At 39.8% G+C, this 288358-nt stretch overlaps 2 protein-coding genes across 2 annotated transcripts; both read left to right on the top strand.

Moving 5' to 3' along the window:
* Window positions 1–1372: 1372 nt before the first annotated feature.
* On the top strand, window positions 1373–1994 carry LOC122789821 (prostatic spermine-binding protein-like). Its single transcript, XM_044057260.1, has 2 exons — window positions 1373–1591; window positions 1674–1994. The coding sequence occupies exons 1-2, from the start codon at window positions 1373–1375 to the stop codon at window positions 1992–1994; spliced, it is 540 nt and encodes a 179-aa protein (XP_043913195.1).
* Window positions 1995–54418: 52424 nt separating this feature from the next.
* On the top strand, window positions 54419–173792 carry YIPF6 (Yip1 domain family member 6). The gene is made up of 7 exons (XM_044057103.1): window positions 54419–54531; window positions 80601–80729; window positions 86323–86401; window positions 97475–97517; window positions 98280–98408; window positions 133955–134112; window positions 170515–173792. Exons 1-7 carry the CDS (start codon window positions 54499–54501, stop codon window positions 170637–170639), a joined length of 696 nt encoding a protein of 231 aa, XP_043913038.1. The 5' UTR covers window positions 54419–54498; the 3' UTR covers window positions 170640–173792.
* The last annotated feature ends 114566 nt before the right edge of the window (window positions 173793–288358 follow it).

Below are 288358 nucleotides of genomic sequence, written 5' to 3'. Positions count from 1 at the left end.
GAAAGATGACAATGACGATGACAATGATGACAAGAATGACAATGATGACAATAACAAGAATGACGACAATGATGACAATGATGATGACAAGAATGACAATGAGAAGAATGACGACAAGAATGACAACTATGACAATGATGACAATGACTATAGCAACAATGATGATGACAGCAACAATGATGACGAACAAGAACGTCAATGACAAGAGTGCCAACGACAATGATGATGACGTCAATGACAATGGCAATGACAACAAGAATAACAATGACAAGATTGAGGACAATGGTGATGGCAATGACAAGAATGACAACAGCAAGAATGACAATGATGACAACAATGGCGATGACAATGATGACGACAAGCACGAAGACGATAAGAATGATGACGAGGAGTGACAACAATGATGAAGACAAGAATGACTATGACAATGGCAACAATACCGACAATGACAAGAATGATGATTACAATGATGAAAATGACAAGAATGACAATGATGATGACAATAATGACAATAATGACAAGAATAATGGTGACAATGACAAGAATGACAATGATGACGATAAGAATGATAATGACAACTACAAGGATGGCAATGACAATGACAAGAATGACAATGATGACAAGAATGATGACGGCAATGACGATGATGACAATGACGATGACAAGAATGATGACAAGAATGACAGGGATGACAACGGCGATGACAAGAATGATGATGAAAATGACAAAAATGACAATGCCGATGATAATGATGAAGACGATAATGATGCCGACAATGACAATGACAACTATGACAATGATGACAAGAATGATGACAATGTTGATGACAAAAATGACACAAGAATGACAATGATGATGACAAGAATGACAACAATGGCAATGACAACAAAAATGACAAGAATGACAATGACAAGAATGATGACAATGACAAGAATGACAACAATGATGAAAATGACGATGACAAGAACAACAGTTATGACAATAATGATGACAATGAGGAAGATAAGAATGACAATGATGACAAGAATGATGGCGGCAATAACAATGACAAGAATGACAATAACGATGAAAAGAATGACAATGACGACAATGACAACAATTAGAATGACAAGAATGATAATGCCAATGACAATGACAACAAGAATGACAATGATGACAAGAATGATGACAATGACAATGACGACAAGAATGATGACAGTGACAATGATGATGACAATAAGAATGATGACAATGATGGCCACAAGAATGACAATGACAAGACGACAAGAAGAATGACACTGACAAGAATGATGACAATGACGACAATGATGACAAGAATGATAATAATGAAGACAATGACGATAACAAGAATGACAATGATAAGATGAAGACAATGACGATGACAAGAATGACAATGGCAACGACAATACCAACAATGACAAGAATGATGATGATGACAAGAATGATGACAAGAATGAAGACAATGACAACAATGATGACAATGACAATGATAACAACAATGACAAGGATGACAAGAATGATGACAATGATGTCAATGACAAGCATGATGACAATGACATTGATGACAAGAATGGCAATGACAATGATGACAGTAACGACAAGAATGATCACGACAATGCTGACAAGAATGCCAATGACAACAATGACGATGAGAAGAATGACGATGCAACAAGAATGATGACATTGATGACAGTGACAAGAATGACAATGATGACAATGACGATGACAAGAATGACTACAATGACAAGAATGATGACAATGATGATAAGAATGACAATGGCAATGATGTCAAGAATGACAATGATGACAATGACGACAAAAAAGACGAAGACAATAATGACAATGACAAGAATGACAAAGACAATGATGATGACAATGACAATGATGACAAGGACAATGACGACAACAATGACGATAACAAAAACAATAATGATGACAATGACGACAAGAATGATGACAATGATAACAGTCAAGATGACAATGATAGACAATGATGAAGACAAGAATGATGACAATGACAACGATGTTGACAAAATGATGACAATGATGACGACATGAATGATGATGACAATCACAATCACGATAGCGACAATCTCGACAATCACGATGACGATGATGACAATGACAAGAATGACAAAAATGGAGATGACAATGACACTAAGAACGATGACAAGAATAATGACAAAAATGACTGACTACAATAACGATGGTGACGACAATGATGATAATGATGATGACAATGATGATGACAAGAATGACAAGAATGATGACTACAAAAATGATGACAAGAATGACAAGAATGATGCCAATGATGATGACAATGACAATGATGACGACAACAATGACATTGATGGGAATCATGACATAACAATGACAATGACGATGACAATGATAATGACAATGACAAGGGCAACAAAGAAGACAATGACAAGAATGATGACGATGACAATGACCACGGCAATCAAGATGACAATGATGATAATGACGTCAACAATGACGATGACAGCAACAGTGATGACAATGATGATGATGACAAGAATGATGACAATCATGATAATCACAACTACAATCACAATGATGACTATGCAATAATGATGATGATGATGATAATGATGACAATGGCAATAATGACGGTGATGACAAGGACAATGATGACATCAATGATGACAAAAATTAGGACAATGACAAGAATGACAATGACAAGAATGTCATAAAGAATGACGACAATAATGACAATGATGACAAGAATGACAATGACGATGAAAAGAAAGATGATGATGACAATCACAAGATGACAATGACAACAAGGATGACAATGATGAGACAATGACAACAAGAATTATGACAATGACTATGACAGCAAGAATGACGACAATGACGACAAGAATGATGGCAATGATAAAAATAAGAATGATGATAAGGATGGCAGTAACGATGACAATAACAAGAATGACAATGACGATGATGAAGACAATGATGATGTCAATGACAACAAGAATGACAATGACGTCAGTGACAACAATGACAATGATGGCAATCATGACAATGATGACGATGACAATGATGATGGCAACAATGATGACAATGATAATGACAATGATGACAAGAATGATGATGACAATGAAAATGATGACAATAACAATGACGATGATGACAATGACAAGAATATTGATGATGGCAATAACCAAGAATTACAAGAATGACGATGACAATGACGACAATGACAAGAATGACAATGACCCTGATGACAAGAACAATGGCAATAATGATGACAATGACAGTGACAACAATGATGACCACAAGAATGACAAGATGACGAGAAGAATGACGACAGGAATGATGACAAGAATAATGCAAAAATCACCCAATATCGACGACAATGATGACGACAAGAATGACAATGACAAAAATTATGACAATGACAGTGATGACAGTGATAATAATGACAATGATGACAATGACAAGAATGATAAAAAAGACAATGACAATAATGACAATGACTATGACAATGACAATGGCAACAACGATGTTGACAACTATGTCATGACTATGATGACAATGATGACAACAATGACAATGACAATGGCTATGACAAGTACAAGAAGGATGACAAGAATAAGAGTACCAATGACAATGATGATGACAATGGCGATGACAATAACAATGACAGTAATGACAAGAATATGACATTGACGATGATGAATGATGACAATGGCGACAAGAATGATGACAATGAAAAGAATGACAACAAGAATGACAATGACAACAATGACAATGGCAACACTGATGATGTTGACAGTGACAATGACAATCACAATGACAATCACGACAATGATGAAGACAATGATGATGATGGCTACAATGATGAAAACAAGAATTATGACAATCACAATGACAATCATGACAATCATAACAATCACAAGAGTGGCAATGACCGATGATGACAAGGACTGGAAGAATGACAATGATGACAATGGCGATGACTATGACAAGAATGATGACTACAAGGATAAGAATGATGATATAATGATGATGACAATGATGATGACAAGAGTGATGACAATGACTACAAGAATGACAATGACAATAACAAGAATGACAACTTCAAGAATAACTACAACAAAGACATGACAATGATGACAATGATGATGACAATGACAACAATGACTAGAAGAATGACAACAATGGCGATGACAATGACAAGAATGACAACAAGGATGCCGACAAGAATGACATGACGATGACAATGATAATGACAATGACTACAAGAATAACAATGACAACAATAAGAATGACTACTAAAAAAATGATTACAAAAAACAATGAAGACATGACAATGATGATGACAATGACGACAATGACAATGATGACGAGAACAAGTGATGACGCCAATGATGACAAAAATGATGACAAGAATGATGACGATAAGGGCAGCAATGATGACGACAATGACAAGAATGACAGTGATGACAATGACAACCATGGCAAACACGATGACAGGATGACAATGATGATGACAAGGGCAACAATGAAGACAATGACAATGACAATGACAATGACAAGAATGATGGCAATGATGACAATGACCATGGCAATCATGATGACGATGACATTGACAATGATGGTGACAACAATGACGATGACAAAGATGACAATGACAAGAATGACAAGAATGATTACGACGACAATGATGACAATGACAAGAATGATGACAATGACAATGACAAGAATGACCATGACAAGAATGATGACAATAACAAGAATGACAATAATGATGAAAAGAAAAGGAAGACAACAATGACAATGACGATGATAATGATGATGACAAGGATAATGATGATAATGATGACAAGAATGACAATGACAATGACAAATGATGGCAATGACAATGACAAAAATGATGGCAATGGCAACAATAATGATGACAATGATAACAAGAATGATGACGGTGACAATGATAACAATGATGAGAGCAATGACAACGGCGATGAGAAGAATGACGGGGACAATAATATTGACGACAATGATGATGTCAATGACGACAATGATAAGAGTGAGGATGACAATGACAGACTGGAATGACAATGACAAATGGTGATGACAATGACAAGAATGATGACATGATGGTGATGACAATGATGATGACAAGAGTGATAATGATGACAATGGCTAAAAGAAAGATGACAAGAATGACAACTAAAAGAATGACTACAATGACGACATGACAATGATGATGACAAGAGTGACAAAGACAATGATGACATCAATGACTAGAAGAATGATGACAACAATGGCGATGACAATAACAAGAATGATGACTACAAGGATGACAAGAATGACGACATGCCAAAAAGTGCATTGTCATCCCCTGTGGTAAAAATTCTGTACCCATGAACTACCACATAGGCGGTAGTCTACTTAACACCAAAAGTGTGATAAGAGACCTTGGGACACAGGTGGACAGTAGTCTCTCCTTTGATAATCACATTGCCAAAGTGGTCAGGAAATCCTTCTACATGGCACACCTCATCACAAAAGGTTTCTCATCCAGAAAAAAAGAGGTCATTGTTTCCCTCTACTCATCGCTCATTAGACCCATTATAGAGTACAACGCCCCTTTTGGTATGTACCTCACAAGACATCTACAACAACTGGAAAGGCTGCAAAAATACCTCACAAAGAGGATTACTGGCCTCAAACAGATGCCTTACATGACCGTCTCAAAAAACTCCAGCTTTACTCCGTCGCATATCGCCTACTCAGAGGCGATCTCTGCCTAACATACAAAGCTATGTCAAACCCAGAGCTGTTGGACATGCTCCACTTAAAGAAATTCCAATCCCTCCAAGCTTCACGCTCTAGGGACCTAAACCTTGTCACCACAATAAACAGAATATGCTGGAGGGATAGATTCCTGTCCCAGAGACTTCCCATACTCTGGAACAGACTACCTATCTATGTCAAACACAGCTCCTCATTACCACTCTTCAAGAAAAATCTTGATGATTGGATGGGTAATAGGAAATTCACCCCGGGATCACTTCTGTGGTTCTGCTTGACAGGGGCACAGGAAAATAATTTTCTTGGGTGGCGAAAGCCAGGGTACATTTTTGGCTAGGCTTGTATAGGCCCTAGGGCCAATAGCCTAGTACCTACCTATGAACCTATGAACCTATGACGATGACAATGACATAACGATGACAATGATGAAGATGACAATGATGATGACAACAGTCACGACAATAATGACAGTGACTACAAGAATGACGATGAGAATAACAAGAATGACAAGAATGATTACAAAAACAATGAAGACGTGACGATGACAATGATAATGACAATGACGACAAGAACAATGATGAGAACAAGAGTGACAATGCCATTGATAAGAATGATGATGACAATGATGAAAACTATGACAAGAATGACGATGATGACAATGACGGCAACAATGATGATGACAATGACAAGAATGACAATGACAATGACAATGATGGCAAACATGACAATCAAGATGACAATGATGATGATTACAAGGGCAACAATAAAGACAATGACAATGATGATAAGAATGATGATGACAATAACCATGGAAATCATGATGATGACAATCAAGACAATGATGAAAATAATGATGACAATGATAATGACGACAATCATGACAACTACAATCACAATGATGACAATGACAAGAATGATGACAATGACAATCATGACAAGAACGAAAATGATGACAATGACAACAATGACAATGACAAGAATGACCATAAGAATGACAATGACAATAATGACAAGAATGAAAATGATGAAAACAGTGACAACAATGATGACGATGACAATCACAATGATGACAACGATGACAATGACGATGACAATGATGATGATGACAAGAATGATCACAATGACAATGATGGCAATGATAAGAATGTGCTAAACAGTTAAGAGGAGAAGGTTAACACCCACACTACACCTCAAGCAACACATAGCCCTTCTAAACCCGCACCAACACCCACATATAGCAACACTAAATCCACATATGCAGAGGCCCTTAACTGTAACCTACCCAAGCAACAAAGACCTCTGAAGCTGAAACGCAAACAAACACCAATCACAACCAATGTGTCACATAGTTCACAACACCAGTGTGCCACCAAGCAACAGCCCCTAAGGCAAGACAATGTACCTAACACTTTAGTCATAGGTGACTCTATAGTCCGGCACACTGATGTCCCACTCACCAGGTTGAATAAGGAGAAAATTACAGTCAGCTGCCTGTCGGGTGCCAGGATCCACCACATAACTCATGCACTCAAGTCACTCCACAGCAAGTACAAATATGACTCTATCATTGTCCATGTTGGAGTGAATGACTTGAGATGTACCTCCCTGGACTACATGAAAAGAGACATGGAAGAGCTCTCGGATCATGTGGCCCAGGCAGGTATGACCCTAGCCCTGAGTAGCATCCTGCCTTTGCCCAGAATGATACCACAATATAAGGATAAAATGATTGACTTCAACAATTGGCTAAGCTTATGGTGTCATTCAAAGGGGATCCAGTATCTTGTCTGCCTGGGATGACATGATTGACAGACCACGATGATTTGCCAGAGATGGTCTGCACCTGTCACCCCTGGGATTCAGGTTACTGGCTAAGGCTCTTGCCACCTCTATAGTGCCTTTTTTAGGCAAACTTCAAAGGACAAAACCACCACCGTAACAGGTACAAGCATGCAAAATCTGAAGGTAATGCTACTCAATGCTAGAAGTATAAACCTCAAAATGCACTCTCTCGAGGCACTCCTAAAAATGGAGAACATCGATATCTGTGCAGTAACTGAGACCTGGTTCATGGCTCCAGAGAGCACCCCTGCAATACCAGGCTACAACTCTTACCACACTTTTCGGCCACCAAAGCAGGACCGAAACACTAAAGGTGGAGGAGTGTCAATATTCACCAAGGATATTCACACCACCAGGCTAGTTGGCCAACACAATGTGTCTGAAATTCTCCAAGTGCAACTAACACTAGGTAAGACTGCAATCCAAATTGTAGCTTGCTACAGATCCCCACCATACCCCAAGATTCTCACTACACCTTTCTAAACATACTGGAAAATATTAAGATAGAACCAAACACCCTAATACTGGGTGATTTTAACTACCCTGCCATTAACTGGGAAAACTACTCATGTCCCAACACCTTTGCGCAACGGTTCTTGGAATTCATAAATTCCAACGCCCTGGATCAACTAATCCATAGTCCCACCAGGGGCTCCAATATCCTAGACCTGGTTATTACCAACATGGGAAATCAATGCTCCATACCTATAGTCACCCCCTCGTTAGTCAGGTCTGACCATAAGCTAATCACCCTTAATATCCACATCCCACCCCCACCCCCAGTAAAGAAACCACCATAAAAAACTTCTCCAAAGCCAACTTCATGCTACCCAAGTCAGAAGTGACAACCTTCATGACAGCCATGCAGACGGGAACTGAAAGTTCAACTGCTGAATCCTACACTAAGGCACTGTACGAGCACATCCACTCATGCATGAATCGTGCCATCCCAAATAGAACCAAAATGCTCTCATCCAAAAAAAGGAAGCCAATCTGGTGGTCTCCTGCCATAAACAAACTTTACAACAAAAGGAAGAAACTTTTGCAGAAAAGAGGAAAATCCCAGGATGCAAAAAACTCCCTTACTAGCCTCAGTAAGAAACTGAGATGCCTCATAAAATCCTTCAAAGCTAGTTATGAAAATAAAATTGCCAAAGATTCCAAAGACAACCACAAAGCATTCTATAACTATGTCAAGAATCTAAATGGCAATGCTCAGATCTGCTCTGAGCTAAAACAGAATGGCATTAAATATACTGATCCGAAGGATATTGCCAATATCCTGGCAGATCGATTCAGTGCCAACTTCACCCCCCTCTCACCCCCTAAATGGCCCATCTCAATACCGCAAGATTGCCAAATTCCAGTAATAACGGCCACACAGGTACAAAACGCACTTTCTAAAGCCAAGAATACAGCATCCATGGGACCAGATGACATCCTGGGCTGTGTACTACATGAACTACAATATGAACTGGCACCTCACCTAAGTGTCATGTTTAATCATAGCCTCACCTCAGGTTTCGTGCCCACTGAGTGGCGCAGAGCTACAGTTATCCCAATCCACAAGGGGGGATCCACCTTGGATCCCGGAAACTACCATCCCATCAGTCTGACAAGCCTTATCTGCAAGGCCATGGAGCGTATTATCATGGAACTTATAAACAAAGACATTGGCAACCTTCAAACTCTGGACCCCACCCAGTTTGGGTTTGTGAAGGGCCGATCTTGTCAACTGAACCTGATTGACTTCTTTGAATCAGTCTCCAGAGCCATGGACAAGGGTAAGGTGGTCCACACAGCCTATCTAGACCTTGCCAAGGCCTTTGACACCATCCCCCACTCTGGAATCATAGATAAACTTACTAAGTTGGGCATTAATCCCTATGTCACCCAATGGGTTGCTAAATGGCTTACTGATAGAACCCACACTGTAAAAGTAGCCGACTCCAAATCCAGCTCCAGACAAGTGACAAGTGGAGTACCTCAGGGTTCAGTCCTGGGGCCGCTCTTGTTTGGCATCTACTTCTCTGAAGTACAGGTCAACACTAAAGGACTCTGGCTAACAAAGTTTGCAGATGACTGCAAACTGGGAGCCATTATTGAATCCCAAATGATGTGGATACTCTACAAAAGGGCCTTACAGAAACAGATGCTTGGTGCCAGAGCCATGGGCTCAAGCTCAATGCCAAGAAATGCATTGTTATCCCTTTGGGAAAAACATGTATCCATGAATTACCATATAGGTGGCAGTACACTAAACACAGAAAGTGTGATAAGAGACTTAGGGACACAGGTGGACAGTGGTCTCACCTTCGATAACCACATCGCCACAACAGTCAGGAAATCCTTCTATGTGGCACACCTCATCACGAAGGGCTTTTCATCCAGAAAAAAGGAGGTCATTGTCCCACTGTACTCATCCCTCATTAGACCCATTATAGAATACAACGCCCCATTTGGTATGTACCTCTCAAGACATCTGCAACAACTGGAAAGGCCTCAGAAATACCTCACTAAAAGAATCACAGGCCTAAAGCAGATGCCCTAAGCTGACCACCTTAAAAAACTCCAGCTATACTCTGTCGCATATCATCTACTCAGAGGCGATCTCTGCTTAACAGACAAGGCCATGTCAAACCCAGTGCTGTTGGACATGCTACACTTAAAGAAATCCCAATCCCTCAGAGCTACATGCTCCAGGGATCTAAACCTTGTCATCACAATAAACAAAACATTCTGGAGGGATAGGTTCCTGACCCAGAGACTCCCCAGACTTTGGAATAGATTGCCCATACATGTCAAGCAGAGTGCCTATTTGGACCTCTTCAAGAGGAACCTTGACGATTGGATGGGAGAAAGGAAATTCACCCCAGGGATCACGTCAGTCACCCTGCTAGACAGGGGTCCAGGAAAGTAAATAATGTGGGAAGAAATAGCCAGGGAATTGTTATGGCTAGGCTTGTATAGGCCCTAGGGCTGATAGCCTAGTACCAACCTATGAACCTATGACAAGAATGATGACAAGAATAACAAGAATGATGGTGACAATGATGATGATGATGACAAGAATGATGATAATGACAGTAACAAGGAAGACTAATGGCAATGAGAAGAATAACGACAATGATATTGACAACAATGACAATGTCAATGACGATGATGGCAAAAAAGACATTGATGATGTCAATGACGATGACAAGAATGACATTGACAACTGCAATCATGACAATGATGACAACGACAATGATGATGACAATGATGACGATGACAATCATGACAATGATGATGACAATGACAATAATGACAAGAATGATGACAATGACAAGAATGATGACAAGAATGATGATAAGAATGGTGACATTAATGACAAGAATGACAATGACAAGAATGACAATGACAAGAGTGACAACAATGATGATGACAATGATGATGACAACAATGACAATTATGATGACAATGATAAGAATGATGACAATGACGCTGATGACAAGAATGATGACGATGACAATGACAATGACAAGAATGATAATGACAGGAATGACAGCGATGACAATGACGACAAGAATGTTGACAATGATGATGACAATAATGATGACAATAACAATGATGACGACTACAATGCTGACGACAAGAATGACTGATAAGAATGACAATGACAACAATGATGACGATGGCAATAAGAATATCGACAAGAATGAAGACAAGAATGATGATCGTGACAATGATGATGACAACAATGTTAATGATGACAGTAACGATGAAGACTAATGGCAATGAGAAGAATGACAACAATGATGTTGATGACAATGATGATGTCAATGATGACAAAATGGCAAAGAATGAAGACAATGATGATGACTATGACAAGAATGACAATGACGGCAACAATGATGATGACAATGACAAGAATGACGATGACAATGACAATGATGACAAGGGCAACAATGAAGACATTGTCATCATTGTTGTTGTCATTGTCTTCGTCATCATTGTCTTCTTTGTTGCCCTTGTCATTTTTGTTGATTCCTATCATTGTGGTCTTTATCATTGTCGTCATTGTCATTGTCAATGATGACAAAAATGACAATGATGACAATGACTATGGCAATCATGATGACAATCAAGACAATGACGAAAATGATAATGACAATGATGACGACAATCACAAATACAATAACGACAATGATGACAATGACAAGAATGATGACAAGAATGACAATGATGACAATGACAATGAAAAGAATGACCATGACAAGAATGACCAAGACAATGACAATAATGATGACAAGAATGACAATGATGAAAACAGTGATGACAATGACGACAATGACAATGATGAAAAGGATGACAAGGATGATGATGACAATGATGACGATGACAAGAATGGCAATGACAATGATGACAATGACAAGAATGATGACAACAATGACAACAATGACAATGATGGCAATGATAAGAATGATGAAAAGAATGATGACGGCGACAATGATGATGACAAGAATGATGATGACAGTAACGATGAAGACTAATGGCAATGAGAAGAATGGCAATGTTGTTGACAATGACGATGTTGTCAATGATGATGATGGCAAAAAAGACATTGATGTCAATGACGATGACAAGAATGACGACGACAATGACAACGGCAATCATGATAACAATGATGATGGCAACAATGACGATGACAATGATGATGACAATGATGACAATCATGATAATGATGATGACAGCAATGACAATGACAACAATGGCGATGACAATAATGACAAGAATGACGATGACAAGAATGATGATAAGAATGATGAGATTAATGACAAGAACATTGACAATAACAAGAATGATGACAATGACAAGAATAATGACGCCGACAATGATGACAACAAAAATGATGAAAATGACGATGATGACAATGACAATGACAAGAATGATGACAATGACGATGACAACAAAAATGATGATGACAATGATGCCGATGACAAAAATGATGATGATGACAATGACAAGAATGACAAGAATGACGACAAGAATCATGACAATAATGATAATGACAATGACAATGACGACTACAATGCTGATGACAAGAATGACTAAGAATGATAATGACAACAATGATGACAAAAATGACACCAATGAAGATGACAAGAATTACAAGTATAATGACAAGAATGATGATGACAATGTCGACGATGACAAGAATGATGACAATGATGATGACAATGATGATGATGACAATGACAAGAATGGCAAAAATGATGACTACAAAAATTACAAGAATGACAATGACAATGACAACAATGATAACGACCACAATGATAGGAATCAACAAAAATGACAAGGGCAACAAAGAAGACAATTATGACGAAGACAATGACAACAATGATGACAATGACAAGGGCAACAAAGATGATGACAATGAAGATGACAAGAATGATGCCAATAATGACCACAGCAATCATGACAACAGTCAAGATGACAATGATGACAATGATGTTAATGACGATGACAGCAACAGTGATGACAATGATGATGAAGGCAAGAATGATGACAACCATGATAATCACTATTACAATCCCGACAATGACTATGCAATGATGATGACGATGATGACAATGACAAGAATGACAATGACAATGACAATGATGACAAGGATGACAATGACATCAATGATGACAAAAATGATGACAATGACAAGAATAATGACAAGAATGTTGAAAAGAATGACAATGATGACAATGATGACAATGACAATGAAAAGAAAGACAATGATGACAATGATGAAAATGGCAATGATGATGACAATGACAAGGATGACAATGACAATGACAAGAATTATGACAATGACGATGACAATGATGATGACAAGAATGATGACAATGATAAGAATGACAATGGCAATGACAAGAATGATGGCAATGACGATGAAGACAATGATGACAAGAATGACAAAAAGAATGATGACAAGAATGACAATGACAAGAATGATCACAAGAATAAGGACAGTAACGATGATAATAATGATGACAAGAATGACAATGACGATGAAGACAGTGATGATGTCAATGACAATTATGTCAATGACAATGATGGCAATCATGACAACGGCAATCAAGACAATGATGACAATGACGATGACAATGATAGACAATGACGATGGCAACAATAACAATGATGATAATGACAATGATGATGACAAGAATGATGACAATAATGTCAGTCACGATGATGACAATCATGATAATGACAATCACGATGACAATCACAATGATGACAATCACAAGAATGACAATAATGATGACACTAACAAGAATGACAATGACAAGAATTATGACAAGAATGATGACTACAATGATAACGATGATGACAAGAATGACAATGATGATGACAATGATGACAATGATGACAAGAATGATGACAATTATGACAATGACGATGACAAGAATGACGACAGACAATTACAAAGACAATTATGATGACAATGACAATGACAAGAATGACGGCAATGAGGATGACAATGACAAGAATGATGATGACAAGAATGATGACAATGACAACAATGACTATGACAACAATGACAAGAATAATGACGACAATGACAATAACGTCAAGAATGACAAGAATGATGATGATGACAAGAATGACAATGGCAATGACAATGACAATGATGATGACCACAAGAATGATGACAAGATGACAATGACAATGACAAGAATGATGACACCAATATCGACAACACTGACAATGATGGCAATCATGACAATGGCAATCAAGACAATGACAATAACAATGATGACGATAATGACAATGATGATGGCAACAATAACAACAATGATGATGACAATGACGATGACAAGAATGATAATCACGACAATCACGATGACAACAGTCATTGATTACAACAATCACGATGACAATGATGACGATGATGACAATCACAAGAATGACACTAGCGGTGACAATAACGATGACACTAATGACAAGAATGACAATGACAAGAATAATGATAAGAATGACGACTATAATGACGATAACAACGATGACAAGAATGATGACAACGATGATAATGATGACAAGAATGATTATGACCAATGATGACAAGAATGGCGACAATGACAAGAATGACAACAGCAAAAATGACAATGACGATGATGACAAGAATGATGACAATGACAATGACGAAGTCAAGAATGATGACAACGACAATGACAATAATTACAGCAATGATGATGCCAATGTCAAAAATGACAAGAATGATGACAATGACAAGAATGATGATGACAATGATGAAGACAATGACAAAAATAATGACAATGATGATGACAACTTCAAGAATGACAAGAATGATGATGGAAATGACAATAACAACAAGAATGGCAATGACCTTGATGACAAGAATGACAATGGCAATGATAATGACAATGATGACAGTGACAATAATGATGACCACAAGAATGATGACAAGATGATGAGAAGAATGACAACAATGACAGGAATGATAAGAATGACAACACCAATATCAACAAGAATGAGATTGATGATGATGACAGTGACAATGACAGTGATGACAATGATAATATCAATGACAAGAATAATGACAAGAATGATGACAAAAAAGAAATGACAATGATGATGATAATGACAATGGCAACAACGATGTTGGCAAGTACATCAAGACTATGATGACAATGACAATGGCTATAAGTATAAGGATGACAAGAACAAGAGTGACGATGGCAATGATGACAATGTTGACAACAATGGCAATGACAATAATGATGATGACAATGACAAGATTGTGACAGCATTGACAATGACAATGGCAACAAGAATGATGACAATGAAAAGAATGATGACAAGAATGACAATAACAAGAATGACGATGACAATGACAATGGCAAAAATGATGACAATGATGTTGACAATCAAGACAATGATGAAGACAATAATGATGACAGCTACAATGATGAAAACAAGGATGACGACAATGATGATGACAAGAGTGACGACAATGACGATGACAAGGACTAGAAGAATGACAATGATGACAATGGCGATGACAATGACAAGAATGATGACTACAAAGAAAAGAATGATGATAACATGATGATGACAATGATGACAAGAGTGACAATGACTGATGACAATGACTACAAGAATGACAATAACAAGAGGGACAACTACAGGAATGACTGCTTCAATGATGACATAACGATGACAATGACAATGATGACAATGATGATGACAAGAGTGATGACGACAATGACAACAATGATGAAGAATGACAACAATGGTGATGACATTGACAAGAATGATGACTACAAGGATGACAAAAATGACAAGAAGATGACAATGATGATGATGACAATGATGACAAGAGTGATGATAACAATGACAATGACTACAAGAATGATGATGACAATGACGAATGACTACTAAAAGAATGATTACAAAAACAATGAAGACATGATGACAATGATGATGATGACAATGATGACAAGAACAATGATGAGAATGACAAGAGTGATGACACCAATGACGACAACAAAAATAATGACAAGAATGATGACAATGACTATGACAAGAATGACAATGACAAGAATGACGATGGTGACAATGACAAGAATGACAGTGATGACAATGATGGCAAACATGGTGACAATCAAGATGACAATGATGACAAGGGCACAATGAAGACAACGACAATGACAACAACATGAATGACGATGATTACAATGACCACGGCAATCATAATGATGATGACATTGACAATGATGATGAAGACAATGACGAAGATGACAATGACAAGAATGATGACAATGACAAGAACGATGACAAAAATGACGATGACAGTGAAAATGACAAGAATGATGACAATGACGACAGTAATGATGACAATAACGGAGATGAGAAGATTGATGGTGACAATGACATTGATGACAATGATGTCGTCAATGATGACAAGAGTGACGATGACAATGATGACAAGGACTAGAATGACAACGATGACAACTATGGCAATGGCAATGACAAGAATGATGACTATAAGGATAATAATGAGGACATGACAATGATGACAATGACTACAATAATGACAATGACAATAAGAATGACAAGAATGACTACAATGACGATGATGACAATGACAACCAGAGTGATGACAATGACTAGAAGAATGACAATGACAATGGCGATGACAATAACAAGAATAATGACTACAAGGATGATGACAAGAATGACGACATGATGATGATGATGATGATGACAATGATGATGACAAGAGTCACGATGACAATAACGACAATGACTACAAGAATGACGATGATGACAGTAATAAGAATGACAAGAATGACTACAAAAATAAAGAAGATATGATGATGACAATGAGGATGACAATGACAAGAATGAGAATGGCAAGAGTGATGACACCAATGACAAAAATGACGATAATGACAACTATGACAAGAATGATGACGATGATAACAATGACGACAACAATGATGACAATGATGAAAAGAATGATGACAATGACAACGATGGCAAATGTGACAATCAAGATGACAATGATGATAAGGGTAACAATAAAGACAATGACAATGACAAGAATGACGATGATGACAATGACCACGGCAATCATGACAACAATCAAGACAATGACAACAATGATGTTAACAATGACGATGACAATAAAAATGACTACAATCACTACAATCATGACAATGATGACAATGACAAGAATGACGACAGTAATGATGACAATAATGATGATGACAAGAATGACAGTGACAATGACAAGGATGAGGACAATGACAACAATGACAAGAATGACCATGAGAAAAATGACAATGACAATAACAATAATGATGACAAGAATGATGATGAAAAGATAATGACAATGATGATGACAATGGCAATGATGACAAGGATGACAATGACGATGACAATGACGACAAGAATGACAATGACGATGACAAGAATGATGACAATGACATTGACAACAATGACAATGATGACAAGAATGACGATGGCAACAATGATGATGACAAGAATGATGACAGTAATGACTAACTGCAATGAGAAAAATGACGACAATGACATTGACGATGGCAATGACGATGTCGACGATGACAAAAAAGACAATGACAATGTCTATATCGATGACAAGAATGACGACAATGATGGCAATCATGACGACAATCAAGATGACAATGACATCGTCAATGATGATAGCAACAATGACGATGACAATGATGACGATGACAACAAAGATGACAATGATGACAATCACCATGACAATCATGACAGTGATGATGATGATAATGACAATGATGATGATGATGACAATGGCAATGACAATAACAAGAATGATGACAATGACAAGAATGATGACAAGAATGACAATGACGACAATGATGACGTCGACAAGAATGATGACAATGACAATGATAATGATGATGACAATGACAATGACAATGACAAGTATGATAACAATGACAATGATAGCATCGACAAGAATGATGACAATGATGATGACAATGACGATGACAATGACGATGAAAGTGGCAATGACAAGAATGAGTGCAATGACAATGACAATGATGATGGCAATGATGACAATGATGATGATGACAATGGCAATGACAATAACAAGAATGATGAAAATGACAAGAATGACAAGAATGATGATAAGAATGATGACAATGATGACAATGATAACGTCGACAAGAATGATGACAATGACGATGACAATGACAACAATGACAAAAATGATGACAATGACGATGACAAGAATGATGAGAATGAAAATGACAAGAATGATGGCAATGACAAGAATGATGACAACAATGACAAGAATGATGATGGTAATGACAATGACGGCAATCATGACAATCAAGACAATGACACTGACAAAAGCAAGAATGATGATGACAAGAATGACAATGATGATGACAATGATGACAGCAGCAATGCCAACAATGCCAATGACAAGAATGATGACAATGATGATGGCAATCATGATGGCATTCAAGATGACAATGATGGTGACTGACGATGGCAACAATGATGACGATGCTAAGGATGACAATAATCACAACAATCATGACAATCACAATGATGACAATCATGACTACAATGATGCGATCCCTACAATGACAAGAATTACAACAATGGTGATGAGAATAACAATAATGACAAGAGTTACGATGACAAGAATGATGACAAGAATGACAATGATGACAACGAAGACAAGAATGATGAAAAGAATGACATGAATGACAACGATGATGATGATGACAAGAATGAATGACAATAATGACAATGAAAATGACAATGATGACAAGAATGATGACAATGACAAGAATGCCACCGCCAACAAGAATGACAATGATGACGACAATGACGATGATGACAATGACAAGAATGATGGCAACAATGATGACAAGAATGACGTCAACAATGACGACAATCACGATGATGACGATGATGACGAAAATAACAATAGTGATGACAATGATGATTACAATGACTACAAGAATAACAATGACAAGAATGATGACAAGTACAAGAATGACAACAACAATGACAATGACATGATAATGACAATGACTTTAAGAGTTATGATGACAATGATGAGAATGACTACAAGAATGACAATGGCAACAATGACAATGACAAGAATAATGACAACAATGATGACAATGACAATGACGACAATGGAAACAATGACAAGAATGATGACAACAATGACAAGAATAATGACAATGATGATGACAATAATGACAACGATGATGATAATGATGAGGATGACAATGATAAGAATGATCATGGCAAGGACAATGATGGCAATCACGACAATTAAGACAATGACAACACTGACAAAAACAAGAATGATGATAACAAGAATGACAATGACAACGATAATGATGACAGCAACAATTATGATGATGACAATGATGACAATGACAAGAATGATGACAATGACAATGATGGCAATCATGATGGCATTCAAGATGATAATGATGACAATGATGATGACAATGAGAAGGATGATGATAATCACGGCAATCATGACAATCACAATGGCAATCATGACTACAATGACAACAATGATGCCTACAATGACAAGAATGATAATGGCGATGAGAATAATGACAATAACAAGAATGATGATAAGAATGATGACAAGAATGACAATGATGACAATGAAGACAAGAATGACAAAAAGAATGACAAGAATGACAATGATAATGACAATGACAGTAATGATAATGACAATGACAATGACTGACAAAAACAATGACAAGAACAATAAGCGTGACGACAATGAAAATGACAATGATGACAAAAATGATGACAATGACAAGAATGCCACCGCCAATGATGACAATGACGATGATGGCAACAATGACGATGATGACAATGACAATGACAATGATGGCAATCACAATGACAATCAAGACGACAATGATGACACTGACAATGACAAGAATGACAATGACAAGAATGACAATGACGATGTTGTCAATGATGACAAGAATTAAAATGACGACAATCATGACAATCAAGATAATGATGACAAAATGATGGCAACAATGATGATGGTGACAATGATGACAGCAATAACGATGACGATGACAGGAATGATGACAAGAATGACAATGATGACAAGAATGACAATGACCACAAGAATGACAATGACAAGAATGACAACAATGATGACGATGACAAGAATAACAATGACAATGATGCCAAGAATGATGATGACAAGAATGACAAAATGATGACATTGATGATGATGACAATGATGGTGACATAAATGACAATGACAAGAATGACAACAATGACAAGAACGACAAAAATGACAATAATGACTACAATGCTGACAAGAATAAGAATGACAATAAAAATGATGACAACAATGATGATTACAACAGTGACAACCAGAATGATGACAATGATGACAATGGTGATGACAAGAATGATGATAATGACAATGACAATGGCAAGAATAATGACAAGAATGATGATGACAATGACAGCAATGATAAGAATGACAATGATGACAAGAATGAGGACAATGATGATGACAAGAATGACAATGATGATGGCAACAATGACAATTACCACAACCGTGATGACCAAATGATAACAATAACAATTACTACAACGATGACAATGCGGCAACAATGACAAAGATGACAAGAATGATGATGACAATGAACGGCGACAAGAAAACTGATAAGAACAATGACAAGAATGACAAGAGTGATGACAACAATGTTGACGATGACAATGATGACAAGAATGGCAATGACAATAATAAGAATGACAATAACAATGATCAATTATGACAATGACAAGAATGATGACGAAGACAAGAATGACTATGACAATGACAAGAATGACAACAATGATGAAGACAATCCCAACAATCATGACGGCAATAAAGACAACAAATGACAATTACAACACTGACAACAATCACAATGATGTCAATAACAATGATGGCAATGATGACAATGACAGCAACAATGACAAAGATGACAAGAATGACAACAAGAATGATGATGATAATGACAACAGTGACAAGAAAACTGATAAGAATGATGACAAGAATGACAAGAGTGATGACAACAATGGTGACAATGACAATGATGACTAGAATGGCAATGACAAGAATGATGGCAATAACGATGATCAATTATGACAATGACAAGAATAACGATGAAGACAAGAATGACTATGACAATGAGAAGAATGACAACAATGATGAAGACAATGGCAACAATCATGATGGCTATAAAGACAACAAATGACGATTACAATACTGACAGCACTCACAATGATGATGACAATGACACAAATATAAGAATGATAACAATGATGATGACGTTAATTACCACGAAAATCACAATGATGATGACAATGATGACAATGACAAGAGTGACAACAATGACTACAAGAGTGATGATGACAATGGTGACAATAGAATGATGACTACAAGAATGACGATAATGATGACAAGACAAGAGTTATGAGAATGACTACAAGAATGATGACAATGGCGACAAGAATGACGACTACAAGAATGATGACAACAATGACATAATGATGACAAAGATGATGACAATGACGACGACAATGGAGACAAGAACAATGACAAGAATGATGATGACAATGAGAAAAATGATGACTACCATGACAACGACAATAACGATGACAAGACTGATGATGGCAACAATGATGGCAATCACGACAATCAAGATGATGACAATGGCAACACTAACAATGACAAGAATGATGACAAGAATGACAATGATGATGACAATGACAACAGCAACAATGATGATGACAATGATGATGACAATGATGATGATGACAATGATAATGACGATGACAAGAATGACAATGACAACAGCAATCATGACACTCGGAGAGAATCATGATGACAATAACAATGATGGCAACAATGACAATGACGATGAAGACAATGACAATAAGAATGATGACAATCATGACAAATCACAATGATGACAATCATGACTCCATGACAAAGACAATGACAAGAATGATAATGACGACAGTGGTGATGACAATAACAAGAATAACAAGAATGATGAAGACAAGAATAATGCTGACAATGATGACAGTGAAGACAAGAATGATGACGAAAAGAATGATGGCAAGATTTATGACAAGGCTGATGATAATGATGACAAAAATGACAATGACAATGACAAAAAAAAGAATGACGATGACAAGAGTGATGACGATGATGACAATGACAAGAATGACAATGAAAACAACGACGACAATGACAAGAATGATGACAGCAACAATGATGATGACAATGACAATGATGACTGACAAGAATGATGACAATGACAATGACGGCGATCATGACAATCAAGACAACTACAGTGATGATGACACTGACAATGACAAGAAAGACAATGACAAATAGTGATGATGGGAACAATGATGATGACAGCAACAATGACAATGACAATGATGACAATCACGACAATCACGATGGCAATCACAATGGCAATCAACTACAATGATGACAATGATGACAAGAATTACAAAAATGACAATAACAAAAATGACAGCAAGAATGACAATGATGACAATGAAGACAAAAATGATGACAAGAATGACAAGAATGACAATGGCAAGACTGACAATGACAATAACGATGATGACAAGAATGACAATGACAATGATGATGAAAACAATGACAACAGCAACAATGATGATGACAATGATGACGACAATGATGATGATGACAATGAAAATGATGATGACAAAAATTACAATGACAACAGCAATCACGACACTCGGAGAGAATCATGACGACAATAACAATGATGGCAACAATGACAATGACGATGAAGACAATGACAATGACAAGAATGATGACAATCATGACAAATCACAATGATGACAATCATGACTCAATGACAAAGACAATGACAAGAATGATAATGACGACAGTGGTGATGAAAATAACAAGAATAACAAAAATGATGAAGACAAGAATGATGCTGACAATGATGACAATGAAGACAAGAATGATGACGAAAAGAATGACGGCAAGATTGATGACAAGGATGATGATAATGATGACAAAAATGACAATGACAATGACAAAGAAAATAATGACGATGACAAGAGTGATGACAATGACGACATTGACAAGAATGACAATGAAAACAATGATGACAATGACAACAAGAATGATGACAGCAACAATGATGATGACAATGACAATGATGACTGACAAGAATGATGACAATGACAATGACGGCAATCATGACAATCAAGACAACGACAATGATGATGACACTGACAATGACAAGAAAGACAATGACAAACAGTGATGATGGGAACAATGATGACAGCAACAATGACAATGACAATGATGACAATCACGACAATCATGATGACAATCACAATGGCAATCAACTTTCAACAAAATCAGTCTATTCGCTCTATGATAAGCCTAGCACTTGCTCCTAAAACCTTTCTTTTAAGTGAAGCACCCTTAAACTAATGTAAGCACTACATTGACCTACAGCCCATGCTAATACCCACTTCCCTTTAAAGTTCTCTCTCTGACCCAGTTACACATCACCCCTTATACTATTCTGGCATGTCGAGTGGTATATTACTGACGTCCTCTCCAGTTCAGCTGGTTTATCTGGGAATCCTGAGACAATGCTATAATTGTCTCATGTACACAGACAACCCTCTCCTCCTCCCAACAAACACAAACACATGTGAGAGATGCAACTATATAGCCAAACTGGAGGCTGAACTATCTCAACATAGGACTAGCAAGACCAGACAGAAGAAGAAGGTAACCACACACACAACAAACCCAGTCTCACATAAACCAACCACAACTGCAAACCAAACACATAGCAACACAAAGACATACTCGGAGGCTCTAATAAAAAACCTTCCAAAACAACAGTGGCTCCCAAAGCAGACATCCAAGAAAACACCACCTCAAAACTCTGCACAAGCAACACATAGTACACAAAGTCAGTGTGCCAAACAATCACAGCCCTTAAGGCAAAACACCATGCCTGATACACTAGTAATAGGTGACTCTATAGTCAGACACACTGACGTCCCACTTACCAGGCTGAACAAAGAGAGGGTAACGGTGAGCTGCCTGTCGGGAGCTAGGATCCGCCACATAACAAAAGCACTCAGGTCACTCCAAAGCAAGTACAAATATGACTCCATCATTGTCCATGCCGGCGTGAATGACCTGAGACGTACCTCCTTGGACTACATGAAAAGAGACATAGAGGAGCTCTCTGATTATGTAGCCCAGGCCGGTATGACCCTGACCCTGAGCAGCATCTTGCCCTCACCAAGAATGATGCCACAATACAAAGACAAGATGATCAGCTTTAATAATTGGATCAATTACTGGTGTCATTCTAGGGGGATCCAATGTCTGTCTGCCTGGGATGACATGCTGGACAAGCCACGCTGCTTCACAAGGGACAGCTTGCACCTGTCACCACTGGGCTTCTGGATATTGGCTAAGGCTCTTGCCACCCCCCATAGTGCCTTTTTTAGGCAAGGCTCAAAAGACAAACCCACCACCTTAGAAAACAATAAAGGAAAAAAACTAAGGGTAATGCTGCTCAATGCCAGAAGTCTAAATCTCAAGATGCAGGCTCTCGAAGCACTCCTCAGTATGGAGAGCATCGATGTCTGTGCAATAACTGAAACCTGGTTCAAGGCTCCTGAGAGCACCCCAGCCCTACCAGGTTATACCTTGTATCATGCATTTCAGCCCCAAAACCTGGGCCGAACCACAAAAGGAGGGGGAGTGCCCATATTCATTAAAGACACCCACACCTCCAGGTTAGTGGCAATGCACAAAGCATCGGAGACCATCCATGTGCAACTAACCATAGGCAAAACTGCTATACAACTTGTAGCATGCTACAGACGACCCTCGCAATCTCAGGAACTCCATTCAGCCTTCCTGAAGACACTGGAGGATATGAATGTCTCACCAAATACCATCATATTGGGAGACTTCAACTACCCAAACATAGACTGGGTGCATTACTCAAGCCCCAACACCCTAGCCCAAAGGTTCTTGGAATTCATCAACTCAAATGCAATGGAACAACTAGTCACCTCCCCCACAAGGGGAAATAATATACTTGACCTGATCATCACAATCATGGGGACAAAATGCTCAACACCGGAAGTATACCCCTCACTAGTGAGATCAGACCATAAACTAATAACCCTAGATATTCATATCCTACCTTCACCCCCAGTACAAAAGACCACAGTGAGAAACTTCTCAAAAGCCGACTTTACACTCCTTAGGACTGAAATGGTATCCTTCAAGCCCCCTGGGCCAGTGGAAACCACATCCCACACTGCTGAATCCTTCACAAATGCTTTCTACGGGCATCTCCAAGAATGCATGGATCATGCAATCCCAAATAAAACCCAAGATCCTTTCCACCAAAGGCAGGCATCCTATCTGGTGGACCCCAGCCATAAACAAACTTTATAACAAGAGAAGGAAGCTACTGCAAGACAGAGCAAAATCCCATAAAGGGAAGGCATCCCTGATCAGCACTAGCAAAAACTACATTCACTAATAAAATCATCAACGGCCAACTTCGAGAGAAAAATCACTAAGGACACTAAAGATAATCACAAGGCCTTCTTCAGTTATGTTAGAAACCTGGGCGGAAACCCTCAGATATGCGCAGAGTTAGTTCATAACGGCATAAAATACACTGAATCCACAGATATTGCCAACATACTGGCAGACAGGTTCAGTGCAAATTTCTCCCCTCCCTCTCCCCCAAAAGATGAAATAAATATCTCAGCTGAATGCAACCTCCCTGAAATCTCAGATGTCCAGGTGAGAGCTGCCCTCAGCAAAGCTAAAAATACAGCATCCATGGGACCTGACGGTGTCCCGGGTTGCGTGCTACATGAACTCCTAGAGGAACTAAACCCGCACATAAGAACACTGTTTAATCTTAGCCTTGCTACAGGATATGTCCCTGAACACTGGCGTACAGCTACAGTGGTCCCACTCCACAAAGGTATCACCTCTACAGACCCTGGAAACTACCGCCCCATAAGCTTGACCAGCCTGGTCTGCAAAGCTATGGAAAGGATCATTATGGAACTCATAAACAAAGACATCGGGGACCTACAGACAATTGACCCTACCCAGTTCAGCTTTGTAAAAGGCAGATCCCGTCTTTTAAACCTGGTGGACTTTTTTGAAACAGTCACTAGAGCCATTGATGAAGGCAAAGCAGTTCATACAGCCTACCTGGATCTGGCAAAAGCCTTCGACAAAATACCCCACTCAGGCATCATAGACAAGCTCAACAGCTTAAATGTAAACCCGTTTGTCACAAGATGGGTTGCAAACTGGCTAAAGGACAGAACCCACAAAGTCAGAATAGCTGGAGCTATGTCAGACTCTAAGCCAGTCACAAGTGGAGTCCCACAGGGCTCTGTCTTGGGACCCCTCTTGTTCGGCATTTATTTCTCAGATGTGCAGGCAAACATAGGGGGGTTGTGGCTGACAAAGTTCGCAGATGACTGCAAACTAGGCGCCATAGTCGACACACCAGCCGACACATGCATCCTCCAGAAGGGCCTCACAGAAACAGATGACTGGTGCCAGAGTCATGGCCTTAAACTAAATGCCAAAAATGTATAGTCATCCCTTTGAAAAAAAGTACCCACAAATTACCACATAGGTGGTAATCCATTAAGTACAGAAAAAGTAATCAGAGACCTGGGGACCCAAGTTGACAGTGACCTCTCATTTGACACCCACGTCGCCAAAGTGGTTAGAAAGACCTTCTACCTTGCCCACCTTATCATGAAGGGATTCACATCTAGATCAAAGGATGTCATTGTACCCTTATATTCCTCCCTTATCAGGCCTATGATTGAGTACAATGCCCCATTTGGTATGTACTTCACCCGGCACCTGCAGCAGCTGGAGAGACCCCAAAAGTACCTTACCAAGAGGATCAAGGGTCTCCAGCATATGATATATGCTGCCAGAATGAAAAAGCTCCAGTTCTATTCAATAGCATACCGCCTGCTCAGAGGTGATCTGTGCCTTACGTACAAGGCCATGTCCAATTCAGAATTAATGGACATGCTCCACCTCAAAAAATCCAAATCCATCAGAGCCACAAGAGCTAAAGATCTAAACCTCAGCACAAATATGATTAGGACATGCTGGAGGGACAGATTCATAACCCAGAGGCTTCCTGCACTCTGGAACAGGATACCTGTCCATGTTAGGCAGAGCCCCTCACTGACTCTCTTCAAGAGAAATCTAGACGAATGGATGGGTGATCGTAGGTTTACCCCGGTGGTCATCTCTGTGTCTTTGCTAGATAGAGGCATAGTAAACTAAATTTAATTTAAATTGTACACTTTTGTATCATTACATGGGGTGGTGAAAGCCACATACACTTTGGCTAGGCTTATAAATGCCCTAGGGCAGATAGCCTAGTACTATACTATGAAACTATGAAACTATGATGACAATGATGACAAGAATTACAACAATGACGATGACAAAAATGACAGCAAGAATGACAATGATGACAATGAAGACAAGAACGATGATAAGAATGACAAAAATGACAATGGCAAGACTGACAATGACAATAACGATGATGACAAGAATTACTGACAATGACGATGATGACAATGATGACAAGAATGACAACAATGACAAGAACGACAATGACAATGATGATTACAAAGACGACTACCACAATGATGACAAGAATGATAAGTGATGACAATGACAACAATGGTGATGAGAAGAATGATGATAAAGACAACGGCAATGACGATGATGGCAATGACGACAAGAATGACAATGACAAGAATGACAATGACAATGATGATTACAATGACAATGACTACAAGAATCACAAGAATGATGACAATGATGACAATGCTGATGACAAGAATGATGATAATGACAAGAATGACAATGACGATGACAATGATGATGGCAATGAAGATGTTAACCACAACAATGGTGATGACCACAAGAATGATGACAATGGCAATGACGACAATGATGACAAAGATGGCCATGACTATGATGACAATGACAAAGAAAATGACGATGATAAGAATAACGATGACAATAATGATGACAAGAATGATGACGGCAACAAGACAATGATGACAATGATGATGACCATGACAATAGCGAAGATAAGAATGACTACAATGACAAGTGATGACAATGACAATGATGACAATGATGACAAGAGTAATGACAATGATGACGACAAAGACATGAAGACAATGACAATAATGACAAGAATGATCACAATGACAGTGATGACATTGATGAGAGGAATGACGATAACAAGAATGACAAGAATTATAAAGACAATGATGATGACATTGACAATGGCAACAATGAAGACAATGACGATGACAAGAATGATGACAATGACAACTACAATCATGACAATCACGATGACAACAATCATGACAATGAAGACAATGACAATGACAGAAAACAATCATGACAGCAATGACAATGATGACAATGACAAGAGTGACAATGACAATAACTACAAGAATGACAAAAATGGCAATGACAATAATGGCAAGAATGATGAAAAGAATGATGATGACAATGATGACAATGAAGACGAAAATGATGATAGCAAAAAGAATGATAACAAGAATGACAATGATGACAAGAATGATGACAATAATGACAAGGACAAGGACTACAAGAATGATGTCAATGACAATGACAATGATGACAACAATGACAACAATGGCAATGACGATGATGGCAACAATTATGACATCGACGACAATGACTATGACAAGAATGACAAGAATGACAATGATGACAATGACGACCACAAGATTGACAATGACGACAACCACAAGAATGATGAGGACAATAACGATGACAAGAATGACGATAAGAATGACAATGACAATTATGACAATGACAAGAATGGCAACAATGACAAGAATGGTAACAATAATGATGACAAGAATGACTATGACAAAAATTATGACAAAAATGAAGATTACAAGAATGATAATAATGAGAAGAATGAAGACAATGACAATGACAATGATGACCACAAGAATGATGATAACCACAAGAATGACGATGATGTCAATGATGTCAGTGATGACAAGAACAAGAATGATGATGAGAGTGATGACAATGACGGCAACAAGAATGACTGACACTTATGATATCAATAACAATGGCAACAAGTATAACAATGATGACAAGAATTATGAGGATGACAAGAATGATGACTACAAGAATGACGACAAGAATATGACAATGACAATAACGATGACAATGACAGCAACAATGACGACAATAATCACAATGACAAGAACGAATACAATGACAATGACAACGATAATCACTATGACAAAAATGAATACGACAATGAGGACAACAATGACGATGGCAAGAATGACGACAATTACAATGATGATAATGATGATGACAATGACGGCAACAATAATGACAAGAATGATGACAAGAACCATGACAGCAACAATGATGACAGCAATTATGACGACGATAATTGCAATGACAAGAATGAATACAATGATGACAAAGGCAACAATGACGACAACCACAAAAAAGATAATGATGACAATGACTACGATGATATGAATGATGGCGATGACAATGACTATGACAACAATGATGGCGATGACAATGGCGACAAGAATGATAAGAGTGATGACAATGATGATGACAAGAATGATGACCACAAGAATGACGATGACCACAAGAAAATGACAATCACAATGACAACAATAATGACAATGACAATGGCAATGACAAGAACAAGAGTGATGACAATGACAACGATGACAAGAATGACAATAACAATGATGATAACAAGAATGACAATGACAAGAATGACAACTACAATGACGACAAGAATGATGATGACAATGACAACAGGAACCATGACAGCAACAGTGACAATGATAATGATCATGACAATGACGACGAGAGGAATGAATATGACAATGACAGGAACAATGATGACAACTAGAAGAATGACAAAAATAAAGATGACAATGACAATGATGACATGAATGACCACAATCACGACGATGACGATGATAATGACATGACAATGATGATGACCACAAGAATGATGACCAGAGCAAGAGTGACAATGACAATGATGACAAGAATGACAACGACAATGACTACCACAAGAATGACAACGACAATGACTACAAGAATAATGACCACAAGAATGATGACAATCACGATGACAATGACAATGACAACAATGAGACTGATGATGACAATGGCGATGACAAGAAGGATGACATGAATGAAAACAAGATTGATGACAAGAATGATGACAACAATGGCAATGACAAGAATGACAATGATGACAATGATTACAATGAAGACAAGAATGACGACAATGATGACGGCAACAATGACAAGAATTATGACAAGAAAGACAATCACAAGAAAGATGATGACAAGAATGATGACAATGATGACAACAATGACTACAACAATGACAATAACAATGACGACATGAATGATGACAATAATAACGATGACTACAATGACGACCACAAGAATTATGATAATGGGGACAACTACAAGAATGATGACAATGGAGATGACAATGATGACAAGAATAATTACAAGACCGATAACAATAAGAGTGACGATGACAATGATGAAAACAATGATGAGAAGAATGACAATGATGATGCAATGACGACAACACTGATGATGGCAATGATGAAGATGATGATGACGACAATGATGGTGATGACACTGATGACAATCATGACAATCACAATGATGATGTCAGTGATGAGGAAATGACTACAATTGCGACAAGAAAGACGGCAAGAATGATGACAAAAACGATGACAAAAGTGACAATGACAATGAAGATGACAAGAATGAAGACTACAATGGCGACAACAATGACAATAATGGTAAGAATAGCAACAAGAATGATGACAATAATGGCAACAATGATGATGATGATGACAATGACAATGATAATGATGAATATGACAGTGATGACAATGGTGATGAAGATGAATGACGATGACAAGAACAATGACAAGAATGATGACAAGGATGACTATGACAACAATGACGATGATGGCAAGAATGATGACAATAATGATGATGGCAAAAATGACAATAATGACGACAACAATAACGACAAGAATGATGATGAGAATGACAACTACAATGACAATGACAGTCACGATGAGAAGAATCATCACAACAGCAAGAATAATAAGAATGAGGATGACAAGAATGACGACAATGATGACAATGAAGACAAGAATGACGATAAAAAGAATGACAACGACAAGAATGATAATGACAACATGACAGTGATGATGACAATAATAATGATGATGACTATGACAATAACAATGACAATAACGAAAAGAATGACGACAATAATGACAATGATGATGACAACAATGAAGATGACCACAAGAGTGACAATGACAACAACCACAATGATGACAACAATGACAAGAATACTGATAATGAGAATGATGACAATGATGACAAGAATGATGACAATGACAAGAACGACAATGACAAGAATGATGACAATGATGACTACAATTATGACAAGAATGATGACAATGACAACTATGACAATGATGACAGTGATGACAACCACAAAATGATGCCAATGACGACAGCCACAAGAATGACAATGACAAGAATGATGACTATAAGTATAGTGACAATAATGACAATAACAAGAATGATGACAGCAATAATGAAGACAATGATGACAAGAATGATGAGAATGACAAGAATGATGATAATGAATTCAAGAATGATGACAAGAAGAATGACGGCCACAAAAACTATGAAGACAAGAGTGATGATGACAATGATGGCAATCATGGCAATGATGGCAATGGCAATGACAATGATGACAATGACAACAATGATGATGATGACAATGAATGATGGCAATCACAATCAAGACAACTACAATTATACTGACAATGACAAGAATAACAACAAGAATGATAATGACAATGACGACGGGAACAATGATGATGACAGCAACAATGATGCTGACAAGAATGATGACCTTGACAATCACAATGACAATCATGATGACAATCATGACTGCAATGATGACAATGACAGCAATAATGACAAGAATGACAATGACACAATGGCGATGACAATGACAAGAATGACAGACAAGAATGATGACAAAAATGACAAGAATGACAATGGCAAAAATGATGACAAAGACTATAATGATGACAACAATGACGATGGGAAGAATAATGATGACAATGATGATAATGACAATGACGACAACAAGAATGACAATGACAAGAATGATGACAATGACAGTGATGACAATGACTGCAAGAATGATGACAATGATGATGACAACAAGAATGATAATTACAACTACAAGAATAATTATAATGACTACTATGACAAGAATGAATACAATGGCAAAAACAATGACAGCAACAGTGACAAAAACAATAACAACGATGAAAGTGATGATAATCACGATGACAATAACGATGACAATGACAAGAATGACAATGACGACAATGACAAGAATGACAACAATGGCAACAACAATGCTGATGAAAAGAATGATGATAAGAACAATGACAATGATGATGATGATGACGGCAATGAAGATGACCACAATGGTGATGACCACAAGAATGATGACAATGACGACAATGCTGATGACAATGATGATGATGGTGATGGCGATGGCTATGACGATGACAATGACAGACAATGAAGATGATAACAGTGATGACAAGCATGATGACAAGAATGACGATGGCAATGATAACACAACAATGGTGACAATGACGATGATGACAATGACAATGACGATGACAATGACAACAAGAATGACAAGAATGATGACAATTACGATGATGACATTAACGGCAACAATGACGACGATGGCAGCAATTAATATGACAATGATGATCATGACAACGATGATGACAAGAATGACGACAATGTCAACTGCAATCACGACGACAATCACAATGAAAATCACAATAAAGATGATGACAATGATGATGACAATGATGAAGACAACAATGATGATGGCAGCAATGGCAACGACAAGAACGATGACATGAACTAAAACAAGAGTGATGACAAGAATGATGACAATAATGACGGCAATAACAAGAATGATGTTAAGAATGACAATGATGACAATGATTACATTGAAGACAAGAATGACAAGAATGATGACAACGACAGCAACAATGACGACAAGAATGATGACAATGATGACACAATGATGACAGCACTGATGACAGCAACAATAATAAAGACAATGACAACGATGACAATGATGATGATGATGACAATGACAATCATGACGAAAATCACGATGATGACAATGACAATGATGAGGAAGTGATGACTACAATTGCAACAAGAAAGAGGGCAAGAACGACGATGACAAGAACGATGACAAAAGTGATAATGACAATAACAATGATGAGAATGAAGACTACAAGAATGGCAACAATGATGGCGATGACAATGACTATGACGATGATGATGAAGACAAGAATGATGATAAGAACAATGACAAGAACAGGACTGACAATGATGACCACAATGACAACAATGATGATGATGGCAACAGCAAAGAAAATGTCGACAAGAATGACGACAATGACAACTACAATCACAATGATGACAGTCATGACGATGACAATCACAACAATAACAAGAATGGCAATAACAAGAATGACGATGACAAGAATGACAATGGCAAGAATGACAACTGATGACAATGAAGACAAGAATGACGATGAAAAGAATGACAACAAAATGACTAATGACGATGACAATGAAGATGACCACAAGAATGACAATGACAACCACAATGAAGACAATGACAATGACAAGAATGACAATGAAGATAACCACAAGAAAGAAAATAACGATAACCACAATAACAATAATGATAACAAGAATAAGAATGACGATGACAAGTATGATGACAATGACAACGACAATGATGATGACAAGAATGATGACAATGATGATGATGATGACAATGACAAATATGACAATGACGACAAGAATGAAAAGAGTGATGGTGACAATGATGATGAGAATGATGACAATGATGACGATGATGGCAACAAGGACAAATGACAAGAACGACAATGACAATCATGATGATGACAATCAAAATGACGATGATGACAATGACAAGAATGATGACAAGAATGACGATGACAATGACAATGATGACAATGAAGAGAAGAATGACAAGAATGATGACAAAAATGATGACAATAACAATGACAAGAATGACGACGGGAACAATGACGATGATGACAATGAAGACAAGAATGACTACAAGAATCATGATGACAAGGACGATAACGATGACGACAATGATGATGACAATAATGATGACAATGACGGCAACAATGATGACTATGATGATGACAGTGACAAGAATGATGATAATGATGACAATTATGATGACTGATGATGATAACAAGAATGACGACGATGACAAGAATGACAACAATGATGACAATGAAGAGAATGACAACGAAAAGATGACAAGAATGACAAAAATCACTGACAATGATGATGGCCACAAGAATGACAGCGATAATGATGACAATGATGACTACAATGAAGACAAGAATGATGACAAGAATCATGATAAGGATGACAATGACGATGATGATAATGATGATGACTAGAATGACAAGAATGACAACAAAAATTACAAGAATGACAATGACTATGGCTACAATGACGATGACAAGAATGACAATGACAATGACAATGATGACAATGAAGAGAAGAATGATGACAAGAATGATGACAAAAATGATGACAATAACAATGACAAGAATGACGATGGCAATGATGATGATGACAATGAAGACAAGAATGACTACAAGAATCATGATGACAAGGATGATAACAATGACGACAATGATGATGACAATAATGATGACAATGACGGCAACAATGATGACTATGATGACGACAGTGACAAGAATGATGACAATGACGACAATTATGACGACTGATAATGATAACAAGAATGACGACGATGACAAGAATAACAACAATGATGACAATGAAGAGAATGACAACGAAAAGATGACAAGAATGACAAAAATCACTGACAAAGGAAAGTAAATAATGTGGGAAGAAATAGCCAGGGAATTGTTAAGGCTAGGCTTGTATAGGCCCTAGGGCTGATAGCCTAGTACCAACCTATGAACCTATAAAACCTATGAACCTATGAACAGTGATGGCCACAAGAATGACAATGATGATGACAACCACAATGATGATGACAATAACAAGAATGATGACAAGAATGACAACGATAATGATGACAATGATGACTCTACAACAAAGACAAGAATGATGACAAGAATCATGATAAGGATGACAATGATGATGATAATGATGATGACTAGAATGACAAGAATGACAACAAAAATTACAAGAATGACAATGACTACGGCTACAATGACGATGACAAGAATGACAATGACAATGACAACAATGACAAGAATGACAATGACAATGACAACAATAATGACAAAGACTACAATGACGACAACAAGAATAACAATGATGAAAACCACAAGAATAACATTCACAATGACAGAAATGACAATGATGACGACAATGATGACACTGACAAGAATGACAAGAGTGTCAAGAACGATGACGACAATGATGTCAACAAGAATGACAATGACACAATGACGATAGCACCATAACAATGATGACAATGATGACAATGACAATGACGATGACTAAGAATAATGACGACAATGACAAGAATGACAATGACAATGACTACAATGACGCAATGAAGATGATGACAAGAATGATGACAATGACAATGATGACATGAATGACAAGAATGACAATGACAATGACGATGACAATGAAGATGACAATGACAATGATGATGATAATGATGATGACCACAAGAATGATGACAATGACAATGGTGATGACAGCAATGGAGACAAGCATAACAATAATGATGACAAGGACAAGAGTGACAATAATGACAAGAATGACAATGGTGACAACAATGACAAGAATGACGATGACAAGAATGATGATGACAATGACAAGAATGACAAGAATGATGATGACAAGAATGAATACAATGATGACAATAATGAAAGCAACAATGACCACAGCAACAATGACGACGATGACAAGAATGAATATGACAACAATGACAATGATGACAATGGGAACAATGGCAACCACAATGACGACAATGATGATGACATGAATGATAACAATGATGACAATGACAATGACAATGGTGACGATGACGGCAATGATGACAATGGTGATGACGATAATGGCGATGAGAATAATAATTATGAGGAGTGATGACAATGATGACAAGAATAATGACGATGACATCAATGACAATGACGATGGCGACAATGACAATGATGCCGACAACAATCATGATGATGACAATTATGGCAATTACAATGATGACTATAATGACAATGAGGAAATGACTACTACAATTGCAACAACGACAAGAAAGACTATGACAAGAACGATGACAAGAGTGACAATGATGACAAGAATGAAGACTACAACAAAGCAATGGCAATAACAATAACATGAATGATGACAAGAATGACAATGATAATGATGATGACAACAATGATGACAATGACGAATATGATGACAATGGAGATGAAGACAAGAACAATGACAAGAATGAAAAGAACGATGAGAAGAATAATGACAAGGGTGATGATGAGAATGATGATGATAATGATGACGAGAATGATGATGACAATGATGATGGCAACAATGGCTACAACAATGATGACGACAAGAATCATGATGACAATGATGACAAGAATCATGACAATGACAAGTACAATCACCATGACTGTCACAATGACAATCAGGATGATGACAAGAATGACAATGTCTAGAATGATGATGACAAGAATGACAACAGTGATGACAATAAAGACAAGAATGATGACAAGAATGACAAAGATAACAATGATGATGAAAACAAGAATGACAATGACGATGCCAACCAGAATGAGAATAATGACAATGACAAGAATGATGACAACAATGACAATGATGACAACAATGAAGAAGACCACAAGAATGACAATGACAGCCAAAATGATGACAATAATGACAATAATGAGAAGAATGATGATAGGAACAATGACGACAATGACAACAATGATGACAAGAATGATTACAATGACAAGAATGACAATGACAAGAATGACGACTGACGATGTTGACAAGAATTATGACAAGAATGACGATGACAATGACAATGGTGATGACAATGACGACAACAATGATGATGACAATGATGACTACAAGAATGAAGACAATGACGACAACCACAAGAATCACAATGACAAGAACAAGAATGATGACAAGAATGATGACAAGAACGATGACAACAAGAGAGACGATGACAGTGATGACAAGAATGATGATGACAATGATGACAATGACAATGACGTCAACAATGACAATGACAATGATGACTACAAAAATAATGACAATGACAACAATGATGACAAAAATGTCAAGAATGATGACGACAATGACAATGATGGCAATGACAATGATGATGATGACAATGACGACAATGACGACCACAAGAATGACTACAAGAATGTCAATTACGATGATGACAACAATGACGATGATGACAATGATGACAATGACGATGACAATGGTGCTGATGACAAGAATGATGACAAGAACGACAAGAGTGACGACAATGACAATGCTGATGACTGCAATGATGACATCAACAATGACATCCACAAGAATGATGACCAATGATCATGACAACAATGACGACGATGACATGAATGACCATGACAATGATAACAATCACAATGACAATGATGACAATGATGACAATGACGATGACAACAATGATGATGACGACAATGGCGATGACAAGAACAAGAGTGACGATGACAATGATAAGAATGACGATGACAGTGAAGCCTAGATGGCCAACTGAGAGCAGCAAATTTTGAGAGCTCCACAAACTAATGTAATAATATAGGAAAATTTTATTATTTTCAAGTTTAAAATGATAAGAAAATGTTATTATTTTCAAGTTTAAAACATCAGAAATCTATAGATAAGGTATTAAACTACATAAATATCAATTTTGGTAGAGATATACAAAACTTTTTCGTCAGGTAACTTAGATATATATTGAGTCACTGAATATGAACAATTCAAGGAATCTACCTTACAGAAACTATTTTTGAATATGGATGGGTTTAAAATTGACTTAGAAAACCTCAGATTAAATTCTCAAAAACAGACTCTTAAGGAACTATTACAGCAACACCATACAAAAATAACAAATATAGAGACTTCTCTAAATTACATTGAAGGGAGACTCAAAGAAGAAGAATTCCAAAAATAATTTTTGCTTAAACAGAATACATGGCTGCTTAAAATAGATGACTTAGAAAACAAGGAAAGGAGAAAAAACATACGGATCTTGGTCTGCCTGAAAACACTGAAAGAGAAGACATTATTTCATTCTTAACCTGGATTCCTGAAATTTTAGACTTGAAAGAGGGACTTTCATTTGGAATTGAAAGGTTGCATAGAGCACTGAGGAAATCTGCTTCTAACTCAACAAATACTCAACCTAGATCCATAGTTAAAAAAATTCAACATTTTTGGACATGGAACTAATATTAAAAATTGCTTGGAGAAAATCACCCTTAAAATACAATCAAAGCCTGATAAGGTTTGACAATGATTATTCTTTCAGAATACTAGAACAAAGGAAAAGGTCTCACCAGTAATAAAACTGTTGAAACAAAACAACATTAAAGCACAGCTGGCCTTTCCACCCAAGATAAAAATACTTTTTGCCAATGTGATGAGAACCTTTAATGACTTAGAAGAAACTACTATATTCATCAAAAACAACAACATAGTGTCTATCCCAGAAGAAATTGAATGGATAACCCCTACCCTTAAAAGAATAAAATAAACAGATCCTTGGACTGATGCTAGAAAGAAGAAACAAAAAACTGATTCCAAGATAGCTGTCCCAGAAAAAGAACTCTTACAACTACATCTCTCAAAGTATCAACTGATATGGTACATCACTTGTCATCTGCTTTTATTAAAAAAGGAGGGTTTCTTAAACAACTGAGAAACAGTAAAGATTTATTCAGAATGTTCAAAGAGTCCAATAATTCTTCACAAAGATAGGTCAAGATGGATTACTATTTACATTATATATAAGCCAAACAAAGCAACATACAATACAAGGATAGAAGTTTCTGTTCCCCTCCTTGAACTCAATGAATACTTATCTTGTTCATTTTTCATTGATTTTACTTATAATAATTTAATTAATTAATTAACTTATTCAAGAAGGTACCATTCATCAGAGTTCAGACTCAAATGTATCAAATTAACATCATATATAATAGCAGCAACAGTAGAGTGTTTTGAAATGAAAATGATGCCATGGAGACTAATGCCTTCTTCAGTTAAAGTATGATTTAGAAATGTCATGTATATCCTGGTTAAATAATAGTAGCAAGCTCTTAGTACAAATGTCATAATTATTCTGTCTAAATATAATTAATATAAATTATGGCAGGTATCACAGCTACGTGTGCTGCTTGATTATTCCTAATATGGTGTGCGTGGTTCAGCTGTGTCTGGCAGCTAGTAGAAATATCATTATTATTCTGTCTAAACATAGTTAATATCAATTATGGCAGGTATCATAGCTTCAAGTGCTGTTTGATTAAGCCTGTCATGGTGTGTATGGATGCAGCTGTGTCTGGCAGCTGTTTGTTGCTGTTTTCATCTCCGGGAAGCTGTGGGTTGTGGCTTGTGATTGAGGTTTACTGATGCTTGTGCATTAGGAAGAGACATTTCGTGTTTTAGCCTGGATCCAAGAAAAGGGGGTGGATAAAACTGTGATTTGAGATATTCTGGCAGAGAATAGTTTGTTTATACATCTACTGAGTGAGAGGTGGGAAGGCTGGAAGAATGTGTTATCTCTTGTTGTGGCAGCTTGTTGGGAGTTTTTTTTTATCTGTTTGCTCTCCGTTCTTTTCCTTGCTGCTGCCTCGCTGAAAGGGAAGGAATTTAGGCTTGAAGTTGCAGTGAAGTGAGGCTTTGTTTCAGGTGCATCGCAAGCCTCTGGTGTGCAGTACACAGACGCACTAACAGAAGCAGATACTCCCAGGTTCCTATGGTAATGGAGACAGGGTGATGATAATGCTTAATGGCTCTGAGGAGCCTCCAAGATGATTCTCGTCAATGAAGTTTTTGGTTTTAAAAATATATATAATAAAGGGTCTGTTTTAAACCACATGTACACATACTGATGGTCTCCCAACACTTTGTTTAGCTCATTAAGTTGATAAAAAAAATAAGTGCAATTTTATACTGAAAATGTATTTTGGTCCAAACACATTAAGGACTTACATAAGAGTGGAAGTCGGAGTTGTTGTGACAGATTAAGAGCACTTGGTCTTCTGTACTCTTTGCAGTGTCTGGGAGGTGAGCTTGCTTGGATGTGTTGGGCATATGGAGGTGGCTAATTCTAGGGTTGTTTGGAGTTTGCTGAGAAGTGCTAGAGAGTCATCAGATTTCCTTCATGGAAATATCTGTGGAAATGGAATGTGTGTTGAGTGGTTCACTGGCAGAGTAGCCACTGCAATGAACAGGCTGGTAAAATGGAACAGGACAAATACTGGTTTGGACATTTTAAGAACAGGCTGGAAGCACACCACATGAACTAATGAATGGAATTCTGGCAAAACCGGATGAGCAATGTTGCCTGTGCTTGAAGTACTGATATGTGTGTATGTAAGGATGCAAATATACTTATAAGAAATAAGATACTAGAAGGGTCTCATAATTTAAAGTCTATGGACTATATAAATATGCTTGGAAGGAGCTAATATAAGAATGATTTTAGTAAATCTAGACATAAACTATATAATCGTCATATAAGATGAAGCAGTCTGCTGAATTTAGATATTAAAGACAGGATTTAATAACATGGGGTTGTGCATAATAACACTACTGCCTTAACTTGTCATAAATGACATATACTACATTGAACATCAGGGGGAAGCATAATGTGTTTATACATGACATCAAACTGACAAAGTTGTTCAAGAGAAACAATAAAAGCCTGAACTTGAAATATCACAGAATGTAACAATCATATTCTGAACAAATAGTATTAAATTGACAATAGACACTCAGTTTAATAACATGGGGTTGTGTATAATAACACTACTGTTTTAGCTTGTCATAAATGGCATACACTATATTTAACATCAAGGGGAAGCATGATGATTTTCTCATATAAGTAAATGTGCATAACAAGTCATATAATTGCTTTAACTTGAATTGCGGTTTTGTAACCCATCTTAACCATACATAATACTTAAGCTGTTGCCAAGGTAACTAATGATTTATACATGACATCAAACTGACAAAGTTGTTCAAGGGAAACAATAGAAGCCTGAACTAGGAATGTCACAGAATGTAACAATCACATTCTGAACAAATTGTATTAAATTGACAGTAATCACTCAGTTTAACGTTTGCTGATTATGCAATATAGAATGTTGCCATTTAAATCTAAAAACTTTCAGTATATGCCATAAAATGGCAATTTATGAATATGGAAAAGGAACTTGTAATCATTAACCACAATAAGTGAACTGATTGTTTTAAGCTATCATTTCACTCATTTTATAATAAGAAATGATATATATGAAAATCCTTATGTGTAGGAAATGGGGGGAAGAGGTATGCACTGAATTAAAATGCACTAACTTTCATCAGTGTTCACATAAAACATACTTGATCCTTTAAGTAAGTTAGCAACAAAGTGATTACTTAAATGCTGGCAAACAATGAAATATAACTTCTAATATATCCAGTAAAATACACTGTATTATAAACATTAGGTATAAATATTATTACCATCTATTTATATTAAGTAATAAGTTTTGAAAGAGCTCATCAATATGGGTGAATATGTTAAATAACTGTGTGCTGTAATCTTTTATTGAGGTTTTATATATAATACACCCTACTTTACTATGATTAAATTGCTTGTCATGTACCTTTCATGTAAATATTAATTGCTTATACAATACGTAGACATTTATATTGTATTAGAATTTTGCCTAATCTACAATAGTATTATATCTGTTCAAAATAATATAAATATTGCTTATTCATATTACAAATATTCTCCATATGATAATTCAATTTATGGAGCTCAGATGTTCTAGATTGCCAAGGTATGAGTGATAATCTGATGGACTTGGGTTTATCCATCAGATTAGGAATGATTTTCATTCCATGGCTAGTGTGGATCTTAGTTTTGTTAACATTTATTAATTTAAATTTATTTCACAAAACATTTTAGTATGCCTGATCAAAACATTACTTTATTGGTAGACACTCAAAGTATAAAACTGATAATTTCCTTTAAAAGCTCAAACATATACTTTATAGTTATCAGAGGAAATGTTTAATAATTACAAAAAAACAAAAAATACATAGTTTAAAACTGAACAAAGCACAAATTGCCTTCCTTCAAGAAATTCATTTCAAAACAAATGATAATTACTAATGTAATCCTAAGGAATATATGATATTGGAGCAATTCACTTATAAGACAAAGACAAAAGGGTAACAATTTTATGGAAGACAAATGTGATTAACCCAGGAAATAATTTATAAGTATGAAGATAAAGAAGGCCTTATAGCATTAGTAATAGTTAAATATAATAACAGAAAATGGACTCTAGCCAATCTATACTGGCTCCCAGGCATTGGAACGGGAACTGTTAAAAACACCTGGATTTCATTTCCAATAATTATAAAGGCAGCTTAATATTAGGAGGAGATTTTAACTGTACATTTGATATTTCTGAAACTACAAATAAAAAAGGTACATCTGCTGTATGAAAAGCTTTAAACAAGTGGGTAGAATCATTTCATCTTGTAGATACTTTCAAATTTAAAGAAGATAAATCTTTGTTGTTTTCCCATCAAAATCACAGATTTGGTACCCAAACTAGAATAGATAAAATATTTGATGCCCTTGACTTACACTCTAAAATCATTAATTTCTCAATCACTCCCTACCCCTTTTCAGACCACAATTAATTGATACTAAAACTTCAAAATGGGTACAAACCATTAATCTTTAACTCAAGAATTCCAGCACATATAATGAAAATTAAAGACTTCAAACCGTGGTTATTATCTGAATTACAGTTCTTTTTAGATATTAATTACACCACAGAGATAAATAAAATAATGATATGGGACCAATTAAAAGCTTGCATATATGGTAAAACCCTAACTTGGTATAAAAAATTAGAGAATGGGATTCTGAATTATTAGATCTACAATCCAAACTTTTGTCAGTAAAAGATGAAAAAAAATCAAAATCATTTGGAGATGAAAAAGAAAGTTGAACTTTTTAACAATTTTTACAACAAAATTCTAACACATAAAATTAGTTTAGCTTTAGAAAAACTAAAAAGTAATACCTTGACCACTTCTCCCAAATATCTGCATAATTTATCCACAAGAATCAAAATACAATAAAAAGCTAATAACATTAAAAGTATCTTCCATGAAAAGAAAGGGAAACATTTCTTGGATATAGTTGACATTCTTGATGCCTATAGAAATCACTATATGGAACATTTCCAAAAAAGGAAATATACATATCGATCAATTAAATCTAGATGAAAAATGTTCTAATATAAAAAAAACCCAGAAAATTACAACTAGCTCTGCAAGCACCCATATCCTACAAAGAAATTACAGATACAATAAAAGAGGGTAAAAATAAGAAAGCTCCAGGTATAGATGTCATAATTATGGAAATATATAAACTTTTCCTTCAAAAATACTATCCCTCTTCCATAAAACTCTATTAGAAATTCAGTCACAAGCTTTAATACCATCCTCTTGGAGATATTCCTTAATCACACCAATCCTAAAGGAAAACAAATCCCCAAACCTCTGTACCTCATATAGACATATATCATTATTAAATAATGACTATAAGATATTTATGACAATATTAACTAACAGAATGAAAATACAACTATCCAAAACAATAAATAATCAAACTGGATTTATATATCATAGACACACACGACAATATTAAAAGGAGAAGTTCTCATATAGATTATGTTAATAAAGAAAATAAACACTCATAATTAGCTTAGATATAGAGAAAGCCTTTGATTCCCTAAATTAGGACTATATTGGCAGATTCAATTCATAACAATATAAAAATCAAAGGAATAAACGTTTATGAACAATACAATTCAAATGTAATGCTATTTGCTGATGACATATTACTAACAATATCTAATACAAAACATTAGAAGAATTAGATAAATGAATTGATAAATGTCACATGACTTCAGGACTCCATTTCAATAAATCAAAATCAAAATTTGTATTTTTAAATAAAAAAGAACTGCAGGCTAAGGGGGATCACATCATAAGGAAACAAGAATCTACCTTAAAATATCTAGGAATTGAGTTATGCAAGGATAATAATGAATTAGTCTAAAAAAACTACAATAATGTCATCAATACAATTAAAATCTCTGTGGAAAAATGGAACAAAATAATATTAACATTTGAAGATAGACTACAGTTAATAAAAATGGTTTTACTGCCCAAGATCCTATATGTAGCCTTAGCAATGCAACTGTTACCAGAAATGAATATACTTAAAGAAATAAATTCATGAATAATAAAATGTGATGTTAATATTTATGATAATGCAGTGACACAATACAAAATGTTGTTACAGAAGGGTATTAGGTTAGGTTATTTAACAAAGGGGGATGTTGACAAACAATCTGGGGTTAATGAGTATAAAATTTCTGCTTTTTACTGTTTGCCCAAATTGCATAAAAGTTTGGAGAATCCTCCAGGTTGCCCAATAGCAGGAGTGTATAAGTGCTTTTTGAATAACATAGATTTACTTACACATGAATATTTAAAACCATTTGTAATGAAGTTAAAATCTTATATTAGGGTTCTTTTGATTTTGTGAGCAAAATACAGAGGGTAATTTGGGATAAAGACATGCATTGGTTAACCATGGATATAAGAAGCCTTCATACCAGTATTCAGCATCAACATGGTGTTAAAGCTCTGTGTTACTTTTTGGAAGATTCTCCTTTATCTAATTATGTTGTAGAGCTCACACACTTCTGTTTATTGAACAATTTTACATTTGATTGGTCTATTTATCATCAATTGCAAGGAACGGTCATGGGGGCTTCTTTTGCCCCCATGTATGTCAATTTATTCATGGCACTTTTTGAGTTGGAGTATTTGTATAAGCATCAGATTTTCAATAACCATGTTATTTCATATTATAGGTACATAGATGACTTGCTCTTTATATGTAGAGGGGGAAGAAATAGTGTTGAAGGCTTCCATTGTGATTTGGAACAGAATATTTATGGTTTAAGTTTTGATGGTATACAATGTGGTACTAAGGTGAGTATTTTGGATTTAATGTTGGAAGGAATGGATTGTGGAGGCATTCAAACCTATGTCCATAGGAAATTTGTAGATAATGCCCATTTTTTTTACATGGGGCCAGCTTACATCCCCAACATTTACTGGTATCTCTTCCTTATGGAGAATTTCTTCGTATACATAGAATTTGTAGTGATTGGGATGATTTTGTGAAAGAATGCAACCAAACTTTTCAAATGTTTATTAGTAGAGGGTACCATTATAATATAGTTAAAAGGTCTCTGTATAAAGTTATTTCACAAAGATTGGGTGCAAACCCAGTTTATGGTAGAATGGGTAATGAAGGGGTAAATGTAACTGAAAGTTAGGTTACGTCAGAAGAGCAAGTATTTTTTTGTTTCATTGTATAATAGTCATAGGGAATAAGTAGTACATTACATAATTGTTGGGAATTCTTGGTGCTGGATGGTGAACTGAGGAATTTAATTCCGCACCATCCTTCTTTTTTGTATAAAAAGGGAAAAAAATTAAATACATTTTTAACTTCTGTTTATTTTATTTCCCCTAGTGATAGGTTATATGTGAGTCCTTCTTTGGTGGGTACATAATCTTGTGGGAGTTGCAGTATATGTCCTTATATTATTACAAGTTTTGCTAAAATAAATGGTGTTAATTTTTCACCTATTAGTAGATTTTCTTGTGATAGTGAAGGCATTATATATGCCTTAAAACATCCCTGTGATTTATATTATGTAGGGGAAAGTAAAAGAAAATTTAAAGTAAGAATACAAGAACACATTAGGGACATAAAATGAATAAAGCTGAGAGTAATATTGCTATGCATTTTAAAGCAAGACATAATGGTGATTATTCCCTACAGCAAAGTTGTGGTTTGGAACAATTTTCTGTGCAGGTTTGGGAAATGTGTAATATTAAGGACAAACTGCTTTATAAAGAATCCATTTACATTTTGAAATTTGATACACTGTTACCTGTGGGTTTAAATTTGGAAATTAATTGGAAACAATTACTATGTAATTGATTTGTTTTAATTAATGCATTATATAAGCTGTGTGATTTTTGTTAGTGATGTTTTATAAACTATGTCTCAGGGAGAGATAAAAAGCATTTTGATCTTGATATCCAACTTACCAGCACTCTGCTTATGCTCACATGTAAGTTTCTAGCACTGTGATTTCTTGTAGGAAGAGTTAAAGCTAGTAAATATTAATTAGGTGTTTTTCTTTTAAATCAGACCTGTCCTAATGTATTATTTTAAGTTTCTGTGTGATCTGTGAACTCTTAGATATATCTGTGGTGTAGTAGTTTTGTCTTGTGTTTTAATTATTTATTTTTAAATATTTTTAAAACCTTTTACCTGTGGCTGGTTTATGTAGAGATAAATTATGCTTTAGAGTACATTATATATTTATAGAGTTTACTGTCTAAGCCCTTCCAATAAGCCTTAGACTGAATAGTCACATTACCATTGGATATTAATATTGCACAGTACTAATTGGACACCCTTTTAAGGGCCTTTTAGTAGCTGATATTATTAACTGGATGGTGGCAGCAATTACTAACATATAGTCTGGGTAAAGGGGCACAGTTGGAGAATCTGTGTCAGCCTTTCCCAGGAGTGTCTGTAAAGCGTATAAATACTTATCTCAAAGTGTGTGTGTGTGTGTGTGTGTGTGTGTGTGTGTGTGTGTGCGTGTGTGTGTTGTGTCAGCTACTTGGCAGGAACAAAAAACACTGGTTGGACAGAGAGGGTACTGGAGGTTTTAGCTTGCCCATTTAGGCTGAAACCTGGACCTTATAGCTGTGAGAGTGGGGAGTCTTATTGGGGACCTGGTGAGCAAGGGAGCAACCAGCCCCAGACTGTCTGTGATCTCTGTGTGCATGTAAGGGAAATTGTACTTTACTGTGTATTAGTTATCCTTTCCTTTTCTAAGAGACGATCTCCCTGGTGTTAGTGGTGAGGATTAAGGCTCTTTGATTGCTGGACCAGGGCACGGCCATCACAAGTGGTGGCAGTGATGGGATCTACTTCACATGCTAATTGGCTTGTAGTGGTGTGGGTAGAGCAAATTCCTGTAGCTTATGTACAGTGATCTCTAAAAGTGTTTTGTACTCTAAAACAGCCACACAGTGTATACTTAGAGTTCAGATCACAATTGTTTTATTTATTTTGTTAGCTTAGTTTTAGTCAGGATGAGCAGGCAGCATGTCAGCAGAAGAGTATGGAAAGCTGACAAGGAGCCAGCTGGCGGAGATGTGCCAGGCTAGAGGACCGGTGCATGGAAACCTGACTAAAGCAGATCTGATTGCAGCCTTGGTTACAGCTGCATCAGAAAACAGCAGCCTGGAGGACAATCAGACTGACAGTGGAGATAAAATATCATCAGAGAATGGACAGCTCAACCTTTCTGCAGTGGACTTAAAAATCCAGCTGGAGCTAAAGAGACTTGCGTTGGAGGCCAGGCATATGGAACTAAAATCAGCTGAGAAAATGAGGAGTCTACAAGCTGAGGAAAATGAACAGCAGAGGAGGCATGAGAGGGAAATGCTGACTCTTTGCCAGAGTCATGGAGGTAATGGGGAAGGGAGTAACAGGAGCCAGAAGCCCAAAAGGTCAGTAAATTTCTTCCACAGTTTAAAGAGGGGGATAATTTTGATACTTAATTCATATGTTTGAGCAGGTATGTAAACAGTATGAAGTTGACCAAAGGCTCTGGGTATGGTTTCTGACCCCTTACTCCATGGTAAAGCTGTAACTTCTTTAGCAAAAATGGACAACACTGACTGTTTTGATTATACTGCTGTAAAAGACATTTATTAGAATGTTTTAAGCTAACACCTGAAATGCATAGGAAAAGGTTTTGTGAGCATAGACGCAAGGCAGATGAAAATATATGTGAATACGTTGTTGAATTGAGCACTTATTTTCATAGCTGGGTGAGTGGATGTCAGGTCACCACTGTTGAAGGGCTGGCAGACCTTTTGGTAAAGGAACAAGCCCTTAGCACTTTGCCTGAGGACATGAGGATTTGGTTAGCTGTGTGCTACTTCAGAGGAGTTGGGGAAGAAGGGAGACCTATACCTAGCAAGCAGGGCAGCCCTGCACAGGAAAGGGATCCCCAGTACTGTTCATCGGTCTAAAGGAACCCATGGTGGGCAGAATCCGCCAGTAGCAGGGGAAGCCACTAGTCCAGGTACACGTCAAGGAGCTAGGGTTAAATGTTTTGAATGCAACCAGTGGGGCCATGTGGCATACAGATGTTCACGGAGGCAAGGTGGGGAACCAAGGGCGAGGGAGCCAGTAAGTGGGAAAGACAAAATGCCAACAGTGTGTTGTCTTGAGACAACAGGGGTATGGAACTACCATCCTGCAGATGTCCTGAGAGGGAAGGATTTGGATGAGGCAGTACTATGTACTTATGCAGTTATATGCAGTGAAGCTAGGAGACAAGCATGTGGGTCTGGTAGCCTGGGGGAGACCCAGACAGACTGCATACTTGCAGCCAGGACTACTGAGGTGGTTACTTCAGGGAGTGAGCTATGCTATAGCAGTGAGACTGAATGTGAGCCATAGCTGCTTGTGGGTACTGATGTTCCCTTGAACAGGGTAACTGCAAAGGTAGAGGTGAGTAGTAGTACCCAGGCTGACAGTGAGGCACCACTGTTAGAGGATGCCAGACTTCCTGTGGAATGGGAGCTGGGAAGGGTTACAAAGAGAGACTTGAGACAGGCTCAGCTCTCGGACACTACATTGCATGGCTTGAGGCAGGTAGCTAGGGAGGCACCTGATTCTCAAGGGAAGGGGGAATCTGTATACTGGAACAAAGGGTTACTATACAGAGAGAGGACCCCTGAGGGAGGGCTAGAAAGTGAGGGAGTACAGCAGTTGGTAGTGCCTAGAGCTTACCATCTGGCACTTCCAGACATAGCCCATGATATTCCCTGTGCAGGTCATATGGGCACACAACATACAAAGAGGCATATTATGCAAAACTTCTATTGGCCTGGAATTTCCAGAGATGTAACGGGGTGCTGCAGGACCTGTGAGCAGTGCCAAAAGGTAGGCAAGGCAGGAGACAAGGTGAGATCTCCTTTGATGCCTTTGCCTGTGATTGAGGAGCCATTTCAGAGGGTAGCTATGGATATTGTGAGTCCTCTGAGTACTCCAAGTTCCACAGGGAAAAAATATATCCTAGTGATTGCAGATTATGCTACACAATACCCTGAGGGAGTGGCTTTGTCCTCCACTGAGGCCGAGGAGGTGGCAAATGCTTTGTTAGAGATTTTCAGCAGGGTAGGTTTCCCAAAGGAAATACTGTCTGACAGAGGTGCCAATTTTATGTCAGACCTGCTGGCTTGTCTGTGGAAGTCCTGTGGGGTGAAGCACATGAAGACCACCCCCTACCATGCCCAGACTAATGGTCTTATTGAGAGGTTAAACTCTACAATCAAGTCCATGCTACGGGCATTTGCAGATCAGTTTAAGAGGGAGTGGGACAAATATTTGCCCGATCTGTTGTTTTCTTACAGAGAGGTTCCCCAGGAATCCACAGGTTTTTCACCCTTTGAGTTGCTGTATGGGCCTAGGGTGAAGGGACCTCTAGATTTAATTCAAGATGAGTGGGAAGGTGAGTGTAAGTCTCACAAGGAGTCTGTTGTGACATATGTCCTGAACCTCAAGACAAGGCTCAGGGAACTCATGGGCCTGGCCCAGGAGAACCCGGCAGAAGCCCAACAACAGAAAAAGGTGTGGTATGACAGGAATGCTCGAGCTAGAGAGTATGCTGTAGGGCAGCAGGTGATGGTTCTCATTCCTGTCAGACACAACAAGTTCCAAGCAGCTTGGGAAGGACCCTACAAGGTGGTAAGAAAGGTAAGTGATGTTAACTAAATGTTGGAAGTGCTAAGCAGATGGCAGGGGCACAAATTGTATCGTGTTAACATGATGAAGCCTTACCATGATAGGGAAGCCCTTGTGCTGAGCATTTGCAGTGGATTGCAGGAGGAGTCTGAGAGAGATATTGTGACTGATTTCATCAGTGACGCTTGGGCTGACACCTCAGTGGAAGGGGTAGCAGTGTCCCAGCAGCTATCTCCTACCCAGGTTCGAGAAATCTGAGCAGTGTTGCAGGTGTTTGGGGGCATGTTCACTGGGAAACTAGGGAACACCCACCTGGTGCAGCACCAGGTGGATACAGGACCCCAAAGGCCTATCAGGCAGGCCCCTTATAGGGTGCCTGAGAGAGTTAAACAGACTCTGAGGGGGGAGGTACAGATGATGTTGGAACTAGGGGTGATTCAATAGTCCAACAGTCCCTGGGCCTCACCAGTGGTACTGGTGCCAAAGAAGGATGGCAGCACCAGTTTCTGTGTGGATTACAGGAAATTAAATAGTCACACAGAGTTAGATGCTTACCCCATGCCTAGGACAGATGAGGCCCTAGAACAGTTGGGTGGGGCTAAGTATCTTACAGCCATTGATATTACCAAGGGTTACTGGCAGGTGCCCTTGACTCCCAGTGCTAGAGAGAAGTCAGCCTTTGTGACTCCTTTTGGTTTGTATGAGTTCACAAAGATGTCCTTTGGGATGAAGAATGCCCCCAGCGACTTTCCAAAGGCTGGTAGATCATATCTTAGCAGGAGCAGGAGGGTTTGCCCTTGCTTACATGGATGATATTGCTATCCACAGCCATTCCTGGCAAGAGCACCTTCAGCATGTCAGGGAGGTGCTGGGCAGACTACAGAGGGCAGGGTTGAGCATTAAGTCAAGCAAATGTCAGGTGGGTATGGCAGAGGTCTCCTACATAGGACATAGAGTGGGTAGTGGTAAGATAAGGCCAGAACCTGCTGAAGTGGAAGTCATTCAGGCATGGCCTGCACCTGTTACCAAAAAGCAGGTAAGGGCATTCTTGGGGACAACAGGGTACCACAGAAAGTTTGTTCCCAATTATAGTACCATAGCTGCTCCCCTCACAGAAATGACAAGGAAGAGCAGGCCAGATAAGGTAGTGTGGACCCCAGAGTGTGAGCAGGCATTTCAGAAGCTTAAGGAAGCTTTGGGAGGACCCCCTGTGTTAGCCAGTCCAGACTACAGCAAAGACTTTGTTGTGCAGGTGGATGCTTTAAACTATGGGATGGGGGCTGTACTTAGCCAGATTTCTTCAGAGGGAGAAGTGCACCCAGTGGTTTATCTCAGTCATAGGCTCCAACCCAGGGAGGAATGCTATGCAGCGGTAGAAAAGGAATGTCTAGCCATAGTGTGGGCACTACAAGAACTTCAGCCTTATCTGTACGGAAGAAAATTTACTGTGATGACAGATCACAACCCTCTAACATGGTTAAACAGAGCCAGTCAACAAAATGCCAAGTTGCTAAGATGGAGCCTGGGGTTGCAAGCATATATGTCAGTGCAGCACCGCAGTGGGAGTAGCAATGCCAATGCAGATGGGCTCTCAAGACAGGGAATGGGGTGAGGTACACCCAGATAGACCTGACACTCTCAAGTGATGTTTCTCAAGGGGCACTTGAAAAACTTGCTTGAGTTCCCGGGGGGGGGGGTGATGTTTGGGGAGAGATGGGCAAAGGCTGTCAGCCTAGGCAAATAGAATTTGCTATATAATTCTATCATTTGTATAAATGAATATAAAATACAGGCTTGTGTTTTTAAATGAAAGAAAACACTATAAAATGTGAACTTCAAGATTGTTACAACATTGCCCCCTTGCTGTAAAGAAAAACTAAGTCAAGCCTTTCAAATTTGTCATTTGAAATTGAAATGATTTTATGACGTTCTTTGATCTTTAAAGTTGGTTCCGGTCAAGCTGGCTGAAGACATTCTGTCTATTGTGTTAACCAAGGACTAATTGCTAGAGTATATATGTGAAATGCCTTTTAGTGTTGTATTCTCCTGTGCAGTTGTTAGCTTGCTAAATAATGCTGTTTCTATTAGCCTGGGAACTCCAGGTTGTCAAAGAAACAGTGTAATGGAAACTAACTCAGAATGATGTAATCTGGGGAGGACCCAGAGAAATGTTTGTTAGTGATGTTTTATAAACTATGTCTCAGGGAGAGACAAAAAGCATTTTGATCTTGATATCCAACTTTCCAGCACTCTGCTTATGCTCACATGTAAGTTTTTAGCACTGTGATTTCTTGTAGGAAGAGTTAAAGCTAGTAAAGATTAATTAGGTATTTTTTTCTATGAAATCAGACCTGTCCTACTGTATTATTTTAAGTTTCTGTGGGATCTGTGAACTCTTAGATATCTCTGTGGTGTAGTAGTTTTGTCTTGTGGTTTAATTATTTATTATTAAATATTTTTCAAACCTACTTGTGGCTGGTTTATGTAGAGATAAATTATGCTTCAGAGTACATTATATATTTATAAAGTTTACTGTCTAAGCCCTTCCAATAAGCCTTAGACTAAATAGTCACATTACCATTGGATATTAATATTGCACAGTAATAATTGGACACCCTTTTAAGGGCCTTTTAGTAGCTGATATTATTAACTGGGTGGTGGCAGTAATTACTACCATATAGTCTGGGTAAAGGGGCACAGTTGGAGAATCTGTGTCAGCCTTTCCCAGGAGTGTCTGTAAAGTGTATAAATACTTATCTCAAAGTGTGTGTGTGTTGTGTCAGCTACTTGGCAGGGACACGAAGCACTGGTTGGACAGAGAGAGTACTGGAGGTATTAGTTTACCCAGTTAGGATGAGACCTGGACCCTATAACTGTGCCATTGGGGAGTCTTATTGGGGACCTGGTAAGCAAGGGAGCAGCCAGCCCCAGACTGACTGTGATCTCTGTGTGCACTTAAGGGAAATTGTACTTTACTGTGTGTATTAGTTATCCTTTTCTCTTCTAGGAGACAACCTCCCTGGTGTTAGTGGTGAGGACTGAGGCTCCTTTATTGCTGGGCCAGGGCAGGGTTGTCACAGTTAATATTCGTTTTCTGAAGGACGTGAAGTCTAAAACTGAAATGTCTGTCATTTATTGACTTCAAACCTCAACGATTTGTTTTTATTTTTAGAAAACCACACATTTCATGAGGAACATAAGAAACATATGACTTGAGAGGTATGCACCGCTGTGATTTCGAAAGAACACGGCACCATACCTCTGATTTTGGCTCATATTTTAGGTCTATCCTTCTTAATCCCTACTAAAATCGGTGATGCTTGTGGAAAAGGTAGTCATTTACAGCTAATAAACAAAAATAATAATTAAGAGTTTTAAACTTCGTTCACTTCAGAAAATGTATATTAATTCACATCCCGTTACTATGTTCATATTTCAAGTTAATATTACTATAATATTAAGTATCCCTGAATATTTCTGGATTTGTCCAGGATTCTGTTGAGGTTTGTCTCTGATTAGTTGAGCGCTATGCACGGAACCATTAATATAACGACTTCAATATTCAGTATTTCAGTCCACCAATACTGAAAGTTCAAAGGTAAGACTCCTGCAACAAAATTCCTAATTTCCTTACTACTTTTCTGTGACAGTTTCAAAATCATCTGTTTCTTCAACTACCTCGTAGCCAAAACAATGACGTCCCTCTTAGTTGCCGGCGCACCCACATGACTTTTTTCTCCACGTAGTATTTTGTGAGTCGACAGTTTTGAGGCGGAGTAATGAAATAAGGATCAATATGGCTGCAGCAGAAGAGCATAACAGACCACTGGTAAGGGATTTATGTGTCAATATCTTGGGCATGGGGTTGTACTTTACTTGTGGGTAGTGTCATAGCCATAGATATTAGTACTGTTAACTTGCGATGTTAACAAAATAAGATAATGTGAATTAATATACATTTTCTGAAATAAAAAGTCTATAACTTTAATTATTGCCATTTTATTAAGTGTGACCCAACACAGTGTCTCCAAAAGTCACTAGTTTTATATGGGATTAAGAGGGGCAGAGCTCACATTCGTGCCAAAATGAGGGACACTTGAGAAGTGTGACAAATGGGTATATGCATGCATGTTATTGATTTGTGTAGAACAGTGCTTAGTTCCTTGAAATTTGTGTAGAGTTTTCGTTTGTTTTGCATATCCTCATAGTTCTGATGTCATATCCTTGTAGTTCTTGATGTCCTACAGATATGTGATGTTTGATTTGCCTTTATGTAATATTGATATGAGTAGCGTCTAGCAGGGTATGTCATGTAACTAACCGAAGTCCGGGGTAGCTGTTATTATAAATCCGTTCTTACTGGACATGGCAGACGGCAGTAGAAATGCATGCATCTGCTCAGATCTGGAGACATGCTTTTCTTAATTTTCTTTGAAATATAATGCTTAAGTCGTCATACTATTTACTGTAATTTGGAGAGACGGTTGAAAGTGTTCAGTAAAACTAAGTGTTGCTCACCCACCTTAACTCATCTTGTCTGGGTCGTCACTTAAGTGGACAAGCGATATGAATGGAGTTTATGATCTTTGACTCTTATTTCATAAGTTGATAGGAAGGTGAAGTTGTCTGGGGTCCATACTTGTAAGCTAATTGGAAGCCGGGTGTTTGAAGCAGAGGTTGTTTGGGAGAGGGAAATGTTGGGGTTTAACCAGTAAAACATCACAACGTACCATTTAGTTAATTGTTTTGACTTTTTAGTGTGTCGGATGCTCTTGTAGATTTGATTGTGAGATGAATAACGTGTGGCACACAAGGATTTATTTGCCACTAATTCGTTAGCTGAATAAGTGGATTGAAGGGCTTACTTTAGCATTGATGACTTGGCTCTTGATCTACGATGTTCGGGAAACTGGTCAAGTGGAGCTGGAGTGAGAGGCTAAGATCAGCTCGCCCATAATTGAGGGGAGGGTGGTGGCATTGCATTGCTGTAACTTGGCAGAGAATTGTTATTGTTAAAAGCAGCATGAAATCTTAAGCTGCACTATCCGTTTGTTTGTTTGTTTACTTATTTATCTTTAGTTGAATGGGTTAATCCATCTAAGCTAGAGGTCATAGTTAGTAGGGGAAATTTGTTCAGGGTAATGTGAACTTTGCCGTACTCTTTTCAGTAAGTGCTGTGGAATGTTTTCCATGCATCTGCCAACTGTGGTATGTGGGACCGTGGTTTAGCATCTTATCCGAAGGATGGCATCAGCGTTTGCATTAAAGTACATACATAGACCATTGTGCCAGTTTTGCAGGCTCTGTTTTTTGGTTCTCCAGTCATGCCCTTGTGGATAGTGTATACACAGACTATCCAAGATCCCCCCCCCTTTTTCACAGGATGGCAGCCTTGATCTGTGGCTCTTATCCATCGCTCCCTCAGTGTCAGTGGTCATTGGGTGGGAGGACATTTCCTTTTCATTGCAGCAGATGAGAGTAAGTTGTTCATATGAGTGTGAAAGAGTATTTTTGGTTTGTGGTCCTCACACTGTACATTATATCAGGAGACATAATAAATAACACATGAGAGCAGATATGGTCTAACCACCATGAGGTGTATATTGATTTTTTTCATACAGTCTGCATTTCGTGACATGCTTACCTCTGCAGCTGGATTGTTTTAATATTTCATTTAAAAATATAAAATATGTATGGTATTATACAGTTTAAGTTGAACAAGATTTATCTCAACACTACACATCATTGGCTAGTTATATTAATTTTTATTGTTGGTTTCGTTTTTGCCTTGGTGTAGTCATATTAAAAGGAAATTTTTTTTGCACATTAAAAAAAAACAAATTTTTATTAAATATCTTTTTTAGTCCTTAGAATTTTGTTTAACTCTGGAACAGTCTATATGTCTTTGTGGCTTCTTAAGTGGTCTGTCATATTTAAAGAATTTTACAGGACTGAAAATTTGATAGTTGGATCATTTCTTAAGCTTAATTTGCGCCATGAGTCACTCTCGTCAGCTCTCCATTGTTAAAGTTTTCAGTCTCCATTTTCTTGTAACAACACCGTTTGTGACAATTCTGGTTGTTGATCTTTCTTGAATTTTAATTTTGACATATTTTACTTGGCACAGATGGCTAAACTTTATTGCACTGACCATGCATCCTCCATCCTAGCACCTTAACTATGGGATTCCATTCCTGTCTCAGTCCAAGATGTCCAAAAGTGTTCGGATTTTAGATAGCATGAAGAACACTTTTTTTTCACACCAAAAAAAGGGGCAGCTGCACTCACTTGGGTTACATATCCTGAACCCTGCAGCTATTTCACACGCTTTTATCCTTGTTCCATCCTTTCTTATGTTGTCATCCCCTTACTTTACTGTCTCTCATTCATCCTACTTCCTTCTTCTTTGCATCTCCCTCACATTTCTTTCTACTCCTTTTACCTCTGCATGCCTCTCACCTTTTATCTGTCTTTTTCATGACATTTTTTTTCCTTTGACTGTCTGTTTTCATTCACTTCATACTTCTCTGTATAACAATATGCTGCTATCCCTGTAGTATAGCCCATCTCAGTTATTATGGCTGTAAGCATAATTCCATTTTCCATCCATGTTGTAATATTTTAAACTGTGTTTTATACTGAATTTTGGAACATATTCTTGCATCTGTAAATATATATATTTTTTAACATCCTTTTATCTGTAAACATTTTTTGTTCATTACTTAATTGATCCCATTCACCCGGGCTGTGCCTGCTAATGGTCCATTGAGATCAATGCACTACCCACGTAAACAAATATAAGTAAAATATCAAATTATAAACAAAAAGCTGTGTCAGTACAAAGAAATTTATTATAATCCAAGCCAATAGTAAGCACTTTCGTCTCTTATGCAAGAGACTTCTTCAGACTATGACTTTACCATAAAAAACATATAGGTTCATAGGTTCATACTAGGCTATCTGCCCTGGGGCAATTATAAGCCTAGCCCGATTCTGTATGGCTTACGCCACCCCTTGATTTGAGTATACTGTGCCTTTTTTAAGGTTTAGTTTACTGTGCCTCTGTCTAATAGTGACATGGGAGTAATCCCTGGGACAAACTACGATCCCCCATCCACCTATCGAGATTCTTCTTGAAGAGATTCAGTGAGGTGCTCTGCCTCACATGAACTGGAATTCTATTCCAGAGCGAAGGGAGCCTCTGGGTTATGAACCTGTCCCTCCAGCAAGTTCTATTTATTTCTGTGCTGAGGTTCAAGTCCCTCGAGCGTGTGGCTCTAAGAGATTTAGATTTACTGAGATGGAGCATGTCCATTAATTCTGGATTTGACATAGCTTTGTATGTCAGGCATAGATCGCCTCGAAGTAGGCGGTATACAACTGAGTAGAGCTGGAGTTTTTTTAACCAAGCAGCATATGGCATCTGTTTGAGACCCTTGATCCTCTTGGTGAGATACTTTTGGGGTCTTTCTAATTGCTGCAGGTGTCGGGTAAGGTACATCCCAAAAGGGGCATTATATTCTATGATGGGCCTGATGAGGGATGAATAAAGGGGCACGATTACCTCTCTTGATCTAGATGTGAAACCCTTCGTGGTGAGGTGGGCTATATAAAATGTTTTTCTAACCACTTTGGCCACGTGGTTGTCAAATGAGAGATTGCTATCAACTTGGGTCCCCAGGTCCCTAATTACTTCTGTACTTAATGGATTACCACCCATGTGGTAATTTGTGGACACTTTGTTTTTGCCAAAGGGGATGACTATACACTTTTTGGCGTTTAGCTTGAGGCCATGGCTCTGGCACCAGTTGTCTGTTTCTGTGAGGCCCTTTTGGAGGATGCTTGTGTCGGCTGGAGAGTCGATTATGGCGTCCAGTTTGCAGTCATCTGCGAACTTGGTCAGCCACAGTCCTTCCATGTTGGCCTGTACCTCCGAGAAATATATACCAAACAAGAGAGGTCCCAGGACTGAGCCTTGTGGAACGCCACTTGTAACTGGTTTGGAGTCTGACATGGCTCCAGCAATTCTAACAATGTGGGTTCTGTCCTTGAGCCAGTTTGCAACCCATCTAGTGACATAGGGGTTTATATTTAAGCTGGTGAGCTTATCTATAATGTTCGAGTGGGGTATTGTATCAAAGGCTTTTGCGAGGTCCAGGTAGGCTGTGTGGACCACCTTCCCCTCGTCAATGGTCTTGGTGACTGTTTCAAAGAAATCGACCAGGTTTAAGAGGGAGGATCTGCCCTTAAAGCCGAACTGGTAGGATCCATTGTCTGTAGGTCCCCAATATCTTTATTTATGAGGTCCATGATGATCCTTTCCATAGCTTTGCAGACCAAGCTAGTCAGGCTTATGGGGCGATAGTTTCCAGGATCCGTTGAGGCACCACCTTTGTGGAGAGGGACCACTGTTGCTGTACGCCACTCTTTGGGTACATATCCTGTAGTAAGGCTGAGATTGAACAGTAGTTTTATGTTTGGGTTTAGCTCTTCTTGGAGTTCATGTAGGACGCAGCCTGGGACACCGTCTGGTCCCATTGATGCTGTGTTTTTTGCTTTGGAGAGGGCGGCTCTTACCTGAGCATCTGAGATGTCAGGGGGGGCAGCACTCTGCTGGGATAGATATTTGCTCTTTTGGTGGGGAGGGGGGTGGAGAAGTTTGCGCTGAACCTGTCAGCTAGGATGTTGGCAATGTGTGTGGGTTTGGTGTATTTTTTGTCATTTTGGACTAATTCTGAGCATATCTGGGAATTCCCACCCAGGTTCCTAACATAACTAAAGAAAGCCTTGTGATTATCCTTAGTGTCCTGTGCAATTTTTCCAACGAAGCTGGCCTTAGACGATTTTATGAGTGCCCGTAGTTTTTTGATAATACTGATCAGAGATGCCTTCCCTTTTTGGGATTTAGCTCCATCATGTAGTAGCTTCCTCTTTCTGTAGTTTAGTTTGTTTATGGCTGGGGTCCACCAGACAGGACGTCTGCCTTTGGAGGATTGGGTCTTGGTTTTATTAGGGATTGCATGATCCATGCATTCCTGAAGGTGTTCATAGAATGCGTTTATAAAGGATTCTGCTGTCTGGGCCGTATTTTCCACAGGCCCGGGGGCTTTGAAGGATTCCACCTCTGTTTTGAGGAGTGTGAAATTTGCTTTAGAGAAGTTTTTCACTGTGGTTTTCTGGGCAGGGGGTGGGGTCGGGATGTGAATATCCAGTGAGATTAGTTTATGGTCTGATCTTACCAGTGAGGGATACACTTCTGGTCTGGAGCATAGAGTCCCCATGTTGGTGATGATCAGGTCCAGTTTGTTTTCCCCTCTTGTGGGAGTGGTAACAAGTTGTTCCATAGCATTTGAGTTTATAAATTCTAGGAACATTTGGACTAGGGTGTTGGAGCTAGAGTAAAGTTCCCAGTCTATGTTTGGGTAGTTGAAGTAGCCCAATATAATGGTGTTTGGAGAGACCTTCATATTTTCCAGTGTTCTCAGGAAGGCGGAGTGGGGTTCCTGGGTTTGGGAGGGTGGTCTGTGGCAGGCTATAAACTGGAAGGCAGTTGTACCCACTGTTAGTTGCACATGGATAGTCTCTGATGCTTCGTGCTGTGCCACCAACCTGGAGGTGTGGGTATCTTTGACGAATATTGATACTCCCCCCTCCTTTTGTGGTTTGGTCCAAGTTTTGGGGCCGAAAAGCATGGTATGAGGTATAACCTGGTAGTGCTGGGGTGCTCTCGGGAGCCTTGAACCAGGTTTCTGTTACTGCACAGATATCAATGTTCTCCATGCTAAGGAGAGTTTCGAGTGCGTGCATCTTGAGGTTTAGACTTCTGGCGTTGAGTAGCACTACTCTTAGTTTCTTATCCCTTGTGATCTAATTTCATTGATCATCACCAGCTTATTAGCTCTTTGTGCTGGAGCGAAATTCCACCCTTTGCTTAACACACAATCTTCATATGACAGTTTTTTTACTGGATAGATTAATAATTTTGAAATTTACAGTGCCTAAGTCTTCCAGTATTGTTGTTTCCTGTTCCAGTTTTTCCCTGGACCCTTTCTGCCATACCAGTTTTTTTGTGGCCGTTGCTGTTGTTTGTTAGAATAATTAAATTTGTCATTGCTTCCATCTGCCATCACTTCAGCCCACGATCTCACTTGATTGTCAGTTCTTTGATGCATATCAATAACTTGTTTATTTTCCGCTGTTACATTTCCTTTTTGCTGAGGTTCCATTACTGTCGGTTGCTCACTGATGAATTAAGAGGAGCAATATTGGAAATAATGTCAATACTAATGTTGGTGATAAAACACACAAAAATTATAGCACAGCATTAGCAATAACAAAATAGGACAGATTCGAACACTATTAAAAATATAGTGAGGAGAAACTGGGGAATTTTAAAAGGAAATAGAGAAATTATGGAGAAAATAGGAAATGAACTCAAGTTTGTACAGAAAAGGGCTAGAAACTTTAAAGATATTTTCAAAGTAAACAAAATAAAATTAAAGAAGCTGAGGTAAGAAAAGGGATGGTGAAATGTTATAACTGCAACCACTGCCAATCTAAAGTGTTCTCCCCAAATACAGTAGGGTTATTAATGGAGATGATGGATTTAGTTTTGAGCCATAATTATTTAGAGTTCTGTGATCAAGTACATGTCCGAACAAATGGTGTTGTGATGGGTGCTGCTCTAGCCCCCTAGTTATGGTAATGTGTTTATGCAAGGTTGGGAAATAGCCAATGTTTTAGAAAGTAAACACATAGTCAAGATGTTAAGATTTATTGATGATGTCCTTGTAGTGTGGGATGGTACTATTAATTAGTTAAATAACTTTTTAGAGTACATTAATAATGTTTGTTCCTATATAAAATTTACTTGGTTATAATGCAGCTAAAATTAATTTTTTAGATCTGACAATATATAAATATGATAATAAATTAATTTCTAAGATTTATAAGAAAGATTTTCAAAATAATATGTATTTGCATTATTCTAGTTTGCATCCTAAAAGAACTAAAGTTAATATTGTAAAGGGACAAGTTAAAAGGATTAGTAATTTAACTAAAGATGATGAATTGTTTGAGCTTGAAGCTTCAAATTTTTGTAAAAGGATGGAAATAAGAGGATGCCCACAAGATGAAGTACAAAGGTTCACTGATGAATTAAGTAAGAGGAACAATATTGGAAATCATGTCAATACTAATGTTGGTGATAAAACACAAAAATTATAGCACAGCATTAGCAATACAAAACAGTACAGATTCGAACACTATAAAAAATATAGTGAGGAGAAACTGGGGAATTTTAAAAGGAAATAGAGAGATTATGGAGAATATAGGAAATGAACCCAAGTTTGTACAGAAAAGGGCTAGAAACTATAAAGATATTTTTCAAAGTAAACTAAATAAAATTAAAGAAGTGGAGGTAAGAAAAGGGATGGTTAAATGTTATGACTGTAACTACTGCCAATACTTATTTACTGATAGTTGTGAATTATTAGTGGGGAAAACAGTAGTCCAAGTCCCAGGAAGGTTTACATGTAAATCAAAAAATGTTATTTATTTAATGGTGTGTTTAGAATGTAGATAATTTTATGTGGGAAAAAAATAAGAGAGTAGTATACAAAATAATTTATGAACATAATTATGCTATTAGTAATGGAGATACAAAAAATGCTATGAGCAAACATTATGTTGATAAGAAATGTAAAATTAATTTTAAATGTATAGTTTTGGACACTGTGCATTAAAATATTAAGTCAGTAAATGTTGAAGAAGAACTAGGCTGGCTATAATATTGTTGGCAAGTTAAACTAAATGCTTGTTTCCCTCCAGGATTTAATAACAGGGAAGAGTTTGTAATGTATTTAAAAAGAAAGGGGTTGAAGCATTAATGTATGCAATGTCACTGTGCTTTTAAATGTTAAATGGTGTTTTAAAATGTTATTTAAGTATTTAATGCATATGTTTTTTTTATGGTAAAGCCATAGTCTGAAGAAGTCTCTTGCATAAGAGACGAAAGCGCTTACTATTGGCTTGGATTGTAATATATTTCTTCGTACTGACACAGCTTTTTGTTTACTATTTGGATTTTGGAGTTATTTGCTTGCTGCTTTTGTTGGAAAATATCAAATTATTTTATCTACACATTGTACTGTTTTCTTCTAAACAAAGGATCTTTGACTGCTTTACAGACTGGATTTTTACTTTGGCAGTCTTTGGAGATTTCCATCATAGTAGCAAACTGGGCGCAGTCATTGAATCCCCCAAAGATGAGAGCACCCTTCATGAAGTTCTAACACGGACAAACACTTGGTGCCAAAGCCATGGCTTAAAACTCACAAGTAGTATAGTACCATTTCTGTTTGATTTGGGGTATCAGCAGTGCGGTTTAAATAGGTTATATGCTTTTCAGCCTTCTGCTGAGTAACGATTGAGCAACAGAGAGTCTCTATCACTACAGTTGAGTATTCCTTCACTTGCAAAATGACAATCCTCATAGCTTTCACTGCAGCTGTTTCTTGTCAGAGTCGTAACTCTCTGGGTAATTCTTTCTACTTGTTTTGTTAGACTGAAGATAGTGTGGATTGGAATTTGTGCCTGAATTTCTTCTCCTGTATTAATCCTCTGAATTTCAGATTTGTTTATTGCAAACCATCGTTGGCCATGACAACACTAAAATCCCTTATCTTGAAAATATAGATTTTAATATAATATTGCTGTGTCTGTTAGTTTAATTATTTTGTGGAACTGGAAGAATAATCCAGGTATATAGGCTACATGGCTTCTCTGATGCACTTGCTGTTTGTGTGGAATTTCGAATATTGATTTAGACATATTAAATACTTTGCTTCTATGAAATGAAACAATTTTGGACCCACTCATAATCTTATGCTGGAACTGGATATGCTTTTATGGCATGCATTGCCTTTTGGCACAGCTAGGTACTATTTCTTCTAGCTATGTTGTCATTTTTGACTAAAACATGTATTTTCAATTTCTGTATTGTTCCTAGATGTGACCTTACAAGCACTTGTTTTCTTTAATTATTTTAATTGTTTTCTCAGTTTATTATTTATTTATTTGCATTTGGTTTCCTGGAAGGCCTGTCTGGGAGTCTGTGTTAATAATGGCACCTTCCTGTGTATTTGTTAAAAAGAAAGGAATATAAAAACATGCGTTGTTAGGGAAGAAAGGAATTATTTCTGAAGGGATAGCTAGTTAGAGGAATAGCATGAAAATGAACATTAAAAGCATGGCAGAAATAAGAGATAAATATATATTGGAAATAAATAATATAACTTTATTTGGAGACTTTATTGTTAGTGTTGCAGAAGGGGTATTTCAAAGAACAAGGAGAGCAACTGGAGAAAGCTAAAGAAAAAATTGCATACATTTAGAATGGTTGCCGATAATTAGCTATCTTCGGTAACAAATCTAGAGCATAAAAACATTTAAGCAATGACTTAGGCAACAGAAAGTACGAGGAATTGTAGCCAAAAGTAGGTTGCCTTTGTCAAGAAAAATAATCCGATATCATATTGAGACCTTACAGATATGTTAGAAATGTTATGAATATAAAGCAGAGGAGTGAAGAAACCATAGGGTGCCTTTGTCAAGAAAAATAATCCGATATCATATTGAGACATTACAGATATGTTACAAATGTTATGAATAGAAACCAGGAAATTCAAAATTGCGTTATTTGAAGGTTTGATTTAGTATGTTTTTTGTGTGTGTGTGGATGGAATGAGAGTATGTGGCAACCATACAGTGAAGAACCAGATGGAATTTGGGTGTAAGAAGACACCGACTATTGTTGGTGAGACATGATGCAGAGAAAGCATTTAGAATTTTTATGAGTACGTAATAGTAGCATTTGCATTATCTGATAGAGTAGTAGGATGACTATGGAAGGTTAATGACAGGTTGGAGCTCGGAGTGTTCCTCTGTGACAAACTGTATTTAAACATAGAAATTGGGCGAGGAGTATTTAAGGGAATTCGAAATTCAAGGATTCATTTGGTGTGGTAATCAAGAAAAGATATTTGCAGATGATAGTATTTTGTACTTTAAATTCATAAAAGGACATGTTGGTGCAGTGGAACAATTTGAGACAATGTTGCCTCTTTTTGGGATATAAAGTAAATTAAGCTAAAACAAAAGCTGTAGCAGTAAACTCTGCACCCACACATGAATTTGATTTAGTAGTGCCTATTCTAATGGGAGCACGATGAAATGAAATAGTGAGCTGCACGGCTTAAAAAAGATTCTGTTATAGCAGCTAAAGGTATGTAAGAAGAGTGTAAACTGAAGATAATTCAAACATTAAGAAACTGGAAGCTCTTGACTATGGACAGCAAGGTAAAAGCAGTGAGACTGTTTAGGCTCTTTAACATTATATACAGGTCAGGCATGTTTTTTTATTACCTGGAGAAGTTGTAGATCCCTCTTAATAAAGAATTTATTTCAGTGGGAAAGAAGGCAAGATGTAAGTGGGATAAATTTGTTCTTCCTGTAGAGTAAGGTGTTTTAGAGTTGGCTTATTTGGTGCTTAACAGCTATGCACTTAAGGCTGTATACATAACTTATGCAAAAGGTTATAAATTACAGTAGAAAAGGATGGTAAAACCGAAGCATGAGTTCTACAGGTAACAAGAGACTAGGATTTTGGATGCAAGTCCTGAAAAAGAATTGGTAACATCATTGGACTGCAGTTTAGAGATCTCCTTCCTTATCAGAAATTGATAATCTTGTGGCAGAAAATGGGGGAGAGAGAGGATTTTTTTCCAGGAGAGTTGTTGCAAGCAGGGCTGTATTTGATGAGGGATTTGAAGTTTACAGGAAGCCGACAACAACTCTGAAGACATTACAGGAAGAAGGCAACTCTGAAGGCATTAACAGAGTAAGTGTGTTATGTTAGCCCGAGCTGGGATCTGACCTGTTTCTTTCGATTCAAAAGAAGCTCTTTTTTGTGCATGCATGATTTTTCATGTTACTGGCAGTCATATGTGAATGGACTAGTGTATTTTTTGGCCTTTTTGTTTTAATTCAAGTAAATACTGTACAGAAGAAATCTGCTTCATTTTAATAGTAAACACTCCATTGATAATTGTGTACTTGAGCAACAAGACCAGATTAAAATGCTTACTTCCGGACTATGGATTTCATGGTCAAAGTGGTGCAGAAAATAGGTTTAGTATGTTCTGTTTTTCACATCATGTAGGCAGTGGTTGCAGTGAATGTCTACCATACTGTCAATTTAATTGATGTGCAGTCGAAACTGGGCAAAGGTGAGAATGGAAGCTTAACCCAGTGTTGGTTTATTTATTTTTCCTGATTTATACTGATTAAGTAGGGGAAAATGCAAGAATGCAGTGACATTTGTGTGTGTGTGTCTCAGGAGAAAAGAGGTTTTTAGAGTTGGAGCAGGTGGGCCATGCGGTGCTAATGGGCCTTGAACTGGCCATTTTCTACTTCTTGAAGAGCCAGATTTGTTCGAAGATAACATGGATACATTGGCAGTTGTTTGAGCAGCCTGGATTTTTAGGTTGCTTTATTAAAAACATACATACCATGTATATCGCAACCTAGCCACTGGGGATGCACAAGCCAGTGGATTGCTTTGTGCAGGTCCAAAGCCCGGATAAATGGGGAGGGTTGTATCAGGAAAGGCATCCGGCATAAAACTTGGCCAAATCATTCATGCTGACACCAGTAAATATTTGCATACCGGATCAGTTGAGGCCCGGGTTAACAAAGACCACCACCAGTACTGTTCAACAGGGTGCTGGCGGAAATTGGGCTACTGTTGCCCGAAGGAGGAGAGGAGGGGGGAAGGCATGGCCAAAGGCAGGAAGAGAGGAGAAAGGCTAGGACTGTGGTAGTGAGGGTCGGAACTTTGAATGTTGGCAGTATGACTGGTCGATATGGACAGAAGGAAGGTTGGTATATTATGTGTGCAAGAGACCAGATGGAAGGGGAGTAAGGCTAGGTGTATCGGAGGTGGGTTAAAATTATTTTATCATGGTGTGGATGGGAGGAGAAATGGCGTTGGAGTTATCCTGAAGTGTTTTGGAGGTGAAAAGAGTGTCTGATAGAGTTATGTTTATGAAGCTGGAAATTGATGGTGTAATGATGAATGTTGTTAGTGCATATGCTCCACAAGTTGGGTGTGCGATGGACGAGACAGAAACATTTTGGAGTGAGTTGGCTAAAGTGGTGATGACTGTACCCAAGGGTGAAAGAGTGGTGATTGGAGCAGATTTCGGCGGGCAGGTTGGTTAAGGGAACAGAGGGGATGAGGAAGTGATGGGTAGGTATGGTGTTAAAGGAATGCAGAAGGTCAGATGGTAGTGGATTTTGCGAAAAGGATGGACATGGCTGTGGTGAATACGTATTTTAACAAGCGGGAGGAGCATAGGGTGACATAGAAGAGTGGAGGAAGATGCACACAGGTGGATTATATCGTATGTAGGAGGGCCAGTTTGAAGGAGATTGGAGACTGTAAAGTGGTGACTGGGGAAAGTGTAGTTAGGCAGCATAGGATGGTGGTTTGTAAGATGACGTTGGTGATCAAGAAGAGGAGGAGTGTGAGGGCAGCGCCAAGGATGAAATGGTGGAAATTGAAAAAGGGTAATTGTGAGGTGGAGTTCAGGGAAGAGTTAAGACAGGCACTGGGTGGCAGTGAAGAGTTACCAAATAGTTGGATAACTACAGCAGAGCTAGTAAGGGAGATGGCAGGAAAGGTGCTTGGTATGACTTCTGGACAGAGGAAGGATGACAAGGAGACATGGTGGTGGAATGAGGAAGTACATGAGAGTATACAGAGAAAGAGGTTGGCAAAGAAGAAGTGTGATTGTCAGAGGGATGAAGAAAGTAGACAGGAGTATAAGGAGATGAGGTGCATGGCAAAGAGAGAGGTGGCGAAGGCTAAGGATAAGGCATATGCAAAGTAGTTTGAAAGGTTGGACGCTAAGGAGGGAGAAAAAGACCTGTACCGATGGGCTAGACACAGGGACCGAGCTAGGAAAGATGTGCAGCAGGTAAAGGTGATTAAGGATAATGAGGGAAATATACTTACAAGCGAGGAGAGTGTGCTGAGCAGATGGAAAGAGTACTTTGAGGGGTTGATGAATGAAGAGAATGAGAGGGAGAGAAGGATGGATGATGTGGGGGTAGTGAATCATGAAGTGCAATGGATTAGCAAGGAGGAAGTAAGGATAGCTGTGAAGAGGATGAAGAATGGCAAGGCTGTTGGTCCAGATGACATACCTGTGGAAGCATGGAGATGTTTAGGTAAAATGGCAGTGGAGTTTTTAACCAGATTGTTTAATGAAATTTTGGAAAGTGAGAGGATGCCTGAGGAATGGAGAAAGTATTTTGTTACCGATTTTTAAGAATAAGGGTGATGTACAGAGCTGTAGTAACTACAGAGGGATTAAATTGATCAGTCACAGCATGAAGTTATGGGAAAAAGTAGTGAAAGCTAGGTTAAGAAGGGACCTGATGATTAGTGATCACCAGTATGGTTTCATGCCGGGAAAGAGAACTACAGATGTGATGTTTGCTCTGAGAGTGTTGATGGAGAAGTACAGAGAAGGTCAGAAGGAGTTGCATTGTGTTTTCGTAGACTTACAGAAAGCATATGACCGGGTTCCTAGAGAGGAGTTGTGGTATTGTATGAGGACGTTGGGAGTGTCAGAAGTATGTAAGAGTGGTACAAGATATGTACGAGGGTAGTGTGACAGCGGTGAGGTCTGTGGTAGGAGTGATGGATGCATTTAAGATGGAGGTGGGATTACATCAAGGATCAACTCTGAGCCCTTTCTTATTTGCAGTGGTGATGGACAGGTTGACAGACGAGATCAGACAGGAGTCCCCGTGGACTATGATGTTTGCAAATGACATTCTGATCTGTAGTGAGAGACGGGAACAGGTGGAGAAGACCCTGGAGAGGTGGAGATGTGCTCTAGAGAGAAGAGTAATGAAGGTCAGCAGGACTAGACAGAATATATGTGTGCGAATGAGAGGGAGGATAGAGGAATGGTGAGGATGCAAGGAGTAGAGGTGGCGAAGGTGGATGAGTTTAAATACTTGGCATCAGTAGTTCAGAATAATGGTGAGTGTGGAAGAGAGGTGAAGAAGAGAGTACAGGCAGGATGGATTGGGTGGAGAAGAGCGTCAGGGGTGATTTGAGATAAATGAGTACAAGTAAGAGTGAAAGGGAAGGTCTGCAAGAGGGTAGTGAGACTAGCATGTGGGTTGGAGACACTGGCATTGACAAAAAGGCAGGAGTTAGAGCTGGATGTGGCAGTTAAAGATGTTAAGATTTGCACTGGGTGTGACGAGGGTGGACAGGATTAGGAATAAATATATTAGCGGGTCAGCCCAGGTTAGAAGGTTTGGAGACAAAGCCAGAGAGGCAAGATTGCGTTAGTTTGGACATGTGCGGAGTATATTGGGGAAAAAAGATGCTAAGGATGAAGCTACCAGGTAACAGGAAAAGAGGAAGGCCTAAGATGAGGTTTATGGATGTGATGAGAGAGGACATGCAGGTGGTTGGTGTGATAGAGCAAGATGCAGAGAAATTGAAACAAATTAGTTGTGGCGACCCCTAACGGGAACAGCCGAAAGAAGATGATGATGATACCATGTATATCACAGATCCTTGGTTGGAAGATGTAGTAGTGCTATTTCATTTTATATTTTTGGCCTTGAATAATGTGCAGTGATACAGCACACTGTCATACAAGAGCAGAATGATTGTATTTATGTAATTTATCCAAAGGTTGTAGAAGTCCCTACAGTTTTAGCGGGAAGGTGAACAATTTTTTTATTGAATACGCAATATTCATTTTATTGGCATATACTGTTGTGAAGTGAAGCACAATGGAATGTGCTCAAGGATGACCTTTTTAATAAAGGAGGTTAGTGTTTTACAGGACTTAGAACTGGACGTAAATTTTTGTAAGTATGAGAGAACTTGTATACAGCTACATGCCGTTTAACAGTACTTGTGTTGAAGTGTTCTTCAGTGGGATGAATTCTGTTTTCCCAAGGAGAATCAAAGCTACTAATTGATTGGCTAATGATAGAACATAAATGAAGATAATGAGACATTGTTGTGCATCTACATGATTGATGGATACCCTGGAGAAAGATTCTGTACTGACTTTCACCGTTAATGCCTACTAATGAAGGAATCAAAGTTCCAAATGTAACTGTATATAATTCTCAAACCGTTTTTTGGGACTGCAAGATCCCCATCTCTGCTTCAGAGCATACAGCTTTTCTAGTAATGACTAGATTTTGATTTTCGCATGGATGAGTATAGCAATATACGCCATGCTAAATTACCCACGGTTGGCGTGGTTTGGTCCCCGAGGACCAAACAAAGCCAACCGTGGTAAATAGCATTACCCACACCCAGAAGTGGGTTATTGCTATTATACCATGACATTATTTAAGAAAAGAAACTATTACTTTTCTTAAATAATGGCATAGTATAATGCCTGTTTACTGCCCTTCCGCAGATGTCTTGGCATCGGGCAGTTCTGATGTACCGCGCCTGCGCAGTACATCAAAGCAACGGAGAAAGCAAGATCTCCGTTGCTTTTATGTCTCGCTATGTTAAATGAGTTTAACATACGAGACAGTTAAAATAAACGGACATCTCCGTTTATTTTACTGTCTCGCTATGTTAAACTCATTTAACATCAAAAAAGCAACGGAGATCTTGCTTTCTGCTATGTTAAATGGGTTTAACATTTTAAAATAAGCAACGGAGATCTCCGCTGCTTATTTTATGTTAAACCCATTTAACATAGCAGACAGTGTTTAAAGAGTTATACTAATGGAAAAAGTCCGGGCGACCTTTTCCATTAGTATAACGGGCGTACAACGAACGCTGGCCAATCAGCGTGCACGTTTTGGGGGGATCATGGTATAATACACAATTAAGTGACTGTAGAATGCCCTTCAGCTGATCAAAATGTAGCAACCATTGTGTTGTGTTTTGTGGAATTTTTCTTTGGCTATGTAAACCGAGTACTGTGCTAAAGCAAGTATAATTGTTTTCAAAAGAGAAAAGACGGAGTAATTCACAGTTGTCTTTTAATAAAATATTTAAAAAGTTTATTACTTTGAGCTAAGTGTAATTCTTTTCATAAAAGGGTATATAAAGGTGCAGTTGCAGTTTCGAGTAAAATGCAGCAGAGCTGTTAGAGTAAAATTGCTTCTCAAATCTGTACACATTTCTATTGATTAAAAGTTAATGCTCCTAGTGTTCAGGTTAAAGAGAAATGTTGGACTATCTTTAGATCAAGAAAAAGATCATTATTTATGCTAGTTTCTGCCCTGCTTCTGAAATGTGCACATATGCACTGCTGTATTCCTGAACAGAGTTCCTGATGGAAGTGCTGAAAAGTAATGCAGCTGCTATTTGGACTTAAGTCAAAGGTAGGCAGAAATTGAAGCATATTTTTAGCTATTGGTTCTTTATGCCATCTGCTGTTTTAAATTCATTTTTTGGTATTCATTTATTTGGTATTTATTTTGCAAGTATAAAATGGTTTGTATACTTGCTTTCACAGAGGTCATTGCTTTGTTTTGATGATTGTAAGTAAAGAATTTTATTGTTCAGTTTTAAATGCTTATGGCAGGTGGTGTATCAATTGGCTTAGAAGTATATAAATTGAGCTGGTGTAAACTGCATTGTTGGCTTTCACCTTTTAAAGAATGACTGATCTAGCCATGAACTGTTTTGCTAATTTTAAGGGTGGGCAGTGATTTGTGCATTTTGTGTGCAAGAGTGAACCAGATGATGGTTACATTAATGAGAAGACAAGGAAGAAGGCGCTAGTACTGGAGAGATATCATTAACTCCTCTCCTGCTTAAAATACTGTGTGTTGTATGCAAAATGATCTGGATTTAATGTAAATACTGTTGGTAAGATTGCAGTAAATGGCAATGGGCTCAGTCTAGTGGGTGAAATCCTGGGAAGACAGTTATTTATAACTCTGCTGATGTACAGTGAAAAACTTATGTAGATGTGGAAGGTGTTTGATAGTCCCTAAAGAAACATTAAGCCTTTAATTTACACTCTTAAAGCCATTTAACGATCATCAGCATTGTGGATTGTGAGACCATCACCCTGATTGCCAACTGCAAAATTGGCACCAGTGGTTTCGATGTATCATGACAAGATTTCGGCTTGGATGGGTGCATATCAGGCCTGGCACTATGGGTTGCATTTGTTGCTGTCCACTGAGTAACAAAGAATTTGTCTTGGAAGAATGGGGAAGGAGGCAATAAAAGACAATTTAAGCATTAAGGCCCTTGAGTAGTGCAGTGGAGATTATCACAAGGTCCTTTGAACCATAGAGCTGAATGATTTAGGTAGCATGTTAACCAGTAATTGAGAAACTCAACAGTGCAACAAGTTTGATGCATCATTCATTGATCTGAATACGAGCAGTGATTTCTGACCCTCCCTAAAAGTAAACTTTGACTGGTATCAACCCACTACTCCATATGACATCAGGATGAATAGACGGTTGTCTAGATTTCCCACCCTTTGGTGTCAATGTAGAAGAAAAATTTTCTTAAAAATTCTCTGCCAACTGGAACTAACCAAAAAGAGTTAAAAAAAAAAAAAAAAAAAAAAAAAAAAAGCTACACAAGCTTATACGAACCAAGTACAACTGTACATTTTTATAGACAAACGCTAAAGACACCATCTCTGGGAATGTATCTTCACTGTGCCATTTGCAGCCATGCATTTGAATCCCGTAGTAGAAGAGTTACTTTTATCACTGTCTCTCTACATGGTTGCTTTGTCATCTCAGGCAGGCATTGCTAAATTGTTCCTCGGTTATTAAATACTGTTCTTTATAGTCTTGTTATTAATGTAAAAAATTTACTTTCTCTCATGTGAAAACTGCTGTCTACACTCGTGCTATCTGTACATGAGAATGAACCTTTGTTCAGGAGCAGTTTAATTTAATTTAAGGATGTTTTCCAGAGTATTGTTTTATGTACTTGCTATGTAATTCACAAAGTTTGAATGCTATTCAGCAACAGCTAATTGCTCAGTATATGCTATGTGATGTGTTGGTAACCGTTTTGCTGAACAGTGCTACTGGCTGCTGCATACCGCAGCTGAGTATCTGATAAGTACATGCCTGTTGAAGCAACATTTATTACTTATTCATCTGTCTCTTTTTGCTGACCAGGAACGTCCGACTGGACAAAGCCTATTTTCAGTGGTGGCCCAGGAAGGAAAGCTCCAGCAGATGCATTTAAGTTGCTCTTTGATAAAAATTTTTTTTTTTTTTAACCAAGATGCATTACATAGGTGGTTCTTAAGACATCCAGATATAAATTGCTAATTGTTCTGTAGTGACACTATACAAAGATAAAACAGATATTTCTTCTGTGATAATATAGTATACATATTAAGTTTAGCGTATAAAACATTTAGTAAGCAAACAGTTCATGTGCAATATATGTGACAATCACACATTCGATATGACTTGTAAGGTATGTTCAAGTAGAGTTTCATCGAAGATTACTAGGTTATCAACCTGGAGGTCATTTTAAGCCTAGCCATTTCATCCAAATGTAATACCATAGAAATGCTAGTCGGTACCCAAGATTGGATTTAGTGATGACTGCTCATGTCCAGGAGGGGTGTGGGCTCTATCCCCGGTAAGAATTTACGATGCCTCATCCACTCCTCCCAGGTTCCTCTTGAACAATGTCATAGAGATGCTTTGTTTCACAATAATTGGAAGCCTGTTCCAAAGACACAGCAGTTGCTGGGATCTGTCCCTCCAGCATATCCTAGTTAAGTCGCAGGCCATTTTTACTTCCCTGGAATGAGTAGCCCTAGTCCCATGATTTAAGGATATGCAGCAAGTTCAATAGGTTTGGGTCTTGGGAGTATAGTGACAGGGACTTTAGTTGGTCTGTGTAAGGCACATGCTGGAGCCCCTTGATTTTCTTTGTTGGAAACCTCTGAGATCTCTCTAATTGCTGCTGGTGCTTAGTATGGTACATGCCAAACAGCGCGTTATACTCGATTATGGGCTAGATAAGTGCCAAGTATGGGGGGGGGGTTATAACTCCTTTTGCTCTCAAGGAGGTACCTTTACTAATCAAGTGTGCTACATAAAAAGATTTCCTTACTACAGTAGACACATGGTGGTCGAAGTTAAGGTTGCAATCAGCTTGTGATCCCAGGCCCCTTACCACTTCATGGGTACTTAGGGTATTGTTAATTTGATAGTGTGAGGGGACATTGTGTGTGCTGAAGGGAATGATGATGCACTTCTTTGCATTTAGTTTGAGTTTGTGACCGATAGTCATTGGTCTGCAGGAGACCGTCCTGGAGTATACTTGCATCATTTGGGGATTCAATGGTTGCACCTTGTTTGCAGTTTTTGCAGACTTGGCCAGCTGCAACCCCTTAATTTTGACCTGAACTTAAGTATATAGCAAACAGTAGGGGGTCCTGCACTGACCCCTGTGGCACCCCACTGGTAACAGGTCTGCTGATTTGATGTGGAGTCACCCATTTTGATAGTGTGTATCCAGTTTGTGAGCCAGTTGGCAACCCATTTTACAACAAAGGGGTTTATATTTAGTTTGCTAAGTTTATCGATAATGCCTGAATGTGGGATTGTGTAGAAAGCCTTTGCCAGGTCGAGGTATGCTGTGTGCACAGATTTGCCCCACGTCATTAGCTGTGGTCACATTTTCAAAGATATCCACCAGATTTAACAGGCAGGATCTGCCCTTCATGAAGCCGAATTGAGTAGGATCCAGGGTTTTGAGGTCACCTATGTCTTTATTTATGAGATCCATAATGATATGTTCCATGGCCTTACAGATGCAGCTGGTCAGGCTTGCGGGTCTGTAATTTCCAGGGACTGCTGCTAGGTCATCTTTGTGGAGGGGAATAACTGTAGCTGTTCTCCATTCCTCAGGAAAAAAGCCTATGGTTAGGCTATGACTGAAAAGGGTGCTTAGCGGTGATGTTAGTTCATGTTTTATCCTGTATAGAAGACAGCCAGGGATGTAATCTGGTCCTATAGAGGCTATGTTTTTTGCCTTGGACAAGGCTTTGAGGACCTGCTGTTCAGGTATATGGGGGGGGGGGGGGGTTGAGGAAGGTTTGTTGTAAGTTAGGCGGGGATAAGGGAGTGAAACTTTCGCCAAACCTTTCTGCTAGCAGGTTTGCTGTTGCCACTAGTTCTGCACATGCTTTAGTCCTACCCTTTAGGCTGCATACACATCAACTGTTGATTTAAACAAATAGTAACTAATATATAAAGTATGTAAATGAAAATCTCCCAGGTAATGTGTGAAACTGAATTACACAACTTTAAATTGTGGAACTTTGTCCAAAATTCTGGTGTCCACAGTCACGTTATGTATGTTTGTATATTTATTTATTTATATTAATAATCCCAACAAAGTTCAGACAAACTTCTTTCCTTTGGGCATCTAAGGAGCTAAGGGTCACATCATAGACTATTACCATCTTGTCAACTCCAGTCTTAAATGCGGTTTTCTTTTCATATAATAGCAATTCATAAACAATAAATGCCATTCACCTTATCTTAAATGTGAATAAATAAAACTTTACTTAAGCAGTGAGGTAAGACTCTGCTGATTCCATGATAACTATGCAGAAGTCAAGGTGTTTCTCAGAGAATATAAAAATAATAAGAGTTTTTCTTTAAATATTTTATCTGTACAACAAACTAGTCTGCATACGTGACCTAAATATCTCTTACTAAAGAAATACAAGACCTGTTACGTGTTTGAAAAATTTTGCAAGAAAAAATATCAAACCGGAGATGTTTTGAAGGTATGGTCACTGACCTCTACCAATCAGGATCAACTGCTTTTGCATTTCACTATAAATACATATACCTCATGTCTCATTTCTCTCCACAGAAAATCAGGGAATTTGCATCAGCTTGCCATAGGTGTTTGCTGAGGATATTTGTTAGATCCATGTTAGTTAGTAGCAAATGTGGTTACAGCTCGTTCCAACTGCGTTCAGCAAATCTTGTGAGAAAGTATCAACTGAAAAGTGCAAATCAGATATGTACTGCTACGTTCGGTGAATGCTGGAAGTGTTAATAGAATATGTTTAATCCCATTTTAATTCACATCCTTTTCTATAATTTGTTCAAAAGCTTTGTTCACTTATGGGAAGTTACTACAAAGTAAAAATGTTTTGTGAGAGTCTATTTTTTCCATCATTTTTATGAATGGTGTTTCCTGACTGCTGAGATTAGAGCATTTTACATTGAGAAATCCATTACACAGATTGGGAAATTGGGAAGAAAAGTGAGTCTGGTTTTATTGTTTCTGAGTAGCTGAAGTGAAAATAACCGTGAAATGATCATGACATCACAGGGGAATAGAGAAAATGAGGTCAGATAGAAGGCTGGATGGAAGAGGTGCAAGATAGGGAAAAATTGTAGCCCTTGTTAGATTGAAGTCATTCACATTTCTGGCACCCTTTGAGGTATGGCACTATCACAAGAGCTCAAGTCTAAGGTTTGACTACTTTTCTCTTAGCCCAGTGACTTTAAACATCCTTCTTATCCTTGCACACAGACTACTTCTTGTAAATGCTCTTATGATGTGACCCTTGGCTCCTTAAATACCGAAAGGAAAGAAAAATATGACCAAAGATGTGCTTTATTTTGGCGCTTTGTATATGAATTTACTGTTGGGCTTCTGTATATAATGTGCTTGTCTGAACTTTAAAAAAAAAAAAAAGACACACTTCTGAATTATCGCTTGTGGCATATATAAAAGTAATCAAATATATTAACAAGTTCACATTTACAAACATTGTACTTCACATATATTATTTATCCTATAATCAAAGGACCATAAATTGTTCAGTTCCTGCCTTCTCTTAAACATATTTCCTTCTCCAAAAGATTTTTATGCATATTTTTGTTTCCACAGTTTCCACTTTTTTCTATGTAAATTATTCCTACCATTTTCTAAAGATCTTACCTCCTGTTTTCTATTACAATATTGACTACTCATACATCGTCTAGATTTTCTTGCATATTTTTGAGGCATACATATGTTCTCCAGTTGTTTCTTTGTGAATTTTATATCTAAACTGTCTTCCCAATTAGACCTGTTATTGTGCAGTGTTTTTGTATGCCATACTTATGTTTACCAGCAGCTTCTGTTCTGCATTCAATTAGCAACTCAACCAGTGAAGGTCTTTTATATAGAATTCCGCTATCCCTTTCTCTTTGTCTATATTCTGATGTCTGTCGTTGATACAGAAGGCAATCGCTAGCCTGCAATCTAAATATCTTCTTGGCCTCTTCCCGTTCAGTTACCTTTCCCTCTTTAATTATTTGTTCCCTAATACCTTGGTTCCTTTGACAGCTTGCTCCAGTAAGTTCCAGATGCATCTTGCTTGTTTCTGTACCCTTAATTGCAGGCATCCCTATCGATAGAATATCCTTTCTGCATTCCCGTGTTGGCTTAATTCTTAGTATGCTGTCTGCTCTTTATGAAGTTAATATTCTTTGTGACTGTTATTCTCCTTAAGGATCTGCTTCCAAAATCGTATTCTTTCCTTATTTCTTGACTTGCCCCCTTCATCATTATCCTTTTTCACTTTGAACTGTAGCTTTCTGCTTGTCTTATGTGTAAGAGCCTTAAGTGTCTGGCTGTAAAACATCCCTTCAAATCGGGTATCTCTGTGCTCTGTTGGGAGGATCAATTTATCCCACTTGACTCTTGCCATCTTCTCCTTCCAAATAAAGTCCTTCAGCTCCTAATTACTGCCTACAACTTTTCCTGTGGTTGGTAAAACTAAAGATATGGTTGTCCATACTAAATTTGTCAGACCTGGGTTGAAATTGTATCATCAGATTGTTAGTTTAGGTATGTCAGCATGTGGCAAATGTAGTGGCTGTTCCCATATAATTAATTTTTTCCATATATTAATAATATTGGCTTTAAACCTAATGGGACATATAATTGTAGGACAGATAGGGTTATTTATGCCTTAAAATGTGGATGTGAAAAGTTTTACATGTGGGCAAACTAAGAGAATGATTAAGATTAGGCTACTTGAACATCTGAGAGATATTAGGATTAATGAGAGGCCTTTAGCCCAACATTTTTTTGCACATCATGATGGCCATGGTGATAGTTTAAAAGCCACTATTTTGCAACAAGTGGCCGTAAATGAATTTGATGTAAATATGATTAAGAAATTACTTTTAAAAAAAGAAACTATTTTTATCTTAAAATATAATGCTTTGATACCTCAAGGTCTTAATACAGATTGTTGTTGGAGAAGTGTGATGTGAAATACTTTAAATTATTTAAAAAATATTTTTAGTATTTTTTATTCTGTGTAATTGGTTGATTGTTTAATTGTTCAATTAACTCATGTTTGTAGCTGTTACTATTTAAACTGTCTGTATGAATGGCTTGTTACTCCTTGAAGGCTTACTGTGGCCGAGGCGCTAGAGAAATAAAATAGTTTTCATTGGCCTGGTTGTTTCGTTTTTGTGGTGTAGCAACTCTTCCTGCAGTTGTTCGTGGTTACTTGCTCCGTTGGTAAAACTATGCCTGACTTTTGTATAAAATTTAAGGGACCAAAAACATTTTTACTACTAGTATCGTGCTATCATAGACAAGAGCTTCCATTTTCTCACTTTTTGTATTATCTTTTGTTTTGCCTCTTCCCACATATTCTTGGATACCATAACGTAATCTTTTTTAATCCATACTCCTAAATACTTCATTTTATCATAACACCATAAATATGGGTTTTGCTGAACCATTTCATGTAGGGATACATGCTTTATTGCAGGCTTTGTTTTATATCCTGTGGAAAAAAAATGGAACTGTCTCAGAATGTTCAGCAACACTGAGATATCCTTTTCTGGTTTCATCAGGGAAAAAATAATCACTTTTTTTTTCTTGAGCACCATTATAGCATTGAAGTTTGAGTCCATTATTTTCTTTGCCTGTGGTTCCAAATCTTATGCAAGTAACAAAGGGGAAAAGAGACACCATGCTTTGTTTCTCTGTTCAAACAAATCAGAGAGGAATCCTCCCACTTGTTTTGCTTTTGATCCCTCATATATCCTCCCAATTAGCCTTATTGTTTCAGGAAATGCAAATGTTTCCGTTGCCGTACTCATAAAATCACAGCTTACTCTGTAGAATGGCTTATCTGCATTTTCGTACATTCTGCTTCACTCTGGATCATCCATTGTTCTATTAATGTGTTTAAATGTTTGCCTCTTTTCCACAAAACCACTTTGATCCATATATATCAATTTGGCATCACAGTTGTCATTCATTTAGCCATTATAAGTCTAAACACTTTATAATCCTGGTTTTAAAATTGAAATGTGCCTATATGAAGCTGAATTAGATGAGTCTTTACCATCTTGAGATATTATAGCCACCACTGCTTTTTTCCAGAATGTTGGTTGTCTCCCTTCCGTTTAAAATACTGTTAAACAACAACTTCCATATCTTTATCACTTTTTCCTTCCCAGCTTACAAACTTCTACTGGAATAGTGTCTTTTCCTGGAGACTTGCTGCACTTTGGTTATAGATCACCATTTTAGGTTGTCTCCTGATATCTTAATTGTTGGCTGTAAGCTTGGCATGTTTTAGTCTTCCTTAACTATTTCTATTTGTGCTTTTTCTTGATTTCCTCGCCTCTCTGCTTTATACACATTTTCATAAAATATCCAAAGTACCTCTAACACCTCTACAGGATCTCTGGTTATTTTTCTTGTGATAGGCTCCCTAAGTTTGGAAACAACCCTCTCTGTTTTCTGTTGCCTAAGTCTTTGTGCAAAAAGTTTTTGTGTTCTGGAGTTCTCATAAAGTTCCTTAACAGCAGTCTTTCTAAACTCTTGAATATTATCCAGGTACTCCCTTATTTTCTCTTTAGCACTCTACAACTGATTGTCTTCTTCTGTGAGTCTCCCCTTATTTTGTAATACCCTGGCCATTGTTTCAACCACATTTTTTTCTTTTTATTTCTACTCTGTTATTTTAAACTCCACTTTCATTTTATCTCACTCACTTGCTATAACTTCTGGAGTACTTCCTAGCTTCCATAATAAATCTAGGATAATTTCCTCTACCTATGCCTTACGGTTTGTCTGAACTTTGGCGTGGGTTTTTGAAATTGAAAGAAAATATATATATAAGGACATGTGGCTGTAGACACCAGAGCTTTAGGCAAGGTTTCATAATTTGGCTGCAAGTGGCTGAAGGCCAGTGTTGCACTATATGAACTTGGCTGTGATAGCACTGTGGCTTTTGCCAGCAGTACTTGTAGCTAGCCTGTGACTTTGTTTATTTGCTCGAGTTTACTGTTAATCTAGACTTGACGTGCTGCAGCAGGCCTGTGGTGGTCAGAGATATGAGGGGTTAAATGACAATACCATTCTTTAGTAATGTTGAATTCTACCCTATGCTGCTTGCATTTTCTATGCTGTCAAGAAATTTGATGGTTATTAACTAGCTGATTGTCGAGTGAGACTGGAAAATTCTGCAGGAGTGAAAAATAACATAAAAATCAGAATCATTGCTATTTTGGTAGGTAGAGGGTAGTTCTGCTTTAAGCCTTTTAAAGAATTATCAAGAGTATGTACTGAGATGAATGTTCTGCCCTCTGAACATGTTGTTTTTATGTGAAACTGAAGTAGAATTTCATGTATCTTATTTAGTTTGTACCTCATGAGATTTTTCTGCTGAAGTACTTTGCTGAGAACTGTATGGTACAGTTGTAGTTTCTCAGTTTTGTTAGGAGTCTCAAATTCAGTTCTGCTGCTGAGGGTATGCATTTATTGTTTCTTTGCAGTTTGATGGTCTTTCCAATGTGTCTGTGGCTGACAACATTCCAGTGGAGGGTGAAATCACAATTCCAGTACCATCTCAGTCACAAGATGATGACAGTTCTACGCTAGATGAACCAGTTAAAGACACAATTGTAAGTTACCTTCTGTGACACTGTAGATTTTTGTAAATAACTTCAAGTTGAGTATTTATCATTCCAGTACAATTCAGTGCTAAAGTTTGTGTGCAGTTGTGGACTTGTCTGCTTCTCACAGTTCTGTTTTTGTGGTATGTTTTGACCAACCACCAAGTACATGTTTTATTTTTCCTTTACCAAGGTTTCAATTAATAAATAACACATGATATGACATATGCATTATATGTAGTTTATTTGAAAGGAAGTGGAAAGAAATGATGTGTAAACCTTGAATTTCAGCTCAGTTACTTGTCTGACCCTGAGTTTATCTCCTGACCTCTCTGTTCTTGATCTCTGAGAGTTGTGCTGTGTGGTGGCTACAACACATCCAAGTTATCTGTGAGCATTGCAGACTTGTATACATTATCCTAATTTAATCCCCTTGTTGAAATGCATAGGACATAGTGTGGAAAACAAGTTTACATTATGGGAGGGTACAAACTGAGAATGTAATTTCTGAGGAAGTGTGTTGCTATGCTTTTATTTATGTATTTTTTATTTGTTTCCCTTTATTTTATGTAGAAATATTGAAAGAGAGACTGAGCTCACCTCATACCTAATTTGACTTGTATGTGAGTGCATTTTGAAAAGGTGGTGAACTTAGTTGACATTAGAATCTAGGAGAGATTCCTTGGAAGATTCTCATTGCTGTATGACTGCTTTGCAGTTGTACTCTTCTGATGTCTGCTTTTGTTTTATAGCTGTATATTTTATGTTTGAAGTGTTGATTTTGGTGCTTTTGTCATTTACAGAAGAATCGATGTAGACGTATGTGAAATAGTAACTGAATTGTAGATTGTTGTAAGCTGAGCAACTTTTCTGTACTATCTCCTAACCAGTGCACAGGAAAAGAAAGGTTCTGAAAACTGATTGTTTTGGGTAAATGGTAGGGTGTTTGCTTTAGGTACACGTGGCTGTGGGTTTTGTTCCCAGTTGGGTAGAAAGTTGTCTGACAGTTAGTGTAGAGGACTAAAGCTCTCACTTGTAAATGAGTTGCTTTCTGTGACAAGGATGCTGGGTTTGAATCTTCCCACCTTCATTTGCCTGTTGTGTGACCTTGAGCAAGTCATTTTAAGCTGATAGTGCTTTGGGATAATTGGGGATTTGGGTTAGGCTCCTTAATGGTGTCCTGGACTGCAGGCTTAATAACTACCTGTGAATCTATAAAACTGTCCCCGTCCAACATTTAACTATTTCACTAACATGACTTAGGGGGACTAGGATATGTCTTTCAAGGTTCACATTTTTAATTACTCAGAGAATGCTCCCCCCAGTCCCATGTTTAAACAGTACTTGCCTGATTCATCGTCTCTCTTCACCCAGTTGGCAGTTTGTTCCATTGGCTGTGAAAGAGCCAGGTATCCTTGGGCTAGGCGAGAGCCTCACAGCCCATTTGTTAATGCTTTGAGGGGCTCATCAGTCCTTTCTTTCTCCTTGTTGTCTGAGTTGAGAGGTAGGGTATATGCCAGCAACAGATCCTTGGGAAGGGGCCTGCCCTTCCCTGAGGAGCAACCTATAAATTAGCCATCTTGAACTCCACTTAGTGCTACCTGCTTCTGAACAATGCATACAGCAAGCAGTGTGTGCTTTGCAAGCTCATACCCACAGGAGTAACAAGTCATGCTCCAGAAAGGTGCGACACAATTAGCAAGCCAGAGCTACTCTCCCTTCCTCCCTGGATTGGGGAGCTGACAGTTACTGTTCACTCCCATTCTGCTGTTCTGACCCATCAAGGGTCTCCTCTGTATGTGCCATGGGGTTGGACTCAAATGATGCTTTCTAAGTTGAGTGGAGACCATTCTAGCATTACATTACATTAATGGCACTTTTCTGGTCAAAATGGCATTGATCTCCTCTCATGAACTGTTGTATGACAGTTGGCAGAAAAGTTCAACATTTGCCACTCTTTCCTTTTTGGGAACTGTGACGACCCCTCTCTGGGCCAGTGATCAAAGAGCTTCAATTCTCACCGCTGACACCTGTGGAGAATGCTCACTTTCAGAGAAATAGATGCGCACAATATTTCCAGATGCAGCTCTCTACACCAAGTAAAGTTTCCCTTAAGAGCACACAGGGAATGCAGTCAACCGGGGGTCTGTTATATCTGTCTCCCTCCAGGGCCCCAGTAAGGCTCCCCACTAGCACAGCTACAGGGTTAAGACCTTAGCTGAGTGTCCAAGCCAAATCCTCCAGTACCCAGTCTGTGAAACCAGTGGTTCATGTCCCTGCTTCAAGTAGCTGATACACACACACACTCACACACTGAGATTTGATTTTTCACACGCGCATCCCTGGGTAAGGCTGGCACAGATTTACATGCTGTGCCCCCTTCTGCCCAGAGTATAAGGTAGTTATCACTACCACCAAATACTCCACAGTCAGCTACTTTATAAGTCCCTTAACAAAGGGTATCCAGTTATACTGTGTAACATTAATAATTATACAGATGGTAGTAGTCATAGCCTGCCTTAGGCATACGCCAACTAGGTGGCAGCCTAGGGTGCCTCTCTAGCAGGGCTGCTTGTCCAGTAATCTGGATGGTGTTGGTAGACCAGGGTGAGAGCACAGAGTGGTGTTGGGGGGCACTGTGGAGACCTTTTCCTCGAGCACTAGTTGATCAAAGGCCGTCCCTGGTAGTAGTTGACCAAGACAGCTGTGCCTTCAGGAGTGGCCCATACAGGGTCACCAAATAAATATAAGCACTCTCAAAGGTTAAATACTTTTAAAAAGGACCAACCAATAAAAGTTTTAAATAAATTTAATAATAAATAATAAAAACACAAAAATTCTGAATATATATTTACAGTAAACCACAGAGTTCAAACCACAGGAAATATTGAGATTAACATTGATGGAAAAACTCCGACAAAAGAAAAACGATATTGAAACTAAGCTTCACTATATTTTCCTGACTGAATCTAGGAGAATTACTATTTCCTACTTTTTTAATAGAGCAATGCAGATGATGTGGTGAATGCTCCTTGTTGTCAGGCCCAAGAATGGATAACCCAGTATTGAGAGATTTCTCTTTGTAATATCTAAATTTTACAAGATGGCTGTCAGAATGACCTCATCCGGTCACTTGACTCTGGGTTCTCACACTATTCCCCTTTGAAGCTTGAGACAGGATGTTAGTATATATGTGATAAGATGCATATCTAAGGTTTTGCTAATGTTTATGGCAGTGCCTGTGGGTTCCCCTCTTTTTACTAAACCTAATGAATAAAGGCTTCCTCCAGACATGCCGTCTCCAATCCTGTTCAGAGCTGTGAGATGAGTGTTTCCCTGTACCAAATGTGGTCCAGTTAATGGTATTTTTTTTAAAACTAAGAAGTAAGCTAGCTGTTTAACCACTTCTCTTCCAGTGTCCTTTGCTAACATATATGCATACAGTCTCACATGTATATTCCTTCTCTGTCCAGCAGAACCCACTGATAATTTTTTTGTAAAGTTGCTAGGGTTAAAAAATGCCATACAGTTGTAATACATTTGTAATATAAGCATCTGTACAAATCAGTCTGATATTTAAATACCATACAGTTCTAGTACATAAGTAACAAAAGCATCTTGTATAAATCAGTTTGATATTCAAAGGACATATTATTCTTTACAGAACTCCAGCTGGCTATGCTGGCACTCGCCCATATCATCACAGGAACAAAGGCCAAATCTAACATCCAAAGCTGTACTACTCTGGTCTTGTGTCCACGAATAAGACACATGGAGTGGTGCAAGTTTGGATGCTTGACTGTTCTTACCTCATGCTTACATGGAAGATTACTTTTAACAATATTCTTGTCAAATAGCTACCTTATCTGCTTCTGCACAATATTTCTGCATGCACTTATTTATTCATGTGCCTGTAATGTATGCATTTGTAGAAGGAAGAGTAAACTGTGGTGACAGTATAACTGTGTCAGAAAGAAAAAGTTTTACTTACCAAACATAAGGTACCCTGAGCTCACATATGAGAAAAAGGGAGAGTTGTTTTTCACTCTCGATTGTTTTGTTTTCCTGGCACTTGAATGGATGGTGAGTTTTAGAAATGTGAATGAGCATCCTTTCTGAACATGTTCATTGCTGTGGAATTATGTTGAAATATGTGTACCTGGAGTCATTGTCTCTGTTCTGTATGCTTAGGGAGATGTGGTCATGTAATTACAGGTCATAGCTAAGTACTTGGATAGCTGCCATTGTGGGCCATTTTAAGCCTAGCACAATTTCCCTTTATTTACTTGAAATAACCTATCCCATTTGGTTATAGATTGGCTTTACTCATCCCATGATTGATAATTAAGGTCTATATTACATTCTCGAAAGCTGACAATGTCGAATGTGACATTGTCGACACGGGAATATCGAACACTCAGAATCTCGAGCGTGTAAACGGAAATCTCTGTAAGGAGAGATTTCTGTTTACTGCAATTTAGTGCGGTCTTGGAGTTGGTATATTTAAGTAGCAGGGGATGTGGGGGGTGCAGTGGGGCTTGCCCACCTGCTTAAACCTGTTAGGGTACTGTTTTCTTTTTCTTTTTTTGTCTTTTTATAAGGTCGATGTTTGAAGACATCGACCATATGTTGTCAACCATATATTGTTCGATGTTTTCAAACGTCAATCTTATAATATAGACCCAGTAATTATATGTTACACTTGACTAACTGGGATCAATTTATAGATAATTTGAGGGGACCCATGCATTGGATAAAGCTTTTAGGAGCTGACTCTTTCCATGAGTAGTACAGGGTGCAGTCTTAGGATACATTTTTGTTTCCCATCCATAGATCTACATTGTGCTTGAAAATGGACAGTTATGAGCTTTGCCCTATGTGGATGGGGGGAGTCTGTTACACAGCAATGACATCCTCTAAAAGATTTTCCAGTCCCTCCAAACCATTCAGTCGATGTTGCAGAAAAGGTTTAGATCCCTAGACTTAGTATTTCTGATGCTGTTTCACGTGTTGATGTTCAGTAAATCCATCGATAACTGGTCAGAGGATGCCTTGTATGCCAGACAAAGGTCACCTGTTAGCAGTCTGTAGGGTACCTAGTATAGTAACCAGGCTTTGAGTTGGTCCATGTTATTCAGACCTTGTATTCTTTTAGTGAGATATCTCTGTGGGCATTCCAGTTCTTGTACATTGCTGGACAGAAATATGCCAAAGATGGAATTATATTCAATGAATGGGTAGTGAGTTTTAGATTTAGCCAGTGGATAAAGGGGGCAATGACATCCGTACATCTAGACATAGTCCCTTTGTTTATAAGCTGCGCAGTATAGAAGGACTTTCTTACAACAGTAGATACATGTTGGTTCAAAGTTGTCAATTTCCACATAATTTCCCAGATCCCAAGACGATATAAGATTGCATGTGCTGCTAGAGTGATGCACTGCATAGTGCAATGAATATACTGAAATGGATATTTTAATGTTGAGCTAACAATTATGGTGTATTTTTTCATATTTAGCATTGGTTAACGTGCAAGTAAAACAGCTGTCTGAAATACAAAATGTTTGTCTAATGCTTTGTGATTATCTTTTTCCATTTTTAGATGCGAGATGTGAAAGCAGTGGGGAAGAAGTTTGTCCATGTGTTGTTTCCTAAAAAAAGTAGTGCTCTTCTCAGAGACTGTAAGTGTAGCTGCTGTTCAAGTTAACTTATGTCTAGTTTTCCTTAAGGTAGTTTTGTAGTATTCCCACAGTTAGAGCTTGGTTTCGTTTTAAACAGTTTAACCAAAGTCTTTTAGCTGCTAATTCTCAAGTCTGGAATAACTCCTGTACTACTGCTCCTAGAATGGATTTTATCTTGTGGAAGCATCTAAGTGTTTGTCTCTGTTCCTTCTTGTAGCATTAAAAAAATGTTTTCGTTTGCACTGCTGTACGTTAACATTTTTTTCTGTGATGATATATTATGAGGTTGCATTAAATGTCAGTCTTAGTAAATCTGGCAGTGATAATGTGCATCTGCTTTTATGCTACCCTAATAACAAAATGTGATATCTTGTCTTTCAATTATTTTCTGTTTTGTCCAAGAATTTTATTCTGTCCTTTGCACAATTACAAGTTTATGAATAATTCATTCGGGAATTAATGACAAATGTTGCATTAGCATGCTTCCTGTTCTTCAGGATGTCTGTGTGACTGTGTGGTAGTAAACTTGTGAAATGATCAGTTGTATAATGTACAGTTGGTTGACGGTGCACATTGGTCATGGGCAGGGAAATTGAGAATGTCTTCGTAGGTTAGAATATTTGGACTGCATTTGTCTCATCACACATTCCTTTGCCTTGGTCCTTATTTTCTTCTCCTTAAGGATTTGTACTACTGTCCTGCCACATTACTGGGTTGGAGGGAATGCAGCCTGCACTTACTTGTTGGTGCTGTGATGAAGTTATCTGTGCAGCATCAGCAGTGGCAGCAGGTTGTAGGTGAAGGTTCAGTATTTGGCTTCTTAATATGCTTTCTTCACGTTCTTCATGTGTGTGCCTGTGGGTATGTTGGTGTTGTCTTGTACTGTTTGCTTTATTAATTATACAACTTTGGGATTTTAGTGCCTTTTAGTAACCATTGTACCTGTGCTCATAAATGGTGTGAGGCAACAGCTTTGTTACACAGTATAGAAGTTTCCAAATTGCCTTAGCACTGCTTTTCATACAGAGTTGCCCATCTGATTATCATTGGTTGGTAGCAGCATTTAACCTGTCTCTTCTACAGCTGTTATATGCTGTTGTCTGAATTACATTTCATCTTTTTCCATGTTTTTGCTGCAGGGTAGACCAAAGTTTTGCCTTATTTTGTGATATGGTTACATTTATAGCCTTCCCTGATTTATTAGACTCTTTTACACTACCTGGTTCCTCTTTGGTGCTCAAAGATAAGTAAATAAAGGATGGATGGGTTTGTGTGAGGAAAAAATTAGTTGCACTTAGTATTACTGAAGGTTTTCAAAAATTAATACTAATTCATGGAAATTTTTCAGAAAGATTAGAAGTTTAAACATCTGAAGTATTTTCAGAAATCCTGTTCTAAAGTTCCAGAGTTCTGAGTTTCAAAAGAAGGACTTCCTTTTTTTTCCGAGTTATGCTAAAGCATTTTTTTTTCTAAGAAGTCTGGGCAGATTATTAGGCATGGAGGCAGTTTACTGCCATGAGCCAGTTCAGAAAGCTGTAGTAGGGTCATATTGCCATCTTTCCCTGGCAATTAATCTTTGAATGAATGAATGGAGTTCATTCGTAATACATTTACTTTGGGCAAGTGAGTACTGGACCACACTGCAGTGAAGAGAAAGTGATGAGACTAGGGAGTGAGGAGCTAGGCCAAAGACTCTTAGTGTGGTGTTCAGTGTGAAGCCTTTTCTTTGGTGTGGATACTGTAGGCCTACACTTAGGGCAACAGTGAATTTTTCTTACATACTCGAAGTCCAGCTGCTTTTAGCGAGTTTAATTATTCATAATTGTGTGCCTTTTTTATATATTAATCTGCTTAGAATCAGAGGTGTGACTCGAGACTATACCACTGTTACCATCACATCTTAATCTGTATTATGTTTTTAAGTTCTTGTTGGGTGGTGAAAAAGTCCCAAGAACTGTAGCCCCTGATCATCATATGCCCCACTTGGAGAATCACCCCGTAGTCCTCACCTCCCTCTCACCTAATTCCTATCTTTCTTCTATTCATTATCTTACACTTGAAGTTTTTTCTCTCCTATCATGTAAACTGTGCAGCATATCTTACCGCGCTAATTTCAAGTCCTGTTCTCAGAAAATATTGTTCAACTTCCTTCTGTTGCTGTAACTATGTATATACAGTTTGGATTTCGTGATCATGTACTGCATATTTGTGGTGTTCTCAATTTTTATGCATCTCTGTTATGTTTTTATGCTTGTTTAATACTTTATTATTGTTTTATACTTGATTGCGTTTTGTTTTTTATAATTGCTATATTGCTAAATTCTTAATTTTGCAAATGTGGAGCTTTTCTCCCCAGGCCTCCGCTGAAAAAGGGCCTCAGCTCAGTCGGACTAACCCGGTCAACAAAATAATAATAATAATAATAATAATAATAATAATAATAATAATAATAATAATAATAATAATAATAATAATAATAATAATAATAATAATCCAAAGTGGTGACCATGGTAGGATATTGTAATTGACCTTATTTAGCTTGCCAAAGCAGTTTTGCACTGGAGTTGTGTATACTTTTGCTGTGACAAGTTTAATTTTTTAACAGTGGTTTAGAAAATGAGTAGAAATTAGATCTAAAGAATTTGCCAAGATATCAATGTCACAGCTAAAGAGTATAAAAATAAGGGGATTTTGCATCTCTTTGCAGGCTAGCAGTAATTATATGGAACAGGCATTTAAAGTAGACTTGATTTGTTTGTTTATAGGTTTACCAGGGTTGTGCGCTAATCAGTACTGACAAATTTCAGGCTTAACCTGGGTGATGTACAGAACGTTTCAAACAAAAAATGCAGTAATGTAAACGGTAATAAAGTAGTTCATGCTAGGTATATAGGAAAAAGCTGTGCATATACATTTCATTGATTGAGCACAGTGCAATTTGCAGTCAGGCAGAGTGTTATGTACAGTATATACTTTGGTTTCTAAAGTGGGTCAGTCTTCAGTAAATCTTAAGAGAGAGGAGACTTGAAAAGGACATTTGTCCTGTGTTGAAGCAGGAGCATTTGGCTTGGATGAAGACGTGCTCTTTGAGTCGTATTCTGAATTTGGAATAAGTGTTGATTTCATTTAGATTGATTGCATCAGCTTGCCAAAAAGTAGGTGCCTGCAAGAAGAAAGCATGTGTAGTGCTGTGAAGTTTGGTTCTAGGAGTAATGAGAATTGGTGTGGCGTGTGAATAGTGTCTCAGGTTTTATGAGGAGGTTTTTCGTGAAGTCCAGCTGCAAGGAGAGTAAATGTGTGGAAGTGGAGTAGTTTTTAGAGTTGGGATCCTAACAACAGGTTAGATCTTTATTTTTATTGTTAGTCATTTGGCTTTTTCTAGGGTTATACAAATTCACCGCTCTGTGAGCATCACTCTAATGAATTGACAGATGCTGTAATAGATGGTCTGGAATGTGATGATGCTTTTCTTGGTGGCAGAAGCAAATATTGGAAGGCCGCATTCAAGTTGAAAAAGGAGAGCTACTTTGCCAGTAGTTGATTTGGCTAGTTGTGATAGAAAAGGGGAGATCTTTTTTGGCCCAGTAGAAGGTGTTTATTTTTGCTCTCGGTTTGTTTACGTCGAAATGGAATAGGTATTTGAAGGTAGAAGTAGTGTCTTTGGAATGGTTGTGTAAGTCAAGATGGTTAGAGTCCGGTGCTTGGTGAATTTTCTGTGGGGTTCCAAAAAACATAGTTTTGGTCTTAGTGGGGTTGAGAAGTAGTTTATTAGCCATTGGTGGAGCTCATGTAAGTCTAACTGGAGTTGGCATCTAATGTTGGTGGGAATGTGACCTGGTCAGTATATGGCCAGGTCATCAGCATAGACAATATGTGGGAGATGGGGGAGGTCACAGAGAAATTTGTTAACGTGTATGTTAAAAAGGTGAGAGGGAGGAATGTATTGTTGTGGTACACCTTTGGTAGTAGGTGCAGATTCTGAATGGGGGGTCCTGGAGAAGATAGTGGCCAATCATGCTAAATACCTTTGTCAAGTGTACAGGCCAACTGTAAGGAGGCCACTGTCAGAGGTTTGTAGGATGTCATTAGTTACTGACTCAAGTGGTGTCATACTACTACATTTAGGCCAGAATGCATGCTGTTTAGAGGAGAACAAATGGTACTGCTGGAGAGAGTTTGGTGTAGAGTATTTTTTTCTAAAGGTTTGCCCAGAATTGGGAGGATGGATATTGGATTGAAGTAAGAGGTATATTTTGGGTGGATCTGTTTTGAGAGGTGTATAATTAGAGTAGTTTCCCAAATCTGTGGCTTGATGTTTGTGGAGATGTAGATTATGTATGTGGGTGAGAGGAAGACCTAGATGTTCTCTGCAGTGATATATGAACCAGGGTTTATGTCTTCAGATACAGAAGATGTGTTTGTGGAAATATTTTGAAGTAGAACAGAGACTTCTTTGGATCATGCACCTTTTTTGAAGTGGAAGAGGGTGAATGGTGGTGGGCGGTCAATGCACAATCTATGGGAGATGTGGAATTTATTGATGGGAAATTTTAAATTCTTTAAGAAAATCTTCTGGAGAAAGTTTTGCTGCACCACATTGAATAGTGTTTGTAGTCAGGGTGTCATGAGAAGGTTCTCTTCCTGTAAGGAGGCTAACTTCTTTCCAAAAGTGTTTGCGGGAATGCAAGATGGTAATTTTTTTTTTTTGTTTAGAGATTTCTTTTGTGATGAACTTCTTTGATAGGTTACATAAGGCAATAAAGGAGGTGTGGTTGCCATTTGTGGAGGTTTGTTTCTGTTTTTGTCATGCATCTTCCCTCAGAGTTAAAAGATGTTTGAGTTCAGTGGGCAGCCATTCAATTTTGGTGGGTTTATAAAGCTTGTGGATAAGTGGGAAGAATTTGTCTTGTACCTGGAGTAGAAATTGGTTAGGGTATTAGAATCGTGTAAAGAGAGTGTATCTTTCCATTTATGGACAGTGAGAAAGGCTACTCGGGATTCTGAAGACTTTTAAAATTGGGGGATTTTTATAGGATGGTTGATTGTAAAGGTGATTGGTCAGTGGGTGCTTTGTGATGGCAGCATAGTGTTTATATCGGAGATGGAGTTTGGTATGTTTGTAATAATCAGATTGACTGTGGAGTGTTTGGATTATCTGAGGTTAGGTCTTGTTAGTTCTTTTATGAGCTGAGGGAGACCTAGGATTGCTAGTAAAGTACCCATCTTGGATGAAAGAGGCCCAAAATAACCAATTAAAAACATAATTATTCCATCTGACTTCCAAAGTTATTTTTGGGATATTTATTATGGATGCTAGTGATACGTGTTTTGAATTTATGTAGAAAAGCAGGTGGTGGTGGATAAGCTGTAACCATCAGTAGTTGTTTGCCTTTGTGAGATGGAAATTTTAGAATAATCTGGTTAGGACCAGAGTTTGAGGAGGAGTTTTCTTGGGCAGTGATTTTTGGGTTTAGGTTATTTTTGTACCTAATTAAAGGGCCTCCACCAGATTGTTTTGCTGGCATGGCATCATTGACATACTTGGAGGAGGTTAGAAAATGCTGAAAGTTGGGGGGGGTTGTTTGTACCAGGATTCTGTGACGGCTAGAACGTCTGGGTTGTGCTGGGAAATAAAAGCACTTAATGTGGTCTAGCTTGTTTCTGATGCTGTGGCATTGAGGCCTTTTACATCTCCACATTAACAAAGCACTCTGACAGGTATTGTAAGCAGTGATATTGTAATCCTTCTTAAGTAGAAAACCAGACAGAATCACATTTCTGAATGTAATAATGAGATGGTGATATCCAAGAGTGGATCTGGTTACATAAATTGTCAGTTCTCCAGACTTCACTGTCAGGATTTGGTGGCAAATGCCTTTTCCGTCATTTGGAGTTAGCCTTCTGTATGCATTTTTTCCAAACACTCTCATCCCAGAACTACTGATGAAGGTGAAAATGTAGAGAGCAAATTGTGTTCTCAATACAGACTGTAAATAGTATTTAAATTTTGTTGGCTGTATTTAAACATCTTCCAGAAATAAAAATAAATTTAGATTTTAAGAGTTTAGTATAAATATAATTATAAATTTTACCCGTCATCCTCTTAGTGCAAGAAAAATAAACAAAGCCAAAAATAACAGGGGTGGCAAAGGCCATTGCTTTTATAAGTTTAGGAAGTTGAAAGAATAACAGGTTTTTCATTATTGTGCATTTTCTGAAGTCTGAAACTGAAATGTCCATCATTAGTCGCCGACTTCAATCTTTGGTGATTAGTCAGAAAAACACAAATTTTAAGAGGAACATACCAAAAATATGAGGCAAAAATCTGGACATTTGAGAGGTATGCAGTAATATAAAATCCCATATGCAGTGAAATCAAGGCTGAAATCTGAAAAAAGTTTTGGCATGCCATTAGCTGTCTCCTAAAATCAGGCAAAACTACCACTCTCACTCCTAACTCCATGAATGGCAACAAGGACATTGCCTCCCAATTCAATCACCACTTCACAGAATTCATCTTAACACTATCCTCCCAACTATCCAAAAACAGCCCTACATATGACCCAGCCAAATGCCCTGACAATATCCCATCCTTTACGCTCTCACCTGTTCCCACCTCAGCAATTTAAAAAACACCTCTTAAACTGAAACCTACCACCCTTGCCGCTGACAATCTACCAGCCAACTTCCTAAAAATAGCTGCTGAATCCTTATCCTACCCTAGTTCTATTCTTATCAATCGCTCCATACAGGAAGCATATGTCCCACAGATATGGAAGGTATCATACATTATTCCACTACACAAAGGTGGAAATTCTTACAAATACTCCAAATTATGGCCCCATTGCCATTCTGTCCCCCTTATCTAAAATACTACTGAAATGTACACATTCTCAGGTAACACAATTCCTAAACTCGTACCATCTCCTCTCCTCAACACAGCATTATGTCCGACAATACCATAGCACAACTACCGCTCTGCTCTCTTACACCAGTCTGATCAGCCAATATAGAAATAATAATGACTTTGTATCTGCAGTATTTCTAGATCTCTCCAAAGCATTTGACATGGTTTATATTCCTTATTACTAGACATCCCTATCCTTTGCCCCTTCTGCTATAGCCTGGTTTAAAAGCTATCTGTCAGATAGACAACGATCTGTCCAATGGCAAAATGTACTATCCCTCTTACTCCCAACTACCATAGGTGTATCATAAGGCTCCATATTAGGCCCACTTCTTTTCTCCATATTTACCAATAATCTCCATACCACCACACAGCATGCTTCACTTGTACAATACACTGAAGTTTCAACTCTTATCTTTTCAGCTCCATCACTTCCCACCCTACAACAACTCACCCAGGAATCCTTTAGATCTGTGAAAAGTTGGATCACTCGGATCCAACTTATCCTAAACCCTAATAAAACCAAATTACTACTTTTAACCCCCAACCAAGCCATTTCCACCCCTCTGTCCTTCACTATCGCCTCCAAAATGGCACTATTATCTCTCTCTCTGACCATACCAAACTCCTAGGCATTGAAATTGGTAAAAATCTATACTTCGACATCCACATTTCACAAACTGTCAAAGAAGTCCATTAAAAAATGGGAACACTGTATAGGCACAGGAAATCCCTCTCAAAACAAGCACGGATCACCCTAACCAAAACTCACCTCTTGTCTACCCTAATGTATGCTGCTCCAATTCTTACCCAGCTTAGAAAGCTTGACCTTGTCAGACTCTAATCATGTTATAATAAAATCACCAAATTTGCAAACAACTCCACCTTTAGAACACACCATTGCCAGGCTTTAAGGGAACTATAATGGCTAGAACTTCCCCAGCTGTTAACCTATCACCAGTTAATCATTGCCTACAATTTGGTAACACATCCAGAAAAAAACCCAGCACTAGGCCAACGTCTCACCCACTATAATATAAATCATCCTCTCCGATCTTCCGACAAACCCCTCCTCTGTATCTCTAGGGCTAACAGTGCTGCAGGAAAAGCACAGTTCTCCCACTCCATAGCTAGAACCTTGAATAATCTCCCTCCTGCTCTGATTTCTGCCCCTACCTTTTCTAACTTTAAAAGCACACTTAGAGCACACTTAAAGAATAAGTAATTATGTCTATGTATTACATAAGTCCTCATATTATTCCACTTATATACCTCACTTCCTAATATACCTACTGTAATATACATTACAGTGTAGGTCTTCTCAGAATGCTGATTGAATTTGTACACTTATTCTGTTATTGACCATTTGTAACAATTTTTTCTTGTATATACAGGTCTTGTTACATTTTCTGCTGTATACTGTATTTTTACATATTGTTTTAAAAAATTCTGTATACTATATCTTAACATATTGTGTAAAATTTTACTTACTGTGGAGGTTTTTTCCTTGGGCCTCCACTGAAAATGGACCTGTGTCCAGTCGGACCATCCCAGTTCCCCACTGTAAAATAAAATTTATGACAGCAGCGATGATGGCTTCTCTGACTCACTCAGCTCTTACAGGAAACCAGTAGTCACCAGAATTGGATCCACAGAGGGATTAATCACCTGAGTAAAGCCACAAGATAGTGTCTTCCGATAAGGGAGCAATGATTTGGGGGGGAACCACACTGCAACTGAGCAACCAGGGAGGAAGAAAGGAAATATTTTTTCAAATTTTTCTTCACCATGACATTAGGCAATGGTAATCTGTCATTTAAGTGCATTCAGCACTTTGTTTAGCTTTCATCCCTGTATTTGCCCTCACCCTCTTTTTTTACTCATATTGGCTGCCTCCATCTTTCTTCACCATTCATTGCAATGATCGACTTTTACTTCATAGATCTAGGAAGTAGATGGTTCCTCCATTTTGCTGTGCCTTCTTCTCGTCTTCCTGTCCAAGATAACCCCATCCTGTCTCACTGATGTCACCCTCTACACCCATTTAATGCCCCCATTATGCGACTGTCTTCAGTATCTGTAGTACTTAGACAAATCCTTACTTCTATTTGATACACCCTTCTTGTGTGCTTCCTTTGAACTCCTTTCAGGAGCATAGTGCCCCTGTCCCCTCTATATGTTCTTCAGAACTTCAGAAAATAATCAAACTGTGGCCTAAGCAGTGTGCAGTAGTGCAGTAGCACTTAAATTTTTTTTAGTCCACTCCTCAGCTTTCTGCTGAAAGCAAGTGCTGTCCTCTTTCTGCTCCTTTTGATCCATTCCATGTGTGATTAATGCCCCCAGATGTATTTAATTCTTCGTTACTGTCAGTCCCACTCAACTCTTTCTGGTACTTAACAATATGGATGCTTTGGCCCAGGTGTAGTACTTTGCTTTTACTCACATCAAATATAATTTTCTGCTCGTCAATGTATCTGTTCAACTTTTTCATGTCCTTGCTTACCATTCCCTACTGCTGCTTCTAACTTGTTGTCATTGAAGTAGATAGTTTTTCTCTCTTTCAGATTTGTCTGAAGTGGACACAGTGAACATTATTGGATATGGTGCAAACCACTGTGCAGTACTTCAGTTACTACTTTATTTTTCCCCTATATTGCCCCTGTTATTTCAGTCTTTATTTTACCAATCAGGCACTCAGCAGTCCAATTCCATAATGTTTGTCCTACTGTCTTACTGTGCTTTCCTGGCATTCTCCTGTGCAGGTTTGAGTTGGAGTCTTTGCTGAGTTCCATCTAGTCCCCAGTTACATCTTACTCCCCTTTTAAATTCTTCTGTAACTTGGTCATTGCCTGATGTCTTCTTATGGCCATGAACACGAACCTGTTTTGGTTGTTGTATTAGAGATCCTGTTTTGGTTGTTGTATCAGAGGTTCTTGTCCTGTTACAAAACAACCAGATATTCCGTTGGGTTCTCTCATTAACTTTCTTGGGTACTCCTGTTTTGACCAGCAGGTTTTCTTGCCCACACCCCTAAACATTTAAGATACCACACTTATTTCCCATCCTTAGGCACTTTTACAGTAGCCAGTGATTTTTTGAAATCATCTGACAATAGCTCTACCAGGACACTGGTAAGATTACTGATGACTCTGGGAAGTAGATCATCTTATGTTTTGTAATTTATTAGCCTTTAGAGAAAGCCAGGTCCCTCTCGGCATCCTCATTTTATATTCTGAATATGTGTACTGCTCTCTCTATTCTACTCTTTCCTGCCAGTTGGAGTGTCCCCTTTGCTTTCCTCTTTAAAGGCTGAAGCAAAAAATTTGTTTAGTACTTTGCTTTTCACCAGTCTTCTGTGATCACCCTCCCATCTTTCCTCAACCTGACCAAACATGTCTCTTCCTCCATCCCTCCTTTCTGCTACATACATAAGGAAGTCCTTTATTTCTCCTCTTCCATCACTTCTGCTAAGTCACATTCACCTTTTTTATTGCCTTTCTGATTGCTGCCTTCCATTCTTCATGCACTTACAGCTGACTTTTGAATTTCATCTTTTTGTCTGTTTGAATGACCTTCCTGTATAGTGACACTGGTCTGTTACCGCAAACCCTGGTCTGTATCTCTGTAAGTTCTGCATTTCTAACGCCCCTCACCCATTTACCATAACTTGTTTATTCCCTGATTTTGTTCCAAGACTTTAAAACGGTTTGAAATTCATAACATAAACTCTTTTGCTGCACGTCACTCGGTCTGATTTGGAAATTCACTTCCTATCTGTGAACTGCAGTGGTACAGCAGTAGCAGCAAACATATTAGCCCATAGGGTGTCCCTCTCTTCCACTTTTTGTTTCACTGTTCCTTCCTTGATGATGGTATATTCTGAATTATGTCAAACATTTAACTAATATTGCCTTGTGTATATGGAATGTGTGCAATTACATTGATTTTGTTTTGCGTGATTTGTTTAGTTAAATTTTCTCTGTTAAGATGGATGTAATAGCTGTGCACTTTTTTGTCCCTGGGCATGTTTAGTGGGATCCTAGAATATTATGATATTTTTGTATTAAACTGTGTTTGGCTTGTGTTTCACAGTGTTTAACTTCAGAAATCTTGAATAAACATATTAATTTTTCAACTGTTGTCCATTTTTTTCCCTTTTTTTGCAGGGGATCTCTGGGGTCCATTAATCTTGTGTGTTTCATTAGCACTGTAAGTGATATTTTCATTGTTTCATTTATTTGGTCCATGTTTGTTTCATCTTGATTATTAGCCCTTCGTTTTTATGTTTTTGCCTGTAGCCACACCTTGCTTATTACATGCAATGAAGACCACCCTGGATTTGAATGTGTTACATTTCACAGTTACACCTTGCATGTCTTGTGGAGTGTAGCAGTCAGTCACTCTGGCATGTGAAAGGGGAGTGGGCTGATTTTCTATCCCTGCCATTGTCTCCTATATTAAAAGAGTATAGTAAAAAAAACACTTCTGTGGCCTGGCTAGGTAGTGGATTTGTCAGACAGAAGACCTAACACCTTTGTTTTGTACGTGGTGTGGATTTTGGCTGCATTTGTGTTGGTCAAGATATTCAGGGCAATTTTATAACTGCTGTCTTGCCACTCTTTTCAAGTGTATAAAACTTTAGATTCTGTATTTCTCTGTATATGACAAGGATAATTATGTACCAAGTAATGCTTGCTCAATTTCTGAGCTGGGCAACTTGAAATTACAAATTCAGTTGATCTCTCTTGTCATTATTATTATTTCATGAATATATTGGAACTGTACAGTTGTCATGGTTTACAGAATAATGCAGAAAAAACTTTAATAGTCTGTAAGCTGTGAAGAATAAATATTGTAGCCATTTTTGTCATACAGTAAATTATTTTTCTTCACCAGATGCCATATTTAATGTTTGCAAAGCATGATAAAACTGCCATTAGCATTGCCTAATATATTTTTTCCTGTACCCAGCATGCTGCAGGGAGGTTCCACTAACAGTAAAAAAGATGACGGAGGTCCTCAGTTTGCCGAAGTGTTTGTGATTATTTGGTTTGGAGCTGTTGTCATCACCCTCAACTCCAAACTGCTTGGAGGCACTTTGTAAGTATTTAATGCAGCAGCTGAAACCAGAGTGTTTTTCATTTGCTTTGTACCAAGAAGAGTATTTGGTATATGCTTATTGAGATTAATTGCATCTATTCAATTTTTCTTTCACACTGTTGATGCCAGGCCTTTTAAGGATAGCACAAGTGTTTCTAAGCTTCAGTTGTCTCTGTTTTGTTGACATTTTAATATCAACTTTCTACACACAAAACTAGGATTTTCATTAAAAAAGCTTCCTTTTGTGGCATTATTGGTGCCTTACTCACTTCAGAACAGATGAGATTTTCCCCCAAGGTAACCATGGAAACATTTTCAACGACTTCCTGCATTCTTTGAACTCTTTGTCTGTATTACAGGAAGTTGTTTCACATTGGCACAGAGTAAGTCAGAGTAATTCTTTTAATTTAATTCTGGTTAAAATGGAGCAGCTTCATTTGCATCTTCATCTGTCTTCACATGAGCTGACAATGGTCTTTCAACCATTGTCAGCTCATGTGACAGTGGTCTGTCAACCCCACTGCTGCAGTAACCCTTGGGCTATATTGGCTGTTACCTGCCTGGGAAACAACCAGCCAGCTAGCTTTAAAAAGTTCTGCCTCCCATTAACTCTGAAGGCCTCATGATCAAACCACACTAACCATGGGTAAATCCAGCATTACCCACACCCAGCCATGGGTTATTGCTAAAATGTGTAAATAGCTAATAGTGCAATATAATTTCAAGCATGATTGTACCTATGATGGAGCTTTTATCCTCAGGCTTCTGCTAAAAATGGTCTTTGCCTGTTTGGACTGTCCTGGTCAACAAAAACAAGTAAAGGAAATTAAATTGTAACAACCAGCCTGCCATTTTGACTGTCAGTCTGTGAGCTAGTGTTTGAGCAGTGTTGACATGGGATTTCTGTTCTACTTTTACATTTTATAATCTAAGGGACTGGGGAAAGTGTTGAGTGCAAGTATGTTGCTTGTGAATACTTGGCGACAGTTTACCTTCCTACTGACTTGCTGAAGCTATACTTGCTGCTTTTGGTGTTTCTTCTCTGGTTACAGTATGGATACTTATTCCAGTCCAGATGGATCTAATCCTACAGTTCCTAGAAAGACAAAATCACTTAAGGAGTCCTTGCCATTGGTGTAGACTCTGTCTACATCTCAGCCAATAGTGGGTGAATCTGCAGTGGCCGTTGGTTGTTTCTCAGACCACTCACTCACTTCTCCAGCTTCCTTTGTTGTATCCTTTCAGCCAGCATGAACCAGGGGTCAGCAGTGTCCTCTTAATCTGTTACAGTGCTCATTACAGGCATGGGAGAAATATCTTCTCTGGGTATTTGTGACACTTCAGGGGATTCTTTTTGGGGTAGGTGGGGCAAGAGACCATTAGAAGTCTGTTCTGTTATGTTGGAGCTCCGTACTAAAAACATTACAGTCAGTAAATCCTGGTATGTACAATCCTTTACAAATGGGCATTATCTGTAAATTATTCCTGAAGAAAACTGGTCTGATTCTGATTTAAACAGAGATGGATCGTCTTCTCCTGTAAATTCTCAAGCCCAACTCTAATTGGGAGGAAAACTTTAATTCTTATTCCCAGGTGGAAGAGTTTTATTTTAATGAGGCCCTTGTCAGGATAAATTTAGCATTTTCCTCTTACAAATGTGCCTCATTCCTTTACCATCCCTCCTATACTGCCAGCCCTGGAGGATATGTTGAATTCTGCCTTTTATAATGATGACCAGGCATCAGTCCCTACAAAAGCAGTTAAGCTATATAATGTATCCTAGATTTATGTATGTGGAAATATATGCTGTTTCATACGGACAGTCTGAGTGGAATTAGCTTCCACTCTTCCTACAGAAGAAAGCTCTTTTTGAACCAAACTGTTTCTACCCCTTCTCGGGTATCTAAACATGCTTTGAAGTATGTGTTTGATTTTGGCAGATACTATGTTTAGGGCCACTACTACTGCTACAATGTTGAGAAGATATGCTTTGATACTTAACCAGCATTTTGCTGGCGAGGTAAAGTTTGAAATCTTGGATTTAGCTTTAGATGTTTTGTTTGTCCCTTTTCTGGCAAATAGAATAGAGATGGATGTATGGTTAAAACAAAAAAAAACAAAAAAAAAAACAGGGGTTTCTTCAGAAAAAGGAAAAGACCAACAATACAGAAGCATTCCTTAACCCCCCGCCAATATCTTCAATAATCTGTCTTAAAAAAATGGGCTTCATTCCAAAGGCTTTTTCCTTGGATAGATGGCAAATGTTGGAGGTGTAATGGGGAGGAAAGATACGTGGGAGCACATGTTCTCGGAGTGTCATGAGTTGGCAGACTTTAAACATTCTCTGTAGAGTACTCCGTCAGGATTACTGGGCAAACAAGTAAATGTAACTAAGGAAATTATCTCTTTGAGCTGGGATACAGGATCTGATTTGCCTAGACATAGCAAGGCCTTGTTAAGTTTAATTCTGGTGGGTGCCAAGAAAGCAATTACTAGAAAATGGAAGTCAAGCTGTAAACTAGCTATACCCGGAGTAGTGAATATTGTAACGGGGATAAAAGAACAGGGAGTAGGATCTTTAGAAAATGGTAGGAGCAAATTACTTGGAAAAAATGGAAATTGTTGGAACAATACACGCAGAAAAAAATGTTTTTGAGGAGGAATGAAGTTTTAAGAGAAGGCAGGATTTGAACAATTTATGTAATGTTGCTGTGATTATATGATATATAACAATATGTATATGACGTGTAAGGTTTGTAAATGTGAACTTGTTAATATGATTTGATTACTTTTATATAAATGTAAGTTTGTTTATGTCACAAGATTGCTTTAGATTCCCAGGTGTTGAAAGTGATGCAGGAGGGCTACGTATGGCACTGGATACAAAAACCTCCTTTCAGGGGATGCCTTCAGTCTTTACACAGCTAGGGAGTCAAAGGGCAAAGGCATCTACTACTGAATGTTTGTGGTAGCAAAGAAAGAGGGTTCTGTGAGATCAGTACTAGGCCTGTCATTTCTGAATATGTACTTGAGAGATCTAATAAAGTTCAAATTGTTGACCTGACAGAAACTATTACCTAATACTCTTCCCATGAGATAGTTGGTAACTCTAGACCTTGCCAGCATATTCCATTTGCCAGAGGCTTCAGGACATTTCTAAGGTTCTCTTATTTCTGGGTTGCATTATCAGTTTTCTCCGTTACACTTTGATTAAATACAGCTCCAAGGCTATTAACAAAATGTGTAGCCCCAGTCATAGCTTATTGAAGACTGAATGGCATTCACATCTTTCCTTGTGTAGATTTTTTGCAGAGTCCTTGTCCAAGTGTCAAGAGTCATTAAGATGGACTATGTCTCTTCTGACCAGTCTGGGCTTTCAGATTAATATTTCATAGCCATCCTTGACTATGTCTCACAGGATTGTGTTTCTGGTATGCCTTATAGATTCTTCTTTTAAAAATGCCTTTTTTAATGCAAAACCAAGTTGGCTGTTTAATTGGATATTTTTCTTGAATTTCTGCAGTTAGTCTGTGACATGTTCAAGAGAATTTCTCAGGGTTCTAGGGTTCATGGCTACTTTGATACCTCTTGCCAGACTACATGAGAAAGATGCTGTGGTTTCAAAACAAATACATGGACCCACCATTTGAATTTTCTGGAATATCCAATCCAGTTTTTGGGGCTTTATAAAAATAAAAAGAGAACTGCATTGGTGGAGACAACATATTTAACTAAATCCAGGTCTCCCTTTCTATCTTTAGACCCCAAACCAACCTGGCACTACAGATGCATCAGATTTTGGTTGGTGGCAGTTTCCAGAGGGCTAGAGGTGCAAGGTCTGTGAAATCCGTTCGATAAACCAAACCCCATGAACTGAAAGGAGACAATGGCTGTGATCTATGCCTTTAGATCTCTCCATCACCTTTTGTCTCCAGGACATCAAGTGCTTAAAGTTAACACTATAGTAATATGGGATGTCTTCTATGCAGGCTGATAGTGGTGGTTGTGAAGTTAGCTCTTCATCATTTCTTAACCTCCCAAGCATCTTACATTCCATCAGAGCAAAATATAGTGGCAGACAAGCTGAGCCAAGACCAGGACAGACTCTCTCGAATGGAAAGTGAATGAGCGGGTCATACCACAACTGGATCAATTCCTGGAATACCTCAAAATAGATCTGTTTGCCTCATTTCAAAGTTTTCTTCTAGGGCTAATTGCAAAGAAGCCTGGAAGGTAGATACATCTTTTCTATCCCTTCCACTGATCTTGGGAAATCTGAACATTCAAAAGGATATCCCAAAGATCATTTTAGTTGACCCCATTTTTGCCCAGACAACTTTGTTCCTCCCTTCTTATGGAATTGATGAAGGGCATTTACCACAAGCTTCCACACAAACTATATCCATTCACACAAGACAGGAATTATGAAACGCCCAAGTATCAATACACGTCATCTGACTGCCTGGATGATTCAATTTCAATAACTTTTGTAGGCACTTTTCATGAGGAAGTGCAACAGGTACTGACAGATGCAATAAAACCTGTTACTAGAAAATCCTATTTTGGTAAGTGGAAGTGATTTTCTGGTTGGTGACTTAACTAATAACCAGGGCCCTTCTTTTTTTTTTTTTTTTTTTTTTTTTATATAACCGCTGATACTCTAGTATTTGTGTTAATTATTTGCCTCTGGGGCAAAAAAGGGACATCCTAGGTCTAAACAAACAATTTCTATGTGCCTGGCCTCATCTGTTATTTTTTTGTTATTCCCACCATCCCAGACAGTATCTAGCCATATTTCACTAGAGCTTAGCTTTGTCATCTTCATTGACGTACTGGAAAGTTGTGGACTCCAAAAGCTTTCTAGATGCAGCAACATGGTCCCTGTTACATATTGTTAAATAGCAGTACAAACTGTGTTTCTTTTCTGGGTCCATGTCATAATTTGCTAGGACCATTCTAGAGGGGCTTCTGAATCCATGTCAGTCCTCCTCCCACGATGGCTAGGCTTTTGTATTCAACCCTTGTGGCCTAAGGGGTAATGCAGCAGTGGGAATGATGGCAGTGCAGTGCAGTGGTGTAAGTTGCATTTTACTCATAGCAGTAGATGTTCAAATTCCTCACTACTGCAATAGCCACACACACACCCTCCATCTCCCTACTCTTGCATATAGTTGTAGTTGGGATATAAATTAGGGTTGTATTTTGTTTCTACTTTATATGTTTTATTATTGTTATTGGTTGCTTATTTTAGGATTGTTGGGCTTTTCTATCATTGTATAGACAAGAAGGTCCTGAAGAAAGCTCCAGTCTGACTGCTGATTTCCCTTTCTAGGGATTAGACACTCAGCGGTCAGGATTAAGGAGTTGGGGGGAGCCAGACCTTTTTGAATCTGGCTGTTTGTTGTTTTATAGATGGGAAACAATGCATATAGCCTAAGGGCAACTAGAGTAATAAGGAATAATAACATCTACTGTTGTGGATAAGTGCAACTTGCACATTTGCACTTTCTGTCTTGAAAACCTAAGGCCAAGATAACTTTTGCGTGGCTATAGGTTAGACAGGCAGAGACCAGTTTTTGATTCCTGTTGGCTGTAGGGGATTGTCTGAAGGAACAGCTCTCTAGAATTACAGCATACACTCCCTGCTGCAGGGAGACACCCTACTCCCCCCTCCCTGAGGTCACTGCATCATAGGGAAAAGTACTTGGTAATTTCTCAGTGTCAGAGGCTCACATATATTCAGTTTATGAACGTTTTGGAGTTCCATAGTTGGACTTTTTGAAGCACAGCGATTCCTGTTCTGAATTTTTAAGCCTTACATTTCATGTTATTTTTCTGCAGGCTAGAAAGGAAATGGTACTAATCACGTTGTGCATCAGATAGTGACATTTGCAGAACTAGACTGATTTCCATGTGTTTGATCGAGTTGTGCAATGCTAATGCACCATTCTGCTGTGGCATTTATAAAGATTAAATTGGTTTAGAACCAGTACTGCACACTGTGGTGCCACATTAATTTTATTTTCTGCCGAACAAGTTTGCTTTACTACTGTTCTTTGTTTATCTTTGTGTACCCGTTTGGGTGGTCCATACTGTCACCCTAAGATCCACTCGAGCCCTACATGATTTGTTCACTAATCTTTATGTGATACTTTGTTGGCTGTCTTGCTAATCTAAGTAAGACATGTATGCAGTCCTTCCCTTGTCCAATATCATGTCTGTCCGGTGAAAGAACTCTCTTAAATATGTCTTACAGGACCTTCTTACTGATAATCCCATGCAATCTTGTGTTTCCTGCCTTAATGTTCTCAGTATTTTGTAATCATTGTTTGTAGAAGTATTTTGTAATTTCTGTATTACCGATGTCAAACTGACACAGCTGTAATTTTAGTTTCTCTTTTACTACTTCACATTGTATATTATGCTGGTGTGATTTTTAAAAACAGTTATTGTAAAGTAGCCCTGTGGCATTGCAGTTAGTTACTTCATCATAGTATTTAGAACCCCCCTGTACTACTTTGACAGGGTGTCTTATTTGCAAAGTATTTTCTTCCCAGGTTTGCTTGGATTTCCACTGGGAACTTCATTTTTCTCCCTCATTCCAAAGGCATGCTGACAGTTTGATTGTCGATACTACAATTTTCTGTATGCATGAGTGCACTGTGATGGACTGGCATTCAATCTGAGTGTGCTTTTTGCCTTGAGTCCATTGCTTGCAGGGATACACTGCATCCCTCTAATCCCAAACTGGATAAAAGTAGTTATTGAAAATGGATAGGTGAATAGCTGCTGGAGTTTGTCTTAAGAGTCACCCCTGCAGTATAATTCCTTATATGTATGAAATAGCTGCTAGTTGACATACATCCTTGCGGAATGATTTCCAGGTGTAAGGAATTTTTCTGCCGTGGCGATCCTTATGCTGGACACCAGCACCATTCTCAGTTCTTTCTTGCTGTATGAAGTGATTGGTCACAAATCTGTTCCTTTTCAGCTGACTCTCGGATCAAAGTGATATTTTTGTTTGTTGCACAAAAAGTTAAGGAATTAAGGACAATATTTCTAGTTTGTAATTGTTATAGCTGTTTAGATTTTTGAAAATTTAGGAGCTATTTCAAGTCCAGTGATGCCCTCTAAAAAGATCAATAAGTGGTGGCTGCAGGAGGCAGATTTCCTAAAGGATTAACACCTACAGTCACTGTTTTGCCTAGAAGATAACTGTCTGATTCAGTAAAATACACCTGTTCATGGTACTAGAACTTTCCAGACCTTTTTGGAACATTAAAAAAAAAAAAAAAACCTTTTTGAGTCATTAGATGTCCACTTGTAGTAGAGTAACTGCCTAGGAATGTAGTTTAAAATGTAAATAATATGGACAGGGAGACAGACACGCATGAAAATAGGAGGAATGAAGCTGCTGCGTAAACTTTCTCTGGGCAAGGAATATGTGGCCTTAGCAACTTCACTCATCATGCTTGGACCTGCAGGCACTTGCACCAGAGATGGATAGCCTAGTCTGCCCCACTGGATGCATGTTATGCAGTCCATCCTAAGAGCAGTTTAGATACATTTATTACATTTAGTGTTCTGGTTATGTGGCTCACTGGGGTAACAGGGTGAAGGATGGAATACAAAAAAAAAAAAAAAAAAAGAATTGAAAATTATCTGTCCATGCAAAATGAGTAAAATGAGGTGTCCATTGTAATTCTTCAAAATTCTGTGTTGGGATGACTTCTATTTGGTTTCTTTTTTCTCAATAATTTCACTACGTTTAAAGAAATGTGCTTAATAAAATACACTGACTATTGCTAACTGGACAGTATAATGACTTCTATTAAGATTTCAGAAATACTTCTTGATTGTTAGAATTAAGTCAGTACTTTGTGGGTTCACAAATCATTATCTCTATTAGATTTTGGAAAAAAGTGTTTTGATTATGGTATTAATTTCGTGACAGTGAAGGTAGTGTAGTAAAAGGTCCGCAAGTCATTGTGAAGAAAAAGTTAAGATAAATCTGTTGCAGCAAGAGTTGGAAAATATTATTCTCCAAGACGTGTCATACTCCACGATAAAACCAGTGTTTACAGGAATTCATTGTAGCTCTGTATTCCCCAGTAGTTATGACTTTTTAACAAAATATCATGTTAAATACAGGGCAAGTAATGGCTTGGGAAACTTCAGAGCACCTTAAAGAAAAGGAAGGTACTGGAAAACCTACTGTCATGGACTACAGAAACCATTTCAGTACCCTGCGGACTTATTACATGGACCTGTGCTAGTAATGTGTCTAATGTGCTTCTGTTAGAAAATTAGTAGAACATTAACAAAATAGTGTCAACACAAGATTCAATGACCTAGTGCTTAAAATGTTATCCAAGTAACAATAAACAATGAAATATATTTACTGCTTGATAACTTAACAAAAGTTAGAAATAAATTGTTACTTGCAGTAAAATTAAGCATCTGGCTAACATTATTCATAATTGGCAACAACTGAATATGTGGATAATGGGAAATTTTAACATGGGGTAACATACAGTTGTGTAAGTTGAACTTTCCATAACAGTAGATGTTCAAAGAACAGTACTGCAGTAGCCTTAGCTGTGTGGATTATATCCTGCCAAGGACATAACAGCTTGCCAGCTTCCAAATCTTCAGGGCACCTACTATGTGCCCAAACTGTCAAGCAGCTCAAGCTGAAGTGACGAAAAGTTGTTTGGGGCATGAAGCCCTTCATAGCTTTCCTGTCTGTAGAGAGAGCAAGTCTGAGTGCTGAAAGGACAAACCCTAGGAATTAAAAAAAAAAAAAAAAAAGAGCCACACATTGGCATAAAAAACACACCAAAAAGCAAGAGGGATGGAGGTTGGGAGTGGCTACTGCAGCAGTGGCCTTTCAGGCATCTACTGTTATGGTACATTCAGTATGTACAGAGGACCAAGCAGCAGCTTCTAGAATACTTCTAGGATCCAGACCTTTCCAAAAAGCTATAGGTTCGTAGGTAGGTACTAGGCTATCGGCCCTGGGGCCTATACAAGCCCAGCCAAAAAGGTACCCTGGCTTTTGCCACCCAAGAAAATTATTTTCCTCTGCCACTGTCGAGCAGAGCCACAGAGGTGATCCCTGGGGTGAATTTCTTATTTCCCATCCAGTCATCAAGATTTTTCTTGAAGAGTGCTAAGAGCTTTGTTTGATATAGATAGGTAGTTTATTCCAGAGTATGGGACGTCTCTGGGACAGGAATCTATCCCTCTGGCATGTTCTGTTTATTGTGGTGACAAGGTTTAGGTCCCTAGAGCATGTAGCTTGGAGGGCTTGGGATTTCTTTAAGTGGAGCATGTCCAACAGCTCTGGGTATGACATAGCTTTGTATGTTTGGCAGAGATCACCTCTGAGTAGGTGATATGCGACAGAGTAAAGCTGAAGCTTGAGACGGTCTGCATAGGGCATCTGTTTGAGGCCAGTAATCCTCTTTGTGAGGTATTTCTGCGGTCTTTCCAGTTGTTGTAGATGTCTTGTGAGGTACATACCAAAAGGGGTGTTGTACTCTATAATGGGTCTAATGAGTGATGAGTAGAGGGGGAACAATGACCTCTTTTTTTTTTTTTTTTCTGGATGAGAAACCTTTTGTGATGAGTTGTGCCACGTAGAAGGATTTCCTGACTACTGTGGCGATGTGATTATCAAAGGAGAGACTACTGTCGACCTGTGTCCCAAGGTCTCTTATCACACTTTTGGTGTTAAGTATACTACCGCCTATGTTGTAGTTCATGGGTACAGAGTTTTTACCAAAGGGGATGACAATGTACTTTTTGGCATTGAGCTTGAAGGCTATGGGTTTGACACCAGGCATCTGTTTCAGTGAGGCCCTTTTGTAGGATGTCCCCATCGTTAGGAGTTTTGATTATGGCTCCTAGTTTACAGTCATCTGCGAACTTAGTTAGCCGAAGACCTTCTGTGTTAGCCTGTACTTCAGAGAAGTAGATGCCAAACAGGAGAGGACCCAGGACTGAACCCTGTGGTACTTGTCACTGGTCTGAAGTCGGATTTGAAGTCTGCTACTTTCACAGTGTGGGTTCTGTCACTGAGCCAGTTGGCATCCAAGTTTACTTTAAGCCAAACTATCCATCTCCCTGTTTTCCAGAAGAAATCAAGGTCCTTGTAGAGTGGGCATTGACCCAGCTTGGAATGGATTTGCCATGGTGAGTATAATAAAAGGTAATAGCCTTAGACAACCTTTTCAAAATATCCTTTTTGACACAGTTGTCCCTTCATACCTTCATAAGAAATGAACAATTGATCTGATTATCTGTAGGATTTAGTTATGTCAAAATAGTAGCCGAGTTGTCTGAGGACATCCAAGGTATGGAGTATCCTTTCTCCCGTCATTTTTAGGTTCAGGAAAGAAAATGGAGAGATGGATAGTTTGGCTTAAAGTAAGCTTGGATACCACTCTAGGCATAAAAGAAGGATTAGTTCTCAAAGAAACCCTGTATTTGAGGAAAATGAGGTATGGTTGGCTCACTGTAAGAGCTTGCAACTCTGATGCCCTTCTTGTAGAGGTCAGAGCAGTCAATAAAACTGTTTTCCATGTTAAGAACCTCAAGGCAGCTAGATTAGCTGGTTCAAATGGAGCATGTGATAGTTTCTGTAACATAAAATTAAGATCTCAAGGAAGGGCCACCAGTTTACTTGGAGGCCTCTTATGCAAAACTCCTTTCAAGAACGTTTTAACATGAGACTGCCTCGAAAGAAAAGGATCCATGAACATCCATGCCGAAATGGCCAATCAATGAACCTTGATAGAGGAATAAGAAAGGCCATAAGGTAGTAACTCTCACAAATGTAAAACTAGACAACAGCTAACCCTGAATGGGTGCTGGTTATGTTGTTGGCAGCAGCTAGAAAACCATAACCATGTGCTAATATATGATTTTCTAGTAGCAGGCTTTCCTGCCTCCATTAATGCCTGCTGCAAGTCCTCAGAAAACATGTGCCTTAATGGAATCAAGACCCTGTCATCCAGGCTGTCAGTTGAAGATGATTGATGCTGGGGTGTACCAAACACACCTGCTCTTATGCGAGTAGATACAGTCTGCGAGGAAGCTTGTGGTAATTGCCCCTGGCCATTTCCAAAAAAAAAAAAAGAGAACCACGGTTGCCTGGGCCAGAAGAGAGTGACCACAGTGATATTGGGGGATTCTTTCTGATTCTTCAGAAGTACCCTGGATATTAGTTGAATGGCATATAAGAAAATTTCTGTCCAAAGAAAAGAAAAGGTATCAGTCTTCCAGGTCTTCTTGCACAGAGTCCTGGAATAAAATTATGTCCATTTGCTTTCTCAGAGAGGAGGCAGAGGCCTACTTGAGGATCTCCCCATAGATGGATCAAATCTTGGAAAATCCCCAGATCTAGTTTCCATTCATAAAGGTCTCCCCTTGCCTGCCCTGCAGTTTTGCTCTGTCAAAATGTAGGATGCCTGTAGAGTGAAATTATGCTGTGAAGCTATATCCCAAGCTAATGTGGCTAGTCTAAAAAGAGGTATGACCTGGTTCCCCCCTTGGTTGTTGATGTACTGCACCACTGTGGTATCGACTGTAACCACTTGAAGTCCAAATAGAGCTCAGAATATTTATCGACTGTAATCACTTCATGAGGTCCAAAGAGAGCTCAGAAAACTGAGTGCCTTGATCAGGGCAAGCATCTCCTTGATGTTTATGTGCTTGCATCTGTCCTTGGTGTCCTACAACCCCCTACACTTTTATCTCTCCTGAAACTGCAGGAGGCAACTGTGGTGTCTGACTTCTTTGGAGCAGGAAGGGAGAAGGGGAGTCCTTGATTTAAGGATATCTATTGTATCCACTAAATTGCTTTTTTTTGGCAAATCCTAGTACTGAGGTCTGAAAAGATAAAGGATGTTGATGCTAGGACTGAAGAGTTTTCAGATACTACTGTATCTTTCTTTCTTGGAGTCTTAACAGGAGTTTCATGAGATTCATAATGCCACGAGACCCAAAATCCTGAGGTATTTCCTTGTAGTGACAGGACTCTGAATGGAAAACGTTAGATCTAGATCTAAGTAAAGATCTATTTTGTCATCTGGAAGAAAAGCTCTTTGAACTGAGATGTCTAGTTGACATCCCAGGGTACATTCCTTTGTGAGGGAGTAAGAAAGGCTTAGGAATGTTCTCTTGGAATCCCAGCTTGTGTAAGAGATTTCTCACCCAAGAGAGAGATTGCTGACATTTTGAAAAAGACACTGCAAAAATAAGCAAGTCCTCTAAATATGGAAAAATGTGGATACCCTGTAGCCTGGAATGAGCTGTAGCTGTAGCTGGACACCTTGTGAACACTCCTGGTTCATTGAATAGTCCAAAGGATAAGGCAGTTAACTGATGATGCGATTCAGATGCACAAAACCTTAAGAAATGCCTGAAGTCTGGATGAAAAGGAATGTGATAAGCATCTTTCAAGTCTAGTTTTATCAGGAAATTTTTAAGAAGAAGGCGAGGCAAATGGTTGTGAAGTGGCACCATTCTGAATTTGGGCACTATCGCAAACTTGTTTAGGAAAGAAAGATCCAGATCTGGTCTCCAAGCATTTTCTTTATTTGGGAGTAGAAAAATCCTTGAATAAAACCCCTTTCCTAACTGAGGAGGAGGAACTGGTTATATAACTCCTTGGGACAGCATGTGATGAAGAACAGGTGGAAACAAGAGACTGATCTGCAGGGTGAGGAATGACCACCTGTAAAGGAGGAATTTCTTCCCACTGCCATCTGTAACCCTGATGAATGATTTTCAGAACCCATGTGTTTGAAACATTCTGTTGCCAAAGATAAAAATGGAGACTTAGACTTTCTGGAAGAGGAAAAGGGCCAGGGTGATAGGGGGTCACAAGGTCTCTTGAATAGTCATTCAGACTTGGAGTGTCTTAGTTTTTGGAGGTTTGCAACTTAGTTTTTGGAACTTCTTTCCACTTTTTAAAACATCTGTTTACTTGTTCTCTTGAGACTGTTTACAACATTCCCCTTTTTTTTTTTGCTGAAATTGGATGGGATGAAAAAAAATCTGTTCAGCAGTTTGGAAAAGGAGGGGTGAAAAATCTTAGATTCCCTGGATCACCTTTCCCCTTTCATCACACTTTTTTGATCACCTCTGCAGCAGAGTGGCCAAACACTAAATTTCTATCCAAGGCAGAATTTAAAATCTCGTTTTTAGCATAATCTGAGAATGCAGCCTAGCAAACCACCTTAAAACCGTACCAGTGACCATAGCCCTGGAAGAACTGTCAACAGAGTTACACACACACTGCAGACAGTGAGCAGTGACCTGTGCAATAGTTTTCTTCTTCAGAAGAAAGTGTAGATAAAGTATTGTATTCCTCAGTTTCACTGTATGCCAGAAGTAAACTGTCGGGCTCGTATATTAAAGTTTAAAATTTGAAATACACTTTTTTGCCATACCTGTCAACAGTTGTTCTATTATTAGAAAGAGTAGGATTGGAATTAACCAAGTGCTTAGCAGCAGAGGAGTCAACTAAGGCTATAGCTGCTGGACAGGAGGAATGGGTGTAGGTTCTGGAAAATCCTTATGTAACAAATAGCAGTATTTTCTGAGGGACTGAGAATCCTCAGTGTTCTTCAGATGAAAACACTGAGCCATTCTGGCAATAATTTCAGGGAAAGGAAAAACCCCACAGGGAGAATCTAGAAATTGAGCTCTACTTTGAGACTGAATCAGAAATCTGAGGACAAAACCATGAATCCATCCCTGCATCTTCCTGTTCAGATTCACAGTCTTGAATCTCTTCAGGCAAGGAGACATCCATCCTTCTTTACTGGAAGCTACTCTAGAAGAAGATCAGTAGCCTGCATCAAACGTAGAGCCAGTGCCAGTAAACTGCTCCTATGCAAAGAAATTTGAGGAGGAGTAGACCTGCTTGGTTTTCTGTTTCTTTTCGACAGGAACAACGAGGCCAATTGTGTTAACAATGGTAGCCGCTGCTTCCTAAGCATTCTGACACACCAGGGAAAGCTTTCCTGTTTCCTCTCCCAGGACCGACAAGAGTGGCTCTCTTGGCCACTGAGGGTACCCTAACATTATCAGAGGCCATGGCTAACCCCGGGTCAGTAGTGGCTAGGTAGAGGAAAGATTTTGCTGGCTGCTTAACCTTACAGTTAACTTCTTTATTGTGTGTTACTTGGTGTATGTAGTGTGCTATGTCATGTCTGAGAAACCAACTGGGTTCAAGAGATGCACTTGTGGACAAAAGATCCCCAACTTGGATGCCCACAAGAAGTGCATCTATTGCTTAGGTCCAGGCCATTTGGATGAAGAGTTTGTGGTGTGTGCAGTGTTCAACCATTGTGCATTAGCTGACCCCAGCAACAAGCTCATTTTAAATGGCATGTTGCCTGTGTCCACACGTCTGGAGCTTGAATCCCCTTAAACATACTGGCTCTGAATGGTCCCTCTCAGCTTTCTCTGGGGAGTCAGACCACTCAAAGAAAAAGACGAAGGTCTTGGATCAATCTACTTTTGATAAGAGTACCTCTTTCAAAAGCTTGTATCCAAAAACTTCTTCCAATCAGACAATGTTGACTGCTAAGGTCTCAAGGCCAGTGTCTGATCCCCAAGTGCTATTGCATCCATCTTCCTCTGTTCTGAGCATCTCTCAGACCTTGTATTCTATTATTATTTCAGGATCCCCCATTCCCAGCTCCTCCTCCTTGGATCCCAAGGCTTCGGATCTGGTAGTTAGGAGTCTGACGTTGGCCTTCCAGGTGGAACCAGTATCCCCAGCTCTCCCTTCCAAGGTCCTCCAAACCCATACCAAATCTAGACATGCATCCTCTGCATCTTCCAGGTCTTCCTGAAGCTTTACCAAGGCCAACATAGACAGAATGATGTGGAGTTCCTTAGGGTGCAGATTCAGGTAGGAGTATTGCCATCTCTGTCCCATCTTGGATCTGTGCAAACGAAAAGAAATAGACAAACTGAGGAAAAACAAGAAAAGCAGTGGACAAAGTATACTCCAAGAAATATCAAAAGTAATGATATGGTAGTTTAATAAAGTAAGGAAACCACTTTCGTGGAAGTCAGTGCCTGCACTTCTTCAGACAAAAAAAAAACATTGACAAAATCTGTTAAATATCTTCTCCCAACAAATAACCACGCCAACCAGGAATCACGAGCAATTAAACAATTAAATGCAATCAAATACATTAACCCTTGAGTAAACACAAAAATGTTCTATTTAAAAACCCATTTAAAAACTGGTGTGAGTGATGAAATATTTACAGGAATTTCACTAAAACCAAGCCTAAAATCTATTATAAATGTATGCATGTCCTAAAAAAAGTAATGGTTAAAAACATGCTCTATCAAAATAATATAGAGTTACACACATTTATATGAGTGTATTTAAAAATGTGTAAGCCCTATGATAAGCCAATGGAAACACACAAAAGTTGATACATAAATAAATATACACACAAATAACATAAGGACTCGTCTCATTAAACTCCTTAGTTTTAAAATGTAGGCAATGGAGCACACATCATTGATGCTAGGATATCTAAAGGCAACACACAGAAGTTACCATAAAAGCTCACACCTTTCCAACCGTAGTGGAATAGGGCCACCCTAATGGATCCATTAACCTGCTCTATAACCCTGAAATCAAATGAGTGATCTGGGTGGTTAGTTATGTGTTTTGCAAGTGCGTTCTACACTTTATTTTTGTTGACATAAATGTGTTCATACAGCCTGTCCCTAAGTCTTCTATCTGTCTTATCAATATAGAAGACAGGACATAGTTTACACTTGGCTAAATAAACTATACTTCTGGAATTACAATTGAACCTTCCAGTAGATGAAACATTGTGATTCCTAACCGTAAAGGAGCAACCAGTGTTGATAAACCTGCAATAGGGGCAAGCCTCTCACTGAAACATGCCCTTTACCCTTGAGTTAGTTGCCTTTTTACTTTCTAATAAAGACTTCAGATGTTGTCCCCTTTTAAAAAGGACTACTGGTTTTGTGGGAAGGCTATCCCTCACATTCACATCCGCCTTGATTAAATCCCAGTTAAATAAAATACATTTCAAAAGGTTGGCTTCATTACTAAAAGGGGTAATAAAGGATGAAGAAAAGTCAGTGTTGTTATCCATATGTGAATTGGTAGCTTGGTCACCAATATCATTGGTCATCACCTGTTCCTTAAGGGAATCATTTAAAATTGCTTTGTAAAAAAACAGTAGATTGTTCAAAAGTTACTTCATCAAATATATCAAGTAAAACCTGTGGGTAACCACGCTTGAGGAACATATCTATCAAGAGATGGCATTCGGCTAAGAATTCCTTGAAATCAGAAGTCATTCTAGCTGCTCGGACAAGTTGTCCTTTGACAGCTGATTATTTCTGGTGTTCTGGATGGGAGCTGGAAAAGTGTAAGAAAGAGTTGGAGTAGGTTTCTTTCCTAAAAATAGCAGCTACATAACAATATCTAGTATGGTCCTTGGTCAAACGTATATCTAAATACGAAATACTCTCCCCTTGAAAATCACTGGTAAATCTAAGGAATTTGATGGTATTATTCATATAATCCAACAGTTGTCTAAAAACCGTCTCATTACCTTTAAAGATGATAAAAATATCATCCAGGTACCGGGTATAAAAGTGGATGTACTCAGAAAAAGGTTGATTATTCAACAAATACTCCTTCTCCCAGAAAACCATCACAAGATTACAAAAAGCTGGCACCACATGGTGATCCCATAGCTACCCCCTTTGTTTGCATGTAATAAGAATCTTTGACCTGCAAGGCTTGCAACATAAGGAACACTGCTCTACTCTCTAAGACACTGATATGCAACTTGGTCTCTATAGTCGACCACATGCCTTGGGCAGTCTTCCCTAGAAAGTGCCCCCCCCACACACACACCCAGACCAGGAAGCGTCTGTGGTCACCATGGCTATGGCTGGGGAAAGAGAAAAAGGTCTTCCTAGAGAAAGGTTGTTCATAGGTTCATAGGTTCATACTAGGCTATCTGCCCGAGGGCATTTACAAGCCTAGCCCATCGTTTTGTGGCTTACGCCACCCCTTTAGTATGGGGAACTATACCCATTATTTTGCTGTGCCTCTGTCGAGCAGTGACACTGAGGTAATCCCTGGGGTATATCTGCGATCTCCCATCCATTGGTCAAGATTTCTCTTGAACAAGGCCAGCGAGGTGCTCTGCCTCACATGTACCGGGATTTTGTTCCACAGCATAGGGAGTCTTTGGGTGATGAATCTATCCCTCCAGCACGTCCTATTAATAGCCGTGTCGAGGTTTAAGTCTCCGCCCTTGTGGCTCTGATGGATCTAGATTTTTGAGGTGAAGCATATTCATCAAATCTGGGTTTGACATGGCCTTGTATGTTAGGCAAAGGTCACCTCTGAGCAAGCGGTGGCGACTGAATAGAGCTGGAGTTCTTTCAGTCGGGCAGCATAGGATAGATTTTGAGACCCTTTATCCTTTTGGTGAGGAACTTTGTGGCCTCTCCAGCTGCTGCAAGTGTCGGGTCAGATACATTCGAATGGGGCATTGTACTCAATCATTGGTCTGATGAGTGATGAGTAAAGGGAGACTATAACCTCCCTTGATCTAGATGAGAATCCCTTCATGATAAGGTGGGCAATGTAGAAGGTCTTCCTAACTACTTTAGCTACATGGGTGTCGAATGACAGACTACTATCAACCTGGGTCCCCAGGTCCCTGATAACTTCTTCTGTGCTCAGTGGATTGCCACCTATTTGGTAGCTAGGGGTAACCTTGTTTTTCCCGAAGGGTATGACTATGCATTTTTGGCATTTAACTTTTAGGTCGTGGCTCTGGCACCAGTTATCCGCTTCTGTGAGACCCTTCTGAAGGATATCTGTGTCAGATGTGTTTTCTACTATGGCCCAGTTTGCAGTCATCTGCAAACTTTGTCAGCCATAACCCTCCTGTGTTTGCTTGTACTCGGAAAAGTAGATGCCAAACAAGAGTGGGCCCAGGACTGAGCCCTGTGGGACACCACTTGTGACAGGCTTTGAGTCTGACATGGCGCCAGCAACTCTGACCCTGTGGGTTCTGTCACTCAGCCAGTTTGCAACCCATCTTGTGATGTATGGGTTAACATTTAAGCTGATGAGTTTTTCAATGATACCCGAGTGGGGTATTGTATCGAAGGCCTTAGCCAGATCGAGGTAGGCTGTATGGACTGCCTTTCCCTCATCAATGGCTTTGGTGACTGTTTCAAAAAGTCAACCAAGTTTAAAAGGCATGATCTGCCTTTGACAAAGCCAAACTGGGTTGGATCCAAAGTCTGCAAATTCCCTATGTCTTTATTTATGAGGTCCATTATGATCCTCTCCATGGCTTTGCAGATAAGGCTTGTCAAGCTAATGGGCGGTAATTTCCAGGGTCGGTGGAGGCACCGCCTTTGTGAAGTGGGACCACAGTTGCAGTGCGCCACTCCTGGGTGCGTATCCAGAGGTAAGACTTTGATTAAACAGCTGTCCTAGCTGTGGGTTTAATTCCTCATTGAGTTCGTGGAGCACACAGCCGGGGACACCATCAGGTCCCATGGATGCTGTGTTTTTGCTTTGGAGAGAGCAGTTCTCACTTGGGCGCTGGAGATGTTTGGGGCTGCAATCGTTTGGTATAGATATCTCTCCTTTTGGGGGGGGGAGAAGTTTGCACTGAACCTGTCAGCCAGTATGTTGGCAATGTCTGTAGGATCAGTAATCTTCACATCATTTTGAACTAGTTCTGAGCATATCTGGGAGTTTCCTCCTAGGTTTCTAACATAGCTAAAGAAGGCCTTATGATTGTCTTTTGAGTCTTTAGCTATTTTTCTCTCAAATTTGCTTTGGATGATTTTATGAGAGCTCTTAGTTTTTACTTATAGTGATCAAGGGTGTCTTACCTTTTAAGGATTTTGCTCTATCTTGTAGTAGCTTCCTCCTTTTGTTGTAGAGTTTGTTTATGGCTGGGGTCCACCAGACTAGACGCTTGCCTTTGGTACAAAGAGTCTTTGTTTTGCTTGGGATTGCCTTATCCATGCAGTCCTGCAGGTGCTGGTAGAAGGCATTTGTAAGTGATTCAGCGGCTTGAGTACTGTTTTCCGCCGGCTCGGGGGCCTTAAAGGAGACCACACTAGTCTTTAGAAGTGTGAAGCCACCACTGTAAATGATTTCTGCAGATCTGAGACAGTTTTGTGGGAGCAGACAGCGGGTGATAAAGGATGGACTGCTATGATCCAGTGAAGAACTCTTATGAAGAACCTCACTAAGGGGACCAGAACAGTTGTGGCTGACATTGCCCCTAGAGTCCAAAAAAACAAATTGGCTGGTGGTTCCGGGTGCTCTAGTACATCTTGAATGTGCTGTATCAGATAAATGTGGTGTATTGGCAAGTAAGCTACTTGTGATCTTGACTACAGTTGCGTTCCTATGAACTCTAAGTTCGAAGTATCTAATGCTGATGCAGTAACGTCTGAACGTAACGACGTTCCACATTACAACACTGATGTTGAGCAGGTTTAGCAACCCATCAACAAAGGAAGGTCCTCGCCATAGCGAGAGACTTCAAAATAATAGGAACAACGCCAATAATACTAATTCATTCCAAAATAGGATTTATGTTCGTCCTGAACAACCTGAAAATGATCAGGATTTACATAGGGACTCCAATTATGCTCAGAGGAACTCGGCACGGCAAAAGAACAGAAAAAGGAACCTGAGAAATCAACGGCAGGCACGTTGATGCCTGTAAGCTCACTCAACCCTGCCGGTGAGGGTATGGACGTTTTGGACATTAATTCCTTTTCTTATACTAATAATTTGTTGTCCAGCCACTTCTATTGATGGGCTCTTTGATAGTTATTCAAATATTAATCTTGTTTCTGATGTTACTGAACAGGTTATTTTAAATATTGTTTTAACAGCACCAACAATTTTTAAAGTATTTAACTATTCTACCTTCCCTGTTAGTATTGAGTTGGCGATGTGTTGGCAAGGGGCTTAACTTTCGTACCTTCCAGGACTATTGACTTAGCTAAAACTGTTATAGAGCTAAAGTTGTTTACAAGGAAACTTAACTTGAAACAAATTTTTTGGCTTACAGCATGATAATACTCAATCAGTCAGTAATGAGTTTCATGTGTATATCACTTTTAATCCAGTTTCACATCCCACTTTAATGGCATTTGAGCGTATTTGCGAGTGTGACTTAAACTTGGGACTATTCAGGAATGGCTCAGATGGTAGCAACCTGAGGACTGATGAGAGAATGTTACTGTCTGAATTGATAAACCATAATTCAAGGATATGTCAAACCAGATAAGGGCAGTAGCATTGTCATTTTTGATAATAATATGTATAGAGAAAAGATGTCTTTACTTTTGGACACTGCTCGTTATAAACTGGTCTCTGAACTGCATGGAGCATATAGAAAAATCAGTGGAGTTCTAAATGACTTATTTATTGAAGCACGCATTTCCCTTGATATCTTTAACTTTCTTACTGTACCAGCACCCAAGATTCCTGTAATTTTTGGAATCCCCAAGATACATAAAGACTTATATGACCCCACCTTGTGTCCGATAGTCAATGGGCATAACTCAATTACCTATCCTGTGGCTAAGTTTGTCGATAGCATACTTCAACGCTTTTTGGTGAATGAACCCCAGGTATGCAAAGACTCTTGCTCCTTTTTAACTAATGTGAATGAGATGGTATTTATGGAGGATTGTAATTTCGCAACTGTGGACGTAAAAGATTTATACATGATGATCCCAGGTGATCCCACATGACCTGGGCATAGACTGGGTCAGTCGGTTACTGGTCAGTAAAGGCACTGATGACAAATTATACTTGGTCCAGGAATTCCTAGACCTAATTCATACAAGCAATTTCTTTCTGTTTGAAGATTCTTATTACGTGCAAACAAAGGGGGTAGCTATGGGATCACCATGCGGTGCCAGCTTTTCTAATCTTGTGATGATTTTCTTGGAGAAGGAATATTTGTTGAATAATGATCCTTTTTCCGAGTACATCCACTTTTATACCTTGTACCTGGATGATATTTTTATTCATCTTTAAAGGTAACGAGATGGTCTTTAGACAACTGTTGGATTATATGAATAATACCACGGAATTCCTTAGATTTACCAGTGATTTTCAAGGGGAGAGTATTTCTTATTTAGATATACATTTGACCAAGGACCGTACTACACATTGTTATGTAGCTGCTATTTTAGGAAAGAAACCTACTCCAACTCTTTCTTACACTTTTCCATCTCCCATCCAGGACACCAGAAAAAAAATCAGTTGTCAAAGAACAAATTGTCCAAGCAGCTAGAATGATTTCTGATTTCGAGGAATTCTTAGTCGAATGCCATCTCTTGAGGGATATGTTCCTCAAGGGCCCGTTTTTTTTGGTTATTTAAAAAATTTCCCACTAAATCTTTTAAATTTTGAAAAAAATTGGAAAAATCTTTTTTTTAACCCAAAAGGTTTAAAAATTAAAGCCCATATAACCCTTTAAAAACCAAAAAAGGGTTTTTAAAAAATTAAAACTAAATCCTTTTTTTAAACCCCAAAAATTTAAAAAAATGTGGCAAACCAAAAATTTTTCAGGTTCTAAAGGCACACAGATTTAAAAAGTAATTTAACCAATGGAAAACCCATTAATTTTTTTTCCCTTTATAACCCTTTTAAACAAAAAAATTTTGGTGGAAATTTTTTGAGGGGTTTCCCCAAATTTGTTCCATAAATGGAACCCGGGGTTCCCTTAAGCTTTAAATAAACAAAATTTTTGGGGAGATTTTACACTTTTTTAAATTTATCCCCTTCCCTAATTCAATTGCTTTTCCAAGGAAACATTTTATTTTTAAATAAAGGACCCCCCTTTTTTATAATTTTGCAATAGGGGAAAAACCCAAAAAAAGCCCTTTACCCCTTTTGAGTTAGTTCCTTTTCTTTAAAAAAAAAATTTCTTTTCCCCTTTAAAAAAGGTTGGTTTTGTGGGAAAGGTTTACTTTCAATTTTGGTTTAAAATCCCGTAAATAAAAAAAATTTTTAAAAAGGGGGTTTTTGGGTTTTAAGGGGAAAAAAGCGGAAATCCCGGGTATTTGCCCGGGACCATAATTTTCATACCCGCCTTAAAATTTAAAAATTGGGGCCCGGGGAAAAACAAGGGGTTTTTCCAAAATTTTTAAATCAAATTTTTTGGGAAAATGTTTTAAAAGTTTGAAAATTTTCGGATGGTTTTTAAATTTTTTGAAAAGTTTTAGTGTCCTTTCCCTTTTAAGCGTTTTTTCTTTTCTGGAGGGGGTGGAAAAGTGTAAAAAATTATATTTTTTTTTAAAATACGTAATAAAATTTGTATTCCTTTCAACGTTCAAAAAACCTCTCTCCCCTTAAAATATTAAATCTAAGGAAGTTAATTTTTAAAACCCAAAGTTTTTAAAAAAACCCTCTTCCAAAAATAAAAAATACCAACCGGAAAAATGGTGTCCAAAAAAATTGTTATTAAAAAACCCCTTTCCCCAAAAAAACCTAAAAATTTAAAAACGGGCACCCTTGGGACCCATAGCCCCCCTTTGTTTCATTTTAAAAAATCTTTGGAAAGGCTTCCAAAAGGAAATGCCACCCAAACCGAAGAACTTGGTCCATGCAACCCGGGGAGTCTTCCTAGAAAGTGAACAAAAACCCAGGAACCCCCCGGGCACCAGGCTACTGGGGGGAAAAGGCCCTAAAAAAAGGGCATACATATTTCTGGCTTCCCCCCGGGGGTTTTTACAAGAAACCCCTTTTTACGCCCCCCCTTTTATTGGGGGAATTCCCTTAGCGTCCCTCTGCACAGTCCCGATTCCCTGGGGTTTTATCTCCCTCCAGGAAATTTTCTTTAAAAGGCCGCGAGGTTCTCCCCTGTGGGTTTTGTTAACCTGGGGATTTTGGGTGAGTTTATCCCCCCAACGTTTAAAGTGATTTTAAGTCTCCGCCCTTGTGGCTCTGATGGATCTAGATTTTTGAGGTGAAGCATATTCATCAAATCTGGGTTTGACATGGCCTTGTATGTTAGGCAAAGGTCACCTCTGAGCAAGCGGTGGCGACTGAATAGAGCTGGAGTTCTTTCAGTCGGGCAGCATAGGATAGATTTTGAGACCCTTTATCCTTTTGGTGAGGAACTTTTGTGGCCTCTCCAGCTGCTGCAAGTGTCGGGTCAGATACATTCGAATGGGGCATTGTACTCAATCATTGGTCTGATGAGTGATGAGTAAAGGGAGACTATAACCTCCCTTGATCTAGATGAGAATCCCTTCATGATAAGGTGGGCAATGTAGAAGGTCTTCCTAACTACTTTAGCTACATGGGTGTCGAATGACAGACTAATATCAACCTGGGTCCCCAGGTCCTGATAACTTCTTCTGTGCTCAGTGGATTGCCACCTATTTGGTAGCTAGGGGTAACCTTGTTTTTCCCGAAGGGTATGACTATGCATTTTTTGACATTTAACTTTTAGGCCGTGGCTCTGGCACCAGTTATCCGTTTCTGTGAGACCCTTCTGAAGGATATCTGTGTCAGATGTGTTTTCTACTATGGCGCCCAGTTTGCAGTCATCTGCAAACTTTGTCAGCCATAACCCTCCTGTGTTTGCTTGTACTTCGGAAAAGTAGATGCCAAACAAGAGTGGGCCCAGGACTGAGCCCTGTGGGACACCACTTGTGACAGGCTTTGAGTCTGACATGGCGCCAGCAACTCTGACCCTGTGGGTTCTGTCACTCAGCCAGTTTGCAACCCATCTTGTGATGTATGGGTTAACATTTAAGCTGATGAGTTTTTCAATGATACCCGAGTGGGGTATTGTATCGAAGGCCTTAGCCAGATCGAGGTAGGCTGTATGGACTGCCTTTCCCTCATCAATGGCTTTGGTGACTGTTTCGAAAAAGTCAACCAAGTTTAAAAGGCATGATCTGCCTTTGACAAAGCCAAACTGGGTTGGATCCAAAGTCTGCAAATTCCCTATGTCTTTATTTATGAGGTCCATTATGATCCTCTCCATGGCTTTGCAGATAAGGCTTGTCAACCTAATGGGCCGGTAATTTCCAGGGTCGGTGGAGGCACCGCCTTTATGAAGTGGGACCACAGTTGCAGTGCGCCACCCTCCTGGAGTGCGTATCCAGAGGTAAGACTTTGATTAAACAGCTGTCCTAGCTGTGGGTTTAATTCCTCATTGAGTTCGTGGAGCACACAGCCGGGGACACCATCAGGTCCCATGGATGCTCTGTTTTTTGCTTTGGAGAGCCCGGTTCTCACTTGGGCGCTGGAGATGTTTGCGGGGCTGCAATCGTTTGCTATACATATCTCTCCTTTTGGCGGGGATGGCGGGGCGAAGTTTGCACTGAACCTGTCAGCCAGTATGTTGGCAATGTCTGTAGGATCAGTAATCTTCACATCATTTTGAACTAGTTCTGAGCATATCTGGGAGTTTCCTCCTAGGTTTCTAACATAGCTAAAGAAGGCCTTATGATTGTCTTTTGAGTCTTTAGCTATTTTTCTCTCGAAATTTGCTTTGGATGATTTTATGAGAGCTCTTAGTTTTTTACTTATAGTGATCAAGGGTGTCTTACCTTTTAAGGATTTTGCTCTATCTTGTAGTAGCTTCCTCCTTTTGTTGTAGAGTTTGTTTATGGCTGGGGTCCACCAGACTGGGCGCTTGCCTTTGGTACAAAGAGTCTTTGTTTTGCTTGGGATTGCCTTATCCATGCAGTCCTGCAGGTGCTGGTAGAAGGCATTTGTAAGTGATTCAGCGGCTTGAGTACTGTTTTCCGCCGGCTCGGGGGCCTTAAAGGAGACCACACTAGTCTTTAGAAGTGTGAAGCCACCACTGTAAATGATTTCTGCAGATCTGAGACAGTTTTGTGGGAGCAGACAGCGGGTGATAAAGGATGGACTGCTATGATCCAGTGAAGAACTCTTATGAAGAACCTCACTAAGGGGACCAGAACAGTTGTGGCTGACATTGCATCTAGAGTCCAAAAAAACAAATTGGCTGGTGGTTCCGGGTGCTCTAGTACATCTTGAATGTGCTGTATCAGATAAATGTGGTGTATTGGCAAGTAAGCTACTTGTGATCTTGACTACAGTTGCGTTCCTATGAACTCTAAGTTCGAAGTATCTAATGCTGATGCAGTAACGTCTGAGAACGACGGCGTTCCACATTACAACACTGATGTTGAGCAGGTTTAGCAACCCATCAACAAAGGAAGGTCCTCGCCATAGCGAGAGACTTCAAAATAATAGGAACAACGCCAATAATACTAATTCATTCCAAAATAGGATTTATGTTCGTCCTGAACAACCTGAAAATGATCAGGATTTACATAGGGACTCCAATTATGCTCAGAGGAACTCGGCACGGCAAAAGAACAGAAAAAGGAACCTGAGAAATCAACGGCAGGCACGTTGATGCCTGTAAGCTCACTCAACCCTGCCGGTGAGGGTATGGACGTTTTGGACATTAATTCCTTTTCTTATACTAATAATTTGTTGCCCAGCCACTTCTATTGATGGGCTCTTTGATAGTTATTCAAATATTAATCTTGTTTCTGATGTTACTGAACAGGTTATTTTAAATATTGTTTTTAACAGCACCAACAATTTTTAAAGTATTTAACTATTCTACCTTCCCTGTTAGTATTGAGTTGGCCGATGTGTTGGCAAGGGGCTTAACTTTCGTACCTTCCAGGACTATTGACTTAGCTAAAACTGTTATAGAGCTAAAGTTGTTTACAAGGAAACTTAACTTGAAACAAATTTTTTGGCTTACAGCATGATAATACTCAATCAGTCAGTAATGAGTTTCATGTGTATATCACTTTTAATCCAGTTTCACATCCCACTTTAATGGCATTTGAGCGTATTTGCGAGTGTGACTTAAACTTGGGACTATTCAGGAATGGCTCAGATGGTAGCAACCTGAGGACTGATGAGAGAATGTTACTGTCTGAATTGATAAACCATAATTCAAGGATATGTCAAACCAGATAAGGGCAGTAGCATTGTCATTTTTGATAATAATATGTATAGAGAAAAGATGTCTTTACTTTTGGACACTGCTCGTTATAAACTGGTCTCTGAACTGCATGGAGCATATAGAAAAATCAGTGGATTTCTAAATGACTTATTTATTGAAGCACGCATTTCCCTTGATATCTTTAACTTTCTTACTGTACCAGCACCCAAGATTCCTGTAATTTTTGGAATCCCCAAGATACATAAAGACTTATATGACCCCACCTTGTGTCCGATAGTCAATGGGCATAACTCAATTACCTATCCTGTGGCTAAGTTTGTCGATAGCGTACTTCAACGCTTTTTGGTGAATGAACCCCAGGTATGCAAAGACTCTTGCTCCTTTTTAACTAATGTGAATGAGATGGTATTTATGGAGGATTGTAATTTCGCAACTGTGGATGTAAAAGATTTATACATGATGATCCCAGGTGATCCCACATGACCTGGGCATAGACTGGGTCAGTCGGTTACTGGTCAGTAAAGGCACTGATGACAAATTATACTTGGTCCAGGAATTCCTAGACCTAATTCATACAAGCAATTTCTTTCTGTTTGAAGATTCTTATTACGTGCAAACAAAGGGGGTAGCTATGGGATCACCATGCGGTGCCAGCTTTTCTAATCTTGTGATGATTTTCTTGGAGAAGGAATATTTGTTGAATAATGATCCTTTTTCCGAGTACATCCACTTTTATACCTTGTACCTGGATGATATTTTTATTCATCTTTAAAGGTAACGAGATGGTCTTTAGACAACTGTTGGATTATATGAATAATACCACGGAATTCCTTAGATTTACCAGTGATTTTCAAGGGGAGAGTATTTCTTATTTAGATATACATTTGACCAAGGACCGTACTACACATTGTTATGTAGCTGCTATTTTTAGGAAAGAAACCTACTCCAACTCTTTCTTACACTTTTCCATCTCCCATCCAGGACACCAGAAAAAAAATCAGTTGTCAAAGAACAAATTGTCCAAGCAGCTAGAATGATTTCTGATTTCGAGGAATTCTTAGCCGAATGCCATCTCTTGAGGGATATGTTCCTCAAGCGTGGTTACCCACAGGTTTTACTTGATATATTTGATAAAGTAACTTTTAAACGATCTATTGGTTTTTTACAAAGCAGTTTTAAATGATTCCCGTATGGAACAGGTGATGACCAAATGATATTGGTGATCAAGCTACCAATTCACATATGGATACCAACACTGTTTTTTCTTCATCCTTTATTACCCCCTTTTAGTAATGAAGCCTGCCTTTTGAAATGGATTTTATTTAAGAACTAGGATTTAGTCAAGGCGGATGTGAATGTGAGGGATAGCCTTCCCACAGAACCAGTAATCATTTTTAAAAGGGGACAAAATTTGAAGTCTTTATTAGAAAGAAAGTAAAAAGGCAAATAACTCGAGGGTAAAGGGCATGTTTCGGTGTGAGGCTTGCCCCATTGCAGGTTTATCAACACTGGTTGCTCCTTTACAGTTAGGAATCACAATTTTTTATCTACTGGAAGGTTTAACTGTAATTTCAGAAGTATAGTTTATTTAGCCAAGTGTAAACTATGTCCTGTCTTCTATATTGATAAGACAGATGGAAGACTTGGGGACAGGCTGTATGAACACATTTATGCCATCAAAGATAAAAAAGTGGAGAACGCACTTGCAAAACACATAACCCACCTCCCAAGTCACCCATTCAATTTCAGGGTTATAGAGCAGGTTAATGGATCCATTAGGGTGGCCCTATCCCGCTATGGTTGGAAAGGTGTGAGCTTTTATGGCAACTTTGATGTGATGCCTTTAGATATCCGGGCATCAATGATGTGTGCTCCATTGCCTGCATTTTAAAACTAAGGAGTTTAATGAGATGAGTCCTTATGTTATTTGTGTGTAAACTTTTTGTGTTTCCGTTGGCCTATCATAGGGCTTACGCACATTTATATGAATATATTTAAAAATGTGTAACACTATATTTCTTATTTTGATAGAGTATGTTTTTAGCCATTACATTTTTTAGGACATGCATACATTTGTAATAGATTTTAGCCTTGGTTTTAGTGAAATTCCTGCTAATACTTCACCACTCATACCAGTTTTTAAATGGATTTTAAATAGAAATTTTTTTGTGTTTTTGTATTTAACTGATTTTGTCAATGTTTTTTTTTTTTTGTCAGAAGTGCAGGCACTGACCTGCACCAAAGCGTTAATCTCACTTTATTAAACTACAGTATCATTATTTTTGCTATTGCTTGGAATGCACTTTGTCCATTGCTTTTCTTGTTTTTCCCCATCTTGGATCTATGAGTGCTCCTTCTCCTTCCATACAGACTCCTTTTCTGATCTAACCCCTGGTTTCGGAATCCCAAGAGCCTGGGTACCCGAGAGAGTCTGTTTCGGATCCGCGGAAGCTTCCTTCCTCGACTCCAATGATATGCATGACTAGCACTGCTCTGTTTTTGTCAGATCAGAGCAGGTCCTGGATCCAAGACATCAGCACCGACTCTAGCGGGTTGATTTCGGCTCAGATTTTGTTGGATTCGTCACTTCCCCTTGGAGTTTGAGCCTTCGACAGCTTGAGTCCAGTTCTGTCGGGTGGCCTCTGATCTGCGAGTGGTTCTGCTGTCTCCTCTCGGGTAACTTTGGTTCTGAGGGAGAGAGCTGGGGCTTCCTGGACCCATTAGCCTTCTGCATGGCAGAAGGGGCTTTCTCTAGGTTTAGAGAGTCGACTCCGTACAGCCAGAATCTACCCCTATCTTCAGTGGATCTGAGCACTGAGCCCATCATTCCTGTCCTAGGTCAGCCTGTCCCAAGGAGTCTCCAGACTACTTTCAATCAGGGAGTCACCCCTTCTGACACCTCCCCTGAACACCCCACGTAGGAGGTTCCTTTAAAGAAAAAGTGTAAAAGGAGGCACATAGACCCCCCCTCCCCATGGAGTCCCTCACAGAGGACATCCGTCTCAATGAGGGAGAATGATCTCCCCAATCGCCACCTGAGGTCGTCTTCTTGAGAGACGTCCTAGAACTCCTTCAGCAGAAAGGTGGATGGTCTGCCTAACGTTATTCTTCTGAGGAATCTGTCTTCCCAGCGGTGTTTAGCATGGGTCCATCTATGTCCTGGGTGATTCCCCAGGTGGATGACCTAACTGACCTAGTCTCCTGCTGGGCCTGGAAGGAACTGGACACAGTCAAGCCTATCCCCAAATGCTCCAATGGGTTCCTGAGCCCGCTGGCAGATCACACACATTGGAGGAAAAAGATTCCTCTAGATGCCATTGCAGTGGCTACTAAGAAGGATTTGGCAGAACAGAGCTCCACTGTCCATTTGCTTAACAAAGAGTCTAGAGTGCTGGACAGACATGGAAAGCACATTTATGCCTCAGCTACTTTCTCTTTGAGATTGTTGAAATACCTAAAGCACTTCACCTATCTGGAGAGAGACCTGGTTAAGGAATTATCTAGCTTAATTGCCGAGACCATGTTGGAGGAGGATCTGATAAAGGCTTCTTCCCAGCTGGCTACTCTTTTTTTTCCCCTCACTAACTCTATGATGAGGTTTATTTCGCTTGCTGTGGAAGGAACCTCACAAGTGGCCTGTACAGGCATAGCCTTCAGGAGACATGCCTGGATGTGGCTTTGTGACTTTATGGACCCCTTCAAGGAGTCATTTGTTATTGCCCCCTTTGATGTGTCCTCCTTGTTTGAACCTTCTGTGAAAGATATCTGACCTGCAGTGAGCAAGAAGGAAAGGTTTGTCTGCCATGGGGATCAAGTTTTCTACTCTTCAGAGGACCTTCAACAAGGAGGTAACAAGACTTTGTTCAGGATGTCTCAAGACTCTTTTTAGGACCCACGTTGGGATACTTCCTCCAGATGCCGAAGTGGGAGGTAGGGTCCGCAGAATCAGGACACCAGGGAAACCCTTCCCTGATGGGCCCTTCCAGCATTCCTGAATCGCTGCCCAATTCTTCATTTCTGGAAGCAGTTGGGGATCATCTATCCCTGCACCTGGATGCCCGGACAGGTATAACAAACAATTCCTGGGTGCTAAGTATTATAACCAGAGGCCGTTACTTTCCCTTTTCCCTAACAACTGCAAGTCCAAGGGGGAAACTCCCCAATGTTCCACCCAGAGGGAGTATGCACTATGAGAAGTTCAAAAACTTACACAAAAAAAGTGTCATTCAAGAGGCCCTGATCGAACAAAGAGGATTCAGAACTTATTTTCTCTTCTTTTTAGTTCCAAAAAAAGAAAGGTGTCAGCAATTTGAATAATTTCTTCAAGAAGACAAAGTTACAAATGGTTACGTTTAGTCCATGTTACCACTGCTATGCAAGGACGATTGGATGTGCTCCGTGGATCTTCAGGATGCGTACTATCATAACAAAATTGACAGCAGCTTCAGAAGTCATTTGCACTTATGGCTTTGAGCCAATCATTACCAGTTCAGGGCACTACCCTTTGGACTCTACACAGCTCTACTGGTATTTACCAAATATTTGGCAGTCATAGCTGCTCACCCGAGGCTAAATGGGTTCCAAGTGTTTCCATACTTCGGCCGCTAACTACACTGACAAGACATCTTCTGCTACAATTAAGGGACTATCTAGTGAGAATCATCAACCACCAGGGTATCGCAATAAATCTAGCAAAATCGAACTTGACACCCATGCAAAACTTAGAGTACATAGGAACGCAACTGTAATCTTGCTTACTTGCCAATACACCGCATTTTTTATCTGAGACCGCACATTCAAGATGTACTAGAGCATCCGCAACCACCAGCCATTTTGGTTTTATGGGCTCTAGGGGCAGTGGCAGCCACACTTGTTCTTGTCCCCTTAGCAAGGTTCTTCATAAGAGTTCTTCACTGGACCATAGCAGTCCAATGGTCCATCCTTTATCACCTGCTGTCTGCTCCCATAAAACTGTCTCAGATCTGCAGGAATCATTTACAGTGGTGGCTAGAATCACACAAACTTTAACTAGGAAGACCCTTTTCTCTTTCCTCAGCCATAGCCATGGAGACCACGGACACTTACTGGTTTAGGTGGTTGTGGAGGGGCACTTCCTAGGAAGATGGTCCAAGGCACATCTTCGACTATAGAGACCAAGTTACATATCGGTGTCTTAGCGAGGAGAGCAGTCTTCCTTATGTTGCAAGCCTTCCACGACGTTCTTCCTGTGAGGACAATTGCGATTCACACTGACAACATGTCAGTAGTCCGGTACATCAACAAACAAGGAAGAACTCATTCTTACCCACTGTGCAGGGAGACCATGAGAGTTTGGGAATGTGCCATATCTTCAGACTTTTTTCTGATTGCAACACACATTCCGGGGTAACCAACAGTCTAGCAGACAGACTCAGCAGGTCAGTTTTCATGTCTCATGAATGGTCCCTCAAACAATCAGTAGTGAACAAGATATTCAGCCATTGGGGCCAACCTTGTTGTGACCTCTTTGCTTCTTCCCTGAACTTCAAGTGCAACAAGTGTCCCCATGGAGGGGTTGTCGTCGAGGGTTGCTGTAGTTCACGACTGGCCCCCTGGTCTCCTGTATGATTACCCCCCCCCCATTACCATTGATCCCAAAAGTTCTACAGAAACCCAACAAGTTGAAGAGTTCCTTAGTCCTCATTGCCCCTTTCTTGAGTCACCAGGAGTGATTCCCCTTTTTTGGTCTCACCTCAAGTTTCTGCCTTGGATTCTGGATCCCATACATGATCTCGTATCTCATCCATCAGAGACTCTGATGCCCATTCTCCATGCCCTGAAACTGACTGCATGGTTTCTCCAATTGCAGTATTTGTAAGAAAGTCCAGGCTAGCCCCCTCCATATGTGACATTATGCTGGCCTCTCAGAGCTTCCACCTTAGTAAGTGGAAGATATTCTTTATTTGGGCATCTATGGAAAATGTTGATCCTTCTCAGCACTCACAGCGTCTTTTCTTTTTCTGAGCACTGTTTTTCAAGAAGGAGCTAGTTGCTCCACAATCAAGCTCCAGCTGGCTGCCATATCCAGTTTTCACACTGGGAAGAGAAATTCAAACCTTTTTCTCCAAATTATGTAAGGCCTTTATGAAGGGAGTGTTTCATCTTAGACCTCCAATTTAAGATCCCTCTCCCCCTTGGAATCTCATGATGGTACTACAAGGTCTCACCCAGAAGCCTTTTGAACCGGCAAACTCTTGTGACATAAATTTTCTTTCTTGGAAAACTATCTTCTGCTAAGAGAATGTGCAAGTTTCAAGCGTTGTCAGCCAAACCTCCCTGCATAATTTTCATAAAGATAGAGTTTCTTTAAGAACAAATCTTTCCTTTATGCCTAAGGTGGCCACGGAGCCTAACACTAATCAGTCAGTTCAGTTGCTGGTTTTCTTCCCCAACATTTTCAACAAAGGTGAATACCTCTTACACTCCTGGCTGTTCACAGACAATTGCATTTCTGTATACACAGAACAGAGAGATATTAGAAATCTGATCAGCTCTTTGTCTCCTTCTCAACAAGCTATTCAGGACAGGCAGTTTTGAAAGTCACTTTAGTGAAATAAATAGCAGACTGTATTTCTTTCATTTACTGTGAGAGAGGCATAGACTTGCCCCCGGCCTCCCAGGGCTCATTCCACTAGGACTATGGCTTCTATTGATAGTTTGTGCAGCAGCCACTTGGTCTTAAGACTCGTACCTTTGTTACGGGTCTATATTAGTTTTCCAAAAGTTATTTTCAGCGAACATCTCTTTGCCGACATTTTTCCGAGGGCAATGAAATAGATAGCCAACTACACAACTTTGCCCTTTTTTCCCCACTGTAGTGAGATCACAGAGTTGGTATATATAGTTAAGGAGAGGTGCGGGGGTGATGCCCCCACTTGGATGGGTTTGATTTAGTTAGTTGTGGGTTCTGTTATGCTGTGGGGCAATTGTTTCATTGCCCTTGGAAAATTCATTGAATAGCAAAAGTGATTTTCACTGAATATGTGTCAAAAAAGAGGTGTTCGCTGAAAGTAACTTTTGGCAAACTGTTATAGACCCCGCTGTTACACATTATAAGCTGGAAATTGTTTCCAGGAGTAGTGCATTCTTTGGCTCGACCATGCTCCGGCACATCCTTAAGGGCCACCCAGGAATTACATTGCTGGGAAACCTGACCCATTAGTGAGGAGGAATGAAAAGGACACATCAGATTGAAAGGTTACATACTCATCATAACTAGGTACCTGTGTTATCAATTTTCATTCCTCCTCATGTCTCTTCCATCTATCCCCTAGCCTGGTGCCTTTGTGAAGGGCTTGGAAGACTTTAGAACCCATGGATTCCAGGTTTAAGTCTCGGGTACATTTTTTCTCTATATTGTGGTAACCTCTTATGGTTATAGATCAGCAAACTCTAACTTGGGAGTTGATGTTATGGTGCATTATGGGTAGAGGCATGAGTTCAAGAACTCTGATCCTAAGTCTTGGAAAGTGGCTGAGTTGGACCCAAGACCCATTAGTGAAGAAGAATGAAGGTGGACAACATGGATACCTAGTTGTGGTGAGTTACATAACTTTTCATTCTGGAGCATGCCATATGTTGTTTTTTTATTTTATATTTTATTTATTTTAAGATCCCTGAATCATAATTAAGGTCAGTGGAATGGTGGTTCATGCAGCAGATTCCTGACTTTACTTTTCCAGGTCATCTGTTCGATGAGCTTTGCTGCCCAGCTACATAGGACAGTAAGATGCAAATCCCACATTGCAGCAGAAGTGTTGCAAGTGATTAACATTTAGGCTCTGAAATAGAGTAAACACTTCCTCTGGAATGGACTTTTTCCTGAGATAAGTGGTTAAAAATTCATTAGAATCAACATAGAGTGCTTCCTTTTTGTAGGGAAGAGAGTTCCCCTTTTTTTTTCAGCAGAGTTGTGCCCTCTTCAGTCCTGCAGCTTATATTTAAGTTTGGGATGGGTTCCTGTTGTAATTCTGAGAACATTACTTGTGACATTAACAGAGAATATGGTTAGTGTGTTCCATGTCTGATGTTGTGATACCTCTGCATATTACCCCTGGGGTACATAGATCTTAGGAGTTAGCAAAGATGTGCAGCACAGATATGCACATTAAGGATGTAAGAGATCTGCCTTTGTGAAGAAAAATAACACTTTAAGGGAGTAACAGCAGATGACGGATTTTTTTTCTTATCGTGCAAAGATTGCAGTTTGTATGTCATGAGCTAGCAAAATTGTGTCTTACAGTTGTGGTTTGGAACTGTTGGTGGTTGCTAAACCTATGGAGTAAGGGGAAATGCCTTCTTCATTGAGACTTCCTTTGGAGGAAGCTTCTTTTTTAAAAACATCTATAATCCACAATTCGGCCAAACGCCTTTTAGTTGATCTGATACAGTAATACTTCACTATCACCTCCACCGTATCCCTTGATTGCATTTGAATATAAGTCATTTGTTAAGGCTTCAGACGACCCCTTTTTGATGACACTTTTGTACTAAATATGCACCTGGTGGAGTTGAGCATTGCTTTGGCATAGTACTTCAGAATAAACCGAGTGAAATGGTAGCAGTCAGCCATGTTATTAAATAATTGAGCAGAGTTTCTGAACCTGGCAGGCAGTTTGATTTTTGCAAACTTCATCATTATTTGAAAGTAGGTGAACTGTATACCACCACCACCACTCATAACAAATAGAGAATGCCAGCAATCATACACATGGAGAGAAAAAGTGCTGTGGGGTTGGCATAATTCCTGTCATCTCTAATGTACATGCATGTAATTTGGCGTTACATGTCATCCTTGTGAATGATGGCTTGAATTCTGACGGAGTCTGAAAACAATGATTCAGAAACAGAATTTGAACCCAATTTTTTGTCTTTTTGCTCTTTCGTCTAATTATTTCTGAGATTGTTGATCCTTGGAAAAAGGGCATTTCCCCCACAGCAGTAGAGAGAGAGTGCAGTTTCACACATGGTGTTATTCACAATAGTGCCTGTATTACTCAGTGCACTACCTTAATGTGTCTTTCTGTCTTTTTTATTAGGAGTGATGGAATTTCTTTAGCTGAGTTAATTATTGCTTTCTATAAAGTAGATAACATTGTCTCATGTTGTACTGTCATATCGAAAGAGTACTTAAATTTATTTGTAATTTTGCTATATTACCTTGTACATTCTGGCACTGTTTGTTCTTACATTTATGCAGGATGATCTGGGTTATGAGTGAGTTAGGATTCCTTGTGGATCAAACACTTGGTTAACAAATACAAACCTACATGCAGATGACTGGTCCAGTGGACTTTGTATTAAGAGCAGGTTGTATATACTGGCAAAAAAAAAATGTAGGGTGTATTAGTTTGTCGTAGGTGTGTTTATATAATAACATTGTTATGTTTAAATTGTTAATCCGAGTTCCTAAAGTTTGACTTTTCTCCCTTTGCCCAGATCCTTTTTCCAGAGTCTCTGTGTTCTAGGTTATTGTATCATGCCACTGACAGTAGCCATGGTTGTATGCCGACTGATATTTTTAGGAAGCAGCGGGAAAGTTGGTTTTGCATTCAGATTTGTTGTGGTGGTCACTTCTTTTGGCTGGTCCACATTTGGTAGGTATCTTTAACTTTATTATTTTTTAAATGTTGAGAGAGTATGGATAGCAAATAAGGTTAATGATGATAACATTCATGTCCATTTGTACATTCAGCTATATGAATTGCTGTATGCTAGTTTATTCTTTGTACTTAAGTAAGTTTTGAGAATATATTTGCTTGAAAATTAGTTAAAAAAAATTGTATGAATTGCATGTTTAGTCTTTTACAAAACTGGGAGTTTTAGAAATGTCAAGATCCCATGTGGACCTGATATAGTTGCGGATTCTTGATTAATTACTGTGTAGAGGTGAAACATTCCTGATGTGCATAAGGTACAGTTGAAATATACAGCCAATTTTGGCAACCACTGCTCCTTTAACATAGTACAGAAACATTGTTGTTTAGTGAAGAAAAAAGTATTTTTGAACCTGTTTGTGCGTATCACTTTAAACTTGCATTTGAAAATATAGACAGGAGCCGATTTTGTGATATAAAGTTAAGAAACCCTGACTACGATACAGATGACTTGGATTTTAATGTTGACCTCTGATCTGAATAAGACAGTTGTGCAGGGAGTGGAGGAATGATGGAGAAAATCTGCTGTCGTCTTCTTCAGGGAGATGGTATGTCTGTCTGTCCGTTTCTTTCTCTCTTCCCCCCATTGGAGACCTAACAACAGATGCTTTCTTGTAAGGGGGATAGGCAAGGCTATCTTTGGGTACATCACTTGCAGATGTGAGTGACATTTCTAAGGTTTGTGTATATTCAATGCCAGACGCTTGCGTGTTTAACATTGCCTTCACAAGGGAAACTGTCTGAGGTTTAAGGTCAACTCTTTCTCTGATGGCTGTTTGGATGATCGTCAGTACTGGCAGTTGAACATTGAGGAAAAGGAGGATCTGATTATCAGCAGACACAAGGGAGCAAAAGGTGTAAGTGAGGCAAAAGGAATGATAGGAGACTTTTAGCTTGTGTTTGTTAGAATGTTTCAGTGCGCCCTGGATATCTATCTGCCCCCTTGACCTGGGATTTCCTTTCAGTGTCCCAAGCAATGAAGCAGAACATTGAGCTATTTTTCTTTTCATTATTCTTTTATTTTTCTTTGTCTCTCCTGATCTCAAAGGTGTTAGTGGTATTCTGCTAGGGACTGGCTCCCCATTATGGATGCCCATTTACCCCACTGTGTAGACATATCTTTGGATCTTTTTAATTATCCACTAATGTAGTACTCACCTTGGGTTTCTGCCTGCACAAGGCATGTGCCTGACTAAACTTCCATAGCTCTTTTCCACTCTTGGCCTGGAGGAGACCTTCCCATTTGGACTTCAGGCTGCCAGTGGTGTAATGGGATGTCAATTGGTACCATCTTCAGATCTTTTTTACTGTTGGTTCATTGTACAGCCTAAGCCTTGATTGTCTTGTCAGTCCATCAGTTCTTCTTGCTTCCAGTTAAGTAGCATTCTGAGAAAATAATTCTTACCTTATTTGTTGCTATAAATTTACTGTTCTTAACAGATTGTATGGATAGATTTCTGCTTCTAAGAATGTTAATAGCATTAGTAGTAGTAGAAATTAAATCCCCCATAATGATTTCCATGAGTTGTCTTCTTTGTCTGGGTCCAGAATACAACGTGCTCATCTTTCCCCAATAGGTATTATCTTTCCAGGGTTATTTGTCTCTGAAGTGAGGTTGTTACTTGTGTTTGTCCGCTGTGTTGTTTGCTGGCTTTTCTTGCAACGACCTGGATAACACTAAGAGGTAATTGGAGAGGTATTAAAGGAGAAGAAAAAAAGGTCATAGGTGGTTACTAGGTGTGCAGTCCAGGAAACCATATATCTGGTTAAGTGACTTGATCAGTTGTCTCACACTAGGCAAATGAAGGCTATTTCACAAAATGTATTTCATGAGCAGCTGATAGCATTAGTAGTTTGCTGACAGATACAACAGGGTGCAGTGCATTGGCTTGGGAATGAATTTAGTCTGATGAGTGGGAGGAAAGAGTGTTATACCACTGACCCACCAGTGTAGTCAGAGAGGCCAGTGTGACATCTGAATTGGATAACTTTCCAACACTTAAGTGGATATAAAAAGTGTGCACACCCTGTTTAAAATGCCAGGTTTGTGTGATATAAAAAAATGAGACCACAGTAAATCATTTCAATATTTTCCCCACCTTTAATGTGACCTATAACCTGTACAGTTCAATTGAAAACCAAAGAAATCTGTTAGGAGAAAAAATGTAAAAAAATATACAATACGCTGGTTGCAGAAATGTGCACACCCTTAAACTAATACTTTGTTGAAGCACCTTTATTAGAGACTCACCTACAGTATTAAATGATGTAGTTACAGAGATTTTTCCTCTAGAGTGTAAAATTCTATTGGAGAGTTGTGTTGCATTAAGTTGTTAAGGGCTGGGCATTTTTTATGGCTTGTAGGAAGTCTTGAGTATTGTTGTTAGCTGAGAAAGAGCTAGGTGATGTTGTAGTTCTTACCAGTGTAATTAGTTGCTAGGCAATGGTTTATTCTACTGATATAGCTTACTGTAAATGTAGATATTTAATTATAGCACTGAGTTTGGACAGGTTTGAGACTTAAAGGCTTTTGAAGATTTGGGCACCATACCATTTGGCAGTACAGCTGCATGACTTCTGTCTTTGTCACTGAGATAGGGTTTTACTCTGTGTAATCCACCTAGATTTTGGTGATTTTTTTTTTTTACCATGTGTGATTATATGGTAGTTGAATTTCAACTGGTTATCTATGATGATGCCCAGTAATTTTGTGTGGTTTACTTGTTCTATCATGGTGCTTTTTGCAGAGACTATAGATAATACTGTTGTTTTGGTAGAGATATGTTTTGTGGGAAAGAGCAGTAATTTATTTTATTTTATTTTTTTAGGGTTTAGTAGTAGTTGTGAATTTAGTTAGCTATGTTTCACTTGATAAGATGGATTGTTATGTAAGGTCTTGGAGTATAACGGGCGGCATGGCCGAGCAGATTATGGTCGAGTCATAAGCATATTGATCTAGGGTAACATTTTTTGTGGCAGTGTAGAGGACATTGGTAAATATATTAAAGTATGGTTTACCATTACACTAGTTGTGCTCATATTGAGAAGTAGTGATTGAAGCATTGCAGTGAAGAGTTGGTGAGCCTGAAGGAAGAATGTTTGTGAGAGTTTCTGGTCAGAGACTGTATCAAAAGCTTTTGATAAGTCATGGAAAATAGTGCAGACTACGCTTCTGGCATTTCTATAGGTAATGACTATATTAACAAAATTCAGCAAAGCATTAGTTGTTCTGTGATTATGCAAGCAATGTTGGGTTGAAGATGGAAGCTGATTATCTATTAGAAGTTGCATATGAATACTTTTCCTAATGTTTTGATAAGAAAGAGAAAATAGCAAATGGCCCATAGTTTGAAAGATCTGTATTGATTCTCTTGTCCAGTGGACTAGAGAATATTTTCCATTGAAATGAAACTTTATTTTCAGATGTGGATAAACTTATGAGAATTGAAAGTAGATATGCAATAGCTACAGCTGCTGTTTTAAGATATTCCCCAGGCTGGATACGGCCGTGGTGGTGCAGCGATTAGCGTTGCCTCCTCACAGTAAGAGGTTCTGTAGTTCAGTTCTCTGCTGGAGTGCCTTATGTGTGGTGCCTGCATGTCCTCCCTGTGGTCAAGTGAACTTTAAAGACATGCAGGTAGGTGCGTGACTGCGTGTGCGCCTTCTGTGAAGGTTGGGCACTGGGCTGGCAACTCAACACAGTAAAATAACTGCCTTCTGTGAAGGTTGGGCACTGGGCTGGCAACTCAACACAGTAAAAATAACTGCCAATCAGTAGCGGACTGGTGATCCACTGTTGTGACTCCTAACCATGAAAAACCGAAAGGTAGACCAGGTTGTTTGTCAGGGGCAGTTGTAGTAGACTTCATTTTATTTAAATAATTTTAATGGTATTTGTGGGAACTGGTTGAAAAGAGAAATGTTGATGGAGGTTGTGAGGCTATCAGATATTATCTGTACTAGCATGACTGGGTGGAGTTTTATAAATTACCCTTTGTTACATATGCTAGCATAACTAGCTATAATTTTGTAAATAAGTTTGTCTTTTGGTTAGCACTCTGATTTATGCTTAAACACATCTCTGCCAAAACAACAGTATTAGCTATCTTTTGGCTGACCAAACGTACATGTTTTTTTTTTTTTTAAAGTGAATTCTTAATGTATGTTATGCCAGAGTCAGCTGACCTAGATGTCATGTCATTGTGTGCCAGAGCTGGGAGAATATAATCTTCACCGTAGCTGTTTGTTTACTGTTCAAAGTCTGATATGAGAGAATAGAATTCTCATAGCAGCTTCCTGTTACTTAAAAATAATCTGCTATAAAAGCAGGTTCTGAGTCAGTTCAGTTTTTTTCCCCAGAGCTGTTCAACAGTAGTAGTCCAGTTGTTTGCAAAGTAGTTGTTTTAGTCACTGAAGACCAACAACAGCCTAGAGTGAGGACATAATTTCTCATCTTGCCTTGCAGAAGTAAGAGTATAATCTTGCCTTGCTGAGTTATTTAGATTAGATAGTGGATAGTATTCAGATAGTCAGGGAATTACAGCTAGTTAGTTGGAGATTTTCTGAAATCAATGTGATATCTTTCCTTCAGTATTAGTTTTAGATTTCCTGTGTGTGAAACTCTGTTTATTAGACTCAGTTATTCAGTGTTTACTTGTTCTAAATTCTTTTATTTATTAAATATTTTAGTATCTCTTATTATGGCTGTGTATTTAGTGAATATTTTTAATAACTTGAGAGTGTTTATGCTTATTGTGATGATACTAGGGCCAGTCTGAGAAGCCTTGCTGCTTAGGATATGTGCTACCATTTGTTTCACTATCTATTTTACCCAATAAAAGAAACGCAGCAGGTAAATCTGAGTCAGTCTTTCCCAAGATTGTGTGTATGCATGTGCATCAGAATTTTAAGAGTGTGTCAGATACCTAGAACTGGGACACAGTGCTCTGCAGTGTTTAATGTGGAGACTCATTTGGGGAGCTGGAATGAAGCATGGAGTCCAAGGCCAGGTTTGGAACCTATTCTTAGGGGAAATTGTGTATTTTTATCCATGCTTTTAGTGACACTTCCTCACTGGAGACCGTAGTGAGGATTGAGACCCCTTAGTTACTGCCCCTGGGCAAAGAAGGCTCATCAGAGTTTATTTGATTTGAGTAGGGACATAAACAGCTTGATTAGTTACCTGGTTGGTTAATGACTGTACAGTGTATAAAGTGGGTACTGAATTGGTTGGTGTGGTATCATTTTGTTTCTGTGTATATGATGTTGGCTGTATAGCTTGTCCTGATTTAAGAGTTTGGTTGAGGCCTAGCAGTTTTGGATTATTAGTGTGTGTGTGTTTTGATTGGTTTAGTTATAGGCTTTCATATCTGTAGTGATATGTTGCTTTATTAAGTGTCTTTGTTGTTTATATAGTAGTGCATTTAGGCTGTATTATTTTTTTGCCTAGACCTTCTATCTTTGTTTCTCTTTTTTGTGAGTTGTTTAGTTGTTAAGGATAGCAATGAGGCAGGGTTATTTTAACTTTTTTTTATTCCGAAATGGGCTGGTGTGTTTACAACACCTTGGACAATTTTATAAACCTCAAGACACCGCGTCATGTATGAAGAGCATCTTTACTGACTTCCAGTTAAGGAGATGTAGTGTATTAATTGTCTGTATGAAAATTAACACATTTTCTTACCAGGCTGTAATGATGTGTTTTGGAGCTGTTGCTTTGGTGCCTTATGGTGTAGATTGTGACAGTTTAGGCTGCCTGACAGAGTTCCATGGAATAAAGTTTTGTTTAGAGAGGGTATTGGAATCTAATTGTGGAGTGATTGTATGGCTGTGGCTTTATTGTATCTAGTTGGTGTAGTTAAATGTTGTGAACTCGTACTGATGTATATTGTTGGGTGGATTTCTGATTTTATGGTTTGCAAATGTATATTAACGTCAACCATTGTTAAGGTTTCCTGAGAGATTAAGAGGTGGCCCAGGAGGACACAATGTAAATTTTTTTTTGGAAGTGCGAGAGTAATGGATGCTGGTAGTAAACGAGGTACTTTGATGAATTGTAGGAAAACATTTGTCTGAAATGTAAGAAATAAAAGGTTTTGCAGGATAGAGAATGAGGATCTAATTGTGATAGGAAGAAGGGATGGGTTATTTGGGAAAAGTGCAAGATGAAATGTCGAAGAATAGATTGTGTTTAGTCTGTAGACTTATAGATCTTGAGATGTATGGGTGTTGCGATATGAATGAGGGATGAGTTCATGTGGTTCAGGGTCTGTTTACTGTGTAATTATAGGTAAGGAAAGCATACTAAAGCAAAAAGTACTGATTTAACTGTGTGGTTTGTAGAGAGATTGAGGGTAGAGGATTATAAGCAGTACAGAGAAAGATAACGGGAAGGCTGAGATGTATAGAAAAAAGACGAGAAATTAATATTAATGAAATTGTAGTACATCAGAGAAAATCATATGGATGAATGGAAGAGAAAGTTTTGTTCATGAAATAGAAGTGGTGTTGGGGAGGTTTGAAAAGGGGTAGATACAATGCAAGCAGTAAGGGAGGGAAAAAGTCTGTTGGAATGATAGGCATAAACAAGAGAATTCCACTATTAGATTTCTCCTGACTTATAGTACCGATAACTTTCAGGTTCAGAAAGTGATAAATCAATTTTGGCCCGTCTTAACACAGGATGCACAGTTAAAGGGCATAGTTGGAGAGGGGCCACAGTTTTGTTATAAGAATAAAAAGAATATAAAAAGACTACTGTGTACCAACCATAATAACAGAAACTCAATAAAAGGGCGAAAATGCACATTCATGTGCGGTAATTGTAATATTTGTGCACTCATAGACAGCAGTAATCAGTTTGAACATTCAGTTACCAACAAAAAGTATGCCTTTGATGTTAAGGCAACATGCATAACCTGTAATGTCATTTATTTGGCAACTTGTAAATCTTGCCCATCCTTCTATGTAGGAAAGACTAATCAGATGCTCAAAAAAACGAGTACAAAGACATCAAAGAGATTATTAACAAAGATGTGCACAATGCCCTGGCTGTTCACATAGATGTAAACAGAGGACACTCATTTTCATTTAAAGTGATTGAGAATGTTAGTATTGGACTAAGGAAGGGTGATACTGAGAATATGACTGAATTAAGAGAAACAAAATGGATAATTAATTTGAGAGCTGACCATCCTCCAGGCCTGAATAGTATTATTCCCTTAAAACCAGTATTAAAACTTAAAGGCCGACTATAAAGAAAGAACATACTTAAACTAAAGGCTTATACTGAGAAATACCATTGATGTACCCTAATTCATTTACATTTCCTATAAAGTTTGTGACTGACCGCAAAGACATAGGAAGTAATAATGATAGGTCTTTCTTATACATGGATAATACAGATTGGTCAATGGTGTTCTGTGGTTTCCTTGTTGATTCATATACTTTAGGATACGAGTGTCAACAAGACTTTAGATCTAAGTATTTGGCTGCATATGAACTTTCCAGTTAACCTAGTATTTGGTATGACTAGAATTGCTATGGCGGAACTTGTATTTTTAGGGATAGAGACTGGCTGCTTGTGTTTGACAAGCCACCTTTCCCTTATAGATGCGAGGAACATTGTGGTTATGGACACTTGGAACAACTATATTTGGTCTGATTAATTCATGCACTGTTATTGAGATCTCTGTTATGGGGATAATTTCAAGAATCCTTGTATGGTTCACACAAATGATTTAATAACATCATTATACAGCGCCTGCTAAGAAATCTGATTCTGGTTGTTTTTACTTTTTCAGGATCTCAGATTAGATATATACTATACTTTTCCCTTATTGATATGGGGAACACTGTGATTATGGATACTTGGACCAACTATGTTTGGTTTGACTAATTCATACATTCTTATTGAAATCCTTTTTATGGGAATAATCTTAAGAATCCTTGTCAGGTTTACACAGATGATTTAATAACATCATTATAGAGCACCTGCTAAAAAGTCTGATTTTGGCTGTTACTTTTTTGAGACTTTAATTTGGACATATGTTACACCCTATTTACATCTTACGCTCATTCTGTATTCTTTAATTAGGATGGCAAAGAATGGAAGTTTATGTCTATGCATATGCAAATCAGTAAAATTGAGACAATCATACCATGGGAACAATTTCATCAATATTGGATATTGTTAGATTCCCGGGATGTTAGTTTGGACATATTTCATGCCCAGGTTATATTTCACGTTGAAACGGCACTTTTAAACCACGATGGCAAGGAGTAGAACTTAATATTTTCGTATATGCAAATTAGATTATGCAACTAGATGACTGATTGGTCTAAATTGCCTTTTTTCGTCTGTGGATTGAGTGATCAATCATCAAGATTTATCGAACAACTGTGCTGGTTTCCATTCATGAACACAGCCTTTTTGAGATGTTTACATTATGGGAAGAATTCCAATGATATTTACTAGATTCCTATAACAGACGCAACAGTATTACAGCAGTCGTTTTGTTTAGAATTTTGACATTGGCTGCTGTTATATTCTTGAAATTTGATTGGACATGCATTACACCTGATTTACATATTTTGAATTTGCATTTTAAATCTAGATGATAAAGAACGGAAGCTTTTGATTTCGTATATGGAAATTAAGTGAAACAGTTCTATGACTGATTGGTTTAAACCATTTTCTTTCCGTTTATGGATTGGATGATTAATTATTGATACACTATTTAAAATGAACATCAGTCCCACTTTTTTATCACGATCTGAGGAAGATTGTATCGAAAGCGCTTATCGTGTGTGTATTCAAGGACTTGATTTATCTTGCTTTGTTGTTTTATTTATATTAAACGGATATACAGATTTTAGTACATCCTTCGTACTTGGACATTTTTCACATCGCATTTGCACTTTTTAAGGATGCCAGCTTAGGTAAACTTACTGTCATTGTTTTTCCGTTTTCATTTCCTAGACAGTTCACCGCAGCATTGGGAGTATTTTATTATTATTAAATAGAAATAACTAGCCAATAAAAAACTTAAAACAATCAAGTAATTAAAACATTTTAAAAATGAGGTCTACGCCTACTTAAGATGGGCTTTAAAGGAACCATGCCATTTAAACCAGGGGATCTGTCAGCCCCCAGTTCTATAATCCATTTAACCTCATGAAACTCTAAGATTTTTGACATCTCCTCCCCTTGAGTTAATCATCATTAACTGCAAATCTTGAAAACAAAACCAATGTCCTTCATTACCCTTAATATATTTAAATAAGGCATTATGTTCCCTTTCTAACCTAACATCTGAAAGATTTTTAAAGATCCTGTCCTTAAATCTGCAATTTGTCTTCCCCACATAAAACTATGTACAGCATTGACATCTAGCTAAATAAATTATATTCTCTGTATTACAATTAGTTATGTGGTTCGGATAATACACTTCGTGTCACAGGATGTACAAAAATTTGTTCTCTATTTATAAACATACAGGCTTTACAATGCAGACAAGGGAACGTTCCTTTCCTATTGCTAAATGGCATTATTCTATCATTTTGCTTGAAGGGGTCTGTATCACAAAGCATTTGTTTTAGATTAGGTTTCCTCTTATATACAAACCTTGGTTCATCACCTACTAGATCCCTCAGCTCATCGTCTGTTTTTTAAAGTCCGCCAATTCCTCTTAATTACATCAATAACCTGCCTATTATTACTACCATATGTTAAACATAAATTCAGTTTGCTTCTGGCCTTATTGTGTAGTTGCCCCTTATTTAGCATCTTATTTTTACTTTCTTTATTGTTCACCCCTTGCTTAGAGAACCAGAGAGACCCCTTCTACTAAACTGCTTCCTTCAGACAAGGACAGTAAGGCCATGGAAATGCTGGGTGTACTGCTGCCACCTTAGCCTTTCCAGGCTGTTAATTACTAGACCCATATGACTAGGTATATTTTAGCCATTCTTTCTCAGGCTTCCCAGGCTGTCTCTGAATTTTCCTAATTCTGAGGGAAAACCACAGATCTTTCTTTACTGGGCTGCACTTTTCAGGTAGCCACCCACTCTGTTGAATGTAGTTATGATGCAGCTGACACCACCTCTAAAGCTGCTGCTTTTGGTTCTGTTTTGAGATGTTACTCTCTGCTTTGTCTCCACCCTTTGCCTGAGGATATTAAGGCTGAAGTGGTGGCTGCTCCTCTTAATAACATGAATCCATTTGGTTCTGAAGCTGCTGAGCTTTTTAAATCTCTTCAGCATAAGGGACAGGCCTAGCAGGAATTGAAGCATATTTTTGTTTCTCCTATTCCCAAGTTCTAAAGTAATTATCCCTCTGTCTACTTTTGTTCGCAAGCAGCCCCTCCCTCCCCCAATGGTAAAGAGTTCTAGACTGGTTCCTCCTGCTAAGTCTGCTCAGATTCCCACTTCTGTGAAAACTTTTCAAGACAAAACAGGTTCTATCTGACTGACTGCTACCCCCTTTCCTCAGTCAGGTTGCTTTATCCCTGTCTTTCTCTGTCCCTTCCCAATTGGTTAAAGATCACTCAAGACACTTGGGTTCTGTACATCATCTGTCAGGGATGCTTCATGGTGTGGAAATCCCTTCCTTTTCTGGGCATCCCTCAACCTCTTCAGGAGCAACTTCCTTTATTTCCAGCGCTACTTCAGGGCCTCCTGTCTGAAGGAACCATTCAAGCTGTTCCCCTTTCTCAGAAGGGGAAGGGGATTTATTCCAGAATGTTTCTGGGTCCCAGGAAGGAGGGCACTTGGAGACCCATTCTGAACCTCTCTCAACACCTTTCTGAAGATCATTCCTTGTAGACGTTATCCCTTCAGACTCTGTTTCCTGTTCTTCTTCCCCAGACTTTCCTGGTTTCTGCGCATGTCAAGAATGCTTATCTTCACATCCCTATTTATCCCCTTTTCAGGAAGTTTTTACATTTCTTTGTTTATTCCTTGCTTTTTCAGTTCTCTGCTTTGCCATTTACCCTTTCTACTACCCCAAGGGATTTCACCAAATGCCTCACTCCTGTGATTGATTTTTGCAGTATGAGGAATTCATCTCTGTCCTTCTCTGGATGACCTACTCATTCAGGCTTCCTCCCCTGATACCTTGCTTCAACACCTCCACTATACTGATCTGTCTTGCAAAGCCTGCAGTTTACAATAAACTTACAGAAATCAGTCCTGGTTCCTTTTCAGGACCATGTGTTTCTCTGCTGCAGGCTATAGAACATCCCTATGCTGGCTTCCCTGCCTCCTCCCAAGGCTGTTTCTCTGATTACCTTTTTTCAGTCTCTTCTTCCTCAGTTTTAAGTACAGCCAGGAAACTTTTCAGGGGTCTAGGATTCATGGCTTCCACCATTACTATGTTACTTCTAGCCAGACCCCATATAAGAAAACTACAGTGGTTCCTAAAGTCATTATGGATCCCAAAACTGTCATCCTCTAGATTTTCTAGTCCCTCTTCTTCCATGTCTTAAGCTCGGGCTTTAGTGGTGTTTTCATCAGCTCTTTCTCAACCTAGGACTTCCTTTTCAGCTGCTAGTCCCATGTCCCCTCTCAAGAACTTTTTTTGGATGCCTCCGACATGGAGTGAGAGTATTTCGGTCACCTCAGGGTCCAGAGTCTCTGGCCCCCTCATCAGAGGTCAGGCCACATCACTATCAAGAAGAAGAGAGCTCCCCTTTTTGCCCTTCAGGCCTTTCATTCTGTTTTTCTTACAGGACTCTGAAAATCTTAACAGACAATACCATGGTGGGTGTGGTACATCAGCAAGCAAAGGGGAACACTGTTCTGCCATCTTTGCAGGCTGTCACTTCAAGTTTGGGATCTAACTGTCCAGTATCAAGTGACTCATCAGGCTGTGTATATCTATTCCTTCAAAGCAGAACATAGTGCAGACTCTCTGTGCAGGATCGTAACAGACTTATGAATGGATGCTTCACAGAGATATGTTTCTGGACACTATCCATTTTTTTTTTAATTTCTCCAAATCTTTTGGGTTTCTAATACTGCGACTGGAATGGACCCCATTCCTAAGTCAAAGTACAGTTAACAATCATGAAATTAGTATTGTTTTAGTTTTTGTCAGCCAGAAGTGCTCTTTGCAGCGCCAGCAGTGTGCCCAGTAATGACTCCTCCTCTAATTTGTACAGGGTTACATGGATTGGTAACATATCTAAATAAAATTGTCGATTCTTTTTGTAAGTCCTGTTGCTCCTATTACTACTGGAACTGTCCATCTTTCTTCCACTTTGCTCTTGTTTCTGCCTGCGGATCCTGATATTTTATGACTTTGTGTCTCTCTGTACGCAAGACACTGTAGTCACTAGGTGTGGCGATTTCAATGATCAGTGCTACTTTTGTCTTCTTTTCGTGGACCACTACATATGGTTTTCTAGCATCTGTCTTTTGAATTGTTGATAATGGGTGATCCCATGTGATATAAACTTCATCATTTTCTATGATGCTTTGTGGCTAATGTTTCCAGTGTTTTTTTCAGCCACTTCAGTACCATAATATTTGCATAATCCCCAGTGTAGCAGTCTTGCTACATTATTATGCCTTTCAGTATATAGTCCTTCTGCCATTAGTGTGTTGCAACCAGCAAGGTGGTGTGCAACTGTTTCCAATTCGGTTTTAAAAAACTTACAGTTGTCTGTTTCTTCCACATGTTCAATGGACTTTGTAAACCAACGTGTACATAACCCACTATATCGGACTGCTATTAACCTTTCATCTCTTGGTTTGAATTCACCTCTCCTCAACCATTCCTGCATTCCTTCCTGATCAACAGGAAGTTCTTCTAAAAGTTTCCTATACTTCCAATTATATTTATGCTTTTTCCACATTTCTTGCCTTCTCATCTGGTCCTTCTCCTTATATTGTTTATTTTGCTTTTTGGCACATTTAGTTGCTGCCTGATTTTTATACACTTCTGGTTTGATTTCCATTCCTGTCCATCAGTGAGGTGCTCCTCATATAGATCTTTTTGCCTCCCCATCGAAGACATCTTTCTCTTTTTTTGTGCCAGAGTCCCAAGTCCTGGGTCCTGGAGGGTAGATGCCCTATCTTTTTCTACACCTTCCCTCCCCATCCTGTTATTCTGAGGGTCCTGTTCAAGATAGAGCAAGACTCTCCCAGAATCTTGTTGGCGACTCCATTATGGTCAAGACAACATTGGTTCCCTCTTCTGCACCTAACTAAGGGCAGTCATCACAAGTTACCTCACGGGTTGGACCTACTCATGGAAGACGATGGGGTCTTTCATTTATTCTCACTTGTTCACTCTTCACCTGACATTGTGGGTGATAGGGTTTTGCTCCTTTTTAGGTACCTTTTTTTCCCCTGAGGATCTGGTTAGGATTTTGGTGGAGGCCAGGAAACCCACTACCAGGAAATCCTTTATGTCCAAATGGAAGAGATTTTCTGTTTGGTGTCTTTCTTATAAACAGGGTCCACTTTCTGTGGCGATCCCTGTGGTTCTCTCTCTTATTTGTGTGAATTGCTCCATACTCAGTTGGCATATTTTTCTGTTAATGCTCACCTTTCAGCTATTTCTGATTGTCTGCTATTAACTCCTCCTCTGGCTTCTAGGTTTGAGGTCAAGCAATTTTTTAAGGTGTCCTTCATGTCGGACCTCCAAGGAAGCCTATTCCACCTTCCTGGGACCTTAATTTTTTTATTGAAAAATTTACTCGTGCTCCTTTTGACTATGCAGGATCAGCTTCCTTTCAGCATTGTACATGGAAGACTTTTCTTTTGGCCCTTACTTTCAGCTAAGACCGTGTTTGAACTCCAGGTTGTTATGGCTGTTCCTCCTTTTTTGATTTTTCATAGGGACAGGGTGTCTCTTTGTACTAATCCTTCCTTTATTCTTGAGGTAGTTAATGAATTTTCTCTTAATCAGTCTATTAATTAGCTCTTTTTTTCCTTTTTCGCAGTCTGCTAGTAAGGAGTTTTTTCACAACTTGTATTTGCATAGGCCACTCCGATATTATTTGTATAAAACTAAGGCCATTCCTAATTCTGAACAACCTTTTAATTCTTTTCATTTCAGGTCTCTAGGTTTGGCTGTTTCTTAAGCAAACCCTTTCTTCATGGATCTCTAAGGCCATTTCTTTTGTTACTCCTTTCATGGGAAAAGTCTTTCTGCCTCTGTAAAAGCTCATTCTACCAGGACTGTGGCTTCCTGTACAGCTTCTTTCAAAGGACTGGATACCCACCCTTGAGGCTGCTACTTGGACCTCTTTTCAAACCTTTAAAAAGTATTACACGTTAGATGTTTCCAGAGCAAGGACTGGCATCGCCAGAGCTATCTTATATGAGTTTTTTGAGGGCCCTTCTGAGCCTTCCTTCTCCCAAGTGTTTTCTTGAATGGTTTTACTCTCCCTTTATTAAGTAATATTGCAACAGTGATATAGAAGGACGTAGTACAGTTGTGTAAAATCTTACCATAACAGTAGATGTCCTTTTCATTGTTGCAGTATTCACTCCCTCCTTATCCCCTTTTAGCTCTACTCTCTTCCTTTTCTCTTTGTGGGTGCCCATGTTCCTCCTACTTCCTAGGACTGTTCCTCCTCCTGGGCCTATTCAGTTCTGAGGTATTAGCTTCCGTATGTCACCCTTATGACCTACAGCTTGAGTGGGCAGCATATGTCTGACATAAGAAGTCTATAAAATCCTAACGCTTTGATATACTGGCCGGACATTGGGCTACCCATGACAGGGAATCTCTTTGGTAAAGAGTACTGCAACAGTGAAGACAAGGACATCCAGTTATGCTAAGATTTTACACAACTGTACTTTAATTGGGTCATTTTTTTTTCTTAAAGAAGTTTATACTTACACAACCGATTGTTAGAAATGGTTGAATTTCTTACTTCATAGTGGTTGTACACAGCTCATGAAGACTTTCATGTGTAGTGTTTGTTCTGTTCAGGGCCTGATTATAACCCTGAAGAATGCAAACTATGTAGGAAATTCAAATAAGCTACAAAAGTTAATCGATAAGTTTCACTGGCATCCTTTCTGACTGAGAACTGTTGGATATTTAGAAAATAAATCCAAATAGAAATGCACTGAACCTGCAAAACGAAAAATTCAAGATGCTTATTCAGATGAATATAAAATACAAACAACTGAACTTGTAACCACAAAAATAAAATGGAGTGGAAACCACAGTGAAAGAACTTCTTCTTTATTGTAATCCATAGTAGAGTTAAGCGCTTTCATCCCCGTAGGGACTTCTTTGGGACTTCTTCATTCAACAAAATCTGCCAGTGTAACTCTCTCAATAATAAGTGTTGTTCCAACACAAAACCCCTGAGATCTTTTCCTAACATGTTCCAACACTATAAACTTATCATGGATATGTCTAAATAGTGCATTAGTATTTTTTGCCTTTCTGATATCCAGGTTATGCTCGTATATCCTCTCTCTCAGCTTTCTTAAGGTCTTTCCTACATAGAAAGCTGAGCATACTTCACAGCATGTTGCATTCACTACCCAGCTGAACTCGCAATTACATTTCCCTGGGGCAAAAAATACATGACCATTAATATTAAAATGGTCCCCAACCACTATAAAACTACACTGTTTAGAGTGCCCACATTTAGACATTCTTATTTTTCTTTCCACTAGCCATTCCGGTCTCAAATATTTGTTTGAAACTTTTGTTTTTCTTAAAGACCACATTAGGTCTACTACCAAACAACTCACTCAACTGACCATCTGCATTTAACACCACCCAATTATCAGTCAAAAATCTAACCATACTATTCACATCTAATGAGTAAATAATTATTAAGGGTTTATCAATCCGTGACTTAAACTCTTTTCTCGCTAAATGGGCAGTGTTCAAACCATTCCCATCCACAACACTTAATCTTCTTCTTCTTCTTTCGGCTTTTCCTGGTTACGGGTCACCACAGCGGATCACCGTCCGCTCATGCTTGGCAGTGGAGTTTTACGATGTCGAGTTGCCAGCCCGGCACCCAACCTTCCACAGAAGGCGCACCCATGCACGCACTCATGCCTAGGGCCAATTTAGTGTGTCCAATCCACCTACAGCGTGTCTTTAACACTTAATAGGAGTTGATAAAAAAACATTCAGTCTTTTCCCCACTACTTCATTTCTAATTCCATTTAAAAATTCATAAGGATATCACCTGTTTAAAAACATACTTATTATTTTATCACATTCCTCCATAAATCTCTTCACATCCGATATCATACGGGCCAAATGGAGGTAATCATTAGAAAAGGTGGGTTTTCTAAAAATACTAGAAACAAAACACCCCTCAACACAATTTTTTTGTAATAAAACATCCAAATAGGTAATACTGTTACTATCAAAAGTGTGTGAAAACTCTAAAAAGAAGTGGATGCATTTATATATTGCATGAACTCTTTTACTTTTTCCTCACTTGCAGTCCATACAATAGAAATATCATCCAAAAATCGAGTATAAAAGTTCCAACAATTTTGTAATTCGGAATTAAAAACAAAATTGAATTCCCAATAAGCCATGACAATGTTAGCGAAACTTGGAGCACAGCTTGCCCCCATGGTCACTCCACTTGTTTGTCTAAACAGATGTCCTTCAAAAAATATAAAATTATTCCACAAGACCACTTCCATCGGACTCACTACCACATTAATACGATCCTGATCTAGCACATGTATATCACTCTGTCTTTTCAAGCCACAACAACCCTTCGGTATGAGGTATAACTGAATAAAGATTGCATACAATTGTAACTAGAATACATTGTTCACTAAATTCCATGTTAGAGTTTTTTAATAAAAAAAATCCCAGGAATCATGACAAACCTGGGGTAGCTTACTCAGATTCCTTTAGTAAACCATCCACAAATTTAGCAATGTAATATGTTTTACATCTAGTGCCATCTACTATTACATGAAGGGGAGGGGGTCAAACTTTTGTGAATTTTTGGTATTCCTAAAATTCCAGCTACAACTGGTTATTTATGAACTCATATTCATCTCTACTAATCTGCCCTTGCATCAACATATCGTATAAGCAGATGTCAATTTTAGAATAAGCAATATTCAATTTGTTTCTCGATATTTCTTCATATGTCTTCTAACAGTGAACTATTAATTTTGTTAGAATAATCACAGGCATCCATTATGACCAAACCATCCCCTTTATCAGGCTTTTGCCTTATACTTTTGTCCAATGCCACCTCTCGTAGTAAAATCCGTTCATCCATAGATAAATTACTTTTATGACACAAATCTTTCATTTGAAATTCTACGAAAATCTCTCACATAATTTTTCAAACAGTAAAACATTGGAATTTAAGGGCGGATTAAAGGTGCTAGCTGTTTTCCAGACATTGTTATCCCCTTGTCAAATTTTAGCATTTGGCAAAGCTGAATTCAACCATACAGACAAATTTAACTGAGGTTTCCACTCCACTTTGTTTTTATTCAGAAGAATGACAGAATGCATAATAACATCTCAAGTCCGTGGATTCTGGGGCTTCTTTGTCTATGCTTGTAGAGCCCGGCACATCTATTTTACTAACTTTCAATAAGAAGTAAATATCCATTCTTTTAATACTGAGAGAGCTTCATTTAAACTCTTAAGTTTAAACAGGCCTGGTGTCCTTATGGAATGAGGTACAGAGGCTGATCATCCCCAGACTCTATTAGTTCAGGAGTCTGGGTTGCAGGATGTTTTTCATAAGTCTTGGAATTCTGTAACTCTTTAAAATACCTTTTTACATTTCAGCGGCATATATCTGTTGGAACAGTTTCTCCTCCAGCTGATGGTAGTCTGCTGTATGCTTACTAGAGAGATTCTTTTTTATCCATTGAGAAGTTCTCCGATACCTGTGATAGCACTTTATGATGGCCAGGGTAAGTAAGTTGGGATTGATCCTTGCTTAGCCATCACTTGCTTTAGTACATAAATAGGCCCTTTATAAATCAAAAAGAGCCAGGCGTCGTCATTCTGTTTCTTCAGAAGATGATGAATGTACATTTTAATTTCTGCATCTCTTCCCCACTGTATTATCACCACTTTATTATTTCACTTTTATTAGGTTTTACTTTACTACAGATCTGCGTACTGCAACATATTTACATTTAGTTATGGACAGAAAGAGACATTGAGCTTATCAATACTGCCCTTTTTAAGCGTCTTAACGTTCTACCTCCTCACTATCTTGACCCTTCTGCTTTACCAGTTCCATATTTACTATGTCCCCTGTATTGTATCCATAAATTCCCTCTCTTCTACCCATTCCTGTAGTCCTTGGTGATGGAACAGCACTGTTGAAGATCCAAGGAGTAGTTGGTCCTTACTTTCTGCTGCATATACCCCTCCATCTCCTCTTTTTTTCAGTCCTTCCTTTTCAGAATGACCCACTATCACATGTTCCTCACATGGTCTTGTGTACCAGTATCCTGTCTTTGGTCCACCTTGTTTCCTGGTTTCAAGAGAGAAGAGTTCCATCTCTTTTAGCCAGTGGTCATATTCTCTTCTGCCTATCCCATAGGTCTTTCTAGTAGCTTTCCTCTAGATTCCTTCCTGCAGCTCAGTGTTTCCTGATATGGCTTCCAGAACTGTACACAATTATGCAATTTGTCTAATCAAATCCCTGTGTGCTGCTACGGTGTTTTATTTGCACAATACTTCACTTATGGTAATTGCGCATTCAGTTATATTACTATATGAGTTGAACTGTGTTTAATATATTTCCTCTGTGGAATCATATTACTCCTTGGATTTGCACCCACATGTTGTAACGCACTGTTGAAATAGTACCCTGAAGAAGCTGATGCAGTTTTTAATAAGTATACTTACAGTAACAGAAGAACTTTGCGAAGTAGTTACTGTAATACTGAAGTCACCCTCCCATCATTCCTACTTATTATATGAGGAGTCTCACATCCTGCCACACTCGCTAGTAATTTTGACTCGGCATAAAACCAAATAGCACATGAAGACGGAGAACTTCTCAAGTACCCACTGTTGTTGCATAGCCAGTGAAAGCTGTAGCTCCCAACCTTCTATTTCCAAAAGGTAGAAAACTGCCTCTCGTAATGTGGAACAAATGGGCAAAATGTGGAATACTTATACTAGCAGCTTGCCAATAACTTCTGCTGGGAAGCCTACATTATGGTTAAATGCATTACTTAAATTCATCCAAAGAGCATTTTATAAGAGTAATAAGATGTAGTGTTTAGCATGAAAGTTTAAAATATGGATAGTTAACATTTTTAACAATGAGTGTGTGCTAGACTGTTTGTGTCGAACAGTGACGACATGGACTTTATTTTGATGGAAAATGAGGAACATGCCTCATAATGATGCACTTGAGAGGTGCAGAAAATTAATGCATAAATTATTAAGAGACTGAGATTTTTTCCAACATTATTAGAGCTTAGTTCTATAACCAAATCAGCAGACAAATATACCAACAGTCTTCCACTTGCAAAATGTGTATGTCCACATAAACAGGACAGTTTTGCTTCCAGTTTGTTTGTTCAATTCCCAAGTTCAATGTTTAAGAACCTCCCATTTTATTTATTAATCTGCTGTCTACTGCACTAATCCAGCAAGGGTGTGCTTTTTTGATTTATGATGATTTATGATTATATTTATCTGTATAATTTTTTACTACTGATTTCATAGTGCTACTTAATCAGTCTGCGGTAGAACAAAACAGATTATTCAACCAGATAAACAGCCATGCTACAGAAAACTTTAGTCAACCAAGTAAATAAAAAAAAACTCATTACAGAAAGCACAGCAATTGTTGTGAGGCAGCAAAACCCTAAGTTGATTCTTGATGCAGATGTATTCATGGTTCCCTCTCCTAGACTTTTTCTTTTGTTTTACTAGATGCATAGGTGTTTTCTAGACTGTTGACCAGAAAAACATTTTAAGCCTAACTAAGCTTACCATAAATGTCAATACCGCAAGGAATTTTACGGTGACAGTATCAGCTTGTACACATCAAGCATTCACATGCTGCCCCTTTGCAATACAGACAGAGGTAGCAAACCAAGGGTAAGTTTGTGATTTACCACCCACTGGTCCAAATTTTATTTGAATGGGTTTAGGGGTGATCTTTGCTTCAAATGGATGAGGAAGACTGTCTCAGAGAAGGGTTAATCTTTTGAGAGATATACCTATCCATCCAACATGTCCTGTTAGTTTAGATCCTTTTGATGTGTATTTCTGTTGCTGTGTGTTTTGTGAATGTGCAGCAGATCCATCAGTGTGGGATCCGAGAATGCCTGTAGGCAATGCATGCAGAGCTGTGCAACAGTCTGTCAGAGGCTGACTACAGGGATAAGGCTTTGAGTAGTCAACATAACTTATTAGCTCCGTGTATGCTTTTTATGAGGAACCTCTGTGGTCTGTCAAGCTGTTGTAAATGCCTCATCAGGTACATACCAAAGGGTGTATTGTACTTTACTATCAGACTGATGATAGCCAAATACAGTGGAGCAGTGACCTTCTTGGATCTGTATGGTATTCTCCTACTTATAAGTTATGCAACAAGAAGATGATTATCTCACCACAGTAGACATGTGGTAGTCAACAGTCAGGTTACTTTCAACACATGTTCCCAGATCCCTGATTACTGGGTTCCTATTGAGTGATCGAAAATTGTAAATGGTGAACGAGTATTGAGCGAACCCGATTGGTCGAAACGTGCGTGCAACACGGAAATTGCTGTCGGGAATATTTTCCCTTTACTTTAATGCAGTGCAGTCTTGGAGTAGGAATATTTAAGTAACGGGGGTGTGGGGGGGCATAGCCCCCCACATGGGGGATGCAGGGGGGCACAGCCCCCCCCCCCGCCTACAGCGTTTAGGTAAGTATAGTTTTTGTTTTTATTTTTTTTATATTTTTGAAATTTCAAACATTGCTTATATGGTGTCGACCATATGGTGTTCGATGTTTGAAACTTTTGAAAATATAATATAGACCCGATCACTAGGTATACTTTTAGTGGTGAATTATTAATTTGGTAATTTCCAGGTGCGGCAGTCTTTCCAAAGGGTAGTATTACCTGCTTTTTTTTTTGCATTTTTCCATGGTTCTGCAGCAGCAGTTTGTCTGTGTCAGGTCTTCTTAAAGTAGATGCCAAAAAGGAGAGGCCGCAGTACCAATCCCAGTGGGACTCTGCTAGTGATTACCACTTTGTGGAGGTGGATTCCCCTCTCCTGTCACTGAGACAGTTGTCAATCCATTGGGTGACAAATGGATGTATGCCTAATATTGTAAGCTTGTCTACAATATGTGAATGAGGTATTGTGTTGAACATCTTGGTCAGATCAAAGTAGGCAGTGGGCACTGTTTTGCTGTCATCCACAGCTTTAATGATCTTAAGTCCACCAGTTTAGGAGGCATGACCTGCCTTTGCCAAAACCAAACTGGGTAGGGTTTAGTGTCAGTAAGTTTTCTGAGTCCTTGTTTATCAGAGCGATGATGATTCTTTACAGGGGCTTGCATATGAAAGACTTGTGGGTCTGAAGTACCCTTGGTCTATGGACGGTACCCCCGCCCTGGTGTAGAAGGATAAACATTGCAGTCTTCCATTCATAGGTTCATAGGTGGGTACTAGGTTATCGGCCCTGGGGCCTATACAAGCCGAGCCAAAAAGGTACCCTGGCTTTTGCCACCCAAGAAAATTATTTTCCTGTGCCACTGTCGAGCAGAGCCACAGTGGTGATCGCCGGGGTGAATTTCTTATTTCCCATCCAATCATCAAGATTTTTCTTGAAGAGTGCTAATGAGGAGCTTTCTTTGATATAGATAGGTAGTTTATTCCAGAGTATGGGAAGTCTCTGGGACAGGAATCTATCCCTCCGGCATGTTCTGTTTATTGTGTTGACAAGGTTTAAGTCCCTAGAGCGTGTAGCTCGGAGGGATTGGGATTTCTTTAAGTGGAGCATGTCCCAACAGCTCTGGGTATGACATAGCTTTGTATGTTGGGCTGAGATCACCTCTGAGTAGGCGATATGCGACGGAGTAAAGCTGGAGCTTTTTGAGATGGTCTGCATAGGGCATCTGTTTGAGGTCGGTAATCCTCTTTGTGAGGTATTTCTGTGGCCTTTCCAGTTGTAGATGTCTTGAGGTACATACCAAAAGGGGCGTTGTACTCTATAATGGGTGTAATGAGTGATGAGTAGAGGGGAACAATTACCTCTTTTTCTGGATGAGAAACCTTTTGTGATGAGGTGTGCCACATAGAAGGATTTCCTGACTACTGTGCAATGTGATTATCAAAGGAGTGACTACTGTCCACCTGTGTCCCAAGGTCTCTTATCACACTTTCGGTGTTAAGTATACTACCGCCCATGTTTTAGTTCAGAGTTTTTACCAACGGGGATGACAATGCACTTTTTGGCATTGAGCTTGAGGCCATGGCTTTGATACCAGGCATCTGTCTCAGTGAGGCCCTTTTGTAGGATGTCCACATCGTTAGGAGTTTTGATTATGGCTCCTAGTTTTCAGTCATCTGCGAACTTCGTTAGCCAAAGACCTTCTGTGTTAGCCTGTACTTCAGAGAAGTAGATACCAAACAGGGGAGGACCCAGGACTGAACCCTGTGGTACTCCACCTGTCACTGGTCTGAAGTCGGATTTGGAGTCTGCTACTTTTACAGTGTGGGTTCTGTCAGTGAGCCAGTTGGCAACCCATCTTGTGACATAGGGATTTATACCTAGTTTAGTGAGTTAATCTATAATTCCAGAGTGGGGGATGGTGTCAAAAGCCTTGGCAAGATCTAGATAGGCTGTTTAAACCACCTTACTCTTGTCTACGGCTTTGGTGACTGCTTCAAAGAAGTCTATCAGGTTTCGGATAAACCCGAACTGGGCGGGGTCCAGAGTTTGGAGATTACCAATGTCTTTGTTCATAAGTTCCATGATGATACATCCCATGGCCTTGCAGACCAGGCTCGTCAGGCTAATGGGGCGGTAGTTCCTGGGGTCCGTGGTGGCTCCCCCCTTGTGGAGTGGAATAACAGTCGCTGTGCGCCATTCAGCAGGCACAAAGCCTGAGGTGAGGCTATGATTGAACATGGTACTTAGGTGGGGTGTTAGTTCATTCTGTAGTTCATGTAGAACGCAGCCTGGGATGTTGTCTGGTCCCATGGATGCTGTGTTCTTGGCTTTGGAGAGTGTGGCTTTTACCTGTGCAGCCGTGATTACAGGAACATTGCATTCTTCCGGTATAGAGATGGGCTCTTTAGGGGGTGAGAGGGGGGTAAAGTTAGCACTTAATCTGTCTGCCAGGATGTTGGTAATATCAGTTGGGTCTGTGTATTTAGTGCCATTGTGCTGTAACTCAGAGCAGGTCTGAGTGTTGCTATTGAGATTCTTGACATCGCTATAGAATGCTTTGTGGTTGTCTTCAAAATCAGTGGCAATTTTGTTTTCGTAACTAGCTTTGGAGGATTTTATCAGGGATCGCAGCTTCTTGCTGAGGCTGACTAAGGAGCTCCTCCACTCGTAGGATTTTACTCTTTTGTAACAGTTTCTTCCATCTGTTGTACAGTTTGTTTATGGCAGGGGACCACCAGATTGGCTTCCTTTTTTGGAGGATAGCATCTTAGTTCTGTTTGGGATAGCACGATCCATGCACTCATGTAAGTGCTTATAAAGTGCAATTGTGTAGGATTCAGTAGTCGTAACTGTATTGTCCATCTGCATGGGTGTCATGAAGTTCACCACTTCTGTCTTAAGAAGCATGAAGTTGGCTTTGGGGTTTTTTTTTACCATGATTTCCTTAATGGGGGGTGGGAGTAGGATGTGGATATCTAGGGTAATTAGCTTATGTTCGGATCGGACCAATGAGGCGTTGACTTCAGGTTGATAATGACTAGATCTATGATATCGTTGCCCCTGGTGGGAGTGTGGATCAGTTGATCCAAGGCATTGGAGTTTATGAATTCCAGAAAGCGTTGAGTGAAGGAGTTGGTACATGAGTAGTTTTCCCAGTTAATGGTGGGGTAGATGAAATCACCCATTATTAGGGTGTTTGGTTAAACCCTAATATTTTCCAGTACATCAAGAAAAGAGGAGTGGGAATCCTGGGGCATGGTGGGTGATCTTTAGCAAGCTACAATTTGGATTGCAGTTTTGCCCAGAGTTAGTTGCACTTGGATAACCTGAGCTGCATTATGCTGAGCAACTAGCCTGGAGATGTGGATATCCTTAATGAATATGGATACACCTCCGCCTTTGGTATTCCGGTCCAGGTTACATGGCCGAAAAGTGTGGTATGAGTTATAGCCTGGTAGTGCAGGGGTGCTCTCTGGAGCCTTGAACCAGGTCTCGGTCACTGCACAGATATCTATGTTCTCCATTTTAAGGAGTGCCTCAAGTGAGTGCATTTTGAGATTAAGACTTCTAGCATTGAGTAGCATCACCCTCAGTTTTTGCTTGTCTGTTCCTGTTACGGTGGTGAATTTGTCATTTGAACCTTGCCTAAAAAAGGCACTATAAGGGTGGCAAGAACCTTAGCCGGTATCCAGAATCCCAGGGGTGACAGGTGCAGGCCATCTCTGGAAAAGCATCGTGGTCTGTCAACCATGTCATCCCAAGCAGACCGATACTGGATCCCTTTAGAATGGCACCAGAAGCTTAGCCAATTGTTGAAGTCAATCATCTTGTCCTTGTACTGTGGCATCATTCTGGGTGATGGCAGAATGCTACTCAGGGCTAGGGTCATACCTGCCTGGGCTACAAGACCGGAGAGCTCTTCCATGTCATTTCATGTAGTCCAGGGAGGTACGTCTCAAGTCGTTCACACTAACATGGACAATGACAGACTCATATTTGTACTTGTGTAGTGACCTGAGTGCGTGGGTTATGTGGCGGATCCTGGCACCCGACAGGCAGCTGACCGTAACCTTCTCCTTGTTTAGCCTGGTGAGTGGGACATCAATGTGCCTGACTATAGAGTCACCTATGACTAGTGTGTTGGATACGTTGTTTTGCCTTATTGGCTGTGGTTGAGTGGCACACTGAGTCTGCGGGCTATGTGTTATTTGGGTTGTGTTGGGGGGGGGGGTGGAGGTTGCTTGCATTTCTGCTTTGGAGGTCTCTGTTGCTTGAGCAGATTATTATTGAGAGCCTCCATGAATGTTTTTGTGTTTCTATGTGTGGATTTTGGTGGTGTAGATTTAGTGAGACTATGTGATGAGTGTGGTGTGGTGCAAGTGTTTACCTTCTCCTCTTGACTGTCAAGTTCAGTCTTGATTGGAGAAAGCTTCACCTCCAGTTTGGCTAGATAAGTGCATCTCTCACAGGTTGTAGTGTTGGGTGGTAGGAGGAAAATGTTGTCTGTGTACATGAGGCAATTTCTACATTGCCCCAAGATGCCCAGATTCATCAGTTAGACAGGAGAGAACACTGGGAGCTGACCCTTGGACATGCCTGAATAAAAAAATATTTTCCTCTAGATAAGTGAGGAAAGTGAGTACAAGAGCTGTTTTTCTCTAAGCAAGTGAGGAAAGTAAGTACCAAAACTGTTTTCCTCTAGGTAATGAGGAAGGTTGAGTGCTGTAGTAATTAATAGGTTATTTAGTGCTTACAAGTTCTGAACAAGTGCTGATCATGAATAAGCAAATTAAAGTGCTAAAACTAAGAATCTGTATCAGGACTAAACTAGTTACAGGAAAGGGGGGAAACAAGTGCAAATATCGGCTTTTAAATCAGAAAGTTGAGAGAGATGGAAAAAACTTCCCAAACGGCCAATAACTACAATTTCTGGGGCAGAACCACTCCTTATGTGGTAGATAGGTTACCTAGTGCTTACCACTCCCACTGATAAGCTAGAAGGCTTCCCTCCAACACAGAAAGCTTGGGCGGCTCAGAAGCTTACATACAGTCCTGGATACAGCAAATCTGAATCTGGACTACATTAGTTACAGGAAAGATATATATATATATATATATATATATATATATATATATATATATATATATATATACATATATATATATATATATATATATATATATATATATATATATATATATATATATACATACAGAAAAGTAGCTAAAACAGCAGTAAAAACAATTCAAATGCAGTGCAAGCTAGCACACTTGAGTATGTTAGGCCAAACAGTTTAAAAAATGCAATTAAATTAAAAATGACTAAAAACAAGTGCAGAAGGAGTCTATTAGGTAGAATGTGGTAAAGAGCTGGGACTGGGGGGAGTGTCCCAGATCAGATCTACAGTGGGGGCAGGCAACTGCAAAAGCCTCCAAATTTAAACAACAACACAGGAATAGGGAGGGTGGGTATGGGAAAACCAACACCTTCAGCAGAGATCTGAAAAACTATACAGTGAAGCAAAAATAACAGTGCACAACTCTGAAGTCAGCCAGCAATGATATAAAATTAGTCAAACAACAATTTGTCAAGATACTTGCTCATTTGGGACAAAGCCTGTATGAAGGCTGTGGTTAAACGGAGATTCTAGCAGGCCTGATGGGTTGTTTCTTGCTATTGAGGAGGCATCGTGGGATATTATCAGGGCCCATCAAAGCAATGTTCTTGACCTTAGAGAGCACATTGAGGACCTGTTTCCTAGTAATAGTTGGTGGAGAATGATGGGGGTATTTCCTGAGGTTGATAGGGGTAAAAAAATGTGAGTTAAAAGTAGATTTGCTATATCCCCTGGCTCTGTATAAGTGGTTCCATTCAGTATTAGTTTGGCACATTGTTTGATGCTGTCTTTAAGGTTGCAAACATAACTAAAGAAAGCCTTATGGTTGTCCTTAACTTGGGAAGCTATTTTTATCTCTAATTTTGCTTTGGTGGACTTCATAAGTCCCCTGAGTTGCTTGCTCAAATTTATGAGGAAGTTGTTGCCTTGCTGTTCAATGCATTTCCTGTTTTTTGATCATGATTTTCTTTGTTTTGTTGCTCAGCGTATTTATACTGGCATTCTCCCAGGGTGACTTGTTTTTGGAAGTTGTGCTATATTTATTTTGGGTAGGTACAACTGTCGCTATTTACATGGTTATGCAGAGTTTCTCTGAGCAATTTCATATAGGTAGCTGTGCTGTCATTGGAGGGGCTTGGAGGTTTGCTAGACTGTAGTTTAATAGGAGGTAGTTAGCTTTTGAATATTTTTCAAGTGTTCCAGGGTTAGCTGTGGACCTAGGCTTTGTATTTGTTTCGAAGGAGACCACTTTGTGGTCCGACTTGACCAATGAGGACTTTACACTAGGGGGGAGTGCATTGTTCCCCTGTGTTTGTGAGGACTTAGGTCAAGGATACTTGTGTCCCTAGTGGGTGTGCAAACTAGCTGTTTCAGGATGTTTTCTTTTGTTAACAAAGTCCAGGAATCACTGGGCCTGCATGTTTGAGGTTGTGTGTGATTCACAGTTAATGTTGGTGTAGGTAGTCACCCATGAATATCTTACTGGATTGCATGGGAAGTGTCTCCAGTTTATTCAGATGTGTGGTTTGGGCTTCTTGAGTTATGAAGGGGAAATTATAGCTTGTAAAGATATCCTATGGGGCTTCCCTTACATTAAATTGGAAATGGTGAAGCTTAAGTGCATCATGCTGTTTGATCGGCTTTGAAGTCTCTTCCACCATTAGAGACCGTATCAGTGCAGTAGCTAGTCTAAATGTGTGGAATACATTATAGCCTTTCACTGCTGAGATGCTTTCTGTGGCATTAAACCAAGTCAAAGTAACTGCACAGATGTCTGTATTTTCCAGGATGATGAGAGCTAGCAGGGAGTGGAGTTTCCTGTTTAGACTCCAGGCAGTGAGAAGCAGCACCTTTAGATTATTCTAAGTTGATTTAGCTATGTTAGTAGGTTTGTCAGGTTGGCACTTCCTAAAACCCTGTCCACCCTCACTGTGCTTTTTTAAAGTTTTGGTTGGTTAAGGAGGGATAAGTGCAGCCCATCCCTGGCAAAGCAGCATGGTCTGGCTACCATATCCTCTGAGGATGACTATTTTTGTACCCATGTGAGATGACACCAAAAAGTAAGCCACTTACTAAAGTCAATTATTTTCAGTTCATATTGTGGCATCATCCCTGGAGACGTTAGAAAGCTGCTCATTGCTAACCTTATACCATCCTGGGATGTATAGTCTGAGAGCTGTAATTATGTCTGTCATCATATAGTCCAGAGAAGTATGTCTGAAGTCATTTACACTGAGTCGTACTAGTACTTGTGGTGCAGTGACTTGAGCATATACATGATCTGGTGGATCCTGGCCCCTGGCAGGCATATGACCATGACACTCCTTGCTTAGCCAGGTGAGTCAGACGTGTGTGTCTCACAGTAGAATCTTCTATGACTAAAGTATTGTGTTGTTGGGCTTAGAGATTGAGATACCTTCTGATGATGATGATGTGTGTTCTTGATGAGTGATGTCTTAATAGAGTGCTCTACAGGCTACTGAGAGGATACTTTTTATGCATCTCTTCTGGGAGGCATTTGAAGTTTTGGAAGATTACATTTAAGAGCCACAGCATATGTGGATCAATAGCTCTTGCTCATACTATATGTAGAGTGTGTAAATACGTTATTGACAACCTGTTTGTTGGTGTTTGGGTTGGTAAGTGAGAGCCTTGCCTCCAGTGACATTGTATAACTACCTCCGTCACGTATTGCATTAATTTGCTTTAGAATTAGGTGGTTGCCAGTAAGCATTAGATAATTGCTACATTGCCTCAGGAAATCCAAATCCACCAAGTTGGCTGCAAAATAGTAGGAAAGTGCAATTCCATGGTTATAGATCCTTAATTTGTGTTTTTTACTAGTGGGTTGATGGCTGGCCACTAGGCTGTTACTTGTACTTGCATGGCTGTGCACTAGTGGGTTACTATTTGGCCACTAGGCTGTTGCTTGTACTTACAGGCTGTGCACTAATGAGTTACCTGACAATTAGGCTGTTACTTGTATTTGCAGGGCTGTACTCTTCAACACAGTAGCCAATTGCTGTTTGTGCAGCTAGTCACTGGGGTGATTTCTGAGGTAGTCTTTTATAGGAAACATTTTAATTCAACGTATTTGTGACTGTACAGGGTAACGTAAGGGGTCTCGCATATTGAAACTGAGCTAAGTCTAAATAAATAAATATAAACTCACCAGTTTAGTACTAAAACAGTGTAATTATTATCAGTACACACAATATTGAGCAATTTTATCAAAGGTCTCTCTGCTGCTGAATAGCTTAAGGGCAGAGACTTTGCAAAATGTGGAAAATTAAATTTTTATGCTTGTTGTCAATAACTAATAATCCAGGAGAGAGAGGAAATTGTTAAATTATCATAAGGGGTGGACAACAACAGATACATTAGGTTTAAGAACCCTTAACTCTGAATTAACTGACATGAAAATGGGTAATGCAAACATAAGTCCTTAACTGACCTGACACTTACTACATGAGAAAATAGGGTTTAGCACCAACAGTTAGTCCTCTTAAAATGCAGTGTAACCGTGTACCAAAATTACTAATACATACTTAAAGATCTTAGCTAAAGCAGATACAGATGGTTAAAATGAACTTGAAAACAGATAAAGAAATGAAAAGTCTTCACTTATCTTGGAGTGTTTTAACAACATTGCATTGTTTCCTCTGTTTTATGTTGGTGTATTGACAGTATCGGTGCAAATGACTGAGTAACAGTAAGTCAAATAAGCAAAAGAAGAGCAGAGGCATCTGTGTAAAAGTTGATCTGTCAGTCAAATTACTTTTTCAAATTAATTTTTTGTAGAAAGTAAGTTGCATTACTTAGAAAAACAGTAACTTAGAACCTTTTTCATTTTGTTTTACCCTGTGCTGAAATCCCATCATCCATTTGATGTTGCTGCTGACAATAGTGATTTAAACAGCAACGCTTTGCAAAAGCTAGAAAATCTTAAACCCGTTAGAGTTGTGCAGCATTTGCTAAAACTGAAATGGGTAGTTTACCTTGCTGTCTGGTCTGTAATTTGTGTTGCACGGGAAGTTTTTCTGCACCCTTAATTCCAACTCTAGCTCTGTCCTTAGCTTGTCCCAGCTCCATTTGCTTATGCAGTAATGAGTCCTTTGCAGGGAACGAAGCCAACTGTGCAGTGATTCGCCTTAAAGCAATCCAAATGTTTTGGAATTTGAAATGATCAATCCAAGTCATATTTGTCTTCCAGCTTCTAGAAGGCAGCACATGGGTCAGTCCAGTGGCTCTACTCGACAGAGGCACTGGGAATTAAGGTCTGGTGGCATGATGCCAGGGTAATCCTATGGGCTAGGCTTGTAAAGACTCCAGGGCCATTAGCCTAGTACACACCTATGAAGTAGATGCCAGTCCTGCTGAAGGTTGGAGATTTTCAGTTCATTGAACAGTCCATTAACTTATAATAATTAACAGTTTATGTAAGTTATTAGACATTAGTATTGCAAGTTAATTAACATTAATAAGGTAAAAATCGGTTTTAAACAAATAGATACTCCATGCAACCAGCATCTTTTCATTGCTGTCATGGCTGGACATGTCATTCTGCAGTAGTTTCTTTAATAGGTTCACAAGCAAGTACTAGGCTAGCTGCCCTTATTGGGTATTTTAAGCCTACCCCCCTTCCCTTTTTCTGCTCAAATTATCCTAGCCTATTTGGTTAGAGATTGGTCTTACCCATCCCATGGTAGATAATTATACTTTACCCCTAACTGGAATAACTGTGATCATGCCATGAATAATTTGAGGGGAACAGTGCATGGGACAAAGCATTTAGAAGCTACTTCTGTCCATTAGAAGTACAGGGGACAGTCCTGGTCTTTTCAGTATGATTAGATCAAAGTCTGTATATAGTGCTGTATATAGTTAAAGGGCTTTCCAATATAATTCTTCTGTGATTAACCGAGAACTTGCAGTAAATAGCTCACAATATAAAAGTGAGTTGCGTGTATCTTTTTCAGCACACATCATTGCAAGCCTGTGTTGATTTCTTCATGTAAGGAAGACGCAAATTTTAGTTTCAGGCCAGGAAGGACAAGGGTAAGGTGGAATGTAGCCAGAGATGCTATGGTTGACCACTACAGTGCCTTGTATTATGTGAAGTATAACTATGGATCTTCTTTTTTTTTTCCCCCTTGGTGTCATTTCTATGGGGCCTTTCTTGAAGATCTGCTGTTGCTATGAGTAGTACTTTATCTGCTTTTCTTAGTCAGCACTGTTTCTTTAAGCCTGACAAGTGTGTTTCTGTCAGTCTCAGTTTTTATACCTTTTTGCTTCTGTTTGTTTGTGTCCATAGAAAATCTGCTGAGTTCTTTCTGATATTTCTAAAGTAAGGTAGAAACTGCATTCATATTCTGTTTTTTTTTTTTTTCCCAGATTACCAAAATATTTGCATGTTTTGTTTGTTGTACTTTTTCTAAACGTAAAAGGAATAACATATATAGGGCAAGTTTGACTTGTCAAAAAGTACCTTTCTTGCCCTTCAATCCAGTCCCCACCCAGAATAACACACAAAAAAATCATGATTTCATTCATTCATTTGTCTGTTCTTTCTTTTTCGTGTTTGTGCTTTTGCAGTCATTCTGCACATCATTTTGACTTTCTTGGAAATATTACATTATTTCTTTTTGGAAAGTGTTGCATCATTTGCTGTATCTTATGAACCATTCACTCACTCACTGTCACACCTTGTTAACAGAAGAAAGCAATTAGAGGCAGCCTGACGTATACCAAAGCCTTTAGGTTGCTTTAAGGTATGCCATACATGGATACATCACATGTATGTTCCTTGCGTATTGTAGGACATATAGGTGACATCCAGATGTACCATCCTCAGAACTTCTTTGCCACCAGTCCAAACACCATCACTTGATTGTTGGTCTGAATGCCATTTCTGTTGGTGGTTCACCAAGCTGTTGCAGATACGTGCCCCGTTGGGGTTGTTTTTTATTTATCCATTTTTTTTATTGCTGCTTGTGGGGTTTCATGTCATCCAAGAAAGGTAAATACCAGTGTGGGAGACATATTCCACAATAAGGCTGCCACGGCTAGTGTTTTTTTTGCTTAGGTGCCTCTCATGACCATACGCCCTGTTCCATCTGTTAGTCTTTTGTATCTAAAACCCTTCGTAGTAGACTACCTTCTTTGGCACTGTAATCTTGAAAATCGGCATCTTAAGCTTCTTGCAAAAGACGTGCTGGAGGGTACTTCCCGCTCCGAGGGATGGCTGTCAGTGAAGAAGGTGGCCAAGAAGCCTAGGACGGAAACTTCTGCTGTTCAGCCTCTGCCAGACATCTTTCCTGAGGTGAGTGAATGACTAGAGATTCACTCTTCTTTGTCACTGGATTCCTGTGCTGCGATCAGGTTGGAGACCAGCAGGGATATGACTTTAAGCATGTCCATGGTGGCATTGCAGACCTCCATTTCATATGTTCAGGTGGAACCACAGCTGATTATCTCCGAGGGGCGTAGGGGTGTTCCTCCAATATTAGTCAGGGAAGTCATCCCTACTACCATCCTTGAATGTCGTCCTTCCAAATTTTATAAGGTGGACATCCCATTGAAGAAAAAGCATATTTTTCCTGCTTCTAAGGATCCACAGAGTGAATGGCAGTCCTTCACTCAGGATTGTTTAGTGCTTTGATGGCATTGATACCTCCTCAGGTGGTTTCTGTTCCAGCCTCCCTTGATCCTCTACTCCCCTAAAAAGGCCCAGGAAACAGGATTCCTTTGAGGAGGAGCTGGATTCGGATGAGGAATCCCTTGCTTACTCTTCTCAGATTCCCTTTCCTTTGGACTATGGATCAGAGGAAGTGGAATCGACCAGTCCTGATACTTCCTTTGAAGAGATTTCTTTTGTGGTCATGATCTCCAGGATGATGGAGTTCTTTAAATGTGATTTTGCTCAGGTCTGTGATGTACATAAAAGATACTATGATTTGCTGCAGATGCATCCTCCTAAACCATTTTCTGTTCCTCCTGTTTTGGCTGCCTTGTTGGATGCATTTTCCAATTCTTCTAAGCCTCCAGACTCTCAGCCCACTACTCCCAAGAAACCTGATAGATTATGTAGGGAGCTTGAGGACTGTAAATTTTTGTACAAGTGTCCTTCTGCTAACCCCTTGGTGGTGCCTGTAGCTTCTGAAAAGCCCTCTTATTGCCTTCATTCTCCCAAGTTACTGCCCTCTGATAAAGATAACAGGACCATGGAAAGGGTAGGTAAGAAGGTTTACACCTCTGCTACCTTGGCTTTTAAGGACTGTTAATTATTAGACCCATATGTCCAGGTACTTGCTGGCTCTCCTATCCCAGGTGTGCCAGGTTATTTCTGATCTTCCAGACACTGAGTGTAAAACTTCTGTTTTTTCTCTGTTGGGAACTTCCTCAAAGGTGACTCGTCATTCCATCAAATGTAGTTAAGATGCAGCAGATGCTTCCTCCAGGGCTGCTGCTTTTGGGTCAGCGATGAGGAGATATTCTCAACTTTAACCGTTGCGTGATGATATTAAGGCCAAGTTGATGGCTGCCCCTCATGATAATAAACACTTGTTTGGTGAAGCTGCTGTGTCTAAGTCCCTTCGGGGTAAGGGCAAGGCTTTACAGGAACTTAAACATGTGTTTGTTTCTCCTATGCCTGAATTTCAGAGAAACTATCCCAATAAGCCAGCCTTTGTTCACAAGTAGTCTCGTCCTCCTCCTTCTAAGGGTAAAAAGGGCAGCAAGCGGGCTCCTCCTGCTAAGGCTACTCAGACTTCAGAGCCTCAAAAGTCTCCTTTTCCAGATAAACTAGGTGCTGTCTATCATATTCTTCTCAGCCACTTTCCTCTTTTTCTTTGCCTCTCTCTTTTTCTTGGAAGGGGATGTTTCTTTATTCTTTCCCTCACCTTCCCCTCATTCTGAAAGTTCTGTTCAGAAATCAGCAGGATTCTCCCAAAATCTTGTTGGTGACTCCCATTTTAGCCAAGATAGCATTGGTTCCCTCCTCTTCTGCATTTAGCCTAGGGCAGTCATCGCAAGTTACTTCTCAGGGTGGACCTACTATACTAACACAAGACAAAAGATCTCTTATCCATCCCCACCTGTCCACTCTTCAACTGAAATTGTCACTGGTGATAGAATTTTGATTCCACATAGAAACCTTTTTTCTGAGGACATGCTTAGAGTCCTGCAGGAGGCCAGGAGCTCAGTACTAGAAAATCGTATATATCCATATGGAACAGGTTTTCTGTTTGGTGTCTTTCTCGTAACCTGCATCCACTTTCTGTGGATATTCTTTTGGTTCTTTCAGATCTTTGTGGTGTAATCACTGCTGAGTTGGCATATTTTTCTGTTAAGGCCCATTTATCAGCTATCTCTGCTTGTCTGCCTTTATCTCCCCTTCCCTTAGTTTTTAGATTTGAGGCTAAACCATTCCGAAAAGGTGTCCTTCATATTAGGCCTCCCAGGAAGCCTGTTCCTCCTCTCAGAGATCTTAATTTTGAGCCTGCAGCTTTAGATTCCTTACAGTATTGCTCTTGGAAGACTTTTCTTTTGTTAACCTTTGCTTCTGCCAGACGGGTTTCTGAACTTTAAGCCCTTATGGCTTGTCCTCTTTTTTTGGTAATTCAAAAAGTTAGGGTGTCCTTTGTTACTAGTCCTTCTTTTATGCTCAAGGTGGTGAATGAGTTGTCGCTTAATTAGCCCACTTCTTTCCCTTCTCCACAATCTGACAGTGAGAAGGTGCTGCACACCTAGGATGTGCATAGACAACTCCGATTTTATTTGAACAAGGCCAAGACCGTTAGGAAATCTGATCAGCTCTTTGTTTTGTATCTCAAAAGCTATTTCTTTTTGTTATTCCTTTCATGATAAGAGACTTCATTATTCTATTAAGGTTCATTCTACTAAGGCTGTGAATTCTTCTCATCCTTTTTTTAAGGGTTTGGATACTAACTCTATTCTTGAGGCAGCTACAGACGTCTGTGCATAAATTTACTAAGCACTACAACTTGGATGGAATCTCCAGCACTAGAGCTGGTTTTGCTAAGGTTATTCTTCATGGCTTCCTAGAGGGCTCTGCTGGTTTTTCCTACTCCCAAGTTTCTTCCTGAGCTTTGGCACTCTGCCTAATGTAGTGAATACTGCAGCAGTGAAATGGAAGGACATAATACAGTTGTGTAAAATCTTACCATAACTGTAGATGTCCTTCTCTTCACTGTTGCAATATTCACTTCCTCCATCCTGTGGTCCATTTCTCTTCTGGGTGTACTGATGATCACCTTTTCTTTTCCTTGGACTGGCGTTCGTACTGGGGCTCTCATTTCTGAGGATGGTATGTCCAGATGTCACCTTTATGCCTTATGCTATGCAAGGAGCATATGTGTGATGTATGGTGTACCTTAAAGCAACCTAAAGGCTTTGGTATACTGGCCGCTCTTGGTAGGGGATCCCTAATGTAATGAATACTGCAACAAAGAAAATAGGGACATGTACCATTATGGTAAGATTTTACACAGCTCTACTTTTTACAAAATGTGCATCAAGATTTTGGCATAATTCTGTATTGCATATTATAAAGTGAAATTGACAGAAAGATAGTAGTAGAAAACATGTTGAGGTCAGGTGTGGTTTAGTACCACTTGAGTCTCATAAAATTTTGTTCTGTCATAAGAAGACTGGTATTAAAACATCATTTATGCGGTATTTACTGTTTGTCTGAGATGATACTTGGGCATTGAACTGTTAAAGGAGTTACTGTTTTTAAGCACTGGCTTTGAAGCAGCTGCATGCAGCTTCTTTTTGTAGCTGCTTCAGTAACTTGATTTAATGTTATGGATTATTGTGATTGGATTTCATTAGGGAATTTGTTCCATGTGGCTGATCTAAGTCTAGATAAGGTTACTTCAGGATGTCACTAATTTAAGTTGATGGAAAGAGGTGACCGAGGCTAAATAATGAGTCCTAACAGTTTACAGTCTAGCAAGACAGAATATAGAAAAGATGTAGTTCTACTTGTGTAGACTAATGCAGGGGCATTAGTATTTTGTAGCAAATCATATAATCAGAACTGTGTTTTCTTTCTTCTCCATTTTCTGATGACAGTTCCCTTTTTTGCAGCTTTGGCTATGTACTAATCCTTAATTTGATATGGAGCTGTTAAACAGAGAGGATCAGGCAGAAGTAGTTTAACTGAGGTGTGTCATAATGAAATTACTAGTTTTTATTTTTTATAGCAATGTGATCTGTGACTAATAACTTCGACAGTAATTACTGCTTAAAAATTGCTGAAATTTTGGACCTCACAATGATGCTAAAATGTACTGTTGCACCTTGTGTAAAGCTTTGATGATGGTTGTAAGAATAATGTGTTTTTTTTTTTTCCTAGCATCTACTGCATTTCTGGCTGACAGCCAGCCCCCAAACAGAAAGGCTTTGGCTGTTTACCCTATTTTCCTTTTCTACTTTGTGATTGGTTGGATGGTCCTCACATTTGTGCCCTCTAGCAAATGAAGAACACTGGACATAAACATGCTGTTAAGGACACTTTATTCAAGCCCCATCTGATGATTTCTGGATGATTTTTGTTGGAAGACATGAAGGAACAAGCTAATGGACTTACTAGCTAGTTGCGGGATTTGAGATCAGTGTATAAAGCAGAAGAGTGCCTACTACTTTATATGGGCTTCTGTCCCCTACTCTAACCAGTGGAGCACTGTAAACTTTTAAAATTGTCAGCAGCCTGTTGTTTTAGCCATTGACCTTTTTGATTTGTTGATTTGTTTACGGACTGCATCTTGTAGCAGAATATAGGAATTTCACAGCAAGTATTTTAGAAGGAGAGTTGCTGAATGACCAAGTCTAGGAGGAATGGTTTGATGAATTACATTTCAGAAAAAATAAACGCTGTAGAACCCACCACGTTGAAGAAATTCAATCGAGAAACATGTCATAAATCCACAAGATAGTTTTATTTGAGTTACATTTCAATATATTTTGTTTCAAGATAAATGTTCAGAGTTTTTCTGGAAAAAAAAGAAAAAGGCAAATACTTGCGGTTAAAAGCAGTGTTGATATGTTTATTTTAGAGCTTAAAAGTATTCACCCGACTTTGAGGTATGTTAAATGTCTCGCTCTCCTCTGTAAGATATGTGCTTCAGTAGGGTGATGGTGACATAAATGAGGTAACACTTTGCACATTAAATATATGATATGATATGTGATTTAACACTGCAGCTTTATTCTGTCCATATATGCAAAAATTGTTACCCATCTACATGTGTTGCAATCTTGACACATTTATTTTGAACAAAATAAGTTTTCATATGTTTCATCCGGATGGCTTAGTTTAGATATGCTTGCAGGTGGAACAGTCTAGGATTAAAGCATGAGCATTCAGCATGCTTCTGATGAATGTTAAGCTTTAGTTAGCATGAGGCAGTTCGTACTTGTGAGTAGTAGTCTTGATGGTTCACTGAATAATGCTGAAGTAAACTTGGCCACTGCTATTTTCCTGAGTGTCTGTAAAAGGTTCGAGGACCAAATTCCTGATCCTCTTGACTGTAGTAGGGACTGTACATGTTAATAGAGGCAGTATATACTCTGAGGTTGTGATATGTTGGAAGTATTCTGTTTATTGTGAGTACAGCAATACCAGAGTAATATAAAATGTAGTAGTGGTGTCAGATTGCAGCCCTGTTGTGAAAAAAAATAATTTTAATGTTAGTGCATTAAGTTTCATCTTAGTCTTTTTCTATAGAAATATGTTTTCCTTATCTGAAGGTCTTTTTCTATAGAAATATGTTTTCCTTATCTGAAGTTACAAATCTCAGAGTTATGGGTCTTGCATATCTGGTAAGGATTCCATTTTGTCTGGTATTCAGTATGTCATGGACCTGAAGCTTTGACTGGTACTTTTGCCAGAGACAAGCCAATTGAATTTCCTCTTATAAGAGTGGATTCATCCCCTTCTGTTCTCCTCACTTGTGTAACGTGTACAGGTCCACATAGCCGTGGGAAGTTTGTTTTCCTTTTCCCCAGCATTATGTCACCTCAAAGTTGTAATATATGTTGGGGTGGGGGGTCCAAAGTACTTTTTCTTGCTGACATTTTTGGGAATATGCCTCATTTTAAGTAAGTTTTGGTGAGGGTTGTATTGAAGAATGGCATTCATCACTTTGCGTTTCCATTTTGTGTAATGGACATGTACATTTGTGGAAATGCATCTCTTCAGCAGAACTGTAACATTCGGTCACTTATGGGGGAGGAGTTGTTGCAAGCCAAAATGAAAGCTGCTTATACACGTTGATATTTGCTGCTACTTTTTCTTCTATTCAGCCACCTTTGCTTCTTAATGTTTTGAGCATATTTTGATTTAGTAAATCCTGTTTATGTAGAATAATGTTTGCTTCTTTCTGAAGTAAATGGCATTATGAAATAATTGTTGTTAGTTCAGTTATGTGCCATCCTGTCCTGCCATGGTAAAATGACCTGTTCTGTCTGAAGTGGAAAAAAAAAAAAAGGCTGCGTGTTAAATAGCCACCCACCCACCCACTGCACCATGAATGTTGGCTTGGAGTACTAGTTCTTAGAAATGAAGCTTATTAACATGGTAAGAAGTTAGTTATGAGCTGGGTAATTCCCTCTGAAAGTTAGAAATGTTTTAATGCTTTTTTAAATTTTTTTAATTCATCCATAATTTTCTGTTCTTTCCCAGTGAGGCTGGCGTAGTAGGTAGTATAAACGGCAAAAACACTAAAGAGGTTAGCAACACTGTATCCTTACGTTAAAAAAAAATTCCCACATAAAAAATTGCAGCACTGTTGAACATCCCTTTTCAGTGGCAACTGCATTGGCTTGTTAAATGTAGAAAATTCCCACGTAAAAATCACTGCACTGTTGAACATTCATTTTCAGTGGCAATAGCATTGGATATTTAAATGTATAGCTCATATGGCCTGTCAGATTTAGCACCAGTGCTGCTTTGAAATCCAGCTACTGTTTGGTACTGCTGCACATCATGGCAGCTTCTTCAGAATGATGGGATTGGTACTGTCTTGGTAATTTGTTGTATGCTGTAATATTGTTAGTCTTGTACAGTGTCGCTTGTTTACAGGCTCTTTTTCTTAAATGCCACAGTGGCCTGAGCTGAATAGTAATAGTATGAGGAGGACCTTTTTAGCCCCTTCTCTATCTTTTTGGCTGACATTGTCATAGGTTTATTCTTAATGGTGCTCAGTGCAGGCCTTTTAGTAGCCAAGTTTGACAACCATACTTTGACTGTGTGTCAGTCATTTGTAGGTCATTCTGAGTTACCCCTTTTTTATTCCCAAAGATAGCGATCCTCATTAAAGCAACAAATCCACTCAAGATGGCTTTTTTATCTGAACTAGGTTCCGGGAAGCTGTATGTATGTTCATGCTTTTTTTTCTTTTCTTATTGTTTTCATTTTTAATGACCACAAGTGTATAATCAGAATTTAGAGGGGACCTGTTTAATACTTAAAGGTAGTACTAGACAGATATGAATTATATATAACTGTAACCGAATGTGTAATGGATCCTGTTGTGCTTATTCACACCTTTGTGTACTGTTGTAAGATTAATGTAGAATTGACACTGGGAATTTTTTTTATCATTGCTTTAAAGTGTGATTTTACATTTTTAAGCATTCTCATGGTTATTCATGTTTGTCACCATAGAATCTAGATGAGTCATTCATTTATCTGAAGAAAGTTGTATTTTTCAAAGCACTTCTGTGTAGTACTATAGTCTGCTCGATGTTTTATATTACGAGACTTGCACATTCTGTCTGCCACCCTTGAATTTCAGTTCATGATAGTGTATTGTGTTAAATACCCCCAACCTCCATAATCACTTGCAGCATCCTCCATGGCTTCTTTGTGTAGAATATAACCTCACTTCACTACTGTCCTTTTGCTTATCATACAACAAGACATTATTTAGCGTTTTCCTTTAAAAAAGGAGTAATTACGCAAATAAATGTTTCAGGAAAAATGTATCCATTGTGCATGTCACTTAATATTCCTGGTGTGATGGAGTGTGAATATGCTGAAAAAAGAGGCATAAAACCTCAGCACTTAAGCGGTCTCTGTGTTTTTCCATTGTATATGGGCTAGATGTGCATGATAGCAATCATGCCACATTTACTGTGTGTTGAAAAGCTCCTCCCACTTCACCTTCCTGCCATGCTTTCATTATGCAGTATCACTTTTCCACTGTGTTTGCCAAGTTATTTTCCAATACTTCTGGCTTTTGTAGTACTGCATGTAGTCCATCCTTGAATTATGCTGAGTCTCATCAGAGAGGCAGCTGGCATACCCCTTCTCTGTTGTGCTCCATGCTACCAATGCCTTTTGCACTTATATAAGCCAAAACTGAAGTGTGCTTTTTTGCATTGTAGGTTACATTGAGAAAAATGGAAGGAAGGAAGGTCAAATTACTTATATGAGCACCAACAACATAAGCTAGTTTTGGCTGGCTTGAATGGAGTGGAAACAGAAAAGTTATTTCAAAATAATTGCATTGTAGCACCTACCACCATAAAAATGGGATCTTTTTGAAATATTTTATGGTAGCAGAGGTTTCAGTCAGTTTTTGCTGTTTCATTGTAGCACTGGTTCAGAAAGTTTTTTGTCAAAGAGAACCTCTTGTGCATTCAGATTTCTGATTACTATACCCATTTCATCATACATGCCTAGAATGCAATATTTTGGGATCTAATTCACTTCGTCGAACTCTCTAATCATTGAACCCTGTTTGTTGAATTCTTCATTCATCGAACAGTTGTTTCAGTGAACTTTTTCCCATGGTAAGTAACCAATGGGCCACTATTGTGGAATTTGCCTTTTCCACCCACTGTAGTGTGATCTCAGAGTTGGTATATTTAGTTGGGGGTGTGGGTTTTACATATGCTGTTTTTGTTGAGCTTGGTAGGTTGGCACAGTGGTTACTTACCTTGGGAAATAGTTTTGCTTAAACAATCATTAGATGGGTGAAGATTTGACAGTGTTATAGACCCAATATTTTTAACTGCTTGTTTGATGTAGCTCCTCAAATGTGCAAGTGGGTTGTATTTTATCAGCATGATATAGTAACCTGTCCTTTTATCCCAGAAATAGCCATAGAAGCAAGTCAGCCTTGGAAGAAAGAGACAGAATAAGGCACATTTTTTTCACTAAAAGTACATCTAAAATTGCATGCTGTCTTTAGTTTATCTGCCCTTGCAATTTAAGGGTCATTTGACTGCAGTACCTTGACAGGCTTCCTAAATAATCAAGTCACTGAAAAACTTGATGTCCTACAGTTCGAGTAGGCTGAGCTGAGTGATAACATTCCATATGAATGCAGTGGCTTGGAACCCAGGTTCTCCTGATGAGTGGCTTACATAACTACAAATCCGATGTCTCCTCCATCTGGCTTCAGCCTGTGGTACCTAGGATCAAATTCAGATCCGACACCGGCCAATTCTAAAATCTTTAGCCCACTTGGCTGTGGCCTCATTTACCCATAACTCCACGCTTCTCCTTCAGTTCTCCAGATCTAGTTTGCCACCATTCAGTTCTGCGGTTTGAGCTTGGCTCCACTTTGTTTTGTCTATTTTGAGAAGTTAGGATGGTGATTTGATAAGAGTTTATTGTTCCCTTATCCTTAGCTTTTGTATCCCTTTTTGTCTGTCTTTCTAGGATAGTTAAGTAGATAAGTAGATAGTGTTCTTTGTGTTGCCCATTTTCCTTTCTTGTCCTTTCATCAGGTTATAGTAAGTGCATAGTGTGTTGTGGACCTGTGTGTTTTTTCTATAGTTTAGATTGTTTTAAGGATCAGGATATGGATAAGGGCTTTAAAAAGTGTATTTCCTTTCATTGTAAATGGCCTTCCCAGGACACTCGCACCTAATGTGTTTTGTGTTTGGGGCTGGCGTATCTGGATTCCAGATGCTTCTTCTGTGATAGTTTTGGCACCAAGTACATCAACGAACATAGGGCTAAGTTGTTGTTGAAAGGGCTTCTACCCTCTGTCTCTGAGGTGGTTTCACCCCAGGCTCCTAAGATTAGGTTTGAGAAGTCCCAACAACGAGCAGACATATGGTGGATTGCAAGAGGTCCTCTTCATCTTCTACTTCTGGACTTGCTCCCTCGGGCTTACTGGATCTGAATGTCCCACGACTTTCAGGTTCTCTGGCTTTCCTGGCACCACTAACATTGTTCCCAGTGTCTCAGAGCCGACCTCCTTAGGTGTCCAAATCGGGTAACAGCATTAAGATTTCTTCTCTAGCTCCAAGCATTCCAAGACCCTTCTTAATCAAAGGGGCAATTTCAGGTAAGGCAGTTTCTCCTTTCTCTCTGCGCACCCCTCCTCAGTGGTCACTGGAGTCTGCAACATCTCCGCCCCAGTTCAGGACCTCTCTGGCATGTGGGGTCTTCTTTCCAAAGACCTTCTAAGGCGTGTTCAATGACTTCATCTGCTCAGTACTTGAGGTGAGTGGGCAGCATCAAAACCTTTGACTTGGAGCAGCTGATGAAGTCCATTTTAGCAGGCACAGATGCAGTTAGGTTTTATCTGTTTGAGTCCAGGTCTGGCACGAGGACATTTGTCTCCATCCTTCTGGCTTCCACCTTCAGCCCCTTTGGACCTGATGACTTAAGGGCCGGCAGAATTTCCACCCTTCAGGTCGGATGTGACAGCTTGGCCATCTTCAACTCTGTCCTTTTCCTTCTGAGCCTCGACCATGACTTGTTCGGGGCTGTTAGGATCTTGAAGTAGTAATGTCCAGGCTGGAGTTTCTGGGTCAGGGTTAATGGTCCAGCTTCAGGATCATTACTTTTCTCTCAGGTCTTAGGCTTTAGACAGCTTCACGCTGATGTCAGCATCATATTGCAACTCCCTCGGGCCTGGGTCTGTCTGTGGTACCCTTTGGTTCTGGGACTGCCTGACCTGAGAGGCCAGCCTCTGTCTCGGCCTTCGATGTTGTAGAGAGGATGTTCTCCTTTACTGAGAATAGTCAGATTTCTCCTGCCGGCATCTCATCCCCTTCTTCATCAGCACCTGTGACCAGTCATCAGTCTGCTTCTGGACAGCCTATGTCAGCAAGCCTCCAGTCTGCCTCCATGGCAGGGCTTCCCGACTCTTCCCCTTCCTTCCCGGCTTTGTCAGAATGGGAAGTTTTGTGGATGAGAAAGTGCAAGGATCCCCTAAGTCTCTGCATTGTGATGCCCCTTTCAGTGATTTATTGGAACTGCTTCACCAGCAAGCAGTCCTGAGTAACAAAGTACCCTCTCCGAAAGAGCCAGTATTTCTGAAGATCATTAACATAGGCCCATCCACACCTTGGGTGGTTCCCCCTCCAGATGCCCTTATAGACCTGATGTCCTGGAGAGCATGGAAAAACCTGACACAGTGGAGCCCATCCCCAAAAATTTACTTCACCCAAAGTCGGGCCTCATTGGAGTAGGGGTCCAGCCGTCATCACCACTGTGGTGGTAGCAGCCACCAAGAAGTAGATTTCTGAAGAGATCTCCTCCATTCACCTCCTTGAACAGGGAGTCTCTGGCATTAGATCATTTAGGGAAGTGGTCGTATGCCTCAGCCACTTTTGCACTAAGAGCCTGTAATTACCTATCACTCTTGACAATACTTCAGTGTGACCTAGTATCTGAAGTGTCACATACCCTCAAGATGCAGCAGTCTCCAGAAATGCAGAAGATGCTGGAGACTCTGTCATCTTCCCTGGTTTCCATCATCAACATTTACATGAGACTTGTCTCAAATGCGACCAATGGGGCATCTTGAGTGGCGGGCTCCAGTATTGTTATGTGGCACCAAACTTGGATGTGTTTGTGTACCTTCACAGACTGTTTTAACGTATGACATCTCCACTCTGTGCCACTGATCAAGGAGCCTGAATGCTCACCATGGGCACTGGAGAGGGAAGTTCACTTGAATTGCAAATGGATACACTCAGTATTTCCAGATGTAGACCTCTCTCCATCAAGCACAATTTCCCTTAAGAGCACACAGGGCACACACACAGCCTGGGGGTCTGGGTGTCTCTATCTGTCTCCCTCCAGGTCCCCAGTAAGACTCCCCACTGGCACAGCTGTAGGGTTAGGTCCTCAGCCCAGTGTCCAAGCCAAGTCCTCCAGCACCCTCTCTGTGAAAAGATTGCTTCCTGACCCTGCTCCAAGTAGCAGACACACACAATTTGAGGTTTGATTTTCACACTCAAACACACCTGGGAATTCTAGCACAGATTTGCTAGCTATGCCACCTTCTGTCCAGACTATAAGGTAGTTTCACTCCCACCGTTATGTTACTCTAAAATGGTATCCAATTATACAGAGTGAAATTAATATTAATGTAAATGGTAAAGTTGATCAGACAGCTACAGTTATCACCAAATAAGTATGTGCAAATACTCTCAGAACTTAAATATTTTCTAGAAGTACCAGCCACAGTGAAAAGTTTAAATATATTTCACAATAAATAATAAAAGAAAATACTAAATATATACTTAAAGTAAACACCAGAGTTTTAATCACCGAAAATATTAAAAATAGCACAGCTGGAAAGATTCACACAGTTACATGAAAAACAACATTCTCACTATATTTTCGTGACTAATCTAAAGAGTACTGGTCCCTAGTCACTTGCTAGCACAAGGCAAGGTGAAGTGGGTGAGTGGTCTTCCTTCTTTCTCAGGTTCCAAGAACAGACTGCTCCTGAGAGTTCAGTTTCCCAGAATAATAAAACATTATTTCTGTACAGAATTACATCATGTACATGTGGTCATCTGACTTCCAGTTCCCATGCTGTCACCAGTGCTAGAAGCTGCCAAGATTTTAGCACTTACATGTCAATAATACATATATTAGAGCATTGCTCAGATCTGGTGCAGCTATTGGAAGTCATAAAACCATAAAATGCTTCACTTCTTCCTAGAGCAGCTAATAAACCATACTTCTTACAGACGTTCAAAACCATGAAATAACATTTTTATGACCTAGGCTTAGTAGTTTAATTTTCTTATATTTTTGAACTTTGAAATTAACCTCTTCTCTTCCAGTATTCTCTGTCAAAACATATACATTTAAACAGTTACAGTAATGCATGTACTTTTATTTTCTTTCCAGCAGGCACACTGTTGATACATTGTGAAACAAGCAACTTTATAAATATGTTTTAAACACAGGCATCTGTGCAAATCAGTTTGATACACAATTACATATAATTCTTTATTAAATTCCAGCTAGCTGTGCTGGCATACATTACACATCCATTGCCCCACTTCTCCTGCCATAGCTTGGCAGTGCCTCCTATCATCACACAAGGTATCCCTTTTGATGGGTCCTCCTTGTTTGGGCCAAACGTTAAACACACTGGCAAGGAGCAAACGAGGGGAAAACTGTCCACCATTGGAGTAATCTTTGCTACCCCCAGTAGACTTTGTCAAGGAATCAAAGGGGGGGGGTAAGTATCTTTTCTAGAGAAAAATCACAGCACTGTTCCCAGGACATTCCTGCAGAGGATGGCAGGGGAACACCTAACAGATGCCACCCACAGGGTGGGCAGATTGCTGTATCAGGGCTTTCATGGGGCTTTCTCCTGCAGGCCATTTCAGCGATCTTAATAGTTGTCCAGCTGCTCTTCTTTGGAGGCAGTCAGGGAGTCATCTGTATCTTCACCCAAAAGCTTGGGAGGCCATCACCTGAGAGTCATATCCAGAGGTTAGTGCATTCCCTTTTTAGAAGTTTCAAATTGTTACCCAAAACATCTCCCAGATATTCCACTACATCAAAGACTGTAGAGATTCAAAAGCTGCTTATAAATTAAGTCATTCAGGCGGTCCCACCAGAACCAAAAAGGTCCAGTGTCCACTCCTGGTTCTTTTTAGTTCCAAAGAAAACTAAGGACCTCAGGCCAGTACTGGATTTAAGCAAACTAAATAAGTTCAGTAAAAAGACGAAGTTCCAGATGGTTACAGTGCAATCCATTTAACCTCTCTGAAGAAGGATGATTGGATGCGCTTGACAGACTTCAAGGATGCTTACCATCACATCAAGATAGACAGGTTTTCCCCTAGCTTTCTTTGCTGCTGGCTGGGGGAGGGTGATCATTACCAGTTCAGGGCCTTGCCATTTGGTCTCACCACAGCCCTCTGGGTGTTTACCAAGTGCACTGTAGTGGGTGCAGCCTGACTCCGTCTGCAGGCATTTCAGGTCCTGGTACCTGGGCATTTGACTCTTCACTGCCCCCCCCCCCCCCCCCCAGGGCATCTTTGATCTCAGCCAGGGACTTCTTACTCCATCTGTGTGACAACGTAGGCATCACATTCAGTTATCCAAAGTTAAGCCTTAGCCTGTACAACTTAAGAATTCATAGGATATCATTTGGACATGATCAACCAAACTGCCAGGCTCAAAAACTCTGAGTTCTAAGCCTTAGGGCTCAAGCCCTATTGGTGCTTGCAAATCTGAAGCCACTGTCACACACAGTTTTGAAGCATCAGAGTCATATGGCAGCATTGATAGGGTAGTTCCTTTAGCCAGATATCACATGAGAGCTATCTAATGGACTCTGGCTCTGGTCCTTCATTACTCATCATTTGTATTTCCCAGTATGGCTGACAAAAGTTTATCACAAGCAAATTCACTGGTTGTTGCAGTCTCCCTTGGTGAGAAAAGGGAGACCATCTGTAATTCCTTCTTTCTCTGGCAGTGGGGTGGGGCATTTCAAAGGGAGGACAGTTCAAGGGTCTTGGCCAGAGGCCCTCATTCACAACAATGCTCTGGAATTGAGGGCAGTCCTCCATATGTTGCAGGTCTTTCAGGATGCCCTTCCCAGGGGTGTGATTGTGATACAGACAGACATCTGTTGTCTGGTGTCTTAAATGGGGGGGGGGGGTCATGTCCTTATCCTCTTTACGACGAGGCCATGAGAGTTTGGCAGTGGGTGATATCTTCTCAGAGGTTTCTGGTGGCAATGCACATCCCGATGAAGCCTAACATTCTGGTTGACAGCCTCAGCAGGAGCTTTCTTTTGCCTTACAAGTGGTCCATAAATCCGAAAGTGACAGCTCAAATTTTTTGAAGTTGGGGCACACTGTGTTGCAGTCTGTTTGCTTCCCCATCCAGCACCACATGCAGCAGCTATTACACCATTGTTTCCCCTAAAAGTCCGTATCCCATGGCTTGTTTGGCCCCAAGGCTTCTTTACACTTATTCTTCTGTGCCTTTAATGGTAAAGTTTCTACAGAAGGCAACCCACTACAGAGCTAAGAGATCCTCATTGGTCCCTTTTGATCTCGTCAGATGTGGTTTCCCCTTCGTTTGGCCTTTTCGGAAGTACCCTCCCCCCGTACTGGATCCCAGTTGTGGATCTTATTTCTCATCCAGTCTGTCAAGTTGACAGTATGGTTCCTCCAGTTTCTTTGGCCAGAAATCCAAGCTTTCGCTGGTGGTGGTTCATATATTGTCATCTGCTCAGAAGCAATCCACTAGAAAACTCTTTCACAGAAGCCTAAAGGTCATTCTACAAGGTCTATGGCTACTTCTACAGGTTTTCCTTCTAGACCATCCGTGGATTATATTTGTGCAGCTGCTACTTGGCTAGGTCACCACACCTTTGTATAACATTATAAGCTATTCAGTCTAGATGCAGAGCTTGCTTAGGCATAGCTGTGTTGCAGAATATCCTTCCTTAGTTTTTCCTGAGGAATTTTTATGTGGCTGGGGTTTTTGTGCCACAGGTTGAAACCAGACTGAGCAGACAACATTGGATATAAAAGTTGTGAGCTCACCATAATGATAGAGCCGTGTTGTCCATCTCCACTGGTTCAACCTTTCTGTCCTCTTGCCCCCACCTTATTGTTGACTTGGTTAACTGAACGGACATTGGAGGTTGTTGTGCTTACATTCTGGAGTCTCGCATTTTCTCTTTGTTATAACCCATTTTTTAGTGTGTGCTTTTTCAGAATTATATAATTATCTCTTGTTGATTTCTTTTGTGGGGCAAATTCGATCTGGAGGAGTTGTGTAAGGCTGGCAGAGCCAGGTTGTATAAAGAATTTAAGAGAGTCTGGTGTGAAGTGTCCCAGGTTGAACCAGACCGAGGCAGACAACATGGATCTATTGTTATGGTGAGTAAATAACTTTAATATTACCAAAGTGCTGACCTTGACTGTAGCTGCTGTACACTTGAAAGAAAGTGCAAGTTTACATAGGGGCTTCATTGCTGCATACGAGATTCAAAAGCACCCAAGTTGTTTTAGTACGCATGAACAAGGGAAGCAGGTTGACTACAAGAAACTGATCCCACATAGCTGCTGAGCTGTACTCCTGATAGTAATTAACCCAAACACTGTTATGCACACTCTGCCCTCCTTTCTCCCATGTGCATGTGCAGTTAGTGTCAGAATGTCCATTGTGACTGTGGTGTTTCAATCTTTTAGAGCAACTTTTATTTCATTTCATTTCATTTGTCAGACTGTATTGCATTGTTCAAGTGCTATTGTTTTACTGTGGTGGGTGTTTTTTTTTTTGAGAGAAGTCTTGAGGTTGGACCTCAGTCATTGTCTATAGCAGATGCTTTTGCGTGCTGCTTTTTGTTGAAGGGTCTGATTGAATGACCTCCATGCAGGGAGGTAATCAACACTTTTTTTATCAGCTTTTAGATGATTGCTTCAAGACTTTAATGGGATATGGAACCTTGCATTTCAGTATCCTTCATGAGTTAAGCTGCCTTTATGCTGTAGGTGTCGTACAGATGGTATCTGCTGGTTTACAGGAGCTGTTCCCCTGCTGCCACTCATATGCTTATTGCACTCCTATGGCACATTTTCATCCACATTAGGGTACAGGACTAGTACCCCTTGGCATTGTTTTCCCATTCCAGGTGGCTTTCATCTATGCTAGTGTACAGGACCAGTATGTATAGGAGTTGCTTTCCTGTTCCATGTGGTTCTGGTATCCATCTAACACAAACTGTTTTTGTTCTCTTTGTGTGAGCAAGGTAAAGTAGTTGGTGATTTCTCTGCCTTAGTGATATAATTCAAATTGTCAACATCTTTGGTAGTATTCACCATTGTTATATACACCATCTCATTACATTTATGAACGTTAAGTGCAATCAAGTGTGCATGCTAGGAAGGCAAGGTTTCCAGCCATCATCCTGTTCATCTAGTCCATGTGGTCCACAACTACTTGGGTTTCATGCTTGTGCATCCACACACCTGTAGCCATATGGGTTGTTGGTGTTGACAAATAGTGTGGTTAGAGTAGTACCTCCCTGGGGTTACACTTCCTAATCACATAAAGTGGCGAGACCTTTGACTTGACAGCTGATAAAATGTTTGGGCTTGCATACTTTAGGATGTGTTGTACTGACATTAACTGTGGTACTGGAAGTGAAATATCCATTTGGCTTTCTGTTGCAGTAAAATTGTAATTAACTTTCATTCATAATACTTCTGGACACTTGGCCTGATGCATCCACACTGTTTCTTGTGTAGTGGCTTTGAAAGTTCCATGCTTCCAGCACTGTGGAGTTCTGCAGTTAATATGATTTAACTTAATCGTGACACTTTTTATATATGGCATTTATAGCAGAATGATTAATCTGCTTTAATGTCTAGGAAAAGCTTTGAATTTTAATTGAAAAAAATAAAGCAATATGTTGCTTTATTTGTTCTCTTTAATGTTTTTTTTTTCACATTTAATACTTTTTCATTAACTGCTTCAGGCAGCCATTGTTTGGTTTGCCAGCACAAAGGTAGTGCAGGTAGAAATAAGTTAATTTGGTCGAAGAGTACTGCTTGTGTGTGTAAAGACAGTTGAAACTGTGATAACCAAAAATACACACACACACACACAAGCAGAAACAACATGTGCTTAGAAATTTTACTACACCAAAGAACTAAATTAGGGAGTTTTGTTTATTTTCATGCAGAGTAATGTTTTTGTGTTATTTCGCTAATACGTGTTAATAAATTGTACTTCATTCTGTGATTTGGTTTCTTTGAAGTAGAATAAACCTTCACTTCTAATGTACTATTTGCCTCATATTGTGTTGCAACATGTCACTAATTTTTATGTGCTCTTCCCATCTTTACAGAAAGCAGAAAAATCTACAGCCGTACTGGAAATTTGAAAATGTTCCAAAAAGCTAAATATTAACTATTTTATTATATTAAAACTTAAAATGCATACAAATTCTTAAATCAGAGGGAGACATTTTGAAAGGGAGAAAATGTATATTTGCTTTTATTTTTTAGCATGTTTTAAGTTACCATTATAAAAATGGTTGGACGGGATTTTAGGATAATAGTATGATTGTCTTCATAACAATCTTGTAAGAAAAGTTTTTCTTTTATTGGTCTGCATTGTTCTATATGTTATCCTTTATAATGGGTCTTTATTCATATTTTGTGTGTCGTATACTATGGAAATTAGAACCAGAACATGACATTCTTTCGCCTTTTCCATTTGCAATATTCACATGCACATTGACGTTTGTGCTTTTAATTTTTTTAGATTTTGTTTTTTCAGAACTTTCCAGTAGAGTATACATTTGTATGAGAGAGATATCAGGATCAAGTAGAGATGAGTATGATTTTTGATCGTAGTAGGAGACAGTTTTCAGAATCTTGCCTTAATAGAATGTGCAATTTAAGTAGAAGTTTTACAGTTCACAGATGTGTATTCATCTGTTAGCTATAGCCTTTTGAATGAGTTTACTTTCTGTATTATAACAGCTTCAAGGAGTTTCTTCTTGGCTAATCTAGCACTTTTATGCTTTGAAATAATTGTAAATAAGGTGTACATATTTTAGAATTGTTAATAAAGTTTTACTGGGAAACATTGTATGCATTTGGCTGCTTCACCTAATACAGTTAATTTGGGTTTGAAAGTAAAATGAGATGTTAGTGGATGTTTTAATGGCTAGAACCCCAGTTTGGAAAACAGATGATCCAAGATCAGATTTCGATTGAGTGAATGGTCTACTTTGGCACCCTGTGACAGCTAACTAAAGGATAAGTATGGTAAAAAAAAAAAAAAAAAAGATGTTTCTTTCATGTTGATCCTGTGTATAGCACTAGTGTCCTGGCATCACTGTACTAAGCATTTTCTCATTTATTCTTCTTCCAAGTAACAGGATTGGGGCTGCTAAGTGTCATGATTTTGTATTTCACCTAAAGGTTGTTTCTTCCACAGTGCAGTCGGTGCCCCCACTTAATGATCTGGTTGCCATTTGTTTTGTTTCAGATGTACTTTGTTCCTTCAATTAGAGTAGAAAGCACTTTGAATTGCTTCTTTGTTTAAGAATCTCTGGAGAGAGAGTTAGTGCATTTGTTAACTGCCTGTGATTCAGCTTGCCTTCCTGTAAAGACACTTCAGTCATTTTTGTTTCATCTTCAGATGTTGATTAAATGAGTTGTAAGAAAAGAGTAAATGTTACTTTAGAAGAGTTGCCTCTTCCATTGATTGTCATCCAAAGGAAGTGGGTTGACATTACTTTTTTCCCCTCCACTTTTCAATAGTTATGTGGATTGGGCACACTAAATTGGCTGTGGTGTGTCTGTCTGTGTGTGTGTGTGTGTGTGTGTGTGTGTGTGTGTGTCTGTACGCAAGTAAAAGAACAACCAGGACAGGGCTAGCCACCTGGTGGTGTAACATGGCTCTCAGTGATTATCACTTTTGCTGTGATACCCCACTCCCATGTGCAAACATGAGGGAAAATGGAGTTATGGGGGGATGGAACTAAAATTTCACTCTTAAGTTGTATATCTACGAAGTTGTACTTAAAGCTAAATTAATAGTGAACATTAACCATATAAAGTACCTAACCATCTAAAAAGGAAAATAAAAGATAACGTCATGTCAAACTCCTCTGCAATATTCACTGTTTAACCTTTTAGGTTTCATTGTACAAAACTTCAAAATAGTTTCTTTTGATATAACAAAGTTGCCTTCAGTTCAACAACTACCATCATACACCTCATGAAAATTCTAAGCAACAGGATTTTCTAATCTTTTATTTCTGATATCCCTCGCATGTTCTGCAGCCTTAGTTAAATAATGAGCAAGCATTTGGATCTCCTGAAGACGTAACTCAGAAAAATAGTAATGTGGGATAGTGTTTGCACTGACCTTCAAAATAAGCATCTGCTCTCAGAAGAGATGTTGGATAAGCTTTCAGTATCTATGGGCAAGATTCTTACTGAATGCAAGTCTGTTATGATTTTTGGCGGCATAACTGTGAGCATCCTTACTGTAGGGGCCAGGTCATAAACCTCTATATCTTATCTGTATCATAAGGACAGGTTAAATTTTATTATTAGTTAATCTGCTCCATCAACATTAGTAATAAATTACACATCATTTGACTAGACAGCTATATCTGTTGCAACACTTTCTTTTCACATAGAAGGTAGGAATATAGCTAGACAAATTGTTTTGTAAAAAAAAAAATATATACATATATATATATATATATATGGGTCTAAGACTATACACTGAAAGCACATTTAACTGTGCACAATTCACTGAAAGTTCAATTCACTGAAAACACAATTCACTGAAACGCATTTCACTGAACGTTATATATGGCCTTTTCCTCACTGTAGTGTGACCCTGGAGTTAGTATATATAGTAAGGGGGGTGTGGGGACACCGCCCCCCACCTATTTTAAGTATTTTGAACTATATAAATGGATACTTGCAATTCCAATAAATTACTCTTTTCTGAACATAATATATATCCAAAAAGCCTCTCACATCCCCCGATGTGCCATATATAACTTTCAGTGAAATGTGTTTCAGTGAATTGAGCTTTCACTGATTTGTGCAGTCATTTGACTTTCAGTGAAATGTGCTTTCAGTGAATAGTCCTAGACCTATATATATATATATATATATATATATATATATATATATACACACATACACACACACACACACACACACACACACACAGACACACACACACACACACACACACACACACACACACACACACACACACACACACACACACACACACACACACGCACACACACATGTACATATATACACATATATTATTTTTCTTTTTTGCTTGCTCCCTAGCTATTTGGACTGCTAATTATGTCACCCATGTGATGACATATCAGTAATTTAATTTATGACAAATTCAGAGCACTTTCATTAAAATGTCTGATTCAAAAGAAAAGGCTGGGAAAGTAATTGTTAACAGGCACAGCAGATAAAGCTAGCTGTTTAGCGCTGGAAGTGTTCTGTGATTGAGTTGACACACTATTTAAAGCTTCCTTGACAAAAATAGTCATTAGCAGACATTCTTGGGCAACATAAGAGAGTGCGAGAACATCAAGATGTAAAATTTAAAATCCTAGGTTTTGGATGTACCTGTTAAAGATAATTTTATTTACTTTGTTTTGACTTGTATTTGCATGTAGTAATTTGTACATGACCTGTTTAATGCATGGCATTCGGTATGTTGGACAGTAATCCTAATGACCAATGATGTGTAGGTTATCACTAACTAATTTTATTTAAAGTATAAATAGAAGACTGTTAAGTTTCCTTTTAGAAAATAATTAAGCGGTGGTATTGCCAGTTGCCTTCAAAAAGACAATTTATTTATTGAAAAAAAAATCATTAGGTTTATGCCTGCATTTGCTATTGACATTATAAGGTGCATTTGACTAAGGACAATTATTTCTTCCCTGTTGTTAACTGTGCATGCTATTCATAAACATTTATTAATGTTAAACTTGCTATACGTAAAATGGAATTTAATATAACATTACTTGTTTTTATGGTAATATATCTGCCACATTTGAACCAGAAAGTTTTCAAGAGAATTGTACATTAGGTTGGGCTGAGCAACTCCTGTAAAATCCCCGCAGAAGATTTACCAAACATCTGGAAGACAGTAATGTTTTGGCCTGTAAATCATCATTATTATTTTACATACACATTTTCTAAAGATCAGTTAAGATAACACTATTGACAGTGCTTTCCTTTTTTATTTAAGAGATCAAATTATACAGAGGAATTTATCTCTAATTTATTAGGCATGGGTACGTCAATCCCCATGGGCTAGATTCCAAAAAGTTTGCTGTAGCAGAGTAGAGAGCTTTTGCTGTCTGCCCTCACTAATTAGAATTTGCCTTTCCAGTCCCCAGGGATTGAAATCATTCTGGAGAGGTGGGGTACCTTGAAATGAAGTACTGACAGGGTGGGAGTCTTGCTATGTGAGGAGCAGGTAATGTGATTCCATAACAAGTTGTATTAATAAATCTCATTATTTATGCTTTGCATAGCATGAACTTACTTCAGGACTTGGCAAGCCCTGAGAGACTAGCTAAATTGTTAGGTTCCAGAGCTCTGTCTGCATATCAGATCTGCTGTTGCAGGCACGGAGGCTACCTGTAGTACCAGGATCTGCAATACAGGTGGTGATGCAGGCTATGAGGCATCCCAGACATGGGTTCCGCCTGTTAAGCAGTTGGGGAAAGTGTAGACATGACAGTTATGTCCATCATGCCAGCATTTTCCCCACCCCTGGCAGGGAATGTTGAGCCAGTAGTCCATCAGGAAATGAAATTTGATTTTAATAAACAAGTCTATCCCCACTGAATTATGACAAAAGGTCATACACCTCTCAACTGTACATGTGCACAACCTATGCCCCTCTTTAGCTACCAGACACTGCAGTATGGCTCCACCTGTATGTGGAGCTTGCTACTGCAGGCAATGTGGCTTCTTCCAAGTACTGCCTGCAGTACTGTCTTTTGGCTTTTCCCAGTTAAGGGTCACCACTGCGGAACTCCGGTCCGCTAATGATTGGCAGTGAATTTTTACGGTGTCAGGTTGCCAGCCTGGCACCCAACCTTCAAGGAAGACACACCCACTCACGCACGCGCCTACCTGCATGTCTTTTAAAGTGAATTTGACCACGGGGAGGACATGCAAATTCTGCACAGAAGGCACGCCAGCCGAGAATCGAACAGGAGAGCCTCTTGCTGTGAGGCGACAATGCTAACCGCTACACCACAGTGGCATACATCTCATAAACTGGTGGAGCTTCTTCTTAACCAGTATGGCCCATTGAAGTCAACGGGCTACTTAATTCATTGCTTCCAGAATTGTACACTGGTGACCTTTGAGGAAACTTATTTAAGTGTAAATGTGGCAATCTTTTTTTTTTTCAACAGTATTATGGGATATACAAAATCTATGATTTTGGAAAGGCTTTAGTACTTCTTAAATCATGATGTTCTTGATACCAGGTACCGATACTTCATGTAAAAGCTACATGCAAGTATTGTCATCTTTTTTGCCCTGTTATATGTTAAGTTACCATTTTCATTCCATTTCCAAGCTGCATAGGCATATTGTTAATTATTTAGAGGGCATCACTAGCTGAAACTTTTATTATGATGCATATTATCACTGCAAGGCCTAGCCTTTATTGGCAAGTATTTTGCATGCAGATATCTTTAGAAGACCTTTATGATGACATTATTTTTGTTTTGAAAAAGATAGTGCTGTACTATGTATGATCCTCCTTGAGGAAAAAGGTACATGTGTGAAAGGTACTTGCCAAAACAGTAGATCTTTGAGGAGAGGTCATCTTTAACAGTGCAGTTAGCTTTTTTCCTTCCTTTCCCCTGTTGAGAATTTTGCAAAGTGTTTGTCTGCAGTTCCTTTTGATGATTTTTAGAAGTTCTAGTATTATAACAAAGTAAACTAACAACTTTTTTAATATTAGGATTATTTTGTTTTGTGTAATGAAAATATTTTAGTAGCAACACTGCGGTGGTGGTGCTGCGGTAGCGTTGTCGCCTCACAGTAAGACGCTGTCCTGTTCGATTCTCAGCTAGAGCGTCTTCAGTGTAGAGACATACATGAGTGGGCGCTTCCTTCGTTGAAGATTGTGCACCAGGGCCGGCAACTCAGCACGTAAAAATCTACTGCCAATCATTAGCGGACCAGAGTTTTGCTGTGGTGACCCCTAACCAGGAAAAGCCAAAAAACACAACAACAACTATAGCCAAGTTAGCTGCTGTTAGTCTTTATTATGTAAATGAGAATGTATGATGTTAAGTTGTCTATTTCGCCTTCGTTCTTGCTGTTTGGGTTTGGAGCCAATCCTCGGCTCCGACTTTGCCATCTTCTATAGCTTGAGAGCTGTTTAGTGGCTCGAGGCTACCCCTTATCCCAGAATGCCCAGCGTCAGCTACCCAGATCTCGTTTGCCGCTTCAGCTGCGAGGTTGCTTCCTTACTGGCTCAGGCTTGAATAATCTTTTTGATATTAGATACTACCACCTTTTTTCTTAGTTTGTCAAGTAATTGTCTTTTAGTATATAGATAATATTCCTTATCCCTTTTTTCGCATTCTTGTGTATTTTAGCTTTGTTGGCCGTCACTCCATAACTCTTAGGCCTTCTGTTCCCTTGAACTCATTTAAATTAGAGAGTTCTCCCTCCCCACAGGATAGCTGTTTAAGTTAGAGGCTTTCCTTCTATTCTTTAAAAAAAAACTCTTTGTTCTTGTTTTTATAGTGTAGTTTCATTATTTGTTGTGTGTTTGTTGTTACTATAATGTCTAAAGATACTAAGGTATCTGGCTTCAAAAAGTGTGACTCATGCTGTCAGAAAATGTCTCTGACAGATGGGCACACTAGTTGTGTTTATTGTTTGGGTGCTGTTCACCTGCAGGACTCATGTTTTTAGTCCAGGGGTCCTGCAGGAGCGCAAAAACAAATGAATCCTTCAGGGATTATTTATGCCTCGGGATTCTCCGGCTAAATGTTCTCAGCCAGTGAAATCCCCTAAGTCTGTCAAGCCATTGGCTCCACCTTCGGAGCCAACTCCTTTACTTGTCCAACCAAGTATGTCGGTACCGGCTGGCACCAACAAGACAACTCCTCCGTCGGCTCCATCTGCTATTTTGGAGCCGTCTTGGAGCCATAAGAGACTGAGATCGCCATCCTTGGAGTCCATCCACTCGGCACCACAGTCACCTTTATTACAGAGTGAACATAGCCATCCTTCTTCCCACTCCTCTCTATCCTCTAGATTATCAGATCATGATGTGGAGAGAGTAGTAAGTAGGTTGCTTAAGTCACAGGCACTGGCAAAAATTCTGTCCAGCCCACCTCAACAGGTATCCGCTCCAACCGTCTCTATTTCTCTTCCTCCTCCGACTATCTTTTGCTTGGAGCCGGAGACAATGGATCTGCAGACAGTAGAACAGTCAGCTCCGATCATCATTTCTCCTTCGGTTCCGACATTGGCTCTGATTACCTGAATTGTACCTTCAATCAAGGGATCTGGGCGCCGAGGCTGTCTTGTTGGCTCTGAGGGGGGGGGAGTGGCATCGGACCCTTGTCCGACCCCATTCTCCTCCTCAGAGATTCGGCGCAGGTGAGCTCGGCTCCAGCATCGGCCTTGGAGCCGTCACCCTCGACGTGGAGAAAGACTCCTGTTTCTTCGGAGCCGGAGCTTTCTCTGCCTAGAGGTTGGGACGCCTTTGAGGTCATGCAGAGTGTGCTGTCCCCCGAGACAGCTCTACTGCCAGCTCCATCGGCTCCTCCCCCCGTGGTGTCTGTGCCAACCTCTACGCCTCCTCCAGACCCCAAGCGTAGCGAACCTATGCCCCAGGACTCCCCATTGGGTGATCCTTCTTCTTCCGAAGCCTCCCCTGATCACTCGGAGGAGCCTCCCCGGAAGAAGAAGTGCAGGAGGAAGCACATAGACTCCCCTGAGCCTGTCGATTCAGATACAGACATGGATGAATCGGAAGGGACCCCAAGGTCTCCCTCCGAAGATGTTTCCTTTTCGGACATCCTTGAAATGGCTAGGCAGAGGAGGGACTGGACTTCCTAGCCCCTACCGAGGACGAGTCTGTATACCTAGACGCATTCGGTTCCTGAACTTCCACCTCCTGGGTATCTCCTCCTTTCGATCCACTCATGTCTGTAGTAGCTTGAAAGTAGTGGTCAGCTCCAGATACTGTGGAACCTACTCCAATTAGAGCAAATAAATTCATTACAGCCCCCCAGAACAAGCAATTCCTCTCAAAAGGTGTGCCCGTTGATGCCATTGTGGTAGCAGCAGAGACCTCGTCTTCTGTTCATCCTCTGAACAGAGAGTCTCGGACGATTGACAGATATGGAAAGTGAATGTTTGCTTCAGCGACCTTTTCTAAGAGGTCCCTGAATTATCTATGCCATTTTACATGTCTTCAAAGGGATCTCCTGAAAGAGCTTGGAGATAACCTTCAAGATTCTACAGCTGAGGGAGCACCAGCCAAAGTAGCTTCTCAGCTTGCGACTCTTAATTCCATAGTTAACTCCTCCATGAGGCTGATTTTCTATGCAGCCAATGGAGCGAGTAGAGCCGCAGGGACAGGTGTGGCTCTCAGGAGACATGCTTGGATGCAGCTGTGTCAGTTTGTGGAACCCTTTCGAGTGTCCTTCACCAATACTCCCTTTGATGGCTCTTTTCTCTTTGGGCCTCGGGTGAAAGGCACTTTGACTAGGTGAGAACAGGAAGGCAAGACTCTCTCTGCCATGGGAGTCCATTTTTCCACTCCTTCCAGACCTTATCCCAAGCTTCAGAAGAGTGGAAAGATGTGGTTCCATAAATCCCAGGGACCCTTGCCTGACATACGTGGTGATTTTTCCCCCAGAGGCAGAGGGGGAAACAATAACAGACGCCGCCCTTGTGGCAGAGGGGGACCGCAAAACCAGGGTGACAGAGAAACTTTCTCTGCCAAACCCTTCCAGCATCCCTGATGGGTTGCCCGACTGCTCACCTCTGGAGACAGTTGGGGGAAGACTTTCACTGCACCCAAAAGCCTGGCAAAATATAACGAGACAGATGGGTACTATCCATCATATCCGGAGGTTAGAAAATTCCCTTCCATCAATCCCCCATAGAATCAAAAAAGCCCATCCCAGATGTCCCACCCAATCTATGGGATCAAGCAGTCACAGAAGTTTCAAGACTGCTAGAAAAAAGATCCATTCAAGAAGTCCCCGCAGACCAACTAGGATCCGGAACTTGCTCGAAATTCTTTTTAGTACCAAAAAAGACAAGGGACTGGAGACCAATACTGGATCTCAGCAGATTGAACAAATCTGTACAAAAAGAAAAGTTCCGGATGGTGACACTGCAGTCCATTTTCCCTTTTCTGGGTCAGGACAATTGGATGTGCTCCATAGATCATCAGGACACGTACTACCATATCAAGATGGACAGACGCTCCAGGAGATTTCTTCGCTTCCAGGTAGGGGCCAGTCATTACCAGTTCAGGGCTTTGCCCTTTGGTCTCGCCTCAGCCCCCAAGGTGTTCAGCAAGTGTATGGCAGTAGTCACGGCTCACCTGAGGTGTCAAGGATTCCAGGTGTTTCCCTATCTGGACGACTGGCTCCTGACCATTACCGCCAGGCATCAACTCGTAGAGGCACGGGATTATACAGTCACATCATGCACTCAACTAGGCATTACAGTAAACTTAGAAAAAATCTGCTTTGTTGCCCTGTAAGTCTATTACATACATAGGAGCAGAATTAAACACAAAAGAAATGTTTGCAAGATTACCACAGGAAAGAGTTTCCACTATTCGTCAACAAGTGTTAATTCTAATGCAGAGCAAAAGGGTTCAAGTCGAGACATGTCCTCCAAGCCCTAGGCTCCATGGCAACTGCAATTCTTCTTGTCCCATTAGCGCACTTCCACATGAGAATCCTTCAGTAGCTTCTTTTCATGCAGTGGTCTTTCCAGGAACTACCCATGTCTCACATGATCCTGATCACAGAAACATGCAAAAGGCACCTTTCTTGGTGGATGGTCTCCCCACTAGTAATTCAGGGCAGACCCTTCATACAACCCTCCCCGGTAGCCACAGTGAGCATGGACGCCTCCCTGATAGGGTGGGTGGCCATTATCTAGGCAGGACAGTCCAAGGCACTTGGCAATCTCATGAGTACCATGTGCATATCAATGTCCTAGAAATGAGAGCAGTTCTCCTAGCGTTGCAAGCACTTCAAGACTCTCTTCCTTCCAGGACCATTGCAATCCAAATGGACAACATGTCAGTGGTGTGGTACATCAACAAACAGGGCGGGACCAGGTCTTACCCTTTATGTCAAGAAGCACTCTTAGACTGTGGCAGTGAGCAATTTCCTCCCAACGTTTTCTCATAGCAATGCACATCCCTGGGAAATCCAACGTTATAGCAGACAGGCTCAGCAGAGCTATCCTCATGCCTCACGAGTGGTCTCTGAATCAGGAAGTTGCGGATCTTATACGCAAATGGGGACAGCCTTACTGCAACCTATTTGCCACTTCCCTCAACAACAAATGCAGCAGCTACTTCTCCCTACTTCCTCTTCCAGGTCATATACCCAGAGATGCTCTAGTCCACGATTGGCCTCAGGGACTTCATTACGCTTTTCGCCTAATTCCAAGACTCATACAGAAAGCAAAATCATTGGGTTGCAAAATGATCCTCATTGCCCCATATTGGCCTCAACAAATATGGTTCCCATTCCTACACCTCCACCTTCTGGATCAACCGTGGATTCTGGACCCGGTTCCAGATCTGCTGATTCACCAATCAGGCAGGTTGCGCCATTCCCTTCAAACTCTCCAGCTCACAGCTTGGTTACTCCACTTCAACCTTAGCCAGGCTTTCCAATATTTCCCCAGCAGTCCTTGATATTATTGTTTCCTCACATAAGTCTACTACGAGGAAAACATATGCTAGTAAATGGAAACGGTTTTCTTACTGGGCAGAATCTAGAAATTTGGAGCCTTTCTCCGCCCTAATCCATGAAATTCTTGAATTTCTAACACAACTTTTTCAGTCTGGTGCGGCTTCCGCTACCATTAGAGTACAACTAGCTGCCATTTCTAATTTTCATATTGGTATGTTTAACTCTAGCATAATGTCTCATAAGCTCTGCAAAGCTTTCATGAAAGGAACAGCTCTTCTTAGACGCCCAGTTAGAGATCCTCCCCCTCCTTGGGATCTCAGTTTAGTTTTAGCCTCCTTAATTTTGCCTCCCTTTGAACAGCCAGCATCGTGTCCTTTAAAATTTCTTTCTTGTAAGACACTTTTTCTGGTTGCTATCACTTCAGCTAGATGTGTCTCAGAACTTCAAGCACTATGTGTTCGTCCTCCGTACCTGGTGTTTCACAAGGACAGAGTTTCTCTGAGGACCAATCCATCCTTTATTCCTAAAGTCTGCTCAGAGAACACTTTAAATCAATCCATAGATCTCCCAGTTTTCGTTTGTACAAGGCAGAATACAAGCTCCACCAATTGGATGTACACAGACAATTGCATTTTTACCTCCATAGACCTAAGGAACTAAGAAAGTCAGACCAGTTATTTCTTTCTTATGCCTTCAACAAACAAGGTCTTCCAGTTTCTAAAGTGACTTTATCCAGATGGCTATCTGATACTATTGTCTTTATCAATTATGAAATAAAGAGTTACCAGCTAAACCAAAAGGTCATTCCACTAGAGCATTAGCCACCTCTGTAGCATTTCAGTCTAGGTTGCCCATAGACTCAATCTGTGCAGCTGCCACTTGGGCAAACCCCCACACTTTTATCTCTCATTACAAGGTAAATATGGTCTCCCGGAGCAGAGCTTCCTTTGGATGTTCATCGTGCTATGCTGCTGCAGTCATCACACTTGGGTTATCTGCCGTCAGGTGGTCCCTGCAGTCGGCCTGAATTCCAAAGCCTTGGTCCGGCGTCGGTTGTCGTCGCTTCTTCCCTGACGTCAGTGTGGCAGGAGTATAAAAGAGGCAGCTGACGCCATTTTCTTCAGTCTTTTTGCCGTGCGGTGCTCTAAGCAGAAGCAGTTCGCAAGTGCCGGTCGGCCAGCTCCTAAGTTTTTCGAATAGAATTTCAGCCGAAATCTTCTCTAAAGCTAAGTACCCCGTTGGGGAAACTTTTCTTGCCTCAGTCCGATGTCAGACAAAGTTAATAATTGTATTTCTTGTGGGAAGCAAATACCTCATAAGGATTTCCATTCTTATTGTATTCCTTTAGGCCCAGACCACGACGTTTCTGGTTGTCGGTTTTGCGCTAGGTTCAATAAACGCACTATTAAGCGTCGGGCTGATACCGCCCGACATTATTTTGGCAGAAAATTCAACTACATCATGTCGTCGGAACCTCCGACTACCGCTATTTTTAAAAAACGCAAGGACAAAGACCGGCAGCCTAGACCAGATACCGAGGTCTCGGTTAGGCCTGCCGCCAGATCTTCGGTATTCAGTGAGGTGCCTACGCAGCCCCTGACTACCGCAGACTTAGACAATGTGACTACCTCTCAGAATCTACTGGGCCACTGGAGCCGGTTTCTCCTCAACTCGCGGACGCCAGCCCAGGCGGCGATCCGAGGATTATGGACAGGCCTTCGGTTTCAGAAGGTGTCTTTAAACCGACGACTCTCTCCATTTAGTCATATGCCAGGCTTCCAAAGGTTAAGAAACCAGGTCCACAGACTCCCACTCAGGCCCCTATGCCTAAAAAACAAATGCTCAAAATGACGGAGGACCTGATCACCCTTATCAGAGGTTCCCAACCCCCTCCTGACAAAAGGCCTAGACTGGAGGAAGATTTACCTACTTCTGACCAGGAATCCATTTCCTTGGAAGACTCTGAGGAAAAGGATGACCCCTTCCCTCTTTATGAAGATTCAGATGCTGAGGAATCTATTCCCTCTGTGTCCCCCCCTGAAGACTTTTCTTTTGGGGAAACCCTGCACACCATGAGAGAGCATTTCCACTGGGAAGGACAAGATTTTTCTGATTCCAAGAAAAGACTCCGTGAGTTCCTTCTTTTACCTCAGCATAGACCCCTAGCCATTCCTCCTGTTTTAGACATTCTGGATGATGTCTACACTGAATCCAGTCTCAATCCAGATTCCTTACCTCCAGCACCACCTAAACCAGACAGATACTATCGAGTCCCTGACTCTCACCAGTTTTTATATAAAAGCCCTGCTGCAGATGCAGAAACCATTTCCCAGGGTCCCAAAGGGGTTAAGGCCTCTTCTGCTAAGAATCCACTACCCGCGGAAAGAGATTCCAGGGCATTAGAAAGATGGGGGGAAAAAGTGTATACCTCTGCCACTTTGGCTATGAGGGCATTAAACTGCCAATTCCACATGATTAAATACCAGCAATACTTGCTTACTCAGTTAAAACAGAAAATGATCCCTCAAACAGAACTAGATTTCAAAGGGATGCAGGATTTGTTGCATGCAGCAGAACAAGTGGGAAAACATACATTGCAGTATGGTTTTGATTCTTTGGAGGCCTCATGTAGAGCAGCGGTCACAGGGTCTGTAATACATAGGCATGCTTGGCTAAAAGAGCAGACCCTACCAGAACATGTTAAAGCAAAGTTACTGGATGCTCCACTCCAAAAGGATGCATTATTTGGTGTCAAAGCAGAGGAAGTTTTAAAGAAAATGGAAGAAAAAGCAAAATCAATGTAAACAGTTAAAGATTTTTTACAGGTGCAACCTCCACGCTTCAGCAGAAACTGGCCATCAAAAAACTGGTCCTTTCCTGCTTCAGACAGACCCCAAAGGGGCAGGTACAGACGCCCTAGGGGCAGAGGCCAGGCACAAGGTACCTTCAGGCCTAGACAATGGCAAACAACAACTCAGAGGGGGAGACGACAGATCTCACCCCTTCAGAAAACAAACTCGATGACTTTCCTCTTCGCCTGCCAAGCAAAATTAACCAGGCCACACCTCTAGGAGGAAAACTGGTTCTTTTCCCACAAAATTGGCAAATCATTACAAAGGAAAAATGGGTTCTGGATATCATTACCCGAGGCTACAGATTTCATTTTCACACTTTACCACAGATGAGAGGCATGCCAAATCTGCCAACAAACCAATGGGCAGAGGCACAAAAGCAAATTTCAGCTCTCAAGAACATGAAAGCAATTCAAAAGGTACCTGCAAAAGAGCAAGGTCAAGGATTTTACTCAAGACTGTTTCTAGTACCAAGAAAGGACAAAGCCTTGAGACCCATCTTAGACCTTTCAGTTTTAAACACGTACCTGGACATTCCCAAATTCAAAATGCTCACACTACAGCAGCTTCTTCCCATGCTGGGCAAGGAGTTTTGGCTGGTAACGTTGGACCTCCAAGAGGCATACCTGCATGTCCCCATCAGACAAGATTGCAGAAGATACCTCAGATTTTTGGCCGGCACAACGCATTATAAATTCTCTGCATTGCCCTTTGGCTGATCTACTGCGCCCAGAGTATTCACGAAATGCCTGGCATCAGTAATAGCATACTGCAGACAACGAGGAATACAAATTTATCCATACCTGGATGACTGCCTGATCTAAGCGGACAGCAAAGACATACTACTACAGCATCTGGCATTTGTAACAAAGTTGCTAAGTTGCGTAGGGTACACAGTAAACAAAAAGAAATCAAAACTAATACCCTCAAGAAATAATTTTCCTGGGTGCCAGCTTAAATACAACGACCCAGATGGCTTACCTCACGCCAGACAAGCAAAAACAACTGGCTCAGTACTTCAAAAAGATGGCAACTTCTACCCAGCTCACTGCAAGGAAATTCCTGCAGGCATTGGGGTACATGGCATCCTGCATTCAATTAATTGCATATGCAAGACTGCATATGAGAAAACTACAAGGGTACCTAAAAAGTGTATGGTCCCAACACAGGCACAGCCTCGAAGCAAATATAACTCTCATTCCCTGCCTTCAGAAAGAGTTTCTATGGTGGGCTTAAGCATGCCAAGCAAACAAGGGACTTCCTTTTGTCTCACCTCCAGCAAACCAAACCTTGACAACCGATTCATCAGACTACGCCTGGGGTGCACACATGGCAGGACAATGCATACAGGGCAAATGGTCTGCAAACCAAAGGCAACTACACATCAATCAAAAGGAAATGCTAGCTGTAAAAAATGCACTAACAGCTTTCAAGGACCTCTTACATCCAGGACAACTTCTAATAAGGACCGACAACACCACAGTTATGTGGTACATAAACAAACCAGGAGGAACGCACTCCTATCCACTATGCAGACAGGCAATGGACTTGTGGAACCCAGCATTAACTTACCAGGTACAACTGCAAGCACAGTTCCTGCCAGGAAAAGAGAACATATTGACAGACTAATTAAGCAGAAATTTGACAGACCCTCACGAGTGGAGACTACACCCACAAGTATTCTCAATGATAATTCAAAGGTGGGGTCCACCAGACCTAGATCTGTTTGCCTCAACCAACAATTGTCAGCTACAAAAGTTTTGCACAAGGACTTATCTTCCCCTGGCCTGGAAAGTGGATGCCCTATCATTCAGTTGGACAGCATTCTCAGTCTACGCCTTCCCACCTCTGCCTCTACTGACCCAGGTATTACTGAAAGCCAGATCAGAGAGACCACAGATGATCCTCATTGCTCCAGACTGGCCACGTCAACACTGGTACCCACTTCTACGAAACTTGACTCGCAGCCCTACATGGATCTAACCTAAATTCCCTCCACTGTTAACCCAACAAGACTCTTAGATCCTTCACAGTCAACTACGGACTTTAAATCTAGCTGCATGGAAAATACCTTAAATTATCAAACAACACTTCTCTCAAAGGATGTTCAAAATGTCATTTTGGAGGCCAGGAGGACCAGCACCAGAAAAACTTGCTCAGACAAATGGAAAAGATTTTGTGTATGGAGCCAGGCCAGAAGCCTACATCCTGGCATCCCAAATATTCCACACATTCTACAATATCTAGCTGAGTTGCTACACAAAGATATTTCCTTCTCATCCATAAAGATCCATGCTTCAGCCATTTCAGCTCATTATGATACGGTTCCTCCCATTTTCTCTCATCCTTTGCTAAGACAGTTTCTCAGAGGGGCAAAAAATATAAGACCCCACAGAAAACCACCGACTCCAACCTGGGATCTAAATTTTGTGCTGGAAAAATTAACACTACCTCCTTTCGAACCAGCCTTTTCAGCAGAGCTTCGATATTTGTCATGGAAAACAGCCCTGCTGCTGGCCATCACCTCAGCACGCAGAGTCTCAGAACTGCAGGCTCTTATGGCAGTGGAGCCTTTCATCATTTTCCATCAGGACAGAGTATCTCTACGCACCAACCCTTCCTTCATTCCAAAGGTAGTTTCCAGTGTGGCTCTCAATCAGACCATACACTTACCCACCTTTTATTCAAACCCACAGAATAAGGGGGAGAGACTCCTTCACTCTTTGGACATTCACAGACAGTTGCGTTACTATTTGGACAGGACAAAGGCCTTCAGAAAATCTGACCAACTCCTTGTATCCTATGCATCAGGCTCAAAAGGAAAGGCTATTTCAGAACAAACCATCTTGAAATGGATAGCACATTGCATCCACTTTTGCTACTCACACCATGGGAAAGCAGTGCCTGTTAGTATTAGATCTCACTCTACCAGGGCTACAGCAACCTCAGCAGCCTTCCTCCGAGGAGTCCCAACAAAGGACATTCTGGAGGCAGCTACCTGGAGTTCAGTGCACACCTTCACCAAGCATTACCACCTTCCTCTGTACTCAAAAACCAGAGCTAGGTTTGCCACTGCAGTTCTGCAGGGCATCTTAGCTGCACCTAACCCAGTTTAGTTCCTACCACCCAACCATAGCTTTGGGACTCTACCCAAGTGTGATGACTGCAGCAGCATAGCATGATGAACATAGTACAGTTTTGTACCTACCATAAATGTAGATGTTCGAGTGGTTATGCTGCTGCAGTCCAGGTTACCCTCCCTCCATCCCCTCTCCCTCTCCAGGCTTTTCTTATTCCTCCTTGTACATCTACCTTGGGATGCATGTCTATATGGTGTATTTGCTTACAACTAGTACTATTGCTTTTCACTAAGGTATATTCTGCAGCTTCTTATTTTGCTTTCTTAGTTTGGGGGCACCTGACATCTGGGGCAAGAAAAACTGAAGAAAATGGCGTCGGCTGCCTCTTTTATACCCCTGCCGCACTGACGTCAGGGAAGAAGCTACGCAACCAATGCCGGACCAAGGCTTTGGAATTCAGGCCAACTGCAGGGACTGCCTGACGGCAGATAACCCAAGTGTGATGACTGCAGCAGCATAACCACTTGAACATCTACATTTATGGTAGGTACAAAACTGTACTTTCTACTGTTCTGAAGAGTTTGTTCCAATGAGCCACCCAGGATTTTAGGTGCTAGGGACGCTGTCCCAAACAGCAAGAATGAAGGCGAGATAGACAACTTAACCTAAAGAAGTTATGTACCTACCATAACGTTCCATGTTAGTTGTCTTCATCTCGCCTTCCTTCTTGTGTCCCTCCCTCCTTTCCCCTTCCTAGAGGATTGTGACGAGTTCCCTTTTGTTTTCACTGGCTGAGTATCTTTTATTACTTCACATGCCAGGTAAATCTATAACTCTTCTTGTTTAGGTGCATTGGACAACCAGTTTTAGTAACTGGTTACTCTACTAATGTCTAGTGTGCACTATCACAAATGAGATCTGGGTTGCTGAAGCTGGGCATTCTGGGATAAGGGGTAGCCTCGAGCCAGTAAACGGCTCACAAGCTATAGAAGATGGCAGAGTTGGAGCCGAGGATCGGCTCCAAACCCAAACAGCAAGAAGGAAGACAAGATGAAGTCAACTAACATGGAACGTTATGGTAGGTACATAACTTATTTTTATGTTATGCTAGTAGGGGTATACACACACAGAACCACACTGACTTTGTGGGAACATGAGTGAAATTCTTGGCTAGGCCTATATGGGCTTCCGGGCCAATAGCCAAGTATCATCCTATGAACTGTATTGGCGCATGTAGTATGGATTCTATTAGTACATTATAGTTAAGTATGTAGTATGGGTTTTATTAGTACATTATAGTTAAATGCCCAGTATAAGCAAACATAGGTGCAGGGCTGAATTACTGAAAATGTTGTGCAATATATGAGAGCTTTACCCTACATGTTAACTTTTAAAATAGTACAGGGCAAAAGCTGGTTCCTTCTAGGGAATGTCACTGCTCAGACAAATTCTTGCAGGAAGATTGACAACAGAAGGCGGGTAAAAACAAATGTTATATTTTACTGCTAGAATGACCTTGTTTGAAAAATCTGCTGTTAAGGCTAAGTAACTGTTAAGTACCTTACACAATGTTACTTTATCCTACAACATCCCATACCCCCTTTTACCCCATATTGTACTTCAAGTGCTTAGACAAATAACCTACAAAATAACCTACAGAAGTAACTCACAAATTCATCTGCCATGCTTAAACCACATTGGCCCATACTCAAGCATGCATCTTTTAAAATCTAAGTAATCCTTGACTGTCTTTTAAAAGTGAATGTTAAACTTGCCAACTTCTATATCCCTTGTGAATTGAATCACAGAAGGTGAATAAGAAGAGGATCAAATGCAAGATGTACTGTAGTTAAAAAAACTAAAATTCCACTAAGTGCTTTTGTCTTTTGCACTTGAATTTATTCATCATTAAAATATTAAAGAGCTTACTGCAGTTTTATTTCTTGAATAAAATGTCATTTTTTGGACCTTTGGAAAATAGCTTTTATTGTATTTTATTTTATGGCTTTGAATTTGCATTGTACCTTCTTTCTAGTTAATATCAGAATAGTCGCAAACACAAAAACTCCTTAAATTACTTATTTTTTCTTTTCCATCTAAATCCCCATTTCCCCCCTCATATTCCAGTTCTTCCATCTCAGTAAGACCAAGTTCAAGGTTCCCAATATATATATATATAAATTTTTTTTTATATATAACTATACTGGGTTTTGTTTTCGTTAATGCAAAATTCCCACCCCACCACCATCCTGGCACCCTTATCTTTGTATCGGCTAACCAGTCTTTTACCCTTTCATACTCTAGTTTTCCTAAAAGTTATGTAATCAGTTGTTGTTGTCTTTCGGCTTTTCCGTGTTAGGGGTCGCCACAGGGAACTCCGGTCCGCTAATGATTGGCAGTAGATTTTCACGAACGTCGAGGTGCTAGCTTGACATTCAGCCTTCAGCGAAAGCATGCCCATTTTACACATCTTTAGAACGCCCACCCAACCACGGGGAGGACATGCAGACTTCACATAGAAGGCACTCCCCGCACTCCAGCCGAGAGTCGAATGGGAGCACCTCTTGCTGGGAGGCAACAACGCTACCGCTGCACCAACGGTTATGTCATCAGTGAAAGTACAAATTCAAAACTCCTTCCCTTTGCTGTTTTTAAAAGTTTAATATTCCTCAATTTCTCAAGTCTTTCTAAGACTGCATATGTACAAATGTTTTCTCCTTTTTGTTCACTCAACTGCAAGCCCTGACTGATACTTTCACTTTTTTAAAGCCTGCCTTATATCCTGTACTGTTTTTTTCCTCCATGTGTTTCAGTTTAAACCAACATCTCAATTTGACAATGATTTCTTAAGTTCATGAGGCTGAGCTTCCCTTCCCTTAATGATTTTTGCAGTTTTTTTCTCTCTGTTGTAATAAGAAGCATGTACAGTTTCATCTTTTATTTCCATTTAGCTGTAAAATTTGTGTTTCCTTTTTTTAATGAAAAAGTGTAGTAAAGGATTAGAGCAACAGTTCAAACTGGCATATGCCGTGTCAAATTCTCAACTCTTTTATAGCCATTTGTCTTAGTCAAACACGTCATGGCATTCCCCTCCCTTCTGCTGTCTGTTTTTTTCCTTTTGAAGTGTATTTGTGATGCACCCTTAAATACTTTGCATTCTTTTCTCAAAACAGCATATTCTTGCTCAAAATAGTCGGTAGTAGTCATCATCTGCAGGAAAACATGTATTTCACTGCTCTTCCATCTGTAATATTAAGTAAGCCAGAACAGGTCAAGCATTTTTCTCACTGTTAATCTTAGTTAACTCAAGTCTTTTCCCCTTCAGTGTCTGTATTAAAATGTTTTCATTATATTCTTTTTGGTACACAAGAGAAAATCAAGTTTGACTACTTTTAATTCATAAACCTTTCCTAGTTATTTTGTATTTACAAAACTTCATGTTGTTGTATCTTTCGGCTTTTCCCGGTTAGGGGTCGCCACAGCGGAACTCCAGTCTGCTAATGATTGGCAGTAGATTTTTACTTACCGAGTTGCTAGCCCTAACGCACAACCTTTCAACGAAGGTACGCCCATTCACACATGTCTCCACGCAGAAGACGCTTTAGCTGAGAATTGAACAGGACAACGTCTTACTGTGCCATCCAATTTTATGTCCACCACCAACATTCTTCCATCCCAAAATTCCAACACTTTGACTCAAAATACACATCCCTTCTACACTTCTATGTGACCTTCTACTATGTGACCCTGCAGGTTTTGTTTTCCATAATTTCTGCACAACTTTTAGTGTAGTTACTTTCTTTTCATGCAACTTCTCCAGACCAAACATTTTACCTCCTGAGTTGTCTACATCACAAAGAATAATTCTTTACCTTTCCATGTTTTATACGCTTACATTTAACATAACTACCTTTTAACATTTAAGAAACTTAAACATTCAGCTTTTTTCATAGTCCTCTCTTTTCATATGGCATCACTCATCTCCCCAAAGCTGTGTTAATGTTAACACTTACAACTTATTTTGAGTTTCCATGTTCACATCTTTCCCAGGAAACTGATTTCATTTTGTTAGTCTGTTTCCTTTGTTAACATAAAACTCACTCATTCTGGACCCACCCCAGATGCACTGTTATCCTGCTGCCTTTTCAGAAATATTGCTATCTTAATTATTCTTTAACGTGCTCCTTTACTTCCTTCCTAGTATTTTTCTTCTAATGTGTCTGTTACTTTAACATTTTTTTTCACTCTCTTTATTTTGTATAACATCAAACATTTGTGCTGTAATTTCTGTTCTCTTAGCTATATTTCTTTTTCAGCAAATGTAGATGTTATTTTAAGAGCAAAAATTAGCAGCAAAGGATGAGAACCACAGGTGAAAAATCCAGTAAAATACCATTTACCAATAAACGGTATTTTACTGGATTTTGCACCTGTGGTTTTCATCCTTTGCTGCTAATTTTTGCTCTTGTGGTTGGTGAAATTTTGCTTTTTCCTGGATGTTCTTTTTAGTCAATGTTGTAATAGTGATTTTTCAGCTTCTGGTATTCAGGTGTTGGTTACTGAGGGAGATAGCTTTACTTCTTCAGCAATTGTGCATGAAGAAACTTCAGGGAGCCATATGGAGGGGTTGCAGTCCCTACCTGTGTACTGAGACCTTAATTTCAAAACCTTGGATGCTTAAACCAGACAGAACCATTGGCTTACCCCAGCCGATGATCCAGTCTAAAGCTGCTTTAGCCCAGGTTGAAGCACTGGATCTTCAAAAGATTCCCAAGAGTTCATGGCTTTTACACAGGTGGCTGCCCCCAGTGCTTCTCCAGATAAGAGTAGGAGGGATTTTTCCCTTCAGGAGGACTCTTATTCCTCAGACTCTGAAGATGAGGAAGATTTGTCTTATGCTGAACACCTCCCCACTTCCATCTTTCCATGACTCTTACTCAGATGATACCCTCTCTCCTGCCTTTTCCATGAGGATTTATTGTTTGTGGATATCTTGCACAAGATGAAGGAAGCATTTATTTGAGAGAGCAAATAATTTTCTCATGCCCAAACTCATCACAGTAAACTTCGAAACCTGCCTGCTCCCAGATCACTGGCTATTTCCCCACCACATTTAGTTCTGATGACATCTCCCTGCCACCTTCTCCTAGAAGGCGGAGTCATTTTTATAAAGTGCTTGACCTCCACAAGCACCTGTACAAGAACCCACAAGGAAATCCCAGAGTAGTGTCTACTGAATCCACCAAGGGCATTCTTAAGGGTGCAGTTAGATACCCTTTCCCCAGTCACAGATAGATTTGTCAAAAAGACCTACACATCTGCTTCCTTTGCCATGATGACTTTCTTAACTTCCAATTTCATATGTTAAAGTACTTGAAGATTCTATGAAACCAAATCATTGCCAAGGGAGAGGGCATTACAGATACGGTCCTAAAGAGAGACATACAGGAGACAGAACAGCACTCCAGGTATCGACTGAAATGTGGTTATGATGCATAGGATGCATCATGTAGAGCTGCTCCTATGGGTTATTTCGCTTGTAGACACATTACATTCAGACCAAGTAAAGGCTGAACTCCTGGATGCCCCTCTGGATAAGGAGTTCTTATTGAGTATGCCTGCAGAGAAAGTTACTGAGAAGATGGGTGAAAAAGGGAAACAGAAATGTGAAATGTCTCCAACACCTTGATATAGCAGGCATTACTCTTCTAAAATCTTGGCCTCTGCCTCTAAAACAAGAAAAGGGGAGGCCTCCTCAAGCCAAGAGACCAAGACTGACTAGAAGGTGGTAACCTGAACAGCACCCTAGACCTGGGGAATTCAAGGACCCTATCCCCTCTCCAGAGAGCAGCTGTGACTGTGCCCAGCACCCACCTCTTCTCCCCTTCCCAAACACACTCCATTCCCCATCACTGTAGCAGGGAGAATTTCTTCCTCCTTACAGTGGTGAAAACTCCTCATTGGAGACCATTGGGTTCTAAATATTTTAGAAAAAAGGCTAGTCATTCAATTCAGGGAGGGACCATTCTTTCTAGGGATGCCAAACCCCCTAAAACATCACAAGAGTCTCCTCCCCATCTTACTCCAACTTCTGTGACAAGGGTCCATTCTACCAGTCCTTGCAGGAGGGAGGGGGGGGCAAGGTTTTACACAAGGCTCTTTCTAGTCTGAAGAAAGGAAAGCACATGAAGACCAGTCTTAGGCTTGTCAAAGTTAAGTGAATTTCTGCACATTCACAAATTCAAAATTTAACCCTAAAAAACTGTCACTCAAGATCTTTTAAGGATCCTCTGTGGTTTCTATAGACCAGGATGACACTTACCATCACACTCCTATAGCAAAAGAATGCAAGATGTAGCTTTGCTTTGTGGCAGCAGGATTACACTACCAATTCTGGGTTTTACCATTTTGCTTATCCACTGCTCCTAGATTTTTCACCAAATGCATAGCTCCATTTATAGTCCATTGCATATCCTTAGGAGTTTGCATTAACCCTTACCTGGAGCACTGCCTCATCCAGGAGAAAATCCATCTTGGAATGTAAAGCAGTCCTACAAGTTACCATGGACTGCTTCCAGAAGGTAGGACTCGCTCTCAACCTCTGCAAGTCCCAACTTCAGTTTTCAAAATATTTCTCATCCTGGGCACACTGATAGATTCAGTATAACAAAGACCTTCCTACCCCAAGACAAGGCTTCTTTCTTGACAAGCTATCTGCACAGTCTACGGCTAAGGCAAATAATCTCTGTAAGGGAATACCTAAGGGTTTTGGGATACATGACATGCTGCATCTTAATGGTTCCCCTTGCAAAGCTGCACATGAGAGAACTCGAATAGCTCCTAAAAACATTTGGGGATAACATTCTCAATCCCTGGATACTCTGGTACCTCTTCTCCACAGCCTGAAAAGGAGCTACTTTGGTGGAAAGGCACCACCCTGTAGAACCCAGAGGTGAACTTCTCTTTACCAGAGACCAACAAAATCACATTGGACACTTCAGAAATAGCCTAGGGAGCATGTTTAGAACCCCTGACAGTTTAGGGTCTTTGGACCCCCAGAACAAAGGAAATTGCACATAAACCAGAAAAAAATGCTGGCAGTGTTTTTAGCTATATAAAAGCTTTTCAAAGCAACCTGAACCCAAGAACATTGCAGATTTGGACAGACAACAACACTGTTTGTAGTAAATAAACATACAAGGGGGAACTCTGTCCTACACCCTGTGCAGCCTGGCAGTAAAGATTTGGCTTTTGACACAAAAATTTGCGACTGATACTAATAGCATCCTACATCCTGGGCAAGAACAGCACCATTGCAGATTCTGTGAGCAGGGACCTACTGGACCCCAATAAACAGAAGCTGGAGAGAGAGAAATCTACCTGGACCCAAACTATTAACAGAGGCATCCCAGTATAGATCTCTCTATCTCTCATCAGAGCAGACAACTTCAGAGGTTCTAATCCAGAACTCAACAAACAGAGACATTTACAGATGCAGCCTTCTTCAAAAGGATAGACCTCTTTCTTCATGCCTTTCCTCTTTTACACTTGATCCCGAGTACTGATAAAAATTAAGTTGGACAGGCCAAACATGTTACGCATAGCCCCTTCTGACCAATGCAGCACTGTTCCCCCTCCTGTTGATACTCAGCAAGAGGAGATTCTATGTTCCTGCACCGGTGATAGAGCTAATCACACAGCTAAAGGAATCTGTCAATCATCCACACCAGAACATACACGCTAACAGTATCGAGGATTGGATTTTAACTCCAAAACAAAGCAAGCTACTCTACTGAACTGCTGTCTATCCTGAGAGAGGCAAAAGAACCAACTGCCAGAAAAGCATACTTAACGGAATGGAAAAGTTTTGTACTTGGTGCCAGAGCAAAGGTGTCATACCTCTAATGCTGGCATTAATCTAGTGTTGGAATACCTTTCAGGATTATATGACCAGGGTCTTTTTTATTCCAGTATTAAGGTGAATGCTTCAACCATCTCTGCCTGCCTTCATTGCTCCCTCCTATCTATTTTTTTTATTTTACTTTTGTTGACCGGGCTATTCTAACTGGATATATGTCCATTTTCAGTAGAGTCCCAGGGAGATAAGCTCCGAAAGATTATCATACTACAAACATTCTGGTAACAATTTGTTATACAGATAAATACTAGAAATTTCAACAGTTCAGAGAATTCCACAGTTTGTACAAAATTTTGTTGCAAGCATTAGATAATATATTATTGGCTTTATATACAATATACTATACTAGTAACTAGTTGTTATACAGAATACATACTTCAAATTTCAACAGTTCAAACAGTGTACCAGTTTATACAAATCTTGTTGCAAGCCTTGGGTAAGATATTTTTGACTTTATATACAGAGAACTTGAACTAGGTATGTTAAATTATCTCTATTAGGATAAGATATATCTTTGCCAAGGATAGGCCTTGATAGAGAAAGGTGCAGACAGAGCAGGCATAAGGTCTGTAGTGAGTGTAACAGGGATACAAGCTGAGATTAGTCTGGATTTGTACAGGGACATAACCAATGTGTTTTAAGGTAGTGTTTGAGATTGTGCTTAAAGTATAAAAGAAGACTGCAATGTTAGTTCATGAGGGAGTTGGTTCCAATATTTTCCAACTGCATTAGAGAACAGAGCTTCTCCTGACATGTTGTTAGATTTACATGTTGATACAAGTAGTTTATTAGATGAGCGTAAAGTCTTAAGGTTTTTATATTGGGTAATGATAGAAAGTATTGGGGTATTGGTAGGTTGGAAGAGGGTCTTGTGGGCAATGGTGAGTTGTTTAAAGTGAATTTGATTCTGAAGCTCTAACCAACCTGTTTTAGGTTATAGCAGTGATGGGTCCTAAAGGGGGAAGCAGTAACAAATCTTGCAGTGCTGTTGTATGAGTTGGCTGGTTTAAAGTTATTTTTTGACAAGTTATATATTGAAGAAACGTAGAGAAGTGTGGAGATAAGGTGGGAATGGGCAATAGTGGCTCTGGCTAGTGGGGTGAGGAAGGGTTTAATCCTACAAAGGGAGCCTAGTTTCCTGTTGATGGTTTTTATGGTATTGTTGATGTGGGTTTCAAAGTTCAGGTTGTTATCAATGGTTACCCCTAGAAGTTTAGTTGTTGGATCAGGAGATATGAGTATACTATTACTGGATAAGACTGAAAAATTCATTGGGAGTGACTTACAGGTAGGAGTGAAGAGGAGGAGTTTAGTTTTTTGGGGGTTCAAGAGCAGGCAGCATTGTAGAAACCAGTTTTCTGTTGTATTAAACATTTTCTGAGTTAGAGTCTGCAGTTGGGATTGAGAATTAGCTGAGCAGATTATTGTCGAATCATCTGCTTATTGCACACAGTTAGCGGGAGGAATAGCTAGGTTAAGGTAATTGATAAATAATGAGAAAAGGAGGGGGCCCAATATGGAGCCATGAGGAACACCTAGGGTGACAGGTAGATGAGATGATAGGTTGTTGTCCCATAGCACTGCCTGTTGTCTATTGTCCAAGTAGGACTGGAACCATTTTATAGTCGTATCCAGAGAAAAGGATTTTAGTATATTAATAAGTAGATCATGGCTGACCATGTCAAATGCTTTTGAAAGGTTGATAAAGAGTGCTGAAGACAGAAGATTGTTATTATGGTTAGTATTGATGCAGTCAGTGAAGGATAGGAGTGCAGTTGTACTGTGGTAAGGCCTGAAGTCATGTTGATATTTGGCCAGTAAATTGTTTTGAAGTAGATGGTCTAGTAACTGTCTATGGATGCACTTTTCAATTATTTTAGCTAAGGGGAGAGTAGTGCTATAGGACAATAGTTATAATATTCTGTGGAGTTTGCACCCTTGTGTAAGGGGATAATGTGGGAGACTTTCCAGATGGTGGGAATAGTGCTTTCTTGTATGGTTCTATTTATCAACAGTGATACAGGATATGCTATGGCTTTGGCTGCCTTTTGCAGATATTCAGCAGGTAGCTGGTCAGCTGACTGGGTAGTAGGTTTTAGCTTGTATAAAAGGTTGCAGATGAGAGAGGTTGGGACAGGTAGCAGGTTTAGAGTTGGAATAGAGTTAGTAGTAAAGATTGGAAGGGCAGAGCTATCGGCTGTTAATTGATTAGCAAGTGTTTGGATGGTGTCTGTGAAGAAGGTATTGAAAGCATTAGCAGTTTGCTTTGGATTGTTGGGATTTGCTCTTATAGGGGGTGGTGTTGTGGATTGGCCTGGTCTAAGTAGTCTGTTTATGCTTGCCCAGAACTTTTGTGGATTCTTTTTTTTGTTCTGTTGGAGGTTGCAGTAAAAGTTTTTTTTATCTTCAAGTATAGCTTTTTTTTGTCTCGTTTCTTTTTTGCCTGAATTGTTGTTGGTCTATGGGGTTTTTAGTTGTTCTACATTGTGCCCAGACTTTATTTCTGTGTTGAATTTCTTGCCTGGTTTCCTTTGAAAGGCATGGAGCGGGTTTAGATTTCATTTTGATGGAACGCTTTGGTGCATGGTGGTCAAGGATTGTTAAGAATTTTGAGTTAAAGTAGTTTACTGCTTCGTCAAGTGGGAGGTATTTTATGGGTGACCAATCACATGCTTTTAGTTCAGCTTGGAAGTTATCAGGGTTAAAATTTCTGTTGCTTCTTATTGTTCTATAGATGGTTGGGTTGTGTATGCTAGACCTTTGCCTGATTATGTAAGTGAGAGAATGGTCACTTACATCGACAGGGAGGGTCCCTGCATTGTAGTGTTGTTGGTGATTATTTATAAGAATCCAGTCTAGGATAGATTCTTTAGTTGATTGTTTGTGAGAAGCCATGAAGGTTAATATAAGAAGTTGGTGTTTCAGTAGAGCAGTCCTTCCAGTTTATATTAAAGTCTCCAAGAATTATTGTCTCTTGGGGAATATTTGAGGAGAGCTCAGCAAGGATACCTTCCAGAGTGCTGGTGTTGTTACCAGGTGGCAAGTAGATGCATATTATATTTATCGATTTGCTAGGATTAAGCTGAAGTTTAGTACTAATGATTACTACATTGTTTTGTGAAGGGGAACTGAAATCTGGTATTGATATTTGTAGCCCTTCTTTATAAAGAATAGCAACTCCCCCTCCTTTTTTTGTTTTGCGGTCTTTTCTTAAGATGTTTTAGCCAGGTGGAATGATTTCAGCGTCTTGCCTAATGGGTTTTAGCCATGTTTCTATTAAACAAAGTATATCAAAGGAATGAACATCCAGGAGAGCATGGAGGTGGGCAGTTTTATTATTTATGCTGCAAATATTGAGGTGGGCCATATAGAGTGAGTTGGGAGATTTAGATGGGATATTAGGGGAAGAGGGAACATGAGTTTGTGGTTGTATGTTTACTTTATGACCTGTTCCTGGGTTAGGATGGATGTCTCCATCTAGTAAGGAAAGGTATAATAGTTTGTTTAAGGGATTGTGGAGGATCTATTGTCACCCACCACCTTGAAACAGTTTCTAAAAGGGATTGTACACTTAAGACCTCACAGGAAATTCCCTGTCTTTTCTTGAACTATGCATTACAAAAACAGCTGTCCCACTTTGAGCCAGCAGCTTCTTCTCATTTAAAGATGCTCACTTAGAAAACCACCATATTTATAGCAATTACTTCAGACAGACTGCTCTCAGAGCTTACAATCCCTGATGTGCAAAGAATGTTGTTTTTCACAAGGATAGAGTTACCCTCAGAACTAACCCTTCCTTTATGTCCAAGGTAATAGTAAACTCTCCTTGAATCAAACTATTCACCTCCCAGTGTTTTTCCCTAACCTGCAAAATAAAGCTGAACAAATCCTACATTCCTTGGGTGTGCACCAACAGATCAGGTATTATTGTAACAGAACAAAGTTCCCAAATAGAGCAGATAAACTATTTGCCTTTACAAATGGAAAAGAAGGTAGACCGTCTCCAAACAGATTATTTCAAAATGGATGGCAAATTCTATCACCTTCTGTTTTGCCCATCATGGAGAGTCATTATGTCATCTCATGTCAGGGTGGGTCCACTTTGTAATTTAGAAATTTCACAGCTTCAAAGCTCTAAACACTGAAGTCCAGAACATTGAAGTTGTGGAATCTCGAAACCTGTCAATGGAGATTGCCGTACAGTGTGCGGAATGGGAACTTTACTGTTCTTTTCACTGTAGCGTGATCTTGAAGTTAGTATATTTAAGTTGCATGGGGGCACAGCCCCCCAAATGGAGGTGTAGAGGGGCTTGCCCCTCCCTCTTGCAAAAATGTGATTTGTGATGTTTTATTATTTTCGGTGTTTGTTTTTTTTGTTTCAAGATTCCACAACTTCGATGTTCTGGGCTTCAGTATTTAGAGCTTTGAAGTTGTGAAATTTCAAAATTACAAAGTGGACCCATCAGGGTTTGCTCCACTACACACACGGCAGCCACAACTGCATTAAAGGTGTCCCTACTTAGTTCACCTTGGAGGCTGCTACATGGACCTTTGTCTACACCTTTACCAAACATTACCACTTAGGCAGTGCATCTAGTGTTAGGGCAGGCTTTTCTACTGCTATCCTGTAGTACCTGCTGTCCTAGGGGAAACCAGACTGCCTGCCTCCCAACATGTAGCTTTGGGAGTCCTCCCAAAAATCAGTAGTGCAACACTGACTACAAAGAAGATAGTACAGCTGTTCTGCCAACACAATTGTAGCTAATTGAGTAGATCAGTTTTGCAATGCAAGCTCACCTCTCTATCTACTGGCCTTTCCCCCATGCATGGGAGTTTTTGTGGTCAGGTGTCCTTTTATCCAGCATCACCCCTTCTTTCTACTTGTAATCAGTGTTAGAACTTTTTCTTCTGTCTCAAAACTTCAACTGCAAGGGTCATGTTGTCCTTGAGCATCAAACTGACTAACATCATAGAAAGCCCTGAGGATGATGATGACAGCTGCCCCTCTTATACCCTGTAAGTCCAGATGGCTGACAGCTAGAGATAAAGACTGGGAATCTGTCCAGTCACAGTTTTCTGCATGGCAGGAAGACCCAGGAATCAGTACTTGCAACACTGATCTACTCGAATGCCTATAATTGTAACACAGTACGTTCTGACAGATTCTGTAAGCATTGCAAAATGTATCCCTTACTTGACTTTACAGTTTGTACTAGCATAATATATTTCGGCACAGAATAACATTTTATCACATTAAAAAGCAAAGTTGAATTCTTTCTTTTTTCCACATTTGTAGCACATTTTCAGTTTTTCATTATACAATAATCACACCTTGTCACATCCTATAAAAATAAACCTGGTCCTTTTAAAATAGCCAAGTTTTCTTCCATTAGCTTCTTGGTAACTTTTTATCCACATATCCATACCCTAAACTTATTTGTTCTGGTTCATATGTCATGTAATTAAGTCATTAATGTGCACTGCATGATTCCTTGCTAATTATTTAAAAACATTTGTTAAAACAGTGGAATTCTTGAAGACCTGCTATTGGCAAGACTCAAAAAAAAAAAAAACCTGACCATACTGTGAGAGGCAGTATATGAAGAGTTACACAATGTAACCCAATTTCAGTATGCAGTATCAACAATGTAGCATGCTGAGCCTAGAGTATAGAAAGCAGACTACTCACCTACAGACCAGACTGTGTCACGGAAGGTCATGTGACATAGAATCAGTGGCTTGCAGGTAGCATGCCTGCAATGGTGTGTCCAGATGTACTGCTCTCTTGTAACACAGGCACAGTCAAGAGTCCAGACAAGGGCACATTTTTCTTTTTTTTGTTTGTTTAATAATGAAATAGGAAAGGTAGCATGGGAAGGCATAGCTAGGAAGGCATTACACCAGGGGCAGACAGACATAATTGACAGGAAGACACGGGAGATTCTGACACATTTTGGGAGAGTGCCACAAAGCTGAGATACAGACAGAGGAAGGTTAATTGGTGATGGTGGGGATTGAGTAACAAACTGGGGAGGGGAGTGTCACAAGGAAAGGGAAACACCATGCAGGAGGATAAGTGCCACCTTTCAGTCTGCACATTGGTGAGCCCAACCAGATGCACGTTATGTCTGTGACCAACCATTGATGGCCTGGTAGTCAGGGTCATGCAACTGTGTGAATCCACAAGTCACATTATGTGCTCCAGGGAGCCGGCCAGTGTGTCCAGCCACCAGTACATCACACGTCCTTCCACAACCTCTCAGGTGACCCAGTGGGATGCACCAGTGTCACTCTCTGATGGAAAGCCTACACTCCAGTGGAGAAGCAGAATCAGAGTCCACCAGCAAATCCTTCTGGATGTCGTCCTTAGGGTGACCTTCATCACCCTGTGAAGAGTTTTCCTTTATGACTGCTGTTGACCCAGCAGGTGGCGAGGTTGTGGCGGACACTATTTTGAGTAACTCCTCAGCTGACATTGTAGAAACCATGAACATAAATGGAGATAAATAGAAAAAGAAGAGATAAATTGTAAAATAAAGACATTGAGAGTGAAATACACCAAAAGCAATGATCACTAGGGTGGGTTAAACCTTTTTGTACTACAGGATTTAGAATGGAGAGAATGTTGTCAGCTGAGCAATGATAACCCAAAAATGATACATGTGGCTGTGGTGCAGCTGTTACCAAACTGCTTGACACCAGTGTGAAATATGTTGGGAGGTACCCTGTCACACTAATGTGTAAGATAGTGGCACAATGTGTGGTTATCAACCAGTGTGAGTGTAGTGGGCATCAAAGCTAGGCACAACAACTAAACAATCTTTATGCATGAACTACACAGTCCTGAGGAGGTTATGAGCATGTTGCATATGCTGTGTGGCCACTGCTGGTATATGTGGCCCAGAGTAGAAATAGACCACATATAACATACTGGAATACAGTAGAAATAAAAAGGGGATGCACAATCCCTGTGGAAATATGGCACCCTGCTAAACTTAGGCAAGTACATTAGCCCAATATTTGCATGCCCATAGTATGAAAGGTGAAGCTGGCACACGTGTGATTCATGTGATTGGTGGTCACACTTACAACATGTTGAACTGACAAGGGCAGTGTGGAGTGCCTGCATTCATGTAGGTATGAGACATGGAATGATGCCAAATGGCAATGTGCCAAAGCAGAGACCTACATCCTTAGTTACAATCTTGTAGCCTTAACAGTCCATTCTGTAACACGAAGACACTGTCATGAATACATGGTAGGAGGAAGAACTGTACCACACTTAACAGTTGTATGAAAAGATTGTGTGTGTATGTAAATATAAATATAATTACAGCAAAACAAAATTGGAAGAGAGGGTGAAGTTAAATATCAGCACTGCAAGCCCCTATAGCTAAATGGTAGAGGCAGAGAATACAGGTATGACTAATTCTATATACGGACTGTATCTGGCAGTTAGTATAGAGGACTAAGGCTTCAATCCATTAATGTGCTGCTTCCTGTGATTCCGTCAGCTTCAATTAACCTACTGTGGGACTCAGTGAGTGACTTAACCAGACAGTGCACTGAAGCATTTCTGAAACTGAGCTATGCTCCTGAATATTCTTCTGGGTTGAATGCCTACTAACTACCTGTGAACCTATATTCCTATGTATTGCCAGGCTTGCTAGCCTCCTCTGGCAGACATGTCTGTTATTTCCTCTGGTGCTGAAAAATAGAACACACACACAAACAGCATACCTATGAACATCAGTAACTAATAATATGCATACAATATGGTCTACATTTGTTAAACCAATTATCAGTTGATAATATATAGCGTGGCACTCAAGATCTCTGCCCCTAAACTCTTCCCGTTAGCTGAGGAGGGTAGGGTGGCACCTCTTCAGATTGCTTTTCTGATGTTGGCACTGCTTACCAGTGTGGGCAATGACTGTGGCATCATTTACTGCCTTAGCAAGACAGTGTTAGGCATCTACTTTGCAGTGGGGCCTTCATATTTATTTATTGCATTTGTTTACTGAGAAAGTCCACTGGGCCTAAAAGCCCATTTTTGGTGGAGGCCCGGAGAGAAAAGCTCCAAGAACAGAGATGCAGAAAAAAAAAATTAAACATTAATTGGTACAGTAGTAGAAACAGTGTTACACATAGTGGTTACAGTAATATATACATAAGTCAGGAATTTAGTTGGTATGATTACAATAACATATGTAGAATATGTAGATTCATAGGTAGGTACTAGGCTTATTGGCCCTAGGGCCTATATAAGCCTAGCCAAAAAGGTACCCTGACTTTCACCACCCCAAAAAATTATTTTCCTGTGCCCCTGTCGAGCAGAGCTACAGAGGTGATCCCCAGGGTGAATTTCCTATTTCCCATCCAATCATCAAGATTTTTCTTGAAGAGTGCTAATGAGGAGCTTTGTTTTATATAGATAGGTAGTTTGTTCTAGAGTATGGGAAGTCTCTGGGACGGGAATCTATCCCTCCAGCATGTTCTGTTTATTGCGATGACAAGGTTTAGGTCCCTAGAGTGGGTAGCTCAGAGGGATTGGGATTTCTTTAAGTGGACCATATCCAACAGCTCTGGGTTTGACATAGCTTTGTATGTTGGGCAGAGATCGCCTTTGAGTAGGCGATATGCAATGGAGTAAAGTTGGAGTTTTTTGAGATGGTCTGTGCAGGGCATCTGAGGCCAGTAATCCTCTTTGTGAGATATTTCTGTGGCCTTTCCAGTTGTTGTAGATGTCTTGTGAGGTACATATCAAAAGGGGTGTTGTATTCTATAATGGGTCTGAGTGACAAGTAGAGGGGAGCAATGACCTCTTTTTTTCCTGGATGAGAAACCTTTTGTGATGAGGTGTGCCACATACATGGATTTCCTGACTACTGTGGTGATGTGATTATCAAAGGAGAGACTATGTCCACCTGTGTCCCAAGGTCTCTTATCACACATTTGGTGTTAAGTAGACTACCACCTATGTGGTAGCTTATGGGTACAGAGTTTTCACCAAAGGGGATGATAATGCACTTTTTGGCATTGAGCTTGAGGCCATGGCTTTGACAACAGGCATCTGTCTTAGTAAGGCCCTTTTGTAGGATGTCCACATCGTTAGGAGTTTCGATTATGGCTCCTAGTTTGCAGTCATCTGCAGACTTTGTTAGCCAAAGACCTTCTGTGTTAACCTGCACTTCAGAAAAGTAGATACCAAACAGGAGAGGACCCAGGACTGAACTCTGTGGTACTCCACTTTTCACTGATCTGAAGTCTGATTTGGAGTCTGCTACTTTCACAGTGTGGGTTCCGTCAGTGAGCCAGTTGGCAACCCATCTTGTGACATAGGGATTTATACCTAGTTTAGTGAGTTTATCTATAATTCCAGAGTGGGTGGTGGTGTCAAACGCCTTGGCGAGATCTAGATAGGTTGTGTGAACCACCTTACCTTCATCTACGGCTTTGGTGACTGCTTCAAAGAAGTTTATCAGGTTTAGGAGACATGATCTGCCTTTTACAAACCCGAACTGGGTGGGGTCCAGAGTTTAGAGATTACCATTGTCTTTGTTTATAAGTTCCATGATGATATGTTCCATGGCCTTGCAGACCAGGCTCGTTAGGCTAATGGGGTAGTAGTTCCCGGGGTCCATGGTGGCTCCCCCTTTGTGGAGTGGATAACCATCACTGTTCTCCATTCAATGGGCACAAAGCCTGAGGTGAGGCTATGATTGAATATGGTGCTTAGGTGGGGTGCCATTTCATTCTGCAGTTCATTTAGAATGCAGCTTGGGATGTTGTCAGGTCTCATGGATGCTGTGTTCTTGGCCTTGGAGAGTGTGTTTTTTACCTGTGCAGCCATGATTATAGGAACTTCGCATTCTTCCGGTATAGAGATGGGCCCTTTAGGGGGTGAGAGGGGATAAAGTTAGCACTGAACCTATCTGCCAAGATGTTGGCAATATCAGTTGGTTCTGTATATTTAGAGCCATTGTGCTGTAACTCAGAGCAGATCTGAGTGTTGCCATTGAGATGATTGACATAGCTATAGAATGCTTTGTGGCTGTCTTTAGAATCAGTGGCGATTTTGTTTTCATAACTAGCTTTGGAGGATTTTATGAAGGATCTCAACTTCTTACTGTGGCTGATCAGGGAGTTCCTCCAGTCATGGGATTTTACTCTTTTTTTGCAACAGTTTCTTCTGTTGTAGGGTTTGTTCATGGCAGGGGACCACCATATTGGCTTCCTTTTTTGGAGGATAGCATCTAGGTTTTGTTAGGGAAAGCATGATCCATGCACTCGCGTAAGTGCTTATAAAGTACATTTGTGTAGGATTCAGCAGTCTTACCTCTATTGTCCGTCTGCATGGGTGTCATGAAGTTTGCCATTTCTGTCTTAAGAAGCATGAAGTTGGTTTTGGAGACATTTTTTTTACGGTGGTTTCCCTAATAGAGGGTGGGGGTGGGATGTGGATGACTTGGGTGATTAGCTTGTGGTCGGATCTGACCAACGAGGAATTGACCTCTGGTGTGGAACCGGTCACCCATGTTGGTAATGACCAGGTCTAGGATATTGCTGCCCCTGGTGGGGGTGTGGATAAGTTGATCCAAGGTGTAGGAATTTATGAATTCCAGAACACGTTGAGCAAAAGAGTTGGTAGATGAGTAGTTTTTTCAGTTAATGGTGGGGTAGTTGAAATCACCCATTATTAGGGTGTTGGGTTGTACCCTAATACCAGTATATCAAGAAATGAGGAGTGGAAATCCTGGAGCATGGTGGGGGATCTGTAGCAGTTTACAATTTGGATTGTGGTCTTGCCCAGAGGTAGTTGCACTTGGATAATCTCAGATACATTATGCTGAGCAACTAGCCTAGAGGTGTGGATATCCTTAATGAATATGGACATGCCTCTGCCTTTAGTGTTTCGGTGCAGGTTAGGTGGCTGAAAGGTGTGGTAGGAATTGTAGCTTGGTAATGCAGAGGTGCTCTCTGGAACCTTGAACCAGGTGTCTGTCACTGCACAGATATCGATGTTCTCCATTTTAAGGAGTGCCTCGAGTGAATGCATTTTGAGGTTTAGACATCTAGCACTGAGTAGCATTACCCTCAGATTTTGCTTGCTTGTACCTGTTATGGTGGTGAAGTTGTCATTTGAACCTTGCCTTAAAAAGGCACTATAGGGGTGGCAAGAGCCTTAATCAGTATCCAGAATCCCAAGGGTGACAGGTGCAGGCCATCTCTGGCAAAGCATCGTGGTCTATCGATCATGTCATCCTAGGCAGACAGATACTGGATCCCCTTAGAATGGCACCAGAAGCTTAGCCAGTTGTTGAAGTCAATGATTTTGTCCTTGTACTGCGGTATCATTCTGGGTGATGGCAGGATACTACTCAGGGCTAGGGTCATATCTGCCTGGGCTACAATATCCAAGAGCGCCTCCATGTCTCTTTTCATGTAGTGTAGGGAGGTACGTCTCAGGTCATTCACACCAACATGGACAATGACAGAGTCATATTTGAACTTGTTGTGGAGTGACCTGAGTGCATGCATTACGTTGCAGATCCTGGCACCTGACAGACAGCTGACAGTAATTTTCTCCTTGTTTAGCCTGGTGAGTGTAACATCGTTGTGCCTATCTATAGAGTCACCTATGACTAGAGTGTTGGGTACGTTGTTATGCCTTAGTGGTTGAGTGGCACACTGAGTTTGTGGGCTGTGTGTCATTTGGGTTGTGCTGGGGGGTGGAGGTTGCTTGCTTTTCTGCTTTGGAGGTCTCTTTTGCTTGAGCAGACATACATAAAAGCAGGAATTTAGTTGGTTGCCAGATGAATTCAGAGTGGTAAAAATGGAGATAAATTAATCGGCATTATTGTGCCCGTAACAATAAGCAATGAAAGAAAAAAAATAATAAATATGGAGAAAGTATCATCAGTCACTAGTAGTAAAAAGCATAGGAATTTAGTTATAAATCTAAGGAGAAGAAAGAGGTTAGGTTATAGAGCAGGTACATAGCCAGGAAGAGTTGAGATGATTTTTCAGTGTTTGTTTAAAGTTGGTGGTGCTGCCCATGTTTCTTATAGAAGGAGGAAGTGAGTTCCATAGTTTGGCGATGGTGAAGGAATAGAGCAGTTGACCAGCTGGTAAGGTGGGCTTTTCTACTTTTAGAAGTAGATGATTTTCAGATCTTAGTTGCCTTCTGGGTTGGTATTTGGCAGGTAGAGTTGAGAGAGCAGGACAGTCTGTGGGTCTGTAGATAATTTTATGTGCTGTAGTTAGCTGAGTGAATGAGAGATGGTGGGAGAGTTCCAACCAGACTATTTGTTTCAGTGTGTTACAGTGGTGGAATAAGAATTTGGCCTTGGTGGCAAATTGGGATATTCTGTTGCAACACATATCAAGTTTGGATTATGTAGAATTTTGGATATTGGTGAGGAGAGGGGCACCATAAAGGAGAGAGGGTAATAAGGTAGGTGCAAGGGTTTACCTAGTAGAGAGGCTAAGAAAGTGTACAGCATACCGAGCTTTTGGTGTGTTTTTTGATGTTACTGTTTGTGTAGTTCAAAGTTTAGGTTTTCATCTATAATAATGCCTAGTAATTTAGTGTGTGGGACAGCTTCTATAGTGGTGTTGTCTTGGGTTTGTATACTGATTTTTTTTTTTTTTTTTTTATCTAGGGGAGTTTTTTCTTACGGGTAAAAATTACTAGTTTTGTTTTTTTGGATTTAGGGCAAGATGATTAAGTATCCAAGATTCAGTTGAGGTGAGGACATTCTGGGTGATCTGCTGGAGTTCAGAGCTGGAATTTGCATATTATTGTAGAGTCATCAGCATACTGGTTTACTGCGCATTGTGGGAGAGTGGTGTGAAAGTATGAGTCCCCCCAACAGTTGGTTTTGGTGGTGCTGATTCAGCAAGCAGAGAAGCTTCGTAGTCTCCCTGCTGAACCAGGTTTGGGGAACCTTCCAACATAAAACTCTACCCTCCTCTTATCTCCTCTCCATTTACACCAATTTTCAATCTCAACTCCACCAACATCAAAACCAAAGCCTACAAAACAACCAAGCAATGTAACAGTATTGCAAAACCTTGTAACAGTAAGCCCTACAGAACCCATCACTGCATTAACCTACATCAGCTATGACTGGCTTGAACTGCAGCTAACTAACTAACTCGCAAAACTCTCTACCTCTACAACAACACTACACCTCCTAACAACAACTTAACACTAAAACAATATAGTACCCACTCCATTCCCTCTTTCACTCTAATCCCTCTAATAAACCTCCTATACCAAAAAGCTGGTGACTCCTTATTCTCCACCACCTCGGGTACACAATGGAACATGCAACCACAAATGCAACCCAACCTCCTAACCTCTTTTTCCTCTTTTTCTTCTTACTCTTAAAAATCACCTAAAATAACTACAATGGTTTATGCCCTTGCTGCCCTAACCTGACTAATATTCTACTATTAGCCTATAACCCTCTCTCTCTCTCTTTACATTACTACTTACAAATGTTATGTAATTTATGTTGTTGTTACATTTTTAACCCGATGGTTTTTTTTTTTATTTTTTTAAATTCTTTACTTACTTCCTAATGTATGTGACATGCTTTTTTTTTTTTTTTTATTATTTATTATCTGGAGCTTTTCTCCCCGGGCTCTACTGAAAATGGAAATATCTCCAGCTAGACTAGCCCGGTCAACAAATGTAAAATAAAAAAATAAAATAAAATAAAATAAAATGAGATCCTTCCAGGAGTTAAAGCCACTTGCCAGAGTGAAACCAAGAGGATAGAGTTACTATGCATGTTGTGGACAGTATGTCATGTGCACTGATTAGCCCCATGATTTAGTTCTTTGCCAGTGTGCACTAGCACAAATGCAATAGTGAAGGGTGAAGTGAATGGGGGCAGATATGTGCCCATCACATACATTTACTGCAAACACCCATTGCCCAATAGCATGGCAGTGTGCTGCAGATCATAGCACAGATTTGTTAGTGTTCTATAGGACAATTACTAAGTTACAGAAGCCTGCAAGCATGAGGGTATCATGGAGCTGCCCAGGCATGCACAAGAGGATATGCTTGCTTTCCATACATTTTCACAGGCAATCATGGGTCCTACGCATTGAGGCGACTAACGTTTTGCTCCACATTCAGAAGCATTTCAGCAAAATTTCTTCATTAGATGAATTACTATGCTACTATCCCCATTGTTGTGAGATAAAAGCCGCCATCACCAATGAGATGTTCAATAATTTTGCTACACTCAGCAAGTACATTTTGAGCAGAGTTTACTATAGTGTTCTACACAAGAGAAAAGTGTTCTGCAGTTGCTGTAGTAAGGGTACACCGACCAGGAGCAGGTGGGGAGGCAAAATGGGTGAATGTACCTTAAGGGTGGAGAATTTCAATAGCAGCTTGCAGACATAGGGCTAAAGAACACAGGGAGCTTGGAACAGGGAATTTAATGATAAAGGGCACAGGTGCAGATGGAAATAGCCTACCCAATGTACTGCTGAATTTTGGGGTTCTCCTGAGCACCACTGTAGGTTGGCAACACCTAGAAGAATGTGGTGGATCAAATGCATTCCAATAAAGGAGTTTAGTTGATGTACAGATAGAACTGGATGGTGGAGGGAAATCTGCTAAGTGGTACAGCCTGCAGATGTGGGCTGGTAGGGTATAGATCCATATAGATGGGTCACAGGGCAGATGTTACACCATACTTCATCCACAAGATATCCCCACTAGATTTCTGTGGGAATGTGACCTGTGAAAGTGGTATATCCCAGGTATACAGCTTGTCATAGCCACTTCTGTCACAGGGTTGATCAAGTGGTGTTGCTGATGGTAGACATTTGTGTCTTGACACTTTCCTGTGTGTATGCCCCTATGTACAATAATGTAGATGGTACTAAAATAGCATCAACAGCTGGAAAAGTTTTTCCCAGCAGAGACAGAGATGTTACTGAAGGCACTACATGGACATGGAAGGTGCATTCCATGCACAAATGGATGACTGGGTCTTCTGGGAGCACATGTGACAGGAGATTGTTACAGATGTGAATGCGTATGGTGGGAATAACAGATCAGTACATGTTTGCTGCAGGGTCACCGGCATGAATACAATATGTCCTTAAGAATGACCAAGCCAATGCATCGGAGGGAATGGCTACAAATGGGGGTCCACCATCACAAATCACACTCACATTTCACAGAGGACTTCCTCATGTCCCTGTCTGAGGACAGTAATTGGACACTGATGCCTGGTTGAGGCCTGGATGTGGGGGCTAGATTGGTCACTACATCGTGTCTTTTCTGTGGTGGCACCAGGTTGATATGAATTTAAAGGCAGTAGCATGGTCTTGTGGTGCACCACTCCTGTGAGCACTGTGATGGTAAGGAATACCCTATCTCTCATGCAGGCACATCTGAAATGCAAGCGTGGCAGCATGCACAAAAAGGTATGTTTGACTTCATCATCAACTCCCTTTTCCTCATTTTTCTAGATTGAGTTGAGGTTGGTGTTATGTTAACTGACACCATCTCTCTCGATTCAATGTCACACTCCTGCCTTTTTCACCACTCTTGCCTGACTGTCACAGATCTCTCACACAATCCATCCACCTCTTTGCTGGAAACCCTAAATCCTCTTACCTTCTTCCTATCTGTCCCAAGTCTTCTTCACCAGATTATATTCTGCTTTTCTGCATATGCCTGAACCACCATCATCTGTTCTCTGTTTTCTGCAATTAGAGCTATGTTAGCTTCTGCTTTAAAATCCTCATTTCTTTATCTGTCCCACAGTGTGCACCATACCACCCTTCCCAGGCACTTCATTTCCATCACCTTTAGCTTCCTCATTTACTCTGCCTTTACTACCCAGGTTTCTGTACTATACAGCAGTACTGGCAATACCACTGTTTTGCACACCTTAATTTTCAGTTTATTTGGAATTCTTCTGTCATATACTACGCCTGGCACTCTATGCCAGTTGTCTGTAGACTCTCTGATTCTAGCTTTGACTTCTTCTTTCAGACTTCCCTTCTCCTCAGCTACCCATCCCAGGTACACTTTCCCATCCCATGTGCCTTCAATTTTGCATTCCATTCCCCTATCCTTTGCTGACGTTCTTGCTCAGTCTGCTTGTAATGAAACATTGTCTCCATGTTGATCTGTCCCCTCTGACCTATTTGATAACGTAGTTCATCATCAGTATGAACAGCAGTGGGCTCAGATCTGAACCCTGATGCACAACTACTTCCACTGGGAACCCGTATTTCAGACTGAGCACTGTTTGTATTTGAGTCATTGGGTCCTTGTACAGAACCTGCACTAAATCTCCTGGTTTCTGAGACTGAACCACTGCAGTATTACCCAAATCAGCTTTCTTGGGACCTTTTTATATGCTTTCTCCAAGTCTGGGAATGCCCAGCTGGACCCTTTCCTCATCTCTAGCTTCTTCTCAACAATCTGTCTCACTGCAAATATAGGGTCAGTTGTGATGCATCCTGAGCTGAATCCAAATTGCTCATCTCCCATCTTACTTTCTACTGCTTTGTGTATCTATCAATCACCCTGTCCAGAACTTTCATGCAGTATGACAGGAATTTGATACCTCTGTACTGCCCACAGTTGCAGATGTGCCCTTTGTTGTATACACTGTCCTTAGAATGCTTTCTCTCCACTCATCTGGGATATGCCTTTTTCTTAACACTGCTATGAGTACCCTCAAGAGCCATTTCTCCCCCATCTTACCCAGCATTTTTATAATATCTGCTGTGACCTCATCTGAACTCACTGCTTTCCCTGACTTCATTTTCCTTAGTGCTATTCTTACTTCTAGGATGGTTCCTCTTTTCTCTTCATAAGCTGTTTATGGGCTGGTACAATTTCTGTGGGTACTCTTCATTCAGAAGTTGCTGGAAGTACTCCTTCCATCTACCTTTGATGTCATGTGGACTGCTCAGCAGGTTGTTACTTTTTGCTGGCATCCCTTATGAAGGGTGTCTGACTATCTTATTCATCTTTTGTCTTTGCCTTGCAACCTGATGTAGTTTGTGTAACCCACTGTGTCACTTTCTAGAAGATAGTAGATCACCTTTGATGACCTGTTTGCTACTGCAACTCCTTTCTTAGCTTCTTTGTTAGCCGACCAGTATTCCTTCCTAGTCTTATCTGTCTTTTCTATCTCCCACACTTTTTTCTTGCAGTCCTCCTTTCCTTTGATGACTTTCTCTAATTACACATTCCACCACCACCAGCTTTCCTTACGTACCTTATTTCCATACCTGGCTCAGCCACATATCTGCTCTGTAGTCCTTATACATGCTGTTTTGAGGTGCTACCATTCTTCTTCAACTCCTCCTTATATGTTCTTCGTCTTTCACTGTTGCAGTCATCACATCTGGGTTATCTCTGCCAGTGTAGACCTCAGCTGGCCTGAATACCAGAGGCTTAGTATTTGTGTATCGGTTGCTGTCTCTTCAGGACTGACATCAGGTCATCAGTAGTATAAAGTAAGGCAGCCAATGTCATTACATCAGTCTTTCTTGCTGCAGAGTCTGAAGCAGAAGCAGTTCGCATGAGTGCCAGTCGGCTGCTACCTGAGTTTCGTCTTCCAAAGTGAAGTTGAAGCCTTCTAAAGCTAAGTACCCCATTGGGGATCCTTTTTTCTTGCACTAACTGATGTCAGAAAAATTTAACAATTGTCTCGCCCGTGGAAAGTAAATACCACACCGAGATTTTCATTCTTACTGCATCACTTGCTTAGGCCTAGACCACGACGTCCCCCGCTTTTGCTTTTGTGCTTTGTTCAATGCCAGAACTATACATTGTCAGGCCCTTATTGTAGCTAGATATTTTTGCTTACAGTCCTCAAATTCCAATATGGCTTCGGTAAGCCATCCAACAGCAGATCTTCCAAAAATATGTAAGGATAAAGACAAGAGACAGACCGCACAGGTCCAAACCTACTGACGACGCTTCAGTTAAGCTAGTCGTCAGTTCTCCGGTCCTCAGTGAGGCGCTTTCACAGCCTGTGTTGCCGGCTTCTGTGGATTCGCAGGCCACTACCAAGACCCTTTCGGATTCTGGTATGCCGCAAAACTCGGTTGTCTCTCCCTTGGATGGGTCCAGAGCCGCTGAGCAGACACCGGCTTCTGAGGAAGTACTTCGCACTACCGATTCTCGACATAAACCAACGACGTGCTTCGCATCTACCATTCTTTCAAAAACTACCGAGTTGCTAAGGCCCAGGGTATGAACCACACCCAAACCAATGACCCAATCTCAGGCACCTGCTTCCTTGCCTCAGTCTCAAATGCTTAAAATGGCAGAAGACCTTATCATGCTAATCAGGGGAAGCCAAGCTACCCTTTCCAAAAGAAAAAGAGATCTGTCCCCAGTAGTTTTGTCTGAACAGGAGCCTGATGACTCTGATGCATATGAATATAAAGACATGCAACTCCTTGTAATGATAGGGGGAGGCTAGTGGAGATAGGTGAAGGCTGCCAGCCTAGCGAGATAGAATTTTGGGGATAATTCTGTCATGTGTAAATATTAATGTAAACCACAGGCTTGTTGTCTTAGTGTTACATGTGGAACTGAAAAAAATGTAGCAACAGTGCACTCTGCTGGCAGAAACCTGAACAAGTAAAGCATGTTGTGACCCTTTGATCTAAACACAGTGCTGAAAATGTCTAAATGAAGATCTTCTTTCTGTTGTTTTAACCAAGAGTTAAATTGCTAGATTTAAACATCCAAATGTAATTTTATTGCTCTGCTTCCTGACCAGTTGCAAGATAACAAAAGGAGATGTTAAGAATGTAAATGTAGTTTCTGTTAGCCTGGGAACCCAGGGAAGTGTGAAGAATGATGTAATGTGAACCAGGAATGTGATTTTAAAAAAAGAGAATCAGAGAGCATTAAGCATTTTTGTCTTGACCATCCATTGTCTTGCTCTATATGTAAGTTTATCTTAGACTTGTGTTTTCTCTTAGAAATAGCTAGACACTAGAAAGATTTGACTTGTGTTTTTCTGTGATGTCAGAACTGTACTACTGAAATATTTTTAGTATTTCTCTGTGATCTCTGAACTCTTGACTAGCACTGTGTAGTAAAAAGTATTGTCTTGTATTTTGACTGTTATTAAATATTTTTAAACCCTTTCAACTGTGGCTGTTTTTGTAGAGATAATTTAAGCTCTTTAGAGTACTTGCATGCCTTTGGTAAAATTGTACAAAGCCACTCCAGTAGTTTTAGCCCAGGGCTATACTCCCAATTGGATAATAATATTGTACAGTAATAATTGGACACCCTTTTAAGTGTCTTTGAGTAGCTGATAAATATTAGTGGGTGATGGCAGCTGGTACTATCATATAGTTTGGGAAAAGGGGGCACAGCTGGAGAACCTGTGCCAGCCTTCCCCAGGAGTGTCTGTGTGGTTGCATAAACTCTTAAAGTGTGGGTGTGTCAACTACTTGGGCAAGGACATGAATCACTGGTTGGACAGAGAGGGTGCTGGAGATTTTAGCTTGCCCACTAGGCTGAGAGCTGGACCCTATAGCTGTGCCAATGGAGAGTCTTATTGGGGACCTGGAGAGCAAGGGACTGACCAGCCCTGGACTGACTGTGATCTTTGTGTGCTCTTACAGAAAATTGCACTTTACTGTGTCTATTTGTTATCCTTTCCTCCTATATGGGACGCCCCTCACTGGTGTTAGTGGTGAGGATTAAGGCTCCTTGATTGCTGGGCCAGGGCACGGGCATCACACCTCTCTCTGCTTATGAGGATTCTGATGCAGAGGACTCCATTCCTTCAGCCTCTCCCCCTGAGGACTTTTCCTGTGGGGAAACCCTTCATACCTTAAGGGAGCATTTCCAATGGGAATGTCAGGACTACCCTCAGTCTAAAAAGAGACCCTGGGAATTCTTAGATCTTCCACAGCACAGATCCCTGGCCATTTCCCCAGTCCTGCATATTGTGGATGATGTTTTCCTGGAATCCAGTTTGACTCCTGGCACCCTCCCTTCTGCACACAGAAAACCTGACAGGTATTATAGAGTCCCTGACTCACACAAATTTCTTTTTAAAAATCCTACTGCTGACCCTGAGGTAATTTCTCAAGGGCCCAAAGAAATTAAAGCAACCTCTGCTAAGAATCCCACCCTCTCAGATGGGGATTCCCAAGCACTAGACAGATGGGGTAAAAAAGTATAGACCTCCACTACTCTTGCTGTCAGTGCACTGAATTGCCAGTTTCCTATGCTACAATTTCAGCTACATACCTGGAACTCCTCAAAGAAAAAATGTCTTCCTTACCTGCTTGTGCAGAATCTAGAGTTACAAGAGTAAATGCATTCTGCAAGTCCAGTAACTAGACACACATTGCACTGTGGTTTTGATGCCCTAGAAGCTTCTTGCAGGGCAACAGTCACTGGTTCTGTCCTTAGAAGGCATGCATGGCTTAAAGAACAGCCCTTGCCAGACCATGTTAAATCTAAATTGTTGGATGCATCCTTGCACAAAGACAACTTATTTGGCAGTAAGGCAGAGGAGGTCTTAAAAAAGATGGAAGAAATAGCTAAATCTATGCAGACAATTAAGGATTTCTTATAGGTCAGTTCAGCCCAGACCCCATGGAAGCAGACCCCCCCAGATGACAGCCACAGGGAATGCAGAGATCAAAATAGTGGATTTCCTCCACTTCAAAAACAGGGAGTTCTAAGCCACCCCCTAATGGTAAGAACTCACAATGACTCTCCTCCCCCACCCCCTCCCATTGCCCACCTTCCCTTACCCCTAGGAGGAAAACTCTCCTTTCAGGCAAGCACCTGGGCCACCATTACCAACAACCGCTGGGTCCTCAACATAGTGTCCCAGGGATACAAATTTTCTTCCACATCCTTCCAACTCCAAAGGGGTTCCCAGATCTACCTCCAAATCAGTGGGCAAAGGTGCAAAAGCAAGTCCTTTCCCTGCTCTCTATGAGGGCAATAAAGCACATTCCTGCAGAACAGAAAGGCCAAGGTTTCTACTTCAGACTTTTTCTGGTAACCAGAAAAGATGGCACCTGGCACCCCATCCTCGATCTGTCCATTCTAAACACCTTCCTAGTGATAACAAAATTCAAAATGCTCACCCTCCAGCAACTGCTATTCATGCTCTCCAAGGATGCTTGACTAGCCACCCTAGACCTAAAAGAGGCCTACCTCCCCATTTGTATCAGGGAATCATGCAGGAAATATCTATGTTTCAGGGCAGGATCTCTGCACTTTCAGTTCTCTGCACTTCCCTTTGGCTTATCTATTGCTCCCAGAGTTTTCACAAAATATCTGGCTCCCTTTGGCTTATCTACTGCTCCCAGAGTTTTCACAAAATGTCTGGCTCTGGCCATTGCCTTTTGCAGATAAAGGAATATCCAAATTTACCCATACTTAGATGACTGCCTAATTCAGGCAGACCGAAAAAGCTGCTCAAGTACCTGGCCTTTGTGAAGTCCCTACTGACCCCCCTAAGGTACACAGTCAATGAAAAGAAATCCAAACAAGTACCCACTCAAAGGTTTATATCCCTGGGAGCAAGCCTGGACACAGCATCCCAGATGGCATTCCTTACACCAGAGAAGCAAACTTACCTGACAGCCTACTTCTCTCAACTAGCCACCAGATCCCAGTTATCTGCAAGGAAAATCCTGCAAGCTCTGGGGTTCATGGCATCTTGCATTCTACTCATTCCATATGCCAGACTGCATATGAGGAAACTTCAGTGGTAAATAAAAAGTCTTTGATGTTAACACTCTTAAGACCTGGAAACCCTTGTACCCATGATACCTTGCCTCAGAAAAGATTTTCTTTGGTGGCAGCAGCATGCTCCCACAACAAGGGACTACCTTTCTCACCACCCCCCACCACCCACACACTCACCACAGATGCATCAGACTATGCCTGGGGTGCACACCTGGACAGCAGGTGCATACAGGGCCAATGGAGCCCACAGCAAATCCATCTGCACATCAACCAAAAAGAGATGTTAGCTTGTCCAGCACACCTTGACAGCTTTCAAGCCCCTTGTCTCACCAGGGGCTCTCCTGATCAAAACAGACAACACCACTGTGATGTGGTATATCAACAAGCAGGGAGGAACTGACTCCTACCCTCTATGCAGGCTGGCCATGACCCTTTGGCACACAGCCTCTGCCATGCAACTCCACCTGTTAGCACAATTTCTGCCAGGTTCTCTAAACTCTCTGGCAGACCACTTAAGCAGAAATCTTCTGGAGTGGCAGCTAGACAAAGAACCTTCACCCTAATAACTCAGAAATGGGGCACCCTGAAGGTCGACCTGTTTGCCTCCCACACCAACCATCAGCTCAGCAAGTTCTGCACCAGGGAGCATCACTGCATGGCTTGGAAAGTGGATGTTTTGTCCTTCCCCTGGGTCAGTCTATTGGTCTATGCCTTTCCTCCAGTACCTCTCATCCCCAGGGTACTGCTCAAAATAAAGGAGGAAAAACCAAGGGCAATTCTTATTACTCCAGACTGGCCTCGCCAGCACTGGTACCCACTGCTGCGCAGCCTGTCCCGACTGCCACCATGGCATCTCACTCAGAACCCAATCCTCCTGACCCAGAGGGAAGGAGAATTCATGCATCCCCAATAACAGACCCTCAGTTTGGCAGCTTGGCTTATTCCCTAACCACCGATCAGTCTGCCAACCTCAGTAAACAGGTTCTAGATGTTATACATGAGACCAGTTTGCCCTAGCACTAGAAAGTCTTATGCTGACAAATGGAAAAGGTTCTGCACCTGGATTCAGGCTAAGGGAGCTGATATGGCACAGCCCTCCCTCCCTCTCATGCTGGATTACTTAGCTGACCTGCTACACAGTGGTCTCTCTTTTTCCTCTATTAAAATTCATGCCTCTGCTATCTCTGCTCATTTCCCCACTGAGCAGCCACTTTTCTCAACCCCTCTGATCAAACAATTCCTAAGAGGGGCTAGCAACTTGAGGCCACCCAGAAGAGCACCTACCCCAGCTCGGGACCTTAACTTTGTGTTGGAAAAGCTCACCTTGCCCCCCTTCAAACCAGCATCTTCAGCAGAGTTAAAAATTCTCTCCTGGAAGACTGCTTTCATTCTGGCCATCACTTCAGCCAGAAGGGTTTCTGAGCTACAAGCACTCGTGGCTGTGGAGCCCTTCATCATCTTCCATGCTGACAGGGATTCCCTCAGGACTAACCCAACCTTCATGCCCAAAGTGGTGTCCAGTGTGGCTCTCAACCAATCCATTCATTTGCCCACCTTCTTCCCTAACCCATAGGATGGGGGGAAAGGGTCCTGCACTCTCTAGATGTGCATAGACAGCTCAGATTCTGTCTAGACAGGACTAAATCCTTCAGAAAGTCTGATCAATTGCTGGTTAGCTTTGCTGCAGGGGCAGCGGGCAAAGCCATCTCCAAATAATTTCCAAATGGATAGCACACTGCATCCATTTCTGTTACAAGTAACACGGAAAGCCTCCCCCTAAGGGGGTCAGGACTCACTCCACCAGAGCAGCCTCCACCTCTGCAGCTTTCCTCAGGGGAGTCCCTACCAGGGACATCCTGGAGGCTGCCACGTGGACATCTGTTCACACTTTCACCAAACATTACCACCTACCTATCTTCAAATCCAGGGCAGGGTTTGCTTCTTCAGTCTTGCAGGGCATCCTAGCCAGCCCCTGGCCTCCTTGACTGCCTCCACCCTTTTCCTCAGCTTTGGGAATCAACCCAAATGTGATGACTGCAACAGTGAAACATGAAGAACATAGTACGGTTGTGTACACTTAGCATAAATGTAGATGTGCGAGGGCATTCACTGTTGCAGTCCTGGTTTCCCTCCCAACATCCCCTACTTTCTTTGCTCTCCCTAAAATGGACATTTTGGCATTTACTTTCTACTGGTGGGGTTCTTCCACCAGGACCTGGCTCCCACTTGGGAGCTCCTGACAGGGCAAGAAAAACTGATATAATGGCATCGGCTGCCTTACTTTATACTACTGATGACCTGACGTCAGTCCTGAAGCAACAGCAACTGACACAGAAATACTAAGCCTCTGGTATTTGGGCTGGCCGAGGGCTACCCTGGCAGGGATAACCCAAATGTGATGACTGTTAACAGTGAATACATTCGAACATCTTCATTTATGGTAAGTGTACACAGCTGTACTTTCCTCCTGTTCTTGGGCTGCTATATCCCCGAGTAATTCCTTGAACTGATGTACTTTCTCTCCAGTCAATTTCTGGGTCTTCAGCCTGGTCTCTGTATACCTTATAGCCTTTTCTGACCACTGTTGGCAGCTAATTGTGGCAACAACTAGTTTATGCTGTGGGCCGACTGGTTCACTGAGGATGGCTTTGGAGTCACTGATTCTACCCCAGTGCCCTTTCCTTAATAGAAGGAAGTCTACCAGAGTTGCATGTTGGTCACGCTTGTATGTGATCTTCTGACTGTTTCTCTGAACCTTGTGTTGGCTACAGTCAAACCATTTGCCAGACTGAAGTGTAGAATGGCCACTCCTCCTTTATTCTTGTTGCTCCACCCATGTGGACCCATGCAGTCCTTATATCCTGTTTTGCCTGTACCGATATGTGTATTATCACCGATTCATGTTACCCTGCTTTATCTATTTTAGTAGATCCTGACACTAGTATATGAATGCACTTTTTTCCTCAATATCACAGCCCTGCTGTGGGGAATAGGCTGAGATTACAAATACTGTCCTGTTACACCGGTGTCTGATTGCCATGAGTCTCTCACTAAGTTTGATGACATCTCTCAGTGATTGTTATCTCTGTATATTTATTCCATTACCAGCAATGTTTTATTCTTATCTAAATGTAACCTTGATTTGAATTTGTCACTGATTTTGTTAAATGATGTTAGATTTTGTCTGTAACATCAACTTTAAGTGTCACTTAATTTCAATGTGGAGCTTTTCTCCTTGGGCCTCCGCTGAAAATGGATATGTATCCAGTCAGACTTTCCCGGTAACAAATGTAAAATAAAATAATAAATAAATTTTGAAGTCTCTTTCTCACCACAATTATAGGATCATAGGAGATTACTAGGCTATCAACCCAGAGGTCATTATAAGCCTACCCTTTTCAACCCAATGTAATACCATAGAGGTACTAGTCAATACCCAAGATTGCAGTTAGTGATGACTGCCCATGTCCAGGAGGGTTGTGGGCACTATCCCTGGTAAGAATTTATGGTGCCCTATCTACTCATCCAGGTTCCACTTGAACAGTGTCATATAGGTGCTCTGTTTCACAGGAACTGGTAGCCTGTTCCAAAGACGTGACAGTCACTAGGAGATAAGTCTGTCCCTCCAGCATGTCCTATTTAAGTCACAGGCCATATTTAAGTCTCTGGAAGGGGTATCCCTAGACCCATTTGATTTATGGATATGCAGTAAGTTCATTGGGTTTGGGTCTTGGATTGCTCTGTAGACCAGGCATAAGTTTCCCCTAAGAAGTCTATATGATATGGAGAATCATCATCAGCTCCCTTTTTCTACATGGGGTCGGGGTATCGTGTTAACTGTCGCCAACTCTCTTGATTCAGTGCCACACTCCTGCCTTCTTCAACACTCATGCCTGACTGTCGCAGATCTTCTTTCACACAATCCATCCACCTCTTTGCTGGACATTTGTGCTTCCTCTTACCTTCGTCCTGTCTGTCTCAAATCTTCCTCACCAGATTGTCTTTAGCTTTTCTACACATGCCCAAACCACCGTAATCTGTTCTCTCTGATCTTTTCTGCAATTGAAGCTACTTTGGCTTCTGCTATGTCCTCATTTCTTCATCTGTCCCACAGTGTGCATCCTATCACCTTTCTCAGGCACTTCATTTCCATCGCCTCTAGCTTCTTCAACTGTTCTTCCTTTATTGCCCAGGTTTCTGTACCATATAGTAGTACTGGTCGCACCACTGTCTTGTACACCTTACTTTTCAGCTTCTTTGGCATTCTTCTGTCATAGACTACACCTGATACTCTATGCCAGTTGGCTGCAGCCCCTCTGATTCTAGCTTTGACCTCTGCATTCAGACTACCCTTCTCCTCAACTACTCCCAGATACTTGAAGCTGTTTACCTGTTCCACTATCTTCCCTTCTATCTCTATTCTCAGCTTCTTGTTATTTCCCCAATTTTCTGCCATTACCACTGTCCTATCTGTGCTTAGTTTCATCCCATGTGCCTTCAGATTTGCATTCCATTCTCCTATCCTTTGCTGAAGTTCTAGCTCAGAGTCTGCCTGTACTGCCACATCGTCTGCATACAGCAGCTATGGTGATCCATCCCCTCCAACCTGTTTGCTAATGTAGTCCATCACCAGTATGAACAGCAGTGCGCTCAGAGCTGAACCCTGATGTACACCTGCATCCACTGGGAACCCCCCTGTGAGGCCGAACACTGTTCGTACTTGAGTCATTGTATTCTTGTACATAGCCTGCACTAATTCTAGCAATGTTTCTGGGACTTCAAACCACTGCAGTACTGCCCAGATCCTCTTTCCTGGGACCTTGTCATATGCTTTCTTCAAGTCTAGGAATGCCCAGTTGGACTCTCTCCTCATCTCTGGCCTCTTCTAAGTATCTTTCTCAGTGCAAACATTGGGTCAATTGTGCTGCATCCTTATCTGAATCCAAACTGCTCATCTCCCATCTTACATTCTACTACTCTTCGTATCCGTTTATCAATCACCCTCTCCAGAACTTTCATGCAATGTGATAGGAGTGTGATGTCTCTGTACTGCCCACAGTTATGGATGTCCCCTTTGTTCTTGTACACTGACACAAGTATGCTTATTCTCCAGTCATCTGGGATACGCCTTTCTCTACACACTGCTATTAGTGCCCTCAGGAGCCATTTCTCCCCTATCTCACCCAGCATCTTTATCATATCTGCTTTGACCTCATACGAGCCTGCTGTTTTCCCTGACTTCATCTTCCTTAGTGCTGTTCTTACTTCTTCTAGGGTGGGCTCCTCTTCTTCTCTCATTGTAGGCTGTTTCTGAGGCAGTACAGCTTCTGTGGGGTTTTCTTCATTCAGAAGCTGCTGGAAATACTCCTTCCATCTGCCTTTGATGTCCTCTGGGCTGGTGAGCAGGTTGTTGCTGGCATCCGTTATGAAGAGTGTCTGACTATGTTCTTTCACACAGCAGAAACCAGTCCAAACACAAGCATAAAATAGTAATTCAGTAATAATCCAAATAATTTAATGAAGTGCTTTTCATTATAGTAAATACAATAACTTCTTCAGATCTATTTTCTGCTTGTGTTTGGACTGGTTTCTGCTGTGTATAGAACTTCATGTTTCGTCAGTTTTATGTTTTCCTCAGTTTGACTATGTTCTTTGTTTTTCTGTCTTTACCTTGCAACCTGATATAGTTTCTGTGTGCCCGTTACTGAGTCACTTTCCAGAAGTTGGTACAGTGCATCCGATGCCCTATTCTTTGCTATTGTAACATGCAAACTACAAACAGGCATTGGTAGGAGGTCAGGATCAAACCTTGTGCATGAGAGGCGAAGACCTTAACCACTAAGCTATCTGGTCTGAAAATATGGAGAATAGTGACAGGGATTTTAATTGGTCTGTCTAAGGCACATGCTGGAGACCCCAGTCTTCTTTATTAGACACCTCTGAAGTCTCTGTAATTGCTGTAGATGCTTAGTATGGTACATCCCAAATCAGGGTTATACTCAATTATGGGCCAGATAAGTGCCGAGTTTATGGGGGGGTTATAAATGCTTTTGGGTTTGAGACAATGCCTTTACTAATCAAGTGAGCTATGTGGAAAGCTTTCCTTACTATGGTAGATGTGGTGGTCGAAGTTAAGGTTACAGTTAGCCTGTGATCCCAGGTCCCTTACCACTTTGTGGGTACTTAGGGGTACTATTATTGATTTGATAGTGTGAATGGACATTGTGCCAAAGGGAATGATGATGCATTTCTTTGCATTCAGTTTGAAACCATGACTAATGCAGCAGTCGTTGGTCTGTGTGAGACCATTTTGGAGTATACTGACATTTGGGGATTCAATGATTGCACCTAGTTTGCAGTCGTCTGGTAAGCCACAACTCTTTAGTTTTGACCTAACTTCTGAGATGTATATACCAGACAGTAGTGGGCCCAACATTGACATCTGTGGTACCCTACTGGTAACAAGTCGGCTGGTTGATGTGGAGTCACCCACTTTGAAGGTGTGTGTCTGGTTTGTGAGCCAGTTGGCAATCCATCTTACAACAAAGGGGTTTACTTTCAGTTTGCTAAGTTTATTAGTAATGACTGAATGTGGGGTTGTGACGAAAGCCTTTGCCAAGTCGAGGTATGCTGTGTGCACAGATATGCCCTCATCAATAGTCTTGGTCACACTTTCAAAGAAATCCACCATATATAACAGGCAGGATCTGCCTTTCATGAAGCCGAATTGGGTTCAGGGTTTGGAGGTCACCTATGTCTTTATTTATGAGGTCCATAATGATATGTTCAATGGCCTTACAGATGAGGCTGGTCAGGCTTATGGGTCTGTAATTCCATGGGTCTGTTGCTAGACCACCTTTGTGGAGAGGAATAACTGTAGCTGTTCTCCATTCAGCAGGAACAAACCCTGTAGTTAGGTTATGATTGAAAAGGGTACTTAGTGGTGATGCTAGTACATGTTTTAGCCTGTTTATAAGATAACCTGGAATGTCATCTGATCCTATAGAGGCTGTGTTCTTTGCCTTGGACCTGCTCTTCAGATATGTAAGGTGGTGGGGTTTGGAGGAAGGTTTGTCATACGTTAGGAGAGGATAAGAAAGTGAAATTTTCACCAAACCTATCCACTAGCAGGTTTGCTATTTCTGTGGGGTCGGTGTGTGAGATACTATTGACCACCAGTTCTGCACATGCTTGGATCCTGCCCTTTAGGTTACGTACATAGCTGTAAAAGGCCTTATGGTTATCCTTTGCCGTACTTGCTAGGTTTCTCTCAAAGGAGCTCATGGACAATTTGACAAGTTGCCTTATTTGCCTGTAAAGGCTGAGGAGGGTGATTTTCCCTGTTGGGTCCTTGTCTTTGTTTTCTTGGGCAACAACTTTCTGCATTTATTGTAGAGTTTATTGATGCTGGAAGTCTACCATGGCAGCTTGATTTTACTTGGGGCTGTGGCTAACTTCTCTAAGGAAATGGCCCCACACCATTTCTATGCTGTCCTCCATCCTGTGAATCCCAAGCCAAGAGGCACTTCCACCTTGTCTCCTGGATACATAGGATGTCCAGCCTCCTCCATGCCATCATGTCATCCAATTCCAAGCTGTGTCCTTTCAATAAACCTACATTGAATGTAGCAATTCTTAGTTCATGTTTGGCAAGTTGATTGGTTTTATATCCAGCTTTTGCTCAATAGAGCTATTCCAGGTAACCCAGGCTGGGCAGTTGGACCCCGACCAGCCAGTAGCTTATTCATAGGTGCCGGAAGCTGTTGAAGACTGGGGGGGGGGTGGAGGGCAAGAGGGGTACAATGTCAGAAGCTGTTGAAGACTGGGGGCGCGGAGGGCAAACGGGGCACATATACATATATATTATATATATATATATATATATATATATATATATATATATATATATATCAAGCAAGTTCCTATAATTGTAACCAGGAAACAACCATGTAGCCACAACTTTTCCAGCTTCAGAATGTTTGTAAGCAGCAGAAACGTACTCTGATATTTTATATAAAATTCAACAATTTGTTTCATAGGCACCAGGTAAGCGCTTTCACTACAGCTTCTTCAGACCGTTAAAGTTTAAAATCTTTCAATACATTTATATACTGGTCACATGCTGAAAAAATCAATTAACTAAATTGGTGTCTTAATGCTAACCATTCAACTTATTACAAAACACTTCCACGGATCTTGGAACAATTCTTAATCTGCATATTTTAAATAATATGTTTAATTAATTTTCTTAACATTTTATGCCTAAATCATTGTTACTAGTGCTGCTTTTAAAGATAATACCATGCGTGCTTTCTATTACTGATCGTATTTGTATATACCCCAATCAGTATATGTTTTTGCAGCCATAACAATTTCCTAGTAACAAGTAGCACTTGTACATAAACGGATTCAATTTCTAGACATTTTTACTTACCTATACTTTCATTAATAAATGCTTATCTGATGCTTTACCATTTAATGTTATTATTTAAAATTATATATAAAAAATGTATATATAAAAAGTGTATACATATTCAAATAGGTATTCCTTCCCTTATTCATGCTTTAAAAAATGAATACATTTATAATACAAATTACATACATTTTTAGCCAGAAGTTATATTAGAGCATAATACTATTTCTCATTAATCTCTTAAAATAAATTTCTTCAACTGACTAAAAATTGAAATAGAACAAAATTTATACAAATTCATGGATGCAATATGTAATGAAATTCATGTTCTTGGCACCTTCTACTTGGCTATCAAATGCCTAGATCTCAATACCGGTCTCAATGAGGCTCTCTCATTTAAGCCTCTACCTCTATCTGCTCTCATCTTCATGATCCAGTTAATTTCCCTTCTCTCGGTGCTATTCCTTATGTCACCCTCCCTCATCATAGGAGTAATGTTATCAATAACCCTGAAACAGAAGGTATGTTCCTTTTCACATGCCATGATATGTTTGGCTAGAGCATTCGTATTATGTCCTATTCTGATCGCATAGAGGTGCTCTCTAATTTTAGTCCGGACAGTCCTATTGGTTTTCCCGACATAGAATGAGAGGCATTTTGACAGACTGCCAGATATACTACATGAATACTACTACAATCTGCATTCACATAAAATTTATAAGTCTGACTTGTATCTGGATGTATAAACTCATTCCCTTCTTCAATATATGTCCAAAAATTAAATTTTCCACATCGACTAGTGCCTATATATTCATTATGACCTGTATTGATGACTGGATGACATAATAATCTCTTGAGGTTAAACTTATTCTTATACTGATATTTCGGTGTATCCCCTACTATATCTCTTAATTGTGGATCTACTATTAAAATACACCAGTGGTTTTCTGTCAGATTCCTGATGTTTATATTATCACTAGTGTAATACATTGGTATTTTTACATAAGGTATGGCTCCCTTACATTGTGCAAGTGTATATTTTTGTGCTGAGTAGTAAGGGGCACCTATACTTTGTTTTACTAACTGCATATCCTTCGTTCCTACATTTACTTCTGATTCTCTATATCCGTGTTTAAGTAATCTACTCTTGAACATTTCCATTTCCTGCTGGTATCCCTCTTCTGTGGTATTAAGCCGGGATATCCTAATGCATTGACCCTTTATAATGTTATTAAATGTGTACGGTGGATGCATACTTTGTCTGTGAAGAAGAGTATTCCTATAACATTTCTTCCTGTAAACGCCTGTAATGACATATTTGTCCATTATTCTCCCCACATATACATCTAAGAATTCAATTCTAGTGTCTGAGTAATCAGATGCAAACTTAAGGTATGTTGTCATTGTGTTGATATATTCCAAGTATCTCTGTAAATCCAATAGATCACCCTCCCATATGAAAAAAATATCGACAAAACGTCGATAGAAAGGAATGCACTTTTGATGCCATACATTGGGGAACAGAGCTTCTTCTTCCCACATGGCTAAGAACATTTGACGTAGCTATTGGCACAAGATATCTCCATAGGTACGCCTTCACGTTGAATATATATATCTTTACCATACACAAACACATTATTTTCCAATATGATTTCCAGAAACATACACAGTAAGTCTATTTTCTGTTCTGTATATTCACTATGTTTAAGTAAATATTTTTTAATGGAGTCAATGCCCATAGCATTAGGAATGATGGTAAATAGGGACTGCAAATCTAGAGTTACCAAGATCATATCAGGCTTCATGTCTATGTCTTTAAAAAATCCATATAGGTCCAATAGGACTTGCTTAGTATCCTTAAGTTTATTCCTATTTTATCTATAATTGGTCTAAAATGTCTTTCTACATATAACAAAAAACAAAAAGGGCTCCGTACACCATCCTCTACCTGAGATGATAGGTCTCATGGGGGGATTGACTCCATCTTTGTGGATCTTGGGTATACCCTGTATAGCTGGAATCATTGGATGTTCCACTTCCAAGAAGCTTGCTAGTTCTGTACTAATAATATTACTACTTACTGAATCGATCACGGTGTTATATATGTTTAACTTAATCTTTTCTAATTCTGTTCTATCTATAGTGGCATATATTGCTTCATCACTTAACATATTTTTCATGGTCTCATTATATTTTATCTTGTCCATTACTACTAAGGGGCCTCCCTTATCTGCTGGTCTAAATACCACTGTGTCATCCTGTTTTAACCTGTGTAATGCTTTCCTTTCATGGATATTTAAATTGCCTTTATTATTTTTTCTATGAATATTTTTTTAGTATTTAAGTTTCCATATAATCTATATACATCTTCTTCCACCAGATTATAGAAAGCTTCAACCAAAGGATGGTCGTGTGGTATAAATTCACTAGTTTTTTTAAATACTTGCTTATATTCATTTTCACCATTTCCAAATTGGTATCTTAACATCACATTTCTATTGAAAACTTTTATATCAGTTAGTACATCTGTAAGTTGACTGTGAGTGGTAGGAATAAAGTTCAGGCCCTTATTTAATACATTCATTTCATCTTGATCCAGTACCCTCTCCGAAATGTTCCATACTAAACAGTCTTCATTTGATTCCACATTCTTTTTAATGTTTGATTGGGCTCCCTGTCCCTGGAGAGTTTGCGCTTTTGTCGCCCTCAACTCATAGAACGATCTCTCCTGACCCCCTTCTCCTTGGCTATGGGAAGGGGGAATTGTTGAAAAACCATAGCATTATTTTGTTCATTTATAACTCTGTGTGTTACCCCTGTGAAATTATTCCTAGGACGTACCACTGGTAAATGTAGATTATTTTCTAAGTTACTAGTGGATGGTTCCACTTGTGTATTCTCATTAAGTACTGTCTTTTTTTCTTTGTGCGTTATTGACTTCAGGTACATTGATTCTGCTGACATTGAAATCAATACCTGCAGCTGAGTTGTTGCTGGTATCACTGTCTTTAAGATTTTTTCTATTACTGCTACTGTTGGTGCTATCTATAATTATTTCATCATTAGATGACACATGGACTTTTGTTGCGCTTCTTACAACAGCTGACATTTGACCAGAGGTCTGATTCGGCCTCGGCCAACTGAAGACATGGCCTAGACGTAAATCTTGTGTATCTCTGTCTATCTTGTTACGCTTTTGCTGTAACAAACGTCTCTCATAGACTAGGATTCCATCTAGCATATTAGATAAGGCATTGTCAATGAGTTAACTGGGATAATTAGAATACAATGTTTCTTGTTGTTCCATTAAAGATTTAATCAATTCTTCTTCTATTGGCCTAAAGAATTCTAATAGTAGCCATAAATAATTCATGCTCACCTCGATATTGATCTTCTGACACTTCGTGAGCAATTCTGGGTATTGCTCGCCATATGTAGGCATTTTCAATACCCGTAACCCTCTAGGTATTATGCCCCTCCTGAGACATACTTCGAAGTGTTGCTGCTGGGTAGATAAACGCTTCAGCTTAAGAAAATCTATTTCTAGTTTGTCCACAGCTGTTCGCATTGATTCTAATAGCTCCGTCGTCACTGAGTTGCTAACTCCACTACTGCTGGTTTCATATAGCAATAGTGGATTGTCATAATTTCTTATACACATTGTAAACTTATTCTTCAGGCTTTTGCCACTTTTATAAACAGTACTCAGTCTTTTTTCAGTTATTTCTATACCTTGTTCTTGTCCTTTCGGACCTCTGATGCTAACGCCAGTAAAAGCCAATTCTTCCAGTCTAATAGACCCAACTGGTCTATAATCTAGTTCAATATTCTCTGTACATTCAGCCATGTCTCTGTGGAATGCGAACGTAAAAGTACTTGTGCAATAAAAGAATATAGCCGCACTCAACAGAGCGAATGCTTCCTTGCTAAAAAAGTTCAAAATGCAACAAGTTCCTATAATTGTAACCAGGAAACAACCATGCAACCACAACTTTTCCAGCTTCAGAAAGTTTGTAAGCAGCAGAAATATACTCTGATATTTTATATAAAATCCAACAATTTATTTCATAGGCACCAGGTAAGCGCTTTCAATACAGCTTCTTCAGACCGTTAAAGTTTAAAATCTTTCATTACGTTTATATACTGGTCACATGCTGAAAAAATCAATTAACTAAATTGGCACCTTAAAGCTAACCATTCAACTTATTACAAAACACTTCCACAGATTTTGGAACAATTCTTAATCTGCATATTTTAAATAATAGTTTAATTACTTTTCTTAACATTTTATGCCTAAATCATTGTTACTAGTGCTGCTTTTAAAGATAAATACCATGCGTGCTTTCTATTACTGATCGTATTTGTATATACCCCAATCAGTATACGTTTTTGCAGCCATAACAATTTCCTAGTAACAAGTAGCAATCGCTCTGTTGAGTGCGGCTATATTCTTTTATATATATATATATATATATATATATATATATATATATATATATATATATATATATATATATATATATACACACACACATACACACATGCACACACACACAACCACAACCACAAGGCATGGGGAACTGACTTTGCACAATACGCAAATGCAAGTCTTATTACAGGAGGATAAAAGACTTTTTCACAGTTAATTCCTCGGGCCAACCAGGTAAAAGCACAATAAGGCTTCTACCAGAAGTTTCCAACTTGGATGGATTAAATTCCCTGAAAATATGTTCACTAACCCTGAAATGTTCAAGAAAATACAGACAAAAGTGCACAACAGAGAAAACATTTGCATAACTAACATATTATAACGCACTACTCTCTTCTCACACTGCATTCTTACAGAAAGGCCCCCAAATCGAAAATCAGCAAGACTTCACAGAGTCATGTTATATTTCCCACAGGTCTTTCTCCTTTTGTTTAGACTTCTGAGAAATACATTCCAAAAATCTATAAAGCAATGTAGTAGTAACATAAACACTTAAAAATAACTAAGAAATGAGAACTGTAGTGCTGTGAGGTTAAATCCCCCCAAAGACTGCTGCAGTAGTTTCCCAAGTGTGCACAACCCACAAAATGAAACAGTTCCCCTAATGACCACCCCCATCAGTAGTCCATGTATGCATAAAAAGCAAATGACATCAAAATGAATAATTTCCCCAAGGTTCTCTTAAGCAGTTTGTCCCTGTATGCAAAAACACCAAAATTAAACATTTTCCCAAATGACTTGCTCAATAGCCTGTCCATGGATAATGATAGGGGGGCCCAACATCCTTAAAATTGGATGAAAAAGAATTAGCCTGGCAACTTAGGCTTAATGCTCACACACCCCCAGGACTCAATGATAGCTTATCTATTAAATGTATTCTTAAGCTGAAATCTTTGCTTAGATGAATTAATTGCATTCCGTAAAATGTATTTATGACGTTCCTTTTTTGTGTAGATTTGTAACATGTTAAATATTTTATGATTGATGCTTTTCCCCTTTAGATCTTTGAATAATAATGGGGATGTTTATAATTTAAAATCTTACAGCATGAGTTCCTAGTATTTTATTTATGCATAATTATGTACAATAATAATTTTAATACTATTATTAAGAATAATTTGTAGATTTAATGTATTGATGCAGTATAATTGTTTTTTTTTTTTTTTACTGTTGCCGTTTTAAATGTAGGCAGGATTTACTTCATGTAATTGATGATGTCACGTGTTTAGTATTTAAGTTGTTTATTGCATGTATTCATTGTCTGAAGAAGTTTGCTTTACTTAGTAAACGAAAGCGCTTACTTACACTTTGTGGCTTGGAGTTTTTATTCTTCATTTCGTTTGTAGAGTTTACTAGTTTGGATATTCTTAGCCTGTCCACGTATGCATGTAAGGAGAAAATGACATCAACATGAATCATTTCCTCCAAGGTTCCCTGAATTACTTTTACATGTATGCACGATCACAAAAATAAATAATTTTCCCCAATGACTTCTTCAGTAGTGTGTTTGTATCCACAGTAAGCACCAAATGACATCAAAATTAATCATTTCATCCAAGGATCCCTTGTATACTTTGTCCATGTATCCACAAGCACAAAAATTAAACATTTTTCCCGGTGACCTCTTCATTACTTTGTCTATGTAAGCACAACAATTAAAATGAAACGTTTTCTCCAATGACTCATTTAGCCAGGTTTGTCCATGTATGCACAAACACCAAAATGAAACATTTCCCCTAACAACCCTCTCAGAGTCTGTCCATATACGCAGAAGCACTAGCAAATTACATCAAAAATGAATCATTTCCCTGAAGGTTCCCTGAATTATTTTTCCATGTATGCAGAACCACAAAACCATCACTGCCCAGTTACCAAACAAAAAACAGAAGATAAAATAGATAAATACTGGCTGCAGAGTAAAAATAAAATGACATCAAAATGAATCCTTTCCCCCAAGGATCCCTTACATTGTCCATGTATGCACAAGCACAAAAATTAAACATTTTCCCCAACCCCAATGACCCCTCCTTCAGTACTTTTCTATGTATGCACAATTACTGAAATGAAAAAATTTCCTTTCCTCAACAACCTCTTCACTGCCTTAGATTAGACCCAAATCCCTCACCCAGTGCATTTCCAGCCCAGTTACCAAAGTCCAATTTCTAAACAAAAAAAAAAAAACAGAAGATAAAATTGATAAAACACACTGGCTGCAGAGGCTACAACTGCCTGCAATAACTTAAGACAGTAATATATTTAACATACCACCACCACGGCACTGACAGCAAATGGACTTCAATTCACTTCAAAAGAAAGAAATAACACAAACTTCAGTTCACTACTCACTCTCGAATCTCGATTGAGGAGGGAAGGAAGTCTGGATTATATAGCAAGCATAAAAAAGCACGGGAGCCGGTAAGGTCACAGAAAGAAAACAACGGCTTTAACTGGCATCTATGACCTGCCACTGAACCCAGACCAGACTGAACTATTAAGTTAGTCAGGCAGGGGGGAGGCAGACCAATGTGCCTGCTTAGTGCAGTATAGTCCAGTCTCCAGAATTTCAAGTTGAACCCCCCACACAAGTGGAAGTTAGTGGAGGAAGCCAGCAGCCAGCAAAGCACAAAAGTATGAGCTATCACATCCTACTAGTTTCCCCATTTCCCCCCTTGCAAATATGATGACTCAGTCTGCTGCAATCACCAACAAAACCAGCCGTCATCTTTGTCTTCCCCCCACATGTTTCATCTTTTCCTTTCTGTCTCTTGTTGCCAAAAAATGGCAAATGAAAATGTCCAAACAATTAAAATCATATGTATCTGTATACTTCTTTGGGATTCCTGCCATAGAGGTCTCATCGAATCAGGGGACAGTTCTCAACAGAATCAGGGACAGGGACAAATCCAGAAATATTAAGGGGCACTTTTAAAATGCATTAACTTAAAAGTCTAAAACACTGACACTGGCAGAGTAAGAGAATGTGAAATATATATTTTCTGAAGGAAATAAAACTGCCTGACAGTCAGTGCAGAGAATTAAGTAGCTATCAAAAGCTGTCTCCTGTTGTGCAGCAGTGGTCTGAGGCTTGAATTCTTCAGACTCCATTGCTTAATGCTTTGATTGGAAGAACATGTAATTTAACCAAACCGAGCTTCCAAGAACCGAGTAGTACAGTCTGAAGTGGTCTGTTGAGATCACGCTTTACTGTTTGTGAGGTAAAAAAAAATGGTAAAGACTTTAACTATTATGCAACCCCCCCCCCCCCTTATATATTTTAAGTGTAATGCATTACAGTTTCCGAGCTCGCACTACAGTGGGGATCGGGAAATTTAACATTTCGTTCACTGTAGTGCGATCTCTGAGACGGAGTTTGTTGTAATGAGTTGAGTTGGAAGGAAGCTAACAGAACGATCAACATCATATATATTTAAAGAACTACTCAACGCTTAACGTAAAATACAAACCATGAACAGTTCAGTTGCCAGACACAACTGAAACAGCAGAAACTATGCACACAAAATAACCGCACACCCCTATTTAAATAAGTTAACCAGTCAGCATCCCTTTTCAGCCAATAGGCTGGTGGAGATGAATACCACATGATGAGCAAATACATCTCAAGCAAGGGTGGGGGGATGTCTGTACTCTCTTCCTTGCTTAAAGAGTTACTGGGCAAAAACATTGCAAAATAAGAGATTCATAGGTTCATAGGTTCATAGGTTCATACTAGGCTATCTGCCCGAGGGCATTTACAAGCCTAGCCCATAGTTTTGTGGCTTACGCCACCCCTTTAGTATGGGGAACTATACCCATTATTTTGCTGTGCCTCTGTTGAGCAGTGACACTGAGGTAATCCCTGGGGTATATCTGCGATCTCCCATCCATTGGTCAAGATTTCTCTTGAACAAGGCCAGCGAGGTGCTCTGCCTCACATATACCGGGATTTTATTCCACAGCATAGGGAGTCTTTGGGTGATGAATCTATCCCTCCAGCGCGTCCTATTAATAGCCGTGTCAAGGTTTAAGTCTCCCGCCCTTGTGGCTCTGACGGATCTAGATTTTTTGAGGTGAAGCATATTCATCAAATCTGGGTTTGACATGGCCTTGTATGTTAGGCAAAGGTCACCTCTGAGCAAGCGGTAAGCGACTGAGTAGAGCTGGAGTTCTTTCAGTCGGGCAGCATAGGACAGATGTTTGAGACCCTTTATCCTTTTGGTGAGGAACTTTTGTGGCCTCTCCAGCTGCTGCAAGTGTCGGGTCAGATACATTCCGAATGGGGCATTGTACTCAATCATTGGTCTGATGAGTGATGAGTATAGGGAGACTATGACCTCCCTTGATCTAGATGAGAATCCCTTCATGATAAGGTGGGCAATGTAGAAGGTCTTCCTAACTACTTTAGCTACATGGGTGTCGAATGACAGACTACTATCAACCTGGGTCCCCAGGTCCCTGATAACTTCTTCTATGCTCAGTGGATTTCTTCTATGCTCAGATGTTGGATGGATGACATTGCGGTTGCATAGTATTTTTATCAGTATAAACTGATTTGCTTTCTGAACTTGAAGCACATTTATCATTCTGGGTTTTGAGTGTTTACCATATAAAATGATAGTTTATAAGAAGAAACCCTGTGCACTTAAAAGTTAATGAAGAAAAAGGAATGGTGCGATTTCAGAGACTCACTGGACCATTGAGGTGTCCATCATATAACCTTCTAGGCTCTCTTTCTTAATATTTTATTCTGTACTGTGTCTGTATCTCATTTCAAGACTTGTTGACTACTATTCTAATCTAATACTTAAAATATGACAAGCAGGCAGGGCAGGCAGCTCAGCTTATTCACTGCAGCTGACCTAGCCAGCTACTGAATGGAGAATCTCAGAAGCAGAGCAGAGTTAATGTTTATTAACTGTCTGAACTGAGTCTGAAGAAGTGAACAAATTAATTTTTATAACTTACTTGTTGTCAACTTGTCATTATTATTTGTTAGGTGCAATTCTTCACTTTTTTTTAGTCCAAATGTCACGGGGGGACTGGGGGAGTTGGGGGACACAGGCATTAAGAGAGGCAGGTGACTGAGGACACTTAGAGAGGTAAGATGCCAAAAGACAGTCTGGTTCAATTTCAAAGTGAAGTGAGAACATGAACTTTGTACTGTCTCTGTTTAGACTGTGTCTGTGTGTGTGTACATATGTATATTTGTGTTTGGGGGTATGTATGTTTTGTTTCCCAAGTTAAGTATTTGGATCAATCAATCAGGCTGCAGGCAGGCTCAGCTTTTGTTTTCTATTTCTAAGGGACTGACTGAGAGATACTGTCAGGCTCGAGCTGTGCTGGGATCTATTGACTAAGGAAACTAATGTGGGTATGTTTATGCTCACACCAGACACCACCAGCTTGTAAACAAGATCACACATCAGACATGTGATCACACTATATAGTAGGGCAAGTTGAAAAGACAAGTTGCTCGATCCTGCAAAAGCTCTATGGTTCCAGCGCCCATATTGACCCAGGGCTGCTGGGCTTTAAGGTAGGCACACACTGGCCTGTAGGGGCACATAAATCCTTCCCACCATTAACATGGGCCCCTAGCATAGGTTATCCCTGGCAAAAACCCATGCATATTTGGTGACATTAGTCAACATGACTGAATCACCTAGAGCCATATTTTACACCATCAAGTGTCTAGTCCTGCCATAGTGTGCAGTCTGTGATTCATGTTCTGTCTTGAGGATACTCTGCACCACAGTAGATGTCCAAAGTGGTGAGTCTATACTTCTGCCTACTGCTCACTTCATTGATGAGTTTGAGATGGAAACACTCATCATATATTTCAGAGGTGGGAGGAACCCCACAGAGAACATGAAAACACCAAACAGGCATTGGCCAGAGGTCAGCATCAAACCTTGTACCTTGTGCATGGGAGACAAAGACCTTAACCATTATGTCAACTGGTCTCTTGTAAGTATGGGTTGTCTTCATTCTTTGTATATTCTGTTACGTGCAATACTGGTACAGTACAAGAGTGTGTGATTATCACAAAATAGTTACACATGCTGGTGTTGGGGTCTTCCTCAATGGGAGATGGGCATGTCTGATGCCAGTGCAGCACTGGAGTCTGACAGTGATGGCAACCTCATCCTGGCACAGCCAAATGCCAGAGTGTCATGGTTAGCAATGTTTACTATAGAGGGTACACTTCCTCCCACACCCACTGACACAGGTGTATTATCTATGGAACTTGTTCCTGCCTCCACACTGATTATTAAAAACAGGGCATGCCTGGCAGAGCAACAGAAAGTTCAGTGTCATAACCAGCTCATGCACCTGTAGTGGAGTGGTTGCATCACAAAGCACAATAACAACACTACAGTGTGGCTTGCTGGTGGGCATCCATGCCATGCCTCTCCCTTGAATATGTGCCCATATTCAATTTCATACTGAGCATAAATCAGTAGATGTGCAGATCAATTATCTGGGCACAAATGGATGCACCAGTGCTGTGGCAGAAATGATTAGCATAGTGTGTGGCATGATTGATGACATGCAGTAGAGCCTACAATGCCTGTATCACCTGCTGACGTCATTGAACCTGTCCGATATTGCTGCCTCCATGGAATTTCATTCCTCTATACACCAAGGCCACTGTCATGCACATGGCAGCCACTTCTCTTTGTACTGTGGATACACCCCACATGGCAGGAAACTTGTGGTCACATAATGGCATTTCTTTGATTCCACCTACTGGTGGTGAACCTGGTGTGGCACAACAAGGACACTTTTGTGTCTAGCCTCAGAGGCAGTTCTTTAGAGCGAATGACTTGGCAGTCACAGTCACTCATATTTGCATCGTTCTTGGCAGTGGGTGTTGCTGGCAGTGCTATGTCATGATGGGTATGCCCAACCCCCATGGCTGAAGCTGCATCACTCCCATTAGTGCGTCTACAACCACTCTTACTTACTCTTACATCCATGCCAGTGTACGTCCCTGTCTGCTGCATCTGTTTCTTATGTCACCAGTCCTTTGCATGCTGTCTCAGCATCTGTCCATATGCCCCCCCAGAAGCAACATCCCTTTTTTACACAGTCTCCAATCAACACAGTAATTCTTCTACATCTCTGGCCTATCCCAGCCTTCACTGTGTAGCCTTTACTGATTCCTGTCACTGTGCCCCACCATAATTGTGCAAATGATGACAACTGTGCCCTTCCAACCCTGCTTTGTAGCACAGATTAGTTAATATCAGATGACCATCATGAGCACTCATGGAATTGTACTGCAGTATTGCATGCACCGGTTCTAATATTTTTTGTCTCCAAACTGCCCTTTAGATGTTGATTAGATGCCCCTTCATTGCCAGTAATGCATCATATTGTGCCACCTATCTGTGCCTCTGGTTTGTATGGTCCTCCATTGTTAACCAATGCTCTAAATCTTTGTGTACCACCATGTTGTACATCATTACACAGTATCACAGTGTAGGCAAATGGAGACAGAGGAAGACAAACCCTGGATTACAGAAAGCAGCTAGGTAACAGCTCATAGCCTTGATCCTTTTTGCCAGCTGCATTGTTCTATTTACATAGGCTTCGGCAAAGCTGTTTACATAAGTACAAGTGTGTGTGTGTGTGTGTGTGTGTGTGTGTGTGTGTGTGTGTGTGTGTATACACAGCTTGGTGGAATTACCAGGATATACCTGGCAGGTAATACCAGCAAGGGAATGTAGGACTGCTATGGTTATCAGATCCTTGAAACCGCTTAGGACATTCTTTTAAAACATGTTCAGGTCTTTGAATTTCAATAAAGTATAGTAGGTTGCTGCCCCTTTATGCCCTCACATTGTTCACTTAATTAGCTACAGGGAGAGGCAGCTACCTATATAATCATAAACCATATCCAGTGTGGGCAGCAAAAGCTGTAGAGGCAGACAGATTGACTGTTCTTATGCTTTACTTAAAAAAATCTTGCAGTCAGTCACTGCAGTTTATACCGTGTTTGCACAGAGAGCTACAGCACTCAGGTTATAGTTTAAAAAAAAGGAATTTATTTTTTAAATTTTAAAATGTAGCAAGCAATTGCTATAGTTTAGACCACACTCAGAGCAATATGGCACTCAAGTTTGACTTCAAATGCAATACTGGTTTTTAAAAGCCAGTACTGCATTAGAGATTTGGATCAGCTGAGTGCACACTCCCAACACTTTGTGCCCACGCAGTCGCCTCTGTTGCCACGACCTTGCTACGCTACTTGTGCTGTGGAGGAGTCTTGAGAACCAGGAAGAAGAAAGGTACACTTGAGAGAGTGAGTTGAATGGAAACCACATTTCTTTCAGGAGTGCTGAGGAAAAGAAAGAGCTTTCAGATCATTGGCATGAGTTAGTGGTGCCTAGACTTCTTACTTGGATTGTTAGTCTGCACTGGTGCAGGTTTACTAAAATGCTTCCTTCATGAGTGCGTGTGGTTCCTTGTCAGAGACAGAGTCTTTTTTTTTTTTTTTTTTACCTTATTTTGTTAATGTTGCTTACCTGAATCCATAGTAAGAGACTTTTTTTTTTTTTTTAAAGAGTTTTCTACCTAAAGACTATCCAGCAAATCTCACTGTACCGTCTACATATTGAGTCTCAACCAGAAGCTGTATGAAGTATGAAATTAAATATTGCTGTTGCACTGGATGTTTTGGCAAACATTTATTTTGCCCAAAACATCTCATTCATTAACAGGAAAACACTGTAAATGAAACTCCTGCTTATTTGACGTCATCATTTGTTTTTTTTTCTTTTCTGTCAGAGTTGCAACCTGATGGGGAGTGATTGAATTTTTGACTGGTTTGTGAACCTAATGTTGCTGTTTTGTGTGAGATCCAAAAGGAGAAATGTTTGTCTGATGACCCCTTCATAGTAGATGGAAAAAGTGAATTAATTTTGTTACTGTGAACCGTTACCTGTTTTTAGTGCTACAGAAAGAAAAAATTGTTGCTGAATTAAACCTGGTGTGAGAAGTCTGAGTAGTGGTGGAAATTTGCCATTTCTTCATGAATGGGTACTCCAATCTTGAAATGACCCTTCACATCCTTCGCTTGACTCTGTACTCTATACCTTGCAATTGTTTGGAGGAAGGGGTTGCAGTCTTTTCTACTTATGAACTGTTTCTGTTTTAAGAGATGACAGCAAGTAGCATTTACCGCTTTTATGTGTTTAATTTGTAAGCATATTTTGGACCTTGCAAATACTTGCTGTTTGTTGTCATCTATCTCAGGTGTGAATGAGTTAATTTATTCATTCATGTAGTTTCTGGGCAATATTTTTAACTGCCACCCCCTTCCTCTAGTATAACTGAGAGGCCAGAGGATCGTTCTCTGAATTACTGTCATTAGGTGGTCTGGGCACCACCTTGATAGGCATTTAACTTTTCAGGCATTTTTACTTTTTTCAATTCTGTCTAAAAAAACAGAAGATGTGTTCCAGACTCAACTTAAAATTCTTACTTGCAATAAGGAGCATAAAACGGAGTGGAGAGTTTTAAAGTACCAAACAGAAAATATTTATTACTGATATCAATTAACACTTTGATAAAAGTTCAAACTTTGCACCATAGGTTTGTAGGTGTTTACTGGGCTATTTACCTGAAGCCTAGCTTATAATACTAGAGAAAGCCAATACAAAGGATCTTGCCTAAACTCGAGATCTTAGTTAGCAATGACTGCTCATATCAAGGAGGATCGTTTGATTTGAAGTGGTAGCCTATTTCAGCATTTTCTTTTTGTAAGTAATAGTGTCTAAGATGACAGGTACACCACCTGTATCTGCCTTCATTATGTGTATAAAAGCACTATAGAAAATATTTTTTATTTGGCACTTTCAACTGTCCATTTTCTGGCCCCTTTGGAACATCATTTTTCTATTTGTAGTAATATATTGCAGGTAATTCAAGTTACATGCTTATTCACTGACAAATTGACATATTGGAATATTTTCATAATGACTGGTATTCCCATGACGTCTGTCTTGCAGTAACATATGTATATATTTTGCATTATTTTGTCATTCTCAAGTTTTTTAAACTTTTATTCCCCATAATCCTATTTGAAGTAGGAGGAGCTATGATATTAAGTATGCTAATTAGATTTAAATTTATTTGGCCCATGTATCTACTTTTCAAGATCCTTTGTTGAGATGTTTGAGGTTTGCAGATTCAGAGGTAAGGTCACTCCTTAAGAATGTTAATTCCCCTTACTGTAGTTATTTCAGACTGTTGGTATCACTTCTGAAGGGGTTATGGTGGTTGCTAAAGGTGGTACCTGATACTGTATCTCCTTAATTTAAGTAAAGACTTGTAGGCCTCTTTGTGACTATTTTTGAAATTTTTGTTAGGAAGGTTAGGTTTACTCATCATGGCCTTGTATACTAGCTTCTCATTTTACAAGAAAAGCCCTTAAGGTATTTATGGATATTCTTACTTCTGACTGTGCATATTTTTACAAAGTTAAGTGGAGCCTGTTGGCTAGGGTGGGACTAACTAATGAGACACCAGCCCATAAATTCTATGAGTAGGTGTTTTCAAAAGCTAATATAGTAAAGTCTCAACTTTGTAAACCAAAACATACAATAAAGTACCAGTTAGACGCCAGAGGAAATAGCAACTAAGAAATAGTGTTGGAAATCTCAGTCAAAAGACTGCATATAACCCTAGATTGATGAATCTGTTAGCTCCATTTGAAAGGAATACTATGTACAGTGTAGGTCCTCTGGTCAAGGGCATTAATGTCCTCTTAGTATGTCTTTGTTATGCTGGATTGATTTACATACTTCCCTGAGGCTATTCTCCTTTGGAAGGCCAACGCCTGGGCCGTGGCTAAGGAGTTGATTCTCTTTTCAAGAATGGGAATACCCAAGGAAGTTTTTAAGGATCAAGGCACCCAGTTCATTTGCAAATGTCTGTGTCAGCCCTTATGTTTTCTGTAAGGGAGGTTCCTCATGCCACAACTGTTTTTTATTGGTCCCTAGGCATCTTACCTGGATTATTAGTCTGTTAGGCACAGAGTGTCTGGGGTAGTGTTTGACAGAAGAATGCCAAAGAAGCTGAAAAGTAAGATGTACAAAATGGTGGTGTGACCATTACTACTGTATCCAGATCCAATAACATTTTATTAAAGAAAGTCTACATTGTCCGTGGTGGTGAATATCGGTGTGTTGTTTCCTATTACTACTGTATGGTACAGAAACCTGGGCAGTAAAGGCAGAGCAAATGAGGAAGCTAGAGGTGATGGAGATGAAGCACCTGAGATGGGTGGTAGAATGCATATTGAGGGACAAATAAAGAAATGAAGACATAAGAGCAGGAGCCATAGTAGCTCCTGTTGCAAAGAAGGTCAGAGAGAAAAGATTACTGTGGTTTAGGCACATATGCAGAAAAGCAGAAGATTTGGGACAGACAGGAAGAAAGCAAGAGGAAATAAGGGCATCCAGCATAGAGGTAGATGGACTGTGTGAGAGAAGACATGCGGCATTCAAGCATGAGTGTTCAGGAAGTCAGGAAAGTGGCATTGAATAGAGAGATAACAGTTTACACAACACCCTGACCCCATGTAGAAAATAGGAAATGGGTGTTAATGAGGAAGATTGTTGATGGACAAAGCCTTAAAATCTCAGCAACACTATGCTGCAGCCTATTCTGATGATGATCTGATTTCATGCCACAGGTTTTGAATCTCACCTCTCAAAAGTACAAACAGTGTTGAACTCGTTAAGGCAAGTGGGTCTCACAGTGAATGCATAAGAGTAGAATAGGTATTACCAAATTACAGTGTATGGGGTACAATTAAACCCCACAAAGAAAAAAAAATAAAGACCATAGAGAAATGGCCAATGTCCCAAACCAAAAAGATAAAATGGATTGTTTTAGGACATGCAGGTTATTCAAGAAAACTTTAACCAGACTTCTTTACAGTGGCCAGCCCCCAACTGACCCCACTAAGGGCAGGAGGCCTAACAGCATTAAATGGACACCAGAAGTAGCCACAACCTTAAAAAGACTTAAAGTCTCTGTGTAGAACCAATTCTGTTGTTCCATGATCTCATGAAATCATTTACCAAACATACTGATGCCTTACAGGATGTATGAGGGTCCGTCCTTTACCCAGTAGAGTGGTACCAAAGAACACCTGATTTGCTATCTAAATAAAAAGCTGAATTAGACAGAAAGCTAGACATTCTCATGCTATGCTGGACTACTATCAATTAAGTGGGCACTATAGGCTCCAATATTTCTTGCTGGACAGAAAATGTACTCTTATTATAGATAATGCGTATGCTCCAGTGGCATCACCAGCAAAGGGAGGACACTGTCAAATGTTGTCAGTGACCACTTGTTTTGCCACCATTCTGGTTCAAGATCCATTACTGTCTCAGTGCACACTATCACAAAACAGATACTTTGTCCATGGATTACATATCTTCCAGGTCATTCAGGGCAAAACCTTCATACTAGAGGGAGTAATCTATAACACAGAGTGATGGAGTTTCCTGGAAATGACTTGCAGGTGGTATTGACACTGGGTTGTACGACTCCTAGGCATATGAAATACTAAAAACAACTCAGCACTTTCTTACAGATTTTTAGTATTTGCTCAGGGTATGGTAGTCATCCATCCCTTTAAGCCCTCACCTGTCAGATGAATAGTAAGGTAAAGGGGTGTCAGCTTTCTATATAGCCAGTGACCAAAACTTATATTTCAGAAGTTACAGAGTCAAAGGGACACACTAAGCGTGATCTGAAGGTGTCTGGAGAACCTGGAGAAAAAGAAGGGTACACTAGAGATGAATTTCATGACATCTGTGTCTCAAACAGGTATACAGTGAGAGGCTGAGAGGAATGGAAACTATATTTCCTTCAGCAGCGGTAAGGAAAAGAAAGAAATTTTAACTCATTGACCTGCGAGCTGTTTGCCCCAAGGTATCCTACCAGGGTTGATGATCTGCATTACAGCTGATCTGATAAAATGCTTATTTATGTGTGTCTGTCCCTGAATTGGCAGCAAGAGACCATCACTTCATCTAATCTCAGTTGGTCTAATTGTATTCTTTAGTACATATAATCTCTTATAACTGTTTATGATATTTTTATCACTGGTATTTTTCCTAATAGATTTATAAGTAATATTGCATTGTGCTTACTCGTGGTGTGCTGGATTATATGACCTGGTGGTGTACTTCCAAGGTTTTCCCCTTTCCTCCACTGTAGTGTGATCATGGATTTGTCATATGTACATTATCTAGGTGCAAGGGGGCTTGTTTATACATATATATTTGTATATGCAGTGGATATAAACAGTGTACACATTTTGATTTAATTACAGCATTCAGTCTTCTTGGGTGGGAGTCTATCAGCATGGCCCATCTTGACTTGGCAATATTTGCCCACTCTTCCTTGCAAAAGCACTCCAAATTTGTCATATTGCGAGGGCATCTCTTGTGCACAGCCCTCTTCAGGTCACCCCCACAGATTTTCTATTGGATTTAGGTCTGGGTTCTGGCCGGGCCATTCCAAAACTTTAATTTTCTTCTGGTGAAGCCATTCTTTTGTTGATTGGGATGTATGCTTGGGGTCATTGTCATGTTGAAAGTTGAAATTCCTCTTCATCTTCAACTTTCTAGCAGATGCTCAAAGGTTTTGGGCCAAAAGTGTCTGGTATTTGCAACTGTTCATAATTCCCTCCACCTTGACTAAAGCCCCAGTTCCAGATGAAGAAAAGCAACCCCAAGCATGATACTGCCACCATCATGCTTCCCTGAGGGAATGGTGTTCTTTTGATGATGGAAAATGTTGTTTTTGTGCCAAATGTACCTTTTGGAATTGTGGCCTTGATGTATTATTTTGCAAATTTTAGCCGGGCCTGGATGTTTTTCTTTGTAAGAATAGGCTTCCATCATCTAGACATATGGAGAATATGAAAGATTTTTGTCACATGTAGTACACAACCAGTACTTGCCAGAAATTCCCTGTAGCTCCTTCAGTGTTGCTGTAGGTCTCTTGGCAGCCTCACTGACCAGTTTTTGTCTTGTCTTTTCATCAATTTGGGAGGGATGTACAGTTCTTTGCGACGTCACTGTTGCCCCATATTTTCTCCACTTTTTGATGACTGTCTTCACTGTGTCCCATGGTATATCCAATATAGTGGATATTTTTTTGTATCCTTCTCCTGACTGATACCTTTCAACAATGAGATCCCTTTGATGATTTGTAAGGTCTCTGCGAACCATGGCTTTTGCTGTAACAGGCAACTGAATAAATGTCAGAAAAATCCTACTCGAACAGCTAAACTTTATTTGGGGTTAATCAGAGTGTCTTTAATTGATGGCATGTGTGTACCCAAGAAGATTGAATGCTGTAATTAAATCAAAAGGTGCTTCAACAAAGTATTAGTTTAAGGGTGTGCACACTTATGCAACCAGCTTATTATACGTTTTTTATTTTTTTATATTTTTTCCACTAACAGATTTGTTTGTTTTTCAATTGAATTGTACAGGTTACAGGTCACATTAATGGTGGGAAAAGTTTTGAAAGGATTTATTGTGGTCTCATTTTTTTATATCATAAAAACCTGGCATTTTAACAGGGGTGTCTACACTTTTTATATCCACTGTACATGTATCTACACATTCATATAATCTATATATTGTTGATATGTGTATGTGTGTGTGTGTGTGTGTATATATATATATATATATATATATATATATATATATATATATATATATATGTGTGTGTGTGTGTGTGTGTGTGTGTGTAAATACATGTATTTTATGTTTTTATTTACTTATTTAAATTTGGTAACTAAGGCATCGCACTAGGTTATGAACCATTTACTGGTTCAGCCTGGGAGATAAAAACAGTAACTACAATAAAGTATAGAATACAAAATTGATATTACAGCATCCAGTGTGGCAATAAAGTAGAAAAGAATAAGCAGATGTATAATTCTGTTCTAGAATTCTTTATATGCTCTAAATGTGGTATATTATCAAAATCTGACATCTTATAATCAGTCATGTCAATCTAGAAGTCTGGGACTGGCACTCATCAAGTCCCCTACCCACTCCAGAATAGTCGTTTTTTTGGTTTATATATTAAATAATTCTCGGTAGCACAATATGAATATGGCTGACATATCATTAGACTTGCATAGAATGCAGATAGATTGGAGTTTATGTATTATTATTTTTGCAGGCATTCACTGTGTGATATTTCTAGGGGGATGCTGTTGAACTAATGTTGAGTAGCAGAGTTTGGTAATAAAGATAGTCACTCTAAACTTTAAATCTGGTAATCAGGCTTTTTGTTTTACTAATGCCAAGCAAGTTACTTAGTCTAAGATGCCATTCATCTACAATGTATTATAAGATGTGTGAAAATAGATACACACACACACACTTTATTCATATAAGTATCTATCCGTCTGCCTATATATATATATATATATATATATGAGAGAGAATTCATTCTGTTATGCAAATTCTTAAGTTCCCTTAATAGCAATTCTTACTGTGCAGTATATGAAATACTTGATGAAACTCTTGATGAAAATATGGAGGATAACCAAATTTGATCATAATCTTCATGATTTAAAAATGTGTTTCCAAAGTGTTTTATTTTTTCATTCAAGTCAAATGTCAGGACCTTACATGCAATAATTCATAAATAATTTGTAGAAAAATACCCTGGCAAATGTATTTTGTAGTAATGATTTAGTCTTAAAGAGTGCATATTTCTGCTGTAGCAATTGCAATTTTTCCACCAGATGGCAACATAGACTGCCCTTCCACTAGTTAAACTGTCATTTCTCATGCTGCACATAGCCTACAATGAAAATAGAAGTTGGTATTTGTACAGTGTTTAATTCTATTAGTATTTAAATAAAATGATACAGTTTTAATGTCATTCACGAAGTCTTTGTTGTACCAGATATTTTGCAAGCAGTATTTAGGAAAGATATTTTTAATTGTAATTTTTTTATGTCCGAAGCAGTACATTGTGGCAGTGCAAAAATCAGTGTAGCACGTAGCATTGGTAGATGTCCAGGATGGACAGGTGATACTCACAGCAGAAAATTAAGGCCATCATCTGTTTAGATCAGGGGATTTTTTCACCTGGTGACAAGACAAGTATACATGGCAGTGTACTCAGATTGAGGAAGAACACTATTGTGTGCACTCACTATGCTCAGCTGGCACGCAAGGACTCGCCCCTTCCCCGTCACTGTACATTGGAGAGTCCATGTGGCCACTCCCCTTTGGAATAACTTTGACAAATCCTTCTTCCCAGAATGGGCACACAGGCAAGAGCTACTCAATCCCATTCCTCCCCCAACTTCTGCAGCACCTAGGACTACAGTCAAACCAGGGTTATCATGGTCGGAGTGAGGAATAGAACCTCTCTAGTTCAGATAAGGCAATATCCTGTGGCACTTTGGACAGTGTTTTATTTACAAGGGAAACGTATTCATTTGTTTAGAGAATTCCTGTGATTATCTGAGAGTACTTATTCAGTCAGCCAAATAAGTTAGCTTGTAAGCTTGTCCACAGACATTTTTATATTATACTTTTGCTTGTCCTGAATTGAGTTGGCTTTGCTTCTGGCACATTCTGTTAAGTTTCCACATAGTTTTCAGCATGCTATGCAGTTTTGCCATTGTCTTATCAACTAATACCCATCCTCCCTTGCTGCTAGATTAACTTAATATATCATTTATATATAAGTTCTGTTCAGGTGGACTGGAAAACTGCTGAGACCTTTCCCCTCCTTTTTTTGTCTGTCAAAAGATACAAACCTTTCATGCTTTCATAAAGACATATGTATGTCTTGATCCAACTTTTGAAATGCAGCTGAAATAGGCTTTTGTGGTAGTATTATCTTTTACAGGTTTCCTTTTGTCTGACCCAAGTGAGATCTAAGCTAGCTGATTTTGAAATTCATTGAGAGTACCCTGGGTTGCTCTTCAGTTTGGCCAGCTTTTCCTGAAGTATTACTGTAGTAAGAAATCATTTTGTCTTTGAAAAGTAAAAAGACTGTTACAGAGGTATAGACACTGTTCATCAATTTGTCTGCGCTGGTACTGATAGTAGTGTGCTATTGCTTTAAGCTTCTGCATATTTATATCTTACAAAGGGTTTCCTGATAACTTATGATGGGACAGAGTCACAAAAGTGAATAATGACAAAATCTTGCATGTCATGTCATGATACTAATCTTGACCAATCATGCACAGGTTAGCACGGAAAGCTAAAACGTGTGGCATGTCATGATAGAAATCTGAGTCTTCTGTTAAAATATTCTGCCTTGGATGAGAAAATAATGGTCTTAGGTTTAGCTTCAACCTCATACATAAAGTTTCTCTTGGAAAAATAAAGCTTGTACCACCTCTGATAATAAATTTATATCTCTTATCTCTAACTGTATGGACAAAGAAATCAGATGAATCTTTGTTACTCTCTCATCTTTTACACTGCGTGAAAGCAAAAATGTTGTAAGTCAATGTTCAGCAGTAAAGACAGTACTGAAGTACCCACATAGTAGCTAAACCTTTTTTTTTCACACATTTTTTAAATTTTCTGGCCCATTTTTCTCCATGATCTTGGACGCTGGCTGTTATTCCTGTCCCCCTGGATCTAATCTGAAACCCTCCTGTTGCCTGAGGGAAGATGATAGCATCCTAGTGCAGTGTCATACTTACGGTCATAGGAATCTTTTATGTATATGCCTTATCCATTTTCCTGTGACAGTGCCTGCCACGAAGTGACTTAAGTCCATTACATCTGAGAATGTCTTTCAGTGCTTGCCGCCACTCTATGTAAGCATGGGATACATACCACTAAATCACCACCAGGGCTTCAGTGAATTGGAGCACTTTAGCACTCCACTTGTGGGCTGAATGTAACAAGCAGTTATGACATTTTAAAAGGAAAAATAGCCTTTTCCCCCAGGACTTCAAATCTGAAGTACTTTAATGCAACATGGGTGTAGAGTATTTTTTTCTTTCTTTCTTGTCAAGTCCAAGGAGAGGATGATTTTGTTAGGAGAGAGGCCAGATTAGGGGACAATGCCTGGCACTAAAATAGCTAGCTACATCTCTGCTAAGGTACACAGAGGAAGATAAGTTCATGGAAAGAGGCAGATTCAGATGATGTCACTGTAGATATATATATATATATATATATATATATATATATATATATATATATATATATATATATATATATAATCTATATAAAAGTCTTGGGGGCATTTAGTGAGATGGCTGCTGAGGATATTCGTGACAGTGTGAAGAGAAAGACATATCCCAGATGACTGAAGAACAAGCATTCTAGTGTCATTATACAAGAACAAAGGGGATATTCACAACTGCAGGTAGTAGAGAGAATAGACACCTGTCACTTTGCATAAAAGTGCTGGATAGGATGACTGATAAATGGAAGTTTTGGTTTATGCACCTTGAAACCTTTATTGTTGAAATTTATCATGGTGCCTTTATATGGTTTAAAATGATATTTTGATGTGTTTACAGTGAATTCAATGTTTATGAAAAGATTTTTAAATAAAAGTTTTTTATATATTTTATTATAATATTATTATGCAATAATATTATATGTATTAAGTTAGTGTATGTATTTAGGTATATTTAATGCATTTAGAGAATTTGTATTTATATAATTGTAAAACTATTTTAACATTTGATTGCAATGTGAATAATTAATCAATTAATTGAATGTGTTGATTGAGAGTGGGTGGGTATTTAAGGGAGTGTGTTATACGGGATAGTTGTTCTGAAGAAATCTGTGAAATAGAGAGAAAACCTAGATAAACTGTCATCAATAAAGTGCTCAAGTGTATACTGAAGTTTGTGGTTCCTGTTGTTGGAGTTGGTCCATTTTCCTTGTTTGGAGTGGCAGTTTGCGCATCTGTTTTTTACAAGTTCATTTGATTGATAAATACGCAGAAGAGAAGAAGGTAAGACTGGAAATCAGCAGTTCAGATTCAGGTCAGGAAAGCGCATGACACGGTCCCAGGAAAGTTAATTTGGGTGGTTGCGTGATGGTTCAAAGTCCTAGAAACATTAGTAGAGTTAGTGCAGTCTATATGCAGGGACCCAATGACAAAAGTACAAGCAGTGTTTGGACTCACAAGAGGGATCCCCGGTGGAAGTGAGTGTACATCATACTTCAGCACTGAGCCTGCTTCTATTCATACTGGTGATGCACTACAGCAAACAGGTCAGTTGGGAGAGATCAACAAAGCTGTTGTTTGCAGATGATGTGGCTCTACAAGTAGACTCTGTGCAGGAACCCCAGCAGATGACAGGACACTGGAATGTACAACTAAAGATCCATGGGATTAAACTGAGTGCAGACAAGACAGTGGTCATAGCAGCAAATGGGGAAATGAGAAGCTTAAAAGTGAGATAGAAGGGAAAATGATGGAACAGATTAACAGCTTCAACTATGTGGGAGGTGTGGCTGAGAAGAAGTGAAGTCTGAGTGAGCAGGTGAAAGCCAGAATAAGAGGTGCTGCAGCCAGCTGGCACAAAGTGTCAGGTAATGTGCGATAAAAGAATTATAGTAAAGTTGGTAAGTAAGGTGTACAAAGCAGTTGTTTAATTAATGCTTCTATATGACAGTAAACCCTGCAGAAAAAATGAAGAGCAGTTGCGGAAGCTTAGGGTGATGGAGATGGACATGAAGTGCCAGAGATTGGTAGCAGGATGCACACTGTGTGACAGATGAAGAAATGAGGACATCGGAGTAGAAGTTAGTTTTACCAAACATGGTGAAAGCAGCCTAGTTACACAATGCTATTTATCCTATTTTTGTTTCAGTTCACAGCTAGGCTCAGCCAGAGATGGCCATACAGTGGATTGTGTAAAGAAGGGTGGTAGATTGGCTTCTAGATATTACTTATGTCATATCCAATTAAGTACAGAGATTGCATGGAAATGCCTCTCTGTGGTTTGTTAATATGGCTTCTTAGGTAATTAAATCCATATAATCTAGAAAGAGAGTTAGTAAGAAAAAAAATAGGCAAAGATAATACACAAACAAGGCTGTCTGGTTGCGAACTGTTTTTCTGTCTTGTTTCAGGTACAAGGATTATTTGGATTGGAGGAAATTCTTAAGTCTTCTGAGCCCTAAAGAGGGCAGCTCAGAGACCAGGTAGAGAACAGTTAGGTCTAGATGTTAAATCTTTCATACTCACAGATTAGCAACAGGGAGGTGCACCAGAACTTCTGCTGGTTATAGATCAGTTTGCGGAGCAATGTCAAACAATACAAAATACAATGATTCAGTTAGGTTCTAATGATATAGGATGGGTGGCCAATAGGGATATAGTTCAGTTAATATTCAAATAAATATTATTTAAAGGGTTTGATTTCAGCAGAGCAAATTGTGTGGTCAAGGATTATCCCTTATTTGGTATGGAGAGAGTATTTTAGAAAAAACGCAGTTGAACAAGCTTGAAAATATATTAAAATTCGCCCCATGGAGGTTAAAATACTGGGGCATATGAAATTCCTGTACTAAGACAAAGGATCCAGCTTGATACAGTCCAAATATGATGCATTTAACCAAGGTGGGTGTTGGATTTTTTTAATGTGCACCTACGGTTTCTGCTTTAGGCACTCAGGAATGATCTTTTTTTGTCAATCGCGTGGAGATTAAGAACTTAGGAATGGCTGGTTTTCATATTTAGGCACATTGAGATTGGTCAAACAAACAAAAAAAAGGTAGAAAGTGGAAGATGTGACAGGGGCAGTAGGGAAGTCAGGTAAGGGGAAGTAGGGTTTTAACAGATTACAGACTGATGGCAGAATAGTGACCGAGTAGGATGCAGTTTTACAATTCCTGGACCTGTGGGGGACTGGCATGCTTTCTAAGCATTCCATGTAAAGGTGCTCTGAATCATTCTTGCAAAAAAAAAAAAAAAAAGAAAGAAAGTTTAAGACTGAGCTTTAAGAAGTGACCTGTAGTAATAAAGAAGTTTCTATAAAATAATCTGAGAAAATCTTGATCAAATGCTAGTGTGAAATGAGGTGGTAAAATATATATGCACAGTTGAACTGCAGAATAAATCACTTTAGTTGAATGGCAAAGATGTGTGTTTATTGGGGTTGGGTATTGTAAGAGTAATTAAATGTCATAGCTTTGTAGTGCATTTCCTTATTTAATTTGTCTGTCAGATTGGTGAGAGTATCTGGGGGGGGGGGGGGGCATGGCTAGCTCTGTATAGACAGTAGACTTATATACAGGTACTCCCAGTGCCATTTTCTGTCTTGGATGAAAATTGCAAGAGCATACATAAGGCAAGGTCCTATTAATTTATCCTACCATCTCATCATATAGCCATGCAGCTCAACAGCAAATACACATTCATCTTCCCTGCATTGTGTGGATAATTAGGAATCCACTGATTGCTTCATGTTTCATATTCTCCACAGGACAGTAATACTATGGTGTGGTAATAGTCATTGGTCAGCACCCCCCACCCCAACATTAGCCATTTTGTTTTCCGCGTATTAAATATCTGAATGCTGCTAGACTGTACTTTGTATACTTTCAGTGGTTCTCCATTAAAAATTCATAATTGTGTTGACTGAGAATTGCTAGCTTTGCTTAGGTGCCAGACTGTGAGTATTTAAGCATAAATGTTTAACTTCTAATCTCTAAATATGTTTATCCACAGTAAAATCACTGTATGACTTTGATTTATTGATTGATTGATAAATTAACTGGTTGACTGACTTGGTTTACCTGGGCAAATCACTGATTCAGTGAATCAGTTTCAGTCTCAGGCTGGGGATTACAGTGAGGTTTACAAAATAAGTAGTACATGAACAAAAGAGCTAAAGACGTAGAAAGCTAACATACCAGAAATATATAAATGTTAATAACTGTGAAATAATATTACAAAGAAGTAATTATTAAATAGGTCTTTTACAGTAAAGGTAACAATTCCCGTAACTGCAGCAGGGATAGAAAAGCCATGGTCAACATGCACTGCAACTTAGTATGAGAAATTTCTAGAATACCAGCTGTGTGGCTGCGAGTTCTGAGATGGTAGGTAAGAAATCTCCTGGATAGTTTATTTGTTAGTGGTGGAAATGTTTCTGGATTTACAAATGTAAACAGTAAGGATTCCTGCAGAATATCAATTCTTTGTTTAGCTTAGAGATGGTGTACTTCTAGCAGTAATAGGTGATGTTCTATTTTTGCTGGTCATTATGATAAATCTACATATTTTATTGGCAATAACTTGAAGAGAATTAAGATTTTAATTCGAGACTGAGCTAAAAAGGGGAAGGCCATGTTCAAGTTATGCTAAAAGCACTCCCTTACTGTTTAAAGCTCTTGCTTGAGAAAAAAAGGATGAGATTTTGATAGCTCAGACGAGCATATAGTTAATCTTTTTCTTCCTTCTTTTCTTTCTTTTAAGTTTAAAGTTTAGATTGGTGTTGAATTAATTCTAAGATATTTAAAGGAGGAGATTGATCCAAGATTGTCTATTCCATCTGGCTTCAACCTGTGGGACTTCATATCTGACTCAGATCCAACACCAGCTAATTCTAAAGTCTTTAGCTCTCTTGGCTCTGCCTTCTTTATCCATAACTCCTTGCTCCTCCGTCAGTTCACCAGATCTAGTTTACCACCATTTGGGTCTGCTGCTTGATCTTGGATTTGCTTTGCTTTCTCTATTTTGAGAAGTTAGTGTAGTGATTTTCTAAGAGTTTATTGTTCTCTTACCTTAACTTGTATTGCTTTTTGTTCTTTAGATAGGATAAAGTGTTTTTTGTGTCATCCATTTTCCCTTCCCACCCTTTTTTTCAGGTTATAGTGGGTGTGTAGTGTGTTGTGGACTCTTTTTTGTTTCTTTCTGTAGTTTATTTTATTTTAAGTGTCAGGATCTGGATAAGGGCTTTAAAAAGTGAGTTTCCTGCGGACACAAGTTACCTTCTCAAGATGCACACTTGAAGTGTGTTTACTGTTTGGGTCAACACATCTGGATTTCAGATGCTCCATCTGCAAGAGTTTTGGCACTAGGGCCATTAACGAGTATAGGGCTAAGTTATTTATTTCTGTTATTTATTATTTTATTTTACATTTGTTTACCGGGAAGGTCTGACTGGACACAGGTCCATTTTCAGCGGAGGCCCGTGGAGAAAAACTCCACTAATAGTACAATACAATAGATACATATTCACAGGATAAGTCATACACATTCACATAATACATGAGTCATACTGGAGTTCATTTCAGTTGAAGCCATTTACAATATGTTAATAAGCATTGACAGGATATAATAGTATTGGCAGTTCCTTTACAGTTGAACATACATTAGTAACCTAGCATTGTGTATAGTAAGTGTGAGTGAGTGTTTTTTTTCTCAGTTTGAAGACAAAGAGAGTGGAGGTGGAGAACCATGCCAACATTACATAGTTGGGAGAGACCCAGTAGCAGTGAGTAGTTATGATCTAGCCTGGGGGAAGACATGGACATAGCCAGTTTTGTATGTACTGGGTTTTGAGGAGATTTTTGAAGAGGTGAAGAGAGGATGTTGAGGTTAGGCGATTCGGTCGAGTATTCCAGGTTTTGGCAATGGAGCATCCAAAGAGGGATTTTCCAGCCTCATTTTTGTGCTTAGTGACATTTATGTGGCTCTGGTGTGTAGATCTTAGGTTTCTGGAGGGGGTGTAGGGCTGGATTAAATGTTGCAGGGCAGGAGTTTTCATAGGATGGTAGTAGATCTTATGTGCAATGGTAAGTTGGTTGAGTAGGAGGAGTTGTGGGAACTCAAGCCAGTTGAGCTGTCTAAGGGCTAGACAGTGATGGGATCTATGAGTGGCTTCAGTAGCAACTTTGGCAATCTTGTTGTAGCAAGATTCCATTTTGGTGAGTTCTGTGTGATGAAGGTTAGTTAAGATTGGGGAAGCATATAGTAGTATGGATAATAGATGGGTTCTAGCTATAAATAAATGTCATTATTTATAGTAATGTTTATGGACTATTTAAATGTAATTTATATGTATTATTTTATTTAATTGAATTTATTGGTGTCTATCCAATGACAAAGAGAGACAAACTATTTAAATGATGAAGGGATGTGATGTAACAGATTCTGATGAAGTTTCCTGCTTGGAAAAGAAAGGGCTTAATCGGTGTATTTTATGCAATAAAGAATGTATTTTTTACATTTGGATCCTGTTGAATTACTTGGTTTTTCATCCTGTTTGTGGCTGCCTTCATTGACTGCTTTGTGTGACTGGACCTTTTTGTTTTATTTGTGTTTTTTGATTCGGAACTCATCCCGTGGTTTACTGGGTTCTAGCTATGGTGGCTTTGGTGTGCCTGGTCATGAATTGGCAGTTCCTATGAAGGAGTCCAATCTTTTTGTTAACTTTCTCAATTGTCTTGGGCAATATGGATGTCAAATTTGAGATTATTATCAATTTCTATGCCTAAAAGCTTAGTGTGCAATGTTGGAGTGATTCTAGTATTGTCTTTGGCTATTATGGAAAAATTGTTGTTTATGGGAGGAGATCTATTGGGGCTGAAGAGAATAAGTTTGGTTTTCTTGGGATTAAGTAAAAGTTTGATGTTGGTGAACCAGTCTTCTGCTAGGGTAAGGTTATTTTGGGGTGATGGTTTTTAGTTTGTCGAGGGTGGGTGCTGCACATATAATAATGGTATCATCTGCATATTGAACTATGGAAGCAGTAGGTGAGGCTGATGCTATCTGGTTAGTAAATAATGAGAATAGTAGAGGGCCAAGAATGGACTCTTGTGGGATACCATTATTGTGGTGTTCAGGCTTAAGCCAATTTTCTGTTAGTACTACAATGTTGGGTTTGTATAGGGATAGTAGGGCATGGAGATCATGAATTTTGTTGAGTATGCTCCTTACATTTATGTTTAGAAGGAGGAGGGATGAGGAAGGTCTGATATATACAGGATTGGAGTTTGTTGAGCATGTACTATTGCAATTGTTGGGCCCTGGATTTGGGTGAATGTCACCGCAACATTAGAGTTTTTATAGTAGGTATAGATAGAGTTTGTTTAGTTTGCGGACTGTTTTGTCTACTCTACTGGGCATGTGGGGTTGAGGTTTGTAGGTAGAATTTCCATATAGATAGGAGGGTGGCAGAGAGGAGGAGGGCACACATGGTGGTAGAGGGGAATGGTTAAGTATGGGAGCAGTGGTAGAGGAATCAGTTTACCATGGTGGTGGTAGGGGTAATATAAAGTTGTGTGTGGTAGGAGGAGAGCATGGATAGTAGGAGGAGAGTAGAGAGGGCTAGTGTGTGCAATAGTGTCTGTAGAAAGTTTTTGTTGGGAGTAAAGGACATATTGTGTTGTTGTGAGATAGGTTGCTGAGTATGGGTGAGTGAGATAATGGTTGAGAGGGAGTTGTATAAGATGTGGTTACCTGATTGGAATGTGTTGTTACAGGTATGGTTGAGTATGTTAGAGTGAGGGATAGTGAGGGATTGTTATTTGATTGGGTGGTTGGGAGGGAGGTGTGGCTTGGGGTGTGGTGTATAGCTATAAATGTAATTGATGGGGTGGGTGGGAATAGGGATAGGAGAGCGGAGTGAGCCCGAGTGTAGCAGAGACGAACCAAGCCAGTACAGTGCTTGATAAAAACAATCAGGCAGATTGCTAGTAAGTACCAGGCAGGTCAGTTCCACAGGTAAATGTTATTTGGTGGAAATGCTGTCTGTTTGACTGTAGGACTCTGAAGTCCTAAAGACTTGGATAGCTGCCTGGACAGGCTGTTCAAGACTGCGGCTGGGAGACCAGGAAAAATACTAGTTGCATAATTTATTTTTTAACTTCTCCATTTAGTGGAAATCAGCTGGCAGTTAGGGTATATTGGTCTATACTGCCATCTTATGGCCAAAATGGGGAATCGCATGCCCCAGTGGAGGTTATCTGACAAAAGGTATTGAGACAAACAGCATAGTGGAATGGCTGGTCCGTGCGATGTGCAAGCTAGTTAGTGTAGAAAGGGCTTTGGGCTCTTCTGCCTCTGACTCTGCCCTGGCTCCTAAGAGTGGGACGAAGAAGCCCCGACAGTGAGACTCCAGACATACCAAAGGGGATCACAAGAATTTTATATGCTCTACTAATTATTCCTTTTCTAATGGCAACTTTTGTTCTATATTCTACTAAAAACTCTACCAGTGCTGGTCTTTCATTTAGGACCCTCTATTTCTTTCTCTTCGCCTATACTCTGATATCAGTCCTTGATAGGGAAGGCAGTCGCTAACCTTCAGTCCAAATAAATTCTTGTTATCTTCCCATTTTATCATCTTTCTCTCTCTAGTTATTTGTTCCCAATACCTTGGATTCTTTGCCAATATTTTGTCCAGTAATTCCAGACCCTCTTGCCTATTGTCTATATCCCTAATTGCAGTCATCCCTATCAGCAGAATCTCCTTTTTCCTTTCGCATGTTGGCTTAGTTCTTAGAATACTTTCTGCTGCTTTTCGAATATAATATTCTGTATGATTATTGTTATTCTCCTTAAGGATCTGCATCCAAAATCCTAGTCTCTCCTTTTTTCTTGAGCTTGCCCCCTGTTTCAGCATCATTCCTTTCTACTCTGAATTTTTTGATTGTGCTATGTGTGCCTTAACTGTGTAGCTCTGAAATACTCTTTTAAATTTGGTAATCCCAATTCACCCTGTTCTACTGAAAGAATCAGCTTATCCCACTTGACTATTGCTGTCTTCCCCTCAAGGGCATTGTTGATCTCGGGCAGTGACTCCTTACTCCAACTGTGTGACAACTTAGGCATCATAGTCAATTATCCAAAACTGAGCCTTCAGCCTGTATACAGTTCATAGGGTGCCATTTGGACATGATCAATGAAATCACCAGGACCCCAAGCTCCAGAGTTCTCAGCCTTAGGGCTCAAGCCTTGTCAGTGCTTGCAACTCTGAAGCCATAAGCACATGCAGTTTTGAAGCATCAGTGTCATGTGGCAGCATCAACAGGGTTGGTTCCTTTAGATATCACATGAGGGCTATACAATGGACTCTGGCTGTTAGTGGTTCTTCCTTTCCCATCCTTTGGATTTTCTAATACAGCTGATGAAAGCATGTCATAAGCAGATTCACTGGTGGTTGCATTCTCCCTTGATAACCTAAGGGGGACCATTTGTAATTCCATCTCCCTCAAACATGGTCATCATAGACACCTCCCTCCTGGGGTGGTTGGGATTTCAAAGGGGAGGACAGTTCAAGGGTCCTGGTCTTCCACAGAGGCCCACATTCACATCAGTGTTCTGGAAATGAGGCAGTCCTATTTGCATTGCAGGCCTTTCAAGATTCCCTTCCCAGGGGTGTGATTATGATACAGACGGACAACATGTCTGTCTAGTATTTCAACAAATGGGGGAACACATTCTTATCCTCTTTGCTGGGAGGCCTTGAGAGTTTGGTAGTGGGTGATATCTTTTCAGCAGTTTCTGGAGGCAACATACATCCTGGGGAAGTCCAACATTCTAGCCAACTGCATCAGCAGGAGCTTTCATTTGCCTCATGAGTGGTCCCTCAGTCTGAAAGTGGCAGCTTAGATTTTTTGACGTTAGGGCACTCTGTGTTGGAATCTGTTTGCCTCCGCATCCATCTCCAAATTTAGATATTATGCCATTGTTTCCACTTTGGGACAGTCACCCAGGGATCCCCTGGTGCTTGCTTGGCCTCAGGGCATGAGGGGCATCTTTACACTAATCCCCCAGTACCTTAGATGGTAGCATTTCTATAGAAAAGCATCCCACTGCAGAGCTATAGTGATCATCATTGCTCTCTTTTGGCCTTGTCAGGTGTGATTTTCCTTCCTTTGGCCTCCTCTAAAGTACCCCCAGGTACTGGATCGAGTTCTGGATCTTATGTCTCACCCAGCAGGTCTGGCTTCCCCCACTCTTCAGTCCCTCAAGTTCACTGTGTGGTTCCTGTAGTTCCCTTGACAGCTAGAAATCCCTCTCTTTCTTAGGCTGTTGTTAATATATAGTCATCTTCTATCAAGCAATCCACTAGAAAAGTGTATTCTAATAAGTGGAAAAGGTTTGTATTGTGGGTGGATACCCGACCCTTTTTCTATCCCTTTGGAATCCGTTTTGTATTTTCTCATTGATTTTTTGCATTCAGGTTCTAGTTTATGCAATTAATGTACACTTAGCGGCCATTTCTAATTTTCATGTTGGCAGAGATAACATAATTCTGGCCTCACTCAAGATCTCCAAGGCATTCCTCAAAGGTACATTTCTACTCTGTCCCCTAGTACTCGATTTTGTTCCTCACTAGGATCTGCCCTTCATTCTACAGGTCCTTGCAGGGCCTCCATTTGAGCCTTCAGCTTCTTTGGACCTGAAGCTCTGGTCTTGGAAAATTTTGTTTTTGGTGGTTATTACTTCTACAAGAAGGGTTTCAGAGTTACAAGCTCTTAATTCTTCACTATCTTATCTAAAGTTTCATAAAGGCAAGGTTTATCTTCATATGAACACTTCCTTTCTGCCCAAGGTAGCTTTTGAGAATAATCTTAACAGCTCTGTTCACCTCCCTGTGTTATTTCCCAGTTTCTCCAACAAAGGTGAATACCTCTTGCATTGTGTGGATGTACATAGACAGTTGAGATTTTATTTGGACCATACCAAATCTATCAGAAATTCCAGTCAGTTGTTTGTTTCCTTTTCAAAATCCAGGCTGGGCTCACCTGTGTTTAAAGTAACTTTACCCAAGTGTCTTTTAAATTGTATTTTATTTGCTTATGCCATGAGAGGCAAGACTCTCCCACGCAAGCCTAAAGATTATTCTACAAAGGATATGACTATTTCTACAGCTTTTCTTTCTAGAGTGTCAATGGATGATATTTGTACAGCTGATACTTGACTAGGTCACCACACCTTTGTATCACATATAATCTGGATATTCAGGCTAGATCCAGAGCTTCCATTAGCTCTATTGATTTGCAAAATATCTTTCTGTAGTTCCTCCTGAAGAATTTTTCCATGGCTGGGGACTCTGTACCACAGGTTGAAGCCAGCCAGAGCAGACAACATCAGATATGAAAGATATGTATTCACCATAACAATAGTTCTGTGTTGTCTGTCTCTGTCTGGTTCAACCTTCCTGCTCTCCTGCCCCACCTTATTTAACTTGACAAGTCTTCTTCCTTAGATGACTGGATATTCGAGGTTGTTGCATCCTTGTTCTGGAGTCTCTCATTCTCCTTGGTTGCCAACCCATTTTTTCGCGGGGTGGTTTTTCAGATTTATATAATTATCTCTTGTTGATTTCTTTTGTGGGCCAAACTCAATCTGGGGAACTGAAGGAGGTGTGGGAAGTTATGAGTAAGTTGGATCCAAAGTCCCACAAGTTGAGCCAGATGGAGACAGACAACATTGATTTATAATTATTTTGAGTGTATAGCTTTCTTTTTCTACAGGTTTACTGTAAAGGTCCTTGCTATGACAGTCTGATGTTACACTTGAAAGTTGTTTTATTTGATGCAGGTAACATGGCCTTTGATTTAGAAGAGTTTAAAATAAACTTATTTCTCTTAAGCTGTGAAGTAAGCTGGTAGGTTAATTTTCTAGTTGGTTCCTTATAGTAGCATGAGATAAATCATATCTTCAAAAGTCCCTATCATCTGCATATAAAAGGAGTGGTAAGTTGTGTAGGTTGAATTGCAGATTACTTGATGAGCATGGAAAATTGTAAGTGCAAGGATTAATCCTTGTGGTACTCCTTTCTTTGAGTGAGCAGGAGATGATATAGAAGCTCATAATTTAATTCTTATGAATCTGTGTAAATTGTATTGAGTCATCCTCATGTTCATCAACACCCTTTTTCCCATTTTCTACATGGGGTCGAGCAGGGTGTCGTGGCGGTGTCGTGGCAACTTTTGCTATCTATCATGTTTCAATGCCACGTTCCTGCCTTCTTTGACACTCATGCCTGACTGTTGCAGATTTTCTCAAACACAAACCATCCACCTCTTTACTGGACATCCTTGTTTCCTCCTACCTTGTAATATCTGTCCCAAATCTTCTTCACCAGTTTGTCTTCTGCTTTTCTGCTTTTCTGCATGTGTGTTCAAACCACCATAATCTGTTCTCTTTGATCTTTTCTGCAAGTGGAGCTACTTTAGCTTCTGCTCTTATGTCCTATTTTATTCTTCTGTCTCACAGTGTGCACCTTACCTCCCTTCTCAGACACTTCATTTCCATCACCTCTAGCTTCCTCATTTGCTCTGCCTTTACTGCCCAAGTTTCTGTATCATGCAGTAGTACTGGTCACACCATTGTTTTATACACCTTACTTTAAAACTTGTTTGGCATTCTGTCATAGACTACACCTGAGACTCTATGCCACTTGGATGCAGACCCTTTGATTTTAGCTTTGACCTCTTCATTCAGACTTACCTTCTCCTCAACCACTCCTCCCAGATACCTGAAGTTATTACCCTGTTATACTATCTTCCCTTCTATCTCAATTCTCATCTTCTTATGATTTTCTCAGTTTGCTGCTATTACTAGTATTTTACCTATGCTTAGTTTCATCCCATGTGCCTTCAGTTTTGCATTCCATTTCCCTGTTCTTTGCTATAGTTCTTGCTCAGAGTCTGCCTGTAATGCAATACCATCTGCATACAGCAACTTTGATGATCTGTCCCATCTGACCTGTTTGCTAAAGTAGTCCATCACCAGTATGAACAGAAGTGGGCTCAGAGCTGAACCCTAGTGCACACCTACTCCCACTGAGAACACCACTGTGAGACCGAACACTGTTCGTACTTGATTAATTGTGTCCTTGTACATAGCCTGCACTAATTCTACCAGTGTTCCTCAGACATCAAACCACTGCAGTACTGCCCAAATCAACTTTCTTTGGACCTTGTCATATGCTTTCTCCAAGTCTTGGAATGCCCAGCTGGAGTCTTTATTCACCTCTAGCTTATTTTTAATTATCTGTCTTACTGGAAAGATAGGGTCAGTTGTGCTGCATCCTGATCTGACTCTGACCTGCTCATCTCTCATCTTACTTTCCACTACACTCTGTATCCATTATCAATCACTCTCTCCAGAACTTTCATACAATGTGACAGGAGTCTGATGGCTCTGTTGCGGATGTCCCCTTTGCTTTTGTACACTGGCATGAGTATGCTTATTCTCAAGTCATCTGGGCTACGCCTTTCTCTCACACTGCTATGAGTACCCACAGGAGACATTTTTCCCCTCTCACCCAGCATTTTTATCATATCTGCTGTGACCTCATCTGAGCCTGCTGATTTCCCTGACTTCATTTTGCTTAATGCTATTCTTACTTCATCTTATGTGGACTCCTCTTCTTCCCTCATTGTAGGCTGTGTCTGGGTCATTACAGCTTCTGCTGGGTTTTCTTCATTCACAAGCTGCTGGAAGTATTCCTTCCATCTGCCTTTGATGTCTTGTGGACTGGTGAGCAGGTTGTTGCTAGCATCCCTTATGAAGGGTGTCTTACTATCTTCTTTATCTTTCTGTCTTTGCCTTGAACCTGATATAGTTTCTTTGTGCCACCTATTGAGTTACTTTCCAGAAGTTGATAGAGTGCCTCCGATGCCCTGTTCTTTGCTATTGCAACTCCTTTCTTAGCTTCTCTGTTAGTCAACCAGTATTATTTTCTAGCCTGGTCAGTCTGTTCTATCGCCCCCTTTTTCCTGCACTCCTTTCTTTTGGTGACTTCCTGGACGTCTGCATTCCACTGTTAGCTGTCTTTATGTGCCTTATTTTGATTCCTAGCTTGGCCACATATCTGTTCTATAATCCTCACATATGCTGTTTTAAGATGCTGCTGAAATATGTATTCAGTGATCCACTTAATACAACAACACAGCTGTAGGTGGTTTGTTTCTTAAGTATTTTTTGTTTCTTATGTATTACGGTGGTGCAGCAGTTAGCATTGTTGCCTCACAGCAAGAGGTTCTCTGGTTCGATTCTTGGCTGGTGCACCTTCTGTGCAGAGTTTGCATGTCTTCCCTGTGGTCGGGTGAGTTTTAAAGACATGCAGGTAGGTGGGTGTGTGTATGTGTGTGTCTTTTGTGAAGGTTGGGCACCAGGCTGGCAACCTGACACAGTAAAAACACCACTGCCAGTCAGTCTGTGGACCGGTGATCTGATCCCCTGTGGCGACCCCTAACCAGGAAAAGCCGAAATACATTGCTTTTACTATTTACAGAGTAACATCTCTCAGTCTTGTTCTTATACAAAAGTTCTACATTGTCAAACTACAATGATGTGAAATAAAACACAGACAAATAAAGCAATCTGAACATTCACAGATTATTATCAGTAGTTTAGAAGCACAATGCCTGGTCTCAGAGATCGCAAGCACAAAGCAGCAAATTAAATATTTCCATGAAAACAGACACCTGGCTGTGTAAAAAAGCTGCTGGAAATACAAACATCTTTCAGTGTGAGGAGAAAGGGTCTCTGAGGTTACAGTAGAGATGGTGATGACAGATTGGCATTGTAATGCAGGCATAAATGTAGGTAAATTGCCTAGACAGCAAAGATTTCCAGCAGTACGCTGAAGTTTACTGTCAGGAGGTTTAGCTTATTACATGGTGGGCTAAGAGCTCAAGTTGCTAGTGAGCTATGTTTTGTAGACCTGGGTTTGACTCATTCATTCTCCAGTTGTTTAGTGTCTATCTCAATGTGGCAAGTCAAATACCAGATGGCAATATTACCCCTGTTAATTTAAAAGTAAAAATTGTCATTGCAAGTGAGATGCACATGGGCTATTGGAAACCTGTTGCTGTAATTGCTCCCCCACCTCCAGAAAAAAAAAAAAAAAAAAAATATATATATATATATATATATATATATATACACACACACACACACACACACACACACACACACACACACACACATATACGCACACACATACATGCTGAAGGTGCAAATTTATCTGAGCATATAGGTTAACATCTAGGTATTTGTAGCTCTCCGGAAAGATGCTGCAGTGGGATTCTTTGTGAATTCTTAGTATTAACTTACTGGGCTCAATATCAATGAAGAAATCAATTTTTTGTTATAAATAGTTAATTTTGCTCTATTATGAATAGTTTCTGCCTCTTTGCAGATGTGTTTTTTTATCAAATAGCTATGTAATAGTTGCTAGTGCATGCCTGATCATTGTGATTTTGAATAAATAATATCCTTGGATCAGAAAACTTAACTTTATTTTGTTTAGGATGTCTGATATTCTGGTTCCTTCCCACTTTCTCTTCTTCTTCTTCTAGTCCCATATGTTATTGTTTTATTTCATGTTATTTATTTGTACATTTATTTATTTTGCTTTTAATAGGGATTATCTTGTTTGTGTTCATACTGCATAGGATTCTGATGGTGTACCTCTAGTTATATCTTTTATATTCATTATTGCTTTGACTCATGGAAATCAAACCTTTAGTAGAAAAACATTTTTAGGCTTGCTTCTGAGATGGGGATAAGTATGCTATATAGCAAATTTTATAATAAAATGTAGCATATGCAGTTTCTGTTATCACATGTCTGCATGGTACATGCACTCAGTTTTTGCTTTCTCTTTGTGCTGCTACATGGTTTAATTGGTTCAGTGATGTGACAGTTTGCTAAGAAGAATTATTACAGACTGAGTAAACAAAAACAAGCGTAGCTGTTTTGGAACTGATAATAGAGGATTTACTACTGTGGGTTTTGCTGCTGGGCAGATTTTTAACATGTAGCTCATGTAACAACAGTATTATAAGAGTACCTAGTAAAGATACAATATTATTTTATGATTTAATCATTTATACTGCATCTACACACTGTTAAGTAGTAATGTATTACAGTTAAAAAAACTAATTATGACCAACAATGCAGAGGCTTATGGTATATCACAGCAGTGCTAGATTGACATAATTGTAGAAACTGCACTGATGAAAAAAAATATTGTGAAATTAATGATTCTTTCAAAGATTAGCAGTTTAGACTCCTATGAAATTCATTGCTGGAGCATTTGGCCAGGTTATTCTGTTAATTCATAAAAGTGTAACACTCAGTAATAAATTTTAACATTGCTAATAGCGATTTAGAAAAACTGTAGCACTCCAAACATTTTATAATTCAGTACAGTGTGTGAGGCAATATACTCCAAATTATATGCTTGCTTCAACAAAAGTTAGTGCCTTTAAAAATGTACTCTCACTGAATTTAACTTTTGACGAATGTAGGGAAATTTCCCTTTTCCCTATGGTGAGCAACACTGAAGTGAATTATATTAAGGGGATGCAGTGGCATCATTTACTTTCCACATAAAAGTAGTGTTTGAATTCTGGCTCCGTTTGTTCTTACGTTATCTGTTAGAAACAGTAACTGTTTATGTTTACTCTCACTGGTGCTGACTGTCTTGATATGTTACAGATGCATATCACAATTGTACAGCATAACTTGTCAGATGTGTTCACTGGACCCAAAACACAAATTGTGCTAGATTTATCTCTCTCTCTCTCTCTCTATATATATATAAATATATGGGTCTATATGAGTACATCGACATGTCATAACATCGACAGCCACTAGTTCAACACGAAATCACAGACGATGCATATTAGCGAAACTTCAAATGACCGACGTTTAGTTGTTCGACAACTCCAAATGAAATACCCTACAATAGTGTAGTATGTAATACACTGTCATTATAGTGTCGGTCCGCCGCATGAAGCAAATATAAAACACGTGGTATAACCAAATCCTCACCATGACTATAATAAATATAAAGAATTGCAAAACAATAAACAGAGTTAAACTAGAAAACTCTTCGTAGTAACACGCTGAAACGCACTACTGCCATTTTAAACTGCCTTGCGATACCCTTCAAACATCCAACATAAGAGTGGTGTTATTTACATTTTAAGTAGCCTCGCGATACCCTTCACAAAGTGAACATTAGAGTAGTTTTCCATATTACAGATTAGTTTCTCAAATGTGTGTTCACGAAGCAGTACTTTTCTGCTTTGGGGTGTAAACCATTTGATGTTAGTAGGAAGAAGGTACTATTCCATAGATAAGTTATAAGCTGTTAGCGATGGATGTTTATACAATTTGTATTTCTACAACAGACTTTTCATTTACCTGTTCATGGATGCTATGTTTTAATAAGTATAACAGTGTTGTGCAGTAGTAAGGAGCATTTCTTTAGTAACTGCTTGTTTGTCGAACAAGTAAATGTCGGTTATTTCGGGTTTCGCTTATTTGATTTGTCTGTGATTTCGTTTCGAACAAGTCAATGTCGATGTTATGACATGTCGATGTACTCATATAGACCCAAATATATATATATATATATATATATATATATATATATATATATATATATAAAGTTTCTCATAACAAATCTCTACATCAAATATCAGGTCTTGGGTTATCACCCACTATATTATGATGGTTTAACAGTTACTTTTCAGAAAGGTATCAATGTGTCAAATGGCAGAATGTGCTGTCTCCCTAGTCCCTTCTTCTCTGTCACCACAGGTGTACCCAAGGGCTCATTTCTAGGACCCCTCCTGTTTAATCTCTTTGAAGCAACCATCACACTGCTACTGGCTGAGACAGTCTTATACAGTACATGAATGACTTGACACTGATATATGCTTCAGACAACCTATTACAACTAGTTCAAATTATCCAAGAAGCTTTCACGAGTTAAAAAGTGTCTGCACAATGCCCAACTACTGCTCAGCCCTAGTAAAACTAGATTAGTTTTAGTCTTCCCAAAATCCCATACAAAAGACAATGCCAGTTTTAAAATTCAGTCTTTGAACCTCATGGAAATAGAAGTAGTCTCTCACACTAAGCTGCTCAGCTTCAGGATAGAGAACAATCTGAAATATGGCCTCTAAGTCCAACGCAACATAAAAAAGATGGGAATGCTGTCTAGGCACAGATACTTTCTTTGCAACATCAATAAAACCATCTTAGCAAATACCTTCCTTCTTCCCTCCCTACTCTATGGGGCTCCCAACCTTATTAATCTGCAAATATTGATCATTATAATGCTGTAAGTGTACAATACCAAAGTTGGTAAATTCGTTTCTTATAACACGTACTGCACCCATCGTTGTACTCTAAACTAAACACCATTATTTTCTAACAACTCAGCATCACCTATAAAATATTGTACAAACCCAGTGCCTGCCCTGCCTTAGGCTCAGTACCACACGCCTGTCAGCCTAACAGATCACTTAAACCTAGCAATAAATAACTCCTGAACATTTAGATTTCCAGTTATTTGCTGGCCACGGCCTCTACTTTTACTTTGTTGCCAAAATATGGAATTTCATTGCTCTAACCATCAGGTTCACACCTATCTTCTCTGCATTCAAGCACCTTCTTAAATAGCACCTCTCTAAGTCGTGGCTCTGCACATTTTTCCTCTCCTGGCTGAAAGTAGCACTTAACTTCTTTTCACACACTCTATCCTCCCTTTTCCTTTCTTTCATAGGTTCATAGGTGTGTACTAGGCTAATGGCCCCGATTAACCTGGCATTCTGCCACCCAAATTTAATTCCCAGTACCTCAATCAAGTAGAGCCACTGGAATGATCCACAGGATGAATTTTTTATTTCCTGTCCACTCATCAAGATTTCTCTTGAAGAGGGCGAGTGAGGTGCTCTGTTTGACATGTATGGGAAGTCTATTTCATAGCATGGGCAGTCTCTGTGTTATGAACCTGTCCCTCCAGCATGTTCTGTTGATTGTGGTAATGAGGTTGAGCTCTCTGGAGCATGTGGTGAGGAGGGATTGGGATTTCTTTAGATGTAGCATTTCTAACAGAGCTGGGTCAGACATGGCTTTGTAACTCAAGAAGAGATCGCCTCTAAGTAGGTGATATGAGACAGAAAATAGTTCGAGTTCTTTTGAGTCTTTCCATATAGGACAGGTGTTTAAGGCCTAGAGTCCTCTTTGTGAGGTACTTTTGTGGCCTCTCCAGTTGTTGCAGGTGTCTAGTGAGGTACGTGCTAAATGAGACATTGTACTCGATGATTGGCCTAATGAGGGAAGAGTAGAAGGAGACAATCATTTCTTTCTTCCTGGATGCAAAACCCTTAGTAATGAGATGTGCCACATAGAAGGACTTTCTGACCACAGTGGCAATGTAGTGGTTGAAAGAGGTTGCTGTCAACCTGTGTTCCCAGATCTCTTAAAATGCCTTCTTTGTTCAGTGGACTACCATCAATGTGGTAATTCTTGGGAACAGAGTTTATCCCAAAGGGGATGACGACACATTTTTTGGCATTGAGCTTAACGCCATGGTCCTGATACCAGTCGGTCTCAGTGAGGCCTTTCTGTAGGATGTGAACATCACTTGGGGGGTTAATAATAGCTCACAACTTGCAATCATCTGCGAACTTTGTCAGCCAGAGTCCCTCCGTGTTGGCCTGGACTTCAGAGAAGTATATACCAAACAGGAGAGGACCCAGTACTGAACCGTGTGGGACTCTACTCGTGACTGCTCTGCAGTCAGACTTGGAGTCAGCTACTTTCACACTGTGGGTTCTATCTGTGAGCCAGTTTGCAACCCACCTAGTGATATAGGGGTTGATGCCTAGCTTACTGAGTTTTTCTATGATTCCTGAATGGGGAATGGTATCAAAGGCCTTGGCCAGATCAAAGTAGGCTGTGTGAACCACCTTGCCTTCATCCACAGCTCTGGTGTCATCCAAGTTGAGCAGGCATGATCTACCCTTCACAAAACCAAACTGTGTGGGATCCAGAGTTCGGAGATTCCCTATATCCTTCCTTGTTTATTACGTCCATGATGATGCGTTCCATAGCTTTGCATTATCAGACTCGTTAGGCAAATGGGGCAATAGTTCCCAGAGTCTGTAGTCACTCCTCCTTTGTGGAGAGGGATGACTGTAGCAGTGCGCCATTCCGTAAGGACAAAGCCTGAGGTGAGGCTGTGACTGAACAGGGCACACAGTTGAGGTGCCAGTTCACTCTGTAGTTCATGTAGAACACAGCCAGGGATATTGTCAGGTCCTATAGGAACTGTATTCTTGGCCTTGGACAGTGCTGTTTTAAGCTGTGCAGCAGTAATTCTGGGTGCCTGGCAATCTACTGTTAATGTGATAGGTCCTTTGGGAGGGAAGAGGGGGTAAAGTTGGCACTGAATCTGTCTGCCGGTATATTGACAATATATGTTGGCTCAGTATAGGAGGTACCATTGTGCAATAGCTCAGAGCAAATCTGGGTATTGCCATGGAGATTCTTTACATAACTATAGAAGGCCTTGTGGTTGTCTTTACTATCTGCCGCAATTCTGTTTTCATAGCTAGCTTTAGAGGATTTGATGAGGGATATCAACTTTTTGTTGAGGCTGTTAAGGAAGTTTTTCCAGTCTCAGGGCTTCCCTTATTCCACATCAGTTTCCTCTTTCTGTTGTAGAGTTTGTTTATGGCAGGGGACCACCAGATTGGCTGCCCATTTTTGGGGGAGAGTATCTTGGTTCTATTGGGTATTATGAGATCCATGCATTTGTGTACTTGTTCATATAGTGCATTGGTGTATGATTCGGCGGTCATGCAACTATTCTCCATTTGCATGGGTGCTGTGAAGTTAACCACCTCTGTTTTAGGAGCCCAAAGTTAGCTTTGGAGAAGTTTTTCATGGTGGTTACCTTTGTGGGGGGGGGGGGGAGTAGATTTCCAAGGTGATTAGTTTGTGATTGGATCTAACCAGGGAGGAGTTGACTATTGGTGTAGAGCAATAGTTGCCCATGTTAGTAATGACCAGGTCAAGGATATTGCTACCTCTAGTGGGGGTAAGAACGAGCTGGTCCAGGGCATTGGAATTAATGAATTCCAGGAAACATTGGGCAAGTGTATTGGTACATGAGTAGTTTTCCCAGTTAATGGAGGGGTAGTTGAAGTTGCCCAGTATGAGAGTGTTAGGTTGGACCCTAATATTCCCCAGGGTGCTTAGGAGCATGGAGTGTGAGTCTTGGGACATGGTTGGGGACCTATAGCAGGCTACGACCTGAATCGTTGTCTTGCTCAATGTTAGATGCACCTGAAGTATTTCTGATGTGTTATGCTGGGCTACCAGCCTGGAGGTGAGTGCACCTTTATGAATATAGAAACACCACCACCTTTGGAGCTTCAGTCCAAGTTCTAGGGCTGAAAGGTGTGGAATGAGTTGTAGCCTGGTAGTGCAGGAGTGCTTTCTTCTGCCTTGAACCAGGTCTCTGTTACAGCACAAATGTCGATGTTCTCCATTTTATGGAGTGCTTCGAGCGAGTGCATTTTGAAATTTAGACTTCTAGCGTTGAGCAGCATGACCCACAGATTGCATTTGTTTATAGCTGTTATGGTGGTAATTTGGTCTTTTGAACATCGCCTGAAAAAAGCACTATAGGGGTGGCAAGAGCCTTGGCCAGTATCCGGAAGCCTAAGGATGACAGATGCAGGCCATCTCTGACAAAGCATCGAGGTTTGTCAGTCATGTCATCCCAGGCAGACAGATAATGGATCCCCTCATTTTCTGCTTGTACTGTGGTATCATTCTGGGTGATGGTAGGATGATGCTCAGGGCTAGGGTAATGCCCACCTGGGCTACATAATCCAAGAGCTCCTCCATGTCTCTTTTCATGTAGTCCAGGGAGGTACATCTCAGGTCATTCACACCCACATGTACAATGACAGAGTCATATTTGTACCTGTTGTTGAGGGACCTGAATGCATGTGTTATATGGCAGATCTGGCACCTGACAGGCAGCTGACAGTTACTTTCTCCTTAGTCAACCTAGTGAGTGGGACATCAGTGTGCCTCACTATTGAGTCACCTATGACTAGTGTGTTGGGTGTGCTGTTTTGCCTTAGGGGCTTTGGTTGAGTGGCACACTGTTTAGGAGAGTTATGTGTCTCCTGATTAGTATTGTGTTGTGGTAGTCGAGTGCGTTTCTGCCTTGTAGGTCTCTGCTGTTTGGATAGATTTTTATTGAGAGCCTCCACAAAGGTGGGTGTGTGGTTTGTGTTTTTATGTGAAGGCAGTGCTAGTGTGTATTCTGCAGGGCTGTGTCCTTCTATTCTTATACTTATTTTTTCTGTCCAACTATTCCTCAGTCTGCCCGTTTCAGTTCACATGCTTTCTTCCATTCTAAGCCATGCTTCTCTCTGCAATACACATATTCTCCTCAAACTAATTCAAGGCTACCACTTTTATGTTCTCACTTCCAGCCTTACCAATCCTCCTTAATGTAAGAGTATGCTGTTTCCTGATATATTTTTTAAGAGGTTAATACCTATGTAAAGTTCATCAATGCTTGTGTACATGTATTAGCAATGTAATGCAATTCATATTAATGCATCACCAGTATGATATTGTTAACTTATAAAGTTGCTTCATAGCAAGTGTTTTCACTGGGCCTTCTCTAAAATGGGCATTGTATTAACTCTCCTGGTAAACAAATGTCACATTAATAATTACATAAGGTATTCTGTTGAAGTAACCATGGCATCACCATCCACATTACATAATAATATGAAATAAATTCAGTCATTCATCCTCTTCTGATCAATGTTCTGGTCTGTCTTCCCTCTTAGCAATGCCATTGGTCATTCACTTCCCTCTGGAAATGCATATGTATGTCTACTATTCCGTGATTAAAGATTTATTCATATTTGCATTTTGAAATATGAATTAATATACCTATTTTTGACAAGGGTTGGTCAACTGCAGTCGTCACTTCTGTGTTTATAATCTTACTTCTTAAATGGTTCTTGTTTTCTCTGAACGTACTTAATTGCTTTAGTTGTACCAGTTATTTCTCAACTTCAGTCCATTGAAATGTATACAGAATTAAACAATGAGTGGTGTTAAATCAATACTATTTAGGATTTTAAAACTTAGCAGGCAAAAAATTGTGATTGAATTTTTATATTACTGGTCACGTTTTCATGAAAACTAGCTGAGCATATTCCCATCACCAACACAAGGGTTGTTTTACTGAATACAAAGTATAACAATCTTTTTGCAAAAGTTTTTTTACATAATGCAAGACTAAACTGTCCTTTTCCCCTCTAAAACTGCTGCAGAAAAGGAATGTTTTTCCTCCAATCTGCAGCAGTCGTTTCTTAGAAACTCAAGTATTTTTATTGATAAAAACAGTAGTAACATTTTAAAAGAAAGCGATACCACTGTGTAAAAATATTGCATTTCTCAGCACAGTCCACATATCGATTAAAAGAGAGAAAATAGTATAAAAATATTCCCAAGTTATTAATGTAACCTGATTAATTTTTTTTTAGTTGTCCGATCTTTGAAATAATATTGACTACTCCTAAAATAAATACCTATGCAGGACCAGCTAAATGGACATTAGGATCAGCTGTGGACTGAGGAGGTCCCTTTATTTTAAGGCCAATAATGGTTGACACCTTGTGGTAGATTGTTGCTATAATGTGTTAGTATCATTGGCCAATTGGTTGCAATGAGCCCTTTCCTTTGAAGGCTCCTTTTACTTCTAATTGGTAATTGTCCTCCATCTAAGTATTGTGTGTTTAATGGTTTCTTCATTTATTCTACAGTTAGTGCATTAGGGCTCTTCTATTTTGTAGTTACTGCTTTTTTGAACTGTAGTTATCCATATATGGCTATCTTTTGGTATAACAGATTCAGCACCCTTGCTAATCCCCATAAAATAAGTTTCTTTTCTTAAGCAGTAAGGAGTTCCTCCTCATTCTCTGAAATAGTTGTTCCATGTCAACTCACAACTGTCTCATCTTCTACTAACTCCAAAAAATATTATCCTAAGTCCCCTTACTCAAATGCTAACACTTCCTGCAATTTGATCTGGCATCAGAAAATCTTCTTGCTAATCTATCTGAGGTGTAGAAGTATTTATGTTGGCATTTCCACCAAAATAGTCTGTGCCACAACTTTTTAGTTGCTGTTTTAGACAATCCAATGAACTTATTCCAGTAATTTTTAGAAGTGCTTTGCCTGAAAATCTATTCCATTGTACTCTGTCTTTATTGATAGTGCCTTTCTTGTACCCCCTAAGATAAGGATTTCCCCCCTTATCCTCATTTTTCACTAACTCCATGCAACCAAGCTGCTGCAATGGAATAAACTGATAAAATCCTGACTATGATTTGGGTGACCCAAGTTCAATTAGCAGCTCAGGCATTTGAAGGAGATGGAAGGGAAGATGGGTTATTCCTCTCCTGGGAGAGGGGATCATGGTGAAGTCTCTCTCCATTTGTGTGCTGGCAGAGGCTAGTGGTCAGGGAAGCTGAACATCAAGCTGTAGGGTAGGATAGATGATCAGTGCATGCCCCTTAGGGCCTGTTGGTGAAACATGCTTTAGTTTTTCTATGCCCAGCCACCAGTCATAGCACATGCTAGGCATGTTGGGGGAGGGACATGGGCTAGCAAAAAATCCCCAGACCCCTTGGATGATGGTAGGACTCCTGACACCTGGCCTATGCCTCTGCTGAGTATAAGTGTATAATCCATTAGTACAGCTTGTGATGCCTGTGCACTGGTCCAGCAATCAATGAGCCTCAATCCTCACCACTAACACCAGTGAGGGACATCAATATAGGGAAAGGATAATAAATACACACACAGTAAAGTACAATTTCCTTTATGAGCAGACAGAGATCACAGTTAGTCTGGGGCTGGTTTCTCCCTTTCTCTCCAGGTCCCCAATAAGACTCCCCACTGGCACAGCTATAGGGTCCCGATCTCAGCCAGTGGGCAAGCTAAAACCTCCAGCACCCTCTCTGTCCAACCAGTGCTTCGTGTCCCTGCCCAAGTAGCTGACACACACAGACTTTGAGATAAGAGTTTATACAACCACATAAACACTCCTGGGGAAGACTCGCACAGGTTCTCCAGCTGTGCCCCTTTTACCCAGACTATACGGTAAAAATCACTGTCACCACCTAGCTAATATTTATCAGCTACTCAAAGGCCCTTATGAATGGTGTCCAATTATTACTTTGCAATATTATTATCCAAATGGTAAGTGAACCAAACAGTCAAGACTTATTTGGAGTGACTTGGTACAGTATCACTATATACATGCAATGTACTCTTAGAGCTTAAATTATCTCTATACAAAACAGCCACAGTTGAAAGGTTTTAAAATATTTAATCATAAATGATAATAAAAACACAAGACAATACTTCTTACTACACAGTGCTAGTCAAGAGTTCAGAGATCACAGAGAAATACTTAAAATAATATCATAGAAAAGTTCTGACATCACAAAAAAACAAACTAGTCTAATCTTCCTATTTTCCAGCTATATCTAAGAGAAAACACAGTTCTAAAATAAATTTACATATAGAGCAAGACAGTGCTTGTGATGAATGTTCTCAAGACAAAATGCTCTTATGCTCTCATTCTTTCTCTCCTTAAATTGATAACACAGTACCACTGATTCATTTTAGATTACATCATTTCTTTCTGATTCCCATGCTAACAGAACTCAGAAGTTAATGGCCCCTTTGATCTTGCAGCTGGTCAGGAACCAGAGCAATAAAATAAATTATACATGCAAATTCTATCCATTAACTGTGGCCTCAAAGCAATAGGCAGAATTCCTTCATCCAGACATATCGGCTTTGGATTTTGACATCAAAGATAGTCGTGAAATGGAAGCTGGATGGGCTCATTATTTGGGGAGGAATAAATCAAGGGGAAAGACAGAGGTCTGGATGAAAAAAAAACTTCCTGCAACCACTTGGTTATTTTCAGCCACCCTTCCCTTTCAATGAGTAAAAGTGAATTTTGTCATTGCCTTAGTGTTTTGATTAAAAAAAATATTTATATCACTTTTTAGGTCTTGCAAAAGTACCATCTTTGGGGCTATCTGTTTGGCTCCAAAAAACATCTCTAATAAATCCCTCCCTTTTAGCTCAGGGTCTATTTCCACTAACATTTCCTTCCAGTGAGTGTTACAGCTGTTGCTTTGGCATCTTAGACAGAAGGTCATCATTATTGTTTTTAAGTAATCCTTCAGGTCCTATACCTTCAATCCTCCTAGTTCTCTTGGAAATAGCAACTTATCCCCTGGGCACCCCAGGACTCCTCTCCTGCCACATACAGTTCTTCTTCAATTTTTTTATTTTCCTTTTCTTTTATCTTTTTTTTTCTGCTCCTCTCAAACCTTATGTTTACTGGGCTGACCTCTAGTGCTCCATGTACATATAAGGTCTACCAGCCACCTTCCTACCCACCCCCCTGACTTACTTCAGTATTGCTGGGGTCTGTCATAGATCCTAAGGGTGTCCTGGAAGCTCAGTTTGTCTTTGCATCTGTACAGTTTTTTTATTCCCCATCCACTTCCTTTCCCCACCCCTTATGCTTGTTGGTTGCATCCATGGGCAACTCCCCTCTTTGGGTCACATCTGTCCTAGAAAGTGTGTCAACAAGCACCATCCCACCCTAGACAAACAAGCCCATCCCTTCCCTCCTTCTGTCAGTCACCTGAGCTGCTAATCAAACCCATTTTGGCTGTGCCATAGTTAGAGCTTTATCCCTCTATGACACCAGAGTGGCCAGTTTTACTATTTTCTTGAGGTCTGTCACTTATTTGTTGCAAGAAGGTCAGACATATGGAAAATAATGTGGGACAGCTCATGCCAGTGCAACACTTAGGCTCATAGGAAGTTGCTAGGCTAATAGCCCTAGGGCTCTTACAAACCTAGCCATGTTCTACCCATATTTCCCCGATCAGCACCTGTTGCCCCTGTCCAAGAGGGACACAGGTGGAACTCCCAGAGTGTATCTGTGGTTACCCATCCAAATGTCCAGGCTGCGTTTGAAGAGTACCAATGAGGTGCTCTGTTTGATATGAAATGGGAGTCTGTTCCAAAGGTGTGATAATCTGTGGGAGACAAATCTGTTCCCCTAGCAGGT

Source organism: Protopterus annectens, chromosome 15.part0 (assembly GCF_019279795.1).
Source record: "Protopterus annectens isolate FY-2018-M chromosome 15.part0, PAN1.0, whole genome shotgun sequence".
Classification (NCBI taxonomy): domain Eukaryota; kingdom Metazoa; phylum Chordata; order Ceratodontiformes; family Protopteridae; genus Protopterus; species Protopterus annectens.
The sequence above is the reverse complement of the archived record's forward strand: the minus strand, read 5'-3'. Positions and strand labels throughout refer to the sequence as shown.

Coding starts and splice junctions, on each gene's coding strand:
- LOC122789821 (XM_044057260.1), top strand. CDS start 1,373: ATGACGATGACAAGAATGACAATGGCAACGACAATACCAACAATGACA. Junction 1,592..1,673: donor TGGCAATGACAATGATGACA/GTAACGACAAGA, acceptor CGATGCAACAAG/AATGATGACATTGATGACAG.
- YIPF6 (XM_044057103.1), top strand. CDS start 54,499: ATGGCTGCAGCAGAAGAGCATAACAGACCACTG. Junction 98,409..133,954: donor AAACTGCTTGGAGGCACTTT/GTAAGTATTTAA, acceptor CCCTTTGCCCAG/ATCCTTTTTCCAGAGTCTCT. Junction 134,113..170,514: donor TTTTGGCTGGTCCACATTTG/GTAGGTATCTTT, acceptor TTTTTTTCCTAG/CATCTACTGCATTTCTGGCT.